Genomic DNA, 247,572 nt, shown 5'->3' with positions numbered 1-247,572 from the left:
GACTGGGATGCAGAGAACCCAGGTTTGAAACCCCGAGGTCACCAGCTTGAGTGTGGGCTCATCTGGCTTGAATGCGGGCTTACAAGCTTGAGTGTGAAATCATAGACATGACCCCATGGTCATTGGCTTGAGCCCAAGGTCACTGGTTTGAGCAAGGGGTCACTTGCTTTGCTGGAGCTGCCTGCCCTCCCACCCCCCATCAAGGCACATAGGAGAAAGCAATCAATGAACAACTAAGGAGACTAAGGAGCCTCAACAAAGAATTGATGCTTCTCATTTCTCTCCCTTCCTGCCTGTCTGTCCCTATCTGTCCCTCTTTCTCTGTCTCTCTCACTGTCTCTCACACTAAAAAAAAATTAAAAAGAGCATTAGATTTTGGAAAACCCCACACCTTTCATTCTATGCCCTTCCTGTCTGTGACCTTCAACTCCCTTTACCTCTCTGAGCCTCAGTTTCCCCATCTGTTAAATGGAACCCTAACACACCACTCAAAATTTGGGAGCCTTAAAGCCACGGAACTTGCAGATGTGATTAACAGCTGCCCCCACCTCTATCTATGCCTGTCCTCTCTGCTTGTCTTAGCCACAATTATTCCTCCCCAAGCCTTTTCCTCTCCTGCCTCCACCTTCCCCCTCTGCCTGAATCCCCATTTTTTCTGACAGGGCCCTGACACTTTGCGCTTGAACGTGTGTTACAAAAGGAAAGAAAGAGAAAAAAAAAAAAACATAAGCAAATCTTGCCAGCCGGGCAGGCCAGAGGGGTTGTGGGGACCAGGAAGTGAAACTGCCCCAGCTGGTTTCCTGCCTGAGTCAACAGGGGCATGGGGGTGCTACAGGGAACTGGTAGAGAGAGGGATCCTCAGAAAATTAGGGTGGGGGTGGCCACAGCTGGGGAGCTGTGTTCCCCCACCTCATCTGAGCCTCCAGGGTTGCTCTGTTTCCCATGGATCTCCAGGACACGTGGGTTTGGGGTCAGGAGCTGTGGATGCCTAGACAGTGAGCTCACAGCAGGCTGGCGGGATAAAAGTGGCTTCTATTTTACTGAAGCCCCAGCTTGCTGGCTGCGCTGGAAAAGGGGGCCAGAAGGGTATCAGGAACCCCCCTCCTAACTTCTCCTTTCCTAAAAGTGTTTCTAGGAAGGGGGCAGACTTGAAATAGGCCTAGTGACTTTCTCCTGGGGGGCACCCTTATCTTCCTAGGGCTTTCCTGACCTCACACATTCTCTGGGGATCACTGTGTGGCCTGGAGCAACTGACTTTCTCCAGCCTCATTCCCCTTATCTGTAAAATCAGAGGAACAGAATACAGTTTTGGTGTATGGCAAACTCTGTGCATTTGATCCCCAGCAAATGTGACAAGACTGATCCACCCACCCAGGCTTAAATTCTGGCCCTACCCTTTCCTGCTTTGCACCTTGGGCAAATCACCTGACCTTTCCATGCCTCAGTTTCCCCATGCAGGAGATGGGGATGATGATAATATTAGTATCTATTCACTGGGAAAAAAATTTTGTTGCATCCACAAAAACACTTGTTCTTACCTAATTCGAGTGTGCTGATCTCAAATCTGACATTAGTTTTTCTCTGTAAGCTACAGTTCTTTTTGCAATTCAAGATTTTAGGTTTTCATCTTATTGTAAATTTTTCAACATTTAGTTTAACATAATAAAGTAGAATATCTTCTTGGGCATCATCTTTGTGAAAATATAATTATATAATGCAGTAAATACACTAATACACTAAAAGATATGGTTGCATCAGAATTTGTCTACAATTTCGAAATAGAACATATTAAAACACTTATTTTAATGATAAAATTTGTGCAAAATTTATTTAAATTCTATTCAGGCAAAAATTTGCGTTTGTAGCTCTTGTGTTTGTGTACTTGTTGAGGACAATCTCGTTTGATGCTCCAGCAGTAGTCTGCTCATCACTAACAGCTCCAAGATTTTCAGGAAACTTATCAAGGTGACTGTTCAGGAAGTGAATCTTAATGCTCATGTTACATCCAATGTCTCAGAAAGCCAACAGCATCCTTTGAACCAGAAGTTCATAGTTGTCTGTTTTTTTGTTGCCAAGGAAGTTCTTTGTAACTGCCACAAAAGACTGCCATGCTGCTTTCTCCTCCTTATTTATCTTCCTGGCAAATTCTTCGTCACGTATGAGGGTTTGAATTTGAGGTCTTCTCGAAGGACAAGGCAGGAAAAGCAGAAATAATATGTTGAAAGCATTCACTTTCTCTATTCAAAGCCTGAACAAACTGTTTCATTAAGCTAAATTTGATGTGAAGCGGGGGCGGAAATGATCCTGTCTCGATTAACTACAGGTTCATTCACAATATTTTGCATCCCTACTTCCAGAGCTTCACGTTTCAGCCACTCCTTCTGTGTCCAGTGTTTCTCCCGAGCTCGGCTGTCCCACAAACACAGAAAGCAAGGATACTTCATGAAACCTCTCTGTTGTCTTACAGGAAATTTACCATTTTAAGATCCACACAAATGATCCAGTTATGTTCCTCATACTTCAGAAAGTCAAGGACAATTTTTATGTCATCCTTACTAAGTCATTCAATTTGGGTTGGCTAAACTGCTGAGGGGTTAAATGACTGCTTGGCATCAGAAGAAGACCCTTCAGATTCTACAACCATTTCCTCATGCATCTTATCAAAATACACTTGATCACCATGTTTACTTTCTTCATCCTTAGAAGAAATAAAACCATTGAAAACTGGAACTGGGAGTGTCTCAGAGTGTGGGATAGGTCGTATTGCTGAAGGAATATTAGGATATGCGATCATATGCCGTTTTTTCTTGCCGATGCCCTTTGTATGGATCAGACAGAAATAACAGTCACTGCTGTGGTCCTTAGGTTCACGCCAAACCATTGGAATACCAAAAGGCATTCCTTTGCATTTTCCTTTTGTCCAGTCACAAAGCATTTCCTCACAATTATGACACACACAATATGAGGAGCCCAATTCTTGTCTTGATCACCAACGGGAACTTGAAAATAGGCAATATATGCACGTGTCACAAATGATGAAATATTGCACCTTTGACGTTGAAGTGTGTAACAGCCACATATATAACAGAAGGTGTCAGGACTATTCTTACATTTACGCCTACTCGAAGAAGCCATGATTCAATCTTAAAACAAAATAACAGGGTGTTTTTATCAGATAATAATTTTTTACATTTAAAAACAACTACAATTATGTAAAAGTGATGTTTGTAAAACATTAATTGCCTTGTGGTTATGTTCAATCCAAGAGTCGTTGCCCTTTAACTCTAATTTAAAAACCAATGCATGCCATTAAGTGTAACAAAAAGAAATTAAAATTGCATAAAAACTAGAGCATGCACCAAAAAACCAGATTTCAGATTTGGAATCAGTGATGCAGAAATATATAGAAACAGTTCTAAAACCTCATGCAACAGAAAATGAAGAAAAAAAAATTGTTCCCCAGTGAAATAAAACATCCTTACCCTGTCATAACAGATTCTCAGTTCCTCCTAAACATCCTCTACCCATTGACAGGGAGTGACTTCTTTGATTCAGCATCTTGGGATGCCCACTGAAGTATCCTCAGAGACAGGGTCCTGGGCTTAGCTGACACAGTCACATACCAGATGCTGAAGGGGATGGTCAGGAAAAGCTGGACCCTGGGTCTTGTTTGTGAAGGGAACACCTGAAACATGATTCGTGGAACTCCTCCCTTCTTCTCCCTCACCTGTTACTCCTTCCCCATGGGCTGCTCTCACAAATCCTTTACAAGGAAGGGACACTACAGCCTGTCCAGGCGGTGGCGCAGTGTATAGAGCAGGCATGGCCCACATACAGCCTACATAAAGAGTTTATGCAGCCCGCGATTAAAATTTTAATATTCTCCACTACTTTAAAATCACAGCTACTCAGAAGTGGAAGCGTCTTTGATTATTGGAAATCGAGATATTTAAGAAGATAGTGAGCCTGACCAGGCGATGGCACAGTGAATACAGCGTTGGACTGGGATGTGGAGGACCCAGGTTTGAGACCCCAAGGTTGCCAGCTTGAGTGCAGGCTCATCTGGTTTGAGCAAAAGCTCACCAGCTTGGACCCAGGGTCGCTGGCTCAAGCAAGGGGTTACTCGGTCTGCTGAAGGCCCACAGTCAAGGCACATATGAGAAAGCAATCAATGAACAACTAAGGTGACTCAACGAAAAACTAATGATTAATGCTTCTCATCTCTCTCCGTTCCTGTCTGTCTGTCCCTATCTATCCCTCTCTCTGACTCTCTCTGTCTCTGTAAAAAAAAAATAAAAAAAAAATAGTGAAATGCAGAAAAGAATTCCACATGTGATTAATCTAGAGTTAACTTCCAATAATTGGTCAAATGGATTCACGATACTTCTTTATTTAAAAAAAAAAAATCCATTATAAAGATTTACAACTTTTGTACTCGTCTGCACTCGATTTAAGCTGTTTGACATTTAGGAGCAATGTGAAACCCACATTCTTTTAGGCTGAGTTTACCAGTGTGCACCCAAGGTCAAACAATTCATTATTTTTGTGGTCAAGTGTGCTGAATCAAGTGGCATTGTAGCATAGACAATAGCTACAGTTGATAACTGAAAACATGTCCAGGCTGTTTGTAAAACAAAATAATTGTTTTATTTGAGATATAACCCCTTCAAGCTCATTCTATTAATTAAATATTATTTTGATTGATTGCAATACAGTTTGGATATTTATATGGTATGTAATTATATTTTTATTAAAATAATATTGTATATTAAAATTTTTCACTCACATTTATTCATAAACACATTACATAATAAAATTTTGTTTACTTAAACGAATCATTTTGTATTTAACATTTTTTGTGTGTGTATTTTTCTGAAGTTGGAAACGGGGAGGCAGTCAGACTCCTGCGTGTGCCCAACTGGGATCCACCCGGCATGCCCACCAGGGGGCGTTGCTTGTTGCAACCAGAGCCATTCTAGCACCTGAGGCAGAGGCCATAGAGCCATCCTCAGCGTCCGGGCCAACTTTGCTCCAATGGAGCCTTGACTGTGGGAGGGGAAGAGAGACAGAGAGGAAGGAGAGGGGGAGGGGTGGAGAAGCAGATGGGCGCCTCTCCTGTGTGCCCTGGCTGAGAATCGAACCTGGGACTCCTGCACTCCAGGCCGACGCTCTACCACTGAGCCAACAGGCCAGGGCCTGTATTTAACATTTTTACATTTTAATATTTCATCCGGCCTGTGAAAAAGTTTTCTTTCTAATCTGGCCCGGGGGCAAAAACTGTTGGCCATGCCTGGGATAGAGCTTCGGACTGGGACTGGCATACAGAGGACTCAGGTTTGAAACCCCTAGGTCACCAGCTTGAGTGTGGGCTCATCCACCTTGAGTGCAGGGTTGCTGGCTTGAGCATGGGATCATAGATATGACCCCATGGTCACTGGCTTGAGCCCAAGGTTGCTGGCTTGAAGCCCAAGGTTGATGGCTTGAGGAAGGGGTCACTTGCTCTGCTGTAGACCCCACAGTCAAGGCACATATGAGAAAGCAATCAGTGAACAACTAAGGAGACTAAGGAACCACAATGAAGAATTGATGCTTCTCATCTCTCTCCCTTCCTGCCTGTCTGTCCCTATCTGTCCCCCTCTCTGTCTCTCTCTCTATGTCACAAACAAAAGCGGGGGAGGACAGTACAGCCATGGCCGGGTAGCTTGGTTGATTAGAGCATTGTCCTGAAGCACAGAGCTTGCCAGTTCCATCCCCAGCCAGAGCACATACAGGAACAGATTGATGTTGTTGTCTCTATCTCTCCCTCTCTCTCTTCCTCTCTCACTAAAATCAATAAATAAAACTTTAAAAAAGAAAGAAAGGAAGGGACACGCCAAAAAGTCTAGGGCTTCCCAGTCTGGGTGAGCGTAAACAAGACCTGCACCTCTCCAACCCTCAGGGGTTTTTTCAAATTAATTTTTTGGTTTTATTTATTTATTTACTTATTTTTAAAGAGGGAAAGGGAAAGAGACAGTCAGAGATAGAGAACATCAATTTGTTTTTCCACTTATTCATGCCGTCATTGGTTGATCCTTGTGTGTTCCCTGACTGGAGATGGAACCCACAACCTCCACATATGGGGATAACACTCCAACCAACTGAGCCACCTGGCCTGGGCCCAATTTTTATATATTGATATTTAGAGAGACAGAAACATCAACGTCTTCCTGTATGTGTCCTGACCAGGAATTGAATCCACAACTTTTGTGTATACAAATGATGCTCTAACCAACCAAGCTATCTGGCCAGGGTGCCTCAGTTTCTTCATCTGAGAAATGGAGAAACAATCATACCCACTTTGCAGCTGTGTTGGAAGGCTTAAACGTAGTAATATATCTGAACAGCTAGAGCAGTAAGTCAAACCGCTATTATTAACGTTTCTGTTGTTGTCATTGTGTCAGATTGTGGTTTCTCAAGACCACAGCTATCTAATGGAAATTACAATGCAAGTTGCATGTGTAACTTTAAATGTCCTGATACCACATAGAATGGAATAGTATAGCATAGCATAGCACAGAATAATAAAATGAAACAGGTGGAATTAATTTTAATATTTTATTTAAGCCAAATTCATCTAAAATACTATCATTTCAATATCTAATCAACATAAAAATTATTAATAAGAAACTTTACCTTTTTTCCTACTAAGTCTTCAAAACACACTCTATATTTTACAACACTGCACAATTCAGGCCAGCTCCATTTTAAGAACTCAAAGGTTACTTGTGGCCAGTGGTGACCATATGGGACAGTGCAGGTTAGAGAAGTTTACTGAATTGTGGGCTGGGGGCTGGCCAGAAATTGCTGCTGTGAAACTGGAAATTTCTGGAAGGTAAAAGCCAGCTTTTCCATATGGTGAGGGGCAACAATGAGGCCATTTAGGGACGAGCTTCGGTTTTTCCTGTTCTGTAGATTATTTCAACAGAATGGGAACAAAGCATAAAGTGGTTCGTGCACGGAATTACAGACAGAGCGACTGCTGTATGCCCTGTGATGTAGGTGCTGGTGATACAGCAGTGCACTAATTAGCCTTGGGGCTCACAGTAGAGAAGGAGAGAAAGAAATTAACTGCTGAAATAAAGAAATGTAATGATAATGGAGAGAGGTGTGGCTAAGGGAAAATGCAGGATTCTCTAAAGACAAGGTATCAGGGGTGGATATAGACCATGGCCCACTTCCAGGCCAAATACTGTATGTGGCCTGGAAGAGCTGGGTCAAAAAAAATAACCAGAGCCTGACCAGGCAGTAACACAGTAGTTAGAGCGTCGGACTGGGATGCAGAGGACTGTAGGTTGCCACCTTGAGCACAGGCTCTTCCGGCTTGAGCGTGGGCTCACCAGCTTGAGCACTGGATCACTGGCTTGAGCATGGGATCATAGACATGACCCCATGGTCGCTGACTTCAGCCCAAAGGTCACTGGCTTGAGCAAGTGGTCATTCACTCTGCTGTAGCTCCCGGGGTCAAGACATATGAGAAAGCAATCAACAAACAACTAAGGTGCTGCAACGTCAATGAAAAACTAAGGAGCCGCAAGGAAGAATTGATGCTTCTCACCTCTCTCCCTTTCTGCCGGCTGGCCCTATCTGTCCCTCTCTCTGTCTCTCTGTCTAAATAAATAAATAACCAGAGGTGGTCGTATTTAACATACATTTCGTCAAACCTTATGAAAATTCCATTTTAATAGGTCATAAATGCTTGAAAATCAGCAATTTTCTATTGCTCAATGACATATTTAGGATGTAGAATGGATTGGGGCTTCCTACCTTAGGACTCAAGGATGGGTTTCAATTGAGCTCTACTTCTAGAGAGGAGGTCAGCAGCCCCCAAGAGCACTACCAAGAGAAGGGGCCAGTGAATGCACAACACACACACACACACACACACACACACACACACACACACGGCCCCCAAGAGCACTACCAAAGGGCCAGTGAACGCACCCCACACACATACACACCACCACCACCACCACCAACCCGCCCCCATCAAAACGACTCGGTGCCCAGTGAGGCTGAGTTTCTCGCGTCACAGCCGAGAGGAAAGAAAGGCTGAGCTACTGTCAGGAGATCCCTCCCTTCTGTCTCACTCCCTGGCGGAGCGGTGTTGATTGTCGCCTCGCGGCTCCCGGAAGCGACCCTCAGTAAACAAAGCCGTGTGTGGGCGCAGCTCCAGCTGCCCCGGCGCGCTGTCCAGCCCAAGGGGGAGGGGGAGGAATGTTGTGAATGAACCCAAGGCCCGCCCCGAAACTCCGCATAAGGCCGGCCCGCGGGGTGTCCTCCCACTCTGATTGGTCACCGGCCCCTCCTGATTGACAGCGCTGCTCGCTGAGCGTTCTTATTGGGCCTCTCTGCAAGGACAGGCAGCAAATATTACGAATGAGCAGCAAAACTTTCAGACAGGTCTAGCGGCATAGCCAATGGCAAAGGAGGGCCTCGAAGTCCGATGGGGGGCCAATTGGGACGGGCAGCGGGGGCGGGAAGAGGCGGAGGATAAAGCGGCAGCCGAAGCAGCTTCATTGTTGTGAAGAGTCTTAAAGGGGCCGCATCACCTGGCCTGCCCGGCTCGGGGCAGGGGTGGGAGCGGCGCGAGTCCCGGGAGGCCCAGCTTGGAGGAAGAACGGGAAGGTGGGTCGGGGTCACGGGAGCCGACGAAGCGGAGCGGGCATTGGACCGACCCCCCACACACAGGCCTCGCCCCGGCCCCGGCCGGATGGACGCCCCCGCGGCCAAGAGGAGCCGGAGCAGCCCCGCGGGACCGGAGGAGCGCGATTCCGGGGCCGGGGCTGTGCGCGGCCGAGGCCGGCCCGAGGCGCTGCTGGACCTCAGCGCCAAGCGAGTAGCCGAGAGCTGGGCCTTCGAGCAGGTGACCGGAGGGGGAGGGACGCACCCCAACCCCTTTGCCGATAGGCCTTCTCCTTCCTCCTGCCCAGCCCCCAGTCTCCAGACCCGCCCTCATCGGAGAGAGATCTTTTTCAAGATCCTTAACATTGTCCCGAGGCACCCCCTTACTCTCCCATTTCACTCCTTCAGACCTCATGACCTACCCTCATCCCTTCCCCGCTAGCCCTGCCCTCCAGCGCACAAGACCCAGGGTTACCCCTAGCGCCCTAAATCCCAACTCTTGATATTTCCTTCTCCCCCTGGTCTTCTCACAACCCTGGGTACTCCTCTCTTCTCATCTCATCCCCCATTATGGTACCCCATTCAATCCTTACTCTAACTCCTACAAGCTGCCTCCATTCAAGCACAGCTCCTAGAGACCCCAGATACCCTATTACAGCTCTCTGCCCTACTACACCCCCAGTAGAGCACTCTCCCATTTCTACAGATTTAAGCTTAAGACATCCATTTATGCTCCCCTAGCCGCCAGAACCACCTGCCCCATGGGTAGCCCCCCTCTCCTCCAGATCTTCCCTCAGGTCCTGTCCCTCATCCCCCCGCCCCTAGTACTTGTGGGACTACCTCCCACCTGGAGCTGCCCAGCCTGTTCTAGTGGGCTGCAGGGATTTCTCCAGTTTCAGGGTACCCCTCCACCAAGTCCTGCACTACTCACCCTTCTCTCTGCCACCCCCTCATCCATCCCAGTCCTTGTGGAGGTGTGTAGCAGGGTCAGGGTCTGTGTTGTGATGGTACCTGAACAAACAGGTGCACCTGGAGCCCCGCCTCTAGTGGTTGTGACAGGATGCCCCAAGGCTGGGACCCCAGACGTCCCCTTTCCCAGCTTCTGTGTGGGTGCCTGAGGAGCTGGAGATGTGGCCCGAACCTAACCAAACCTTATGAGCTCCCACAAGCTCCTGGCTTTAGGGGAGCATTCTTTGCCCCTGGCCTCTCCAGAGTTAGGAACCCTGCTGGGACTGATGGATTTGGGCCAAGTGTGGATGGAGCAGGCTCTGATTCATGGCCTGGAAAACCCCTCCTTAGTCATCTGCCGACTGTCTCCAATACCTGGGCCAGTCACTGGCTCTCCCATTTCCCCTAAACCCAAATTTGGGGGCTCTGGAGGGTTCTTGCCCCTTCATTGTGTGTGAAATGCCCAGATTAATCCTAAAACCATCTCTGGGACTCCCATGGACCTGCCCTGGTCAGGCTGGGTACTAGGAAAGCTCTTGCCCCATAGAAGCTCATAGAATCTTCTGCAACCCTTTGGGAGTTGTGGTTTTCCTTCCCACTCTGAAGAAACTGGGGCACAGAGAGGTTGAGAAACTTGCCCATGATCACCCAGCCAGTGAGTAGCAAGCCCAGATTGGAACACAGGCTCAACCAGCTCAGTTCATTGCTCAGAGCCCATGGGGGTGACTAGGACACCCCTCCCTTCCTGGGAGCCCTTGGAAACTGGGAGTAGAGTTTGTGTTGGGAGTTGGAGCTCACTAGCTCTGGGACCCTGAACAAGTGCATTCATACCACATCAGAGCCTCAGATTCCCCAGGCTGGAAAATGTGATTAGTATCATTGCAATTTTGCTGTGAAAATTAAGGGAAATTGCATACATGAAGTATTTAGCATAGCATAGGCTAAGAAAGTGTAGGCCTCTTTACTATCCTTATCATTTTTATCTTCCTTTGTCCTGCCCCCTCATAGCCTGGGAAGCAGGACTATCTTACGTAGAATCCTGGAACTTGACAACCAGGAAGAAAACAGCAGAAAGTTCTAGAATAGTAACTATGGGCCAGGTGTTATTATAAGCAATTTATGTAAATTAATGCATATTTAATCCTCATGATACCTAAGAGGCCCGTGCTGTTAACATCCCTATTATACTTGAGAAACTGAAGCTCAGAGAGCCAAAGTGACTTGCCCAAGATCATACAGCTTGTAAGTGGCAAAACCAGGACTCAAAGTAGGGTTTCTAACCCACTGGCCCTTCCTGCAGGTCGAGGAGCGGTTCTCCAGGGTGCCAGAGCCAGTCCAAAAGCGCATTGTATTCTGGTCATTTCCACGCAGCGAACGGGAGATATGTATGTACTCATCGCTGGGCTACCAGCCTCCAGAAGGCGAGCACGATGCCCGGGTGCCCTTTACCCGAGGGCTGCACCTGCTGCAGAGCGGGGCTGTAGACCATGTGCTCCAAGTAGGTAAGTATCTGCACCAGGGAGAGCAGGAGGCTCAGAAAAGGCCTGGGGGAGTGAGAGTTAGAGGGAGGCCTGGACCAGGGAGCAGTTCCAGGCCCCTGGGGAATGTTGGACAAGATATTGTGAACTAAAAAGCAGGTCTCTGCCTAGATCTTGGGCAGCAGACTTAGATGAGGGTTCAGGATGGGGGGCAGGATATTGCGTCAGCTCAGACAGCTTAGTTGGATGGTGGGGAAGAAGTGGTGAGATTCGGAGAACAGGACCAAGGCAGCATCGAGGAGAATTTGTAAACTAGAAATGAGAGGAGGTTCCATATTTCAGGCAAAGAGACCCAGTGATGCGTTGGGACTGAGGTTTAGAGCCATAGGCAAGAATGGTACTAGACCTCAGTCAGAGAAACTCAAGTGGACGTTGGGATCAGACCTAAGGCAACGAGGCTTAGGTGGGAGTGTAGGATAGAAGTTTAGGATCAGCTCTGATTGGTGGTCTTACACGCTAGGTAGCAGGGTCCAGAGGAGAAATGGGGAGTGGCAGAGTTTTAAAGGTAGAGATGAAAGATGATTCTAGACCTCAGGCAGCGGGGCTCAGAAAGGAACCAGTAGAGCAGCGGTTCTCAACTTGTGGGTCGCGACCCCAGCAGGGGTCGAATGACCAAAACACAGGGGTCGCCTAAAGCCATCGTTAGTACATATTTTATTTAACCGCTGCAGTAGAGGTTGAGCCAGAAAACAGGTGAGCCCTAGAACACCATACCTCTACGGGTGCAAGTCATGTCTCCCAGCTGGAGGCAGGGGCTTGGCCAAGATGACCCTCCCTGAATCCTATCAGCCTGGGGGGCCCCCTTGCCTGGACATGGCCTAGCTGGCCACAGGCTTGGCCGCCTCCAGCCGGTATGAGGAAGCTGCTGTCTCCCTGCGTGACGCAGCCAGGACCAGCTGGGGCCTGAGCTGCCCAACCAGTCTGATGAGCCTGGCATCTGGGCTCCCCAGGGGCCAGGGAGCGGCAGAGGGTGATAGAGTGACCTGGCCTGCTACAATAGCCCCTTGCCCCCAAGTGTCATAGGCCTTTGGCATCTTCCCAGGAAATTATAGGGCATCTGGACCCAGGCTGTATCCATGGTAACCCAAGGACTGAGAAAACCATCATTAACATCACTGCTATAGTAATATTTATGCTTGTATTTATTTAGAACTTACTGTGTGCCATCAATGTTCTACACCATTGCCAAGTATTACTAACTCATTTAATCTTCATTACAAATATATGAAAGAGGATGTTACTGTTTATTCTCATTCGACAGATGAGGAAAATGAGGCACAGACAGGTTAGGTTACTTGCTGTAAGTTCAGCTGGCATTGCACCCAGCTCTTGCTGTGCACCAGGGATGAGCACCCCCATCCCTGGGGTGACACAGCAGTGGTGGTTTGGTTTTTGTCTTAGGATTCCACCTGAGCGGTAACATCCGAGAGCCTGGGGGCCCCGGAGAGCCCGAGCACCTTTACCACGTCTCCATCAGCTTTGACCGCTGCAAGATCACATCTGTGAGCTGTGGCTGTGACAATCGTGATCTCTTCTACTGTGCCCACGTGGTAGCCCTGTCACTGTACCGAATTCGGCATGCCCGTCAGGTGGAGCTGCGGCTGCCCATCTCCGAGACGCTCTCCCAAATGAACCGGGACCAGCTGCAGAAATTCGTGCAGTATCTTATCAGTGCCCACCACACTGAGGTGCTGCCTACCGCCCAGCGCTTGGCCGACGAGATCCTCCTCCTGGGCTCTGAGATCAACCTGGTCCATGGTAATGGCACCTTGGAGTCTGATGGGGGCTGTAAGGCCTCGGCTCATAGCCACCTCGCTTGCCATGTGACAGGCATTTGTCACAGGATTCTCAGGTCCCTTTGATTTATGAGCAGGGATAAAGGGAGTATCATTGCCTGAGGTCAAGCTCACACACCTACTAGGTGGAAGATTCTGAATTTGATGTGGCCCTGGTCAGATGAGTGGTGGAAATCAGCCAGTGGGGAGAATGAGAGTTGAGGGAACAAATAGGAGGTTGGCCCCAAGAGTGGGCATGTCCCAAGATTACATGAGCAGACCTGAGTGTGTATGGGTAAAGGACATGAAGGGTATGTGGGTGTCAGGTGTGGGGTGCTGGTAGGAGATAGACTTGGAGGTATTAAGAGCTCTGGGAGGGTTTGGGGCTACAAGGGTCTGTGTTGTCTAACTATAATGGTGGGGAGAACAGAACAGGATGATAAGTAGGTGGTTAATTAAGGGTGGGGGTAGGTGGATACAGAAGGTGTTGATGATGAGTTGGGGTGAACAGATGGGTAGATGAGTGGATGTGTGATTTACTAGGATGGTAGGTGAATTGGTGATAATTGGAGGTGGGGTTGGGTCTGATGGGCTTTGATTGAGGGGGCTGAGGTACACTGATGGTGTGATGGATGGATGAGGTTGGTAGAAAATTGGAAGGACTAATGAGTGCATGGATTGTAGGTGAGTTGATGGATGCATGGAATGTTTATATATGTGGACTGACATGGTGGATGGATCAAGTGTGTGTAAGACAGATGGATGGACTAATGGGGTGGTGGATATTTTGGGAGATATATATGAATGGATAGGTTGATGGGAGAAGAATAGAAAGTTGGGGTTTGTTGGATGGATGAGTGATATGGTTGTGTGGGTCAATGAATGAATAAGTCAGTGGATATTTTGAGGGGTTGGTACAGATGAGTTGAAAAAACAAATAGGGGTAAGTAGTTGGATGGATGGACCAATGGGATAAGTAAAGATAAGTGAGTGTGTGGAAATTGTGGGTAGGGTGGATGCTGTACTAATGGAGTAGGTAGGTATGCTAAGGGTTATGAACGTGTGGAAGGATAAACATATGGCGTGAGATGGGGAGGTGGTTAGACAGGTGAATGGTTTGGATGGATGGATGATGTTTTGGGTGGCATGGATGGGTGAGTAGAAGGGCAAGTGATGTTTCAGGTAGGATGGACCATCATCCCACATGAATGGATGAATGGATAAGGGGAGTGGGTGGGTAGTGTTTTGGATAAGATGGATAGATCAGTAAATGGATGGATGAGCTAGTGATGTTTTAAGCAAGGTGGATGAATGAATGAATGAATGAATGAATGAATAGGTAGTATTTTAGGAGGGATGGATGGATGGGCAGATTGGTGGGTGGACGAATAAGTGAATGAATAAGGTAATGATGTTCTGGGTGGGATAGATGGGTGGATGGCAACTTAGATGGGATGATGGGCAGACAAATGGATGATGAGTGGAACTTTGGGATAGGTTGGGTGGTGTAGAGGACTGAATGATAGCAGGGGCAGAGACCCTTCTCCCCAACCCCAGCCTTAGCTTTCCTTCCCACCCCACAGGTGCCCCAGACCCCACAGCAGGTGCAGGCATTGAGGATGCCAACTGCTGGCACCTGGACGAGGAGCAGATCCAGGAACAGGTGAAGCAGCTTCTGTCCAACGGTGGCTACTATGGCGCCAGCCAACAGCTGCGCTCCATGTTCTGCAAGGTGCTGTGAGGGCATGGCATGCACAGAAGGGATGCAGTGGGGCTAGAAGATCCTGGTGCTGATGCCTCGTCCCTTCCTCACCAGCCTGTCCCCGTGCAGGTGCGGGAGATGCTGCGAATGCGAGACTCCAACGGGGCACGCATGCTGATCCTCATGACCGAGCAGTTTCTGCAGGACCCACGCCTAGCCCTATGGCGGCAGCAGGGTGCCGGCATGACAGACAAGTGTCGGCAGCTGTGGGACGAGCTAGGTAAGTCCCAGACCTGGAGCAGAGCAGGCACTAGGGCCGTGGTCGGCAAACTGCGGCTCATGAACCACATGCGGCTCTTTGGCCCCTTGAGTGTGGCTCTTCCACAAAATACCACGTGTGGGTGCTACCTCGATAAGGAATGTACCTACCTATATAGTTTAAGAAATTTGGCTCTCAAAAGGAATTTCAATCGTACTGTTGATATTTGGCTCTGTTGACTAATGAGTTTGCCGACCACTGCTAGGGTTTTGTCACTAGGTCTTGCCCCTCCTGAGATTGGGGTCTGGCCCCTGAGTCCTTCCTGTGTTCATTAGCACCTCCAGTGTATACTGATTGCTGGAACTACAATCAGTATAGAAACAGATTAACTACCTGCCCTCACAAAGCTGACATCTGGTAGGGAAGACAGATGAGAAAATACTACAAATTGACCCTGCGTAAGACCAGGGTCAACACAGTTCTTCCATAAGGACTGGATAGTCAGTGGTTTCAGCTTTAGAGGCCATTTGGTCTGTCATGACTCCTCGATTTTGCCCATTTTAGTGGAAAAGCAGCCACAAACATATATAACTGAATGGGTATGGCAGAATTCTCATAAATCTATATTTATGGTTACTATTTATTTATTTGAATTTTATGTAATTTTCACAGTCAACAAAATATTCTATTGATTTCCCTCCCCACCATTAAACAATGTTAATGTAAGAATATTTTTTAGGCTGTTGAAAATCAGGTGGCAGGTTGGATTTTCTCCAGAGGCAGCAGTGATAGACTATGATAAGCAACATGTGTGTGTAGGGGGGAGTGAATAACAGTGAGAAGGGTCTGGAAGCCTGGGTCTTATGTGACCTTGAGCCAGTGACTACCCCTGTGTGCCTTAGTTTTCTTACCTGTAAAGTGAAGAGGCAGTTAGTTGCAACCTTAGAGGCCCAAGGTGAGGATGAAGCAGAGCGTAGCGCATAGCACAGGATAGGCTCTCTATAAATGTATGCTGCTACTGTTGACATGTATGTTGAACCTCCCCAATGCCCATGTTCACTGCCCTTCCTCTCCAGGGGCCCTGTGGGTATGTGTAGTCCTGAGCCCCCACTGTAAACCAGAGGAGCGGATGGGCTGGCTCCAGCTGCTTGGCAAGTGGGACAAGCTGGATGTGTGCCCGCTGGAAGAGGGCAACTACTCTTTCAACGGGCCAAGTCTGCAGCCCACTACGACCCTCAGCCCAGGTAGGAGAGGGCTTCCTGCCATTATCCCAAAACTATTACCCCTGCCAGCAGCCCAACCTCTCCATCGTGGTGTTCTGGGGGAAAGGAAAGGAAAGGGGGTCAGGAGGGAGTGGCCGTCTAAAGGACAGTAAAGCGAAATGCTTAAGACACCTGTAGTTCTGGGCTGGTCTTCTAAGTTAGCCTTCTGGCAGTGAAAGTGGGGGGACAAAGGGAAAAGGAAAGGAAGATACTGAGAAGAGAGAGGCAGGGATGGAGGGAAAGAGGCAGGAGGAGGATGGGGAGAGAGGGAAAGAAAAAAAAAAAGAGGACTGGAATGGGGGGAAAGATGCGCAGAGACAGTTATTCAGCCTCAGTGTCCAATACACATGTTCACATGTGCACCTCTGAAAGGCTGCTAGAAGGATTTGAGAAGATGTGTGTTCATCAGTGCACCTGGAGTCTAGCCCTAAGTTGGCACACATGGCCCAGCTGCTAGGCCATATTGGACACCTCTCCCGCAGGCCCGGAGGAGGAGGTGGCAGCTGCAGGTTCCCGTCACACCGTTTTTGGCCGCGCCCTGCAGGCTGGGTCACTGCGTTGGAGTGACACCCACCTACAGAGGATCCTGGCCAGCGACTGCTATGGTCCCAGTCTCACAGGCCATGTGGGCAGCGACAGGCCAACCTTTGACCCCCAGGGACGCCCCCTCTGGCTGGGGGAGCCATTCCCCACTGCTTGTGCCCGTGTGGACACTCTACGTGCCCATGGATACCCCCGTCAGGCCCTGCGACTGGCAGGAGCCATAGTCAACACACTCCGGCTACAGCGGCGGCATCAGCTTGAGAGCTACAAGCAGCAGAAGAAAGGTGGGTACCAATATTATCAGGTGCTGGAGCTACAAGCACAGATACCAACTACAGGGGTTTTGGCAACCCAAGGGGGTCTGTGGGTACCACTGAAGGTCCCACCAGGGGAACCAAACCACTCTAAGTGTCTTGAGCATAAAGGAATGTAATACAGGGGATGGAGTGCCCACGGAACCACGAGAAGGGCTGCAGGATTTAAAGGGAAGTCACTGCTTGAGTTTAAGAACTTGAATTTCAGAAACACAGTAAACCCAGCAGCCTGCAGCCTCCATGGGAGGCAGTTCCCAAGAGGACACCCTGAAGCTGCTGTTGTTTGGGTTTGAGAGAAGTGGGTGAGATTATGGGTTATGAGGAGGGGCTGACACTGGTTGGAGGTTTTAGAAAGTGCCAGTTCCCTCCAGGTGTCCTGCCAGGCCTGAGAGTGGCTGTGGGATAGGAAGCCAGAGGGCTATAGAGGTGAGAGTAGCTGCAGAGCTCCATGAGCAAAGATGGCCGGTGGGTGGGCACTGGCTGGAAGGCTGGACTGAGGGTTCAGGAAGAGGAAGCCCACCCCAAGGACTTAGGAGGATGGGCAGGCGCTGAGCTCCACTTCTGGCCTGCAGAGCTGCTACAGAAAGGCTCCACCTGCATCACCAATACAGAAGGATGGGTGGGCCACCCCCTGGACCCCATTGGCTGCCTCTGCAGGGCCCTCTTGGAAGCCTGTCGTGTGGAGGAAGAGGCTCTCTCCCTTTACCCAGGTACCCACACTGGAGGGGGTGGGGGTATTGGCTAAATCCCCTCACACGTTACCTCTAGAAAGTGAGACTACACCCTTGCCCTGGCCCCTTCCCCACCCCACCCCCTCTCCCCAGTGCTGGAAGCCAACAGGCTTAGCTTCTGAAAGTGAGGTCACCAATTGGCCTGTCTGCTGATTGAAAATCACCCCCACCCCCTGGTCATTCCTGGGAGCAGCTGGAATTTACCTATACACTCATCCGGGCCTCCATGCCTGAGATCAAGGGCCATTGGGGTCCCAGAAAAGGGGATCCCCTCCAGCATCTTTGGTGCGGGTCTCCCACAGAGTCAGGCCCCGAGAAGCGGAAGGTGGCCTACCAGCACGTGCAGGTGCCAGGAAACTCTGTGGAATCCTACCTGGCGCTGGCGCTGGAGGTGGCACTGCTGGGCCTGGGACAGCAGCGGGCCCTGCCCGAAGGGTTGTACGCCCAGGACAAGGTGGTGCGCAATGAGGAGCAACTGTTGGCTCTGCTGGAGGAGGTGGAGATGGATGAGCGGCTGGTTCAAGTGCTGCGCAAGCAGGCTGGGCTGCTCCTGGACGGTGAGGCCCCGCCCCCAGGCCTGGCTGTTCTGAAAGTTAGGGTCCTACACCTGGCCTGACCTGTTTGGGTTTCTGCTGGATCGAGAGGCTTCACCCCTAGCCTGGGCTTTTGGTCCTTTCCTTACTTAGCATTTCCTAAAAAGTGAGATCCAGCTCTTAGTCACCCTCTAGCACGTTCTGGAATCCGGTAACTGCTGCGAGTGGTGAGGCCCCGACCCCTTTCCACCTTGGAGCCAATGAGTCAAACCGCTGATGTCCAGCCGGATTTTACTGGCTCTGCCCTTGGTCTTGCCTTATAAGACCCCACCCCACTTCCGTGAGGAGCTAGCTTGGGCCCACCCCTTGTCAGGGGCAGCTCCACCTCCACCTCCACTCTTTGTATTCACCCTGCATCTGAGTCCTGTTCCCCAACCCAGGGATACCTAGGGTTTCCTCATTTTGGATTTTCCAAGGCTTTTCTGTGCCAACCCTGTGCCCCCATGCCCGGGACCTCTCCAGCCCCTAGTCCCAGCCATTCTATCCTGGGATCTGCCCTTCCCATACTTAGCCTGGGGTCTGGGGAGATCTGGAGACTGGCAGAAATGCAAAAATGAGCCCACTCCTGGGGGCTGAGTTCAGGCTGCCCCTGCAGGGGGGCCCTTCAGTGGCTTCGGAGAGGTGCTGTTCCGGGAGAGTGTGCCAATGCACACCTGTGCTCGCTACCTGTTCACCGCACTGCTACCCCATGACCCCGACCTGGCCTACCGCCTCGCTCTGCGAGCCATGAGGTAAGGACAGGCAGATAGGTAGGGACTCTGCCCAGGGGCCAGGCAGGATTGGGGAGTGGGACACATGCTCACAGCCCCATCTTCCTGGCTGAACTCCCAACCTCATTATTTCAATCCCCTTCATGCTGGCATTCAGGCTGCCCTATGCTCTTGACTGTTAAATATAAACGTATAATATTATTTTGAATTTGAGAGACATTCACATGGCAGAGAAGTCAGAGTACTCTTCTAGGCTGTTTTGTCCCAACATACCTAAGTCTCTGGAGGCAAGGAGTGTTCCCACTTTCTTATCAAGAATCAGGATTTCTGCAAATCTTTAATCTGGAGATTGAAAGTTGGCCCTCCTGCCCTGACGGGATATTTCAGTTGATTAGAGCGTCATCCCAAAGCGCAGAGGTTGCTGGTTTGATCCCGGTCAGGGCACTTACAGGAGCAGATCAGTGTTCCTATGTTCCTATCTCCCTCTCTCCCTTCCTCTTTCTCAAATCAATACAATAAACATTTAAAAAAAAAAAAAAAAAAGGAAAGAAAGTCTTGGTCCTCCTTTTACACTGATGATATGTAACTTTTTTTTTTTAAGAGGGAGAGAGAGGGACAAACAAGGACAGACAGGAAGGGAGAGAGACGAGAAGCATCAACTCATAGTTGTGGCACCTTAGTTATTCATTGATGGCCTTCTCATATATGCCTAGACCTGGGGCTCCATCTGAGCCAGTGACCCCTTACTCAAGCCACAACCTTTGGGCTCAAGATAGCAGCCAGGGAGCATGTCTAGGATCCCACTTTCAACCTGGCAACCCCACGCTCAAGCTGGTGAGCCCATGCTCAAGCCAGCAACCTCGGGGTTTTGATCCTGGGTCCTCAGCATCCCAGGCCGATGCTCTATCCACTTTGCCACCGCCTGATCAGGCACATTCTGTAACTATTCTTTGCCCCTTGTTTTCACTGAGTATTGTATCACAGCACACATACCACTGTAAGGATGCATCATAAAACAGTGGTACCCAGCCCCCGGGCCGCGGACCGGTACTGGTCCATGGGCCATTTGGTACTGGTCCACAGAGAAAGAATAAGTAACTTACATTATTTCTGTTTTATTTATATTTAAGTCTGAACGATGTTTTATTTTTTTTAAATGACCAGATTCCCTCTGTTACATCCATCTAAGACTCACTCTTGACGCTTGTCTCGGTCACGTGATACATTTATCCATCCCACACTAAAGGCCGGTCCGTGAAAATATTTTTTGACATTAAATCGGTCCATGGCCCAAAAAAGGTTGGGGACCACTGTCATAAAAGAACCAACCTAGAGCTGATAAGACATTCATGCTGTTGGAAAAAAAAAAAAAAAGAAGATTACAGTGATTTTCCTTGTCATTTCACACATACACTAGCAGACCACAGAAGCAGAATTTTTTAAGGCCCTCTCAGGACATAATCCCATCACTTCTTTATCAGCCACATGATCCTTTGATACATAAAAAGAACATTATTTACTATGCTCCCAAGTGATGGATATAAACAATACTGCAATGAACATCTTCCTGGATGTTCAGGGCTTTGCTGCCCGAGAGGGGAGGTTCCAGCTGAGGCAAGCAGCCTCTCCTGAGAAGGATGGAAACTCAAGCCTTGCTTCACTGAGGGCTTGCTTCTTGTTTCACCCCAGACTGCCTGTATTGGAAACAGCACTTCCAGCTGGGGATCCTCACCCCAACCCACTGGACTCTGTTATGAGTAACCGCTTCCCCCGCTGGTTCATCCTGGGTCACCTGGAAACTCGCCAGTGCGAGCTGGCCTCCACCATGCTGACTGCGGCCAAGGGTGAGGACAATGCTGCCATCATCGCCCCGTCTTCCTCTGCCTCTTTCCTCCTTACCCCTCTTTTTTATACTTTTATCAAATTCCACCAGTTTTCCTGAAGCATTTTCTAGATGGACCAGGCACTGTGGCATCTAGGATGCTAAGGATGCTGTAGTAAACAAAACTATCCCAAATCCCATCCCTGTGGTGTTGCATTCTGTTGGTGGCAGACAGATGATAAACAAGGTAAAGAGGATAGTTATGCAGTAAGTGAGAAGGTAACAAGTGCAACAGAGGGGGATAAAGCAGCTGACATTAAGCCACATGAATGTGCAGAGCCATACCAAAATCTGATGTCTTAGCTCAGGCTGCCAATCACTAAATACCACAGACTGGGTGGTCTAAGCAACAGAAATTTATTTTCTCACAGTTCTGGAGGCTAGAAGTACAAAGGTTTTGGCAGGGTCAGTTCTTGGTAAGGACTCTGGCATGCAGACAACTACCTTCTTATTGTTTCTTTACATGGCAGAGAAAGAGCTCTGGCCTTTATTAGTGCCTTATTATAAGGGCACTAATTCCATCATGGAGGTCCTACCCTCATGATCTCTAAACCTAATTGTCTCTCAAAGCCCCCTTCCCCCAAATACCATCATGCTAGAAGTTAGGGCTTCAACATATGAATTTGGGGGACACAGTTCAGTCCATAACTTCTGAGAAGAGCATTCCAGGCAGAATGAAGAGCCAGTACAAAGGCCCTAAAACTGTACTGTGCATAGTATGTTTGAAGAACAGGGGAGGTTGGTGTGGCTGGAGTAGACTGATGGAGAGTTGTAGGATCTAGGTCAATGATGATAATAGTGATAAAAACTAATACTTGTGTAGCTTTGCCATGGTAAATCCTTTACTAGTATGGGCTCTCAATAGCCCAGTGAGGCAGGTACCATTACACTAATATTACCCATTGCACAAATGGGGCAGCCAAGGCACAAAGAGTTGAAGTGACTTGCACAGGGTCACACAGCAAGGCAGGTATTTGAACCCTGGCATTCTAATTCCAGAATCCATGCACTTGATCATTAAGCATCTAACAAGTTACAAAGTGGCTTCCTCCCACTGGAAGTGGAGAAGGGCAGAGGAAGGAAGTGGGGTGGGAGTACAGAGAGTGGTCTGGATCTTCACAGAATCATTGCCAGGTGTGTGGTCCTCCATGCTCACACCTGTGCCCCTGTGTGGAGGGAATCTGCATGAACTGCCTGGTATACCAATGGTGCCTCTGTCCCTCCCCCCACCCCAGGAGACCCCAAATGGCTGCACACAGTATTGGGCTCCATCCAGCAAAATATCCACTCTCCAGCCCTGCTCTTCAAACTGGCACAGGATGCCTGCAAGACAGCCACCCCAGCCAGCGCACCACCAGACACCACTCTGCTGGGCATTGCTCTGGAGCTGGGCCTGCAGGTGCGAGCCCCAGGAGGTTGGGGAAGGGAGTGCTGCCTGTGAGTAGGGCCACCTCTGGGGCCAGGCCACAGAAAGGCAGAGTCTGTGAGTCCTGGGAGGAGGAGAATGAGGTTACCAGTGGGGGTGAACCTATGAAGGAGGGGTTTGGTAGCAGAGTCTAAAGGTGGGAATCCACCTCTGAGAGTGTGGCTGAGGATGATGAGGAGGATTTTGGAGCCTACTGGTGAGAGGATGAGCCACAGAAGGAGCAGAGCCTAGGGGTTCTGGCCTAGAGGATGGGGCCTAGGGCTGGTGTGCTTGTGGTTAAGGGTCATGGGTGGGTGGGGGCTGAAGCTGGGTGGAAGGGGGCAAAGCCTGTCAAAAGGAGCTTTCTTGGATGTCAGGCCTTTAGGGGAATCCAGCCTAGAGGGAGGGGTCACTGTTGAGGGGCTAGCTTTGGAGGAGAGTCATGAAGGTGAGGAGCTGCCTCTGGGGGTGAGGTCTGGTTGAAAGTCACAGTGAAGCCATTTGTCCAAATTGTACAGCTCACTAACTCAGCCCCTAACTTCTAAGTCTCCCTGGGCTCCAAGGATCCCAACCTCCCTCCCTCAATCAGCCCAAGGTTCTGGGTGACCTTTTTCTGTCCCCCCTTCTACCCTGCAGGTGATGCGGATGACCCTGAGCACCATGACCTGGCGGCGAAGGGAGATGGTGCGCTGGCTGGTCAGCTGTGCCACAGAAATTGGTGAGAGTCCCCAAGGAGACCCGCCACCCGTCTTTCTATGGAACCAGTTGGGCACAAGAGAGAAGTAGACTTTCCTCTGGATGTAGCCTGTGCTCAGCGCTAAGCCAGGAGGGAATGTAAGGTGGAGGGACTTTGCTGGACAAAAGCCAGGAGGCTGGCCAGGCTAAAATGGTTTGGAGAGGGCCAATGGCACGGAGCTTAGCCTCCCCACATATATAGTTCCCACCAGTCCTGCTGCTCCCTGCTCCTTTGGAAGGATATTGCAGGTGATGAAGACAGAGGATGTCACCTGCCCTGGCTTCTGGGGATGAGGTATTAGGGCAAACCCATTGACACACGTCCACATTCCTACCCCTCTTCCTGACCAGTTACACCCACTTATCTTCCCCAGGTCCACAAGCCCTGATGAACATCATGCAAAACTGGTACTCCTTATTCACGCCCGTGGAGGCGGCCACCATTGTGGCAGTGACGGGCACCACGCATGCCACTCTGTTGCGGCTGCAGCTGGATGCATCGCAGCGAGAAGAGCTCTGGGCCTGTGCCCGCACCCTGGCTTTGCAGTGCGCCATGAAAGACCCGCAAAACTGCGCTTTGCCCGCTCTCACCCTTTGTGAGAAGAACCACGTGGCCTTCGAAGCAGCCTATCAGATTGTGCTGGATGCAGCAGCTGGTGGGTTGGGCCACGCCCACCTCTTCACTGTGGCCCGCTACATGGAGCACCGTGGCCTGCCGCTGCGGGCTTACAAACTAGCCACACTGGCTCTGGCACAGCTTAGCATCGCTTTTAATCAGGACAGCCACCCTGCTGTCAATGATGTCCTTTGGGCATGCTCCCTCAGCCACTCTCTGGGCCGGCATGAACTTTCAGCCATTGTCCCACTCATCATCCAGAGTATCCACTGTGCCCCCATGCTTTCTGACATCCTGCGCCGCTGGACCCTTTCAGCACCTGGTCTGGGTCCCCTGGGCGCCCGCCGGGCGGCCAAGCCACTGGGAACCGACCGGGCACCGCTCTGCCAGCTCCTGGACGCCGCAGTGGCAGCCTACATCAACACTAGCCACTCTCGCCTCACACACATCAGCCCACGGCACTACGGCGACTTCATTGAGTTCCTGGGCAAGGCACGAGAAACATTCCTGCTGGCACCTGACGGGCACCTTCAGTTTGCCCAGTTCTTGGAGAACCTGAAACAGACTTACAAGGGCAAGAAGAAGCTCATGTTGTTGGTGCGGGAACGTTTTGGCTGAGAGGCGTCTGGCAGGTGGTGGGCAGGGTCCCCTTTGCTCCTGCCTCTGTGGCAAACCCACTCTCTCTCAGGGGGCCTGACTGAAGGTCCTGTGGCATCTCAGTATTAAGTCAGGGAAGGAGCCTGGCTGGAGTTGGGTGGCTTTGCTTGCATCCCCCAAGCCTGGCTAGATATGGGGATGGGGGGATGGCATACTACCACAAGCGTGTCTAGGAGTGTGAGAGTGAGTGTGCTAGATGAAAGGATCAGAAGCCATACCACCACCCAGAGGCCTAGAAGGGGGTGTGTGCTTGCATAGCTGGTATGACCCCACCTTGGGCACTCCAAAAGCAATAGGCAAACTCCCCCATCCCCAAACTCACACACCTGGCTTGGGCTCCCAAGGTGCTGGGAGGCAGGACTTCCCAGAAACCGGCTTTCAAAGTCAATGTAGCAGACCCTCCCCACACACCACTCTGGGTGGCCAGGGGACTTGTGTTAGGGCATCTCAATCTCCTTTTGTACCCTCCCCTCACTGGGGCCATTTACAGGCTATCCAGCCAGGACCAATGTCTCACCCCCACTGAAGGATTTAAAGAGGCCTCAGGCCTCAACCACATACCTCAACCCCCATCTATGAGCCTGGACTCATTCCTGTGGGTCCCAGGATCCCAGGGTATCCTGGGGGGGCTATTGCTGTCCCTCTCCCTATCCGCTAGTCACTGGACATACAACTCAGGAACCGGGCCATGCTCACACTGTCCTCCAAACCTGGTGTCATCCAAACCTGGAGACAAGCACAGATGAGCCAGGGACCCCCATCCCCACCCCAGTCCTAAATTTGGAAAGAAAGGCCGGCATTTGGGCATTTTCTGGCTCTCTGTCTCTCCCTTTCTCCTCTCTCCCTGCTCTGCCCCTTCACCCTCCTTTCCCTTTCCATATTTCTTTCCATTTAACCTATCTTTCTATTTGTGTCTCTTAAGTCCCAGCTGCTATCTTTTTGGCCTCCCCATCCTCCCCTCATTTTTTTCCCTCTTGTAATTAAGGACAAAAGATCATATTGTTTTATAACTTTTTTTTCTATTTATTGAACCATATACTGTATTAACTTTTTGTTTTTTAAAGATTGAACACAGCTTTTTCTTCTTTATTTTGAGACTCAGATGTGTGTCCCCCTCCGCCACCCCAAACAGAGACCCTCTATTTTTCCTCCACAGAAAATCTCCAGCCTCGTTTGTGGGCAGAGCTTCAAGTGAGGGGCAGACTGAGAGTGACTACTGGTTTCATCCAATGGTAATAAGGTGAATAATTGCAGGCAGGGTAGAGGTCACCATAGGCAAGCCCTGTGATGTTCCTTTGCACCTGTTACAGCAGCCCTATGGAATCGGTAGGAACATCCCCATTTTACAGATGAGAAGATGGGGGCTCCAAAGTTGAAGAAAAAGGCACCCATTTTAGGAAGATAAAAGTGATTTAGTACCTTGTTGGAGCCGCTTGCCCTTGCGCCTCTGGGACTAGCCACTAGGGGATGCCCTGGCTCCAGACACCACTCCTAGGGGTACTCCTCCAAAGTTGCTGAGCTGGACGCGGGGGTGGGGTGCTGGTGGGGAAGACACTCCTGGCCAAAGTTGGGAACCCTGAGCTTAGACTAGGCCTTGATGGGTGGAGCTCTGGCCGAAACTAAAGCAGCGGGTGGGCGTGGCCAACCGGGGCACCGTCAGGCGCGTCCGAGTTCCAACGTCACGGATGAGGTTTCCAGTCCCCAAATAGACTGGGGTCTAGGGAAAAGGCTCTCAATTACCTGTTAACTGGCTCCCCGAGAAGCAGGAACTCTCAGTATCTCCTGACTTTAAAGACTGACAGACGGACCTCCTGGGTTACTATCAGAGCCGGGGCAGGCGAGGACAGTTTTCCGGGAGAGGCTGGGCGGGGTCGGCCGCTTGAAAGGCACTGTGATTGGTTCGTGGCACCGCCTGTGTTCTAGGGCCTAGAGTCTAGGCCACCAACTGGGAACGGCCCCACCTCCTGCTCGGCCTCCGTCTTCCCGCAGTTATGTGAGGGCAGACTCGGGGGTCGGTGCGCCCCTTAGCGCCGCCTGGAGGCCTGGGAGGGTAGAGGTGGCTCTTGTGGTCCCAGCCGCTTCCAAATGTCCTCATACCTAGAGAGCCCCTTAACAGTACCCCTGTAGTTCTCAAAGTGATCCACAAATATCCCCCTTAAGTCACACACACAACTCGAGCCCAAATTTCCTTCTAGCATCTCGGATACCAGACACCCTGAATTTTACCCGTCTAAGTTATCCCTTTTGTGTCAGTCACCCCCAAATGTCACTACCTCAAGCCCCTGAGATCCCAGTTATCCCAGCGTTTCCCTCAGGGTCAGCACCCCGCCCCCCCCCCACTACCTGTGATTGGGTTCCATCCTCTCTTGGCCCTAGGCGTGAGGCATTGCTCATCATGACCCCATCTGTGTAGGGGTGTTTTGGCAGGTTTTTAAAAAGATTTTATTTATTTAGAGAGAGGAAAGAGAGAGAAACAAAAGGGGGAAGCAGTGGGAAGCATCAACTTGTAGCAGTCGCTTCTCATATGTAACTTGACCAGGCAAGCCCAGGGGTTTGAGCCAGCGCCATCAATCAGCATTTCAAGTCAATGCCACCACAGGTCAGGTATTATGACCATCTGGGTCCCTCCCAGAACAGCTTTCCCTGTCACCACTTCAGCCCCAAAAGTCAGTCCCTCCAGTCCAAAGTATCCCTCAGAGTCATTCCCCTCAACCCCAGGACACCCCTCAAAGTCATCTTTCCATGCCCCAGGTACCCTTTTCATTAACTAACTTGCCACCTTCCTTACAACAGGTGCGGAGGGGATAGGGATTCTGTGAGACCAGGAGCTTAGGGGACCAAGGCACTAAATTTGGGCTGATTCAAATTTCTCACCATAAAAGCCAGAACTCCAGGGATGAAAGGCAAGAATGAATCACAAACCACCAGACCTTCAGGGATAAGGTGGGGCAGCTTTTATTTAATTGGACACTATATACCACACACAGCACAGACTGCCCCAACTCTCTATCTGCCCCGGCCAAGGTGGGGAGGGGGTGCAGTGCACCAGCCACAACAGCCAGGAGGGCTTCACTCTGCTCTTCCATGTTCTGGGACCACCCCAGAACTGATCAGGCCTACTGTGTGCTTTCAGGGCCCACAGAGGCTTTGTTCCCCACCCTGTGTGTGCCAGGAGATGTCACGGCTCTTCCCCCCAAGTTAGGAAGCTGTAGAACCCAGGCTGAAGAGGCCAAATATGTTCAGGTTAGGCCAGCCTGATTCCGGAAGCCTAGAGTTGGCATTTAACGGTCTGAGAGCCCAAGGCCATTTCCTCTTGGGTAACTGGCTGCAGGGAAGGTGTGGCGCAGCCCCATGTCCCCACCAGGCTTGGGAGAGAAGGGACCAAGACTCCAGGCCCAGAGGGTCAGCCAGGCAGGGAAACAGCTGGCTTTTTTCGTGGAAGGGCAACTCACTGTCCTCCTTGGGAACACAGCCCAGCTGGAGGTAGGACAGTAGGGTTCTCCAAGTGCAGAGTTGGGGGAAGAGGCCTGCAGCAGACAGCTAGGTCCACCCACCCCATCCCCCTTTCCATCCAACCCCACAAGTCCCTCCTCTAGGCACAGCTGTAAGTCTGAGTCCTCCTCTCTTCCCCCAGGCATCAGCCCATCCAGGGAAGGTAGGGGCCACGGGCTCCTAGGGGGCTTGACTCCTGTTCCTGCTGAACTGAGCCAGTCTGTACAAATCAACTGTGTTTCAGCTCAGTAGGCACGGGAGGCAGAGCCCAGGGAGACCAGGTGGCAGGACAGGCAAGGAGAGCAGCAGAGCTTGGAGGAGGTGAGGGCCCGGGGGGCGGAACTTAGCCACTGTGAACACCTTGGTGCAGACCCTGCTCACAAGCAGCTAAGCCCTGCTCCCCAGGCCAGACCCACGCAGCAGGGGACCTCTCTGCCTTCCCATTCCCAGCAACATCCTCGGAGGTAATGGTAGTGGTGGCGGTGACAGTGGTAGCCCCAGAGGCAGGGCTCAGGGTCGGTTGGAAATCCCTGGCAATGTGATTTGTGACAGGCAGCAAATCCCATCCCCAGGAACCCCAGCCGGCCATGGCACAGGGCTGGGGGGGCACTTGGGCGGAGCCATCAGCTGGCACCTGGGGGAGAGAGAGAGCAAAGGAGATAATGAGATTTGAGAACATCTGCCCCCCAGGTCCTGACTGCTGCTATCCTCCTCTAGGGCCTTGCAGGGACACCCTCTCCTCATATAGACCAGCAGCTGAATGGAGAGCTGCACCACCGAGCTGGACTTCCCTGCCCAGCCATGCCCTCTATTCCAGGCCCAGAGAGGAAGAGATGCCAGGAGGGTCGCTTTGGGCCAGAGGCTGCAGGGATTTCCAGAGCCACGTCTCCAGCCCTCCAATGGCCCATTCCTGTATCCCGCCCCCGCCCCCATCACCACTACTGAGCCCTAGGCAGGCTAAATGGGGCCATGGGGAGAGGAAGCCAAGCGGGTGGCGGGCAGGCAGTTGAGGAAGTGATCTCACCCCAGCTGGCGCCACTTCCTAGAAGCATGAAGGGCAGGAGGAAACCACCAGGGCCTCCCCCTGTGGTCCCGTCTCCTCAGCAGCCAGGCCTCAGCCTGCACCCCACCAGAGCAGATACTGGCAGTGGGCATCCAGTAATCCATGCTAAGTGAACCCACACACACACACACACACACACACACACACACACACACAGCAACAGACCCAGGCTCAGCTGTTTCCCAAATATCCACCAAACCTCAGTTTCCCCATCTGTACAGTAGAGCCAAGGGCTTCTATCTACCTTATAGCATGATGAGATCTCAACAAACAAATGTGTATGTCCTTCAGCAAGTGCTTGGCACCAGAACTACCTACAGAAATTGTGGGGCTCAGTGCAACCATGAAAATTCAGGACCCCTCATTCAGAAATTAAGAATTTCAAGACATCAACAGCAGAGCATTTACACCAAGTTCCAGGTTCTTTGTGGTGGGGGGGTTGGAACTAAAACCATCCCTATGTTCTGTAAATGGGGCTCTGTGTCTAGGAGACTCCAATTCCAGAACCAGGCTGGCCAGTTGATCCCCAGCTCTGCAGCTTTCTAGCTGGGTGACTCTCATAAAGTCACTCAACCTCTCTGGGCCTTTGTTTCTCCATCTGCAAAGCAGGGATACTGTGGTGGTAGGGATCCCATGAATGCTATTTGTAATTAGGACAGGGCTACACTGTCATCACAAACCAGACAGAAATAGGAAGGTAGAAATGCAGACACTGCACACGGGTAGGACCCTAGCACCTAGTTCTGGTGATGTGGCCACCCCCTGGGAGACAGGTGTAGAAAGATGTCCTGCCCTGTCCCCTCAGGGTCTGGGGGCACCAACCAGGAGCAGATGAAACCCTGAAGGGCAGCCGGCCTCCCTGAGCCTCCTCCGGAAGTGAGACAGCACAATCGTGTCCCAGGGACGAGAATGGGAAGGGCGGCCATTTGGCCAGGCCTGTTTCCTGTGGGGTTTCCCCTGTACAGAGCCCCGGGACCGGGCCAAGGCCACTCCTCATCCTCGCAGGCACAAAAGACCTGGGTCTCCAGTAAAGAGAGCATTACCAGACAGGTGCCAGGGCCCCTGTTCCCAATGGTTCATAGGATATGGTGTCCATGGAGGGCCAAGCTCCTGGCAGCTGAAGGCGTGAAGGGAGGGTACACCCTGGGCCAGGAAAGCAAAGCAGGCCCCAGGCCTTGCTGAGGGATGCACGTGTGCCTAAGAATGCGCTGCAGTCAGGGCGTGGAGGCATGAGACACACAAGCAAGCATCTTGTCACTCCCCACCACCACCACCCCATGTTCCAAGAATGAATATGGGCCACTTCCGCCGGGGACGCCACCACCGCCCCCAAGCCTGGTCCCCAAATACTTTCCACCCTCTCTCTCAGAGCAGCTGGGATCGGAAAATACCAAGGGCCTCAGGCTCCGCCCTGTCCGCCGCGACCGCCCGCCCTCCCAGCCTGTCACTAACGCTTTGCCTAATGGGCCCAGACTCTCCGCAGAGGCTCTCTGGCTAGGGCCCCAGAGCCAGCCGCCAACCTGGGCCACCTGACCACTAGCCTGCCTCTTACCCCCATCCCAACACCAAGACTATAACAACCCTCTCAATGGCCAGCCCTCAGAGGCTGGCACCAGGGTGGAGAAGGCAGGGCACTGTGAAATGGGTGGGCCATGCTGCCCACCCCAGAGCTGGGGGGGGGAGGGGGGAGGCTCAGGAAGGGGTGAGTAAGTAAGGACTGAATCACTTGTTATAAATAGGGGAACCATGCAAGTCACATCCCAGCCCCCATTTCATCCAGCCACACCATACCACATTGCAATCAATCCCTGCCTTAAACTTTAATCTCCCTCAGACCAGTCATGGAATTCCCAGGGGCACCCTAACATCCATGCTGTGAGCCCTTAACTGAGGGGTATATATACCCCACCGCTGTGTCCACCTCTGCCTTAACCTCAGATAGATCCATATCCCAACCCTGGTCTGCCTTTTTGGGTTGCTGGCCTCAAGGGCAGTCATTGGCTTCCAAGCCCTATCTTTCTCCTTTGGCACCCTGATAATTTCCAGGCCCAAGACTTGGGGTCCCCGGGCTCCCCAAGGTATTCACAGGGTGGCAATGACCACAGTCTTGGATTGTGACACCAGACCCAGGCCAAAGGAAAGCCAAGGGGTTTCACATCTCAGAATTCAATTTCCTGGCCCCTCACCACCCAGACTCCCCATCCCAGACCACCCAGGCCTGCTATGCCCAGGCCACAGCTCAGTGACCACACCCAGGGTGGCGCCAGCTCCAGCACCCTGGGGCAAGGCGCCGCTGGAGCATGACTCAGCCATGCCCAGCATGGCGTCGTCCTTGCCTGCCCAAGGATTCTCACACACCCACGCCTACTGCCCTCTGCATATGTCTTTCCCGGGTGACCAGCCTTCTTCAGACACACCTCCATGCCCAGCCAGGACACCCAATGACAGGACAGAAGGAGGCCAGAGTGCCCCCAAAGGGATTGTGGGCACCAGTGACGGGCACACACTTCTCCCGCTTGCTTTACCAATGCTCCTCATTTACAGATAAACTGAGCCCCAGAGAGATTCACAGGCAAGCCCAAGGTCACACAAAAGCTAGGCCTGATCCTAGCAAAGAGTGCATACAAAGTGGGAAAGGGCCAGAAACAGAGACAGAAAGGAGTTTCCTTAAGAAGGCCCAGCATTCCTGGCAGCATATGGACTCCCTCACCCAGCCTCCAAGGTGAAGAGCAAACTCTGAAAATGTATTAGGATATATCAAAGTGCCACCTGGGTTCATGGTGACCTGGTCACCCACTGCACCCATGAGACCAGTTACCCTAGGACCTAGGACGGGATGGGGGTCTGCTCCACAGCTGTGGTCTGCACACATCTGGCCTCCACTTGCAGCAGGCAGAGGTTGGTAAGGGTTCCCTGGGAAGACATGTGAAGCATTGCCTCTGCTGGTTCTTTTCAGTGAGCAAGGGTCTGCAGGTATGTGGAGGCTGGGCCAGCACTGACAGGCCTGTCCGCCCTGGACACACCCTATCACGCATGTGCTTTGCGTGCCAGCCTCAGGCTAGGCCAGCAGCTATGTTAGGCCCCCATGAGGCCCATAGACAAGGCCTACCAGTTGGGGTCTTGAGGGAGCTCTCATCTTGCAAGGGCGGAGGGCAGTGGGTGCCCCTTTGGGCACTCAGACGAAGCTGGCACCAGGCCCCAGGACAGCAACGTGTGAACACATGCACATGGGCTGGCCCAAGTATGGTGCGTGGGCGAGTGGACTGGGTGTGTCCCACATCACCTCCCCTCTAAGCCTGGGCACCTGTCAGGTACTGCCTTCCAGCCCAGGCTGGCATGGGCATGGCTGCAGGAGGACACCCTTTATGCCAGGCAGGAGTCCCACACCCCCCAGCCTCACCCTCATATACCACCCATCATGGGTGAGCAGCTGATTGGGGCTGGAGCAGAGAGGGGACAGGTGACAGGGAGTCAACTGCCCTATTGACTGGGTTTCAGGCATTCAGGAGGCCACTGGATCTGGACCTGTCTGAGCCGCACAGGAAAGTCAGTGTAGGCTTTGTTGGCAGTCAAGTCCAGTGCTGAGGTCAGAGGTCAGTCTAGGGCTAGGGCAGAAGGGTTGGGTTCTGTCTGGGCCTTCTGCTCTCCTCCCGCAGCTCAAGGACATAGAGACCCCACAATACACAAGGCTGGGGAGTCAGCCCTCCAGACATCTCTCAAACTTGCCCCCCTTCCTATGCAACCTGAATGAGCCCTTCTATCCTAGGCCAGGAGAAGCCAGGAGAGAGGAGAGGGGTCACCCAAGCCCTCCCAAACCCAGGCTATACTGCTGGGCCCCTATCTAGCCTCGTCAATGAAAGGCCTTCTCCCCATTCACTGACTGACATGTCAAGAACTTGAACCACTGTCCCGCGCCCGCACCCACATAACTCTAGGATACTTCCACCCACTCTTCCAGTCCCATTCCCACAAAGCCCAGGAACACCCCTAGGAGCCCAGGCACCGACAGATCCATCCTCTCCAAACCCAAGCCAGGCACATGCCCTCCCACCCTGCTGCCAACCCCCTGCCCACCTCGACCTCCCCCAGTCGCCTTGGGACCCGCCCTTCCCACCAGCTCTCATGGGTCTCCTGGGGCGAGGGGATCGGTGGAGGGGCCCACAACGGGCCCCTGGCAAGATGGTTAAGGCTGGGCCGCCCTTCTCCCGCTCCGTAGGGGGCGCCCCGGGACTCCGCGGCGGCAGCCAGATGCACGGTCTTCGCTGTCCCTACAACCTCCGGCGGCGGGGCGTCCTCCCGCTCTCAAAGGGCTGAGGGACCTGCCGGACGTACCCCCATTTCGCCCACGAGTCCAGGAACAGAAAAGTTGCAGCCGCCGCCGCGGCGCCACCACCTCCCTCCAGGGTCCCTCCCGACTCACCGCGGGGGAGGGGAGCGGCGTTCAGGGTTCGGCCGCTACCTGGGCCAGGCAGGCGGGCGAAGGGGACCCAGGCTGACGGGCGACGGCTCCGGGCTGGGGCGGGGTCGGCCGCTAACCGTGCTCCTTTTCACTCACTGGCCGACCAGCCGCGGGGTCGAATCGCTTTTAAAACCTCCCCGTCTCCTCCCCCGGGCCGGGCAGGGGGCGGGCGCGGGGCGGGGCGGGCGCGCCATCATGTGCCCCCGGAGCCGGTCCGCCCCCACTTTCTTTCTCTGGTTCCCCAACTTGATCCCGTCCCCAACTCAGCCCCAACTTTTTCCCTCCTTGTCCCGACTCAGCGTGTACCCCTAACCCAGCCCAACGTCCCCGTCTGGGTCCTGGACGCCGGGTAAACCTCATTTTTCAGCGAAGGCTCTCTCTAGGCGAGTGAGTGGACAGCAGGCATTCTAGTTCCCATCACATTCCCAAACCCCTCTTGGCCTAAGTTCTGCCCCTGCGCGGGAGACAGGAGGAACGGAGATGGGGAGTGTTAGGGTGCCAGAACCAGAACACACTCCTCCTAGGTATTCTGGGATCCTACCAAACACTAACCTTCATTTCCTTCAGTCCCACAGTGCTTTCTTCAGCCTCAGGAAGTCCCACCTTTTATCCCACTCAACCCTCTCCTGCTACCATTGAAGACTCTGATCCATTTAGGTGGTCCCTGAGTCTAGGTGCCTTCCCCTCTGGGCTTCCAGACATCCCCGCCTCCCACCCACCCAGGGCCTCTGGGAAACTCCCGGTTCCAAGGTATCTCTGGGAGAGAGGATCTCTCTCTCCTGCCCGACTTGCATGTCTGTCCCACCTCATCCTCCCGCCGACCTCCCCTCCACCAGGAAGAACACGGGGGGCATTGTTTCCCAGGATGAGGCCCTGCCTTGGGGCCTGGCTCTGGGCCCAGGTGGGGGGCCGGGAACAAAACATAATAAAGGAGGGGCGGGGTGCCCTCTGCTGCCAAGCCAACCTCTTTGGGCATGCCCAGCCGCCCCTTTGCCCTCTCCAAGATGGAACAGGGGCAGGTAGGCTCCAGATCATGGCCATAGCAGAGGTCTGGAGCTAGAGGACCCTTCCCAGACCTGTGTGGGCATTGCTTTTGGGGACATTCCTGAAGTCATATAATTGGGGCTGGGGTCAGAGTTTTCACCATCCACCTCCTGAGCAGTAAGAGTTATTCTGAGCAGGGGGAGACCCAGCAGCAGGCTCGAGGAGGGAGAGGACTGAAGGGGCTGGTTGGATGCCTCTAGGTCACCTTGCATTCCAGAATTCCTCCAGCACCCCCCATTTCCTCTGTGTAGCTCAGCCAGCTTGGCCTGGATCTTGGAGGGATTAGGGAGAGGGGGTGGAAGCCACACCTAGCTACCATCCCATGGGGCCCAGCCCTTGGGGGCTACTGGGTCTTTCTTTCTATGGGGCCCAAGGGGAAGGCTGGCCCTGGCTGCAGGATCTGGCAAGTTGGGACAGGAGGGGGCAGAGCCTCCTGCCCTGGAGCCCTGCGGGAAGATTTGGGGTGGCATAGAATTCCCCAACTCAGGGTGGGGTCCAGAGGGGGTGGGGCACTCGCCACATGGACTCCGGAGCAGCTACAAACAGGGGAATAAAGTGCCCAGGGTCTTGTGTCTCCCTGTGGACACACACACTTATCATTCCAGAAGTAGAAAGTGACCAAATTATAAGGGGTCACCCCCTCCACGCTGCCAGAACTCTCCCTTCACACCCCAAACAAAGTTTTTAATCTAGAATACCCCTGCTGTCATTAGCCTAAGTATGCTTACATTTGGGGGAAAGCCTCCATGCTGGCCTCCCGGATACCTGTGCCAAGACCCCTGACCCTGTCTAAGCTGTGCTCCTACATGCGGCTCATTTAGCAACCTTCTGTCCAAGCTTGGAGGGTCCTTTTGGTGGCCCCAGCCCTTCCTTTTGGTCCCTGACATCACCCACACCCTAGCCCTGAGCTGGCCAATTTACCCAGGACAGCAGTCACCAGGTATGGGAGCTCTCCAAACTGCCAACTGACCCTTTGTCATGACAGAGAGGGGTAGTGGGAAGGGACCAGGGTAAGGCCAGGTCAAGTGGCACAGGGCACACACACGCAGACACACACACCTATTTGTTCATTCTGCAAACAGTCATTGAGTGCCTGCTTTATCAGGTGTTGTTCTGGGCACTGGAGACACAGCAGAGAACAAGCCAGAAAAAAGTCCCTTCCCTTGTGGGGCTGTGTGAGTGGGGAAACACACATAATAAACAGATGAATAGGTGTGAAGATATATATGCAGTTGACTCTTGAACACACAGGTTTGAACTGCGTGGTCCACTTATACATTGACTTTTTCAACAAATACTGTAAATGTATTTTCTTTTCCTTATAATTTTCTTAAGATTTTTTTCTCTAGCTCACTTTATTATAACAATACAGTATATAATACATATACAAAATATGTTTTCACCGACTGTTTATGTTATAGGTAAGGCTTCTGGTTAACAGTAGGCTATTAGTAGTTGTTTTGTGGGAGTCAAAAGTTATACGTGGATTTTCAACTGTACAGAGTTAGAGCCCCAACCTCCACATTGTTCAAGGGTCAACTGTAGTGTGTTGGATGGTACATGCTAGAGGGAGAAGAGAAGAGGGCAAAGGAGATGAGGTGTGAGGGGTAGAGGTTAGGAGGTCAGGAAAGGCCACCCGAGGAGGAGGTGATGTTTGGTTAAAGACTTGTAGGAGGTGAGAGAGGAGTCATGCAGACATCTGGAGGAAAAGTTCCAGATAATGGGAACAGCTAGTGTAAAGGCCCTGAGGCAGGAACTCACCTAGAGTAGTTGAGTAACATCAAGCACCATGAGACCAGTGTGGAGGAAGGAGGAGGGAAGTAGAGTGAAAGTTGTTCCTCAACTTTCTAGCTGAATGTCTTTGGTAAGCGATCACACCTCTTTGAGCCTCAGTTTCTTTATTTGTAAAATGGGCCTGAAAATAAGTAGTTTGCCAATTGTTTCTAGGCTCTGAGACTACATATGCCGTGTCCTGGCTCAGGGCCTGGGTTGGGATATAGACAGAGCTACACCAAGTACTTGCAGCCCAGCAGGCCTGGGAGAGGGGGAGGGGGGCTGGTCAAGGGACCCTGAGAGACCCAGCTGCCTGGTAGGTCACCCTGGCTCACACACACAGGGCTGCATGCCGGGCCCCATGGCAACAATGCACACAGAGACATCAAACAGGCCCGGCGGAGGAAGTCCTACGTCACTGTGGTTAGGGTGGCTCCTCCCAGCCCATCCTGGCTGGCGGGTGTGCTCTTTCTTGCCAGTCAAGGCCCTTACCTCCTGTCGTCCTGGTAACAGGCTGTGTTATGGACTGAGCAGGGACCCCACCACCTGCCCCCTCACTGGGGCAACAGCCACTCTCCACATCCGGAGAAGGACCTGACGTGGTAGACTTAGTTCACTGCCACTAACCCTTCCATTCAACACCCCAGACTGGTGCAGAGCATCAGGACAGCCCTTCTTTATCCATCTACAGAAGGACAGAGGAGCCCCTGGTATCTGGGGGGGATCCCATCCAGGTGCCTGAAATCCTCAGGGCAGAGTCAGGGTGTTGCTCAAGGGCACAGAAGGGTGAGTCAGACAGGAATAGCCCCCAGGCCTGGCCCAGCGACCACGGGGGGACTGACTCACCACCTACCTAACACCAATGACATCAAGGCTTGGCCTGCCACCCCGACTTGGCATCAGGCCAGAATGGGGGCACCCAAGATATGTCACATCTAATGGCCCTTGCACCTATGACTGGGGCTTGGCAGGAGCAGGGTTAAGGAGAATCCCTCTTAGGGGGTCTCTTTCCTAATCCCATCCCCCTTTCCCGGGGATTTCGGGCCTCAGCCCCTCTGACGTCACTGGGGTTACTATGGCAACTGGCCGAATTTCCCAAATAAAATTACCGCGGGCGGGTTAAGTTTCCTAGGAGGCAGCCGACGGGTAAACAATGGCAGGGGCAGGCGGGGCAGCGAGGGGCCATGTCACTCCCCTGGAACCCTGGGGTCCCCAGGCGAGAGGAGCAGGGTCCTGCTCCCCGAGAGCCCGTGAGCACCAAAGGGACTGGCGCACAGCTGGGAGACAGCGAGGCCACCAACAAGATGAGGGGTGGGGGGAGAGCGTCTTGGGAAGGGAGGCTGGGGCGGCAAGGAACAAAGCGGGGACCCGAGGCCTGGGATCCGCCCTCTGCACACCCCGCCTCCCCAAGCTCATGGGCAGCCTCCAGTCCAGCTGTGGCTGCTCCCAGCTGCCTGGCTCCCCACATCTGGCATGCCGCGCGCTCACTTCCTGTCGCCCGGGCCGCCTGGAGGGAGGTAAAAATAACCCTTCCCCTCCCCCTGCCGGCGGGCGCCTTCGGCCGAGACTCCCGGCCTGAAGGAGGGCGAGGCCGCGCCGCCTCCGGGGACAGGAGCCCCCCTGAGGCCGCCTCCCGTCCCTCCCACTGCTTCTGGTGTCCTGGGAGGAGGGGCATAGGGGGTGGCAAAGATCCCAGGCTGCGCGGGGCGGGGGGGTGGGGGGGTGGGGGGGGGGACGACGACGACGACGACGACGACGACGACGACGACGACGACGACGACGACTGGGGAGTCTACTGCATTAGGAAGCAAGGCTCTTACGTGGGGAATCACAGTGGCCAAGCTCCATCCCTACACCGTAGAGGAGGATGGGTGTCTGCTCTAACCCACTGGTGGACTGCAGTCAACATGCCTGGGGTCAGGTCAGAGGTCGTTTTCTAACTTTACAGACAAAAACTTCTCTGGGCCTCAGTTCACCCATCTGTAAAATGGGGATGCTAGTATACACTTCCAAGTGTATTTGCTCAGTCCTCGTGAGCTATTATTTTTCCCCCATCCCGGGAGGCTCCTGAGACCATCGAGTATTTTTGCCAGGTAAAATAACAGGACACCCACTTAAATTTGATTATCAGATAAAACAATGAATCATTTTTAGTATAAGTATCTATGCGGTATTTAGGACACACTTATTCTAAATTTTTTTTTTACATGTTCTCTATCTGATAATCAAAAATTTTTTTAAATTTATTTTATTTTATTTTATTTTACAGAGACAGAGAGAAAGTCAGAGAGAGGGATAGACAGGGACAGACAGACCGGAATGCAGAGAGATGAGAGGCATCAATCATTAATTTTTCATTGCGTGTTGTGACACCTTTAGTTGTTCATTGACTGCCTTCTCATACATGCCTTGACCATGGGCCTTCAGTAGACCGAGTAACCCCTTGCTCAAGCTGGTGACCTCGGGGTCTCGAACCTGGGTCTTCTGCATCCCAGTCCGACGCTCTATCCACTGCGCCACTGCCCGGTCAGGCTGAAAATCAAATTTAAAAAAAAATTTTTTTTTATTATTTATGTTTTACATTTTATTTATTCATTTTTTTAGAAAGAGGAGACACAGAGAGAGAAAGAGACAGAGAGAGGAAAGAGATAGAAAGAACAGAGGGAGGAGCAGGAAGCATCAACTCCCATATGTGCCTTGACCAGGCAAGCCTGGGGTTTCAAACCAGCGACCTCAGCGTTCCAGGTCCACGCTTTTACCCACTGCGCCACCACAGGTCAGGCCTGAAAATCAAATTTAATTTGCTAAATCTGGCAACCATATTTCCAAGCCACTATCATCTCTAGCCTGGAAATGCTCCAACATACAGCTCTTTGGTCCCCAAACGTCAGGCCTTACCCCTTCCATCCATTCTCCAGAAAGTCATTTATTAAATACATTCATATCCCCTTCCATCATGCACTGTGGAAAGCCATCTCATTGGCCACAGGCCCTTCTTGTTAGGTCTCCACTTTCTCTCCAACCTGTCTTTCAGATTCACCTGAGCATCGTTCAGATCATAGGTCACCACCTCATTCTGGAAACCTTGCTGACCCGACACCATGACCCTCAGACATTAGACTCTCCAGGAACTCTGTCCTCTTCTGTTTCCCTGTTCAACCATTTGAATGATTTACTCAATCATTTGAGTAAAATAAACAATTTCTTAAATGACACAAAGCTGGTGGTCACTTCCCTGATGGGGAGGCCAGGTGAAGGGGGCACATCATCTGACCTACCACCCTCTGGTTATGGTCCCTACTCTCTTCCCCACCCCACAGGGTTTGGGGCTCTGGGCTGCCCTTCCTCTGGTTCCCTTAGGGGTCCTGTGGGCAGTTCAGTGGTGACTATTATTGAGTCCTGAGAAGCCCAAAGCGAAGGGATGCCTTACAGTCTGATAGGAAGTCTGTCATAGCCTCTGGAAGGCACAGGCTTCAGCTCCTTGTGTCAATAGCCAAAGGAGCTCACCAGGTCCCTACCCTTACATGTCCCCTCTACGCTCCCATGTGGACTTGTCTTTTAGAACCACACAGGGCTCTCCCACAGGTATGACCATCACAAAGAAGGGGCATGCAGATGGCAGAGAGGGATATCGCTGTCCAAGTCACCCTGCCTAGGTTTGGCACTCTGTCTCCTTTGTAAAGGAGTTTGCTTCTGTTACTCAGTTTCTCCACCTGTGAACTGGGAATAATAGTGAAAGGTCAGATGGTTATTGCAAAAATTAATATACATAGGTAGGCACATATGTAGTACAGGTTGGAACAGAATGCACTCATTATTAGCTCCTTTGAGGGTGAAAAGCTAAAGTACAGTACTCATCACTGCAAACTGATCCCCCACCCCAGCAGGTCCTTCCCCCAGTCCCTCTAGGAAAGTGGCTTCCATCACTCAATCACTTGGCTGTAGCTCGGGCCCAGCTTCTCAGGGTTCCTCTCACCCCAAAGCGAGGACCCTGTGCTAGCCCCTTACCCTGCACTGGCCTCCTGAGAACCAGGGGTGGATCAGGCTTGGGGAAAGACACCTCTGTTTTCCCCATTGACCCACAGCTGTCTCCTTCACCCTCATCTCTGTGCCCACCAGAACGGTAAGCCTGATCTGAGTGCCTACTCTGAGTAAGGCCACGGGGCCCGGGAGACCCTCGCCGCTGCCGCACTGCTGGAGGTTCGAACCTGCGTCCTCTTGAGCTGCCGGGACAGCCCCTCCCGGTGGCGGTTGCCGGGCAACGTGCTGTTTGTTGGCGTGGGAGCGGGGCCGGCGCGCGGTGACTCACAGCGGCGTGATGAGACCGGGCGCCGCGCCCGGCCGCCTGGCGGGCGGCCCGAGTCCAGCCGCCCCAGCGGCTGAAGGGGCCCGGCAGCGGGGGCGCCCCAGCCCCCAAGTGGGCGCCCGAGCCCCATGGGGAAGCGGCAGAGCAAAGTTCAGGCTCCCGGGCTCCGTTCAAATCCCGGACCATCCTCTCCCTCTCGGTCTGTGACTTACGAACCTCAGTAAGCTGCTCATCAGTAAAATGGGCGTACATTGCAGGCTGCAGTAATTCTCCCTTGGTGCACCAGGCAGTGGGCATTGTTATCCAGTTACACTCTGGGCAGCAGCTGCTGCATGTATTGACTCTTAAGTTTGATTTTCAGTGTCTTTGAGCAAATTCCATACTTCACCAAACCTCAGTTTCCTTACCTGCTAAAAGGAGGTAGCAACACCATCCTGACTCAAGTGCTTTGAGGATTCTATGAATCAATAGTGAGACAAGAACTGTCACAGCTTAGTACCAGGGCTCTGCCCCCCACCAAGGAGTGAAGGGAGTGTGGGAACTTTTCTCCTATAGGGCAAGGAGGTCAGGTCAGTGCCATCTCCCTTGGAAATGGGTGCAGGTCACAGAACCCGGGAAGAGTGGCATGAACGTGGCTTCGGAGGCCCCCATCCCAAAGCTAGGGCTGGCAGCACCTGCTGCGAGCCAGCGGCGGGAGGGGGCCTGGGCATGAGTCACCACCCAGCAATGAGGCCTGAGTCACGCAGGGCGGGGTCCCCCAGTAGCCCCCACCCCAGCCGTTCCCACAAAGGTCCTTTGAGAAGAGTTCCCCACCGCCTGCCCAAGGCCCTAGGCCCTCTGTGGGGTGGGCTGTAGGGCCAAGGCCCTGCTGGACTGCCCCCCAGAACCCAGCTTGGGTCTGGAGGCGCCGGCCTGCTTCTGCCCTGTCTGTATGGGCAGCCGGGCATCCCCTGAGAGGGGGCTTCTAGCCAGCCTGAGTCACTCGGGGAATAATAGAGGGTCACACGCACACAGTGGACAAATTGAGTCAGGCTGTCTGGGAAGGCAGGCAGGCTGGGGCCCTTGGAATTAGGCTCCAGAGACACCCCAGAAAGCCATCATTATGCCCATCAGGGGAGCTTGCCACTCCTGCAGTGACTGCTGGGAAGGAAAAAGGTGTGGGATGTGGGGCAAAACTGGTCACCTCTCCCTGGCTTTACCATCCCTCTTTGCCTCCCCTGGGGACTTCAGCCCACTTTAGCTGTCCCTCTTAAACTTGGTGTGGAAGGTACAGAAAAGTAGAATGAGGACAAGGATAAGGAGGATAGACTGGGCTGCGAAATTTAAATGGGCACAAAAACATTCAGTAATCAAGATTAAGTATTTTTAAATTGATTATTTTTTTTTTATTTTTATTTATTTATTTATTTTACAGAGACAGAGAGAGAGTCAGAGTGAGGGATAGACAGGGACAGACAGACAGAGATGAGAAGCATCAATCATTAATTTTTTGTTGCGCATTGCGACACCTTAGTTGTTCATTGATGGCTTTCTCATATGTGCCTTGACCATGGGCCTTAAGCAGACCGAGCAACCCCTTGCTTGAGCCAGCGACCTTGGGTCCAAGCTGGTGAATTTTTGCTCAAACCAGATGAGCCCACACTCAAGCTGGAGACCTCGGGGTCTCGAACCTGGGTCTTCTGCATCCCAGTCCGACGCTCTATCCACTGTGCCACCACTTGGTCAGGCAAAATTGATTTTTTTTTTTTTTTTTTTTTTGGTATTTTTCTGAAGCTGGAAATGGGGAGAGACAGTCAGACAGACTCCCACATGCGCCCGACCGGGATCCACCTGGCACACCCACCAGGGGGCGACGCTCTGCCCACCAGGGGGCGATGCTCTGCCCCTCTGGGGCATCACTCTGTTGCGACCAGAGCCACTCTAGCGCCTGGAGCAGTGGCCAAGGAGCCATCCCCAGCGCCCAGGCCATCATTTGCTCCAATGGAGCCTTGGCTGCGGGAGGGGAAGAGAGAAACAGAGAGGAAGGAGAGGAGGAGGGGTGGAGAAGCAGATGGGCGCTTCTCCTGTGTGCCCTGGCTGGGAATCGAACCCGGGACCTCCGCACGCCAGGCCGACGCTCTACCACTGAGCCAACCGGCCAGGGCTGATTATTTTTTTGAGGGGAGAAAGAGACAGAGAAACATGGATTTGTTGCTCCACTCATTTATGCATTCACTGGTTGACTCCACGTCTGTGTCCTGGCCTGAGATCAAACTTGCAACCCTGGTGTATTAGGAGAACGCTCTAACCCACTGAGCTACCTGGCCGGGGCTAAATATTTTTTATAACAGCTTTTTTTTTTTTTTTTTTTTTTTTTTTTTTTACAGAGACCGAGAGAAAGTCAGAGAGAGGGATAGATAGGGACAGACAGACAGGAACGGAGAGAGATGAGAAGCATCAATCATTAGTTTTTTCATTGCAACACCTTAGTTGTTCATTGATTGCTTTCTCATATGTGCCTTGACCGCGGGCCTTCAGCAGACTGAGTAACCCCTTGCTTGAGCCAGCGACCTTGGGTCCAAGCTGGTGAGCTTTTGCTCAAACCAGATGAGCCCGCACTCAAGCTGGCGACCTCAGAGTCTCGAACGTGGATCCTCGGCATTCCAGTCCAATGCTCTATCCACTGCGCCACTGCCTGGTCAGGCTATAACAGCTTTATTGAGATAAAATTTATATACCATACAATTGACCTCTTTAAAGTATAAAATCCAATGTTTTTAGTATATTCAGAGTTGTGCAACCATCATCACAATCAATTTTGTAAAAATTTTTATTTATTTTATTTTATTTTTATTATTATTTTTTGTATTTTTTCGAAGCTGGAAACAGGGAGGCAGTCAGACAGACTCCCACATGCGCCCAACCAGGATCCACTCGGCATGCCCACCAGGGGGCGATGCTCTGCCTATCTTGGGGTGTTGCTCTGCCGCAATCAGAGCCATTCTAGTGACTGAGGCAGAGGCCACAGAGCCATCCTCAGCGCCGGGGCCAACTTTGTTCCAGTGGAGCCTTGGCTGCAGGAGGGGAAGAGAGAGACAGAGAGGAAGGAGAGGGGAAGGGGTGGAGAAGCAGATGGGCGCTTCTCCTGTGTGCCCTGGCCAGGAATCAAACCTGGGACTCCTGCACACCAGGCCGATGCTCTACCACTGAGCCAACCAGCCAGGGCCTTTATTGATTTTAGAGAGGAAAGGGGAGAGAGAAACATTGATTTGTTGTTTCACTTATGCATTCATTGGTTGATTTTCAAAAAAGATTGATTTGAGAGAAAGAGAGAGTGAGTGAGTCCTGGTGATAGCTTGGTTGGTTAGAGCATCATCCAAAGCGCAGAGGTTGCAGCTTCGATCCCTGGTCAGGGTACATACAGGAGTGCATCAATGTCCTTCTCTCTCTCTTTCTCCCTTCCTCTCTCACTAAAATCAATAAATAAAAAGAGAGAGAGAAGCATTCATTTGATGTTACACTTAGTTATGCATTCATTGGTCACTTCTCGTATGTACTCTTTTTTTTTTAAATTTATTCTTTTTTTTTTTTTTTCCTTAGAGAGGAGAGAGAGACAGAGAGAGGGAGAGAGAGGAGAGAGAGACAGAGAGAGAGAAGGGGGGAGGAGCTGGAAGCATCAACTCCCATATGTGCCTTGACCAGGCAAGCCCAGGGTTTCGAACCGGCGACCTCAGCATTTCCAGGTCGACGCTTTATCCACTGCGCCACCACAGGTCAGGCTCATATGTACTCTTTTTTGACGCTCTAACTAACTGAGCTACCCAGCCAGGGCCATCACCACAGTCAATTTTGTTTTTTTTAATATTTTATTGATTGATTTTTAGAGAGAGAGAAGGGGGAGGAGCAGGAAGCATCAACTCCCATATGTGCCTTGACCAGGCAAGTGCAGGTTTCGAACCGGCAACCTCAGTGTTCCAGGTCAATGCTTTATCCCACTGCACCACCACAGGTCAGGCCACCACAGTCAATTTTTTTTTTTTTCTGAGGTTGGAAACGGGGAGGCAGTCAGACAGACTCCCGCATGCGCCCGACCGGGATCCACCTGGCATGCCCACCAGGGGGCGATGCTCTGCCCATCTGGGGCATCGCTCCCCCGCAATCAGAGCCATTCTAGCGCCTGAGGCAGAGGCCACAGAGCCATCCTCAGTGCCCGGGCAAACTCTGCTCCAATGGAGCCTCGGCTGCGGGAGGGGAAGAGAGAGATAGAGAGGAAGGAGAGGGGGAGGGGTGGAGAAGCAGATGGGCACCTCTCCTGTGTGCCCTGGCTAGGAATCGAACCCGGGACTCCTGCACGCCAGGCTGACGCTCCACCACTGAGCCAACCGGCCAGGGCCACCACAGTCAATTTTAAAACATTTCTATCACCCCAAAAAGAAACTCAGCATCACACCCTGTATTGCCAGTCAGTCCCCAGACCCTGGCACTCCTAATCTACTTTGCCTCAATAGACTCATACAATATGCCTTATGACTAGTTTCATTCACTTTTCTTTTTTTAATTTTAGTGTGTGTGTGTGTGTGTGTGTGTGTGTGTGTGTGTGTGTGTGTGTATTTTTCCGAAGTTAGAAGCAGGAGGCAAACAGACTCCTGCATGCACCTGACCGGGATCCACCCAGCATGCCCACCAGGGAGCGATGCTCTGCCTGCTGGGGCGTTGCTCTAGCACCTGAGGTGAAGGCCATGGAGCCATCCTCAGCGCCCGGGCCAACTTTGCTCCAATGGAGCCTTGGCTGTGGAAGGGGAAGAGAGAGATAGAAAGGAAGGAAAAGGGGAAGGGTGGAGAAGCAGATGGGTGCTTCTCCTGTGTACTCTGATCTGGAGTCGACCCCGGGACTTCCACACGCAGTGCCAAGGCTCTACTGCTGAGCCAACCGGCCAGGGCTCATTCACTTTTTTAAAAAATTATTTTTATTTATTTATTCATTTTAGAGGGGGAGAGAGAGAGAAGGGGGGAGGAGTAGGAAGCTTCAACTCCCATATGTGCCTTGACCGGGCAAGCCCAGGGTTGGTTTTTTTTTTTTTTTTTTTTTTTTTTTTTTGTATTTTTCTGAATCTAGAAACGAGGAGAGACAGTCAGACAGACTCCCGCATGCGCCCAACCGGGATCCACCCGGCATGCCCACCAGGGGCGACGCTCTGCCCACCAGGGGGCGATGCTCTGCCCCTCCGGGGCGTCGCTCCGCCGCGACCAGAGCCACTCCAGCGCCTGGGGCAGAGGCCAAGGAGCCATCCCCAGCGCCCGGGCCATCTTTGCTCCAATGGAGCCTTGGCTGCGGGAGGGGAAGAGAGAGACAGAGAGGAAGGAGGGGGTGTGGGGGGTGGAGAAGCAAATGGGCGCTTCTCCCATGTGCCCTGGCCGGGAATCGAACCCGGGTTCCCCGCACGCCAGGCCGACGCTCTACCGCTGAGCCAACCGGCCAGGGCCAAGCCCAGGGTTTTGAACAACCTCAGCATTCCAGGTTAACGCTTTATCCACTGCGCCACCACAGGTCAGGCAGGGCTCATTCACTTTTTAATGTTCGTTCATATTGTAGCATGTCTCACTATTTCATTCCTTTTTATTGCCAAATAATATGTGGCATACATACACTACATGAAAAAAAAATTTTTTAATTGATTGATTTTAGCCAGAGAGGAGAGGTGGGGTGGGGTGGGGAGGGAGAGAGAGAGAGATAGAGGCAGGAACATCAATCTGTTCCTATATGTGCCCTAACCAGGGATTGAACTGGCAACCAGAGCTATCCGGCCAGGGCTAATACATCAGATTTTTAAAAATCCATTCAGCAGTTGATAAACATTTGGGTTGTTTCCACTTTTTAGCTAATATGATAATCCTATGAACATTCATATACAAGTTTTTGTAGGGGAGATTAGATAATATTTGAATGCAACATATTTGAAAATCAAAATTAATGTGAAAAATCCAAATTGAACAAAACATTCAATTTTAAAATAAAGACAGGATCCAATAGTGCTGGAATTAGGGAGAGGTGAGTGAGTTAGTCATACAAAAGCAAAATCAGCTTCCGTCTAGACCTGCACATTCCAGTCAGTTTGCCACTTGTCACATGGCTACTGAGTGCCCAAAATGTGGCTAGTCCAACTGAGCTACGTTAAGAAATGTTGTCAAGGCCCTGGCCGGTTGGCTCAGCGGTAGAGCATCGGTCTGGCGTGCGGGGGACCCGGGTTCAATTCCCGCCAGGGCACATAGGAGAAGCGCCCATTTGCTTCTCCATGCCCCCCTCCTTCCTCTCTGTCTCTCTCTTCCCCTCCCGCAGCCAAGGCTCCATTGGAGCAAAGATGACCCAGGCGCTGGGGATGGCTCCTTGGCCTCTGCCCCAGGCGCTAGAGTGGCTCTGGTCGCAACAGAGCGTCGCCCCTGGTGGGCGTGCCGGGTGGATCCTGGTCGGGCGCATGCGGGAGTCTGTCTGACTGTCTCTCCCTGTTTCCAGCTTCAGAAAAATACAAAAAAAAAAAAAAAAAGAAATGTTGTCAAGTATAAATTTTTGAATAAGAATGTGAACTATCTCATTGATACTTTTTATCTTGATTACATGTTGGAAAGAAACTATTTTAGATAAAGCGGGAGTAAAGCAAATATTAACATTTATTTCACCTGTTACTTTTTTTTTTAAGTATTTATTTGAACAACAAGAAGCTGCAGCTCTAGAGGCAGATTCAGGTAGCACCCTAAATTGTGTTCCCTACTTTTTACTTTTTAAACTATGGCTACTAAAAAAAATTTTTTTTAAGATTTTGATTCATTGATTTTAGAAGGTGGAGAGAGAGAATGGGGGGGGGGGAGGAGTGGGAAGCATCAACTCATAGTACAGTAGTTGTTTCTTGTGTGTGCCTGGACCCAGCAAGCCCTGGGTTTCAAACTGGTGACCTTACTGTTCCAGGTGGATGCTTTATCCACTGCACCACCACAGGTCAGGCCTTAAAATTTTTTTAAATGACACACATGGCAGCAGGCATTTCTGGTTCATTCTAAACTCCTCTTGGAGTTCATTATAAACTCAGTTGGACTAGTGACATTTTAGGTGCTCAGTAGCCACGTGACAAGTGGCAAACTCACTGGAACGTGCAGGTCTAGACAGAACCTGATTTTGTTTTTGGAGAGTGCTGTACTGGGCTCACGGCCTCTATTTCCTTCCCTCCCATGTACTGCTCAAGTGGCTGTGTGATCTCACCACTGACACCAAGATTTCAAAGCAGATCATCTTTCTCAATCATTACTGCCCTCAACCTCTATGTAATATCTATCGCCTTCGCCAACATCCTCATTGGCCTCCAGACACTATGTTCTCCTGACGTCCCTCCACCTCCTCCTCAGTCTTTTTTTTTAATCAAATACCTCTCAAATGCTATCCTCCCAGGGCCTAGCTTTGGCCATTATATATGATGACCCCCTCTCCAGACATCTACTCCCAGGTGACCCACAGGTGCCTCCAACCCAGCCTGCCCCAGGAGACTCCCACCCTCCACCCTCAGTTCCTCACCACCCCCCCATGTAGTCCTACATCCTGCAGCTGTTCTTTCCCACCTGCCTCCCAGGTCCCTGTCCTCCTCATCTAGACAGTCACACTGGTCTTCCCCCTTGCCCTCTGCTTCCAACCTTGCCCTCTTTGCTGTGTGCATAGTACAGTGCATGTGACTTCATACTCTTGCTTAAAACCTTCCAAGGACCCTGCTATATGGTGATTCAGGCAGTGGTTACACAACTGTATGCATTTGTCAAAACTCATAGGACTGTATAAAGGCTGAGTTTTAATCTATATAAATTATATTTTAATAAACCTGACTAAAAGAAAATACCTGCCCAGCCCTGGTTGCTTAGCTCAGTCAGTTAGAGCAGTGGTCCCCATCCCCCAGGCCACAGACTGGTACTGGTCCATGGGCCATTTGGTACCGGTCCACAGAGAAAGAATAAATAACTTACATTATTTTCGTTTTATTTATATTTAAGTCTGAACAATGTTTTATTTTTTTAAAATGACCAGATTCCCTCTGTTACATCCATCTAAGACTCACTCCTGACACTTGTCTCGGTCACGAGATACATTTATCCGTCCCACCCTAAAGGCTGGTCCGTGAAAATATTTTCTGACATTAAACCAGTCCGTGGCCCAAAAAAGATTGGGGACCACTGAGTTAGAGCATCACCCCAAAACACCAAGGTGGTAGGTTTGATTCCCAGTCAGAGCACATATGGGAAGCAACAAATGAACATACAACTAAGTGGAACAACAAATAAACACTTCCCCCTCAAAGACAATAGGGCAATGGGGAAAAAATAGAGCAGGATAAAAAGCAAGGGGGTACAACTTTAAATGGGGAGGTCTCACTGAGGAGGTGATATCTGAGCAGAGACCTGAAGGAAGTGAGGGAGGTAGCCATGTGGATATCTGGAGGAAGAGAGGCCCTGGTAGACAGCCAGTGCAAAGGCTCTGAGACTAGACTGTGAGTGCCTGGTGTGTTTGAGGAACAGTGAAGAGGTCCATGTGGCCGGAACAGAGTGAGTGAGGAGAGAGTAGAGGAGATGAGGGCAGGGAGCAAATGGGGTAAAGTGTGCAGGGCTTGGGTGTGAGTGAAATTGGAGCCATGCAGGGTTCCTAGTAAAGGAGGGACGTATTTTGACTCGAGTTGTTCACGGGGGGGGGGGGGGGGGGGGGGGGGGGGGGGGGGGGGGGGGGGGGGCCTCCGCAGACTGTGTGAGGTTGAGGCCTGGAGAATATACAGGCGACCACTGCCCTGGTCCAAGAGAGAGATGAAGGGGTCTGGACCAACGTGGGGGCCCCAGAGAGGGTAAGATTAAAATTTTTTTTAATTTATTGATCCAAGAGAGAGAGAAAAGAAGAGAGAGAGAGACAGAAACATGTTTGTTGTTCCACTTATTTATGCATTTACTGGTTGACTCCTATACGTGCCTTGACTGAGGATCAAGCCCACAACCTCAGAGCATGGAGACAACACTCTAACCAACTGAGCAACCAGGCTGAGGCAAGGGTAAGATTTTAGATTCGTTAAGTGAGACAGTAACTGAATTTGTTAATGGATTGCATTTGTTAAGGAAGGTTTTGGCCCCAGCAGCTGGAAGTCTGGAGCTGCCATTTCCGGAGACGGGAAGATGGCTAGAGAAGCTGATTTGTGGTTGATGGAATGTGCTTTCAGCCCAGGGCTTCCTATGGCCCTCAAGTGTCCCTGCCCAGACTGTAGTAGGTGCAGACTCCAGGAAGGTGCCTTCACAGTCTGGGCCTTGCTTTCTTGAGGTTTCTCTGGGTGTGCCAACTATAAACACATCTTGATACACATGGGCCCCATAACCCAGCACACCCACCCGTGGGTACAGCCTTGCAGGATTCTGGGGACTGAAGCTCTGGGTTGACAAAGCTGAGAAGGGCTTTTAGGTTCACACACCCACCCAACCACCATCTGGGTCCCTGAGGAGACCTCTGGGGATACTGGAGGTGACATGGGGCTGGAACTCTCTAGGGCAGAGAGGTTCAGGAAGAGGCGCTGCTGAGTCACAGCCCTGGGTCCCCTATGAGTCAGCACTGGCAGGGGCCCCAGGAACTGGGGGCTGGGGTGAGCAGTTCCCACACCCAAAGGAACCAGGCTGCTGAGGCACTGGGGCTTCCCCCACTGCCCCTCCCATCCTGTGCTGGGCTCAGAAAGGATATTCAGAGGACTCTGGGGTTGGGAAAACTGACCACTGGGATGGGCTCCAGAAATTGTCTCTACTGGACTGACTCAGTTAAGGAATGCAGTACCTGCCCACCCAGCCAATGTGTTGCAGCAAGAAGGAGAAGAGGTAGACATTAAGAGGGACCACGTGCAAGTGAGGCATTTGTGGAAATATCAGTTCTATGTGGTTATGTTTAAGAAGACCTTCTGTGGTCTCTGCACTTGGGCAGTAAAGGTTCCAGCCTGGGGGGGTGGGGGGTGTCCGCGCAGCGCCCTCACCTTCTGCGTTGGGGCGGGATGTGGGAAGGAAGAGGGAGCCGAGAGCCAATCCGCCTCCACAGGGGAGAGGGCTCTGGAGTCTGCTGCTCCCTGCTGGTGGTCGTGGGAAGTTCAGCGGGTTGGAGAGTCGGTCAGATTGCTTTTTCAGGCCCATTCTAGAGCGAAGGAAATGGGGAATGGCCTCGCACAGAATCCAGCTCTGCCACTTTTAGATTGTGCCACCTTGGGCAAGGGCAGCCCCTCTGGTCCTCACTTGTCCATCTGTAAAAAGGACAACATTCACTTCGTTGGCCTGCTGGGAAGAGTCTGAGATGATTGGGAATGAATGAATGAAATGAATGAAGCCATTTCCAGAGCAAATCCCTCCCTTTTCAGTTTGAAAGGGGAGGATGTAAGAGAAACAAAAATAAACCCGATCCTATCCAGGGAGACTTAATTACTATTTGCTCCCATCATCTTCCTTGCACTGCCTCCCCCCCCCCCCCCACCACACACACACACCAGAATTATACTCTATTTGGGGGAGGAGATGTTAGGTACAGGGTAAGGCTGGACCCCAATCTGGGGTTCTGGGGACATCCTCCTCCTGGGCCAGCTGGTTTTCTGGACTGAGACCTGAAGGAAGTATGCAGCATAGGAAAAGGAGAATTGTCAAGGAGAAACTGAGACAGGACTGTGGTGAGGGGGCAGAAGGGGAGAGGCATGGCCAGTTGGAATATGACCGTGCCCCCACAAAGGTTAAGGCCTGGCCTTGGGGAGTGGTGCTCAAAAGCCTTTTTGACCCCCTCTTAGATGGGGGGTGGGATGGGTGAACAGAATGAAAACCCTAGCCAATGGGAGACCCTGCCTGTCACCATGGTCTGCCCCGAGGTGACCTCCCTCACTAGCACATGGCTCAGGCTGGGTGTGTGTGTGTGTGTGTGTGTGTGTGTGTGTGTGTGTGTTGGGGATTATATGTGAGAATCTCTATATGGATCCCTGAAGGGAGCAAGCATCTGCCGGTGTAGGATCCCTGCTGTGTGCTTCTGTGTACCCTGTGTGTGTGTGTAAATATGGGAGCTTCGTGCAAGCATCTCTGATTGATAAGTAGAGTACAACTTCCTAGTGCACCTCCTGTGTGTGGCCTGTGCACCTAGCTAGTGTGTGCTTACACCAGATGGTCCCAGGTATACATGTCCCCAAGTGTCCTTGTATTTGTGTGTGTCAGACCCTTGTGAACCTGGGGTTTTGCAGATGTAGGTATTCTTTGAATTCCAGGTGCCTCTGCCCTTTGTACATGAGTGATTGTGGATTGTGTGTCTGTGAACTTTGTGTGCCTGTGGGTGCCCCTGAGACTACCTGGCATGTCTCTATGGGTGTATTCCTGTTCTGTGTATATATATCCATATGTTGTATCTATGTATATTTATCTATGTATGTTAGGGTATTGTGTGTCCAGGTGTTCACACAACTTTGCATCTTGTGGGTGGGTAGAAATATGGATTCTATGTGTACCCCTGTGTGTCTGTGTAATTTGTGTGTGCTGTTATCTATGTGCCCCTAAGTGTCTGTGTTTGTGTGTGTCAGTATTTTCTGCATGTGCCCCTGGGTTCCTCTCTGAATATTTCATTTCTGAGGCCCTTCCTCCTGTCCCTTGGATGTAGTGCATCTTGCATATATACATTTTCCGTTTTATGGACATTCCATGTAATCAGAGCCTCAATGCCCCTGCATGTCCCGTCACGCCCTCTCGTGAGTGTGCGTCTCACAGCTCCTTGCACGCCCTTCCCTGTGTTTGTGGTCCGCGTGTCTTTGTGCTCGTGTGCTCCCCATTTGCTTTAGAGGCCTAGGTGCGTCCCGGTCCCTGCCTGTGCCCGTTTGCGCCCCCGAGTCTCCCGCGCGGGCCCCGGGAGCTGCGTCCTGGCGTCCTGTGGGCATTCCCGCGTGAATACCGGAGCGCCTTGAGGGAGGACTCCAGGCGCACACCGCCACGGCTGGTGGACCCACAGCCCCGCGCAGCGCGGGGAGAAGGGCGGGGGCGGCGGCGGCAGGGAGCGCGGACACGTCACTGAGACAGACTGGCGGGCGAGTTGGCTGGCGCGAGGCGGTGGCCGCGGGTTCGAGCCGGCGCCGAAGCACCGCGACGCCCCCCCTCCCCTGTCCGTGGCCTGGGTAGCCCCCGCACAGCCCCGGAGCCGCCAAAATGCAATTTCCCGTGCCGGAGCCTTGGCTCGAGGGGCTTTTCCGGGCGGATTTTGGAAACAAGAGGGGACACGCGGTGGCGGCCCAAAACGAGGTGAGCGCGGGCGCCGGACGGGCCGGGGCCACCCGCGGGTTGGGGGCGCGGCGGGGCGGCGGCGGGACTCGGCAGCAGCCCCCTCACGCACCTGCTGCAGGCCCGGGGGCGGGGGCCCCAGCCTCTGCGGCCCGGCCCTCCATTGTTGCTGAGGCTGGAGAAGGGGGGCGGGGAGGCCCGGGCGGCATCTCCGCGTCTCGCCTACTCCGACTACGGGCTCGGAGAGGACCAGACCCCCGCAAGGGGAGAGGCCCTCAAGTCCGGAACTGGTCGCCTGCACCGGGGAGGGCGGGCGGAGGTGCCCCCGAGGGGCGGGGACGCATGATGGGGCGGTAGGGACCCCGGGCCTCCAGACACCTGACCCCTGGAGGCCTTAGGACAGGGCGGCGGCGAGCTTTGTTCTTGAGGGAGCAGAGCGGGTGGGGATCTCGGAAATGCGGCGTTGGTAGAAGCACCCGCCCGGTGCACGCGTTCGGGAGGGTGCTCCCAGCCAAATTCACCGACGCGCGGGCCTGCACGGGCCCCCGCAAAGACCGATCTCTGCGGGGGCCCTGCTCGGGCCTGGCTGCGGCCGCGGGTCCGGAGCTGCCGCGGCGCCGCCGGCAGAAGCCCCAGTCCCTCTTCGTGTTTCCCACCAGACTGTCATTACTGAAGGCTGCTGCAGGGTATTTACTGGGGCTAAGGTTTGCTAACAGGGACACGCCCTCCAAAACTGGCCATAAAAAGGAAAAATGGCCTCGAATCCCACTGCTGGGAGTCCTTTTAAAGCGACAGGGAGCCTTTCACAGGAACTGCCCTAGAAGGCACGCTGAGAGTGGAAGGAACGGAGAAGACCTCTCATTGATTGATGGGAGCTGTGAAGTACCCCATACACCCCACTACACTTCAGCCCCCCATTTCCTTTCCCACTGATTCCCCACTTCCCTAGACTGCTCACAGATGCACTTACAGAGCCACAGTTAGATGATATTCATAAGTAGCTGATGAATAACCCCCTAACCACACACTATATACCCAGACATATAGCAGCATCCCCACTTCTCAAGTCACCTGCAAGAACATTGATACGCACATGCACATACACACATCACCCACAATAACACTGCCTCATGGGCAAACACATCACCCACAGAGAGAGGGGCATCCTGTGAAAACAGTCACACAGAAAAATGCAGCCACCAGTGATGGTGGCCATGGCATAGACATAGCCTTGCACTAACACACACATAGTTATCACCCACACACACAGACACTCAGAGTACATTGTTGAATGGGCACCCACAGGCTGTCACCCTGGGTAACTGACAGCCACAGATATGTTAAACACCCTGACACAAGTATGGCTAGACATATACACAGACATGCATATACCTGCCCAAGCAAGGACACACCCACAGTCACCTACAGTCATCCAGGCAACCTGACACACACACACACAGGTGGTACAAGGCCTGTACAGATGCTGACATCAGGTGATAGTAATCTTGATAGACACACATATAACAGAGCCACGCATGCTGACACATGATAGCCTATGGTAAATCTGATCCTCCTAGATACCCATTATGACACTGTCACTCACAAAACAGGTATGAACCTAATAATACCTACACCCATAGTCACTAGTCACCTATAGTAACACTTGACTTTATACCTGCACACCTACAATAATACTGTCACACAGACAGGTAAAATAACATGCACAACAACTCACACAGATCTGCGGGAAAAATAACAGGGACACTCAAAAATCCAGTCACCTGAGCCTGACCTGTGGTGGCGCAGTGGATAAAGCGTCGACATGGAACTCTGAGGTCACCAGTTCAAAACCCTGGGCTTGCCTGGTCAAGGCATATATAGGAGTTGAAGCTTCCTGCTCCTCCCCCTTCTCTCTCTCTCTCTCTCTCTCTCTCTCTCTCTCTCTCCTCTAAAATGAATAAATAAATAAAAATTTTAAAAAAATCCAGTCACCTGGATGACCATAAGTCGGTGCTTGTTTATTGAGCATCTGCTATATACCAGGCACCATTCTAGTGCTAGGGATACAAGAGATCAAAATCCCTGCCCTTTTGGAGCTAACATTTTAGTAAGGGTGAAGGGGAGGCAACACAATTAGATAACACACAGACTACAGTCACCCTGTGACACTGACATACGCCAGACATCCACATACTGTGGTTCACACATCGACCTGCAATTACCCCCAATTAGCCTGACACACACCCACAGTTACACTGACATCCACACACAAACAGAAGCCCACGGGAATAACAACACACTTGCCAATACACACACAACTGACATAGAGACAGCTGCCCACTATCATACACCCACAGACCTCCAAAATAGCCCAGTCATTTGCTTGGACTCCAAGCCCACTGTAGCTCCCCAGTAACAGGCCTATAGGCAGCTGCTGCCTGTGTTTTCAGACAGAGCCCACCCTGACCTACATGCAGGGTCACCCTGCACCTTGAGCCACAGAAGTGTCTTAAGTTTCACATCAACTAGCCCCAGGCCTCTTCACAGCCCCCAACCCTAACTCAAGTGAAGCCAGAACCTTCTCACCAGCTCTGGTGGGCTTGGGAAGGAAGTTGGGCTTCTAACCCTCTGGCCACTCCCAGGTCCGCATGGGACTGAGGAGCCCCTTGTCTGAGGACCCCACATTAAAGGCCGGAACAGCCAGAGGAAGCCAGGAACTGGCATGGGGAGGGCAGAGTGGGAACCTGAGAGGCCACACAGGTAAGAGGGAAATGAGAAATCTCCTACCTGCCAGTCTAGACAGTCTGGACCATCAACTGGACTCCACCCCCACTTAGGGACCCCATATGTGCTGTCACCATACCGCCATAATGGGCTCTTTGTCTGCCAGGCCTTGACCACCTCCTCCCCCATGTTCCCCACAAGTCCATGCACACACACAAGGACACACATGAAGGAACACATGCATGGACATACATACAGACACACATAGGCTGCCAAACACCCCGTGGAAGCCCAGTATCTCTGACCTCGTGCCCTCCCCCTACACTCCCTTTTCTTCAATTTGATGGCAGAGCTGCCTCCATCCATCACCCTCTCACCTCTGACCCTGACCCTCAGACCTGCACTAGCTGCCCTGCCTTCCTGGAGCTCAGGGTTGGGATAGGGGGTGGGGGCGGGCCCTAGGCCAGAGTAGCTTCTGGAAGTCTTCCCTCACCCCACTTATTCCCAGTCTTCTGTCCAGACAAACCCTCTCAGCCCCGGTGTGGCAGGGGTGGGGTCCCAGGTAGAAAAGGAATTGGCTCTGTAGGGCACCCCTGCCTTGCATCAGGGCCTAAGGTTGGGAGTGCGAGGAGACAGCTCCCTCACCCTGCTGGGCTTCAAAGTCATATGGAAGTCCAATGGGCCTCTCAGAAGGTCTGAGGATACTTGGCAGGAGAGACGGTCAGATCTCCACCCCACAAGATCCATGTCCAGACAGAGAAATGCAGATGTTGAGGGGGTAGACCAACAGAGATCAGGTATAAAGGGACAGACAGCCAGGAACAGGAGCAGTTGCAGGGTGGGAGACCCAGACAAATACAGGCCACCGAGGGGCACAGTCAGACGCGGACAAGCAGACCCAGACACGGAGGGCAAAGGCTGGAACCACCGCAGACAAAGGGAGACAGACCCCAGATAGGCCCCAGATAACCTCTCCCCACAGGACCCGGTGGGCTGTGCTCCTCCCTCCCCGCCCCTCAGTTGGAAGCCCCGCCCACGTACCTAGCTCCGCGGTGTTGATTGCTCCCACCAGCCCCTCCTTTCCAATTTTGGGGAGACCTCTTGCAGGGACCTCCCTCCTTGGTAGGTCAAGATCTGTGCCCTCGGGAAGCTAGCTGAGAGAAGGTACATGAGAAAGGGTGTCTTGGGGGGGGGTTCTCAATATGACAGAGTGCCTCGGATCTGATGATCACGCATTATAGCTTCACAGTCACTAAGAACAGAGCTTTTGAGGAACCTCCTAGAGTTGTATACCAAACTCTCAGAGCATCACCTTCCTCACAGACAAAAATGGGTATCCTAATAATAGGGTAATGTGTGTAAAGAATTATTATTATTACTGTCTTGACCCTCCCAAACTATGCTCCTCCCCCCAGGGTTCTAGGCATTGTCTTTGTTAGGACCACTATCCCCAAGGCAGGAGAACCCATATTATTTAATTAATTAATTAAATTTTAGAAAGAGAAAGTGAGAGAGAGAAACATTGATTTGTTGTTCCACTTATTTGTGCATTCATCAGTTGCTTCTTGAATGTACCCTGACCTAGGATTCAACCTGCAAACTTGGCGTGGGGGTGACGCTCTAACCAACTAAGCAGCCCAGCCAGGCCAAGAGAACCCACATTCTCTCTCGGAAGGATCCGGATACCTGTAGGGCAGGGGTTAGGAAACTTTTTTTTTTTTTTTTTTTTTTTTTTTTTTTTTTTTTTAGAGAGGAGTGAGAGAGACAGAGAGAGAGAAGGGGGGAGGAGCTGGAAGCATCAACTCCCATATGTGCCTTGACCAGGCAAGCCCAGGGTTTCGAATCTGCGACCTCAGCATTTCCAGGTCGACGCTTTATAGGGGTTAGGAAACTTTTTGGCTGAGAGAGCCATGAATGCCACATATTTTAAAATGTAATTCTGTGAGAGCCACACAACGACCGTGTACGTTATGCATTTTCCAATAAAAATTTGGTGTCGTCCCAGAGAACAGCTGTGATTGGCTCCAGCCACCAGCAACCATGAACATGAGCGATAGGAAATGAATGGATTGTAATACATGAGAATGTTTTATATTTTTAATATTTTTTTATTAAAGATTTGTCTGTAAGTCAGATGCAGCCATCAAAAGAGCCACATCTGGCTCGCGAGCCATAGGTTCCCGACCCCTACTGTAGGGGGTAAAGGGGAGAAGCCCGGGTAGGGTGCCACCCACCCCTGAGCCTGAATGGGGACCTGCTGGCTGGGCTGATGGTCCATGGGGAGGAGGGCGCCCTACCTGGAACTCCTGACGAGGGTGGACCCCGGCCCTGGGAGGAGAGGACAGGCTTTGGGGAAGGGGATTCAGGAAGTGGGAAAATTTCGTGGGGCGAGTCTTGGCGGGGGTCGAGCTCCTGAGGGGCTCCGGTTTGAGGGCAGGTTCTGTCAAGGCGGACCTTAAGGGGGTTGGGTTCCAAGGGGACGGCTTTGAGGATTCCATAGGGACGCGCCCCGTGGGGGGTCTAGGCTGGAGGTTTCTAGAAGAGGGTCCTTAGGGACGGGACTCTGTGACTTCGGTCGCTCCTGGGGCCGGCAGAATGTGGGGTGCTACGGGAGTTAGGCTTAGAGGGCGGGACCTGGGACGAGGACTTTTGGGGTGGTGAGCTATTTGAAGAGTGACTTAAGGGGCGGGGTTTAAGGGTGCTAAATTTGGGGCCGGTCTCCATGGGAATGTCTATGGGCGGGTTTTAGAGAGAGGATACCAGAGACAGGCAATATGTGGGAGGGCTTTAAAAGGGCGGGTCTTGAGGAGGAGCCAGGGTTAGTGGCTTTAGCGAGGCGGGTCTCCTGGAGCAGGACCTCTAAGTGGAGCCTCGGGAGCGGGGATTGGGGAGTTGTGCTGGCTTAGGCCAACAACGCCAGGGAGCCAGGGACGTTCTAGAGGGTTTGTTCAAGCTTAGTATACTTGGGGTGACTGATCTGCCTTAGAGTTATGCGAGGGGGTTTCTTTGGGATTCCATATTCCCCTGAATGAAATGGGAGGGAAATGGAAATTTGTAGGACACTTGAGGTCATCCTCTAGGTCCTTAGACCTATGTTAGGGGCAGCCTCCCATGAGACTGCCAGTAGGGGCATCCGTGGGAGCGGGCACCCAACTCTGCATGGCCCTGGAGGGCCCATTTTACCGGGAGGAAATGGGTAGGGGGCAGCATCTTGCCGCAGACGGAGACTGAGCAGCTATGTTTGTGGTCTGAGGGTGAAAGACCTTTCACACTTAGATTACCTAGAACCTGAGTTCAGATTCCCTGAGAGATTCTGCAGGAGGGTAGCGGGTGTTCCGGTTGGTCCTCTCACTTCTCCTCTGTCCAGTGGGCAAATGGACCTGTGGGTGGGCCTGACCGTGGCCCCACTATGCGCCCTGCATGCATTTGCAAAGTGGAGAGTCTGATGACCCCCAGGGGTGGTTGCGATTTATAAACAATCCTGTCCAGGAACATGGTGAGGCTCACAGAAGGTATACATTGTATTAAAATGATTTGTTTATCTCTCTGTTGCGTGATGGTGCCCTCTGGCCTCAGAATCCCAAACTGACAAATGGACTACATTTGCACATGCCAGGGCCCTTTTGAGGGTAATTTTGAGTAAATACATGAAGCAGGGAGCCCAGCACTAATATTGTAACATCTGTGTAGCAAAGGCTACGAAAATATATACTGTCACCACTATTTATATTAATCTTGTGCTTTTCCAGGTCCTGGAGCACACAGTTGGCACCTACTGTTTGCTGACTTAATCAGTTAATAGGTCCCTCCCTCCCTCATCTCTCCGGTTCCCTGCCTCCCATCCTCTACTCTGGGACCCACCCCCACCCATCCCCAAGAAGTTGCCAAGGGCTTGGGGGAACATTCAACCTGTCGGTGAGTTTGGGCAGCTCAGGCAAACCATCGACCGTTGAGTGGACCCCGAGGCCTGGAACTGCCATCCATCCATCGCGACCCCCACCTTCCAAACCTGGGGGGCCGGTCCCACCTGAGCACATCCCCTCCTTTAAGGCCACAGCTAAGGTCACAATCAACATTCATTGTTGTCGGTGGGTTGTGAGGACAGAGGACAGACCCGCCGAGGGATGAATGTCACTGTGGCCGGGCCACACACAGCCTCACGGGAGTGGGCTGGAGGACAACACCCACCATGGGTTACCCCCAAATTTCTCAGCCTGTACCTTGCCCTGACCCCAGCCTCTCACCGCTTGGGGAGGGCTGGTGACTGGGATCCTGGAGGACACAAGCTGGATTTGAGGAAGAAATCCTGGAGGCTTAGGGGGGAACTGGGCAGCTGAAAACCCTTTAGAAATGGGGTGGTGAGATTTGCTCCCTGAAGGCTCCATAAGCATGTCTTAAGTGAGTGTATGGGGCTTAAGCCCCATAAGTATATGGGGCTTCTGCTCTGTGTCCACGTCCTGGATTTCTCACCCTCCTTGCCTGGATCCTCCATTGCCCCCTCGCACCTTGGTGCTGGCTGGTCCTTCCACCTGCATGTCTGTGCCCCACCTGGATGACTTCTGGGCACACCACTCCACTGTCCTGATATTGAGCTAAGGGCTCATTTGAGGGTGGGAGGATCAAGGATCTAGTGAGTGCTGGGGGACTTCCCTTTAGCCCAGCCAGTGCCCTTGCTCTCCCCAACCTCCCCATTTCTTCCTTTACCACCCCAGGGACTGAAGGAACATCTACACCTAGCCCTGGGGCTCCTGTAACTGGATGGGGGAAGCAGACTTTTGAGCTCTTTTTTTTTTTTTAAGATTTTATTTATTGATTTTTAGAGAGAGGAGAGAGAGAACGTGAAATGGGGTGGGGGGAGGAGAAGGAAGCATCAACTCGAAGTAGTTGCTTCTCATGTATGTGCTTTGACTGGGCAAGCCTGGGCCTTTGAACCAGCGACCCCAGATTTCCAGGTTGAGGCTTCAGGTCAGGCTTATGTTAGTCTTTGTGAATAATCTGATAGGCAGGTGGAATCATACCTCAGTTTGTTCATCCATTAAATGGAGGTTCTACTTAGACAATGGGTATGCAAGTGCCCTGAGGGAGACCAGAGCTGGGAGCCTTGGTCCTATGAGCCAGGTACCATCCCCCCTTCCAGGGACATCTGGAGGAGAATCAACAGCTCCCTGCCTCCCCAAAAGGCCCAGGGGCACCTGGCCCTTCCCCCAGCCTAAAGGAAGGAAGAAAGCAGTTACTAAGTTACATCAATACCTCTCCTGAGGGTGGGGCTTCCAAACCCCCCACCCAAAACCCTGTGGGGCAGGGTGGCAGGCCTCCTCCAAGGATGGGTGGGAGGTAGTTCTTCCAATGCCCTCTGGTGGGGTGTGTGGCTCCAAATTCTGGGTGCCCCCTGCAGACTGTATCCTGTTACACCCCCCCTTGCCCCACTCAGAGACAATACATCTCCTTGGCAGGTGTGGCAGCAAGCCCCCTGTGACAATAAGGAATCTCCCACAGCTTGTTCCTCCCCCTTCAACTCCTTGGAGGTATAAGGAGAGAACTGACAGCCCAGACTCCAAGGCTCCAGAGAGGGGAGGGGAGGGGCAGGGAAGAAGGGCATAAGGACAAGCTTGGGGCAGGAAGGGTTTCTTCTCTCTGCCCCTCCACCTGGCACACACTGCCCAGTCATGGGGACATTCAACCTGTGGACAGATTACCTGGGTTTGGCAAGTCTGGTGGGGGCTCTGCGTGGGGAAGAGGAGCCTCAGACCAGGCTGGACCCCCAGCCAGAACCAGCGCCAGGATCAGGGGATCAGAGGTCCAGTCCAGAATCCTCACCAGCTCCAGAACGCCTGTGCTCTTTCTGCAAACACAACGGGGAGTCCCGGGCCATCTACCAGTCCCACGTGCTTAAGGATGAGGCAGGCCGGGTGCTGTGCCCCATCCTTCGAGACTACGTGTGCCCCCAGTGTGGTGCCACTCGAGATCGTGCCCACACCCGTCGCTTCTGCCCACTCACAGGCCAAGGCTACACCTCTGTCTACAGCTACACCACCCGAAACTCCGCAGGCAAGAAGTTGTCCCGGCCTGACAAAGGGAGAACACAGGACTCAGGTCACCGCCGAAGAGGAGGAGGAGGAGGAGGAGCAGCAGCAGCAGCAGCAGCAGCAGGAGCCAGTGCAGGTGGCTGGGGAAACCCACTGTGGAGGGGGGGCCTGTCTCTGTTAAGTGGGATTTTAACCCCAGTACCCACTTCAGGGGGTTCAGGGCAGAAAAATCAGTGTAGAAACCTTAGAAAAGTATTCCAGAAATGTTGCCCAGTGTGGGAAAACTGGGCCTTGACTTTGCTGTGTGGTCTTGGGTAAGGGACTCTCCCTCTCTGGGCCCTTGAGGGAAATGCTGTTCTTTTCCAGGCACAAGTGACCTGGCAGGGAAGCCATGGGAACTAGCAAGTGATGGGGTCTGGGGATAAGTACAGGAGGGGCTTGACAATGCTTGGAACTGAGGAGTTGTGTGGCCTGAGAGAAGTTTCTCAGACTCTGAACCTCAGCTTCCTTATTACTTATTCACTTTCCAATAGTTTGTGTGCTTCTTCTGTGCCAAGTGCTGGGCTGGGCCAGTGGTGGACAGGGTAGATGGGAGAGCGGCAGTTAAAACATGGCGCAATGGGTGCTGAATGGGGGAGTCTAGAAAACACACCTGATCCAGATGAGGGGATTCAAGAGGCTTCCTGGATGAAGTGACTTCAGAAGTCTAATTCAGTTTGGTGGAGTGTTGGAAATGTGGCCCAGGCATTGGGGTTTGCTCGGGAATTTAAGGATGGAGTGTGTGTGCTTGTATGATAGAGGGGGAGGTGTCAGAGATTTGGGGACAAAGGGCCTATAGGGACTTGTGAGTCATATTAAAGAGTGGATTTGGGCACTAGGGAGCAACAGAAGTGGCAAGACCAGGTCTGTGTGTTAAGAATGAGCTAGACAGTGGCTAAGCAAATGGATCATGGGGATGGATTTGAGAGTGTTTAAAGAGACTAGTCCTCCAGGCAGAGGGAACCAAGGCAGGCAGAAGGGAATGGCCCAGCACCCAGGGAAACATTAGGTTGGAGGGGGGCCACATGAGTTTGCTGTCTGGGGAGTGGTCCAGGAGAGCATCTGGGGTTGTAGATTAGGGGAGAGCTGCAGCTGGAGCCTCCCTGAGTTCTAAACCTGCTCTCCTCATCTGCACGGCCTGCCACATGGGGTCACTCAGATCTTATTCGAGTGTAGGTTTCAATTCTGCAGATTTGTTTTGAGTGAGGCCTGAATACCTGCATTTTTAACCAGCTCCCTATAAGGCTGCCATGCTGCCAGACCACAGACCATGCAGGCTTTGAGTAGCTTGGGCTTAAATGGCAGCAGTTACCATTATAGTAGATGCAAAAGACCTGAGGTCCTTTGGGGGTTTAAAGGACAAATTCGTTTTAGTGACTTTATGGGGTAGTCAGCCAACAGAGGAGGGGATGTGATGGGGTGGTGTTGTTGTCTATTTGGGTACTGTGGGTGGGTACCGCCTCTCCATCAAACTGTGAGCTCCTCAAGGGTAGTGAACTGGCAAGAGGACCGCCGCCCTGCCCCCACAGCTGTGAAATGAACTTTTGTTAAAGGCGAGACTGACTCCAGGAGAAGATAATATCCTTTTGACATTCCGTGATGCAGGAAGCTGAGGAGACATATAGAAATGATGGTCTCAGAATCTTCCTTTTTCCCTTTAATTTTGAGGGAGCAGGAAAACTCACCTCCCAGGGTATGTAGTGAAGTGTGAGGGAGCCATCCCTTGGCACATAGGGGCTGCCCGAGGCCTGCCTCCCTCGTAACACTCTAGGCATCACAAATCCTGTGTGGGCGGTTCCCGGAGCCCTATGGCCACCAGGGAGTAGCACCACAGGGCGGAGTTGGAGTTTTTGCGCTTCGTGTTGGGGTCTTGGTCTCATCTGGGGCTTGCCACGGTCCAGGAATGTGACTTGGGTGCTATTCCATAAGCAGCCTCCGGGTGGCGCCAAAGCCCCGGGAGCCCTGCAGATTGAACTGATAAGTAGGCAATGATTCACCTATTGTTTTTCTCCTATCCCCTCCACTTTGAAAACCCAGGTTCCAGAGGTGCCGGGAAGTCTTCTGGACGTCCACCTTCTTCTTGCTGCCCTTCCAATTCTGCGTAGAAGGCCGGTGCGGGGAAGACGTCCGGGATGCTGCCGCCTTCTCCTAGTACCCTGACTCCGTGAAGGCTGGATTTCCCGGAAGATGCATCTGGCAAGGACCCTCCCCTGAACCCTCCCCCAGCCTGGGAATTTAAGTGAGGAGCAGGGCCTGGGAACACTGCCAAAAGAGCCCTGTGAGGAAGGAGGTGGTACGGGGATGCCCTTCCCTCCCTCCTCAACACGGGGTACTCAGCGCTCAATAAATGCTATGAATGGATTAGTGGTCAGATTAGGCTGGTACTGAGACACGGTAGGGGGAACTGCTTCCGAGGGGCTCAGGCGACTCTTTTCTCTCCTGGCTGTGTTAGCCTGCATGTTACTTTGACTTCCACTTTCCCATGGAGACTTGGACACTGGGATGAGCTGCAAAATGGGAGTGGGCACTATGGGCCGGCAGTGGGATTTTGAGGGGTCACCCCTTTCCTGGCACTTCTGGGCAAGACCTCTGCTGCCAAGTTAGCACATTAGGTATTTTCTTGACATTTGTTGTTCAGACTCTGAACCTCAGCTTCCTTATTACTTATTCACTTTCCAATAGTTTGTGTGCCTCTTCTGTGCCAAGTGCTGGGTTTTCTTTCTCTCTCTCTCTCTCTTTTTTTTTTTTTAAAGTGAGAGGAGGGGAGATAGTGAGACAGTCTCCCGCCTGTGCCCTATCAGGGATCCACCCAGAAAACCTGTCTGGGGCCAATGCTCAAATCAACCAAGCTATCCTCAGCGCCCCAGGCCATGCTCAAACCAATCTGTGGGAGGAGAAGAGGGAGAGAAAGGGGAGAGGGAGTGGGTGAAAAGCAAATGGTCACTTCTGGGCCCTGGCCGGTTGGCTCAGCAGTAGAGCATCGGCCTGGCGTGCGGGGGACCCGGGTTCGATTCCCGGCCAGGGCACATAGGAGAGGTGCCCATTTGCTTCTCCAATCCCCCTCTCCTCCCTCCCCTCCCTCCCCTCCTTCCTCTCTGTCTCTCTCTTCCCCTCCCGCAGCCAAGGCTCTATTGGAGCAAAGATGGCCCGGGCGCTGGGGATGGCTCCTTGGCCTCTGCCCCAGGCGCTAGAGTGGCTCTGGTCCCGGCAGAGCGACGCCCCGGAGGGGCAGAGCATCGCCCCCTGGTGGGCAGAGCGTCGCCCCTGGTGGGCAGAGCATCGCCCTTGGTGGGCGTGCCGGGTGGATCCCGCTGGGGCGCATGCAGGAGTCTGTCTGACTGTCTCTCCCCGTTTCCAGCTTCAGAAAAATACAAAAAAAAAAGGTCACTTCTGTGTGCCCTGACCCGGAATCAAACCTGGGGTGTTCATACCTGGGGCTGATGCTTTATCCACTGAGCCACTAGCCAGGGTCCATTGGTGTTTTCAAACTCCCTTTCAGCCCCCCCTCTCATGCTGACATGCCAAAGAGGTGGAATCCCCCACAATGGGGGTGGGGAGGCATAATTTGAGGGAGAAATGGAGAGACAGTTAGACAAAGTCTCCCTCCTCACATTGTCCTCATCAAAGAGGCCCTCTGAATGTTTACATCACATGACAATGTCCCAATGACTTGGGGCCGTGGAGTCACATGCCATGTCCTTCTGTGGGGGAGGGCAGGAAATAGGACTCTGTCCTGGGGCCCTGCCCAGGGCACTGTGGAGGCAATTTTGGGTCTACTGTAGCAAGACTGGGAGAGAGATACAGAGCCCTCCTGACCTAGGGGTTGTGATCCGATTTTCCTGAGGGGCTGCCCTTAGGAACCACCACCCATGTCTGTCTTCTCCATCACCAGAGCTTGTTTTCCTGGCCTCCAGGGGGCAGCAGGTGGCAAGTATCCAATCCACATTCCTTTCCTAAACTAAGAGCTGGCCTTCATCTCCAACCCACTTGGTCTCTCTATCCCAGGGTTGGGTGGAGGCAGGATTTGGACTTTGCAGATCCTCTCTGCCCTTGAACTGGGGACCTGAGGCCACCCAGGAGGAAAGCTAGTGATAGGAACCTACCCTTGAAGACTGCCTGCTGCCTAGGCTTGGAGGGAGAGGGGAAGACAAAAACAAGGAGGGGTGGCCCTAAGTGTCTTCATATTGAATTGAGGACACAACCTCCCAGCCACTGCCAGCTGCTACGGCTTGGACCCAGGACACTGGATGAACCAGCCTGTCCTGGCAGGGTCAAGGGAAGAGAGGTGGCAGGGGACCCTGATCCAACTTGCTGCCCACCCAAATGGGGTCTCCCAGGATGTAAGAAGGCAGCAGTGGAAGGGCTGCTCTGCCATGGCCCTAGGAGTTTGAATGTGGGAGCCACAGGCAGAGCCACTAATAAAGGGGTGGGTCTGGTCCACCTGATGGTGACCATTTTAACAGAAGTATCTTTTTCTGTGAAATGGGTTTAATGATAGCGATTGGGGCTCCTTCCAATGCCACTACGGGGCTGTGGTCAGGCTTGTATGGGATGAGGTGTGCAGTGACTGCCCTCAGCATCATGTCTGAGTTAATAATAACCCCCCACACTACCTCCTAGGCTGGGCTTCAAAGCAGCTTGTCCCATGCAGAAGAGAAAGAACCAATGGGCACTGAAAACACTCTCCAGGTGAGTCCTATGGGCTCACTACCTCATAGATGCTGGTGTTTGTGCCTGAATGGGTACACACAGCTGTCTGCTCCTGGGGAACTCTATATACTTGGGAACCCATGGGGACCCCCTGACCTGCGTACCAGCAGTAGCCCTACTTGCCTTCCTAGGGAGTTCATTAAGTGAAAAGAGAAAGAGGTGGTTAGGGAGGTTTGTGGGCAAAACATCAAGGAACCCAACAGCTTCAACCCCCAAACAACAGGTCTTGGGTCCTTGCTAGAGAATCATTTATTAATAGTCTTCGTGAAATAAAATGGAAATCTGGAGAAAGACAAACAAAGAGAGCCCTTTTCTTAGGAAAGAAACAAATTCTGAACCTGAGTAACCTCAGCTAAGAGTCAAACTTTGCAAACCCAGATAAACCTCCGGGTGGCTTTGGGCCCTGCTCCTGGGGCCCCAGCCTGCCACCTCTAACTCACTGCAGCTCAGTGCAGCAGGCTCCCTCTGCATACAGATTACAGAGGGAGGCTGTTGACTCCAGAGGGGCCCTTAGGGTTTCCCAGGGGAAGCTGACTTTGAGGTCTGCTGAAGAGGTTTCTGGGACCCCCTAGGACCGGCTAGAGCATCCTGGGGGTAACCAAAACCAGGAGCAACATCAGAGACTGTAGACTTTCCACGGTCTGCTGAGGGACTGCCGCCGACTTTGGCAGGAACATCAGGCACTTCTGGGGGTTAGGGTTTGAACAAAACATGCACATCCATGGGAGCTGTAGGCACCGCACACACAATCCCCCAGCTTCCCCATTTGGAAACATCTACAAGTCTCTCCAGGCCTGCTCCACTTGCAGGAGAGTCCCAGCTCCCTTTGATGTGTAGGGCAAGGGGGCTTTCCCTGCAGGCTTTGCCTTCCTGTAGTAGAGTCTCTTGACTGCTTCCAGGTCCCGGTGGGCATTCATGATCAGCCGGCTATATGAAAATACTGGCATTGACTATGAGCCAGAGCAAGACACACCTCACACTCCTGCTCACATGTTCTCACACAGGCTCACACACTCATGCATACTCACAGTTCACACATAAACAAGCTCAAACACAGGCACATTCACAAATGCAGTCAGAATCAATCTGTTACAGAGTAGACTACTGACTGTCCCAGTACCTCTCCAGAACCCAATAATTCTATAAACTTTAAAGGATGGGTTTATGACATAATAGGTGAGGGCCCAGGAGGAGTGATACTTTCTGGAGGCCCCTTGCTAGGTGGCCACTGTAGGGGGCCTTCTAGCTGCCCCACTGGTCCCTCCAACCCCAGCCAGCTGCCTGTCCTGTCCATCTGTGGATCCAAGCCCAGTTCTTACTTCAGATTGGAGAGTTCAACAATGAGGCCGTGCACTGTATCTGTGGCATCCTCCATCCTGCAGGCTTCACAGGGCTTGATCCTGTTGTGGGTACTAGAGGGAAAGGAAGAAGACAAGAGGCTTGATCTCAGCATTCAGCTCCTCCAAACACCATCTGGGGGGCTTTCGCTGGGCCTTCAGCTGTCTGCTTTTCCTTTGATGGCCACCTGATCAACCACTAAAAGCATACCTAGAATCTAGCCGCTTCCCACCACAGGAAGCGGACCCAGCTACTGGACCTCCCTGGACCTCCAGCTACTGCCCCTACAGTTTGTCTTCCATGCAGCACGTGGTGGAGGGCTATGAAAATGGAAACCTGGCTCACTACACCATCCAATCGCTGGCACCTCCAGACACATTCTTCCCTTTTGTCCCCCTCCCCCCTTCTCCAGCCACACTGAATTCCTAGCCTTTCCCTGAGCACTTCTTAGGACTCTGGAATGTTCTTTCCCAATGTCTCCTCCTTGAGGGGGGAGCTGGGCTTCACTAATCACAGAATTAAAATTTTAACTTTCCCCACTGTCTTCCTCCTCAACCCTCTGCTATCTATCAAATTTGCTTGTCTCTCTCACCCCACCTGCCCTGCCCAACACACACTAGATCGTAGTAGCTCCATGTTTTGTCCCGTCCTACAATACATTGCCTGCCCAGTGCCCAGAGCAGTTCCTGGAAGAGCCAGCACTGGATGGCATTGACATCAATGGAAAGGGTGCATATGCCAAAGCAACCACTGTATATAACGTGTGGCCTGCAGGTGCTGGCAGAGGGTCATCCTCCTGGCCTCTGGTCAACAGTCCTTGTTAAAGCCTACCACACCCTTGGCCTGGCAGCACCTCCTGGGCTGTCAAAACGGAATCTCTGGTTCTGTTCCACCTGCCTGTCATCCAAGATGGCTAGCTGACCAGGCCTAAGCTTCCTTGTGTCTTACCATGGGCCATGGATCCCAGGACTTGCCCTGGGGGTCTTCCAGAATTCTGTGTGGGGTTCCATTGGCCCATTGAGGCCATCTGTGATTCAGACACAATTCTCCCTCCCCTTTGCTCAAACAATGGTGGAGTCAGTTTAACTAACTTGCCTCTGGTCTTTGTACAGGGGTGTGTGTGTGTCTGTGTGTGTGTGTGTGTGTGTGTGTGTGTGTGTGTGTACACAAGTGGCACAACAGGTACCAGTGACAGAGCTTGTGCAAGGGAAGAAGGCAAAAACATGCCACCTTATACCTCAAGGAGGAGGAGGAGGAGGAAGAGGAGAAACAGAAATTCACCAAGGGCTGAACCCCTGGCCCTTCCTCCACACTTGCTAGATAGAAACAGAAACTTGGCCACAAATAATTGATAAGACACTACCTCTGCAGAGGCCTGTTCAAGTACAAGGTAACGGAAAAGGACTGTCACCCAGAACTTACCCCTGGTAGGGCCAGGAGAAAGGATAGGTGAGAAGAGATGGACACCCCCATCGCCCCCCTACACTCCTCAGGTAGAGGGGCAGTACACCTGGTGGCTGGCAGGAGGGAGAGAAAGTGGCCTGCCCTGGGGCACAGAGCCAAGTAGGAAGTGAGAAGACAGAACAGGTCAGAGACACTAGAAGGCCCACACTGTGTCAGAACTGAGACCACCCAAGATCGGCTTGGCCAATGGTGCTTAGCCACCTCACTCCAAGGAGATTCAGAGAGTTCTGGATCCTCTCTGCAGAGAAATGCACATACTGAATTCAAACCACCCCAGGGCTCCTGGAGAGACACACTTGTTTGGGAGCAGATGGCTGGTCACCAGTTCTCCATTTGCAAGGGATACACACGCAGTTTGAAAGACATGACTCAGCTCCCTTACTAGATTGAGGAAAGCAAGGCCCAGTGGGGGAGAGCCAAGGCCCCCTTGTCCCTCTCATCAGCAAAATGGAGCTCACAGGGTTGGCAGTAGAGAAAGCACGGGAGCTCCAGTGCCAGAAAAGCAGTGACACTCCCTCTCCGAAGAGAGGACTCACACCAAGGCAAGGATCCTGGGGCAGCCTCCCACCTGGCCTACCTTGACTGGACTTTGGTGAGGGGTCCTCCATCAGTACCTAGGCTGGTGCCAGGCCAACAAGGGTCCACCCCGCTCCCTGCAGGAAACAACTGGAAAGAGAGAACACATATGTGAACCTCTGGCTGGGTGAGCCCTGCACAGGGCAGGAAAGAAAAGTCATGCAGAACCTGACCAGGCAGTGGTACAGTGGGTAGAATGTTGGCCTGGGATGCTGAGGATCCAGGTTCAAAACCCTAAGGTCACAGGCTTGAGCGCAGGATCACCACCTTGAGCGCAGGGTCGCTGACTTGAGCATGGGATCATAGACTTGACTCCATGGTTGCTGGCTTGAGCAAGGGATCACTGGCTCAGCTGGAGACCCTCTGGTCAGGGCACATATGAGAAAGTAATCAATGAACAACTAAGGTGCCATAAATGAGTTAATGCTTCCATTTTCCCTTCCTATCTGTCCCTCCCTCTCACTCTCTCACTTAAAAAAGTCATGCAGAAAACTTCACTTCCCCTTGGCCACACTGGGAACACTGAGGCTGGAACTCCTGCTGAGGAAATATAATGGCTTGACCTAGAGGCTACAAGCCTGGGCTGCTCTTGCCCTTCTCACTCAGAAAGAGAGCAGATAGGGTAACTGGGCTTGACTCTGCTGTTCTCTTCTGGGCCTGCACCTTCCAATAGGCTGATCTATGCCCAGGGGTGTCTCCATCCATACATTCTCTATTCCTGACAACTGAGGTATAGTGCTGTCTCCTGTGCATCCTGCAGTACCTAGAAGGGTACAGAGACAACCCTTAGGGGTGGTGACTGTAGCAAGGTGGGCATCAGAGTCAAGGGGAAGAGGTCAGCCAGATAAGCCACACATTTTATATCAGGATAAAATTTTGTAAATATATTGCAAAGGAAAAATTCATAATTAATAGGGGAGAGAGCCAAATAGCCCTGAGAAGCTTAAATCTCTAAATGTCAACAGTGGTTTAATTTTTGTAGAAAATATCAGGCTCACTCACAGAGGTGACATGCATCCTTCTGAAAGAGGAAAAAGGCTAAGGTGAGGTGACCTGCTCAGTCCTGGGTTGGAAGGGAACTCGTCCTTTCCCCTCATGGAGGTGGGGTAAAGGGTTGAGCTACACTAGCAAAGAGGTGCCTGAACCACATGAAAAACTGCCAGTAGCCCAGTAATTCTCACCTGGGATCATGCCATCCACAGGAGACACTTCACAATGTCTGGGGACATTTTTGGTTGTCACAACTGGGGGAGAAGGTGATCCTGGCACTTGGTGGGTGGAGGCCAGAAATGCTGCTCAATACTCTACAGTGCACAGGACAGTCCACACCACAGAGAGCAATCTGGCTCAGATGCCAGCAGTGCCAGCTGGGATCTCTGCTATAGACAATATAGTGTCTCCCAGCAGCTGGTTATTTCACGCAGACAACTCTGACATAAAATGCGATTAAATGTCACATATTCACCAATCTCACTACACTGTTCTTGGCCATGAGGACTATTTTCTCTCCTAACAGGATTGTGTAAATGTCATGACAGAGTGGTCCTGAATGTGCCAGGGTCACACAGGTTTCAGCCTGAAAGGGCCCTGGGAATCATCTTTTGAAATGATGCTTCTAAAGCAGTGTATGAATGCTCCACTGGCTCTGGGTGAGTATAACATCTCAAGGGAGCTGTCCGGAGAAGAAAAACACTGAACTTTCCTGTGAAGGGACCTGAATTTGAGACCAGTCTGTCACTGCTATGTAACCTCTGTGAGTCTCCAAGTGGCTTCCTCTGAAGTGGTGCTCATGGTTGTGTCTGGTGAGGTTGAGGGCCAGTTGGTGGGAGGCAGTGCTGCTTCTCTCCAGCCATCTGTGATCCATTCCTAAGTGTCCCTCCCCACTTGGTCTTCCTGCCAACGGCCATCCACAATCTTCCCAAGGTAATCTGCTTTGCCTGAATCACTCCAACTTGCTCAGAAATAACCAATATCAAAACAAAACTCGTCTGGGCACTGGCAGCCTTGTTAAGGCAGTGCCTAGTCCCCTGGGGGACCTGTCAGGTCTGACCACCCAACTGCATGCCCAGGCCCCCACACGCTGAGTCCCTGATGTTATCCAAGTGTACTGTCACTTGCATCCTGCCTGGAAAAGCTCACTCTTTTGCCTGCTGGATGCCACCAGATGTTCCAGCTGTTTCCCCAGCCTTCTCCCTTAGCCACTGCCCAAGAGACTAGAGACTGGAAGTAGCTTAGACAACCTTTCTTTCTGAGTGAGGAGTTTGCATTTTTCAAGAAACGAGGCCCCAATTCTAAAATTTCAGCTGTTCCCAGCACCTGAATGTCTACCTATCCAGGCGATTGTATTTTAACTCTGCACTGTGACCTACTTTCCATGATCTCTCTTGCTCATCTAGTGATTATGAAATGGGTGGCACAAGGAACTAGGTCTGAAATCACCTCATAGGTAAACTTTGTGGAGGGCCAAATACGAGCCCTGGCCATCCTCTGGGAAGGCAGTTCAGTAAAGAGCCATACTCACTCAACCCAGCCATGTTCCCCCTTCACAGTCAGAACATCTGGCTTTCTTCAGCGGGACACACCAGAGGAAATCCTGTGCTTGTGTTCTGGAGCTGTGTCATATGAAGACTCTTTAAGTTCCAAAATGATAGGGTCCAAAAATGCTCACTCTGGGAGAGGCAGGCAGGAACAGTGCTACTGAGCACCTCCAGGGGCAGGGACCTCACCTGGTGCTTTCACACCTGGCATACACAGGCTCCTAACAAGCATGTATTGAATACATTTTTAAAAAAACATCTCAACAGGAACAGCTGGAAAAACAGGACAACACTTATCAAGGGAATTGGGCTCCACACTCTGAGATGGGGTGGCTGAGGCACAGCTGTTGAATCAGGCCGACACTGGCCGAGTCACCTCTGGCAGCTGCCCAACCTCCTTCAGTCTCTCTTCCTCAGCCAGTGTGTGGAAAGAGAATGGAGAACCATCTGCCTCCTAGGGCACCACTGCAAAGCATGCAGCCCAGGCTCAGGTGTGCCACTAGCCAGGAATATGGAACTCCCCTTGGGAGCAGGGCCAAAGCAAGGCTGCCACCTGTCCTGACAGGTGAGCAACATGGCTGGCAGAAGCTCACTGGGCAGCTTCCCCACTGCCTGTCAGGCAGGCAGATCCCTGAAGGAAGCATAGTCTCTACAAATTCTAGCAGAAAAAATCTCATGCATACACTTGGAACAGGCCCCTTATGGAAAGGTAGGTCTTTCCCTTCTGGAAAATCACAGACTCCACATTCATTGAAGCTGTAACTCAGACCCCTAGACTCGTTTGCCATATAAACAGACCATCACATGCCCAATCCTTCCCCTACCACTGGGCGTTTTGGGTGAGGGTCTGTGGACAATGGCACACATGGTCTGGCTGTAACTTTAGAAAGCTCTTACCTGCTCACATGGGGCTTCAAAGTTGGGGGCTTCCAAGGCTTCCTGTATTTGGCTGTCTGGCAAGAAGTCAAGTTCCACATCTGTGGACCCCCTCAACATGTCCTGGTCTGAAGAGTCAGGAGGGTGCTGGGGCTGGCCTGCTGGGCCTACAGGGGCATCTAGGCTGCCCTGGTGGGCTATGCCATCCCAGGGAGGACCATCCACTGCTTCTCTGTGCAACAGTGGGACAGAGGCTCCAAGGGAAAGACTGAAACTCCCCAGGGGTTCATGGCTCTGGCTAACTAACTCAGTTGCCTTTTCACCCAAGGGCTGTGACAGCAAAGGCAGCACACACACACCTCTCAGCCCTTCTTGATCCAAGCCTGGCATCTGTGTCTGATCAACAACTGGGCCCATTTCTGAGGCTATAGGACTGGAATCTCCAGCACCTAATATGGGTTCTTGGATCTCTTGAACCAGAGCCAGGGAGCCTGCAGGGCCCCCGAGGACATCACAACAGGGCTCAGCTTCTTGCTCTGCCTCTCCTCGGCCTCCTGTGGTCTCCCTAGTGAGAGGCATGCCTCTGAGAGGAGCCCCTCTACAGTCTACATCAGGAGCCTTCGTGCTGGGAGTGGCTGGCACCCCATTGTTAGCCTCCCCACCTGGCCCAGCCTCTTCCACAACCCTCTGGTCTGTGATTGCATCTGTGATGACAATGATCCTAAGGGAGGAGCATCTTGGGTCGCTACAGCTCCCTTCTGCTTCCTGGCCAGCCCTGCTGAGTGTCTGTATGGGGTCAGGGAGAGCCTGGGCTGCAGATCCAGGCTCTGAACCCTGAATGGCCTGGCCGAGGACACTGTCTTCTTTCTCCTGGTTAGTCCGTGCTCCCCCTCGGGCATCCTTCTTCTGTGGGGCTCCTTGATCTGGCTCCTTCTCTTCAGCACCACTGCTTAGCAGACGCCCTTTCGGGTCATGATCAGCTGGAATCCCACCCCGCTCTAAGCTTCCACTGTCTGGTAAGTTGGTTCCTTGCTCCAACAGGTAGCTCTGGCTGGCCCTTTCTGAGGCCAGGGATGCCATCCCCCATTCTGGAGAAACATCACTGGAGACCTCAGGCTGAGAATCCCTCCTGCTGGACACAGGTGTTTCAGGGTTTTGGATGCTGTGTTCAGAGCAGGTGCCATCTGCCTGGGTCTGGTCTCCTGGCTCACTGGCCTTCCAGACGGTGAGCTCTGGGGACTCCTCCCTCAATTGGCTTCCTGCCTGCTGGGCACTGGACTCTGGTGGTGTTTCCTGTATAGAGAGAAAGACTTAGCCTCAGGCCTTCAATAATCAGTCACCCTGGAGATTTCTAGTTGTTACTTCCCCTGTAGTTTCAGATGCTGTGAGGACAACCAAAGGGATCAGTACAGTAGTCCCCCTTACCTGTGGAGGGTACATTCCAAGACCCACAGTGGACACCTGAAACTGCAGATAGTATTGAACCCTATATATACTATGTTTTTTCTTACACATACATACCTACAATCAAGTTTAATTTTTAAATTAGGCACAGTAAGATATTAACAATAATTAATAATAAAATAGGCCTGACCTGTGGTGGTGCAGTGGATAAAGCGTCAACCTGGAAATGCTGAGGTCGCCGGTTCGAAACCCTGGGCTTGCCTGGTCAAGGCACATATGGGAGTTGATGCTTCCAACTCCTCCCCCCGTCTCTCTCTCCTCTCTCTCTGTCTCTTTCTCTCTCTCTTCCCCCCCTCTCTCCTCTCTAAAATGAATAAATAAAATAAAAATTAAAAAAAATTATTAAAAAATAAAAATTAAAAATAAAATAGGACAATTATAACAGTATACTGCAATAAAACTTATGTGAATGGCTTTGGAGCCTTTACTGAATAAAATAAAGGTTACAGGAACACAAGCACTGTGATACCACAACAGTTGACCTGAAAACCAGACAGCCACTAAGTGACTAATGAAAGGGGAGCATATGCAGGGTGGAGCCACTGGACAAAGTGACGATTCATATCCCAGGCAGGACGACATGAGATTTCATCACACTACTCAGAATAGCACATAATAAAACTTACGAATTGTTTATTTTTCAAATTTTCCATTTAAAATGCCTTCCCATGGGATGGCCAGGGGTCATTTTTGGACTATGGTTGACCACAGGTAACTAAAAACATGGAAAGTAAAACTTTCATTAGGGGGGGACTACTGTACCAGTACAGGACAGTTTTGTGCCAGGGACTGAAGGGGCAACCGGAAGCACAGAAATCCTTCCTTCCAACAGCTTCTCTCCCCACCAGCACCAGGCACATGGAGATCAAAAATATAAAAGTGAAGGGGGTCTGTGAATCATACCAATGTCAATCACCTAGACTGGCGATAAACTATGCTTATGTAAGATGTTACCACTGGGGGAGGTGAGGGGAGGAAACACAAGGACTTCTCTGTGCTGTTTTCTTTTTAAATCATGGTATTATACACACAATATAAGATTCACTATCTTAACCATTTTTGTGTGTGTGACAGAGACAGAGAGACTGACAGAGGGACAGATAGGGACAGACAGACAGGAGAGATGAGAAGCATCAATTCTTTGTTGTGGCTCCTTAGCTGTTCATTGATGGCTTTCTCATATGTGCCTTGACCAGGGGGCTACAGCAGAGTGAGTGACCCCCTGCTCAATCAAGCAGCGATCTTGGGCTTCAAGCCAGCGACCTTTGGGCTCAAGCCAGTGACCATGAGGTCATGTCTATAGTCCCATGTTCAAGCCAGCAATCCTGCACTCAAGCTGGATGAGCCTGTGCTCAAGCTGGCAACTTTGGGGTTTCAAACCTGGGTCCTCTGCATCCCAGTCTGATGTTCTATCCACTGAACCACTGCGCCATTGCCTGGTCAAGCGCTATCTTAATTTTTTGTTTGTTTGTTTGTTTGTTTCTGAAGTGAGAAGTGGAAAGGCAGAGAAACAGACTCCTGCATGTGCCCGACCAGGATCCACCCAGCATGCCCACTGGGGGGTGATGCTTTGCCCATCTGGGGCGTTGCTCCATTGCAACTGAAGCCATTCTAGCGCCTCAGGCGAAGGTCATGGAGCCATCCTCAGCACCTGGGCCAACTTTGCTCCACTGGAGCCTTGGCTGCAGGAGGGGAAGAGAGAGCTAGAGAGAAGGGAAAGGGGGAAGGGTGGAGAAGCAGATGGGCACTTCTGTGTGCCCTGGCCGGAAATCAATCCCAGGACATCCACATGCTGGGCTGACGCTCTACCACTGAGAAAACCAGCCAGGATTTAACCATTTTTGAGTGTACAGTTCAGTGGCATTAAGTACACTCACACTCTTACACCACTATCACAATCACCCATCCCCAGAACCCTCCCATCTTATACAACTGAAGCTTTATCCCCATTAAACACTAATGAGGATCCCTTAGTAAGGGTCCTCCATTCCCTCTCTCTCCTGCCCCTCAATATCCCCATACTATTGTCTTTATGGGTTTGTCTAATCTAGGGACCTGATGTAAGTGTACAGCATTTGTTGCTTTGTGACTGGCTTATTTCATTAGCATAATGTTTTCTAGATTCACCTACGTGTAGCTCGTGGTAGTATATCCTTTCTTTGTAAGGCTGATTAATATCATTGTGTGGATATGCTACATTTTGTTTATCCATTCCTCCATCAGTGGAGACATGGGTCTATACTTCTTTTTTTTTTATAGGGACAGAGAGAGAGTCAGAGAGAGGGATAGACAGGACAGACAGACAGGAATGGAGAGAGATGAGAAGCATCAATCATAAGTTTTTTGTTGTGAGACCTCAGTTGTTCATTGATTGCTTTCTCATATGTGCCTTGACCACGGCGGGCCTTCAGCAGTCCGAGTAACCCCTTGCTCGAGCCAGCGACCTTGGGTCCAAGCTGGTGAGCTTTTGCTCAAACCAGATGAGCCCATGCTCAAGCTGGCGACCTCGTGGTCTCGAACCTGGGTCCTCCTCATCCCAGTCTGATACTCTATCCACTGCGCCACCGCCTGGTCAGGCAGGTCCATACTATTTTTGCAACTTCCTATAAATCTCTAAATTATTTCAAGATAAAATGTTTAAAAAGAGTGAGAGAAATGACAAGTCCCTAAAGGAGGTAAGAGATAGATGACATGAGTGGCTCAGGGTGAGGAGAATTCCAGCTGGGACATAGAGATGGAGTATCATCCTTAGGTAGGCAGCAGCTTGATCCTTCCAGGCGCTCCAATTTCAACTTGTGAAGTCACTGCGGCCCAGATCTCCCCTGACTCTAGATGCACAAATGTGACATTTCCACCTGGCATCTCCCAGTCCCCTTCAATGTGACACAACCAGCCCCAGCTCCCGAGCATCCCCTCAGAGTCTCCCTGTCTCAACTAGCAGCAACTCCATCCTTCAATGGAGTCAACCTGCTATCTCCCTTCCTTTTGCACCTGTACCATCAGCTCTCCCTCCAAATTGGAATGCAAATAAATTCAATACCTAGGGACTGAGGTTTGAACCTATGTGTACCTATAAACAGCAGCTACTCCCTCACTTCTTTTGTAGAGTTATCAGCACTGGGGGGAGACACCTCCTTCACAATTGCATCCCTATATCTTAGGGCTAACCTTTCTAGGAGAGGGTCTGTACTTCAGACCACCGAAGGTCATGGCATGTCAATACGGCTTCAGTTAAGCCACCAGCAACCAACCTGGCCAGGCTCAACCTTCTTTTTTTTAAAGTAAACTTTTTGCAAAATCATTGTAAATTATTGTGTAGTTGTAAGAAATAATGTGAAAATATCCCTCGTGTGCCTTACCCAGTTTGTCCCAATGGTAGCACCTTACATAAAGTACAATATCACAACCAGGATGCTGAAATTGATATAGTCATTGACTTTATTCAGCTCTCCATTTGCATATGTGTATTAAATTCTATATGGGTCTCTCACTGGTGGAGGTTGTGTATCCACCACAACAGTTTAGATACCCAAAAGCTGCAACAAAAAGCTTCCAGACTGCCATTTGTAGCTATATTCACCTCTCTACCCTGCTGCCCACCCTGTCTCCAACCCCTGGCAACCACTAGTCCACCCAATATGTCTATGATTTTGTCATTTCAATAACGTTCTGTAAATGAAATCCTATAGCAAATAACCTTTTGGGTTTGGGTTTTCCTACTCCACCTAAGCTCTGGAGATCCATCCAAGTGGTTAGGGCCTTACCAAGCTAAAGGCCCCAGTCCTGAGGTCCTCTTCACTTGTAGCTGCCAGTCTTGTCAATGCCTTCCTGGGTTTTGCAAACTGGGGGACAAATCTCCCAAATGAATTCTGTGAATCAGATACAATAAGACAAAGCAGTAATAAATAGAAAGGAGGAACGAGGTCTCAGAAAGAAACCAAACAAACACTAAAACTAGTTTCTTTCTTGTAGTCTCAAACATGGCCTTTGTCCTCTAACCCTAGGGCAAACCAGTCCGTTGGCCTGAGGATGAATAGAGGCAGGACCTCTATTCTAAAGGAAGCAACTCCTTTTTGTTGTTTTTAATGTTTATTTTGCCCTGTCAGTTGGCTCAGTGGTAGAGCCCTGACACAGCAGGTGGAAGTCTTGGGTTTCATTCCTGGTCAGGTTACACAGGAGAAGCGACCATCTGCTTCTTCACCCTGTCTCCTTCTTTCTCTCTCTCTCTTCCCCTCCCACAGCCTGGCTCGACTGATTTGAGCACGTTGGTCCCAGGTACTAAGGATGACTCCATGGGGCCTCAGCTCAGGTGCTAAAAATAGCTTGGTTGCGAGCAGTCCCAGATGGCACAGCATATGCCTCAGACAGGGGTTTCCAGCTGGATTGTGGTCAGGGTGCATGCAGGAGTCTGTCTCTGTATCTCCCCTCCTCTCATTTAAACAAACAAACAAAAATGTTTATTTTATTAATTTTAGAGAGAGAGGAAGGAGAGAGAGACAGGAATATCAGTCAGTTCCTATATGTGCCCTGATCAGGGATCAGCCAGCAACCTCTGAGCTTCAAGATGATGCTTTAACCAACCAAGTTATCCAGCCAGTGCAGGAAGCAGCTTCTTTTTGTACATACAGAAAGCTACAAAACAGGCTCACCTGGGAAGAAGAAAGAGGAATTGATTCCTTTGTCAGATGCATGAGGAGCCTAGAGGGAGCTCCTGCTTCCTTATCCAGGGAGCTGGGTGGAGAAAGACAAAATAGAGGAGGTTCTGAAGTCACCAGAGGTGACCAGCAGGGGCCTAGCAGGACAGAGAATGAAGTCCAAAGGCAAAGTAGTGCAGAGTCTCTTAGGAGCCATGGAGCACCTGCTGAGATGGTGGGATGGAGTGGGGGAGCAGTTCCCTGGGGAATATCTGACTCCAGGAAGGGTGCAGAGTCCCACCTTTAGAATACAAGCTGTCTGCTGTCAGCACTTTACCCTTAAAACCCACAAAAACTGGCTCCTGAAGTAAGACCAAAAATCCTCATTTGTACTGACGTTCCAGCCCCCAACACTGCAAATTCTAAGGAAGGAATTTGTTGATATGAGAAAGTGTCACAGTGGTAGAGCGTCAGCCTGGTGTGCGGGGGACCTGGGTTCAATTCCCGGCCAGGGCACATAGGAGAAGCGCCCATTTGCTTCTCCACACCCCCCCTCCTTCCTCTCTGTCTCTCTCTTCCCCTCCTGCAGCCAAGGCTCCATTGGAGCAAAGATGGCCCGGGCGCTGGGGATGGCTCCTTGGCCTCTGCCCCAGGCGCTAGAGTGGCTCTGGTTGTGGCAGAGCGACGCCCCGGAGGGGCAAGCATCGCCCCCTGGTGGGCAGAGCGTCGCCCCTGGTGGGTGTGCCGGGTGGATCCCGGTCGGGCGCATGCGGGAGTCTGTCTGACTGTCTCCCCGTTTCCAGCTTCAGAAAAAATACAAAAAAAAAAAAAGAAAGTGTCAAAAAAAAGTAAGTGCCTGACCAGGTGGTGGCTCAATGGATAGAGCGTCGGACTGGGATGCGGAGGACCCAGGTTCGAGACCCCGAGGTCACCAGCTTGAGCGCGGGCTCATTGGGTTTGAGCATAGCTCACTAGCTTGGACCCAAGGTCACTGGCTTGAGCAAGAAGTCACTCACTCTGCTGTAGCCCATCAGTCAAGGCACATATGAGAAATCAATCAATGAACAACTAAGGTGCCACAACAAAGAAATGATGCTTCTCATCTCTCTCCCTTCCTGTCTGTCCCTATCTGTCACTCTCTCTGTCTGTCACCAAAAAAAAAAAAAAGAAAAGAAAAAAAGGCGTATTTGTAATTGCCAAAATGTGGAAGCAACTGAGATCCTTTAGTGGGTAAATGAATAAACTGTGGTACATTCAGACAATGGAATATTATTCAGCACTAATAAGAAATAAGCTATCAACCCATGAAAACAAATAGAGAAAACCGAAATGCATATTACCAAGTGAAAGAAGCCCAATGTGAAAGGCCATATACTAGATGATTCCAACTATACGACATTCTGGAAAAAGCAAACTATGGAAACAGAAAAAAGATCAGTCATTGCTTGGGTCAGGGGGCAAAATGAACAGGCAGGGCACAGGGGATTTTTAGGGCAGTAAAAGTACTCTGTATGATATTGTAGTGGTAGAAACATGTCATTATATATTTGTCCAAAACCACTAGATGTACAACCCCAAGAGTGAACTCTAAGGTAAATTATGGACTCTGGGTGATGATGTGTCAATGCAGGCTCATCTTTGGTTGAAAAAATAAATAAAAAGTATCATTATGGTGAGTAATGGAGACAATGGGGAGGCTGTACATGTGTGAGGACAAGGAGTAAGTGGGGAATTTCTGTATCTTCCTCTCAATTTTATTGTAACCTAAAACTGCTCTAAAAAGATCTTTTAAAAACATTGGTGAGACTATTCTTAAATTTAAATAAATGTGCATATGTATATTGTTAAAAAAAAAAAAAAGGACCAAAACCTGGAATCAAAATTTCATATGATTTTAACTTTGGAAGTGGAACAGGAAAAAGCATAAAGATATACTAATGAGCTTAAATTGTGCCAGGGGAGATTCCAGAGACAGAATAAATCTAGATACAGATAGCAAGAGCCTGTTAGAAAATTTTAATTGGAATGGGTTCTTTGGGCAGCTTCCTGGGTGCTGGCAAGATTTCATTTCTCAATATAAATGTGTTAAGCTTGTTCGCTTTATGATTTTTTCTGTTATATTTCTGTGCACGTGGCATTTCTCTTTTTTTAATTTTATTTATTCATTTTAGAGAGGAGATAGAAAGAGAAAGGGAAGAGTAGCAGGTAACATCAACTCACATATGTGCCCAGACTAAGCAAGGCCAGGGTTTCAAACCAGTGACCTCAGCATTCCAGGTCTACGCTTTATCCACCAAGCCACCACAGGTCAGGCCATGGCATTTCTTCTTCTTTTTTTTGTGTGTGTGTATTTTTCTGGAGTGAGAAGCTGGGAGGCAGAAAGACAGACTCCTGCATGTGCCCGACCAGGATCCACCCAGCATGCCCACTAGGGGGCGATGCTCAGCCCATCTGGGGAGTTGCTCCGTTGCAACTGGAGCCATTCTAGTGCCTGTGGCAGAGGCCATGGAGCCATCCTCAGCAACTGGGCCAACTTTGCTCCAATGGAGCCTTGGCTGTGGGAGGGGAAGAGAGAGATAGAAAGGAGAAGGGGAGGGGTGGAGAAGCAGATGGGCGCTTCTCTTATATACCCTGGCCAGGAATTGAACCCAGGACTTCCACACACTGGGCGGATGCTCTACCGCTGAGCCAACTGGCCAGAGGCCATGGCATTTTTTTATTTTTTATTTTTTATTTATTCATTTTAGAGAGGAGAGAGAGAGAGAGAGATAGAGAGAGAAGAGAGAGACAGGGGGGAGGAGCTGGAAGCATCAACTCCCATATGTGCCTTGACCAGGCAAGCCCAGGGTTTCAAACCGGCGACCTCAGCATTTCCAGGTCGACGCTTTATCCACTGCGCCACCACAGGTCAGGCACCATGGCATTTCTTAATAAAATATTTAAAAAATAAAACAAGATGGCCCTGGCCAGTGGCTCAGTGGATAGAACGTCGGCCTGGCATATGTATGTCCCCGGTTCCCAGTCAGGGCACACAGGAGAAGTAACCAGCTGCTTCTCCCCAATCCCTCTTCCCCTTCTCTCTCTTCCCCTCCTGCAGCCAGTGGCTTAACTGGGCGCTGAGGGTAGCTCTGTCAGCTTCAGATAGGGTTGCTGAGTAGATAGATCCCAGTCAGGGTACATGCAGGAGTCTACCTCACTATCTTCCCCCCCCAAAACAAACAAACAAAAACAAAAAAAAAACCCCAAAATGGTGAAAACATGTTTTGGGGCTTCTGACTACTCTTATGAACACAGACAGCAGAGCAGGTAGTGGCTGCAACCCCATCAGCCCTGTTGGCCTCTGCAGGAGTAAAGAGCACAGTAACATTGTAGTGCCTGGGAAAATGGCTTAGGTATGACTTGTGACCCCTCTCTTCATACTGCACACACAGCAGGGCTGCCTTTAATCTTAAAACTGCAATGACCTAAGATCAGACACACATATACACATATCCCAGAAAAGAATTGTCAGATCACATGCCTTAATGTTTTACTCAGAAAATTTGGTAGTCCAATCCATGACTCTTTTTTCTGAAGACTTCAGGTGGCAGAAACCTTCCTAATCCTAATTCATGAGAACCTGTCCTACTTTGCTATAGTTAGTTATGTAAGCAGTTTTTTGTTTTGTTGTGACAGAGAGAGACAAATAGGGACAGACAGACAGGAAGGGAGAGAGATGAGAGGCATCAATTCTTCATTGCGGCACCTTAGCTGTTCATTGATTGCTTTCTCTTATGTGCCTTGACTGGGGGGCTACAGCAGAGTGAGTGACCTTTTGCTCAAGCCAGCGACCTTGGGATTCAAGCCAGTGACCATGGGGTCATGTCTATGATCCCACATTCAAGCAAGCAACCTCACACTCAAGCTGGTGAGCCCACACTCAAGCCAGCGACCTTGGGGCTTTGAACCTGGGTCCTCTGCATTCCAGTCTGACACTATCCATTGCGTCACCACCTGGTCAGGCTATGTGTGGTTTTTAAACTGAACTCTTCTCCAGATCTTTCTTTTTCCCCACCATACTTAACTACATATTTCCTGAAAAAAAGAAGAAAAAAAAGGGAATTGGGAAACAAACCAAAGTAGTTAGGAGCACAGGAGCAAAACACAGCCAGAACCCCAGCCTGCTGGTCTCTCGAAGCCTTACCTGTTAAACGGGGACAAAAACCTATTTCACAGTGCCACGAGGATTAAATGAGCTGATGTATGTAAATTGTTTATTAGCACAGTGCCTACCACATAATGCTTGTTATTCTCTTTTATGGGTTACTATTTTACAAATCTCCTCCTTCGATATGTTTTTTATCAAGAAGGAATGAGGGATAAATATGGATTTAACCAGCAGAAAGGAAGAGCCACATTCTATAAGTGACCTTGAAAAATTCAAGGTTTTTCTTGCCCTTGGTTATAATATCGACCTTTCTGGATAGAAGAATCCTGGGAGGAAAGCATCGAGAAGCACAATCCAAGGCCCCTGCCCAGGCATAGGCCCTACACTGGATGGGTCATGTTGCTCCTCTCCCCTTTGCATCCTGTTCACTGGGTTGCTGTGCTGTGCCTAGTGACAATGGGGAGGTGCTGGAATGCTCTGAGCCACCTACCTGGAGGCCACCTGTCCTGTTTTCTTCCCACTCTGCTCTGCACAGGGACCCAGTCCTGACCTGGCTTCTGACTCTTCAGTGTGACATGAGGGGTTCAGCTTGAAACTCTGGCAGGTTCCATCACAGTCCCCGAGCCTTGGGTTCTTTGGGGGTTTCTGTGGATGGATTCCTTCTCCTGGTTTAGAGACAAAGGAAGACAAAGGGGTGGAGGGATGCTAAGAGCATATACTGTCATGACCGACAACCAAACCTGGCAGGGCTACTGCCGCAATGTGGGCAGGTTAGTTCCAAGAGCAGGAAGTATCTGATAGCTCAGATAATTGCCTGAAGAGTGAGAGGTAGGGTGGTAGAACCTCATCCCCATGGGACCTAGAAGCTTATGTGGCTACAGGATCCAAAGGCTTTTTTTTTTTTTTTTTTTTTTTGTATTTTTCTGAAGCTGGAAATGGGGAGAGACAGTCAGACAGACTCCCGCATACGCCCGACCGGGATCCACCCGCCATGCCCACCAGGGGGCGATGCTCTGCCCATCCGGGGCGTCGCTCTGTCAAGACCAGAGCCAGTCTAGCGCCTGGGGCAGAGGCCAACGAGCCATCCTCAGCGCCCGGGCCATCTTTTTTTTTTTTAAAAGATTTTATTTATTTTAAAGAAGGGGGGAGAGAGGGAGGGGAGGAGCAGGAAGCTTCAACTCCCATATGTGCCTTGACTGGGCAAGCCCAGGGTTTCGAACCGGCGACCTCAGCGTTCCAGGTCGATGCTTTATCCACTGCGCCACCACAGGTCAGGCCCCATCTTTTGCTCCAATGGAGCCTCAGCTGCGGGAGGGGAAGAGAGAGACAGAGAGGAAGGAGAGGGGGAGGGGTGGAGAAGCAGATGGGCGCTTCTCCTGTGTGCCCTGGCCGGGAATCGAACCCGGGACTTCCGCACACCAGGCTGATGCTCTACCACTGAGCCAACTGGCCAGGGCCCCAAAGGCTTTTGACCTAGGGACAGGTCATGACTGAAGCTGAAGCCTGAGGTGGGCTGGCTTGCCTCTAAACCACAGACGGCAATCTGACCTAGCTGACTGTTTCTCTGGGGAAGTGGTGAGAGGTGTATACCAGCTCTTTCACGTTTCAGCTAAAACATCCCTGCAGAAGGGCCATTGCTTGACTTTTTTAAAGAGCGACACCTTTCAGGCCTATGTTGTTTTGCTCACTTCAAAGCTTTTAAGCAAGTATTGATGTACTGGGTAATTTCTGTCTTGCTCCGTGCATGGAAGGACCTCATCTATCTCACTTTCTGTTGTGTCTTAAGTGCCTAGAAGAGCACCTAGTACACTGTCAGTGATCAATAAATACTTGGGCCTGACCAGGCGGTGGTGCAGTGGATAGAGCGTCAGACTGGGATGTGGAAGACCCAGGTTCGAGACCCCAAGGTTGCCAGCTTGAGCGCGGGCTCATCTGGCTTGAGCAAAAAGCTCACCAGCTTGACCCACGGTCACTGGCTGGAGCAAGGGGTTATTCGGTCTGCTGAAGGCCCGCAGTCAAGGCACATATAAGAAAGCAATCAATGAACAACTAAGGTGTTCTAACGGAAAACTGATGATTGATGCTTCTCATCTCTCTCCATTCCTGTCTGTCTGTCCTACCTATCACTCTCTCTGTCTCTGTAAAAAAAATAAGTAAATAAATAAATAAATACTTGGTAGATGACTGAATAAACATGTAGAAAATACAGAACACTTCCCTAGAAACTGAGATACAACTAAATTATGTACCACTCTAGTTTTCCATGATGCCTGAAGAATATCCACCCCGGGAAAACTTGTACCCAGTGTCATTAAGTGCTAGGGAAGTGATGTCTCAGCTGCCTCTTAGTCCCCTGTATCTCTATAATACCTCCCCAATCACTGAGAGCAACTTAGAGCCTAAAGATGCTTATTAATATCTACTGCCCTGGCAAGATGGCTCAGGTGGTTGCAGCATCGTCTCTATGTGCCAAGTCTGCAGGTTTGATCCCTGGCTAAGGCACAAACAAGAATCAATAATCAATAAATGTGGCCCTGGCCGGTTGGCTCAGCGGTAGAGCGTCGGCCTAGCGTGCGGAGGACCCGGGTTCGATTCCCGGCCAGGGCACACAGGAGAAGCGCCCATTTGCTTCTCCAACCCTCCGCCGTGCTTTCCTCTCTGTCTCTCTCTTCCCCTCCTGCAGCCAAGGCTCCATTGGAGCAAAGATGGCCCGGGCGCTGGGGATGGCTCTGTGGCCTCTGCCCCAGGCGCTAGAGTGGCTCTGGTTGCAACATGGCGACGCCCAGGATGGGCAGAGCATCGCCCCCTGGTGGGCAGAGCGTCGCCCCTGGTGGGCGTGCCGGGTGGATCCCGGTCGGGCGCATGCGGGAGTCTGTCTGACTGTCTCTCCCTGTTTCCAGCTTCAGAAAAAAAAAAAATCAATAAATGCATAAATAACAAATCGGTGGAACAACAAATCGATGTTTCTCTCTCTCTCTCTCTCTCTCTCCCCACCCCTCCCTTCCTTTCTCTCTGTTAAAATAAAAACATCAATCAATAAAAATATTTTAAAAATCTGCTTGTTGGGTGAAGGAACCTCCCTTACACAGAAATTGCTAATAGTGGCTGGCTTGTGAAACCTCCTCAAATCTGGCCCCAAATGAATCATTTATTCAATGGACAAATAGTAAGAGTTGACTTTAGTGAGCTCCAGGCCAGACACTGTCCTAAGAACTTGGGTGTGTTATGATAAAACTTCAAGGTGGTTGTTATATCCCTTTTACAGATGAGAAAGCTGAGGAACAAGGAAGCCAAGGAACCCAAATTGGGTTCCAGGCACCCAACTCCAAAGTCTGCATATTTAAGTGTATTTCAGCATTTACTGAGTGCATACTATGTACTATGCTTCTGACCAGGCAGTGATTACAAAAGGACAAACCAAACCCAAGCCCGATCTTCCTGAAGTTCAGTCACACAGACCCTTTCCAACCTCAGCTCCTCATATACCTTGAAATAAACCCATTGAATAAGCATCCGCTCATCCTAATGCCAATTGTTATGGTCCTCCTCAGCATTCACTCAGCTGTTTGCACTCCACTAGACCATAGCAACTTTTCTGTAATATTTTCTAATTCTATGAGTTATGGTCATGTATACCCATTCATAACTATAACCACTGCTGTATATTTGATTAGCTCTCTCCCTGAGAAGCATTTTTCTTTTCTTTCTTTTTTTAAAATTTAGTGAAAGGAGGGGAGGCAGAGACAGACTCCCTCATGTGTCCCAACCGGGATCCACCCGGCAAGCTCACTAGAGGGGGATGCTATGCCCATCTGGAGCCCTTGCCCCATTTGCAACCAGAGCCATTTTTTTTAGTGCCTGAGGCAGAGGCCATAGAGCCATCCTCAGCACCTGGGGCCAACTTGCTCTAACAGAGACATGGCTGCAGAAGGGAAGTAGGAGAGAGAGAGAAGCGAGAGGGGGAGGGGTGGAGAAGCAGATGGGTGCTTCTCCTGTGTGCTCTAACCAGGAATCGAACCTGGGACTTCCACATGCTGGGCTGACGCTCTACCACTGAGCCAACCGGTCAGGGCCATATTTTTCTTTTTTTATTGACTTGACCTTGAAGGAGAAAGTCTGCTGCACCCTTTGATCTCACCCCTGCCGTCTCCCACCCCTTTCTCAGGTGCCCACCCCAACGCTGCACCCAGAGTTAGACTCTAATAAGTTTCTTACACAAACATTATTCTTACTTTGTGGTCTATCAAAAAACCCACAAAATACAGCAGTGTTGTTTATTTGGTTTTATGATGCCCCCAAATTAGCTTGCTTTGCTAATCCAATAAGCATTTATATCAAATAAAAAGCAAAAATATCAACAGGAGTGAAGAGCCTCCCATTTCCTTCCTGTAATCTGTCCCCATAGGACTAATTTAAGAAAAACTAAGACAGAACCTTGTTTTCAACACCAAAGGCCAGACAGACATTGGGAGGGAAAGGGCTTCTTTCACCACCTGCCAGAATTGTTTTCTTCTCTCCCCACCCCATCCAGGACAAACAGAAACAGCTGTCCTGGGCTAGCCTAGGGGTTCAATAAGCAGGGGAGTCCATGGCCAAGAGGCCCCAAATGACTTGCTGTGGGTGGGCCTGGCTGTCTCCAGCTTCCCCCTCCAAGATCAGATAAATTCTTGTGTCCCCAAGCAGCCTGTTGCTAATCTTTACACAAAATATTTTTAATTTGTTGATAATTTCTTTTCAGTTCCATAGTTTTGAGGGATAATGAGTACTACTCCTTAAATAATAAAAAGTAAATTCTAAACTTAAGTAGTCTGAGTTACCTTAGACAGACAATAGACAGGAAAATGGAGGTACACTATGGGATACTGAATGCTTTTATTTAATGAATAAATTCTATATGTATATGGACAAGTAAGGATAGTCTCAATATACCACAAAGTAAAAAAGAAAGACTGCATATAAATGTGTGATGATTCTATTTTCCAATTCTATGTATACACTGTTTTTGTGTACATAGAAACGTTTAGAAGAAGTAGTATACTCAGGTTCATTTCCTGTTTTTTTTTAATGCTGTACTACATGATTGATCTTCGTCCCGTGATTTTGCTGGATGTTAACATTAGTAGAATCCTGGGGAAGGTACACAGGACTCTGAACTACTTTTGCAACTTTTCTGTAAGCCCAAAATTATTTTAAAAAGAAAGGTGTTTTTTTTATTTGTTTTTACAGAGACAGAGAGTGAGTCAGAGAGAGGGACAGACAGACAGGAACGGAGAGATGAGATGCATCAATCATTAGTTTTTCATTGCGCGTTGCAACACCTTAGTTGTTCATTGATTGCTTTCTCATATGTGCCTTGACCAGGGGCCTTCAGCAGACCAAGTAACCCCTTACTGGAGCCAGCAACCTTGGGCTCAAGCTGGCGACCTCGGGGGTCTCGAACTTGGGTCCTCTGCATCCCAGTCCGACACTCTATCTACTGCGCCACTGCCTGGTCAGGCTAAAAAGAAAAGTTTTTAGAAATCTGGAAGGACAATCATAACAGCAGCATACATTTGTGTTCTACCTAGAGTCTCCTTTTCGGGCCTTACAAACACTTAACATCTTAACTCTAGGGCGTGGTTATTTATTTATTTATTTATTTATTTTATTAAGTGTGAGGCATGGAGGCAGAGACAAACTCCTGCAGGCACCCCTGACCAGGATCCACCGGGTGCTCTGCCTGTCTGGGCCGTTGCTCCATTGCTCAGCAACCGAGCTGTTTTAGTGTGTGAGTCGAGGCCATGGAGCCATCCTCAGCACTGGGGCCAACTTTGCTCCATTTGAGCCATAGGAAAGAAAGAGAGAGAGCGAGAGGGAGAGATGGAGGGACAGGTGGAGAAGCAGATGGTCGCTTCTCCTGTGTGCCTTGACTGGGAATCGAACCCAGGACTTCCACACACTGGGCCAATGCTCTAACGCTGGGCCAACCGGCCAGGGCCTAGGGCATGTTTCTCAACTTTGGCACTACTAACATTTGAGGCATTATTGACATTTGGGGTCGACTCAATGTTGTGGGGGCTATCCTGCACATTCTATGATTTTGAGCAGCATCCTGGCCTAGATCCACTAAATGCCAGTACCACGCCCCCATCCCCACACACCAATTGTTAAAACTCAAAATGTTTCTAGATATTGTCAAATATCCTCTGGAGGGCAAATTCCTCCCCCTACCAGGTTGAGAATGACTATTGTAAAAAACAGGGGGAGGTGCTCTTATTATCCCCTATTTGCAGTAGGGGGAAAGTGAGGCAGAGACTAAGTCATCTGCCATCACACAGTAGGCAGCAGAGTCGGGAGGAACCAAAGTTTTTGGTTTGAGAGTGAAGCACTTAGCCACACACCAGATGGCCTTGAAACACATCAAGCTCTACTCAGGAGTGGTCTCTGAGAGTGAGCCTGCCCGAAGCCTGGGGCCCTCCCCTCAGCTGTGGACCCCACTAAAAGATGGAGGAAGCTCCACAAAGCTTTCACTTTCTGCTGTATGCACTCCTCCATGTTTATACTCTTCTTACTAGCAGGTAGTAAATCACATTTCAAAGGAGTTTGGTGTGGTCATGTTAGCATCGCTGTAATAAATAAGCCCAGATTTCCTTCTAAGAGTAGAAACAGCAATAGAAATCAACTTGAACCTGACAGGTGGTGGTGCAGTGGATAGCCGGCCAACCTGGGACTCTAAGAATTAACCAGGTTTGAAACCCTGAGGTCACTGGCTTGAACGTGGGATCATTGATATGATCCCATGGTCTCTGGCTTGAAGCCCAAGGTCGCTGGCTTGAATAAGGGGTCACTGGCTCGGCTGAAGCTCCCTGGTTAAGCCACACATGAGAAGCAATCAATGAACAACTCAACTGCCACAACTACGAGTTAATGCTTCTCATCTTTCTCCCTTCCTGTCTGTCTCTGTCTCTAGAGAGAGAGAGAGAGAGAGAGAGAGAGAGAGAGAGAGAGGGAGAGAGAGATCGATCACTTTAAATGTCCAAATACCTGAGGTCCGACGCTTCTTCCTCTTACTCATTTTATCCCTTCCCTGAGAAATCTGAAAATGAGCAAAATCCTATCATTACAAGCAGTCACTGTCCCTGGATACAGACCCAGTGGCATTGGCTGAGGGTAGAAGCTATCCTGTCCCCTACCTCAGCCCATGTGGCTATCTAGAGGGGTCACTGAAGCCGCAAGAGGGCGCAGGGTGGGAGTCACCGCAACTCTGGGCCGCGGTTGGGTAAGAACTCAAACCTCCTCCATGCTGCCGAGGGCAGAGAGGAAACTGCCTATCTCCTGCCCAGGATCTGAGAGTGCCAGGGTGAGGAAGGGGGTGTCCTCAGTAGGAAGTCTCAGGGACTCTGGCTCTGGTCTCTAAGTTGGGGCAGTCTGTGAGAAGACCCTCCCTCCAGGTTGGGGTTTCTGAGACCCTTCTAGAGACATCTGAGGCTTTCGAGGGGGACACGGGAGACCCTTCAGAGTCAAAGTGACTTTAAGGAGGCCACCTGGGGCACTTCAAGGGGTGGGAGGCCTTTCAGGAGGCACCTGGAGACTTGATGGGACAGGAGTTGCAACAGGGCAATTCCTTCCAGCGTTGGCGGCTGGACAAGCCCAAACTGACCTGAGCCAGTGAAGTTCAAGTCCCTTTGTCCTCACCAGGCACTGGGTAGGTCTGCCTGGAGCTGTTAGGGGGACAACTAGGCTCAATTAATTATGTGAAATATTTTGGAGAAAAGGCATGTTGGCCCCTCTTGGAGGCCAGGCTGCCCCAAGGTCTGGTGCTGAAGAGCCAGGAGGCCTGAGGCCCGAAGACTGTTGACTGGCCTCTACTAAGTAGGTCCACACTAACCCTAACACACGCTCCGAAGCGGGAGGACTGCCCAGACCCGGACTGCCACGCCGGACGCAGCGAGCCAAACCGCCACTGCCGTCTCTCACACCTGCACGCGCTCAGCTCGTCTCCCCTGCTCTGCGTCTTTCCCTCTCACGTTAAAGCCCAGTCACGCGCAAGCGCGACGCCAGCTTCGCCGCTTATTCCTACGCAGGCTCCACCTCTTGCCGGTACCACCTGCGGCACCACCCACCGCCCCGCGACGCGCATGCGTACTCGTGCAGTGCCAGCTGGGAATTGTAGTTTCAGTGCGGCAGGCCCGGCAAGTCCAGTGGCTGCTGCGCTCCGGTGGTTCGGCGCAGGTACGAGGCGGAAGTGGGGCAGCCCCGCGGACCGAGGACGCTTGCTTGGCGGTCACGGGGCGCCTACGCGGAGCTCGGGAACGGTGCGTGCGCGGCGACAGGCCCCGGGGGAGGAGGCAGGGCAAGGCCAGGCGAGGGGCCGTGGTCCGGGCATCTTGACTGGAAGATGCACAAGAGGAAGGGACCCCCGGGACCCCCGGGACCCCCGGGCCGAGGCGCTGCCGCCGCCCGCCAGGTGAGTCTGTACCCCGCGACCCCTCCGAGGGAGCCCTCCCCACCCCTCAAGGGAACCCAATCACCACCCCCAGGTGAGCCCCGCTCCCCGCCCCCCAAGTGAGGTTTGATCCCCAAAGTGAGGCCTCCTGGACCTGGTTTTCCAGGTTCTGGCGCCCCGCCCTAGGCTCAGGGCCACCTGTTGCCGCAGCAGCTCCAGTAGGGGAAGGGAAGGCCTCAACCTGCGAATAGGACGGTTTTTGCTCCTCTGGCCTGAACATGCTTTGAACCCTCGCATCAGCCAGGCCACGTCAGACTGTTTTTGCCCCCATTGTAAAGATGAGGATACTGAGACCCAGAAAGGTGAAGACACCTACCTGCCTAAGGTCATGGGAATTAACATCTTGGTCAGAGTTAAGCACAAATCCAGAGCTGCTGTCACGAGCCCACAGAACTGTGGTTGGGTCCCTTAGTCTCTCATCTCCGTCTCTCATCTCTTCCATCCCAGTTTGATTTTTCTCAGCTTTGATGGAAAGAGCCAGGCCATCACGTAGTGCCCATGTGTTAGAGTCTGGCCAACCTGAAGTCCCCTCCTGGCCTCTGCAGATTGGATACTTGCCTCACAGCTCTTATTCCTCATCCGTAAAATGGAGTTCCTAAGAGTCCCTATATCATAGCACAGTTGTGAAAATTCACTGAGATAGTTTATGAAAGTGCTAGAATAGAGCAAACAATAACTATTACTATCATTATTAAGAAACCATACACAATTGCCAATATTTGGGCCATTTTTGATCCACAAAAAGGACAATTTTGTGTAGTTTAACCTAATATTATCATGTCATGATGGGTCATTAACCAGGATAGGATAGGATAGGATAGGATAGGATAGGATAGGATAGGAAAGGAAGCTGGGTTTGTTAAACAGCAAAGACCCCACTTTCAACATCATGTTACTGACAGGGCGTTTATTTTTTATGCCTCCAGCCTTCCTGCGTGACCCCCTCTGCTGAGGATGCTGGAAGGAAAAGCCCGGGTGTGCAGAGTGACCTTGCTTGTGCTTTGGGCAGAGTGTGGGGCTGCTTTCCCCACTGCTCTCTGCTAGCAGCAGCACATTATGGGTGTGAACTCAGAGCAGGGAGTTCTCTATCTGCCCTTTGCCCCATGCTGATCTATAGCAGAGGTCCTGGCCCATCTTAGGACACCTGTTGCATTCTAGGCCTGTTCCAGACTTCTGGCACTCCCTAGGGAAATGGCTTTTGCCAGGAGGCCTGGGTTCTCTTTCAACAATCCATCATGGCACTCTTTGTCTAGATGGGGTGCATCCCAAGGTCTGACTGGACTCTTGCTGTTCCCACAGCTGGGTCTGCTGGTTGATCTCTCCCCGGATGGCCTGATGATCCCTGAGGATGGAGTTAATAATGAGGAACTGGAGGCCGAGTTCTTGGCTTTGGTTGGGGGCCAGCCCCAAGCCCTGGAGAAATTCATAGGCAAAGGTGAGATTCCCAACCCATTCCTGAACATTTCCTGAGCTCCCACTGTTGGCCAAGCTCAGAGCTGGGTGTTAGAAAGATGGGGGGAAGGAAACAGGGAAGGTCTCTGCCCTCCTGGAACCCACAGTTTGGGTTAAAGGTTAAGCAATCAACTCTACGTCCAGACTGAGGGTTTGAATTCCAGCTGTGCCACTTACTGTTTGTGATTTGATGAGTCTTAGCACCTCTGTGGGCCTTAGTTTCCCCATCTATAAAATGGGAATAAACCACACACACTTAATGTCATAGGAGTTTATCTTCTAGTGTTCTTAAAGTACTTCATACAGGATCTGATGAATCATTCAACCCACTGTCCTGTGATCAGGGAAGCACAGAGCAATGGGAGAAACCTCTGAGCTGGGAGGAGACTCATGGAGGAGGCATGTGTGATGGGGAGGGCCACATGAAAAGTTGGGGAGTACTTCTGGGAGGGGTCATGGCACATGCAAAGGCTCTGGGGAAGATGGCAGTGGGCAGAGGATTCTAAAGTGGTCAAGTGGGGCTGGAGCCCAGAAGGCAAATGTTGTCTTTACACTTTTTAGCTAATATAGTTGATCCTCATTATCACAAATTCTATATTCATGAATTCACCTACTGGCTAAAATTTATTTGTAACCCCAAATCAATACATGCAGCTCTTGGACATGCACAGAGCCACAAAAAGTTTGAGTCACCCAACTGGCCTAACATTCCAAATGAGAAAGTCCCAGAGCCAGAGTTTGAACTCAGGCTTTATAAGGAAGGGGTAAGGCCAGTGAGGTCATCCAGGGAGCAGGATCACGTCTACCAGCCCTACGGCAGTGAGTGCTATGGGAGTGCCAGGAGAAGGACATACTGCTCAATTGCCTCCTACCCTATTCTTCGGAGCCAGGGGTGACCGGGATGGGAGGTTGGGGACTCCTGAAGGATCCCAGTCCAGCTGGCGCCTCTCCCTGCTGCCAGGTCCACTGCCCATGGAGGCCATTGAGAAGATGGCCAGCTTGTGCATGAGGGACCCAGATGAGAACGAGGAAGAGGGGACAGATGAGGAGGATGTAGAGGCTGATGATGACCTGCTGGTGAGTGTCCAGAGTGGGGCAGAGGGCCTCCCCTCCCACTGTTGCCCCATCCGTTGAGCCCTCACACAGGCCTTTGACCTCGTGTCCCTGCAGGCAGAACTAAATGAGGTCCTTGGGGAGGAGCAGAAGACTTTGGAGTCCCACCCTCCTGTGACCCAGGTATACCTCTAACAACCTTGTTCCCTGTAGCCCGGGGTTCAAGGCCTTCCCTTTACCCTCTTAGCCATGTGACCTCAGGCAGGTGATGGGATACCTCTGAGCACTAGTTCTCTATACCAGGAAATGGGATGATAATTTCTACTTCTCCAAGGTGGGAGCAACTGGCATGGTAACATGCCTGGTGTGCAGTAGGCCCTCAACCAAGGACACCTTCAGGGTGGGCCAAGTTGGGTCACCACCCACCCATACCATGCCCCTGGCCCCTTCCACAGTCGAAAGCCCCAGCCCCCAGCCCAGGGGTGGAGGCCACTTTGCAGGAAAGGCTGGCCATCTACCAGAAAGCGATTGAAAGTGCTAGACAAGCTGGAGACAGCGCCAAGATGCGGCGCTACGACCGGGGGCTTAAGGTGAGTGGGCAGACGGGAGGGTGCTAGAACCCCACCACTGCCCCTGCATTCAGCTCTGGGCTCTTCTAGAACCCAATTTATACCTTCTTTCAGACACTGGAAAGCCTTCTGGCCTCCATTCAGAAGGGCAATGCCATCGATGAAGAGGATATCCCACCACCCATTGCCGTAGGGAAGGGCCCCACTGCCGCATCCAGCCATACTCCTGCACCCACCCTGACAGCCTCTATGAACCCACCAGGCCAAGATCCCAGGGTCACAGTGGAGGGTCCCCCTCCCACTGCCCCAGCCTCGTCACTGAGTCTGGCTAAGCCCCAGCTGCCCCCAGGTAGGCCAAGAATAAGCATGTTGACATGAGATGTTTGCTATATTCAGTGGTTGGCCTCTCTGTGAGGGTGTGGGTCCTGTACTGATTCTTAGAATTTTAAACACTCCTTTCTTTCCCAGGTCTGCATGCCCCTAGAGTGCATTAATACCTTTTCTTTGTTTTGGGTGATAAAATACATTGCTCACAAAAATTAGGAAATATTTTATCGCTTCATATTCATTTTGAAATATCCCCTAATTTTTGTGAGCAGTATATATATAACATAACGTACCATTTTAACCATTTTTCAGTGTGCAATTGAGTAGCATTTAGTACACTTACGATGTTGTGCAACCATCACCTCTATTTCCCAGACTTCACTCCAAACAGAAACTCTGTCCCCATTAAACACTAATTCCCCATCTCCCTCCCACAACTCCAAGTAATCTCTATTCAACCTTCTGTCTCTAAGAATTTGCTTCTTCTAGGTATTTCATATAAGTAGAACCATACACTATTTGTCTTTTTCTGTCTGGCTTCCTTCAGTTAGGATAACATGGCAGCCTGTGTCTGAACTTGATTCCTTTTTAGGGCTGAGTAACATTTCCACATATAGACTTTTAAGTGAATAATTCTCAAGTGCTCAGCATTTCTGTCTTCTAAAACTCACCTGGCTGGGAGATGCACGTACCTAGAGGTTTTTCTTCCCAACCTCCCTGGAAGGGTCGCCCTCCTTCCACTCTAGGAAAGGAGACCCACCCCTCCTCTCTTCTACAATCTGAACTCTGGGCTCTTCTCCAGGGGCAAATGCTCCCAGATGGGAACCAATAAGATGACATAAAAGGCTGGCCTTGGCTTGAGAATGTGTACACCGGGTCTCTAAATCCTTCTGTGGCCAGGCTAGTCTCTAAGCCATTGTTTTTGGCAAAGTTCAAGGAAGACTGTTGAAAATCGTCACCTGAAATTCTTGGCTGAACCCACTCCAAATTATTCATGATGGGTTTTTGACATATAGGTTGGCGGGGGTTTGGAGAATCGTGTGATGTTACAATAAGACTCCATCTCTTCCCATCCATTTGTTGGTGTAAAGCAGGTTTCTCTATAATTTAAAAAGGGAAAGTAGGAAAGGAATGAATGGGAAGCAGGAGTTAAATGTCAGGCCCTGGCCGGTTGGCTCAGCGGTAGAGCGTCGGCCTGGCGTGCAGGAGTCCCGGGTTTGATTCCCGGCCAGGGCACACAGGAGAAGCGCCTCTATCTGTTTCTCTACCCCTCCCCCTCTCCTTCCTCTCTGTTTCTCACTTCCCCTCCCGCAGCCAAGGCTCCATTGGAGCAAAGATGGCCCGGTCACTGAGGATGGCTCTGTGGTCTCTGCCTCAGGTGCTAGAATGGCTCTGGATGCAACAGAGCGATGCCCCAGAGGGGCAGAGCATCACCCCCTGGTGGGCACGCCGGGTGGATCCCAGTGGGGCGCATGCGGGTGTCTGTCTGACTGCTTCCCCATTTCCAGCTTCGGAAAAATGAAAAAAAAAAAAAAAAAGGGAGTTAAATGTCAGTAGGTGGATTGAGCCTTTACGATGTCAGTAAGAGGTACCTTGCCAATAAAATTGTACTCTTGGCTCTGGCCTGTTGGCTCAGTGGATAGAGCATCAGCCCAGCACTTGGATGTCCTGGGCTCAATTTCCTATCATGGGCACACAAGAGAAGTGACCATCTTCTCTCTCCCCCTTCTCTCCCTCTTCCCCTCCCATAGCCAGTGGCTCAATTGGTTTGAGCATTGGCCCCAGGCACTGAGGATAGCTTGGTCTGAGTGCATCAGCCTCAGGTGCTAAAAATAGCTTGGTTGTTTTGAGCATCGGCCCCAGACGGGTTGCTGGATGTATCCTGGTCAGAGGGCATGTCGGAATCTGTCTTACCTCCTTAAAAAAAAAGAAAAAAACCTTTACTCTTGGTTTATAAAAGATAATTATCAGAAAGCTTGAGGTAGTTACACTATGCTTGGTTATGTGCTAAATATAATTATAACAGTAATTTAACCCAAGAAGAAAAGATTTTTTTTTGACAGAGTCAGAGAGAGGGACAGATAGGGACAGACAGGAAGGGAGAGAGATGAGAAGCATCAATTCCTTGTTGCAGCTCCTTAGTTGTTCAATGATTGCTTTCTCATATGTACCTTTACTGGGGGCTACAGCAGTGCGCGTGACCCCTTGCTCAAGCCAGCGACCTTTGGGCTCAAGCCAGTGACCATGGGGTCATGTCTGTGATCCTACACTCAAGCCAGCGACCCCATGCTCAAGCTGGTGAGCCTGCGCTTAAGCCAGCGACCTCGGGGTTTCAAACCTGAGTTCTCCGCATCCCAGTCCAACACTCTATCCACTGTGCCACCACCTGGTCAGGCAAGAAAAGATTTTTTATCATTGGAAGAGACCTGTGATAATAAGTCAATCAAATATCAAAGTGTTTAGTTTCAAACTGGAGATACCTTCTCAGGCAAGTGCCCCTAAAAAAGTAGTTAGTCTAAGTTGGCAGTCTGAAAGTACAACAGGCTGTTTCCCAGGTATTTCTAGGATTTGTGGTCACTGGGTGGTGTATCTATTGTGATTTGTTTTTTATACCAACAATTGTACCTATTGTTTTCAATTTAGAGATACTTCCTCTGAAAACATTTGAGCATATTACAGGTGTTTGAAACTGACTAAATTACTATTTAAAAAGCAGTTTAGCCTGACCTGTGGTGGTGCAGTGGATAAAGCTTCGACCTGGAATGCTGAGGTCTCTGGTTCAAAACCTTGGGCTTGCCTGGTCAAGGCACATATGGGAGTTGATGCTTCCTGCTCCTGCCCCCTCCACTCACTTTCTTTCTCTCTCTCCTCTCTCTATAAAAATCTAAATCTTTTTTTTAAATTTTTTAATTTATTTTAGAGAGGAGAGGGAGAGAGAGAGAGAGAGAGAGAGAGAGAGAGAGAGGAGAGACATAGAAAGAGAAGGGGGGGAGGAGCTGGAAGCATCAACTCCCATATGTGCCTTGACCAGGCAAGCCCAGGGTTTCAAACTGGCAACCTCAGTGTTTCCAGGTCGACGCTTTATCAACTGCGCCACCACAGGTCAGGCCTCTCTAATAAAAATAGATAATTTTTTTTAAAAAAGGCAGTTTAATTCTGTTTCCCAACTTTACCAATACACCACATAAATATATTTTCGTTACAAAGATATGGCAGCGTGGTCAAAGAAAGGCTTTCAAGTGCCTGCGTAGATCACATTAGGTTAGAATTCTTTGGGGAACATGGATAGAAAGAAGATGTGAAATTTCCAACTGCTAAAAGTGAACCCTGGGAAATATTTTATAAGTATGTTGACGTGTACCCAAAAGAATTGAAAGCAGAGACATAAAGAGATATTTGAATACCTGTGTTCATAGGAGCTTGACCAAAAAGTAGAAGCAACCCAAGTGTCTATTGATGGATCAATGGATAAATAAAATAATATATCTGTACGATGAAATATTATACAACCTTAAAAAGGAAGGACATTCTGACACATGCTACAATGTGGGCAAACCTTTTGGATGTTATGCTAGATAAAATAAGCCAGTCACAAAAGAACAAATACTGTCTGATTCTACTTACTGGAGGTTCCTAGAGGAGCCACATTCCTAGAGACAGGAAGTAGAATTGTGAGCGTAAGGAACTGAGGGAGGAGGAAGGGGAGTTAGTGTTTAACGGGGACAGAGTTTCAGGGTTTATAAAGACAAAAGTGTTCTGTGGATGGGTGGTGGTGATGGTTGCACAGCAAATGGATATACTTAATGCCACTGAACTGTATACTTGAAAATGGTTAAGATGGTGAATTATGCCTTATGCATTTTGTAATCTTTAAAAATAATAAAAAGTGAATATTGTCACCATGGTAGTTAAATATATTAGATTTAAAAGTGCTGTGATGGTTTTCTTTTTCAAATGTCAATATTTGCAAGATGGCCACTTTTAAAACTTAAGGTGAAAAATTTTAGATGTCAACTTAAAAATGCATAAGGTGGCCCTGGTCAGGTTAGTTCATTTGGTTAGAGCATCATCCCGAAATATCAAGGCTGCAGGTTCAGTGCCTGGTCAGGGCACATATAGGAAACGGCCAGTGAGTGCACAACTAAGTAGAACAACAAATGAATAATTCTCTCTCTCTCTCTCTCTCTCTCTCTTTCTCTCAAAATAAAAGCAATTAATTAAAAAACATGCAAAGGGTGCATAAAATTTTCTGGGGACCAAAACAGCAATGTCTCTGAAGCCTGACAGGCCTAAGTTTTGAGTCCTCACCATGCATTCTTCAGGCTGTGTGACCTTGCGGAGACAGCATCCGCTCTCTGAGCTGTAGTTTTCACATCTATAACATGGGCCTAAGAACAGTCCTTGTTGTGAGAGTAGAAATGGTTTGTATGCTGTTCTCCCTTCCAGGCCCCTGCAGCGCTGGCCCCCTGACTCAGTTGCAGAGCCGGCAACGTGAGTACAAGCTGGCTGCCCTCCATGCCAAGCAGCAGGGAGATACCTCTGCCGCCGCCAGATACTTCCGTGTGGCCAAGGTGTGTCCAGACTGACAGGGTCAGACGGAAAGGACAGTATGCTTCCAACATTACATAGTGGCAAAAAAAATGGGCTCTGGAGTCAGACATACCTAAATTTAAATCCTGGCCTGATCACTCCCTATGTGTCGTTTGCTGCACCTCTTGAAGCTTTAGTTTACCCTTTCTGTGAAATGGGCCTAAGAATGAAAAGTGGCTTGAGCAAGATGGGGCAAAGGAAGGGGCATAGCTGGGAATCCTCTTGTCACATGGCATGGCATGGGGGCTCCCCACAGGGTCCTGGCTCTAGCTGCAATCTCTCCTGATCCTCTTCTTTCTCACAGAGCTTTGATGCTGTCTTGGAGGCTCTGAGTCGGGGGGAGCCTGTGGACCTGTCCCACTTGCCCCCTCCACCTGGTGAGGACTCCGCTTGCCCACCCTCCAGGACTATTGGAGGCCTCCACTGACTTCTTCCTCATATTGCTGCCCCCTTTGGCCAGGCCCAGAGATCAGCTCAGGGCATACTAGCCTGGGGTGGGGGTGGTCACAAGCAAGCCCCTTATTGCACTGGACTTATCTGCCCCCAGATCAGTTGCCCCCAGACCCACCATCACCGCCACTGCAGCCTCTGAATCCTACCACGGTGCTGTCCACACCAGGTAGGCTCCTGGGACTTTGGGCAGGCAGGCTGGGAGAAGACATTCTCTCCTTCCGAGACTCTTAATCCTGTCCCCCACCCATGTTGTGCGCAGAGGTTCCCCCGCCCCCAAGGACTCTCCTGGAGGCACTGGAACAGCGGATGGAGCGATACCACATGGCTGCAGCCCAGGCTAAGACCAAAGGGGACCAGCGGAAGGCTCGCATGCACGAGCGCATTGTCAAGGTGCATGGAGACAGAGTGGGTGGGTGGGCAGCCCCTGGAGACTGTGCTCAGGGAGCCCTAACATCTGTGTTCCCCAAAGCAATACCAAGATGCCATTCGAGCCCACAAAGCTGGCCGAGCTGTGGATGTGGCTGAGCTGCCTGTGCCCCCAGGTAGGCCCTTCTCCCACCCCACCCCTTCAGCCTCTGAGCCTTTGCAAATGCTATACATTCAGGAATTCTGCAAGCTTGTTAGACAATTGGTAGCTTAAAATCAGTTCAGTGGGAGTGTGTACACCATGGAAATTGGCAAACCCTAAAAATCAGGGGGTTTTATTTGAAGAGTCTGTTGGCCAGCCACAACTGTCTGGTCTTTCCTTTTCTCTTTTGTTTGACTCACTCCCTCCTGCTCATCAGCTCTTCATCTTTACAAATACTTATTCAGCCTCCAATTAGGCCCGCCCCCAGGGAGTTGGAGACCTCTTCTGGGTTCTCAGAGCTGCCTGTGCATCCATGCTGAGAGCAATGATCTCCATGCGCTTCAGTCCCCCAGAAGTCTCCCCAGACCCAGGACCACCCCTTGCGCCCAGCACAGCACCTCACAGTGCTTGCTTGTTATAGTCTAGTCAAGGCCCAGGGTCAGGCAAGAGAACCCAAGAGATAAGAGAGAGATTGACATGCTCTAGTGTCAAACCACCAGCAGCTCCTACTTGTATTTAAAGTGGATTCAAAGGCCCAAGACTCCACCTGACCTGTTGTGGCGCAATGGGTTAAAGCATTGACTAGAAATGCTGAGGTCACTGGTTCAAAACCCCGGGCTTGCCTAGTCAAGGCACATATGGGAGTTGATGCTTTCTGCTCCTCCCCCTTTCTCTCTCTCTCTCTCTCTCTCTCTCTCTCCTCTCTAAAATGAATAAATAAAATCTAAAAAAAAAAAAAATTAAAAAAAATAAAAGGCCCAAGACTCCTTTGGAGAAGGAGGATCCCACTTCTCCACCATCATGGCATGGGTCTCTCCCTCCTGACTTGGCCCTGACTGGCCGCCCAGGCTTTCCCCCTATCCAGGGCCTAGAGGCCTCTGAGTCCACCCAGCTGAACCTGGTGGGGGTCCTGGAGACTGCTATGAAGCTGGCCAACCAGGATGAAGGCCCAGAGGATGAAGAGGATGAGGAGCCTAAGAAGGTATGAGGGGCCAGGGCCTTGGGGTGAGGCAGTGAGTGGCAGCAAAGTAAATCCTAACCATCCAGACCTTGAGCCGGAGAGAACCATTTTTATGCCCCAGCCTTTCCACTTTCTGACCTAGTGGCCATGGGCAAGTCATTTTGTTCTCTGAGCTTTGGTCTCCTCATCTATAAAGTGGGCATGGTCCCTACCTCTCAGTCATTGCAAAGATTCAACAAGAATAGGACTGTATGTTGTATTTAGTGTGGAGAAAATGGAAACTGAGGTGGTCACTATTGTCAGTGTCAGGCCCTGACCATTATGGGGAGTGGCTTCATCATAAGTGCTGGGAAAGCTCTGACTTACTCTTTGTCCCTCAGCAGCCCAACAGCCCTGCAGTCCCCGCAGCCCAGCCCAAGGCCCCACCCTCAAGGGCACCACAGCCAGGATCCACCTCAGCAACCAAAGCAGCCCCCAAAAGCACATCCACCAGAGGTAGGTGCCCCCTCTGACCCTAGCTGCCCATCACCTTGTCATGGGCTGGGCAGTACCCACAGATGCCCCTGTGCCCACAGCCCAGCAGCAGCTGGTCTTCTTGGAGGGCCGAAAGAAGCAGCTCTTGCAGGCTGCATTGCGAGCCAAGCAGAAGAACGACGTAGAGGGCGCCAAGATGCATTTGCGCCAGGCCAAGGGGCTGGAGCCCATGCTGGAGGCCTCACGCAATGGGCTACCTGTGGATATCACCAAGGTGAAACCTCTAGGTCTGCTAGACCTTCCCAGGTGCTTGCCTGTCAGGCTCTGGCCTCTTCATAGCTATATGACTTGGAATATATTAGTCAGGGTGCAGGTTAAGCTGTTGTAACAAATAGGCTCCTCCCAAGAGAGTGGTTAAATAAGGCAAATGTTTATGCTTCTTGCGTGTAACACTCCAGGTGCTCTGGGCTCTGAAAGATGAAGTTCTATGGAACCTGGGTTCATTCCATTTTGTTTTTCGGCCATACCTGAGGAGGTTGTCCTTGTCCACATGGTCCAAGTAGACCACTAACCTGTCTGCATCCAGCCTGTGGGAAGCCGTGAGGGAGAAAAATTGCAGGCCAAGAAGTTTCCTCTAAGAAAAGTGACATGGAGTTGTCATCACTTCTACTCATCTCCCATTGTCTAGAACTGAGTCTCAGGCTGCACCTAGCTGCAAGAGAGGCTGGAACATGTCTTTTGCCGGGCTGCCATGTGCCCAGCCAGAACTCCATTAGTAGGAAAGATAGTGTGGATCAGATTTTGGGGAAACACTTAACAGATTCTGCCACTTTGGTCAGGACCACTCCTCTCTAATCATCACTTTTCTCTTTGGGAAAGAAGAAGGAGGGGACAGAGCAGTGGTCTAGGAAGGCCTCTTCAAGGAGGGGTTAGGATGGGTCTGCTCATTGCTCACCAGCAGGCCCCTCCCTATGAGCCTTGTCCTTCCCAGGTGCCGCCTGCTCCTGTCAACAAGGATGACTTTGCCCTGGTCCAGCGTCCTGGCCCTGGTCTGTCTCAGGAGTCTGCCCGGCGCTACAGTGAACTCACCAAGCTCATAAGGCAGCAGCACGAGGTGAGGGGGCTCCTGGCCTGGGTCAGCAGGCCTTCCCCAGGATCAGGGCACTTCAACCCTCCCTTCCTTGTCTTCTGCCTCACCAGATGTGTCTGAATCACTCTAACCAGTTCACACAGCTGGGTAACATTGCTGAAACCAGCAAGTAAGTACCTCCACACCCAGCTCTACCTGATGTGTGCACTCCCAGCCTGCCTCTGGGACCAGGGACCTGAGCTGGGCCCTCTTGTGGCAGATTTGAGAAACTGGCGGAGGACTGTAAGCGGAGCATGGAGACTTTGAAGCAGGCCTTCGCCCGAGGTCTCCCCACGCCCACTGCGCGCTTTGAGCAGAGAACCTTCAGCATCATCAAGTAAGGCCCCAATGGCACCTGGCCCGGGTGCCCCTTTGAGGAGGGGTTTGCCCTCTCTGGAAGCTGGCAGAGGACTTGCCTTTAGAGGAGAGTTTGGGTAGGTGGTGGTAGTATAGTGCACATAGGGTCCTGAAGCAGGCATGAGGTGCGAATGAAGAATGAAGGCGAGGGAGTGTGAGTATTGACAGCGACACATTTGCAAACGGGAAGATGTAGTAAGTGCAGAGGCGTGCCCTGTTCCGGAGGCTTGTGTGAGTCAATGGGATGGTGGTGGTTGGTTCTGTCCCGGTTGACTGTTCCTATACCCTGGATAGTTGGGATCATTTTCCCACTTCTAGATGAGGTTAGGTGCAGATAACCACCTGAGAAAACCCACACCGTTTACCCTGCATGCTCCTCTGCACCTATTGTCCCTGGTTTGCTTATATTCTGCCACACAGACCTCTTTTTAGTCCCTCAAACTCACCAAGCATGTTCCCATTCAGGACCCTGGTGATTTACCCTCTTCCCCATGTGTCCATGTAGTAACCCCTGTATGGCATCCAGCACCACCTATGATGTCACCTGAAGGGCCCTCCCTGACCACCCTGTCTAAAGCAACCCCCCCGAGCATAATTCAGTCATTTTCCTATTTTAATTCTTTGCAGAGTTGCTTTATTTATTTATATATTAATTGGTCATCTTTCCATTTAGTCAGCCCAGGCTCCATGAGCACAGAGATGGGTTGCTCTCATTTACTTCTGTATCCTCAGCAGTGAGGACACAGGCGGGCACATAGTAGGGGTTCCAGAGATCTTGTTAATTAATGAGAAGGTCCCGCAGCCATGAGACCACTGGTTGGCATATAGTAGGTATTCAAGTAATATCAAATGAAGAAAGGGCTGCATAGCAGCTAGAGCATTGGCTGGCACATAGTAGGAGGCACCAAAAATACTGTTAAATGAAGGGAAGGTCTCACAGCAGCAAGGCCACTGGCTGGTAAAAAGTAGGTACTAAATAAATATGTGCAAACTACAGAAAGGAAACAAAAGTTAGTCATTGGCAGTACTGGACAGAGCACTCTAGTTTGTCTAATTCTAAAACTCGAGCTCGGCCCTGGCCAGTTGGCTCAGTGGTAGAGCGTTGGCCTGGTGTGCAGGAGTCCTGGGTTCGATTCCTGGCCAGGGCACACAGGAGGAGCACCCATCTGCTTCTCCACCCCTCCCCCTCTCCTTCCTCTCTGTCTCTCTCTTCCCCTCTGGCAGCCAAGGCTCCATTGGAGCAAAGTTGGCCCAGGCGCTGAGGATGGCTCCATGGCCTCTGCCTCAGGCGCTAGAATGGCTCTGGTTGCAACAGAGCAACGCCCCAGATGGGCAGAGCATTACCCCCTGGTGGGCATGCCAGGTGGATCCCGGTCAGGCGCATGCAGGAGTTTGTCTGACTGCCTCCCCGTTACCAGCTTCAGAAAAATACAAATAAATAAATAAATAAATAAAATAAAGTAGGCAGGCCCTGACCGGTTGGCTCAGTGGTAGAGCATCGGCCTGGTGTGCAGAAGTCCTGGGTTTGATTCCCGGCCAGGGCACACAGGAGAAGCGCCCATCTGCTTCTCCACCCCTCCCCCTCTCCTTCCTCTCTGTCTCTCTCTTCCCCTCCCGCAGCAAGGCTCCATTGGAGCAAAGATGGCCTGGGCGCTGGGGATGGCTCCTTGGCCTCTGCCCCAGGCGCTAGAGTGGCTCTGGTCGCAACAGAGCGACGCCCCGGAGGGGCAGAGCATCGCCCCCTGGTGGGCGTGCCAGGTGGATCCCGGTCGGGCTCATGCGGGAGTCTGACTGTCTCCCCGTTTCCAGCTTCAGAAAATACAAAAAAAAAAAAAAATTGATATAAAAAATAAAGTAGGCAAAGAACATGCTCCCATTTATGCCTGATGAGATATTGTCTAGGAAAGGCTGAGATTGAAAGAGGGGGGGTTCTTTCCAGCACGGCTTGGCCCAGTCACCTAAATAAATAAAAATAAATAAATAAATAAAACTCGAGCTCAGGAGCTAAGACACCCCCAAAGGCCAGTGTGGGGTTTGTTCTCTACCCCTGCCAAAGGAGTAGGCAGGCAGGCAGTGGGGCTGAGGTGACTGTGTCTCCCCACCTGCCCTCCTGGAAGGATCTTCCCAGACCTCAGCAGCAATGACATGCTCCTGTTCATCGTGAAGGGCGTCAACTTGCCCACGCCTCCAGGTGAGGGGATGGCGTGCAGGGGTCAGGGTTGTGGGGACCACCTCTCTGCCCAGCTGTGACCCTTGTTGTCCCACAGGGCTGTCCCCCAGTGATCTGGATGTCTTCGTTCGGTTCGATTTCCCCTATCCCAACGTGGTATGTGGAGAGCCAGAGGGTCTGCTCAAGCCCCGTCAGGATGAGAAGTGGGTCGGGCAAGGGTCCCCCTCTAGGCCCTAGTCCCTGAGCTTTCTGACTCCTGTCCGGTTCCAGGAAGAAGCCCAGAAAGACAAGACTAGTGTGATCAAGAGCACAGACTCCCCTGGTGAGACATGGGCAACAGGTACCTCCCCTCCCCTGCAGAAAGAACATGAGACCATAGCCTGCCCCCTCCCTCCTTCCCTGGGCAGAGTTCAAGGAGCAGTTTAAACTGTGCATCAACCGCAGCCACCGAGGCTTCCGAAGGGCAATCCAGACCAAAGGCATCAAGTTCGAAGTGGTCCATAAGGGGTAAGCTAGGTGGCCAGGCCTTGCAGGGGCTGTGGGGGAGGGGAAACTGCCCTAGGCCAACCATCCTGTGCCCCCTCACATACACAGGAGGCTGTTCAAGACTGACCGGGTCCTGGGCACAGCCCAGCTGAAGCTGGATGTCCTGGAGATGGCATGTGAGGTCCGGGAGATCCTTGAGGTAAGACATGGACATTAATTTGAATGTTCAGTATGGCCGTGTTACTCACTAACATTACTCAAAAGATCCCTGTCCTGAGCCTCCCAAGGGTCTTCTCTGCCAACCCAACTCCTCCCCTGGAAGTCCAAGACCTCCTGACTCTCAGCCTTAAATACTCCCAGAACCCTATTCCATTATGACCAGTTCGGACCCATAAGCCCATATTTTGGAAATATCTCATTCTTCCTGACCCAGCCCTGGGACTCCAGCCACTGCCTGCTTCTCAACAGCCTCCTCTTATTCCTGCTCAGGTCCTAGATGGTCGCCGGCCCACGGGGGGACGGCTGGAAGTGATGGTCCGGATTCGAGAGCCACTGACGGCCCAGCAATTGGAGACAGTAACTGAGAGGTGGCTAGTTATCGACCCTGTGCCAGCAGCTATGCCCACAGTGAGCCCCCCACCCAGCAACAACCCCAGGGAGGGAGGCTTGGTTCAAGGGGGTGGGAACAAGGCTCACAAGACTGGTTTTGTCTTTGAAGCAGGTTGCTGGGCCCAAAGGGAAGGCCCCTCCCATGCCTGCCCCTACGAGGGAGCCAGGAAACAGGTAGGTGACTGGGCCAAGCCGTGCTGGAAAGAACCCCCCCTCTTCCAATCTCAGCCTTTCCTGGACAGTATCTCATCAGGCATAAATTGGAGCATGTTCTTTGCCTACTTTATTTTTTTTATTTATTTTTTTGTATTTTCCTGAAGCTGGTAACGGGGAGGCAGTCAGACAGACTCCCTCATGCGCCCGACCAGGATCCACCCGGCACGCCCACCAGGGGGCGATGCTCTGCCCATCTAGGGCGTTGCTCTGTTGCAACCAGAGCCATTCTAGCGCCTGAGGCAGAGGCCATGGAGCCATCCTCAGCGCCTGGGCCAACTTTGCTCCAATGGAGCCTTGGCTGTGGGAGGGGAAGAGAGAGACAGAAAGGAAGGAGAGGGGGAGGGGTGGAGAAGCAGATGGGCGCTTCTCCTGTGTGCCCTGGCCAGGAATCGAACCCGGGACTCCTGCACGCCAGGCCGACACTCTACCACTGAGCCAACCGGCCAGGGTCCTTTTCCTACTTTAAAACATTTCCTGGCTTGCCTGACTGGTGGTGGCACAGTGGATAGAGCATTGCCCTGGTCCCAGATTTGAAACCCTGAGGTCACCAGCTTGAACACAGGCTCATCCAGCTTGAGTGCAGGCTCACCAGCTTGAGCGCAGGGTTGCCGACTTGAGCATGGGATCATTGACATAATCCCATGATCACTGGCTTGAAGCCCAAGTTTGCTGGCTTGAGCCCAAAAGTCACTGGTTTGAGAAGCAATGAACAACCTGAAGTACCACAACTATGAGTTGATGCTTCTCATCTCTCTCCCTTCCTGTCTCTCTCTCTTCTCACTTAAAAAAACAAACAAAATAAAATCTTTCCTGGCTCCTTTTCTTCTGGAGGATCCAGTTTAAAATCCTCACTTTGGTTTTTAATACCTTTTTATTTTTTTTGAGGGACAGAGAAAGAGAAAGGGACAGATAGAGACAGACAGACAGGAAGGGAGAGAGAGATAAGAAGCATCAGTTCTTCATTGCGGCCCCTTAGTTGTTCATTGATTGCTTTCTCATATGTTCCTTGACCAGGGGCTACATCAGAGCAAGTGACCCCTTGCTCAAGCCAGTGACCTTGGGCTTCAAGCCAGCGACCTCTGGGCTCAAGCCAGCGACCCACGCGCAAGCTAATGAGCCTGTGCTCAAGCCAGCAACCTAGGGATTTTGAACCTGGGTCCTCCGCGTCCCATCCAATGCTCTATCCACTGCGCCACCACCTGGTCAGGCTTAATACCTTTTTTGATCTGACCACTGTTGATATATCCAGGCTTTTCTCTCCGTACTTCTTCCCGTTGGTTCATGGTTACACCTAGTTTTCACTGTCCTCTTGGCTTCTATGTTACAATGCCCTAAGTCAGGCGTCCCCAAACTACTGCCCGGCCCGCGGGCCGCATGCGGCCCCCTGAGGCCATTTATCCAGCCCCCTGCTGTACTTCTGGAAGGGGCACCTCTTTCATTGGTGGTCAGTGAGAGGAGCACTGTATGTGGTGGCCCTCCAACGGTCTGTGGGACAGTGAACTGGCCCCCTGTGTAAAAAGTTTGGGGACCCCTGCAGGGCCTAAGTACCTCTACTCCCACACTTGTTCCTGGTTCCTCTGCCTAACTCTGACTCCTGCAGATCACAAATTGGCTGTCATTTCCTCCAGGAAGCCCTTCCCGACTTCCTGGCATCGCAGTTGCTTAGGTATACAGCGTAGTTGCCTGGGTGTACATCATCATCACTGGGTTATGGGCTTAGCAACATTGTGGTGGGCCTGGCTTGTCTCTAGCTATTCTTTACGGTCCAGCATGTCAAATTAATGGGGTCAGGTATGGTGTATCATTACAGACCCTCCTCCCTATCCCTACCCTGTAGATCCACCCGGCCCCTGCATAGCCTCAGTGTGCTGGCCTTTGACCAAGAGCGCCTGGAGCGGAAGGTGGGTATCCAACCACTGGGGATGGTGGGGCAGGACTGGGTCATCTGTAGGTTCAGGCAAGGCCTTCACAGCCCCCTCTGTACACTCCCAGATCCTGGCCCTGAGGCAGGCACGGCGGCCAGTGCCCCCAGAGGTGGCCCAGCAGTACCAGGACATCATGCATCGCAGCCAGTGGCAGAGGGCTCAGCTGGAGCAGGGGGGCCCAGGCATCCGTCGGGGTAAGGGCTCAGGGACAGGCACATGAAGGAGGGGCAGTGGTGTGGCCCCATTCTGACCCCCTCCCGCCCTCAGAATATATCGCCCAGCTGGAGCGTCAGCTGCAATTCTACACAGAGGCTGCCCGGCGCCTGGGCAACGATGGCAGCAGGGTGAGCTGGGTAGGGTTCAGGTGGGGACAGGGGGACTAAGGCTGCCTGGGGCTTCCCACTGACCACCCTTTGGACCCCCAGGAAGCCGCAAAGGAGGCACTCTACAGGCGGAACCTGGTCGAGAATGAGGTGAGTGGCTCAAGTGTTGGGGTGGAGTGGACAGCTGTGCTGTGGTCCCACTGACCCCAATGGCCTCTCCTGCAGCTACAGCGGCTGCGTAGGTGAGGGGCTGATTGAGCTGGCAGTCCCTGGAAATCGGGGAGCAGGCTCAAGGCCCTGGTGCTGGGAGGAGCTGACATGGCCACAACCTCAGACCAGAGAAGCAGACAATCAATGGACCGTTGGCTCTGGATGGACTCATCCCCTGCTAGGCCCACCCAGCCCAGCAGGAACCTCCATGGCAGGGGGTATCGGGGACGATGCCAACCAGCTAGCCTGTGCCCCTGGCCTGTTCTGGGAGAGCAGCTAGGACCAAGCCCTGAGAGTCCCTGCAAGCACTTTACTTCCTGTCCCTCCCCAGCCTTAACCCTTAAGCCTACCCAAACCCCAAAGAAGCCTCTGAGACCAGTCAGAACCTGGCTGGTTCCCCAGGGGTGTGCCCTGGCGCAGCTAGGCTCTAGGGCTGACACATGGAATAAACAGCCAAGGGCACACTCACCTCTCCATCTCGCCTTTGTTTCTTACCCTCAGTGGTTGGGCTGGGTCTCCCCCACACACACCCTCCCCAGAGGTAGTAGAGGAGGAGGTACCTGTAAGAATAGCAGTGTAATGCTGGTGGCTGAGGCCAGGCAGGTTCACATTGGATTTGGGCTGACGGTAGAAAAATTGCAGAGCCAGAAAGGGTTGGGCCATTCTGTTTAATAAAGTCTCTACAGCGGACAAGCACAAAGGCAGGGGAAACTGCCTGTCAGGGAAAACAAACAGCAAAATACCTCTCACATTGGTGGGCAGACAATCCACACATCCACAATCCCCGAGTGCGAGCACCCATAGCCTTACATGGGCCATACACACGGGGCACTGCCAGGTGTTCACACACCAGTCAAGCAGAGTGCCTGCAGCTGGTACACCAGTGAGCAAGCCTAACACAGCTGCCCCACAGGCAGGCTGGGTGGGGGGGATGTCTGTGCAGGATATATTCTTGCATGTGAAGGCCAGGACCTCTGTCAAAAGATCTGTGACCTGCCTGAGGGTGCTTGCCCCACCATACACTTAATCTTCACATGTAAACCCAGATAGGCCCAGTGACCTTAGGCCTATCTGGGTTTATATGTGTGGTTGGATCATATGTGATGGTGCTTGGACCCACGTATGTTTTGGAGCCTTGAAATCCAGTCCTGCCACTCAGTGGCCACGGGACACGGACCAAATTGCCTGATCCACTTAGCACCTATAATGCCAGTGGCCGAGGCCAGGCATGTCCACATTGGATTCAGGCATATGGTAGAAAAACTGCAGAGCTGGAAATGGTTGGGCCATTCTGTTTAATAAAGTCTCACAATGGCAGACAAGCACACAGGCAGGGGAAACCACCTCTCAGGCAAAAAAACAACAGCAAAATGGCCTCTCACAGTGGCTGTCGGGCAGCCCGTCATCTACAATCCCCACCTCTCAAGCACAAGCACCCATAGCCTTATATAGGCCATATACACCTGGCGCAGCCACACACTCATATACCAATCAGGCAAAATGCTTGCAGCTGGTACCCGGCAAGCAAGCCTAACAACTGCCCCACAGCATCCTACAGCTTCAATTTACCCCACTGGATGTAGGGATGGCAAGAACCACTCCCATACCACAAAGTGAAGGACACCTGATTGGTCATGAGTGCTCAAAAGAATTAGGCTTTATTGCCTGACTAGGCGGTGGCGCAATGGATAGAGCGTTGGACTGGGATGCGGAAGACCCAGGTTCAAGAACCCCGAGGTCGCCAGCTAGAGTGTGGGCTCATCTGGTTTGAGCAAAAATTCACCAGCTTGGACCCAAGGTCGCTGGCTCAAGCAAGGGGTTGTTCAGTCTGCTGAAGGCCTGTGGTCAAGGCACATATGAGAAAGCAATCAATGAACAACTAAGGTGTCACAATGCGCAACGAAAAACTAATGATTGATGCTTCTCATCTCCGTTCCTGTCTGTCTGTCCCTGTCTATCCCTCACTCTTGACTCTCTGTCTGTCTCTGTAAAAAAAAGAAGTAGGCTTTATTGTCGCCATTTGGGAGTGTGGACATGGCCAACAGGGCTGCTGGTCTGGCAACTGATGTGTGAGCTGCATCCCTCAGTCCCTCCCTATGTGTGAGGACCCCAGCCTCTTAGCCAGCATAGGTCAGGCAGGCTTAGTCCTCAAGACCTGGGAGAAACGGGTTGAGGCCCCAAGTGGGCACTATCTCCTTAGTCCATGGCCCAGCAGAACCCCAGGGAGAACCCCAGGGATCTGGACTGTTCTGACAGGCCCCTTAGGTCAGAGGCCCACTGCACGTGACTGATGTGGTGCTGTGGGCGGCAGCTGGATCAAGACCTGCTCAGGGTTACTCGTGTCCACTATGCACAGGTGTGGGAGGCCCAGGAAGGCCTCGGGTGCAATGCTGGTCATGTGAAGCCTATTTCCCCTGGACCAACAGGCAGGCATGAGGGCAGGTGCAAGGCAGGGGCCATAACCATCCTGATCCCTACTGGGGTCCCCCACAACCTATCATGGCCCTCCCCTGCCACCTGGGTCCACCAGCCACCCTGAGGGCACCTGAGAAAGAGGGCACGCAGGCTAGGCGTGCTGAAGAAGGCTTTGGGGCCCACATGGCTGATGTGGTTGCCCTGCAGGTGCAGCTCCTCAAGGGCCTCAGGTAGGTCGGGAGGCACAAAAGACAGTTCGTTGTGGCCAAGGTCCAACACCTGGGCAGCCAGGCAGAGACAGCCCTGTGATGGCTCCAGGCCCTGGGCCAACTGCTCAGCTAAACCCCAAACCACTCTCCTCCCAAGCCCTCCTCCTATCCATGCGTAACCCAGTTCTACCCCTTCCCCGAGCCCCTTCCTTGCTGCTGAATTCCTCCCCTCAACAGAGGTAAACAGTGCAGTGCTTTCCGGGGCAAGCCCCAGTACAGGTGCTAGGGTACAGACAGGTTCCTACCTGCTGTGGGAGACATTGATCCAATTAGTCATTAATGAAGATGGCACTTCTTAACCCATGTCCTCCTCTCCTAACACTAGCATTTACCTATGTTATTGATTGCTTTCTCCCTAACCAGGGTTATTTATGCCTGGGCCGGGAGCCGTGTTCCTGTTCTCAGCGGCATATCCAATGCCTAGAACAGTGCCTGACCTGCTTTAAACTCTGGAATCAATGGTGGTCAGGAGCTAGAGGCCACAGTGTTTACAAGGGAGGTGGAGGGAATGTCTCAGAGGACCAGGCGGCAGGGACAGCACTGCCAAAGGCCTGGAGGCTAGATCTGTCTTACCCACCCCAGGCCTGGCCCCCAGTGGGGAGCTCTTCTGGTGGTATCATCCAGCCTGTGGAGGAGGACCTGGGCAGGCAGAGGCTGGAGGGATCATAGGGACAGCCTAGAGACAGTGTGGCTAACCAGTCCATCCTGACCTGGAGAGCCTGTAGCTCGTGCCAGGTGCCGGGTTCGATGTCACCCACTCAGAGTCGGTTGTGTGCCAGACTGAGCTCCCGCAATTGGTCCAGGCCAGCCAGCTGCTCAGGTTCTAAGGCCTGCAGCTGGTTGCACTGTAGCCGCAGGGTGTGCAGGCCAACAGGCAGACCAGTGGGTACCCGAGTCAGCTGGTTGCCAGCCAGGTCGAGGCTGCGTAGGGCACACATGGGCCGAAGGCCTGGTGATGTACACAGGCACTGGCCAGGTGGTTGTAGGCCAGGTTGAGCTCAGCTAGCCCTGGTGTGGCAGGCAGGTCACGGGCGCCCAGTGCAGCCACATGGTTATGAGGCAGCACCAGGGACCTCAGGCGGCGAGGCAGAGCCAGGGGCACGCGCTCCAATCCATTACCATAGACATGCAGTGTGTGCAGGCCCCACAGAGGCCGCAATGCCCCTGCGGGCAGCCCCGCTGCTCCCAGCTGGTTGTGCTGAGGCAGCGGGTAGCGCAGTCCCCGTGCCCCACACGGCCGGGCTGCCTCCACCTGCTGGATACAGTTTCAGCCCAGGTGCAGCACAGTGAGGGAGCAAGGCAGGCTGGCAGGCACTGCAGCCAGGTGATTGTGGGATAGATCCAGGTACTCGAGGCGGTGCAGTTTGCTGGTGGGAGAGAGGGCCTGTGTTGGTCTGAGCACCCAGTGTCAGGGAACAGGTGGATCTTGGGTTGGGGGCAGGAGGGCTGACGAGTGGTGCTGCGAGATGGCAGCTGGAAATTCCAACTTTGGGGTGCTGAGTTGAGAGATCTGTATGGGAGGTAAGCTAGGGATGATCAAAGCAGGTTCTGGCCTGAAAATTAGATGTGGGGGTGACCAGGACAGAGTTCTGGGTCCAGATCTGCATGTGGCAGCTGTGATGTTAGATAACAAGATGGTAACACAAGGTAGTTGAGGAGCAAGGATAGCTGCCAGGTGCTGGGCCAAGCACACAGTAGGTGCTCGCCAAATGAGACCACGGGTTAGGAGTGATACAGAGGAGGGCAACAAAGGGTGTGGTTCCCAGATTCTGAATCCTCAGCTCCTCTGCCAGCATGAGGCTTTACCCAACCCCCCTGTCCCAGGCCGCACCTGAAGGTGGCGGCATCCAGGCCACTGTCCGTTAGCTGGTTGTGGTGGAGGTAGAGCTCACGGAGGTGGGATGTCGGCTCAGGGCTCATCGGGGTACCTTGGAGATGAGGTTGTTCTGGGAAGGGAGGAGACAATGAAACCCAGGGTCTGAAATAGAGGGCAGTGGAGAGCCACAGAAGGCTCTTGAGTAAGAGAGTGATAGACAGGAGCTGGCTTTATCAAGGCTGCAGGAGCACTTGTGACTGACTGACTTGTGCGGTGGTATACAACTCAGAGAAAGATATTTCTACATTTCTGACTTCTGGAATTCTGAGGAGGCAGAGGGGTCTCCCAGGAGAGAAGTGGAGAGGCCAGGGGGTGGTGAATAAAGGAAGGGCACCTGCAGGTAGAGCCGTTCCAGAGAGGGGGGCAGGCTGGGCGGCAGGTAGCTGAGCAGGTTGTTGGAGAAGCTGAGGGTGGTGATGGTTTCAGAGCCGTGGAAGGCATCGGGAGGCAGGCCAGCGTTGCTCAGCTGGTTGCTGTGGAGGTACACGGACCTGAGGGGAGCCAGGCACCGGCCACCAGCCTGCCCCCAGGCTCCCACCACTCCCACTCTGCACCCCAGCTCGGGGCTGCCTTCGGTATGTGTGTGCATGTGTGTGTGTGGAGTTCTCCACAGAACGTCCAGGGTCCTGTCTCCCCCAGGGCAGGCTTATTACCTCCCTCAGACCCCCATGGTGGGAAGTGACCTAGGCACACCTCAGGCCTGCGGGGCCTGGGCTGGGTCAGGGGCTACCTGAGAGCTGGCTTCTCCCCAAAGGTGAGTGAGAAGATCTGTGTCACTTGGTTGGCAGCCAGATCAGCGACTTGGAAGGAACGAGGCAGAAACTGGGGAGCCACTGAGAGCTGTGGGAGCACAATGTGCTGGTCCTGGTGGCACCTTCCAGCCCTCTGTCCCCTCTATGCTGTGTGACCTGGCTGGAGTGGGTTAGCGGGTTGGGTGAGGGGCTCACCTTGTTGTTAGCCACATAGATGTACTGTAGCTGGGTGAGAGACTCAAAGGCCTCATCGGGCAGGCCTAGGAGCGGGGCAGCGATTAAGGGGACCCCAGGCCTGGGAGGGGGCAGGGGGAGTCTGTGTCCTAGCTGCCCTGAGCTCCTGGCCTCCTGGCCGGAGACTGAAGAGGCTCTTCCAGGCACCCCCTCCCAGTCTGCAAAAGCCACAGCCCCTCCCCCCATCCCCTGAGTTTCCATCCTGCTCAGCAAAGGGCAGTTCTGGGAACTGCCACAGAGCTGCCCACAGACCCAGCAGTGGGGACGGAGAGGGCTTCTGGGACCAAACCAGGGAGGGGCAGCCTCCTGTTGTCCCCCCGCACCCTCAGAGGAGATGAGGTTGTTGTGTAGATTGAGGGTCCTTAGACGGGTGAGGCGTGACAGCTCATTGTAGGGGAGCTCCTGGAGCTAGTTGTTCTGGGAGGGGGGCATTCACACCCTTGACCCCAATGACCCTGAACCCTCAACAAGAGCCACCCAGCCCTGATTCTCAGCTCCCCATCAGTCTAAGCAAGAAAGTCCTAACACCCCATTACCCCCATAGTTGATCCTAAATGCCTCATCACCCCTTAAAGAAAAAGGAATTGATCCCCAACACCCCATTTACCCCTCCAGTTGACTCTTGACACTTATCGCCTTCACCCCAGACAAACCCATAATTGCCAAGATATTCATCCCCTGACACCCAAATTCTCAGCCCCTCCCACATCCAATATCTATACCCCACCTCCAATACTCATCAAGGCCAACTTCCATTATTGCCAAGACCTGCATGCCCAACACTTCACCCCTACATGCGGACCCCACACCCATTACTCTCAATTCCAGCAGTTCCCATGCTCATCCCACCTCACCCCACCCCTGCACACACCCTGTGACGTCCCCTCCTCCTCACCTGCAGGGGGAGGTGCTGAGCGGCCCTGGTGATGTTGTAGGGCAGCGGTTCTCAACCTGTGGGTTGCGACCCCGGCGGGAGTCGAACGACCAAAACACAGGGGTCACCGAAAGCAATGAGAATACATAATGCATATCAGGTATTTACATTCTGAATCATAGAAGTAGCCACCAAAATTATTTTTTGGTTTGGAGTCACCACAACATGAGGAACTGTATTGCGTGGTCACGGCATTAGAAAGGCTGAGAACCACTGTTGTGGGGGAACACTCGCAGGTCCAGGCCATCACAGTCCACTGTGTCAGCCCCGGGGGCAGGAGCAGCGTAGGGGGCAGGCCCCAGGTGGAGGCTGCAAGCTCTCCCCCAGGTAGGGGAAAGCTGCATCGTCCTCCATGCCGGGGATAGTAGGGGGGCCCAGCAGCAGCAGCAGCAGCAGGCTCAGCCACTGGGAGTGGAGGGGGTCAGGGTATCGCCAGGTTGTGCACGGGGTCACCATGGTGACAGGAGCATCACACAGGGAGTGTGGGGGCAGGCAGGCCTCTCCCTTAGACCTTCCCCCACCTCGCCTCACCATAGCCAGCCCCAGTTCAGCTATCTTGCCTGAACTGCGGACCAAGGCTTTCTAATGGAAACCAGGCGGTCACCTCCTGGAGCCTCTGCTGTGGCCGCCACCCCCCCCCCATCTCTCTGCACTAGCCACCTTCCCTGCAGCCTGTTCCCCCAGGGGCTCGAGAGAGCTGCCCACCCCCTTGCCTGCCTTGGGGAGGGTGAATGGACGGCTGAATGGGGTGGTGAGGAGTGGCCAGCCTGTCCCTTTGGTCTCTCCCACCAACCCCCTTCCAGATTGCATAACCTCAGCCAGCCTGGGCCGGCCACGCCACGGGAGCAAGGAATGTTTGGGGGAAAGCTGAGATTCACCCTGTCTGGTATTTAGGCTGACCACAGGAGTAGGGTGGAGGCAGAGGAGTGGGGGATGCTTCAGTCTGCAGGAGGGTCCCCAAGGAATTGAGGCTGGCTGGTAGGGGTCAGGGCACGCCTGGGCTCAGCCTGCCAGCCCAGACACCAACCTGGAGACACTCAGCCAGGTCTGTTATCTGGACCCCCACCACCACAAGCTGGCCTCACTGGCAGCCACACTCCCCCCACCTCAAATGGCCACAGCTGCTGCCTGAAAGGAAATTACATGTATGGAGGCACCAGCCTGGTGGTTAAGGATCAGCACTCAGTGCCAGCCTGCCTGGGCATGAATCTGGGCTCAACATCTCTCTGAGCCTCGGCTTCTCACTCTGCAAAGTGGAGGAAAGGTTGTCTCACCTTCAGGACGGGTGTGGGGATTAAATGAGGTGGTGGGAACGCTCATGGCATGGGAAGACAGTGCCCGGCACATCCCAGGCCCTCGATGCCAGGGCAGCAGTATGTGCCGCCAGGTAAGAAAACCAGCCTCTGCCGCCAGTCTTGTGGTAGGCAGTTAGAAGTGAGCAGAGAAAGGACAATGGGCCAGGTACAGAAGGTCACCAGGGCAGAAAGCCCCAGGTGCCTGGCAACAGGCAGTACTGGGAAAACAAGGACTTCTCCCCCAGAATAATCTTTCTTCTCCTAGCATATCCCTGGTCACATGGTTTACACCCCCTGACCTTTCATATTGCTGGTCATGCGGCTTGGACTCTCCCTGACCCTCCCTCCCCTGGCATGTTATTAGTTATGTGATAGACCCCCTTGGAGGAAGAACAAGGGGCTGAAGGGTGGCCCCAGGCCCAGTAAAGCAGCAAGGTCCAGCTGGGAGATATCACAGTTGACATCAGGACCAGCTGTGATGACTAATGGCTCCCATCCCTAGTGCTGCCTAAGTAGAGACCAGGACCCTGAAAAGACACACTTATAAAAGCTGATGAATATTCTACTGAGAGCCTCCCCTGCACCCCTGGGACTTCCCCTATGCTCCCCACCTTTAGAGAGGGGATAATGTATCTAAGGACAGAGACCCAGGGTAGCTCTCTTTCCAGCATTCCTTTCCCCACCCTCTGCTTTCCCCAGAGCTGCTCCCTTTCTCTGAAGTACACCTCAGCTTTCCTCCTCCTACTTCTCTCAAGCACATTTTCCTTGGCTTGCTTTCTTCTAAGTTCCAAGAACCCCTCTTTTGCCTCTGTAACTTGTTTCTTGAGCCCACAAAGCCCAGCTGGCTCACTTCTTGTACTTCTGTGACTTTCTATATAAACTATTGCTTGTATTTGAGCCTTGGCTCTGAATGCTTTTGTAGCCAGAATTCAAGTACTGAGGTTGCTGAACTGAGGTCTCTAATGCTGGTGGCTGAGGCCAGGCAGGTCCACATTGGATTCAGGCAGATAGTAGAAAAAGTGTGGAGCTGGAAAGTGTTGGACCATTACTGGTTTTTTTTTTTTTGGTTTTTGTTTGTTTGTTTGTTTTGAAGCTGGAAACGGGGAGAGACAGTCAGACAGACTCCCGCATGCGCCCGACCGGGATCCACCCGGCACACCCACCAGGGGCGATGCTCTGCCCACCAGGGTGCGATGCTCTGCCCCTCCGGGGCGTCGCTCTGCCGTAACCAGAGCCACTCTAGCGCCTGGGGCAGAGGCCAAGGAGCCATCCCCAGCGCCCGGGCCATCTTTGCTCCAATGGAGCCTTGGCTGCGGGAGGGGAAGAGAGAGATAGAGCGGAGGGAGGGGGCGGGGGGGGGGTGGAGAAGCAAATGGGCGCTTCTCCTATGTGCCCTGGCCGGGAATCGAACCCAGGTCCCCTGCACGCCAGGCCGACGCTCTACCGCTGAGCCAGCCGGCCAGGGTGGACCATTACTGTTTAATGAAATCTCTCAACAGTGGATGAGCAAACAGGCAACAAAATGGTCCTTCACAGTGGTGGGCAGGCAATCCGCAATCCGCCTTAAGCACAAGCACCCATAGCCTTACACAAACTATCCACAAAGGCACTAATCAAGCAAAGTGCTTGCAGCTGGTAAACAAGCGAGCAAGCCTAACAAGGTCTAATTTCCAATTGCTGGTAAATAACATCCTGATGCTGTTTTGCTGCAAAAAGTCTGATCCCTGAGACATGCCACTTACTGGTGAAGTGATTTCATACAAGTCGTCTTCCTATCCCAACCTCAGCTTTCCCACACATAAAAAGGGTATGACAGAAGATCCTTCCTCAAAGGGTTGTCACATAGCAAAACCAATAGCAGACAGAACGTTCTAAGACCATATCTGACCTTCAGAAGCACTCAGTGGCTGAGGCAATGGGTTGCAGAAAGGCCATGAAGGAGGTTGGGATCCCCCAGAAGCAGAAATTGAGACAAGGATTAAGTATGTTTATCTCAGAGAAAGAAGCTATAGGGAAGTGGGGAGGTGACAGAAGAAAGGAAAAGAGCAATCAATAAGGAGTTATCACTGGGGTTATCAACTTGCCTGGAACTGGTCAGTATTAGCACTCAAAATCCTATTTCTCAGAAAACCCTTAGTCTTGGGCAAATTGAGGTGGTTGGTTGTTCTGGTTATCAAGCAAGTTCCTGCCATAGCAGTTGGGGCTCAGTCCCACTGGGGAACACTAGGAGACTTGACCTCAGAGTCATCCATCTGAGAGTCAAGGGAGCTGGAATATTGATCCTGTACCTCCCTCTATCAGTCACTTATTGAGGGCTGCCCCTAAGAGACCTGAATTTTGCTGCACGTTGAGTGGAGCAGGCTCCAGTCCTAAAGATACAGGTGCCTGTTGCTGAGGCCTGAGGGGACATGGAAGATCCCAGGTAGCACCTGCTATTGGAGGCTATGGGGTCCAGCCATGGGGAGATGGCAGTGAGATCCATAAGGTAAGTAGTAAGAAGGGAACAAGATACAGGAGAATGGTGGAGAGAGAGGGTATCTATCTGTATTATTAATCTCCCTTCACAGAGGAAGAAACTTGGCCCTAAAGGGGTAGTCATTAGCTCACATTTCCCAGGATTGTGTGGCCTTGTGTGTATGGTGGGGGGGCAGGAGACAGGTCTTAGCCTTCTCCAAACAAGAACAACAAGCCCCCACACCAATTTCTCCATGTGGAACTGGTGGTCATTATTTGGACATTGTAGTAGAGTACAGTAATGGGGCCAGTCTCAGTGAGCTACTGAACTACTGCACAGATCCTAGCCCTAGGGGAAGCAGCAATGAGAACCAAGCTGTTTGAGTTTCTGGCAGCCCTCCTTCAGTTGCAAATTATGGAGAACCCAAACCAAACTAATGCAAACAATAGCGTTTATTTACTCATGAACAAAATATTGGGGAGGGGTTCTTTAGGCATAGCTGAATCCAGAAGCTCAAATAACATCCTATGATGGATTCTCTCTCTACCTCTCTGCTCTACCAGCAGGCATCTCTCTCTGTGTGGTGCCAAAATATCCCCAGCTCTAGTCCAACTGAAAGCCCCAAGCTTGAATCTCATTGGCTTGGCTTTGGTCACATGTTCATCTGGAACCAGTCCCGGTGGTCAGAAGAAAGAATGTGCTGATTGGCTAGGAACTTAACCATTAATCTTATAAAGGATCCACTGGCCTTATCTCAATTGCAACAAAGTCCCAACCCAGCCCAGCTCTTCCCAATCCAGCCCAATAGTGCCCTGCCTAGTCCTGCCTTGCCCAGCCAAGCAGGGAGTTCTTTAGGGATAGAGGTGGAATGTGGTTGATCAATGTCGATCCTGGCACAACCAGCATTTAATGCATGCAGAATTGTCTGTATGTGTGGGAAGGTTTGCAGGGGAAGGGCGTATTGGTATCTCTCACTTCTCCTGAGGCTCTGATATCAGAGTAGGAAGGACTGTAGAGTCAGAATGACAAGGAACAGTTGCAATGACCGTGGGCAGCTATTGCAACATTCTGGTCTAATTTTGGTTTTGGGGTGGTGTGGGGGTTGTGGTTGATATAGGAGGGAGCAAGAGGCTGATGGGAAGTGTAGTTTTTCCAATTAGAAGAGAAAAGGAGGAGGCTTAATTCAGAACCAGTTAATGATATTAAGGCTGACTTTGGGCCCACCTCTCCTCATCCTCTGATGGTATCCCTACTTCAGTAAGACCCAAGCTCTTATTTGTTTTAAGATATTTTTAAAATCTATCGATTTTAGAGAGAGGAGAGAGAGAAAAAGTGGGGAAGGGAGGGGAAGTATCAACTCATAGTATATGGTTGCATCTCGTATGTGCCTTGACCAAGCAAGCCCAGGGTTTGGAACTGGAGACCTCAGCATTCCAGGTCAACGCTTTTATCCACTGCGCCACCACAGGTCAGGCTAGACCCAAACTCTTAATCAAATTCATCCAGCTGATAGCCTTTCAGGATCCGGACCCAATCCATAAATTACTGATATTTAGCTGGGCATAGGCTGCCTGGAATAAAAAAACAAAACAAAACAAAAAACTACATTTCTCAGCCTCCCTTGCAGCAAGGTATGGGCCGTAAGCAGAAATCATATGTACTGGCCCTAGCCAGGTAACTCAGCTGGTTAGAGGATGGTCCTGCTATGCCAAGGTTGCAGGTCTGATCCCTGGTCAGGGAACATACAGGAAGCAACCGATGAATCCACAAATAGGTGGAACAACAAGTCGGTGTTTCTCTCTCTTTTTCCCTTCCTCTCTCTTTCTGTCTAAGATCAATTAATTCATTTAATTAAAAAAGAAGTGGTATGTACAACTTTGAGGAAAAAGGGGTACCTTTATCTTTCCTAATGTTGAAATATAGATGTGATGGCTGGAACTCCATCAGCCATTCTGGGCCATGATATCAACTTGGAAATAAAGGCCTTAAATGGTGGAGCAACAAGATAGAAGCAACCTGAGTCTCACATACCATGGAAGGTTGTGCCATCCTTGAACTAACTAGTGTTTTTTTGGTTTTGTTTTTCTCTTTTTTTTTTTTCTGAAGTGAGAAACAGGGAGGCAGAAAGACAGACTCCCGCATGCACCCGACTGGGATCCACCCAGCATGCCCACTGGGGGGCGATGCCCATCTGGGGCGTTGCTCCGTTGCAGCCGGAGCCATTCTAGTGCCTGAGGTGGAGGCCAAGAAGCCATCCTCAGCTCCTGGGCCAACTTTGCTCCAATGGAGCCTTGGCTGTGGGAGGGGCAGAGATAGAGAGGAAGGAGGGGGGGAAGGGTAGAGAAGCAGATGGGTGCTTCTCCTATGTGCCCTGACTGGAAATCGAACCAAGGACCTCCACACGCTGGGCCAATGCTCTACCGCTAAGCCAACCGGCCAGGACCTAATTAGTGTTTTGATCACCTCCTACTTACCTCATTGGTGAAGGAGGGATCACATGCCCTAAATAGTACAAGATGGTCAAACACATGATACCTAACACTGGGTAGATGAGACAGGTATTAGTTTATTAGTCACACATACTCACAGTGCAGAGAAGGACACTGCACATTATGCAAAGCCACATGGGGGCAGTGCACTCAGGACCATAGTTAAGAAGCAGGGACTATGCACCCTGGCAGGATAGTTTGGTTGGTTGGAGCATCACTTCAAAGAGCAGAGATTGCTGGTTTGATTTCCAGTCGGGGCACACACAGGAATGAACCAATATTTGTCTCTCTCTCTCTCCTTTCTCTCTCTCTAAAATCAATTTTTTAAAAAAGCAGAAACTGTGGGAGGCAAGACAAAAGGGTGAGGTAATGTGGGGCAGCTGTGTTAGGCTTGCTCGTGGGATTACTGCTGCATGCATTTTGCCTGATTGGTGCATGGGTACATAGCAGCGTCACGTGTGTATGGCCTATATAAGGCTTGCGCTGGAGAGAGATTGGGGATTGCGGATATGAGGATTGTGTGCTCACCACTGAGAGGGGCCATTTTGCTGTTTGTTTGCCTGAGAGGCGGTTTCCCCTGCCTGTGTGCTTGTCCGCTGTTGTGTGACTCTATTAAATGAAATGGCCCAACCTTCTCTGGCTCCACACTTTTTCTACCTTCTGCCCAAATACAATGTGAACCTACCTGGCCTTGGCCACTGGCATTACAGGTGACCTCTGGTTCCCATGGCAGAATGTGACTGGATAGGATAGTTTCTTAGGCTGGCAGACAGGTGAAAAGCATTAGGTTGAGGACCAGATGGAGTGCAGGTGGTCTAGCTGAGAGGGGAACTAGCCAAGTGGGCAGATTAACCCACTGGAGTAGAGGAGGGGAATATCTGACAAAAGTCGGGAAACTCATTGTTAGGGGCTTTGGGCCCTGTGAGACTCAAAGCACATGGAATTTTAGGCCTTTCAACACAATGCCTTTCAGTCATCTTGAACATGAGAGAAATATGATCTGACATCTCTCTCATTTAAGCCGCTGTTTCTTTGTTTCTTGTTGTTTTTTTTTGTATTTTTCTGAAGTGAGAAGCTGGGAGGCAGAGACAGACTCCGCATGCACTGGACAGGGATCCACCCAGCATGCCCACCAGGGGGCGATGCTCTGCCCATCTGGGGCACCACTCCATTGCAACTGGAGCCATTCTAGCGCCTGAGGTGGAGGCCATAGAACCATTTTCAGCGCCCCAGTCAACTTTGCTCCAATGGAGCCTTGGCTGACAAAGGGGAAGAGAGAGAGGAAGGAGAGGGGGAAGGGTGGAGAAGTAGATGGGCGCTTCTCCTGTGTCCTGAGCGGGAATCGAACCTGGGACTTTCACACACTGGAAGTCCTGAACCACTCTACCCGAGTCAACCAGCCAGGCCTCTGGGTTTTTTTTTTCTGTTTGTTTTTTAACTGAATCTAATCCTAATACAGGGGTAGCCAGAGAAGTGAGTTGAAGCCACAGCATGGATGACATTAGTCAAGGAGAAAGGATAGAATGAAAAGAGAAAGGAAACAAAGAGAAAACCTTGAGGAATGCTGATGCTCAGGGGTGGGTGGAAAAGAACAGGCGAGGGCCTTGGAGATGGGGGGTCAGAAAGAGAGGAAGAAACTGAAGAGCATCTGGTAAAACTGATAATGTGCCTGCCATGTACTTGGGATGGTTAATTGTATATGTCAAATATAAAATTATATTTTAAAATTATATTGGGTCACAGGGTGCTGGGTTTATTTTATTTTTTTGTGAGAGAGACAGACAGGAATGGAGAGAGATGAGAAGTATCAACTTATAGTTGTGGCACGTTAGCTGTTCATTAATTGCTTTCTCATATGTGCCTTGACTGGGGAGGTCCAGCTGAGCCAGAGACGCCCTGCTCGAGCTGCAACCTTTGGGCTCAAACCACTGATCATGGGATCATGTCGATGATTCCTCTCTCAAGCCAGTGACCCCGCACTCAAGCTGGTGAGCCTGTGCTCAAGCCAGATGAGCCCATGCTCAGCTGGTGACCTCGGTGTCCCAGGTTGATGCTCTATCCACTGCACCACCATCGATCAGGCACAGGGTGCCCAGATTAAACATTATTTTTAGGTGAATCAGTGAGTGTGTTTCTGGATGAAATTAGTAGACTCAGTAGACTGCCCTCCTGTGTGGTTGGGCATCATCCAACACATTGAGGGCCTGAATGAAATAAAAGGTGGAGAAAGGAGAAATTCACTCCTTTGTTCTTTCTGCCTTCCTGCTGAGCTGGGACACTGGTCTCCTACAATCAGACTGGGATTTACGCCATTGGCTCCCCTGGTTCTCAGAACATCAGGCTCAAACTGAAATTACACCATCAGCTTTCCTGGATCTCCAGCTTGAAGACAGCAGATTGTAGGAATAGTGTGTTGCAATTAACTCATCATAAGTTGAAAATATTATTTTTAACTTAATTTTTATTTTTAGAGAGAGAGAGAGAGACAGACAGGAAGGGAGATGAGAAGCATCAACCCATAGTTGTGACACCTTAGTTGTTCATTGATTGCTTTCTCATATGTGCCTTGACAGGGGTGGGGGGAATCCAGCTGAGCCAGTGACCCCTTGCTTAAGCCAGTGACCTTGGGCTTCAAGCCAGCAACCATAGGGTCATGTCTGTAATCCCACAATTCAAGCCTACAACCCCAAACTCAAACTGGTGAGCCCACATGCAAACCAGTGACCTCGGGGTTTTGAACCTCGGTCCTCAGCGTCCCAGGCTTACACTCTATGCACTGCACCATCACCTGGTCAGGTAGGAATAGATTTTTTTCAAAATGTGTTCTAGGCCTTGGCTGGTTGGCTTAGCGGTAGAGCGTCAGCCGGTGTGTGGAAGTCCTAAGTTCGATTCCTGGGCAGGGCACACAGGAGAAGCGCCCATCTGCTTCTCCACCCTTCACCCTCTCTTTCCTCTCTGTCTCTCTCTTCCCCTCCTGCAGCCAAGGCTCCACTGGAGCAAAGTTGGCTCAGGCACTGAGGATGGCTCCACGGCCTCCACCTCAGGCACTAGGATGGCTCCAATTGCAGTGGAGCAACGCTCTAGAGGGGCATCGCCCCCCAGTGGGCATGCTGGTGGATCCTGGTTGGTCACATGTGGAGTCTGTCTGTCTGCCCCCCCCCTGCCCACCGCTTCTCACTTCAGAAAAAAAAAAAATGTGTTCTAGGCCCTGGCTGGTTGGCTCAGTGGTAGAGTGTTGGCCTGGTGTGTGGATGTTCCAGGTTTGATTCCCAATCAGGGCACACAGGAGAAGCACCCATCTGTTTTTCCACCCCTTCCCTCTCTCGCTTCTCTCTCTCTCTCTCTCCTTCCCTCCTGCAGCCATGGCTAGATTGGAGCATGTTGGCCCCAGGCGCTGAGGTTGGCTCCATGGCCTCCTCCTGGGGTACTAGGAAGAGCTCAGTTGCTGAGCAACAGAGCAATGCCCAGATGGGTGGAGCATCACCCCCTTAGTGGGCTTTCCAGGTGGATTCCCATCAGGGTGCATGCCGGAGTCTGTCTCTCTGGCTCCCCTCCTCTCAATGAATTAAAAAAAAAAAAGTATTCTATTAAAATAATCAAGAACCAGATCTAGGATGCCCAAGGGTCTTGACTTACACACACTGTATTCATTTCCTGGGGCTGTTGTAATAAATGACCACAAACTAGGTGGCTTAAAACAGCAGAAATGTATTCATTTCAGGAGTTTATTTTTTTTGGATTTGTGAAGTCCAAAGTCAAGATGTGGACAAAGTTGGTTCTTTCTGGAGGCACCTTCCTGGTCTCTCTTCCAGTTTCTGGTGGCAGCTGGCAATTAGTGATGTTCCTGGGCTTGTGACTGTGTTACTCCAAACTCTGCCTCAGTTTTCACGTGGTCATGTGTGTTTCTCCTGTCTCTTATGAGGACACTGGGGATTTAGAGCCCAAGTGTTTAATCGAGGATAATCTCATCTCAAGATCTTTAACTCAATTACATCTGTTTTTCCCAAATAAGGTCATATTTACATGTTCTGGGGGTTAGGACATCAGCATCTCTTTTTGTGGGTCACCATTTAAACCATAACATGGGTTGATGGGAGTAGAGCTAATCTTGTGAGAGAAAAAAGTTACAGAGTGAGGCTAACAATTTTGATGATTTTCACATATTAAAAAAGATATCGGGCAGCGGCAAAAAAAAAAAAAAAAAAAAGAAAAAGAAAAAGAAAAAGATATTGGTGGCCCTGGTTGGTTAGCTCAGTTGGTTAGAGCGTCATCCTGAAACGCCAAGGTTGTGGGTTTGATTTCTGGTCAGGGCACATATGGGAAGTGATCAATGAATGCACAGCTAAGTGGAACAACAAATGAATGCTTCTCTCTCTCCCTTCTCTCTGTCTCTCTAAAAATCAATCAATCAATTAAAAAAAAGATATTGGCTGTCTCTGGGGGAAGAACTGGGTTGCTGGGGCTGAGTGCATAGTGGAAATATCACCATTTCCTTGTATATCTGTTGAATAAAAACCTTGATTGAGGTATACATGACATACAATAAAATGAAAATATTTAACATTTATTAAATAGTAAAATATTTAATATTTAAATGAGTCTACTCATCATTCCAAAATGCTACATGTATGTACCTGCAAAACCACCACCACAGTTACAATAGCGAACATTTCTATCACCCCCAAAGTGTCTTCACGCCTCTTTGTCAGCCCTTCCTCCCTCTACTTCAACCCCAACCCCAGGCAAGTGTCCTTATTAATTGGACACCTATAAGAAAGAGTGGTCCATTTCCTCCTATTTATTAATTCAATCATTTATATCATATGGACTCATGGGTGTTTATTCTTTGGATCACAGCGATTATTTATTTTATTTTTTTCTTCTTTTTCCAAGTGAGAGGAGGGGAGATAGAGAGACAGACTCCCGCATACGTCCCCTCCTGGATACGTCCGGATACGTCTACCTGGCAACCCCGTTCTGGGGCCGATGCTCTGCCTATCTGGGGCCATGCTCCCAACCAAGCTATTTTTAGCGCCTGAGGTGGAGGCTCCAGGAAGGCATCCTCAGTGCCTGAAGCCGATGTGCTGGAAGTCATGGCTGCAGGGGGCAGAGAGAGAGAGAGAAAGAGAGAGAGAGAGAGAGAGAGAGAGAGAAGGAGTGGAGGGGCCTGACCTGTGATGGCGCAGTGGGATAAAGCCTCGATCTGGAACACTGAGGTCGCCGGTTCGAAACCCTGGGCTTGCCTGGTCAAGGCATATATGGGAAGTTGATGCTTCCTGTTCCTCCTCCCTCTCTCTCTCCTCTCTGAAAATTGAATAAATAAAGTCTTTAAAAAAAAAATCTTAAAAATTTTTTTTTTTTTTTTAAAAAGGAGTGGAGGGGTGGAGACACAGATGGTCGCTTCCTCTGTGTGCCCTGACCGGGAATCAAACCCAGGACATCCACACTGGGCTGATGCTCTATCACTGAGCCAACCGGCCAGAGCACAATGATCTTTTAAATATCATATCAGATTCTACTAAATACAGTAGTAGAAAGTTCTACTAAAAACCTTCCAGAGGTTTCCCTTTATATTTAACAGTAAAATCTAAGTGCTTGGCCTACCTATTGGCACCATACACTTTTTATTTTGAGAGAGAGAGGCATCACTTTAGTTGTGCATTGATTGCTTCTTGTACCTGTCTTGACTGGGGATTGGACCTAGGTCTCAAGCTTAGCCATCAACCCTTTGCTCAAGCTGGAGACTTTTGGGTTCAAGCCAGCAACCTTGGGCTTCAAGCCGACACTCAAGCCGACAAGAATGGCCAGCACTCAAACCCGCAACCTTGAAAAAAAAAGTGTACCACGACCTCAGTGTTCCTGGTCAACGGCCACCACTGGTCAGGTACCCTATACACTTTACCTGCTTCCTGGCCCTTGTCTGTTTTCCTTCCTGCTTTGGCCCAAAAGGCCTTGTTTTGGTCACTTAATTACACCAACCTCACTCCCCTGAAACCACTGTCTTTGTTGGAATAGTCCTCCTCACCTTCACAGGGCCCCTCTCTGACTGCTGCTGTAAGTAGCCTTCCTTTTTTCCCTTGGTTGCTAATCCTACCTGGAATGAGACATAAACTTATTTCCTTATTTATCATCTGTCTTGTTCACTGCTCTATCTGCTACACTTAGAACATAGTAGGTGCTTAATAAATATTGGTTAAAAAAATGAAAGCAAGTCTGAAGAACAAAGAGAGCGAGATCCATTCACTTCCTCTCTGATTATATATATATATAGCTGGCATCTCAGTATATATGTACCAGGTAGTCAGGAGTGCTCTACTGTAAGCTTTGGTTTCACTGTGTGTAAAATGAAGATATAAAATGCAGATGAGCCTGACCAGGTGGTGGCGCAGTGGATAGAGCGTCGAACTGGGGTGTCGAAGGACCCAGGTTCAAGACCCTGAGGTCACCAGCTTGAGCGCGGACTCATCTGGTTTGAGCAAAAGCTCACCAGCTTGGACCTAAGGTCGCTGGCTCAAGCAAGGGGTTACTCGGTCTGCTGAAGGCCTGCAGTCAAGGCACATATGAGAAAGCAATCAATGAACAACTAAGGTGTTGCAACACGCAATGAAAAACTAATGATTGATGCTTCTCATCTCTCTCCGTTCCCGTCTGTCTGTCCCTGTCTATCCTTCTCTCTGACTCACTCTCTGTCTCTGTAATAAATAAATAAATAAAATGCAGATGATACTCAAAGCAGACATGCAACATTATTATGATTACTATCACGTGTAAAATGGACACAACAGCGACCTACCACACAAGGTTCTGAGTTGTAGTAAGCTCAGAACCGCGTGTGGCACGTATAAAGCGCTATCACCGCTATCATCATCATTATCCTACCGTGCCTGCACCCATCTGAAAAACGTTTTAATCGCATCTCATTCTTTGGTTGTTTTGTTTTGTTTTTTTCATATCCCTTTTCTCGGCCCGGCCTGGCAGCCCCTGGGCGCTCACCAGAGGTTCTCACTGACATTTCTGGGCGGGGGATTCAGGCCCTTCTGGACCACAAGCTCTCATCGCCCCACCCACGGGCCTAAACCTACCGCAATCTCCATAGAAACCCACCAGCCACGTGGGGGCGTGACGCAGTCGAGACTAACAGAGGCTTCCGCCTATCGGGTCAAAATCGTCTCGGCGTGAGACGCAAGTGGGGCTTCTGACTGGTGTGTCCTTGCGGGAAGGCGGGAACACATCGACAACCGCGGAGGCTGTACCGTATCTACCAATCAAGGGCCGAGGTGGCTGTGATGGACGGGCATAGCGGGAAGAGGTCTTGAGTTCGGGCTTTCACCCAACCGACGGGCCGCAATTCCGTAAAAGGGCCAATGAGAAGGAGGCGGAGGTGGGGCGAAGAGGCCGGTTGCTCCGGAAGTGGAGGGAGGGGATGAAAATGGCGCCCAGCTCGAAATCGGAGCGGAACAGTGGGGCCGGGAGCGGCGGTGGCGGCCCCGGAGGCGCTGCGGGAAAGCGGACAGCGGGGCGGCGGCGGGAGCACGTCCTCAAGCAGCTAGAGCGGGTCAAGGTGAGGTCCAGAGCCCGAGAGGAGCGCGCCGGAGGGTGCGGAAGAGGGACGAGGGAGGCGAAGGGAGGGAGGGTGATCGCTGGGTGAGGGGTTGTGGGCGGATCTCGGGGGGGGGGGGGGTTCGGAGGAAGTTGGGCGGTGCCCTGGGGAGAGGTCTTGGATGCGGGGGACTGTGGCGGGTACTTGGTTGGTGAGGTTGGAGGCGGAGCACCGGCGACCGGGCTGGGATGGAGGGGGCCTTACAGGCCGCTGGTGGAATAAGGGGGAAGGGGGTGATCCAGAGTCAGACTCATTTTTCAAAACCCAGCTCCCGTGGCCCCTCTGTTATGGAGCCTTCCCGCCCCTTTGGCAGAGCACGCCCCTGCTACCGGCTTTGCGCTTTCTGCTTGGTGTTCCTCTGTCCGGGGCTTTAACCACACGGGAGCTGGGAGTTGCTGTACCTGCCGCTGCCGCCACTACTGAATGGGAGGTAGCTCCCTGGAGAGGGCTGGTCTTTCCTCTCAGACTGGAAGCCACCTGAGCTGCCCCCCCCCCCCCCATCAGACTGTAAATTTTCAGTGTGCCCGGATCTCTCCCCCGTTAGTTTGGGAGCTCTGCGAGGGCAGAGAGTTGTGAATCTGAGGTTAGATTAGCACTAGTTGGGTCAATACTGTGTCACTGGATAGGGAGCGCGTCTTCTCTGTTAGACTGACCGTGTCTCCTACTTTTGACGGGAGCTCCCTGGGGCAGGGACAGTCTCCACCCTCAGCCTGGCAGCTCCCTGGGCTGGGCTGTGGCTCCACCCTTAGCTTGGAAGCTCCCTGGATGGGTATCGAGTCTTCCTTGTCAGCCTGGCCCTACTGACAGGGCTGTTCCATTGGACTAGGATCCCGCTGGGCTGTCTCCCCCATTGGCCAGGGAGCTCCCCAGACAAGGTTCTCTTTCACATTAGACTGGACTTTCTTGGGGGCAGGACTGTGTATCTTCCGTCATATTGGGTAGCAGGACCCAGGGTGCCTTGATTACCAAGCACAAGCTTGTGCTTTTCTGTTGTCCCCACCCCCCATCCTTTCTTGGTGAAGTTTTGGAAATGAAAAAATTGATTGGAAGAAGGCTAAGTTAATTGAGATGGGGGGATTTGAAGGAATTGGAGGGTCACTGGTCATCTCCACCTTCTGTCTGCCTTGATTGGTCCCCAGGTGAGGCCAGGGCTGCCCCAAGGGGCTCAGGCAACCCATGCATAGGCTAGTGGGTCAAAGACAGGTGAGTGCGGTTGATCAAGCCCCCATCCCAGCCTCCTTAGCAGTCAAGAACATCCATAGCTCAGTGTGCCTTCAGGAAGGCAGCCAGGTATCTGGCCCAGTGTGACCAGAGGTGTCTGAGGAACCTTCCTACAAGGGGAGGGGGTGATGCCAGTGCTGATTCTCAGAGTTTGGGGCCTTGGGCAAGAGGCACCCCGAAGCTGATGAAGTACAGGAGTGGGAGGATGACCTGGGTCCCTGGTGGAGGGAGACTCGAGAAGTCCAACTCATCCATCTCTCCCAGCTGATCCTGCCTTCCAGAGCTTGGACCACCCTTGATTGTTATGATTGGCATGGAGTGGGCCTGTGTGCGGTGCTGTTCTACCTTGGGGGAGGGGACTGGGGGGCTGCAGATGGCCTCTGCCTGATGGCATCTCATGAGCCCTGGCCACCCCCCTTCCTCAGATCAGTGGGCAGCTCTCCCCTCGCCTATTCCGGAAGCTGCCACCCAGGGTCTGTGTCTCCCTTAAGAACATCGTGGATGAGGACTTCCTCTATGCAGGGTGAGGCTAAGGCCGGGCAGTGGGGTGGCTGGGTGGGGTGGCAGGCTGGCCCTGACCTGGCCCATCTGCCCTCTGTCCCACCAGACATATCTTCCTGGGCTTTTCCAAGTGTGGCCGGTACGTTCTCTCTTACACCAGCAGCAGTGGGGATGACGACTTTTCCTTCTACATCTACCATCTGTACTGGTGGGAGTTCAACGTCCACAGCAAGCTGAAGCTGGTAGGGCCAGGCCTGGTGCCCAATAGCATGACCCCACCAAATCACGCCACCTCTCTGACCTTCAGATTCCTTTTTTGTAAAATGGAGATAGTGTGCTCATTGGGTCATGGTCAAGGCTTCATGTTAGGTCAAACTACATGAAATTGCCATTTTTAGAGTTGAAAATGGGTAAATAGTGGTAATTGTATGTTGTTCAACTCAGCATATATACCCGATAGAACTCGCTATGTATATAACTCACAACCTCACAGGCTTAGGTGGGGCCTGTTAGCTTTGTTATGACCAAGTGGGTTGCCACACTGGCTTTAGTCCTGACCCTGACTCCTTGAACCCTCACCCCCACTCTAGGAGGTCGGTGCTGTTACCCCAGTTTACACATGAGCTCAGTGAAGTGAATGGGTTTTCGGGTGGATGGGGCTTGGAACCAATTGGTCTGTCCGAGTCTCCTCTTCTGGAGCAGGGCTTCCGTGGGTTACTTCCAGTCTTCCTGTTTCTTTTCCCATTTGGGAAGGCTATCTTCCCAGCCTATCCTCAGGAAGGCAGAGAAGTGTGGGCTGGGGGCTTCTTGTTGCTCCTTGGCCTGAAATACCACCCGAGGGGTGCTTCCGCCGGCTCAGCACTGGCCTCAATTCCAGCCCAGCATTGTGCAGCCTCTGGCGGGATCCTGTGGGCCTTTACCTTTTACCCCTCACTAACACAAAAGTACTGCTCAGGTCCGGCAGGTGCGCCTCTTCCAGGATGAGGAGATCTATAGTGACCTGTACCTGACTGTGTGTGAGTGGCCCAGCGATGCCTCCAAGGTCATCGTCTTTGGCTTCAAGTGAGGCTCGGGGATTGGTAGGGTGGGGGTGGGTAGGGGAGGGTATATGGGCCAGCAAGCTGAGGCTGTGCTGATCCCTAGCACCCGCTCTGCCAATGGAATGCTTATGAACATGATGATGATGAGTGACGAGAACCACCGTGACATCTATATCAGCACAGTGGCTGTGCCACCACCAGGCCACTGTGCTGCTTGCCGAGAAGCCAGCCGGGCCCATCCAGGTGAGGGGTTGGGGCTTTGGAGCTTGGGCTGCCAGCCTATTCCCAGGTGGCGGTTGAGTCCATGGGCATATGTTGCTGCAGGTGACCCAAGTGTGCAGTGCCTGCGACATGGCTTCATGCTGCATACAAAGTACCAGGTGGTGTACCCCTTCCCCACCTTCCAGCCCGCCTTCCAGCTCAAGAAGGACCAGGTGGTACTGCTCAACACCAGCTACTCCCTGGTGGCTTGCGCTGTCTCAGTCCACTCGGCAGGTAGGCCCCCAGGTCCGATGATAGTCTCAGCATTCACTGTAAGCCCTGCAGGGTTGTCCTGTGACTACCCCCATGTGACAAGAATAGACTGAGGCTTGGAGAGGTGCCTCATCCAAGATCACATAGCCACGAAATGGGGATGCTGGGATCCAAACCCAGTATGTCTCACCTCAGCAGTGTCCACTAGAACTTTCCATGGGGCTGGGATGTTCCATATCTGTGTCCACTATAGCTGCCACCAGTAGGAACATGAAAGTGGCTCATGTGACCAAGGAACTGAGTGTCTGACCATTTAATTTAGTTATATTTAAAGTCATATGTGGCCAGCAATTATCATGCTAGACTATACAGTACTGCTTTCAGAGGTTTAGGGAGTGGTTAGTGGACAGATGGCCATATTACATCTTTGGTAATCAGAAAAATGCCACCAGTGAAGATCAGAAGTTGATGACCCTTGCCTGACCAGGCTGTGGCACAGTAGATAAGAGCGTCGGACCGGGATGTGGAGGACCCAGATTTGAAACTCCGAGGTCACCAGCTTGAGCCCAAGGTCGCTGGCTTGAGCAAAGGGTCACTCGGTCTGCTGTAGCCCCCCCTTCAAGGCACATATGAGAAAGCAATCAATGAACAACTAAGGTGCCACAACGAAGAATTGATGCTTCTCATCTCTCTTCCTTCCTGTCTGTTCCTATCTGTCCTTCTCTCTGTCTCTATCACACACACACAAAAAGAAGTTGATGGCCCTGGCCGGTTGGATCAGTGGTAGAGCGTCAGCCTGGCGTGCAGGAGTCCCGGGTTCGATTCCTGGCCAGGGCACACAGGAGAAGCGCCCATCTGCTTCTCCACCCCTCCCCTTCTCTTTCCTCTCTGTCTTTCTCTTCCTCTCCCGCAGTCAAGGCTCCATTGGAGCAAAGTGCCCGGGCGCTGAGGATGGCTCTGTGGCCTCTGCCTCAGGCACTAGACTGGCTCTGTTTGCAGCAGAGTGACGCCCCAAAGGGGCAGAGCATCGCCCCTTGGTGGGCATGCCGGAGTCGGGCGCATGTGGGGGTCTGTCTGACTGCCTCCCCGTTTCCAACTTCAGAAAAATACAAAAAAAAAAAAAAGGTGATGACCCTTGACAGAGTGGCAAGTGTTAGAAAGCTGGATAATGCCACTGACTGGCCTCACCCTTCCAGGGCCACATGTCAACAGAGTGTGACTTAGGCCCAGCAGCCTGCTCCTGTGCATTTCCAAGTCTGTGGTGGTGGGAGCTAGGGGCCACCTGGTCTGCTTTCTTGAGGATGCAGGAGGCAGAGGAAGGAAGGTTTGTTTCTCAGATCAGCAGACCCAGTGAGAGATCCAGCCAGCATCATGTCCAGGGAGCATGTCTCAAAGTTGTTCACAAATGCAAAAGAAACACAAGATCTTTTTAATTTTTAAATATTTTTTAAAGACTTTATTCATTTAAAATTTTTCTTTTATTAATTTTTAGAGAGGAGATAGGATATGAGAGAGAGAGAGAGAGAGAAGGGGGAGGGAGGAGCAGGAAGCATCAACTCCCATATGTGCCTTGACCAGGCAAGCCCAGGGTTTTGAACCAGCGACCTCAGCGTTCCAGGTCGACGCTCCATCCATTGCGCCACCACAAGTCAGGCAAGAATTTATTCATTTTAGAGAGGAGAGAGAGAAGGAGGGAGGAGCAGGAAGCATCAACTCCCATATGTGCCCTGACCAAGAAAGCCCAGGGGTTCGAACCTGCAACCTCAGCATTCCAGGTCAATACTTTATCCACTGCGCCACCACAGGTCAGGCGAAACACAAGATCTATAACCAAATAACCTGCATAAATTAAGAATTTATGCAAAATTTGCAAGAACTCAGTCAAATAAGAAGGTGCCCACTATGTTAAAAGGGTGCCCCTGGGGCAGGAGGACTGTGCATCAAGAGAGGACTAAACATCTAAAACAGAGCCCACAGGCAAACTCCCTCTCCCTCAGCATTTCCCTGACTCTTCTTCCTCCAGGCATGTTAACCTTTGCTTTTCTCCTAAACTCCAAGGGCCCTTCTTTTGCTTCTGTAACTTGTTTCCTGAGCCTACAGAGCCAGCCCAGCTGGCTCACTTCTGTAACTTTCTAAATAAATTTTCTCTTAGAATTTGAAAAAATAAAACAGAACCCACAGAACAGCCAGGACCAGGGCACCTTGTGTCTGGGCCCATCAGAGACATCCACCCCTGCCCTGGCAGCCTGTGCCCGTGTTGGTGAGGCTTGCCCCTTACTAAGCTACGATCCCTACCCTGGATGGGGCCGATGCTCCTATCCCTCACAGTCGTCGGTCCTGTTATGAGGACCACATAAGGCAGGAATTAGCCATGTGCACCCAGCCCAGGGGAGGGCACTGTCCCTAATGTCTAATACTCATCTCACTGGAGGAGGGTATTGACAGAAGGAGAGTTTTGACTTGGCCATTTTCCATTCTCATCCCCCTCACCCTCAAATGCCACCACTCTGGTGGATAGGAGGAGTGCTTTGGTGGGCTCAAATTATCTCATGGTGCAGCCTTGGATGAGTTTCTCTGAACCGAAAGGAACACCACTCTCCAACCCCCATTGCTTGTGGGGACCCAAAGGAGGCAGTGGATGCAGTTTGGGCACAGGCCCAGCTCTGGTGCTGCTTAGTTCAGTGAGCATGGTGGGGTTCTCCATGCTGAGCCCACATTCCCCAGAGGGGTGTGTAGCCCTAGTCATGCAGAGACAGGCTGGGTTCAGCCAGGCTGTCTCTATACCTGTCTGGTTCCCATTGGGGAGGATGGAGAGTAGTAAACTTTCAAACTTATGTGGCTTTGTTTGTTTTGCTTGTTTTTTATTTTTTATGTGGCTTTTTATCTGCTGTCACCATAGACTGTCAGCTCCCCAAAGGCAGGGTTTTTTTTTGTCTGACTTGTTTATTCCTGTGTCCTCAGTATGTGGCATATAGGTGTTCAAGAATAAGGTTAGAATGAATGTGTTCATGTGTGCATGCATATTAAAGGCCTTTTCCTCTTCTGGGTGTTTTATATTAATTATTTAGTACAGGATTTATTAGAATCCCTCAGGGTGGGAGAGAGCCCTGGACTTGAGCTCTTACTGATACCCCCCATCCTCACATCTTTTTCATCTTTTTTTATGTTCCAGGTGATAGCAGCTTCTGCCAAATCCTGTATGACCACACCACCTACCCCCTGGCCCCTCCCAGCCCCTCTGAGCCCCAGAGTCCAGAGGTGCCCCCAGCCCTCCCCACCCTCAGCCCCGAGGCAGCCCCAACCTGGCCCTCTGGGGTCGCTGAGCCCTCACCCGCCATCGCCAAAGCCAAGGAGTTTGTGGCCGACATCTTCCGCAGGGCCAAAGAGGCCAAGGGTGGTACCTCAGAAGAAGCCCGGTCACCTTCCTGCCAAGAGACTTCAGGCAGCTGCTGCCGCCTATCCTCTGAGCCTCTAGCCCCAGGTGGGGAGGTGGCGCCACGGGACAGCCCCCCCGCTGCAGAGGAGCCAGCCCCTGAGCCTGGCTATGTCAACTACACCAAGCTGTATTATGTGCTGGGGTCTGGCGAAGGGACAGAGCCAGAGGATGGTAAGCAGGGAGTCCCAGCAGGCAGGGCCCCGGGCATGGTAGGTTGGCCCGGAGTGGGCCTTAGGCCTTCTGCTACCCCTACTCCTACTTCCTGCCCCCTCAGAGTTCGAGGATGACAAGATCTCCTTGCCCTTTGTGGTGACTGATCTCCGTGGTCGCAGTCTGAGGCCCATGCGGGAGCGGGCTGCTGTTCAGGTAGGTGCTGGGCAGACAGGACAGGGGGTAGCCCCAGCGAGCCTGCTGGGGTGGCACAGTCTTCCCCCGCCCCTTTGCCTGCTGCCCACAGGGTCAGTATCTGACAGTGGAGCAGCTCACGCTGGACTTTGAGTATGTCATCAATGAAGTCATCCGCCATGATGCCACATGGGGCCACCAGTTCTGTTCCTTCAGCGACTATGACATCGTCATTCTGGAGGTGGGCCCAGGACAGGGAAAAAGTGGGTCCAGGGCCTGTTTGCTCTGGAGCTCACTCTCAGTAGCTGTCACCATTTACCCTTCATTCCCCAGGTCTGCCCGGAAACCAACCAGGTCCTAATTAACATTGGCCTGCTGCTCCTGGCATTCCCATCCCCAACTGAGGAAGGCCAGCTCCGGTGAGTGGGCAGGGATCTTGCCCTTGTCCAGCAGAGGGCCACACTCAGACCCTTCAGTGTGGGAGAGGGGGGATGTGAGAAGACTCCCTGCCCCCCAAACCTGGATCAGGTACTGTGTTACTGCTCCACAGACAAAAGCCGTGAGGGCAGCCTGGGTCCCAGTTTAGGGGAGCTGTGGTCCCACCCTTTTCTCCTCTATTCCACATCTCCCTCCAGACCAAAGACCTATCATACCAGCCTCAAGGTAGCATGGGACCTCAACACAGGCATCTTCATGACAGTCAGTGTGGGCGACCTCACTGAAGTCAAAGGGCAGACCAGGTAAGGCCAAACTAGGGCCAGGGCACGGGGTTGGTGGCAGAGTGATGCGAGTCCTCATCCTCTTGCCTTCAGCGGCAGTGTCTGGAGCTCGTATCGCAAGAGCTGTGTGGACATGGTCATGAAGTGGCTGGTGCCAGAGAACAGCGGCCGCTACGTCAACAGGATGACTAACGAGGCACTGCACAAAGGTGGGTCCTGTGACCCAGTGACAGTAGGACAGAAGTGGTTATCCCACTGGCAGTCTGGGCCTAGAGTAGACACTGACTCCTGTACTGTTCAGTGGACAAGCACGCTGGCTATGCTAGTGGATGCCTTGAAATTGGGGTGTAGGGAGGGCGGCAGCCTAGCCAGGCCATGCCTGGGGTCCAGCTTGGAGAGGGCCTGGCGGTCTTGGCACCTGGGGACTCCCAGCCAGTTGCTCATTCATTCAGCAGACGTTAATTGGGTGGCAGGAGGCTGAGATAGCACAGCAGGGAACCTGGCTTCCAGAAACTTCTGGGCCCAAATTAGGTTTAGGAAAAAAGCAGGCCCCTACCATCATCCTGCAAACTCCATAGTCTCTCCCAACCCTTCCCCCCAGGGTGCTCATTGAAGGTTCTGGCAGACAGTGAGCGATACACGTGGATTGTGCTGTGAGGGTCTGGCCCGCCTGGACACTGACTCCAACTACCTCTGCAGCCTGGGAGCTGGCCGCCTTCCTGGCAGCCTCTTCTTGGCTGGCCAGCTGCCCAACGACTGCCACTAGTGTTAGGCTGTGGGAAGGGGGCTGGGCGGGGGCAGCCCTTGGTGGCCTGAGAGTCTGGATGCTTCTTATTTATGCCTATTTAAGTTGGGAAGGGACAGAGGGAGGAGTCCCCTGTCCCACCAGCCAGGAGTGCCCACCTTCATCTTGCACTGGGCATGGGCCTTGGCTCCTTGTGTATTTGCCCCCTTCCCAGGCCACAGGTGTGGATATTGCCCCTGGGAGGCTGAATAGACCCTGATTCTTGCCCCTCTACCCCCCAGCCTTCCCAACCTGAGGTGGCAAACATCGTGGTCAACCCCCCCTTCCGCCCCCAATTATTCCTCTTCATGTAATAAATGTTTTATTTCTGAACCTCACTGTGTTCTTTACTGTGATTGGGGCAACTGGAGCCCTAGCCCCAAGGTGCCCCTAAGGTCCTCAAGTCAGCAGTCACCAAATATCACAGCAGAGTTTATTGTTTTAAGAAAGACTACAAAAAGGTAGAAAACGGCTTGGTGCACTAGACTACCACACTTTCACTGCTGGGAGGAAGGCCCAAGGGCATGGAGGGGAGTGGGCAGCCACCCCAAAAGCTTGCAGCACTGTGGAGCACACAAAATAGTGATTTTTATACAATAGGTCATTTTTTTTCTTTTTTTTGATTTTGCCATAAACATCTATCTTACAGGTTGAAAACACTGAGAAAACCAGAACAGATAAGGCCATGATGGTTGGAAAAAAACCCAAGTTAACTGACTCCACTTGGGCGGCACTCACAAATCACACAATAGTTATGTGGGGGCGGGTGCACAGCATGGAGAAGCAGGGAGGTTCCATACAAACCAGCTGCGGATGCGGGGGTCTTGGATCTGAGCGAGTGGAGCCCACGCATGATGGGCAGGCCACTCCAGGCCCTGCTGCCTGCAGCAGGCTCCTCCAGGCTAGAGCACCAGGCCCAGCCCGCTGCTCTTTGGAAGCTGGAGGCAGTGTCCTGTGCCACCCTCCCCAGAGCCGGGCAGGGCAGTGCCCCCCTTTAGGGCTGTGGGGCAAGGGAGGACCCAGCTCTGAAGAAGTTGTGACACCTACGGCTTTAATTGCACTTATACTAAGGAGGAGGGAGCGGTGGGATTGTTGGGGGGAGGGGTCCCAGGATTGCTGCTGACTGTGGTGGGGAAGGTCCCTAGGTGATGCCCACCTGTGCCCACCCAGGACCCAAGGCTGGCTGGGCCCAGGGTTGGCTGGGCCCAGGACAGGCTGTGCAAAGCCAGCGAGCTGAATAAGTTAACAGGGGAGGGGGGCCTGCCTGCCTGCCCCCTAAGGGTGGGGCGGGGGAAGGGAGAGGCTGTTGCCTTGGGGTCAAGGGGCCGGGCTAGCTGCCCCAAAGGGCACATGGGCACAGCGGCGGGTTCCTTTAAGGCACATCTTTTGTGTCAGAGTTTGCAGCTGTGGCTTTCCCCGGCCCTGTGATTGTGCCGGCCCCATTGGGGGCGGGGACCACCTTGCCTTCCCTGTCTCGGAGGCCCCCTCCCCACCCTGGCTGAGGCTGGAATGGGGACAGCAAAGCCACAGAAGCTGTGCGGGGGACCCTAGCGTGGAGGAGTGGCGGGGGGCGGGCGGGGCTGGGGAGGCCGTGGAGGCCGCGGGCTTAGCTGGTGGGCAGCGCCTGCACGAAGAGGCCACGCGTGTCTGTCCGCGCAAGCTTGGCTGGTGGCTCCAGGGCCTCGGGGCCTAGCGCAGGAGACTCGCCGTCGGCTGCCAGCGAGATGTCTTGTGGCAGCTCGTCCTCACTCTCCTCCTCCTCCTCTTCCTCCTCATCTGAGATACAGGGACCAGAACCTCTCAGCGCAGGGCATGGAATCCTCAGCCTTCAGCCCTCAGCCCTCAGCCCTGCCACCTCCTTCGCTCCAGCCCGTGCCCTGCCCTGTCCCGCACGAGCCTGACCTTTGTCTGGGTCTAGGGGGTTCAGCGAGGTGGCCAGGTTGGCGAACTGTTAGGAGGAGAGAGGAGAAAGGGTGAGGGTCCCGCCAAGGGGTGTCCCGCCCGCACCCCCAGCGCTCAGCTGCACACCTCGCCCATGACTGCGATGGGGGTTTCGCCCTTGGCCTGGGCCACACGGTGTTCGATCAGGTAGTACATGTATTCATCATAGAGCAGCCGGATGAGGTGGAAGGAACCGAAGCTGGCTGCGCTGCGCAGGGTCAGGTCCCTAATGACCATAGAGCTGAGGATAGCAACGGAGATGAGGCATGAGGCCAGGTTCCGCCCCTCCTCCGCCCATGCCTGCCTCAGGCTGGAGCAAGGCTTCTGTGGGGCGTGTAGCAGTGAGAACGGAGGGCTCTCGTGTCACCCTCCCACCACCACCACCACAACGGCTTTCATAAAAGGCCACCTCAGGAAGGTGGGGCCTTCTCTGGTCCCACCCTCTCCAGGGAGGTATGGCCTCCTCCGCCCCCCCCCCCCCCCCCCCCCCCCGTCCCGCCTAGCTAGCACGCACCTGTAGAAGGACCACTTGAGCAGGAAAAGCTTGGCGGCTTTGGGGAAGCCGGCGCTGCCCTGATAGGGCTTGAGCACCTGACTCACGACGCCGTCCAGCCAGGCTGCCCACTGCTCCAGTGAGTTCTGCTGCTGCAACGTCACTTTAAAGTCCTGCTCCAACCGCTGTACCACGCGGTCCTCACAGCGGCATACCCACGAGGCCTGCTCCTGGGGCACAGTGGGAGGATGCCCCAACTCAGCCGTTGTGCTGTCTGGGCCTGCCGTCCGCCTCCTCTCGCTCTACACTCACCTACCCCACTCACCTGCCCCGCACTGTGCTCACCTGCACGTTGGCGAAGTCCACCCGGTTGAGGTCGCTCAGCATCTGATTGATCTGGGCGGTGTTCTGCAGCACAGCGCGTGCTGCCTGCGCCAAGTGGTTAAGGGAAGTGTAGCGCCTCAGTGTCTGCGCAAAGGCGCCAGCAGCTGCCACCTGGGGGCAGGGGGGGGGGGGGGCTTGTGGCTTCTGTGGAACCAACACTCACTGCAACCTCTCAGTTCTTTTCCTTCTTCTAAGAAGGGAGGGGGTGTACCTCCTTGCTTTTGTTGGGAGCAAGGGAATTGCAGACTTTTGGTGTCCACCTACTCAATGGTTTGTGTCTAACTACCATTACTATTATGAAAGGAGGCAACTGAAAATCTCAGAGGGCATTGCTTAAATACATTTTTGTTCCATTTTGTTTCCATTATTCCAATGAATGTCAGCTCTACGAAAGGTAGGAGTTCTGTCCATCTTGATCACGACTGTGTTGCCAGCACTAAGAACCATGCTGGGCATACAGTAGGCGCTCAATAAATGCATTTTTTTTTTTTTTTTTGTATTTTTCTGAAGCTGGAAACGGGGAGAGACAGTCAGACAGACTTCCGCATGTGCCCGATGGGGATCCACCCGGCACGCCCACCAGGGGCGATGCTCTGCCCACCAGGGGGCGATGCTCTGCCCCTCCGGGGCGTCACTCTGCCGCAACCAGAGCCACTCTAGCGCCTGGGGCAGAGGCCAAGGAGCCATCCCCAGCGCCCGGGCCATCTTTGCTCCAATGGAGCCTTAGCTGCGGGAGGGGAAGAGAGAGACAGAGAGGAAGGGGGGGGGGATGGAGAAGCAAATGGGTGCTTCTCCTATGTGCCCTGGCCGGGAATCGAACCCGGGTCCCCCGCACGCCAGGCCGACGCTCTACCGCTGAGCCAACCGGCCAGGGCAATAAATGCATGTTTAATAAATGGTTGAACACATGAGTCTTTGAAAGGCTCCTTTCAGATCCAGCTTCTACTCTCCTGCAAGACCCCTGCCCTGCCCTGTGTCCAGCATATTGAGTGATTCTTCACACATCAGTTCTGTTTAGCTGTCTTGTTAGCATTTTTCAGACTAAATAAAACCCTCTTTTGTTCTTCTCCTTTTCTGCCCAAGAGCAAGCATATACCATCTAATTCCTCACATCTAAGTAGTTAGTGAATGTGCACTAATGAACAGGGTTAGTGTTCTGTTCTCTTAACAGTGTTGCTCACCCTCCCCCCTTTTTTTGGATTTTATCTATTTCTGAACTCTTAAAGCACTTTTTCTCAAGGTTGTCTGAAGAAAATAATCTTGTTTGCAGCTGGTCTTTAAGATGCTGTGTTGTGTACAAAAAAACTACAAAGGGACTGTGTTTCAGAAATGGGTAACTGAGGAAGCTGCTTTGTAAAGACAATGCCTAAAGCTCACTCCCAGGGGACAGGCACGGGACAAATCTCATTGCCCCTACTGGGAAGAGGTACTAAGGTACCTGGCCAGTAGCCCTCAGATCTTGGCTTTGCAGCTGGGAGGGAAGAGCCGAGAGGAGCCAGGCAGAGCCCTGGCTGGCCCCTCACACTCTTACCTTTACCCGCAGCATCTCCTCAGGGATGTTGACCATAGCGTGGGTGAGCCAGCTTTCCAGGCTCTTGGCAAAATTCCGGATTGCTTGGGTCAAGGCACCTGTGGGTTAACAATGGGAGATGGTCAGGACTGAGGCTGAAGGGGAGGGTGTGAGGCTGAGGGGGCAGCAGTGCACTCACTGGGGATGGGCCGCAGCACATCAGGGATAAGAATCTCCACCAGGCCCTGGTATAGCACGTTGTCACAGTGCTTGGTCCACTGCAGCACAGGCTCAAACTTGGACAGCAGCACCAGACTGGCCTTGGGTAGCCGCTTCTCAGACTCGTCGTGCCTGTGGGTACACCCCCCCCACACACCCCTGGTGTCAGGCAGGTGCTCCCTGCCTCTGGTTGACACTTAAGGTCAGGCTGACAATGGCGCCAGTGCCCTCAGTATTAAAGGAGTATTATATTCTGTATACTGGGACCCACCCAGGGACCCACCCACCCATCATGGGAGGAAATGAGTCAGTGGAGCACACCATCCCATGCACTGAGTGTCAGACCTATACACATCCACACTCTGGAGTGGGGATTGTACCCCATCAACTGCAGGAGCCAGGCAGGCACTCCCACTCCTCCATGATGTTGGAGGTCCAGCCATCCCAGCCCTGGTACTGACTCACGCACTCCCTTCCCCCTTTCTCCATTCTTCACTGCTCTTCCCCAGGGACTCACACGGCCAGCGGTGGTGCCTCACTGGGCTGACTGAGGTTGTACCTCCAGAAGGTTTTCCACAGTGTCTCCACCAGAGTGAACTGTAGGTTCACCATGACATCAACGATGGCCTATTGGGGAAGCCAGATGTTCAGGGGTATTGGGGGTCAGCATGGCCCTCCCTCATCCCTGCCCGCCCCTGGGCTGCCCTACCTCACAGTGTTCCCGGTACAGGACCTGGAAGGCCTTAATGTCCCCGGGCCCAACGCCCTCGGGCAGCACTTTGCCCTGGACATCGAGCTCTGAGAAGTCAGGGAGGCTCCTCGAGGCATCTGGGGGCAGGAAGGGATACAATGACACCCTTTGTCCCCTACCTACCTGTCCCCTTGGAGCCTCATCCTGGGATCTGATTAAGTTGTCACCACTTTCCTACCAAGCAGGCGTCCCCCAGTACAGTGGGAGATGATAAGGCTCAGGGAAGGCAAGTGAATCATCTGGGGACCACAGACCCTGCCCCAGGCCCTAGATCATAGGCCAGGAGGCTCTCACCCAGGAACTGCTGGTACTGCTGGACCTGGGCGCTGATGTCTGACAGTCCGGTGGCCTGCTGTGGCCCCACGGCCACACCGTTGGTCATGCCCTCCATCTTCTGGATGGGCTTGAGCCTGGGGGAAAAGGGGTAGGTGGAGCAATTGGGTGGGGGGTCAGCCAGCATGCCCTTCCCCACCCATCAGTACAGGGTCTAGCCTACCCTCCTACCTTTGCTTCTGTGAGAAGGGCTGGCCTCGCATGGCCATGTGCTGTTGGTCCTCCATCAGCCGCAGCAGAGGTGAGCTGGCCTTGATGCGCAGGCCATAGTAGTGGTACTTGGAGTTGCCCCTGGGAGTGAGGTGGAGGGTGAGGGCTGGGCTGGGAGGTCACTAGTCATCCACTGGGAGCTTCATATCACCTGCCTCCTTGCTGCTTGGGGGCCGAACAGAGCCCACAGTGGGGAGACACACATTCCACAGAGCTGGGGTGCTGTGCTCAGAAAGCATAGAGGCTGTGGGTGTCAGGAGAGGCCCCCACATGCCGACTAAGCTCTGTGAAGACGGGGCCAGTGTCTGGGGCATCCTCAAATCCTGATCCTGGCACAGGGCAGCACAGCCATAAGAACATGCTGGATGCTGTTCTGAGCTCTAAGCACATACAAATCCATGCTCCTCATCCCTACCCTATGAAGGTTGCTCAATGAACAGGTGAGGAAATAGAGGCACAAAGAGATACAGGAGGTGGGGAAAGACTAGTTTTAGTTAAGGGAGCCAAGGGATGTCTGAGTAAAGAGGTGGAAAAAAGCACACAGGCAGAATACACAGCTGGTGCAAAGGTCCTGGGGTGGGAAGCTGTACAGAGGCCAGTGGGGCTGGAAGGGAGTGAGTGAGCGCATGAGAAGTGGAGCTGAGACCCTTGATAACTTGGGGTGGGGTGGTCCTTGTGGTTGTCAGGGGCAGGTGGCCCCACCTGGTGCCCAGACGGCGGGTACGCAAGCCCATGAAGACGGAGCGGATGAGCTTGCCAAAGGAGGCAGCGTTGACGGGTTCCAGCTTCTGCTCCTGGCAGTGCAGCAGGTAGTGGCAGTAGAGGGTGCTCCGCGGCAGGCTCACGCCCTCGGCTGTCTCATAGTTGTCCAGGAGCCACTGGACCTGGGGCCGGAATGGAGATGGAAGAATCACTTCAGTTTCTCAAATACAGTAGTCCTCCCTTATTCATGCTTTCATTTCCTGCGGCTTCAGCTACCTGAGGTCAAGCATGGTTCAAAAATTACTCAATTTCCCGAGCTATCAACAATGTCTGCTCCTGACATCCAACCTTTGACACTGTCATGGCTTGATGACCCAGGATCACTGAAGCAGAGAAGTCTCCTGCCATCTGACATATCGTCAGGTCAGTAGTAGCCTGACACTATGTCACAATTCCTGTCATTCACTTCACTTCATCTCATCATGTAGGTATTGTATCATCATCTCTCATCACCACAAGAAGGGTAAATACAGTATAAGATATTTTGAGAGACCACATTTACATAACTTTTATTGCTATAATTTTCTGATTTTATTATATATTGTTGTCAATCTCTGACTGTACCTAATTTATAAATAAAACTGTATCATAAATATGTATATAAATGAAAAAACATTACAGGGTTCAGTATAATCTGTGGTTTCAGGAATCCACTGAAAGACTTGGAATGTATCCCCTGAGGATAAGGAGGGAATGCAGTTCTCATTGCTAAGTGCTCTCTGTACCTATTTCCAATTGTGATCCTGACAACATATCACAATGACCCATGGGAATTAAATTCCATGGAACTTTCTAGAATTGTACTGTACAATATTGTCACTATCAGCCACATACAGCTATTTAAATGTAAACTTATTTATGTTGAGTGGAAAAAGCCAATGTCAAAGGTCACAGGGAGTATGATTCCATTCATAGAACATTGTCAAAATAACATTACAGAAATGGGGAACAGATTCATGGTTGTGGGGGATTAGGAACGTTGGGAGGGAGGAGGGCAGGGTGATGAAGAAGGGTTAGGAGGAGGGAGACCTTTGTGGCGCTGGAACAGTTCTGCATCTTGACTGTGGTGGTGGTTTCCCAAATCTACACACAGAAGCAGACATCCGCACTATACCAATGTTAGCTGCCTACTACAGTTATGTCAAATGTAGCAGGGTAATCAGGGGAAAGTGCCCATGGGGATTTCTAAATTATACCAAAATAGTTTTTAAAAAAATTAACACAACTCAGTTCCTTGGTGATCCCCATTAAATTTCAACCACTTGATAGCCATATGTGCCAGAGGCCTCCCATATGGAGCATCACAGAGAACATTTATTTATATCACCAGAGAACGTTCCATTGAACTGCACTGTTCTAGCACAGCATGGTTGCAAACTGCGGGTGAGGACCCACTAGGGGATCATGAAATCAGTGGGTCACACCAGCATTAAGAAAAACTGGACTAGGGCCCTGGCCAGTGTCTCAGTGGATAGAGCATCAGCCTGGCATATGGATGTTCTGGGTTTGATTACTGGTCAAGGCACACGGGAGAAGCAACCATCTGCTCCCCATCCTCTCCCTTCTCCTGCTATAGCCCGTGGCTCCATTGGTTCAAGTGTGGCCTCAAGAACTGAAGATAGCTCTGTTGGAGCACACTGCCACTAAAAATAGCTTGGTATATAAGCATCGGCCCTTGATGAGATTGCCAGGTGGATCTCAGTTGGGGTGCATGTGGGAGAGTCTGCCTCATTATCTCCCCTCCTCTCACCTAAAAAAACTAGACTAGAAGCCAGGCTGCATGGGAAAGTGTCCATCTCAGTTATGTGGTCCGCAATGGGTCACCATGTCAGAGGACAGAAGTTAAAAATGTATGGAAGCCATTGCTCCAGACCCCACTCTATGAGAGGATAGGAACCACACCATGACTACTAGGCCCTGACACAGCCATAGTCACAGAGCTGATGGGGAACCCATTTGGGGTTGGAATCCAGGCTGCCCGAGTGACTGCATGCAGCCTCCTCTGGGTAGAGGGAGGTTATCTCAATGCCTTCCAGATGAACAAAGAACCTTGCTGAGGGCAGCTCCTCTCATGTTGGTGCCTACCTCCCCTTTCCTCACTGATTATCTTCTATTATTAATTATAATCAGAGTAGATGACCCTTCCTGGGGTACTACTCCAAGAACTTCATACGTATTACCTGAGGCCCAGAGAGACTGAGTAACTTGTCTGAGGCCACAGAGTGAGGATTCACTCTCAGGCCATCTTCATCTGAGCACTCGCGACAGCCTACCTAAGCTCCTAAAGAGGGTGTACCGCTACCACCCACCACCTCTGTCCAGGGGTCTCCACCACCTGCCTCCTTGGGGTCCAGGGTTGGTACTTACAGTGGCTGGTGAGGCACGGGTGGTGTGGGAGTAGGACTGACTGGCACTGCCCAGCATGTAGCCGCCTTGGATCACGTAGGTGCCTGCTCCGCTGCTACCGCCACTGCTGCCGCCACCACTGCCCCCACCACCGCTTCCACTGCCACCACTGCCGCCATTGCTGCCATTGCTGGCCCCGCCCCCGCTGCTGGTGGGGCTGGCGACCACCTGACTGCCAGACACATACATGGGCACCGAGCCACTGCTGGCCACTGCCTGGGAGGTGGCAGGTGAGCTGACCTGGGCGGTTGTGCCCGCAGCCTCGTAGTAGCTGGTGCCTGCTGTCTGCGTGTACAGTGGTGTCTCAGTGTAGGGGTAGGTGCTGGAACGGCTGAGAAAGAAGCAAAAGGAAGGGAATCAGGGGCAAGAGCTGAGCAATGAGAGCATGAAGGAAGGGGTTTCTATAGGGATAGGCTCCCAGGATGGAAGCCACAGCCTGAGTGTCTGACTAGGCACCACCCCAAGTGTTTGATGGGCAATCTTTCATTGAATCCTCAAAGCAGCCCCCTGACACGAGAGTCCCCAGCTCACATGAGTAAGCTGAGACAGAAGAGCTAGGTAACTTGTAACAGGCCAAACACTTCACTCAACCAGAAAAACAACAACAACTGACCTGTGGTGGCGCAGTGGGTAAAGCGACCTTTGAACTGGCTGAGGTCACCAGTTAAAAACCCCACGCTTGCGTGGTCAAGGCACACATGAGAAGCTCCGACTCTTCCACCCCCCAACCTCCCACCACCTTCACTCTCTCTTTATTTTTTTATTTTTTTATTTTTTGTATTTTTCTGAAGGTGGAAATGGGGAGAGACAGTCAGACAGACTCCCGCATGCGCCCGACCTGGATCCACCCGGCACTCCCACCAGGGGGCGACGCTCTGCCCACCAGGGGGTGATGCTCTGCCCCTCCGGGGCGTCGCTCTGTCGCGACCAGAGCCACTCTAGTGCCTGGGGCAGAGGCTGAGGAGCCATCCCCAGCGCCCCGGGCCATCTTTGCTCCAATAGAGCCTCAGCTGCGGGAGGGGAAGAGAGAGACAGAGAGGAAGGAGAGGGGGAGGGGTGGAGAAGCAGATGGGCACTTCTCCTGTGTGCCCTGGCCGGGAATCGAACCCGGGACTTCTGCACGCCAGGCCGACGCTCTACCACTGAGCCAACCGGCCAGGGCCTCTCTTTTTCTCTCTCTAAAATCAATAAATAAAGCTCTGCTGTAGCCTCCTGCTCAAGGCACATATGAGAAAGCAAACACTGAACAACTAAAGGAGCTGCAGCAGCCCTGGCTGGTTGGCTCAGAGGTAGAGCGTCGGCCTGGCGTACGGGGGACCCGGGTTCGATTCCTGGCCAGGGCACATAGGAGAAGCGCCCATTTGCTTCTCCACCCCCCCTCCTTCCTCTCTGTCTCTCTCTTCCCCTCCCGCAGCCAAGGCTCCATTGGAGCAAAGATGGCCCGGGCACTGGGGATGGCTCCTCGGCCTCTGCCCCAAGTGCTAGAGTGGCTCTGGTTGCGGCAGAGTGACGCCCCGGAGGGGCAGAGCATCGCCCCCTGGTGGGCAGAGTGTCGCCCCTGGTGGGCGTGCCGGGTGGATCCCGGTGGGGCACATGCGGGAGTCTGTCTGACTGTCTCTCCCCATTTCCAGCTTCAGAAAACAAACAAACAAACAAACAAAAATAATAAAATAAAAAAAAATAAAGGAGCTGCAGCAAAGAATTGATGCTTCTCATCTCTCTCATTCCTGCCTGTCTGTCCCTGTCCCTCTCTCTGTCTCTGTCACAAATAAATAAATAAATAACAAAAGCACAAAAATAATCAACTAATGAATACATAAATAAGCGGAACAAGTTGATGTTTCTTTCTCCCTTCCTCTCTCTCTCTCTCTAAAATCAATAAAAGAAAAAAAGAAAAAATAACTCACCACCTACCAACATGGAAGTGGCCGCCCTCCTTAAAAAAAAAAATTATTGAATGCTTACTGTATGCTGGGCACTATTCCCGGCACTGCGGACCCATACTGGGCATGATGAGAAAAGAAAGGCCCTACCTGGGGGAGGTAATGTCCTCGCTGGGGAGCCGGAAGAGAAGCTGAGAGTAAAGGTAAATTGAGGGCACTGCAGAAGGTGGTACCTGGCCCAGAGGGGAATAAGGTGGGAAGGGGGCACTAAACAAATGGAGGCTCTACTAGATACAGTGGCTACCCTCAGTGCACATGTGTTTCCTTTGGCTCTAGCACCTATCTGTCCTGGAGAGTTCTCCTCCAGCTATTCCAGGACCTCCTTCAGATGATGCCGGCTCAAGGCTACAAATTGTAGCGGAATAAAAATGACGACAGGTTCCTCTTTAGTAAAGCAAAGGTGACAGAATCCTACACAGGGATGAGATGAGGAAGGAGGAAGAAGATGGTCTTGTGATCCTGCCAAAAAACAAGTTCCAGAACATTCCATTGGGTGAACAAAAGAGGAGGAAAGGGTACAGATGGTGCATTGGTAAGAGGGGAGACCAAGCTGAATTTTGTATCTACGACTGTCATCTGTCTGCTAACCATAGCGGCAAAGAAGGGATGGGCGGGGGCACCTCTTGCTGCCTCACCAGACATCATTGAACATAGTTTCGATTTTTGAGTCCTCTCAATGTATTAGTGATTAAAAATAACATTTAAAAAATAACATTAAATTGCCTGACCAGGCGGTGGCACAATGGATAGAGCGTTGGACTGGGATGCCGAGGACCCAGGTTCGATAACCCGAGGTTGCCAGTTTGAGCGCGGGCTCATCTGGCTTGAGCAAAAAAAAAAAAAAGAAAAAATGCTCACCAGCTTGTACCCAAGGTCGCTGGCTCGAGCAAGGGGTTACTCGGTCTGCTGAAGGCCCACAGTCAAGGCACATATGAGAAAGCAATCAATGAACAACTAAGGTGTCGCAACGAAAAACTGATGATTAATGCTTCTCATCTCTCTCTCTTCCTGTCTGTCTGTCCCTATCTATCCCTCTCTCTGACTCTCTCTCTCTCTGTCCCTGTAAAGAAAAAAAAATAGACAAAGTAAAAAAATAATAATAATAACATTAAATTTTACAAATCCAGAAAACTAGCAAGGCCAGGATGCGATGGCCTGGCTCAGAAAGTGCCTTAGGGGCAGCCAGGAAAGGGAGTTGGTGGGTGGAGAGTGGTGAGAGGTGTGACTACTGGAGGTGAGGGGCCCTGCCATCAGACACCTGGATGCACATCTTGATTATTATGCCCAGGTCCACATCTACCACATGAATGACACCAAGAGTGCATGACCTGAGCCAGCACCAAAAAGTGCCCACCCCTTCCAGTGGCAGGGACCATAACTAGGACCAGCCCAGTGTCCCACATGTAACACTTGCTCCAAAAAATTGTCACTCTGGTAGCTATTTGCTGAATGAATGACTGATTGAATGAATGTGTAATCAGCCTGAACAGGGCCACGGATGAAGGCACAGGGGCTATGGTGTTCTCCATGGCAGGGATCCAGGCTGGCCAAGGGCTGGAAACCCAGTAATGATCCACTGTGAAGAAGAGAGAGAAGATACAGTGCCCTAAGAACTTCACATGGTAGAAAAAACCTGATGGTAACAATGGATCACGAGGTATCACACATAATATAAGCACAGTGGGGAGAATTCAAATAGAAGAAAGGGACAGATGCTATCAAGGGAAGCAGAAGGATCCACCCTGGGACTCTCAGCCTGAGCTCATGGCTCAGCTCTGATTCTAACATCCTAGTGGCGCTTAGCGCCCCTCTCCTCTCTGCAGTGCCCCTCTGATGTCTCTGCCAGCACTGGTTAAATGCATAGCTAGGGGACTGGCAGCACGAGAAATAAATCAATAGAACTGTAAGATAGCTGGATGCCATGGACCATGACTCAAGTGCTGGTGCTATACCTGGGGTAGCCAGAGAATCATGTCCCAGGGACCAAATTGAGCATGGTCTATGAACTAATCCATTACCAGCATCACGCCCACAGGGAAATGTGGCAGAGATACAAGGATAAAATCAGACAATGCAAGCCCTGGCCGGTTGGCTCAGTGGTAGAGCGTTGGCCTGGCATGCAGAGGTCCTGAGTTCGATTCCCGGCCAGGGCACACAAGAGAAGCACCCATCTGCTTCTTTACCCCTCCCCCTCTCCTTCCTCTCTGTCTCTCCCTTCCCCTCCCTCAGCCGAGGCTCCATTGGAGCAAAGATGGCCCCGGGCGCTGGGGATGGCTCCTTGGCCTCTGCCCCAGGCGCTAGAGTGGCTCTGGTCGCGACAGAGCGACACCCCGGAGGGGCAGAGTGTCGCCCCCTGGTGGACGTGCCGGGTGGATCCCGGTCCGGCGCATGCGGGAGTCTGTCTGACTGTCTCTCCCTGTTTCCAGCTTCAGAAAAAAAAAAAAATCAGACAATGCAAATAAAATAAAATAAAGCTTCTAAACACTGAAACAACAATAATAACTATAGTCCTGGAATTAATTATTACTATGGGATGGAAGAGGGAAGGTGGCATGTGGAGGATCCCAGCAAGGAGCTGGAGCTGGGGCTAGAGCAGGCTGGGGCATGGGACCTGCCTAATGTGGCATATGTTAATGCTGTGCTATGCACACTACCAGGGAGCGAAGTCTCCTATGTGTTAGCTGGGTCATTCATGCTACATGTTCCATCTGTACATGTGGAATATTATATAGTGTTGAAAGAAGGTAACCAGGATCCACATGAGCAAACAGGGGATGAGATTTGAGATCCACAATTAGGGGAAGAAACAAGGGACAGAACATACTGCCACTGTTTCTGAACAAAGAAACAGCATAGTTTCTATTCTCAGAGAATCGCTGGGAGGAAACATCCTGCTTTGGGCAGGATGGGGGGTAAGGAGTAAAGGTAATTCTTTTTCACTGTTTAACATTCCTTGTTACTTAGAAATATTTATCTTGTAAATTATTTTTTGTGTGTGTGACAGAGACAAAGACAGAGAGAGGGACAGACAGACAAGAAGGGAGAGAGATGAAAAGCATCACTTCTTCATTGCAGCTCCTTAGTTATTCATTGATTGCTTTCTCCTATGTGCCTTCACCAGGGGACTACCGCAGAACAAGTGACCCCTTGCTCAAGCCAGCAACCTTGGGCTTTAAGCTAGCGACCTTTGGGCTCAAGCCAGCAACCATGGAGCCATGTCTATGGTCCCATGCTCAAGCCAGCAACCCCATGCTCAAGCTGGTGAGCCCGCGCTCAAGCCGGATGAGCCCACGCTTGAGACAGCAACTTCAGGGGTTTCGAACCTGGGTCCTCTGTGTCCCAGTCTGATGCTCTATCCACTGTGCCACCACCTAGTCAGGCAGTAAAATTTTTTTTTTTTTTTTTTTTTTGTATTTTTCTGAAGCTAGAAACCGGGAGAGACAGTCAGACAGACTCCCGCATGCGCCCCACCGGGATCCACCCGGCACGCCCACCAGGGGTGATGCTCTGTCCACCAGGGGGCGATGCTCTGCCCCTCCGGGGCGTCGCTCTGCCGAGACCAGAGCCACTCTAGCGCCTGGGGCAGAGGCCAAGGAGCCATCCCCAGCGCCCGGGCCATCTTTGCTCCAATGGAGCCTTGGCTGCGGGAGGGGAAGAGAGAGACAGAGAGGAAGGAGGGGGGGTGGAGAAGCAAATGGGCGCTTCTCCTATGTGCCCTGGCCGGGAATCGAACCCGGGTCCCCCACATACCAGGCCGACGCTCTACCGCTGAGCCAACCGGCCAGGGCCGTAAAATTTTTAATTAAACATTTTTTTGTTGGGGGGCTAAAAACCAGGTCCATCTGACTTTAAAGACCTAGGCTATACTGCCTGACTGGTGGTGGCACAGTGGATAGAGCGTCAACCTGGGATGCTTAGGTCTCCAGTTTGAAGCCCCAAGGTCACCAGACTGCTAGGTTGAGTGTGGGACTGCCAGCTTGAGTGCAGTGTCATCAACATGATCCCAAGGTCGCTGGTTTGAGCCCAAGGTCGCTGGCTGGAGCAAGAGGTCACTGGCTTGGCTAGAGCCCCCAGTCAAGGCACATATGAGAAGCAGTCAAAGAACAATTAAAGTGACACAACTACAAGTTGATGCTTCTCATCTCTCTCTCCCCTTACTCTCTCCTTTCCTGTCTCTCTCAAAATAAAAAAATTTAAAAATAAATAAATAAATAAAAAGAAGACCTAGGCTATGCTGGATCGCTTTCCCAACCTATAAGGGTGCTTTCTGCTTCACCTTTGCCTGGTGGCTGCTGGCTGCCCTTGAAAAGCACTCACCACCTGAGGCCTTGAAGTTTGCCTGGTTTCCTGGGGGCTGGGACTGGGCCCTCCAGTCCTAGGGGGATCCTGAGCAGACCTGTGACACTACTGCTATCTCCTCTCCAAGCCCCCCCCCCCACTCACATGGCACTGGCCGTGTAGCTGGCATCGCCGCCCTCCACATACTGCACTTGGCTGGAGTACACATGTGAGACAGGCACCTGCTGGAGTTGCTGCACCTGTCACAGGACGAAGGGCATGCAGAGGGTCAGAGGTGAGCCAACTCCTCCACCTCTGCCTGTAAAGGGCTCACAGCAGTCTGGCCTCTTCCCGCCATCTGGCTCCCAGCCCAGAAGGCAGTACTTCTGGTGTCTCTGAATACACAATAAACTGGAGTGGGAGGCCCAGGGCCTGCAGCCTCTACCACCGCCAGGAATCAGGCAGAGCTATGTCAGAAGCCAGGACTCTCTGCTTGGGCTGGGGACAGCAAGAGTGGGGCCTGAGGTGGGGTAAAGGGGAGCCCAGATGCGATTCTACTGTGGGTATGAAAGGTGGATCCCAGGGGCAGAGGAAAGCACTGGGACAAGGCTGTCACAAGTGACTCCTAGCCAGAGCCTAGAACTACAAACAAGCTTAAGGGGTGGAGTCTGCTTTAGGGTGGAACCTGAAAATCAGGCACAGGGCTTAGGGGCGGAGCCATGCCCTGAGGGGGTGGGCCCAGCTTGTGGGACAGAACCTGAGACTACCCACAGGGCTTTAAAGGGTTGGGACTTGCATTCCCCATCTCTTCCCTCCAAACTCGTTTGTAGGGGCGGAGCCTAGGGCCTGGAACTCCCTTTCGGGCGGGGGTGGGGTGGGGGGGGTCAAAAGTGAGTACCGCGACTGTATGGGCGGAGGTAGGGAGGGCCAGGGACTATGGGGCCGGGCGCGGGCCGGGGCCAGGGCCGGCAGATCCCGCCCCCGCCCGCCCCTTGTTCCCAGCCAGTGTGTCGGCCACCTACTTTGAGGGCCGTGGCAGCCGTGCCGAACACTAGCACCTGGGGGATTCTCTGGATCCTGACCCTCTGGTCGGGGCTGGCTCGGGCCGGGAGCCCGGGCAGTGGCTCGAGGACCACTTTCTGCTGCGGCAGAAGCAGGTGTGGGGGCAGCACGCCCACAAGCTCCACCCACTGCTCGTAATGGGGCTGCGGCAGCTCGGGGCTGCCTAGCTGCTGGGCCTCGCCGCAGCATGCGGGCTGGAGCGACGGTGGCTCCAGGGCCAGCGTGCCCAGCCCAGGCCCGAGCGTGGGTGGCCGGGGTGGCGGCTCCGGCGGCGGCGGCGTGGGCCAGGGCTCTTGCTGCTCTGCCTTCCTAGCGGGAAACTGACTGCCTGAGCTCTGGAGGACAAACAGAGACACTGCAGAATAAGGGGTTGCCGTGAGCAGGGCTCCAGGCCTCCACTGCCCACCGGGCTGCTAAGCTCATGCAGCTACCCGATCAGAAGTTTCTTGCTTCGTGTCTCAAGGAGATGAGACTCCAGATCTCTCTCAGCAAAACCCAGGCCCTGAAATGCCAGGTGCCAGGGAAGAAGAGGTTCCAGGGCGAGTTGGTAGCCCACAGCCAGAGGTACAGCCCAGTGTGGGGCTGAGCCCTTGAAGATCCAGGGGTGGCTCCATTCCCTCCCTGCGGCCTAAGGGGCCTGCACCCCTCCCCAGTCGGGCTGAGCCTAGTCCCAGTTTGCCTAGAGGTAGGTGGGGGAGATACATACCTCTTGAGCCACATGGACTGGCTGGAGCCCCTGCACCGTTAGTGGCTGCACCGGGCTAGCTTTGGGTGCCTGTGGAGTGGCCTGGACTACGGACCTCTAGGGAGGAAAAAGGGAGTCAGATCATGGGACTCATGGCAATGATGGCGGCAGATCCATCCGTAAGCACCCAACCCCTTCCTTCATGCACTCATGTAAGCCTAGGAGCAGCCTGGTAAGGAAAAGGCCACCTTCTCCAGCTTTTCGCAGTTGGCCCTGCACCAGTGCCTCCTAGGTTCATTACCACATTAACTGTGGGTGCTCAGTTACAGGTGTGGAACCCAGACTCAGCAAGACAAGGCTGACGGGAAGTGACAGGGCTGAGTTCAACTGGGCACTGACTGAGGGAGTCCCTGCTCTCCACCTCCACTCCCTGCAGGTTTATCCCACACTCCCTTGTCCAAGATTCCCAGTCCTCACTTTCATGCTATGGCAGGGATTCAGATATCACCTTTAGGGCACAGTGAGGGACAGAGACTGGGGGGGAGGGGATTATTGGGTGGGGAGCACAGACTCAAACCCAGGTCTTGAGGTTCAGAGGGGCTGTGATTCCAGGCAGAATATTTGTGAATCCTTTGGGGTATGGTTCTTCTCCCCTCTGGGGAGAGGACCTACGGCTTTGATCTGGTTTTCTAAGGGGATGGGAATGCATCAGTTTCAGTGGTAACAACAACCAGATGGCAGACAAGCCTTGCACCTCACCTAACCTGCTCTGGCTGCCATGGCTGGTGGCTCAGAGCACCATTTCCTCCAGAATGCTGGGAATCGGTTTGGAGGCCAGGGCCTTTCCCTGAATCCCTTGGGGTTGAGCCAGGACTTGGCCCTGGGGCTCCTCCAGGAAAATGAGTCTAAAGAAGCCAAAGTTGTTTCTCAAAGCTGTTTCCAGCACCTGCTTAGTGTTAGGTGCCTCCACAAGACCACATTTCATTCTCACAGCAGCTCCAACCACACTGACCCCAGGCCCCAGGACAGAAGCCATTATTTAGATGAGGATGCTGGGACTGGAGAGAGGCAGAAGCACTTGCCAAAGGTCCAGGTGGTAGGACCTCCCATCTGCCCAGCTCTCACAGCCCTAGGAGGCTGTAAAGGCCACCCAGGCAGGACCCCTTGCCCCAGCTGCCGCCCGCCTTGGCCTGGCACCTCTTGGGTGACAGGGACACTCTGCTGGACGCTGTGGACCTGTAGCTGCTGTGGCACCGTGCCCGTGGGGGCCCCAGCCGTCTTGCTGGAGGAGCTGTTGGCCTGCACTGCTGATGGCTACAAGGAAAGAAGACACGGAGTGTTGCCTGGGGCACCTGGGCCCTAACAAAACCCTTCTTAGGAGTGCTGTCCCCAAGAGCTGTTGGGGAAGGCAGCAGCCAATGGGGGCTGGTAATCACAGCATTATGTGCATCTAAATGCCTAGTCCCAGCTGCAAGGCCCAGTCACCACTGGTCAAGACTGGAGGTTCAGCTCAGAGGTATTGATAAGCAGACCCATCTTCCCCAGTGAGGAGAGCTGGATTCCAGCCTCAGCTCAGGGGCCATCTGCTGCCTCCGTAACTAGAGGGTCTATAGGCCTGAGATGAGGAAAGATAGGTGAGGGAATACCTAATTTCCAGATGTGCTGAGGCACAGATGAAATGGACCTGCCCTAGAACCACACAGCTATGAGTGATAGCACCAGGCACTGTGCTCAGGCAAGCTGGCTACAGAGCCCCTGTGAGCTCTGGGCCACCCTAGTATCACTGGCTATTTAATATGTAGGAAACTCAGCACAGAAGGCTCGAGGGCCAGTCCAGAATCACCCCCCCCTCCCCAAGTAAATAGCTGAGCTGGAGGGTCTGACTCTGAGCTCCTAATGCAGACACCCATGCTCCCACAACCCATGGCCTGCCTGCCTCCAGCACTCTTAAAGGTATTTGAGGGTCCCCAGATTCCACCCTGTGGTCTGAGGAAGAGCCTCTACCCACCCTGCAGAGGGAAGAAGGGCCCACTTTGCCTCCTGGTACTGGGCTGGCTCTGAGAGGCCATTTCAACCTGGGGTGGGGGGAAGCCACCTCCTTCTCCTGAAGGTGGCAAGACCAGTAATTGGGCAGCCAAGTCACTCTGCCTGGGGTCAAAGAGGATATCAGGGCTGGGAGTGGGGAGGGCTAAAATATTCCAGAGGAGCAAGTGGTCTGGGGGCGGGGCCCAGAGCTCCAAGTATACTATGGGGGTATAACCTGGGGAGAGTGGAACAAGGAGGGTCGCTGAAAAAGTCACCACCTACCTCAGGGGGCGAGTGCACCTGCTGGGTGCTGTGCACCGTCAGGGAGACCTGGCCTGTCTTAACACCCTGGGCTGTGCTCTGCACTACTAGCCGCTGCGTGGGAAGAGCCTGGAGCAGGGAGGAAAAAGGACCACACTTCACTGATGACAGGCTGTATAGTTTTAACAAACATTAACAAGCATCTATGCTGAGCCAAGCAACATCCTAGTCCTGCACACTTAGCTCATGGAATGACCTAGACAGCCTTGATGGAGCACAGTCCTCCCCACTTCACAGAGGTTGACAGTGAGGCTCAGTAAAGCAAATGTGCTTGCCTGAGGTCCTGGAGCCTGTAAGCAGCAGAGCCAGGGTTTGTGTCCAAGGAGCCTCACTCTTGAACCTGACAGGACTGTCCTGGTCTGTGCTGAGGCCGGCACGCCACCTGTAGCCTTTCAGGGAACAGAGCACTGAGCACTTGCAGTCCCTTTGTTGGCAACAAACTGTTGGTACCGAATAGGCCTTGGTTTCTCTGCTTGGGGAAATCAGGCTGGACCTGCAAGTCACCTTCCTTACTGTCAACCCTTAGTTCTTTCTGTTAGGGTGATGCATGCCGCCTCCTTCCCTGATGAGCCCTGACTGACAGTCTCACCCACTGGAGACAGTGGGTGCGATGGCTCCTGGATGGGTTCAAGTCTTGGATGCTGGTGGGAAGATCCCTGAAGGCTATCAGGGAAGGGTTCTACACTCTGGAGAGGCTGTGTGGGCCAGGGCCAGGTGTGACAGACTTACCTGCTGGGGCACAGAAATGTTAGTGAGCTGGAGAGGTGACATGTGGCCTGGCTTGGCCTGCACACTTGTCTGGACCAGCAGCCGCTATGGGGGCAAGAAAGAAGACCCTCAGCCATGCTGACTTCCCCAGGAGACCCAGCCCAGGTGGGTGGAGAAGGTGTTGAAGTGAAACATCTTGATAAGGACAGGTAAGCAGATGGCTCTGGCAGTGGGTCAGGGATGGAAAGCCAGGTATTCTCGGCCACAGCCCCTGCCCCCCTCACATGCCCTCCCCATGCATCCTAGGGGAGGGGTATATCCTACCTGCTGTGTGCCTTGCACCTGCTGAACCACCTGAGTAGGGACTCCAGTCTGGCTGGCAGTGGAGCCCGGGCTGGCCTCCGACACAGTCTCACTGGCCCGCATGGCACCTTCTGGGAGGAGTCAAGAGGGTCAGTTCTGCCTCTGCCCCCAACCCTGAGCTCGTCTAGATGGGATGATGGAGTCTGAAGCAGACCCCTCACGGGGCCAGGCCTCTGCAAGAGTCCTGCATGCTGCTTGGCCAGGCTTGCCCATTGGGGTGGAAGCCAGGAGCACCCTTAGTATCTAGAAGCAGCCTCACCACCACCCACCCGCCTCATCCCAAAACCAGACTGGAAGGGGTGACTAGAAAGCCATGATGCAACAGAGGCCCAGATGTCTGAACACCCCTTTCCCAACAGACAGCACTTGTAGACAGGCAGTGACTGGCCTCCCACGTTGATAGCCTTGGAGCTACTTTTCCTGAGATGACCCCTGGCTTCCCAGGAATTGCAGCTGGTTAGAGGAGTGGCCACAGAAGGCCTTGATGGCCAGTGGCCGAGTGCCCCCTCCCTCTCTACTGTCCCAGTCTTTCTGTACTCAGTGGGGTTGGGGCAGGCTGGTACTCACGCCGAAGCGCAGCCGAGAAGAGGCAATCACGGAACATGGTGCCCACCTTGCCGTCTGTCCCCCCACTTTCTGTGTTCAAGAGAGCCTGCCCTGTGTTCCTCGCTTCTGGCCCACCTCTTCGGGAACAGCAGGGCACAGGGGCAGGCGGGTTTATACCTGCAACCTTGGAGAGCTAATCCCCCCAGTGGATGTAGAGCTCCCAGCTGCCCTCTTGGAATAAACACTCCCCTCCCAGTAGGCGTGGCCAAACAGGGCCTTGACTGCACTTTGGGATCAGAAGGGAGACTGGTAACCCAGAGATGCTATCAGGCAGGCACTGGTAGTTTCATGCACATCTCACTGAGTGGTTAACAAGAGCTGGGGGGCAATGGGTATGTTGCGGGGGGTGAGTTTCCCTGAGAGATGCTGGCTGGGAGACCCTTACGCCAGCCAGGAAGCCATTCATCTTGCCCTCTATGTGGTCTGATTTGCTCCTAAGAGTCTCAGAGGCTGGGGTGGGGCTGCGGTACATATGTGCCTGCCCTTCCTCTAATGTGCTGCCACAAGGAGCCAGCATCCCAGCCCTACTTCCTGGGTCGCCTGGCAAAATTGGACAGCGGTAGGCAAGGAGGACTAGGATTAACTATAGAGCTTCTGGTGCCCCAGGAGCTATACTAGAGTCTTCCTGGGCAGTTGGAGATGGAAAGAACTTTTATTACCCTGGGTTTCAGATTAGGCTACAGAGATGAAAAGAAAGGAAATGACTTGCCCAAAGTCACCTAGCTGGGACCAGGGAGGCCAGGATACATGCCCATGTCTAGGCCCACATGAACTTCACACTGCATGGAACCCAGGCCCACAGGTCACACATGAGCTGAGGCCTCAAGGGCAGTCGTGTGCAGACTGGGCATATGGGTATAGGGACCTATGAGGATAATACAAGGTCCAGCGCATCACAGGGTTGGGTACGGCCTCCAAAGCAAGGATCTGGGGCTCAGCTATGTGGGAATACCAAGAGAAAGGCCTAGCTAGAGCAAGGGCTGTCCCAGGTAGATACAAGGCCCTCAGGGGCCAAGTCTGGACAGAGCATATGAATGTGTGTTAGGTCATGGGGAATAGTGGCCAGATGTGGGAGGAGGTATTGGGAGAAGCCACCTATTGGCCACATGTGGGACAGGCATTAGGACAGCCCCAGGCCTACTCAGCCAGCTGTCTCTGCAGCCAGTTCCAGAAGGCACTGAGTCCTATTTTGCCAGAATCTTCCTTTGCATTCACTTAGGCTTCCCTGAGCTGTGAGGGAGGAGGCTCTCACTGAGACAGCCTTTTGGAAGAAAACTGAGTCATGTGAGGAGCCTGGAACACCTGGTATCTGTGGTATCTGTGAGGCATAGGGACCAGACCCAGCCCAAGGGATGGTGCCCAACCAAGGAGGTCTGTGGCAGGTTTGGCCTGGTGTAGGGTAGGCAAAGAGTAGAGGGCTGGCTCCAGACACTCCTAGGCCCAGCAGCTCTGATGAAAATGCCAAGGCTGATCCCAGAGCAGGACCCTCAGAAGATCAGACATCTGCCTGGATTGGGGAAGCCTGGGAAGCAGTCTTGCCTATCTCCTGCCTCTGGGGCAGCCCCCAAGGCTGAGACCCCCATGTCTGCCAGGCCAGTAAGGCAGGCTGGGCTGCAGGAAGATGAGAAGGTAAGGTTCTGGATTATTTCTTGGATGAGGGACTTCCTGTGTGCCCTGTCTACCTGTGTTTTGCACAAGATGTGTGTGTGGGTGGGGAATGTGGAGTCTGAGAGCATCTGCATCTGTCTGCCTCCCATCTCCATTCTATGCATGTGCATGAGATCAGGGAGGGCCCCATAGTCTCAAGTCTCTAGTCAGGAAGTGACAGTTGATTTCCTTTCCCTCAATCTGATGAGTGTCTTGTCCTCTCTGGGCTCTGAACTTCCCCTTCAAGACCTACTCACACCTCAAGTGCCACGAGCTACTTGGGGGAGGCTGAGGGAGGCCCATTCCCCATGGACAATAGATGGAACAGTCTGGCCCTCTATCCACTAGTCCTTTGCTCCCAGGGATGATTTCAGTCAGGGGCACTTGAGGAGTGGGTGGGTCTGGGCCTCTGCCGCCTCCAGGGTCCTATATCCCTTATCTGCCCTGAGCTCAGTTTCCCCATCTGTGGGGAAACCATACACACCCCCACCCTCCATGTCCCTCTCCCATGCACACGTCTTTGGGATTCCCAAGGACTCCAAGTGAGAGAGAAGTAGGGAAGAGAGGCTGGACACAGTCCCTCCTTCGGCTTAGCTCCATTCCTGACAGGCAGGCTTGGTTTCACTGTCCTGGGGTCACTGCCAGGAAGCACAGAGCCTTCCTTTTGCCTCGAATTTCTGGCAAAGAGTCTGGTGGCTTCTGAAGATGGGATTCATGGATCTAGAGGATTGTTTCTGAGCAGGGAAATTTGAGCTGCCTTCCCATCACCTCTAAGTCACTTTAGGACAGAGTCCCCGAGGACAGAGCTGGATGGCCTGCCTTCTGGTGCTGCCTTAGCTAGCTGCCAGCCTGGCTCTCAGTCTAGGTCCAGGCCTCTTCTTGCCCCCTCCCTGAGATTCCCTGGGTCCCTGATCAGCTCAGATTGCTTCTGGCCCTGGAGGAGCCCCAGGCACCTTGCTGCATTTGCTGGTATCATTTATACTCCCTAACCCCCACCTTGGGACTGGTTCATGTGGCCCAAAGGCACTCTTAGGTTCGAAAGGGTCATGGTGGAAACCTAGGAAATCACTGCAAGGGGATGGGGAAGGGTCAACAGAGAAGCTAGTACAGTTGCAGGCTGCCAGCTAATTTCCCCTTCCTCAAAACAGATCTAGGAAGCATTGCTCAGTCACCCTTCTAGAGATAGGCTCACTCCTGCCAGAGCCAGGAGCAGGAAAAAGAAATCTCCCAGGACCACTGTAATAGACAATTAAGCTACCACCAAAGAAGGGATCCCAAGAGTCATGCCAATAACCCAGAATGCCCTACAGCATGGTGGGAAGACTGTAGGTGGAGGGAGAAGGCCACCTCCCCAGGCCCTACAGCTAGTAAGAATCCTGCTAAGACCCAAAAGACCACACATAATCTTGACCTCTAAGCACAGATCCTCCCTGGGGCATGGGGGAGTTTCAGAAGGAGCTGGAGGAGAGGAGGGGATAAGACTAGGTGGGCTGGCATTTGGGGAGGTCTGGGGCTTGGAGCTGTGCATTCTAGACCCTTGCTCTAGAGACCCTGGACCAGAAGGCAGCTAAAGCCAATAATATCTAGGAGGTCCAGGGCCAATCAATGCCCTGGAGCTGAGCAAAGCCCTCCATTTGTGCTAGGCAAGGCCTCCTGCCAGCTCTGAGTGGCCCAGGGGCTGACTGGTTGTGAAGGCTATATTGGGGGTCAGGCCAGCGTTCATCAGTCATTCCACAAAGACTCAGCAGATAGAGACCTGGTCTCACAGGTAATGGAGATAGACATCATCATCATCATCATTTCAGGTGGTGATGATTGTTAAGAAGAAAAATAAAGCCTGACCAGGCGGTGGCGCAGTGGATAGAGTATCGGACTGGGATGCGGAGGACTCACGTTTGAGACCCCGAGGTCGCCAGCTTGAGCGCGGGCTTATCTGGTTTGAGCAAAGCTCACCAGCTTGGACCCAAGGTCACTGGCTCGAGCAAGGGGTTACTTGGTCTGCTGAAGGCCCCCAGTCAAGGCACATATGAGAAAGCAATCAATGAACAACTAAGGAGCCGCAATGAAGAATTGATGTCTCTCATCTCTCTCCCTTCCTGTCTGTCCCTATCTGTCCCTCTCTCTAACTCTGTCTCTGACACACACACACACACACACACACACACACACACACACACACACCCCAAAATAAAATAAAATAAAAAATAAAGCAAAATAAGGTGACAAGGAGTAGGAGTGGAGGTGAGATGGAGTGGGCATCAGGGAGGTGGCATCTGAGCAGAGACTGGAAAAACACGAGGGATGAAAGTCCAAGTCTAGGATGGGAGTGCTCCAACCGAGGACACTGAGAGCACAAAGGCCTGAAGGCTGGACTAGGCCTAGGGGCTTGTAGAGTTGCAGGAAGGTCAGTGAGGCTGGGGCAGGAGTTTGAGGACTGCAGTGGGGCCAGGAGGGGCTGGGCAAGTATGGAGCTTTTAAACCCTTTCATATGGGAAGGGCTATAAAGGAGCAGACGTCCTAAGACCCAGAAAGCCTGAGCCAGGGTTTCTCAGAGAGTGCCCCAGGGCCACCTGCCTTGGCTTGAGCTGGGCTGAGATGGGATGTGAAGGGATCTATGATAGTTGTCAAAAGGCTCCCTCTAGCTGTTGCAGGGGAAAGACTGAAGGATGAGAATGGAGGTTGGACCAGGGCAGTGGCCATGGAGGTGGGGCAGTGGCTGGATTTAGGAGGTGGAGCCAAGAACCATTCTTGCTCAAGGATAGGTAAAACAGGAATCAAGGCTGACCCAGGTCTGGGGGTGGTATTTATGAGGATGAGGAAGCATCAAAGGAGGGAGGATTTGAATTGAGAAAAATCCAAAGTTCCATTTGGCCATGGTGGCTTGAGAGGCCTGTTCTATCAAGTGAATGGCCACAGGAGGCTAAACCAGGATCCTGGGGTTCAAGGCTGTGGCCTACGCACAGACCTCAATGTGGGTATTGTCGCATAGAGGTGGCATTGAAAGCAGACATTGGACAAGGCCACCATGAAGGATGAACCACTGGAGTGAAGTGAGGTCACAGGCCTGATGAAGTCATTGCTGATGAGGCCAGGGAGGTGAGGAGGAAGCAGCAAAGGAGATGGAAAAGGGGTGGCAGGGAGGTGGGTAGAGACCAGGGCGGGAGGGCATCTCTGGGAGGATGGTGACCCCAACTAGGACTCTAGGGAGGAAAAGTGTGGATGGCTAAGGAGAGAGCTTGGGTGAAGAGGGAGGACAAATCCTGTGAGGAATTTTGACTAAAAGGGAAGAGGAGACTGGCAGCAGCTGGAGGTGGTGCCGGCCCTGGGGTGGGGTCGGTCCTAGTTAAAACGGGAGCTGTTTCATTTTTGTGGGTAGGTGGGAAAGAATGCAAGATAGGGATCGAATGATGAGGCTGGGGTGGCAGGAGCAAGTCCTGGAGGAGGTGGCCTGGGACAGGCAGAGCTGGTAGGTGCCGATGGACCCTGGGAGCTGGGAGGCTGGCTGGCAGGGGGTGGGGTGGGGGGAATGGAATCCTCATCACATGACATGACACCTTGTCCCCAGTGAGGTCAGCAGCAGGGTCAGGGGTTGAGAACACAGAGTGAGAGGAAGGTGATGGGGGGGGGGGGGTAGAGGGAAAGTGGGTTTCTACAACAGTGGGGGTACATTAGCAAGATGTAGCAGGATCACTGGACAGTGCTGAGAACCCCCGGAGATCTGTGGCCTAAGAACCCTGGCCATGCCCATGGCCTGGCTTCAACCCAGTGTTCTCAGCATGGCTCTCATGAACATCCCTCCACACCATCTGTGTGGTAAAGTGTCAGTGCTCTGAACTCCTGCCTGCTCCCACCCCCTGGCCCTATCTTGGGACCCCAAAACTGCCAGGAATCTCCAGATGTAGCCCCAGCTACATCTGACCTAGTCCCATGGGGCCATGTCAATTGCCACATATTTGACTATCATTGATGGTCCTAAGCTCAGCCTTAGCCTGCCCCTTCCACAGCCCCCAGGAAGCACTGTGACACTGCCACTTCCTTTTTCACTCCAAAAGGATTGGGTCAGTCACAACTAGTTGTTTTTTTGTCTACCTCCCCCCTCCTCAGTGCACAGTAGAAACCATTAACAGCGCCCAGTCCTAGTCTGAGCTGTATACTCTCCCTCTGCCCAGCCTGTCCTGGTCCTGGCAGGAACCAAGGCATGGGTTAGATGCTCTAGGTAGGAACCATGGGTGTCATGGCCCAAGTTTCCTGGTCATTTGCAACACAAATGTGTGGCCACAGTGAGAAACAGGAACTGTTGGCCACATACTCAAACTTGTCCAGCTAAGATCCCTGCTTGGCCCATGTTCTGCCAAAAATGAAACAGGAAAGGAAGGAAGGTGATGCCTTCAGGCCCTCCTGCCATTCTCCCTAAAGTGCCTCCATAAGCACCTCACACACATCCCCGGGGCATGTGAAACCATCAGGATCCTGTTCGGGATAAGGAAATTGAGGCAGGGTGGCCCAGGGGCTGAGAGCAGTGAGGCCAGACCTGCAGTGCCGCCCTCGCCTCTGCCAGATTTATGAGCTTTAACTCCACTGTCTAGTCCTTTCTTCAAGTAGCATCTTAGCTGGGGATGGACAGCAACAGCTCTAAGAGTGGCCCTGGTGGAGAGGAATTGGGGGCACAGAGGCCTCCCTGCTGGCTTGAAAACTCCTTCCCAGAGATGCCCAACAAGTCCTGCCCAAGAATCCTGGAGAGTTTGAAAGCTGCCATCTTGGTAACAGGCACAGTGACAACCCTCACTGTCAGGATGCCCCTAAAAGCTCCTCTTGGAGTTGTTCAAAGAGTACCCGGACCCTGTACACATGTCCACTTACCAGAGACGGTGACCACGATGTACTGCTGGGACACCGAGGACGGGGCAGGTGTGCTGGCTGGCTGTGAGGGCGTGGGGGCAGCCGGGAGCTCCGTCACAAACTGCTTCTGGCTGCCTGGTGGCTGCACCTGGGGCTGGGGGCTCTGCAGCTCGGTGACATACTGGGGCTGCGGGGGAGTGGCGGTAGCAGGTGGCTGGGGGGCCTGGGGTGCTGCTGATGGCGGTGGCTGTGGCTGTGGCTGGGCCTGAGGCGGGGCCTGTGGTGGCTGGGAGGGTTGTGGAGCTGCCTGTAGCTCAGTAACATAAGCCTGTGTTGCCATGCCAACAGTGGGGAAAATGATAATAAATAAGGCTTTTTTTTTTTTCTTCCTTGGGAAGAAGGGGCGGGGGGAGAAACAACAAAAGAAGGAAAAACAAAAATTAATCTACAGGCTGAGGAAACCAGGGACAGCTCCTGGCTCCCTGGAGACACATTTGGGTTCATCACTAACTTAATTAGATCCGGAGGCTGGTGGCCAGATATAACCAACCCATCACTACAGGGGCACTGAGTATGGACCAAGCTGCTGTGCAACTCTTCCACTTACCCTTGCCCAGGACTCCTTACTCCTTCTGTCTCACCTCCTGGTGCCTGGGGGACCCCTGTGCCAGGGGAAACTCATCCGGCCTTCCCCCAGGACAAATGACACAATTCCCTTGAGGGTTCCTAGAGGCTGGGCACTGTGCTTTACATTATTTCATTTAAATTCTGCAACAAACACATCTGGGTTTGGGTTCACTTTGCCAGATGAGAAGCCGAGACTCAGAGAGGTCAAGGAGCTTGCCCCAGGCCACAGAGCAGGGAGGCAGCAAGGCTGAGCTGGAACCCTGGGTGCTCTGAGCACTTGACTAACTAGCTAACCGCTGGGAAGGAAAGTCTTGGGTACAGCTGTCTGCCAGTCAGCCCATGCTACCTCCATATGTGCCCACCATCTGGGCTTGGATTCTTGGCTGACTATCACTCCCAGTGGACTGCCCGACACCAGGCAAAATGTTTGAGTCCAAAAACCCTCCCTGAACTTCTTATGGCCACAGCGGCTTTCAGTCCAGGGGCCGTTAGAGGTGAACGTGCCATAGGTGAGCTCATCATGTGGAGAGTGCACTTCTGGGGCCACAGGGCAGGTCTAGCAGGTGCCTAAGGCCCATCTGACCAGAAGAGGCAGCCCTTCTGGCTGCTGAATAATCATGGTCCCTCTCCCAGGTCCTAGGTCCAGCCTCAGCAGGGGATAGGCAGACAGTTTCTGTCCCCCCACCCCAAATAATGCAGCCCATCCCCAGCTCCTGAGCACCTAAGGGCAGTGGGAAAATGCTGGATTGGTTCAGAGGTAAAGTTCCAGCTCTACACCTTCATGGCCCTACCTTGCCCCTGGAGTTATTTTAGTTTGAGAACTCTGCTTGAGATCCAATTTAAGAGTGGGGCTTTCAAGGGGAAGGAAGAGGAGAAAAACAATGCTGCTCCTTGAGGAGAAGCCCCAAGCGCTCTTTGCTGTGACTCCTTCCTTTGAACCAGCCTGGTGAGAGAGAAGCCAGCATGACCATTTTTAGGATGATCAATGTTAGGCTTCCAGGGTGAGTTGCTAAGGGGTATGCACAAGGGAGGGAAGGATTTGAACCCAGGTTTCTCTGACCCCCAGATGTGCTCTTAGCCCCCAGCCCTATTGAGGGAACCAGGATCATTTATTTCTCACAATCAGGAAATTTTCAGATGAGGCAACCTGAGGGCCCCTCTTTCCCCTGACCCCTACCTTCCACTCCTTGCCCCCAGAGGTAAGCCACCCACCACTGGCCCCTGTTAAAGAGCAGCAGAAATGGTGAGCAGGGAGCCCAGCTGAGCAGCCTGAAGGATGCTGGGTAGTAAGTGTTTCCCCTGTATCTCCCTTCCTGGGATCCAAGAGCTGTCTGAATCAGCAGGGGGCAAGATGAATGTTACAGTAATATAATGTTATAGTAATTAAATATATAGAAATATAGAAAATATATAGAAATAAATTAGGATATAATACTATTAAAAGACATTAAGGCAAGTGAATAAGGCTACACCCTCTGGATGGGAACTAATCTAGTGTGTACAGATATGACTAGGCCTTTTGCCTAGTCCAGTTAGTGTGTGTGTGAAGTAATATATAGATAAAAAATGGCTTGATGTGACAACTCTGTAGATTAACATAAAAAAGGGCTCTCTGCTAGAAACTCCCAAAAAAGTGGTTTGATGTGATAATCCCATAGATTAACACCTGTTAGAAGGTGTATGCCAGAAAAAGGTACTAAAGCCAAGAGGTCCCCCCTGCTGTGGTAGTCACCTAGACTCTAACGTTGACGTGGACTGTCTCCTCCACTCTGACCAAGCACAGCCGAGAGGAGCACGCTGACAGGGCCCCATTAAGCTGTACCCAGGCACATCATAAGGATTTGTGAGTAATAAATTGCCTGTATGATTCTTGCAACTAACTTTTGTGTTGGTCGTGTCTTTTCTCAGGTGGCAATTGGTCTCAGTACCAATAAGTAGAATCCTCATAGCCACCTCAAGAGTAGTCTCAAAGAGGCTGACAGCCCTGCCATTAAGCAGGAGTGTCCCACTGCACGGGGAAGTCGAATCAGGGATGCCTAAGCGACATAGAGCTCGGGCTCTACTGGGACAATGGATGAGAAACAAATCCTGGATGGGGCTAATAAAGGACTTGAACTTGGCTATCTCCTAGCAGTATGAGGTGGAAAAGAGCCTCCTCACTCTGGGCCTCCACTGTCCCATCTGTGAAATGGGAGGACTGAAGTCCTACAACACAGGGTTGCTGAGGAGTTCAGTCTGGTCATGTGGACAAGCCTAGCCAAACACTCAGTACAAGATAAGCACTCAGGAAAGGGCTCTGGTTCACATCATCACCCAGGGCCCTTTAACAAAGCTCCAAGGAGACTGATCTGTGGTGGAGGAGTGGATAAAGTGCCAACCTGGAATACTGAGGTCCTTGGTTCAAGGCCCCAGGCTTGCCCCATCAGGGCACATGCTAGAAGTAACTATCTACATGCAAGAAGCAACCTCAAATTGATGCTTCCCACTGCCCCTTCACTGCCTCTCTTTCTTCCCCTCTCTCTAAAATCAATCAATAATTTTTTTTAAAAAAAAGCTCTAAGGAGGAGGACAGAGCTGCTAGGTTCTGCCTCTGGGCTGTAGAGTACAAAAGAAAAGAGGCTTCTGTCTGGACTTGGTTGTGCCCACTCTTTGGGCTTGGGGAAGGCCAGGGAGGTGCTGCACAACTCTGCTGGCTGGCACAGAAGCCGGCAGAACCCTGCAGCTACCTTACCTAGCAAGCCAGGTCACTAAGGACAGAAGGGCAGAGGCAGATGGGGAGCTATCCACCGGCCCTGTGAATCGGTGGCTGGTCTCAGTGCTTCCCTGCTGGTAATTCAGGCAGCTGGGGGAGTTTGCCCACCTGGAAAGTTAAGAGGCTGCTGTCTGCCATGCACAGGGAAAAGACATTGTCCTCTAGCCTCTGCCTTCCCCAAACTCCTTCCTGCCAGCATTAGAGAGGCTGCATCCCAGATCCAAACTCTGACCCAGCTGGAGTCCTCAAGTCAGTAGAGCCAACCATCACACATCCAGCTGGTATCAGACACACCTCAAAATTAACCCTGGCCTGTCTCTTAATTCATGAACATGGCCCTGGCTGGTTGGCTCAGTGGTAGAATGTTCGCCCAGCATGTAGATGTCCAGGGTTCGATTCCTGGTCAGGGCACACAGGAGAAGCGCCCATCTGCTTCTCCAACCCTCCCCGCCTCGTGTCTCTCTCTCTTTTCCACTCTTGCAGCCACAGCTCGACTGGAGAGAGTTGGCCCTGGGCGCTGAGGATAGCTCCATGGCCTCGCCTCAGGTGATAAAAAGAGTTCGGTTGCAGAGCAGCAGAACAAAGCCCCAGATGGGCAGAGCATCGCCCCCTAGTGGGCTTGCCAGGTGGATCCTGGTCCGGGCACATGCGGGAGTCTATCTCTCTGCCTCCCCTCCTCTTATTGAATTAGAAAAAAAAAAAAAATCATGAACATATTACTGGCCTCAGTTTCTCCATCTGTCACCTAGGTGTGATGAGAACAGTTAATTCATAGGGTCATTGTAAAAATCCCATTAGATCATCTCAGCACTCAAGGAGCACTGAGAAATAGAAGCTATTATTATTATTCATTCAACAAATACCTGTGCTGGGTGGGGATGAAGAGGTAAGGAGATAGGCACAACCCTTCAGCACTTGGAAGGAAGCACTGAGGGGAATCCGATTCTGCATTAGCACCATTTGGAGCTGGTTAAATTCAGGTCCTAGGTCCTACTCCAGTCTGGGATGGCCCTGGAGTCTGCTGTCTGAGCTACTCCCACCCCTGGATGATTCTGAGTCAGGTGGTCCTGGGGTACTTTCTGAGAGACCCTTGCCTGGGTTTTCTCAGCCCTGGGAGAGCTGGCCCTTTTTGGCCCCTTCCACCAAAAAAGGGTTTTAAAAGTTCCATACTCTCTAGTGCTTTCTCCTCCTTAAGATACAAGGCCTGCGGGTCTCACTCCTTCCATTCAAGGTCAGGAGAAGGAAGCAACATGAGGGCTGAAAGGCTGAGCTCAAAGGTGGAGGGAATATACAAACCAGTTAAACCAACTTCTCTGTTGGAGATCTCCTTAGCACTGTCCTTGTCAATCTCCCGAAGGGGCAATACAAAATGCTAAGTTTCTCATAATTATTTGACCAGGGAACCCTTTTTTCTTTTTTCCACCTGTAGATGACCAGATTAAGCAGAGTTCTTTAGGGTATTCCCTAGAGAGAAATAAATAAAAAATCTCTAGATAGCACGAGGCATTCCCCATTCCTTTGAACATGAGAACCATTTCTTTTTCTTTTTTTCTGAAGTGAGAAACGGGTAGGCAGAGAGACAGACTCCCTCTTGCGGCTGACCGGGATCCACCCAGCAAGCCCACTAGGGGGTGATGCCCTGCCCATCAGGGGCGTTGCTCAATTGCAACTGGAGCCATTCTAGCGCCTGATGCAGAGGCCATGGAGCCATCCTCAGCGCCCAGGCCAACTTTGCTCCAATGGAGCCTTGGCTGTGGGAGGGGAAGAGAGAGAGAGAGAGAGAGAGAGAGAAAGGAGAGGGAAGGGTGGAGAAGCAGATGGGCGCTTCTCCTGTGTGCCCTGGCCGGGAATTGAACCTGGGACCTCCACATGCCAGGCCGACGCTCTACCACTGAGCCAACCGGCCAGGGCCTATCTTTTCTATTAAGTGAGAGGAGGGGAGATAGGCAGACTCCCTCATGCACCCCAACCGGGATCCACCGAACAACCCCCATCTGGGGCTGATGCTCAAATCAACTGAGCTATCCTCAGCGCCTGAGGCGGATGCTCAGACCAACCAAGCTATCCTCAGCGCCTAGGGCCAACTCTTGAACCAATTGAGCCACTAGCTACAAGGGGATGAGAGAGAGAAGCGGGAGAAGGAGGGGTAGAGAAGCAGATGGTCACTTCTCATGTGTGCCCAGACCAAGGATTGTACCCGGGACACCTGCATAGAGGGCTGACACTCCATCCACTGAACCAACCAGCCAGGGCGCATGAGAACCCTTTCTTGATGGAACAGAGTACATGAAACAAGAAATCACTAAGCAAATCTGTTCCTTGGCAATGAAACTGCCAAGAAAAGCACCAATGGCTGCACCTATCTTCAAAGCCAACAGCTATATTTTTGGAGAATGAATTAATTACTCTAAATCAGGAGCAAACTTCTGCAAAGGGTCAGACAGTCACCGTTTTTGTCTTTGTGGGAAGACAGTCTCTGTTGTAATAACTCAGCTCTGTTATTGCAGTGTGAAAGTAACCACAGATGATATGTAAACAAGTGTGGCTCTGTGCCAATAAAACTTTATTTCTAGACACTGAGACTGAATTTCATATAATCTTCACATGTCATGACATATTATCTGTTGTCACAAAATATCCCTCTTTTGATTCCTGCCCCTCACCAATCATTTAAGAATATAAAAATCTTTCTTAGCTCTCAGGCCACATAAAAACAGGTGGTAGCCATAGTTGGTGCCCCATTTTGGACACCAGATCCTATAACCAAATAGTTTAGACCTTCAATGAGGCCCTTCCAAGGAAAGAGAAAGAAAACTCACCCTCCTCATCTGTAGAATGGCTTCAGTAATTAACTTACAGAGGAATGGGGAAATTAACTATAACGATATAGGTTTCCCTTATCCTCTATACCCCGTTAGTTTCTAAGACTTGTCAATAATTCCTTCAAAATAGGCCCTAAAGCTGGGCATTCCTCTCCATCTTCATCAACCATGCAAGTCTGAGCTGCCATTATCTCATCACTTGCCTGGACCCCTGCCACAGCCTTGTCACTGGCTCCAGGCTTCAATCTTACCTCCATAGTGAAGATCCTTTCAAAACACAAACATTATTCAAAAGGCTCCAAGGCTCTCCATCACAGAGAATAAATAAAATCTACAGCCCTTCCCATGACCCCAAGGGCCTCATGGGATCTGGCCCCTCCAACCCCTGCATTTCCACTCTGGGTGTCCTAGCCACAATGGCTCTCATTCCTCAAATTCCCTGGGCCACCTCCAGCCTCAAGACTTGCACCAGCTCTTCTCTCTATAGGCATGCTCTCCTCACCTCCACCTCCACTCTCCACCACTGGCTCCTTCTTATCATTCAGGTCTCAGCTCATTTGTCCCCTTCTTAGATTCCAAGTGTCCCACTCCCAGCACTCTGGAGCACATACTACTATTTTACTTTCTTCCTGGCCTTGGATTTCCTTGTTTATTTTCTTACTCATAGGTCCTCTTCCCTCCACAACCAGATAGGAAGCTCCCCAAAAGCAGAGGCCTACCCAGCATGTGTACCACTCCAACCCCAGCTCCTAGAACACACATGGGTGCTCAATTTTTACTGTCAAATGAGTGTCCAAAGGCTGGGAACACACTGCTAGTAGTGTCCAAATTGGTTAGAATATACTGATTGGTGAGACCTTGTGAAAAAGTTACTGCCTCCTGCCAGCAGCAGGCTTGTGCTGGGGGGGGGGGGGGGGGGGGGGGTCATGCCTCCTTGTCAATATCCCAAGGGAGATTGTAAGTCTTTAGGCAGGAAGGATTATGCACATTGCCCTGCGGTTGGTATCTGCAGGCCATGTCCTGGGGTGTCTGCCGGACCCATCCCCTGTCCTCAGCCCCATACTAGGGGATATATGAAGAGGAGAGGGCAAGGACCTCAGCTCCAGAGATATCTTTCCCATGATACCCATACCCTCAGCTCACAAAGCTGTCTCCTGGAAGGCTTGGGGTTGAGTGGAGGCCCAGGGCCCAGGGACAATTTTTCTTTCTGGCTATACTCTTAAAACCAGAGAAGGGCCTTAGGAGAGTGACACCTTCCCACTGGCATCCTGGGATTCCTGTCACCAGCCACACAGCCTAGCAAGAGAGTCAACCTTTCAAGCTACTAGGTTCTCATCACATTTAAAATGGTAAAAATAAATGCAAATGGTATAATTCTGAGGGCTGAGCAGGAAGTAGCAATCATTATAATGGCAGCAGCAGCTAACACAATTTGAGTAATTACTATGTATTTAATGCTTAACTTGTATTCTTTTATGGAATCCATAACACAGTAACATGAGATTAAAATCATTACCAATGATCACTGCCCCAGATTGGATTGAAGGAAACTGAAGCTCAGAGAAGTTAAATAACTTGCTTAAGAGCACAAAGCTAGAAAGCAGTTGACTGTTTCAAGGGCAAGCAAACCAAGCCAGTGTTCCTACCCTAGTCAAATGACCTTCTGGACTAGAGCCCTTTAAGTATAAAAGTTATGGGAAGTGGGGGGCAGTCAACAAGACTAGATAATTGTGATCATCTCTTTCTGTTCAAAATTCTCTTTTCCAACAGGTGGTGATCTTTCTGGCAATTCAATTATTTCTAGATCTTTACTAAAAATTAATCTCCATCTTTCCTGACTTTCAAAGGGTACTGCACCATCTCTCAAAGAGGGCATGTGCTAGGAAAATTCCCTGCAGAAATGAGACCCACCTCCCTAGCCTGATTTTAAATTCTTGGGGAAAGCTTTGGGAGAGCCTGAAACATGACCTTTCACCTTGAATGAAGCTTGACTGATTTTCAAAGTGGCATTTTGCACACTGCCACTCAGCTCTGCTGATGCCAAGCTCCAAAGCAAGATGGAGATTAGAAAAAGTGGATTTGACCTGGCTGGCTATTTAAAAAAAAAAAAAAATTCTTCCCCAGGCTGGCAGACCTTGTCATCTGCCAAAGCAGTGGCTCAGATTCTCCTCTAACACGTGTGCGACACTTACTTCCCCTTCCTACTGACCAACATGACCTCCCCCCTCCTTCTGCCCATGTGGCTCTGGAGGCTGGTACCTCCTCAGTAACATGTGACCCAGTTGACACCAACGTGACTGACACAAAAGTATGTGTCTGGCCAAGAAAAGCAGCTTAATAAATCTAAGAAACTTCCTCAGGCACCATTTGCCAGGAAGACCCCAGTGGGCAGAATAGCTAGGAATGGTCCCACCTCCAATGACAAGCCCCCTGCCCAGGGACTACACCAGGTCTAAGACAGTGGCCACCAGAGAAGCAATCAAGTTTCTGTTCTTCCAATTCAGTCATTCAAGATCACTCCTCCCTGCCACCAGCTTTGATTTCTGCAAATCAAAATCTTCCAGGCTAAAGTCATAAGCCCACAGCTTCTCCATTAAACTTTGTCTTTCTTTTCCTCCTCTCAGGGAGAAGAAGCATATAATTAGGAGAGTCCTGCAGGATTGAAATAAAAACTAGCTTACAGTAAATCTATCAAACACATTCAGAAACAGTAGATGGGGTAAAAGTTCAAAGATGAACCATAAAGTCTTGAAAGGAATTAGGAATCTCTGAAATGTAGAAAAGGGGGGACGACAATTGTTATCCCCATTTTACAGGATTAAAAACTGAGGACTCAGCTGCGGCAGGCACTGAGTCCTCGGGACTGGGAAGATTTTAAAGGGGCAAGGCACAGGTGGCCTCCCCACACTTGGGAGAACCGTAAGGCCCGCGACAGCTGCCCCACCCTGTTGCAGGGTGCACAGGACGGCCCCGCCCACATATTGAGGCCTGGCTCCGCCCACCAACCTCGGCCCCGCCTCGCCCCTCCCTAGCTCCTATTGGCCAAACCTCCCCAGACCCGCCCCTCCACAACTCCCGATATATAAAAGCCCCCCGCCCGGGCCTGCCGACCTCCACTCGCCACAGGCCTGCGAGCACCCGCCCATTGCGGGGGCCGGGCAGCGGGGCCTAGGGCGGGTGGTATCGCCCCAGCCAGGTCCCGGCCCCCTCCCCCACGGTCCCGACAGTCGCCGCCATTTTGACCGTCCGCCCCTTACCCGGGACTATGATTACAGCAACACCTGCCACCCGGGCCTCCTTATCCTCCCCGGCCCAGACCGCCAACCCGGGCTGCCCCGGTTACCTCGGCTTCTCTCCACTTCTGTCTGCAGAAGGGCTTTCCAGAGGTCTCGGAGGCGTTGTTGGGAGGGGGACAGAACGTGCTGGGGTCCCCAGGCCGGGCCAGGGGTGAGGGTGGGGGTCGGCCGGGCGGTTGTTGTTGTTGACTCGCGTTGCCGGGTTGCTTGGTCGCCACGACTACCGTGGCTATGGCGCCTCCGTTTCCCTCACCGGGGCAACTGTTGCTACCCACCCTACTTACGTCACGAGCCGAGGCGGGGGTCCTGGATGATTGGCGACGCTGCGGGAAGTGATTGGACAGCGCTGGGCCCTGCCGCTAAATTATTGGTCTCAAGGCACGCTTTTCAACACCCTCTCGACTTCCTGGTGCTCTGATTTATCGGTAGGAATGTCCATCAAAGGAAACTGAACCCTCAAAGGCAGCGAAGCCGGTCACTCCCGCAAGGAAGCAGCGGGCTAAGAATAAAGGGGTGGGGTCTGTGAGGTTGGTATTGATTTGCGCTCTGGTTCGACTAAAGGGACGTCAATTTACCCAAAAGGTTTGCCGCGCTTGCTAACTGGAGGCCGCGCCCATGCGCAGCACGCAAGGCTAGCTGGGAGTGGTAGTCCGCGCTTATGTGCTATAAACTCCTTACCAAGTACAAGGGGGAGAAAGAAAAGATCTCCTTCTTCAGATTTCTCGCTTTCCCGGTGAGCCAGTTCTTGGCCTCCCGCGCTAATATCACGGGAGGAATGCGGTGACACAGTGCTGCTCGTCTGTGACGCCAGCGGCGGAGGCTCGGCTCGGGGTTCGATGACATCACGGGGCACTCTTGCCCTTCCCCTCATTTCCCTATGATAATGAGATAGTTGTGGGAAGCCAAAGCGGAGTTTGATACCAGTTCTCAGGCCTGGACCGACCCCACCCTGGGCATCTCGGCCCAGACCGGGCCTGTGCGTGGCCGCCGCGCGCCCTCACCTGCCTCCCAGTCCCATCAGGCCCAGAAAGGTCACCGCGGACTGACCACAGCTACCTCGGCCCCGCAGGCAACGCGAGCGCCCTGGGAAGGTCTTTCGCGGGTGGAGGACTTAATTAGCTGCTTCTAGGGGACGGAGAAAAAAAAGATCAGTCTTGACAGCCCCCCCCCCCGCACCTTGTGGGGTGCTCCAGCCACTTATCAGGGCTCTGCACCTTACCCCTGCCCTCTCTTCCGGTCTTCCGTGCCTCAGTTTCCCCTGGGAAAGAGGTACAGACAGAAGAGTGAGCCCTTTGGGCGCAACAACTAAACCCTCAGGATAAATAATAGCCTAATAAAATGGTGGGGGTTCTTTTTTACAATTTTTTATTTTATTTTATTTTTTTTATTTTTTAAGAGGAGGAGAAACCTCCTCTGAAGTGGCAACCTCCATCTGAAGCTGATGCCTTAATCAGCCAAGGTATTTTTAGCACTTGAGGAGCTATCCTCAGCGCGGTGGAACCACTCCAGCTACTGGCTGGGGAGGGGAAGAGGGAGAGAAGCAAATGGTCATTTGCCTGTGTACCCTGACCTGAATCGAATGGGGAAGTCCATACTCCAGCCAACGCTCTATCCACTGAACCAACTGGCCAAGGTTTATTTTATTTTTTTATTTATTGATTTTAGTGAAAGAGAGAAACAAGAACATCAGTCCATTCCTGTATGTTCCCTGACCAGGGATAAAACTGGCAACCTTGTGTTTCAGGAGGATGCTCTAAACAACTAAGGTACCTGACCAGGGCTTTTTTTTTATTTTTATTTTAGAGATAGGAAAGAAAAGAGAGAGAGAAGCACCAGCTTCGTTTTTTTTAATTAATTAATTTATTTTATTGATTTTAGAGGCAGAGGAAGGGAGAGAGAGACAGGAACATCGATCTATTCCTACATGTGCCCTGACAAGGGATTGAACTGGCAACCTCTGAGCTTCTGGACAATACTCTACCCAGCTATCCAGCCAGGGTGAAACATTAACTTCTTTTTTTTTTTTTTCTTTTCTTTTGTATTTTTCTGAAGTTGGAAACAGGGAGGCAGTCAGACAGACTCCCGCCCCACCGGGACCCACCTGGCATGCCCACCAGGGAGCGATGCTCTGCCCATCTGGGGCATCGCTCCATTGCCACCAGAGCCATTCTAGTGCCTGAGGCAGAGGCCATGGAGCCATCCTCAGCGTCCAGGCCAACTTTGCTCCAATGGAGCCTCGGCTGCGGGAGGGGAAGAGAGAGACAGAGAGGAAGGAGAGGGGGAAGGGTAGAGAAGCAGATGGGCGCTTCTCCTGTGTGCCCTGGCCAGGAATCGAACCCGGGACTCCTGCACGCCAGGCTGATGCTCTACCACTGAGCCAACTGGCCAGGGCAAACATTGACTTCTTATTCCACTTATTTATGCATTCATTGATTGATTTTTAAAGAAGATTTTAGTTATTGATTTCAGAGGGGAGAAAGAGAGAGAGAGAGAAAGGGGAGGAGCAGGAAACATCAGCTGTAGTAGTTGCTTCTCATAATGCCTTGACTGGACAAGTCCAGGGTTTCGAAACCAGCAACCTCAGCATTTCAAATCAATGCCCTATTCACTGCACCACTACAGGTGAGGCCATTGGTTGGTTCTTAGATGTACCCTGGGATCAAACCCACAACCTTGCTCTGTCAGAAGGATGCTCTACCAACTGAACTACCCAGCCAGGGCTAATGAAAATATTTTTTCAATGAGAAAATAAATCCATGGTGAACAAAATAGCAAAATTTTAAATAAAAACCATACTGATTTTTAGGGTGAGGTAAGTCATGCAAGTCCAGGGTCAGTTCTTTTACTTTAAAAAAAAAAAAAACTATATATAATTTTATTTATTTATTTTTTGCCTGACCGGTGGTGGCACAGTGTATAGCATGGACCCAGGACACTGAAATCCCAGGTTTGAAGCCCTGAGATCTCCAGCTTGAGTGCTGGCTCATCTGTCTTGAGCACAGGTTCACCAGCTTGAGTGCAGGGTCTCCGGCTTGAGGATCATCAATGTGGTTTCAAGGTCGCTGGCTTAAGCAAGGGGTCACTGGCTCAGCTTAAGACCTCTGGTCAAAGCACATATGAGAAGCAGTCAATTAGCAACTAAAGTGATGCAACTACAAGTTGATGCTTCTCATCTCTCCTATCCTATTCTCTCCTTCCTTGTCTCTCTCTCTCTTAATAAATAAATTCATAAATAAATAAAAAAATATTTTTGATCATTGTTTGCATTAATTTTGATTTTATTTTTTTTTTGTATTTTTCTGAAGCTGGAAACCGGGATAGACAGTCAGACAGACTCCCGCATGCGCCCGACCGGGATCCACCCGGCACGCCCACCAGGGGCGACACTCTGCCCACCAGGGGGCGATGCTCTGCCCCTCCGGGGTGTCGCTCTGCCGCGACCAGAGCCACTCTAGCACCTAGGGCAGAGGCCAAGGAGCCATCCCCAGTGCCCGGGCCATCTTTGCTCCAATGGAGCCTTGGTGCGGGAGGGGAAGAGAGAGACAGAGAGGAAGGAGGGGGGGTGGAGAAGCAAATGGGTGCTTCTCCTATGTGCCCTGGCCGGGAATCGAACCCGGGTCCCCCGCACGCCAGGCCAACGCTCTACCGCTGAGCCAACCGGCCAGGGCCTAATTTTGATTTTTGAAAAAAATTATCTTGATGATTTTTTTGACAGCCGAGTAAATTTTGTGCCCTAGTGTTCCCATTGAAGACAGGAAGGAGGAAAAAGAAAGCAAGGACTTAAAGCCCAAGGTTCCAATTCCACTTCTGTGTGAGAAAATGTAGCTTCTGCTTCCTAGTTCAACCAACATCACACTTCCTCCTTGCAAGGCACAGGCTATAAGAGTGAAGAAAGCAGATGAGTCCTTACAGTTTTCACTCTACTATGGGAGACACAATTGTTAGTGAAATTAATACATAAAGTTATAAGGTAGGAACAACATTAGAGGGTGTGCAAGAAGAGTGAGACAATGCTGGAGCCTGTGTTACCTGAGGAGGGGTTGTGGTAGGCAGTTGGGCATAAGCAAAGCAAGGGAGATGGACCACGTACAGGTCACCAGGGCAGAAAGCCCTTGAGTGACTAGCAATGGGCAAAACAGGAAAAACAAGGATCTCTCCCCAGGTAACCTTTCCTTCCCTAGCTTATAGCTTGTCATGTGGTTTAGACCCCCTCACCTTTCATATTGCTGGTCATGTGGTTCAGACTCTACCCTGACCTCCCCTCCCCTGGCATGTTGCTAATTATGTGGGTTAGACACTCCCCTCCCCTTAGAGGGGAAATGAACAGGGGGTCTGGAGAATAGTCCTTAAGCACCAAGCTCCAAGGACAATGAGGTTCTGGCCCTCATAAAATACATCTAGGCCTCAGTTGTATTTTAGCACCAGGCCCAGAAAATCAGCAAAACCAGATAAGCAATACCCTGGCTGATACCAAGATTATTGGCATTGACTAATGACCCCCTGCCTTGGTACCAGGCAATCAGTAGAGACTACGACCCTAAAAGAACTCACTTGGAAAGCTGATAAAGTCTATTGTGATCCTCCTCTGAAACCTCCAGATAAAAATCATCAAGACGAGGACCCAGTGCAGCTCTCTCTGTGGAGCGTACCCTCACCTTTCCCCACTCCCTTCCCCCAGATACATTTTCCTTGCCTCTTTCTCCTAAACAACAATGATTGTTTGGGGGTTTTTTTGCTTCTATACCTTGTTTCCTAAGCCCACGCAGCCTAGCTGGCTCACTTCTTCTACCTCTATGACTTTCTAAATAACCTTTTCCTTGTATTTGAGTCTGGCTCTGAATTCTTTCTTAGAATAAACATCTGGCTGGGGCAGAATGAGCAAAGAGGAAAGCACCGGAAGGCGAGGTCAGAGAAGTAAAGTAGCTAGATGAAATCCTCCCAATAAGCCTGAAAAGTTGAATATTCCCCCCCCCCCCATTTGACAGGTGAGAAGAGACTCAGAAGAAGTAGCTCCCCTCCAGTCACACAGCTGTGGACATCAGCGCCCAGACAATCTGTCTTCTTTTCTGGGGCTTTCCAATGTGCTTTGCCGCCCCTGGATGTGCCCCTCGATGGGAGAGGAGGAGCAGCAGCACACTCAGTCTGACTGGAAATGCCAGCTGAGCCTTAGACCTGACAAGTCCCCCCAATAATTAATGAGTCTTCCAGGAGGGAGATGCCCGGGATCCATCCTGGTTGGCAACACAGCTGCTCAGCCCCTGCAGCTGCTTCTGGGAGAGGAGTCTGCTGAGGCCAGCTGGGAGGGGGAACCGAGAAGCCCTGTTTTCACCTCTCACCAATTTCCCCATCTTTCTGAAGTCTGTGAACCCCAAGATCAGTACCACCATGCCTGGAAATAATTCCTACAGTCACAAATATTATAAGTCTTCATGGCAGAAAAGGCAATGTTGGGCTAGAAATGTTTTATATTTTTATCTGACAATAGTTGCACAGGTATATAAATCTAAAGCTTTTGTGAGCTTTCCATTCAAGATCTGTGTACTTATGTTAAACCTCAATTTGAAAATTAAAAACATACATTTTACCATTGGGAGCAGCTTTTCACCAACTACTTCCTGGAAACGATGGTAATTAAAAGCAAGGAATTAAGTATGGTTTTACCTTCCCAGTAGTAGTTGAGTTTCATAGTTGGAAAAAAATAAAAGGCCAAGAAGAATGCTAGCAAAAGAAAATGTAGAAGAAATGAGAGAATTCAAAAATTATCATTTTGCAAAAGTCCATGAATCACTGATTGAGGCAGTGACCATCATGGGCATTTTAAATATTGGGTGAGCCCTGGCTAGGTAGCTCAGTTGGTTAAATTTATTTTATTTTATTTATTTTGTATTTTTCTGAAGTTGGAAACAGGGAGGCAGTCAGTCTCCCGCATGTGCCCGACTGGGATCCACCCGGCATGCCCACTAGGGGGCGATGCTCTCTGCCCATCTGGAGCGTTACTCTGTTGCAACCAGAGCCATTCTAGCGCCTGAGGCAGAGGCCATAGAGCCATCCTCAGCGCCCGGGCAAACTTTGCTCCAATGGAGCCTTTGCCGCAGGAGGGGAAGAGAGAGACAGAGAGGAAGGAGAGGGGGAGGGGTGGAGAAGCAGATGGGTGCCTCTCCTGTGTGCCCTGGCCGGGAATCAAACCCAGGACTCCTGCACGCCAGGCCGACGCTCTACCACTGAGCCAACCAGCCAGGGCTGTAGCTCAGTTGGTTAGAGTGTCGTCCTGACACGCCATGGTTGCAGATTCAATCCCTGGTCAGGGCGCATAGAAGAATCAGCCAACGAATGCATAAATAAGTGGAACAACAAATCGATGTTTTTCTCTTTCTCCTTCTCTCTCTCTAAAACTCAATCAATCAAAAAAAATCATTGGGTGAGACAATGATGGGAAACAAGATATGCACAGAATGACAGAAGTCTCTGTGGGCATAGGGGATGGGCTCTGCCCCTGAAGCCAGAATGTCACCAGCTCTAGCTTGTTGAAGTGCAGTATCACAGTAGAGGGATACAGGACCTTGTAGAACTCTTAATGTGATGCATAAGGAAGTTCTCAGCTTTCCCTGGGACATATCTTTGCGAAAATGTTAAACCTGGCTCTGATCACGTCTATCAACCTAATATCCAGTTAGCAGGAAGTGGAAGGGGTCAAAAAACAAGTTAAATGGCAATTTCAGGAAGCAATAGACAAATACAGAGGGTGGGCTGCACTAGGAGACAACTGTCCCAGTCTCTTCAAGTCAGTCAAGAAAAAAATGGAGTGCGGACTATTCTAGGGCAGGTGGCTCCATTGACATTTGGAACCAAGTTCTTTGTTCTGGAGGAAAGCTGTCCTATGCATTGCAAGATACTGAGTAGCATCCCTCACCAATATCCTCTAGCTGCCAGTGCCACACCCCCTTGACAGGTGTGACAGTCAGAGTTGTCTCCAGACACAGCCAAATGTCCCTGGAGATACTTCCCTAGGAGAAGGTGGAGCAACCAACAGAAGGACCTGGGGTCCCCAGCCTGTCCAGCAGCAGAGACAGACATTCTCTCTTGTTTAAGTCAGTTATTGGCTCCCTGTTAAACTGGGAGAACTGTGACTTGGAAGTTCTGTGCTAAGTTTTTATATTTATTTAAATTTTTGCATCAGATAAAAATGTTTATTGAGGAAGTTGGAAGAAATATGTGTCCATCCTTTAGAGGACTAGAAACATGAAATAAGAAGGTGACACAATAGAGAAAACTATGCCAACCAACAAGGAAAACAACAAAGTAGATTTTTATAAGGTACTGCTGATGGGGTGAAATCCAGACACTATAGCACTTCATTTTATTTTTATTTATTGATTTTTAGACAGAGAGGAAGAGGTGAGGAGAGAGAGAAATGCCAAAACACTATTTTTTTGTTCCACATATTCATGCTGTTATTGGTTGATTCTTGTATTTGTCCTGACCAGGGATTGACCCTGGGAGAAAAAAAAGAAGAAAATTAAAACTATCCCTTAACATACTAGTGAGTAAGGAAATAAGAAAGTGACACTTGCCTGACCTGTGGTGGCACAGTGGATAAAGCGTCGACCTGGAAATGCTGAAGTCGCCAATTCGAAACCCTGGGCTTGCCTGGTCAAGGCACATATGGGAGTTGATGCTTCCAGCTCCTCCCCCCCTTCTCTCTCTCTGTCTCTCCTCTCTCTCTCTCTCTCTCTCTCTCTCTCTCTCTGACTCTCCCTCTCCTTTCTAAAATGAATAAATAAATAAAAAATTTTAAAAGAAAAGAAAGTGACACTTGGTACACTGAAATATAAACAAGATATCCCTCTATTAGGATGGCAATTTGTCATAAAGCTGAACCATTTCTGCTTGTTATACATGAAGTATAGTGAGTTATTAGCAGGCTTGTTCTTTGAACAAACTTTTCAAACTATATATACAATAGGGTAAAAGAAAAGAATATATATATCTTATATAGAAACACTATCCATGGGTAAAATGGTATGCAATGCCAGGGACAGCCATTTCAAACAGGTTTTGGGAAATATGTTACAAACGGGTTTGACAAGTTAAAACAATCTTGGAAACCTATTCCTAAAAGTACTACATTATCACAATGCAAGGAAAGTTGGGGAAGAAAGGAATGAACTGAGATTTGCAAATAAAAACAACAAAAAGAGATGGTCCCCTAAATACTTAGGCCTTTTTTTGCCTGACCAGGCGGTGGTGCCATGGAAAGAGCATTGGCCTGGGACACTGAGGACCCAGGTTTGAAACCCCGAGGTCACCAGCTTGAGCATGGGCTCACCAGCTTCAGTGCCAGGTTGTTGGCTTGAGTGTGGGATCATAAATATGACCCCATGGTTGCTAGATGAGCCAAACAGTCATTGGCTTGAGCCCAAAGTCACTGGCTTGAGCAATGGGTCACTGACTCGGCTGGAGCCCCCAGGTCAAGGCACATATGAGAAAGCAATCAATGAACAACTAAGGTGCTGCAACTATGAGTTGATGCTTCTCATCTAAAATACTTGGGCTTTTAGAGAAAATGCATGGAGCTCATGAAAATGTATCAGCCTATCCTCCCTCACTTCCACCCTTGAAATAAGCTGAAGGAAATAAGTTAACAAATGCTTTGACTCTTAAAAACACAGTGTATCACTGAGCTAAAAGGATACAGATGTCAGAGATCTAGTACACAATGACATTATGCAAATTGCAACATACTCATGCAAGCATACAAAGTAAACATATAAGTGTACAAAATTATACATTCTATTCTTCAAGAATATCTACCTATGCAGGACCACACAACAAATGCCATGGAGATGCTGGTAATGATGACTTGGGAAGGGCAAGTAATTGCAGATCTGGTATGGAGGGGTGGGAATGAAACCAGTGAAGCTGTGCATGAATTGATGAAGGTGTGATAGAGTTTGGGGAGAGGTGGGGCTGAGTGAGACTTGAGTTCGCTGCCATTTGGGGGCAGATATCATAGTGCAAAAGGCTTAGGGTCAAGTAGGAGGTGAGGAATGGAGACAGTGGGTATAGGTAAGATGTATTTGAGTCAGGAAGCCAGATTCTAAGTGTGCACTATCTCATGGCTATTTGGGGGTGGGGAGAAAGGGATACCTTTATTTCTTTTCCCCACTCCCCTTTTTTTTCCTAATCATTCTGGCTAGAACTTCCAATACTATGTTGAATAAAAGTGGTTAAAGTGGGCATCCTTGGCTTGTTTCTGATCTTAGATGAAAAGATTTTAGTGTTTCACTGTTGAGTATGATGTTAGCTGTGGGTTTATCACATATGACCTTTATTATGTTGAGGTATGTTCCATCTATACCCAGTTTGTGGAGAGTTTTCACCATGAAAGAATTTTGAACTATGTGATTTTTTTTGCATCTATTGAGATGACTGTAGTATTTTATTCTTCACTTTTGTTAATGTGATATATCACATTGATTTGTGGATGTCAAACCATCCTTGTATCCTGGAATAAATTCCACTTGACTATGGAGAATGGTATTTTTTGTTTTGTGTGTGTGACAGAGACAGAGAGAGACAGAGAGAGGGACAGATAAGGACAGACAGACAAGAAGAGAGAAAGATGAGAAGCACCAATTCTTCATTGCAGCACCTTAGTTGTTCATTGATTGCTTTCTCATATGTGCCTTGACCAGGGGCTACAGCAGACTGAGTGACCCCTTGCTCAAGCCAGCGACCTTGGGCTCAAGCCAATGACTGTTTTGCTCAAACCAGATGAACCCACTCTCAAGCTGCTGACCTCAGGGATTCAATCCTGGATCTTTTGCATCCCAAACCAACGTTCTATCCACTGCGCCACTGCCTGGTCAGGCTGGAGTATGGTCTTTTTTTTTAAGGGAGGTGAAGGTGGTTTCAGGCATGTAAGACAGTGAAGGAGAGGGAATAGGGATTGGAGACGGAGCGAGGGTTTCTTTTTTTTTTTTACAGAGACAGTCAGAGAGAGGGACAGACAGGGACAGACAGACAGGAGCGGAGAGAGATGAGAAGCATCAATCATCAGTTTTTCATTGTGACACCTTAGTTGTTCATTGATTGCTTTCTCATATGTGCCTTGACCGTGGGCCTTCAGCAGACTGAGTAACCCCTTGCTCGAGCCAGTGACCTTGGGTCCAAGCTGGTGAGCTTTGCTCAAACCACATGAGCCCGTGCTCAAGCTGGCGACCTCAGGGTCTCGAACCTGGATCCTCCGCATCCCAGTCTGACACTCTATCCATTGCGCCACCACCTGGTCTTTTTAATGTGCTGTTAAATTCGGTTTGCTAATATTTTTTTGTGGATTTTTGCATCCATGTTCATTGGGGAAATTGACTTGTAATTTTCCATGGGGCTATTAAAACTAAAAGTAACTAAAATAAAATGTAATGAACAATTCAGTTCCTCATTTGCACTGGATTTCAAAGAGTCATAGCTCCATGGAGACAGTGGCTACCATATCAGAAAGCACAGATACAGCCTGACCAGGTGATAGCTCAGTGGATAGAGCATCGGACTGGGACTCAGAGGACCCAGGTTCGAAACCCCAAGGTTGCTGGCTTGAGCGTGGTCTCATCCGTCTTGAGTGCAGGCTCACTGGCTTGTGCGTGGGATAAAAGACATGACCTTCTGGCAGCTGGCTTGAGCCCAAAGGTCACTGGCTTGAAATCCAAAGTTGTTGGCTTGAGCCCAAGGTCGCTGGTTTGAGCAAGGGGTCAGTAACTCTGCTGTAGCCCCCCAGTCAAGACACAAATGAGAAAGCAATCAATGAACAACTAAGATGCCACAATGAAGGGTTTTTTTGTTTTTTGTTTATTTTTTTTACAGAGACAGAGAGAGAGTCAGAGAGAGGGATAGATAGGGACAGACAGACAGGAATGGCGAGAGATGAGAAACATCAATCATCAGTTTTTTGTTGCGACACCTTAGTTGTTCATTGATTGCTTTCTCATATGTGCCTTGACCGTGGGCCTTCAGCAGACCAATTAACCCCTTGCTCAAGCCAACAACCTTGGGTCTAAGCTGGTGAGCTTTGCTCAAAGCAGATGTGCCCATGCTCTAGCTGGCAACCTCGGGGTCTCGAACCTGGGTCCTCTGCATCCCAGTCCGACGCTCTATCCACTGCACTATGGCCTGGTCAGGCCACAATGAAGAATTGATGCTTTTCATCTCTCTCCCTTCCTGTCTGTCACTATTTGTTCCTCTCTCTGTCCCTCTCTTTCTGTGTCACAAAAAAAAAAAAAAAAAAAAAAAAAAAAAAAAGGAAAGTATAGATACAGAGAGGTCCCACCATTTTTGAAAATCAGAAAGGTCCAGTGCTAAGTATTGCCCCCACCATGGTAACCTTTCCCATGGAACCCCAAGCTCCTACATTCGGATCTGAACTAATGATGTTGGGTTCACCCATGTCTCCAAAACCAGGGTTATGCCCAGCTCTTACCTGGATTTTTATTTTATTTTATTTTATTATTTTTTTTACAGAGACTGAGAGAGTCAGAGAGAGGGATAGACAGGGACAGACAGACAGGAATGGAGGGAGATGAGAAACATCAATCATCAGTTTTTTGTTGCGACACCTTAGTTGTTCATTGATTGCTTTCTCATATGTGCCTTGACCCCAGGCCTTCAGCAGACCGAGTAACCCCTTGCTGAAGCCAGCGACCTTGGGTTCAAGCTGGTGGGCTTTTCTCAAACCAGATGAGCCTGCACTCAAACTGGTGACCTCGGGGTCTCGAACCTGGGTCTTTCCACATCCCAGTCTGACATTCTATCCACTGCGCCACTGCCTGGTCAGGCTACATGGATTTTTAATGGGAGATCTGCCAGTTCTGATGACTCCACATCTCGATCAATCAGTGGCCCTTCAAGAGGAGTAATAGAAGTGAGATCACCTTTACTCGCTGGTGGGTCACCACCTCAACCAGCTCAAGAAGATCAAAGTGGAGTTCTACCAGTTAGAACAGCGGTTCTCAACCTATGGGTCGCGACCCCAGCGGGGGTCAAACGACCAAAACACAGGGGTCTCCTAAAGCCATCGGGAAATACATATATTTTTTTTTTTTTTCATTTTTCTGAAGCTGGAAACAGGGAGAGACAGTCAGACAGACTCCCGCATGCGCCCGACCGGGATCCACCCGGCACGCCCACCATGGGCGACGCTCTGCCCACCAGGGGGCGATGCTATGCCCATCCTGGGCGTCGCCATGTTGCGACCAGAGCCACTCTAGCGCCTGAGGCAGAGGCCACAGAGCCATCCCCAGCGCCCGGGCCATCTTTGCTCCAATGGAGCCTTGGCTGCGAGAGGGGACGAGAGAGACAGAGAGGAAAGCGCGGCGGAGGGGTGGAGAAGCAAATGGGCGCTTCTCCTGTGTGCCCTGGCCGGGAATCGAACCCGGGTCCTCTGCACGCTAGGCCGACGCTCTACCGCTGAGCCAACCGGCCAGGGCGGGAAATACATATTTTTTAATAAATGCGGGAGTCTGTCTGACTGCCTCCCTGTTTCCAGCTTCAGAAGAAAGAAGAAGAAGAAGAAGGAGAAGGAGAAGGAGAAGGAGAAGGAGAAGGAGAAGAGGAAGAGGAAGAGGAAGAGGAAGAGGAAGAGGAAGAGGAAGAGGAAGAAGAAGAAGAAGAAGAAGAAGAAGAAGAAGAAGAAGAAGAAGAAGAAGAAGAAGAAGAAGAAGAAGAAGAAGAAGAAGAAGAAGAAGAAGAAGAAGAAGAAGAAGAAGAAGAAGAAGAAGAAGAAGAAGAAGAAGAAGAAGAAGAAGAAGAAGAAGAAGAAGAAGAAGAAGAAGAAGAAGAAGAAGAAGAAGAAGAAGAAGAAGAAAGCCAAACATGTCAGTAATGCGGAGTCCTCGTGTTGGAGTTATGACAACTACTCCTGGGAACAGATCAAAGTAAGCGTTGTCCAGGAAACATTGGTCAACCACGAAAGACAACATTATCTCCTGTGATGTCTAACACAGGAAATTGGATGCATATTTGTTATCAATATTTTTTTTTTTTGTATTTTTCCGAAGCTGGAAACGGGGAGAGACAGTCAGACAGACTCCCGCATGCGCCCGACCGGGATCCACCCAGCACGCCCACCAGGGGCAACGCTCTGCCCACCAGGGGGCGATGCTCTGCCCCTCCAGGGTGTCGCTCTGTTGCGACCAGAGCCACTCTAGCGCCTGGGGCAGAGGCCAAGGAGCCATCCCCAGCGCCCGGGCCATCTTTGCTCCAATGGAGCCTCGGCTGTGGGAGGGGAAGAGAGAGACAGAGAGGAAGGAGAGGGGGAGGGGTGGAGAAGCAGATGGGCGCTTCTCCTGTGTGCCCTGGCCAGGAATCGTACCCGGGACCTCTACACGCCAGGCCGACGCTCTACCACTGAGCCAACCGGCCAGGGCCTTTGTTATCAATATTTTAATAAAATATGTATTTTCCGATGGCTTTAGGCGACCCCTGTGTTTTGGTCATTCAACCCCCGCTGGGGTCGCGACCCACAGGTTGAGAACCGCTGAGTTAGAAGTATATATGATGACATTTCTGGCCCAGGACTTGGATCAATACCTGTAATTTTAAGAAGACAGCCAGCCTAGGCCCTGGCTGGTTGGCTCAGTGTGTGGAAGTCCCAGGTTCAATTCCTGGTCAGGGCACACAGGAGAAGCACCCATCTGCTTCTCCACCCCTCCCCCTCTCCTTCCTCTCTGTCTTTCTCTTCCCCTCCCACAGCCAAGGCTCCATTGGAGCAAAGATGGCCCGGGCACTAAGGGCGGCTCCATGGTCTCCGCCTCAGGCACTAGAATGACTCCGGCCACAATGGAGCAGCCCCCCAGATGGGCAGAACATAGCCCCCTGATGGACATGCCGGGTGAATCCCTGTTGGGCACATGTGAGAGTCTGTCTGACTACCTACCCACTTCTAACTTCAGAAAAATACAACCCCCCCAAAAAAAACCAAAAAAACAAAACAAAGAAGACAGCCAGCTTGACCAGGCAGGGCACCCAGGCTCGAAATCCCAAGGTCGCTGGCTTGAGTGTGGGATCATAGACATAACCCCATGGTCTATCTCTCTCACTTAAAAAAGAAGAAGACGGGCCCTGGCCAGTTGGCTCAGTAGTAGAGCGTCGGCCTGGCGTGCAGAAGTCCCGGGTTCGATTCCTGGCCAGGGCACACAAGAGAGGCACCCATCTGCTTCTCCACCCCTCCCCCTCTCCTTCCTCTCTGTCTCTCTCTTCCCCTCCCGCAGCTGAGGCTCCATTGTAGCAAAGATGGCCCGGGCGCTGGGGATGGCTTCTTGGCCTCTGCCCCAGGTGCTAGAGTGGCTCTGGTCACAACAGAGCGACCCCCGGAGGGACAGAACATCGCCCCCTGGTGGGAAGAGTGTTGCCCCCTGGTGGGCGTGCCGGGTGGATCCTGGTCGGGCGCATGCGGGAGTCTGTCTGACTGCCTCCCCGTTTCCAGCTTCAGAAAAAATACAAAAAAAAAAAGGAGAAGAAGACGCCCTGGCTGGTTGGCTCAGTGGTAGAGCGTCAGCCTGGAGTGCGGGGGTCCCGGGTTCAATTCCCGGCCAGGGCACACAGGAGAAGCGCCCATCTGCTTCTCCACCCCTCCCCCTCTCCTTCCTCTCTGTCTCTCTCTTCCCCTCCCGCAGCCGAGGCTCCATTGGAGCAGAGATGGCCCTGGCGCTGGGGATGGCTCCATGGCCTCTGCCTCAGGCGCTAGAGTGGCTCTGGTCGCAACAGAGCGACGCCCGGGATGGGCAGAGCATCGCCCCCTGGTGGGCGTGCCGGGTGGATCCCAGTTGGGCGCATGCGGGAGTCTGTCTGACTGCCTCCGTTTCCAGCTTCAGAAAAAAAAAAAAAGAAGAAGAAGAACATGCATATTTGTTATCAATAGAAACTTCTGGCCCGGAAAGCCTTATGCGAAGATGGGAAGATTTTTGGAGAGTCCATCATGATTGGTGTAGATCCAGGTAGAGGTGAAAAGTGTATGGAAAACAATGGTAGGTGTGTGCTTTATGGTCTTCATCTCTAGCCAACAGCACCAATCCAGCCTGGGAGTATTCCTGGGATTTCTACCATGAGACCTCTTGCTACAGCATACAAAGCTTCTGCTAGTGACTATCAGGTCATTTCAGACAGACAGATGCCAAAAAAAGATGAAAGTCTTGTATCCAAAGCAGTGGAGTACATATTTGGCTGGTGGTATAATAAGAACTAAGAACTCAATCAACTATAAAGGAGGCTGGTACACTAAAACAGCAGAGCACTGCTGGGTTTCCTTCTGTTAATTATATAACCACTCTTGGCAATGCTGGATAGCTATATCATATTTTTTTTAATGTTTATATTATTGATTTTATAGAGAGGAAGGAAGAGAGCAGGAGAGAGATAGAAACATCTGTTTCTATATGTGCCCTGACTGGAGAGGAAACCGGCAACCTCTGTGCTTCAGGACAACATTCTAACCAATGGAGATACTGGCTGAGGCTGTCATACAGTTTTAATAGAATTTTTATGAGCCTGACCTTTGGTGGCACAGTGGATAGAGCTTCAATCTGGGACGCTGAGGACTCAGGTTTGAAACCCCGAGGTTGCCGGCTTGATTGTGGGTTCACCAGCTTGAGGGTGGGGTCGCTGGCTTGAGAGTGGGATTATAGACATGACCCCACGGTCACTGGCTTGAGCCCAAAGGTCACCACTTAAAGCCCAAGGTCGCTGGCTTGAGCAAAGGGTCACTGGCTCAGCTGGAGCCCCCACCCCCAGTCAAGACACATATGAGAAGCAATCAATGAACAACTAAAGTGACACAACTATGAGTTGATTCTTCTCATCTCTCTTGCTTCCTGTCTGTCTTTCTCTTTCTGTGTCTCTATTTTTCTCCCTATCTCTTACTAAAAAAATAAAAAAATAAAATGTGCTCTTTAAACAATTTTTAATTGATTGATTTGAGAAAGAGAAACATTGATTTTATTGTTCCACTTAGTAGTTATGCTTTCATTAGTTGATTCTTTCTTTTTTTTTTTTTCATTAGTTGGTTCTTGTATGTGCGCTCACTAGGAATAAAACTCACAACCTTAGCATATTGGGAGGACGCTCTGACCAACTGAATTACCTGGCCAGGGCATCTTGAGATATGTTTTAAAGAAGCAAAAAAATTCCTATCAATAGGATTTTGTGCTTTCTGTGGTAATACATGGTCAAGCATCAAAAACTCAACATTGATAACTATAAATTATATAATTGAGTTTGCAGTGTAGTTTCGTAGTCTTCATGAGTTGGTGGGTGAATTTCATGAAAGGTACTGTATAGCTGCTTCTGTACACCAAGATTATAGTTAACAATTTGACTTATAGCCTTTTAATTTAGATAGCATTTAATATTTTAATTATTCTTGTTTGTATACATCTTATCATAGATTGTCATCTTTTAGTATTCTTAAAACAAAACAGTCTTTTAAAAACCTACTAAAATTCTTGAAAATAAACTGTCAATTAAATGTGTCAGAAAAAAAGAAGAAAGCACAGATATAGAACATTCTTGTCATCAGAGAAAGTTTTTGGCCAGTGGTGCTCTATACCAACACTAAAAAGACATTTTGGAGACTCAGGGAAATTTGAATATGTGCTTGGTGTAAGATGAGTCTAAAAATAATTACATATTTCTTTTGATGTGAAAATTGTTGTATAATTATGTAGAAAAATGTCCTTATTTTTTCAGAGACACATGCTATAGCCATTAGAGATGAAAAACTATGTCAGTAAGATTGAAATGTGTGATTAAAACACTTAGCACAAAGGTAGGCATGTATCAAATCCTCAATAAATGCTCATGGTTATTAATTCAAAAGTTTGGAGAAATGACAAACTGGTAAAAATATTTACAACTCATATCATATTCAGATAGTAAATCTCCTTAATTATATAAAGAACTCCTACAAATCAAGAAGAAAAAGACCAACAACCTGAAAAAATAAAGGGCAAAAAAAAAGGCAAAAACCTATAAATAGCTCTTAAACACGTGAAAATTACTCCTCCCAGCTGTGGTGAGAGAAATGCAAATTTTCTCTACTCTAAAATGTCATTTTTCACCTTCATGTTGGCTAAAGTCCAGAGGTTGACACACACTCTGTTGGTGAGCCTGTAGGACAGGATCCTTTTCCACTGCTGGAGGGAGTCTGAATTAATCTAACCCCTAAGGGGAGAAATTTGGCAATATTTGTAAAGATTACAACTGCACATAGTCTTTGAACCAGAAATCTCATTTTGTGGGGTGGGGGTATCTGCAGACATACTTGCATATGTGTGAAATGACAGTTGTACAAGGTTCTTCACTGCCATGTTAGCCTAAGGACAGATGAAAGTTAATGGTCTCTGGGAGTGAAATGAACTATGGAGCACTCACACAGCAGAACATTATGCAGTTGCATACAAATAACAGAGGTGGGTAAAGGGTGTTTGTTAAGGGGAGATCTCTAACATTGTTAGTTTCCCTTCCCCTCTCTCTCTTTCTTTCTCTCTCTCTCTCTCAAAAGAAGGGGCGAGGAAGAGGAGAAGAAGGAGAAGGAGAAGAAGAAAGAGGCTAGACACACAAGGGCAAATACTGTATGATTCTACATACAATACAGAGTACCTAGGATAGGCAAATCCATAGAGACAGAAAGGAGATTGGTGGTTTCCAGAAGCTGGAAGGAGGGAGGAATGGGAGTTAGTGTTTAATGCATACACAGTTTCAGTTTGGGAAGACGACAAGGTTCTAGAAATGAATAGTGGAATGGCTGCACAACATGTGAATATGCTAATGCCACTGAAATGAGCACAAATGGCTAAAATGGTATATTTTATGTTATGTCTATTTCACCACCACAACAAAAAAAATTGAATGCTTTTAATGTAAAAGTAGGTGTATGGGGTGGGGGATGAGGACCTGTATTCATATTTGTTTGTAAACATGTGCATATATTCTGGAAAGATAATCAGGAAATCAAAAGCACTGGGTTACCCATGGGGGAGAGGGGGGAATGGAGACTGGAGAGGGAGATGCCACCACAGACTTTCTGACTCCTTATGTTTCTTGACACATCTGAATGTATTTACTATTCTTTTTTCTGTCTTAGTTTTTTTTAGATTTTATTTATTAATTTTAGAGAGAGGAGAGAGAGAGAGAGAGAAGGGAGGGAGGAGCAGGAAGCATCAACTCCCATATGTGCCTTACCAGGGTTTCGAACTCACATCCTCAGCATTCCAGATTGACGCTTTATCCATTGCACCACCACAGGAACAGGCTATTAACTATTCAAAAGTAAAATTAGTTAAGAAATTTGGAGAGAGGGGCTTTATTTAGTATTGGTAAGATTTGGGTGTATTCTTATACTGACCAAAATAACAATGATAATGAAATAATAGTGATATAGGTAGTACATAACATTTCCTAATTCTTTCTTTCTTTCTTTCTTCCTTTCTTCCTTCCTTCCTTCCTTCCTTCCTTCCTTCCTTCCTTCCTTCCTTCCTTCCTTCCTTCCTTCCTCTCTCTCTCTCTCTCTCTCTCTCTCTCTCTCTCTCTCTTTCTTTCTTTCTTTACTGTATTTTTCTGAAGTTGGAAATAGGGAGGCAATCAGACAGACTCCCACATACGCCCGACCAGGATCTGCCCTGCAAGCCCACCGGGGGCAATGCTCTGCCCATCTGAAGCATTGCTCTGCTGCAACCGGAGCCATTCTAGCACCTGAGGCAGAGGCTATGGAGCCATCCTCAGCGCCCAGGCTAACCCTGCTCCAAGGAAGCCTTAGCTGTGGGAGGGGAAGAGAGTGATAGAGAGGAAGGAGAGGGGGAAGGGTGGAGAAGCAGATAGGCACTTCTGTGTGCCCTGGCCGGGAATCAAACCTGGGACTTCCACATGCCAGGCCGACACTCTACCACTGAGCCAGCTGGCAGGGCATCTATACTTTAAAATTGTTTTTATTAAGTGAGAGGAGGGTTGGCAGAGACAGATTCCCACATGTGCCCCACTGGGATCCACCCGGCAAACCCACTATGGGGCAAAGCTCTGCCCATCTGGGGCCCTTGCTCCATTGCAATCAGAGCCATTTTTTAGTGCCTGAGGTGGAGGCAGTGGAGCCATCCTCATTGCCTGGGGCCAACTTGGTCCAGTTGAGCCATGACTGCAGGAGGGGAAGGGGCTGCGTTTGGCCCACCATGAAAGCTGGAAGCCCACTAGTGGGCGGGAGGGACCAGGTTGACCAGCACTGCAAAAGTGGGTGGTTTTTATAAAAAAGGTTTGCCATCATGGATATAACCTGTTCTTCTACAGGTCACCATTCAATCAACTGCATTTTCTGTGTTCCAGGCAGGGTGCTAAAAGCACTTTACATATTCTTACCAAAGAACCCAACACAGCCCCATGAAGTAGATATGCTTATTATCTCCAGTCACCCAATGAACTCAGAGAGGTGCAGCATCCTGCTGAATGTCACACAGGAATCAGGAGTCAAACCCAACTGTATTGGGCTCAAACCTCTGATTCTGTATGAGGCATGAAAGAGGTTCTGAGCCAAGTTGGACAGTCAGGTAGCAAAAATTTCCTGGCATGCTTGTTCTTCGCCAGCCCCTGGGATAGGCATTGGGGATACGGAGGAAAGGGAAGAAGGGTACAACCCTGGAGAGTCACTGGAAGAAGAGGCAGAGGGGGAGAGTGTATTATTCATCAGCCCTCTTGAAGTAGTATTATCAGATATGACTCCTGCCTTCTGGAGCGCTGTCCTTGGCCTGGGACATCCACAGGGGGCAACCGAGGCCAGGAGTTTGTCATGAAGAAATGGACAAAGTTCAAATCCAGAAGGAATGCAGCAAGTAAGTACAAACAACATTTAAGCAGCACTAACTGCATGCCACAGACTGTTTTATGAATTTGACATACTCATTGAATCTTCCCTGCTTTACACGTGAGGAAACAAAGTCACAAAGAAGTCAAGTGAGCCTGACCTGTGTGGTGCAGTGGATAAAGAGTCAACTTGGAATGCCGAGGTCCCGGGTTTGAAACCCTGGGCTTGCCTGGTCAAGGCACATATGGGAGTTGATGCTTCCAGCTCCTCCCCCCTTCTCTCTCTCTCTCTGTCTCTTTTTCTGTCTCCCCTCTCTAAATAAATGAATATATTAAAAAAAAAAAAAAAGAAGTCAAGTGAGTTGTGTAAGGTTACACAGCAGGAAGGAGAGATGGGTTTCAAACCCAACTTTATTGCACTTCACAGTGTGGCTTGACCTGTGGTGGCGCAGTGGATAAAGCATTGACCTGGAGCGCTAAGGTCACTGGTTTGAAACCCTGGTCTTGCCCAGTCAAGGCACATATGAGAAGCAAGTATGAATTGATGCTTTCTGCTCCTCCTGCTGCCTTTCTCTCTCTTCTCTAAAATTAATAAATAAAATCTTTAAAAAAAAAAAGTACTTCACAATGCTATGCAAGCATCACTTCTGTCTAGTTCCAAAACATTTTTATGATTTGAATACCTGGTAGCAATTACTCTTCATTCCTCCCTCCTCTCAACCCTTGGCAGTAACTGGCCTTTCGGTCTCTATAGATTTGCCTATTTTGGACATTTTGTATCAATAGAATCCTACAATGTGCAACCTCGTATATGGCTTCTCTCAGTATCATGTTTTTTCATTTTTGTTTTTGTTTTTGTGAGAGAGAGACAGACAGGAAGGGAGAGAGATAAGAAGCATCAATTTTTCACTGCGGCACCTTAGTTGTTCATTGATTGCTTTCTCATATGTGCCTTGACCAGGGGCTCCAGTAGAGCAAGTGACCCCTTGCTCAAGCCAGCGACCTTGGAGTCATGTCGATGATCTCAAGTTTAAGCGAGTGACCTCACACTCAAGTTGGATGAGCCACGTTCAAGCCAGCCACCTCAGGGCTTCAAGCCTGGGACCTTGGTGTCCCAGGTGGAGGCTCTATCCACTGCGCCAACACCAGTTAGACTCAGTATGTTTCTGAGGTTCATCCATATTGTAACATGTATCAGAACCTCATTCCTTTTTATAGCTGAGCAACATTCCATTATATAAATGGACCACGTTTTGTTTATCCATGTATCTGGTGATGGACATTTGGGTTGTTTCTGCTTTTGTACTGTTTTGAATACTGCTCGTACAAATGTGTGTGTGCAGTGATGTACATGTAATGTTTAAAAAGGTTAATTTTATTTTATATGAAAATTAACTCATTTATGTTTTAAAAAGGTAATGCTATCAGCTGAGAGGGTCCAGAAGCAATGACAAACCACTCCCATCCCCAGTAGCAATGAGCACACCGAGCACCCAGACTTTGGTTTCCCAATGCCCTTCTCCAATAAAGGGAACCTTGGCTCCTTGGGAAAACAGCTGATTCTAGGACTGGGGTGGGAAAACACAAGATGAGCCTGGGATATCTGTGGTGCCAGAAAGTAAAAAAAGTGCTAAAAGCAAACAAAAAAGTTAAGTCATATCAAAAGAATAGTGCCTGGCTTGACCAGGTGGTGGTGCAGTGGATAGAGCATCATACTGGGACGCGGAGGATCCAGGTTTGAAACCCTGAGATTGCAGGTTTGAGTACGGGCTCATCCTGCTTGAGTGGCTCACAAGCTTGAGCAGGGGTCACGGGTTTGAGTGTGGGATTATAGACATGACCCCATGGTCGCTGGCTTGAGCCCAAAGGTTGCTGGCTTGAAGCCCAAGGTTGTTGGCTTGAGCCTAAGGTCTCTGGCTTGAGCAAGGGATCACTCACTCTGCCATAGGCTCCCCCTCCATCAAGGCACATATGAGAAAGCAGTCACTGAATAACTAAGGAGCTGCAATGAAGAATTGATTCTCTAGCCTGACCAGGCAGTGGCGCAGTGGATAGAGCGTCGGACTGGGATGAGGAGGACCCAGGTTCAATACCCTGAGGTCACCAGCTTGAGTGCGGGCTCATCTGGTTTCAGGAAAAGCTCGCCAGCTTGGATCCAGGCTTGCTGGCTCGAGCAAGGGGTTACTTGGTCTACTGAAGGCCCGCGGTCAAGGCACATATGAGAAAGCAATCAATGAACAACTAAGGTGTCGAAACAAAAAACTAATGATTGATGCTTCTCATCTCTCTCTGTTCCTGTCAGTCTGCCCCTATCTATCCCTCTCTCTGACTCTCTCTGTCTCTGTAAAAAAAAAAAAAAAAAAAAAAAAGGAATTGATTCTCATCTCTCTCCCTTCCTGTCTGTCTCTATCTGTCCCTCTCTCTGACTCTCACTCTCTGTCAAAAAAGAAAAAAGAATAGCACCTGAAGTAAAATGCTTTCAGCAAGGACCAACTGAAAGGGTTCCCAGTGGCCAAAGCTGGAACAATTTGGGCAACAAAATCAATAACAATAGTACTGGATTATAACCCAAACACTAAAATAAGCTGTTCACGAATTCATATGGTTATAAAGAAGCAATTGAATAAACAAATTAATGAAGACAGAACAAACTCTTCTTTACAGAAGAATTCCAAGTAATAGTAAATGTAGAAAGAATGAGATAGATGGAAAATTCCTAATAAACAAACGTCACAGTGATCATTTCCACACACACAATCCACCAATGCATGTAGAAGCAGTGGGTAGACTTTAATGGGAAATAGGACCTTTGCAGAGCCTCAAAATACCTCAGCCACAGTAGTTACCAATTTTTTTGTATTTGTATCTTAGTTTTAACACAGGTCCCTCAATTCTTTCATACTCCTCCTCTCAGATGTTGGAGCTTCATTGCCCTGAACAGGCTGAGTGCATTCTGTTTCTGGACTTGAGTGGTGGTTACAGAAATGTGTTCTGTTTGTGAAAATTCATCCAGGTGTCTACTTACGATCTGGGCACTTTTCTGTGTGTGCCATAAAAAGTGCAATTTGTTAAAAAAAAAAAAAAGTTCAATTTGTTCAAGTGCAGCAAGGTAGAAAAGGAAAGGAATTTTGGAGAGGCATATTGTTGGTGTTAAAACTGTAATGAAAAACAAAGAAATGATGATAGTTAAAGTCAGGATGGTGGTTACCTCTGGGGAAGCCCAAGATTGTTGTCAGGAAAGATGTGGGATGAGGGGATGGACATCTGTGGTGCTGGTACCATCCTATCTCCAGACCTGAGTGGTGATGGTATAGGCGTCCAGTTTAAAGTGATTATTTAAATTGTAACTGTGGCCCTGGCCAGTTGGTTTAGTGGTAGAGTGTTGGTCTGGCATGTGGAAGTCCTGGGTTTGATTCTGGTCAGGGCATACAGGAGAAGCAACCATCTACTTCTCCACCCCTCCCCCTCTTGCTTCTCTCTCTCTCTCTCTCCATCAATCTCTCTCTACCCCTCTTCCTCAGTCATGGCTCATTTGAGTAAGTTGGCCCCAGGTGCTGATGATAGCACCATGGCCTCCCCTCAAGTGCTAAAAATAGGTCGGTTGCCAAGCAACAGAGCAATGGCCTTAGATGGGCAGAACATCACCCTGTAGGGGGCTTGCTGGGTGGATCCCAGGAGTTGTCTGCCTGCCTCCTGGTCTATTAATTAATTAATTAAATTGTACATGTATGGTTTTTGCCTTTTGGTGGTATCCTAGAGCCAGCTATACTGACTTGTGAGGATGGATTTAACTTTTTAGGAATTTGGGGTCATCACAGTGACATTGCTACTGGAAAGGAGACCTGGCCCTTTGTGTCTGTGTACACCCAGCTGGTAGTGTGTGGTGTGGGTTCTTGACTTTGTGCAGGAAAAATTTCACAATACGAGCTCAGGTAGTTTTGAGAGCAAATTTATTAAAGCTGGGGACAGTAAAATGAGGGTGGGTTTAGGATAGAAGCAGCAACAGGACAGCCTAGGGAGGCTGCTTTGGCTCAGTGGGAAGTCAGAGAAAAGGGGACCTTGGAGACAGGTTCAAGGGGTTAGCCCAGGACAGCTGCTGCTGCTCATTGCTCCCTGGTTGCAAGTCTCATGGGGTCCCTTAGACTTTAGGAGATACAGGCCCTGGCTGGGTAGCTCAGTTAGTTAGAGTGTCATCCTGACATGCCAAGGTTGAGGGTTCAATCCCTTGGTCACGGCACATACTAGAATCAACCGATGACGTCATGAATAGTATTCCCCAGGTGGGCCTGGTGACTTGGGTTTTAACAAGCCCTCCAGGCGATTTTGAGGCTTCCTCATATTTGAGAACCACTATCCTAGGTCATCAGGAGAATTCAAGTGGAACAACAAGTAGATGTTTTTTCTCTGTCTCTCTCCCTCCCTCTCTCTCTCTTTTTTTCTCTCTCTAAAAATCAAATTTAAAATAAGTTTAGGAGATACATGCCTGTGGGGGAAGAAAAGGAAGAGAGGAAAGAGAAAGGTGTGAGCATGCTCCTGGGAGGGAGAGCGCACTGGGTCCTTTGTTTTGAGGTTTTTTTAAAGACTGGGAGTTGGGAGAATCTCAATAGAATATCCAACAGCTTTTCCAGGTGTGCTCTTTCAGAGTCTTGGTCTCTATTGATGGGTCAGCCCCATGGCAGGGAGTCCTTAGTCATTGTAGCTGGTCCTGGGTCACCCACCTGGTTTTGCTGCTTTTCTGGGCCTAGAGCTAAAATACAACTGAGGCCTAGATGTTATCTCTAAGAAAGTGACCTTCTGTATCTAGATGTAAATTGCTTGGCCAGTTTGTTCAGCTCTCTGTCTCAGTGTCCCCATTCTACTTGCCAAGGAATTTTCCTAGCTTCTCACTATCCTGCCTCACATCACATCTGTAGCTTGAAATTGGCCAGAAACTGATAACCACTACAGGTCAGTTATTTTCTGGACAGCCCATTGTTAAACATTTCCCAACACATCACATAGCTCCTCTATGTATATGGTATTACTTAAACCTTTTTTTAAAAAAAATTAAAGTTTTTTAATTACTATTTCTAATTGTGAAAAATTACATATAACATAAATTTTTACCATATTAACCATTTTCATGTGAGTTCAGTGTCATGATGTACATTCACATTATTGTGCAGCCATCATCATCATCCAGCTCCAGAACTATTAATCTCACAAACCTGAAACTTAGTCCCTGTGTGTGTGTATGTGTGTGTGTGTGTGTGTGTGTGTGTGTGTGTATATATATATATATTTATTATTATTATTATTTTTTTTTTTTATTCAGTGAGTGGAGGGGAGGCAAAGAGACAGACTTCCGCATGTACCCCCCCACCCCTGGGGATCCACCCAGCAAGCCCACTAGGGGGTGAGGCTCTGCTCATCTGGGGCATTGCTCCATTGCTTAGCAAACAAGCTCTTCTTAGCACCTGAGGCTGAGGGCATGGAGCCAGCCTCAATGCCTGGGGTCAACTCACTCCAACTGAGCCATGGCTTCAGGAGAGAGAGTGGGGGGAGAGAGAGAAGTGAAAGGGGGAGGGGAAAGGGTGGAGAAGCAGATGGTCGCTTCTCCTTGCCTTTACCAGAAATCGAACCTGGGATATCCACATGCTGGGCCAACATTTCTACCAGTGAGCCAACTGGCCAGGGCCCATGTGTATATATATATATATATATATATTTTTTTTTTTTTTTTTTTTTTTTTTTTTCTTTCTGAAGCTGGAAACGGGGAGAGACAGTCAGACAGACTCCCGCATACGCCCGACCGGGATCCACCCGGCACGCCCACCAGGGGGGCGATGCTCTGCCCCTCCGGGGCGTCGCTCTGCCGTGACCAGAGCCACTCTAGCGCCTGGGGCAGAGGCCAAGGAGCCATCCCCAGCGCCCGGGCCATCTTTGCTCCAATGGAGCCTCGCTGCGGGAGGGGAAGAGAGAGACAGAGAGGAAGGAGGGGGGGCGGGGGTGGAGAAGCAAATGGGCGCTTCTCCTATGTGCCCTGGCCGGGAATCGAACCCGGGTCCCCCGCACGCCAGGCCGACACTCTACCGCTGAGCCAACCGGCCAGGGCCGTATATATTTTTAATCCTTAGAAATGTTCCCTGAAGAGCATGGGTTCTAGAATCAGATGGCTCTATTCTACCCCACCCCCACTTACTAGCTGACCTTGAGCACCTTATGTCACCACTCTGTGCCTCAATTTCCTCATCTGTACTGCAGGGAAAATCTTTTTTTTTTTTAAACAAATTGTTTTATTATTTTTATTTATTTATTTTTTTACAGAGACAGAGAGAGAGAGTCAGAGAGAGAGGGATAGATAGGGACAGACAGACAGGAACGGAGAGAGAGATGAGAAGCATCAATCATCAGTTTTTTGTTGCGACGCCTTAGTTGCTCATTGATTGCTTTCTCATATGTGCTTTGACCACGGGCCTTCAGCAGACTGAGTAGCCCATTGCTCAAGCCAGCGACCTTGGGTCCAAGCTTTGCTCAAACCAGATGAGCCTGTGCTCAAGCTGGCAACCTTGGGGTCTTGAACCTGGGTCCTCCGCATCCCAGTGCGACGTTCTAGCCACTGCGCCACCACCTGGTCAGGCGCGGGGAAAACCTTAGTGCTAATCTCATAATCCAGTAGCTCTCAAAAGTGGTTTCTGGACCAGCAGTGCTAGCATGGCCCGGAAATATGTTGCATGTGCAGATTCTCAGAGGTTCTGCAGGTGGGCCTGGTGACTCGGGTTTTAACTAGCCTCCAAGAGATTTTGAGGCTTCCTCATATTTGAGAACCACTATCCTAGGTCATCAGGAGAATTAAATAGATTACACAAAGAGAAAGTGTTTAGAGTAGTGCTTAGTCCCAAGCCCATACAGTGTAAGAGCTCACTATCATTGTTGTTACTATAGAGGTCCAGAACCCCAGACCTATGTAGGGTGGGGGTCTGGCTGCACCCTCTCTCCTTGTCTGGTGGGGGTCTAGGTTCCCGGTCTCTGCTGAACTGAGGCCTTCTCGCCTCTCTCTGTTGAAGATGACAGTGAGTTGAGCCACGTCACTCAACCCCTTGTGAAAGATTATCACTTAGACTAGGAAATAGGAAAGATCGGGGTGGAGGGAGCCATGCCCACCTTTCCTCTGCTGGAAGAGATAAAGGAGGTCACTTGGTTTCTCTACAACAGGGGGGAAGCCTGGATGTATAAATGGGGTGCAAGGAGGCAGCAGAGACCCTGAAAGCTGGGAAACTGCTGTGCTATGCTCACTCTTATGTCCCAGGCATCCCTGTCCAGCATGTACAAGCACCCACTTCTGCTGCTGCTGTGGGTGTGGGTACTGCCCAGGGTGTTGTGACTGGAAGCTGAGGCCCTGGGAGTACCCGGCGCAGTGTATGTTTGTGGCCATGAATTAGTACACACAACCCTCAATATCAGCGGAATCCAGGCATGGAGTAAGCAGGACATCCAGCCCTGTGAAGCAATAGGTGAGGCAGGGAAGGTAGTGGGGGTGGGGGTGAGGGGATGTAGGACATGGGATGGGCCCAAGGAGGGAGGGACAAAGATGAGACCAGGTGAGTCCCTGCCCAGGACCTGGAGCTGAGGAGACTGGCCCATCCTTGAAGCTGAGCCAGTTGGCAGAGCTGCAAAGCCAGGATGGGGGTTTGCAAGCCATTTCCACTGGCTAAAAGTCAGAGGACAGAGTCCTATTTCTGGGGCACCTGCTATGTGTCCAGCCCTGCACTGAGCAAGGCTGCTACGTACAGGATTCCAGGGGGACACCATTCAGAAGCTGACACTGAAGTGCTTTCCAACCCCTTGGTGAAGGCAGTGTGACGGGTGTGGTGTGTCCGAGGCCAGATTTTGCCACCTATTGGGTGACTCTCCCAGCAAGTTGCTTTCTCTCTCTGATCCTCTTTATCTACAAATGGGAGGCAGAGTCTGTGCATCTCACAAGTTTGTTCAGTGACAAAATTGAGTAAAAAAGGTAAGGACACAGCCCAAGGAGGGCAGGAGGCTCAATCTGGGCTTAAGCAGAGGGCAGGGGATCTAGTTTCCCAAAGGACAGGGGTTTGGCAGAAAAATAGATGTTGGTGATGATGAAATGAATGTGGACTTAGACATGCCACCGGGGTTCAAATAACAGCTCTACAATTCAATAACTGTGTTCTTGTGCAGTTACTTTACCAAATCGGGCCTTGGCATTCTCTGGAAAATGAGATTATAATAACAGCACCCACTTCATGGGTTATCATTGAGAGGAATATAGGAGTTTATCCATGAAAATCCTTAAAACAATTTCTAGCATGCAGATAGTTCTCAATAAATGCTCAATGCTATTTTAAATGCTTATAATGTGCCAGACACAGTTCTAATTTTTTATTTTTTTAATTAATTAATTTATTTATTTATTAAGTGAGAGGAGAGAAGACAGTGAGACAGACTTCTGCATGTGCCCCAACCAGGATCCACTTGGCAACCCCATCTGGGAGTTGATGCTTGAACCAATTAGCCACTAGTTGCAGGAAGGGAAGAGGGAGAAAAGGGGGAAAGGGAGGGGGAGAGAAGCAGATGGTCGCTTCTCCTGTGTGCCCTGACCGGAATTTAACTCGGGACTTCCACATGCTGAGGCCCATGTTCTATCCACTGAGCAAACCAGCCAAGGAGTTCTAAGTCTTTAAAATGTATATTAATTAACTGATCTACTCTGTATGAAATTCTAGAAGATAGGAGTTATTACTTTCTTCACTTTGCAGACAAGGAGACCAAGACTCAGAGAAGTAATTTCACTTGCTCAGGATTATAAGTAGGAGAAGCTGGGTTGGTGCGTAATCAGTCTGGCTCCCAACTCCCAAACACATGTTCTTTTTTTCTTCTTTTTTTTTTTTTTGACAGACAGAGAGTCAGAAAGAGGGACAGATAGGGACAGACAGACAGGAAGAGAGAGAGATGAGAAGCATCAATTCTTTGTTGTGGCACCTTAGTTATTCATTGATTGCTTTCTCATATGTGCCTTGACTGGGAGGCTTCAGCAGACCGAGTGACCCCTTGCTCAAGCCAGAGACTTTGGGCTCAAGCCAGCAACCTTGGGCTTTAAGCCAGCTACCTTTGGGCTCAAGCCAGCGACCATGGGGTCATGTCTATGATGCCATGCTCAAGCCAGCAACCCCACGCTCAAGTCAGCGACCCCACACTCATGTTGGTGAGCCCACGCTCAAGCCAGTGACCTTGGAGTTTCGAACCTGGGTCCTCTGCGTCCCAGTCCGACGCAGTGCCACTGCCTGGTCAGGCCCAAACACATGTTCTTAACTATAAGGTCCTCCATAAATAAAAGAAATGACAGGAAAAGAAAGTCAAGCTCAGTGTGGTTGAATATTATGCCCATCAAAGCTGTAACCTAGGCCAGAGTAGAACCAAAACCTTTAACCATAAGAACATGTCACAAGACCAGAAAAGTAGCTGGACCAACCAGAAGCCAAGAGTCTGGGTGTGATAGAAACTGAGCCCCAAGCGTTAACTCTTTTCATCTTATGCAGGGGAGGCCATCCCAGATGCAGAACCCAAAGCAGTCAGCTGACAGGATGAGGCAGTGGCCTTCAGTGAATGGCTGGCTTTCACCAAGTCCCTCCAGGTTTTCTACAGGGACTCACCCAGCTGGCAGGGAACCATAGGGGCTCTGTGAAGCAGATGAGATGTCTCAGGTAGCCTCACCACCAAATGTTGCAAGAAGGGTTGTAGTAAGCGTGAACTCAGAAGGTTCTGCTAGACCGGGGGACTGGACAGCTGGGCATACCAGGGAGAATGCTGAGTACCTATCTCTGGCCCCTCATACATTCATCCATCAGCAAGTCATCGAAGTCAAGCACTACGGACTCCAACACAGTCCACCCAAATAACCCTGACCTTTGACCTGCCTACCCTGGCCCTGAGCATGCTGTATCTCAACTTAGCTAAATGGCTGCTCCTGATCCTGACCTCTTCCAAGCCCCATATCATGCCTTTGTCTGTACTATACTGTTCCTTATGCAACGGTGCTCCAAAATGGCCATACTGAAGATGAAGAAACCCTTGCCAAAACTGTGACTCTCTCCTGCCCCAACTATAGCCACTGTCCTGGTCAGCCCAAATGATGCCCTTGCTCCAGCTCGGCCTTAGCCCACTCTCTTCCCCCTGCTTTCCAGCCCCTCTCCCTCCAACCCCACCTGCTGGGATTCTAAGACTGTGGACCCCAGGGCTGGTGTTGAGAACACTAGGTTCCCTTCATATCCTGGAGTGAGAGGCTAGGTAGAGGTACATATCAGAGCCAGCTCCAACCCCACCCAATAAGTTTCAGAGGACTCCGAAGCTTGTGTGTGTTGTTGGTAGAGCTCAGTTTCGGGGGAGCTAAGCCGAGCCCTCAACTCCCTCCCCCAGACGCTTCATTACGCACTCCCTCCCCTGGGGACTTTCCGTCGCGGGGAAGGGGTGGGGACCCAATGCAAGGTGCGGAGGCAGCTGGGAGGGGTGGCCTGGCTTCCCGTCACCTCTCCAGCGCTGGGTCGGGAGAGTAACGCGCGCTGTGCGTCCGCCGGGACCCAGCAGGGCCCAGGGGGACTGGGGCGCGCGGGGGGCGCCATGACGGGAGCCGAGGCTGCCTCCTGCCGGCTGCTGCCAAAGCCAAAGCTCGCGCTGCTGCCTCTGCTGTTGCTGCTGTTCCACCCGACAAGTCCCCAGGGTGAGTTCTGGAGCGAGCTTGTGTCCGGCGCTCTGCCGCGCGCTCACGCTTAAAGCGCAAGTCCTCCAGGGCGAACCTCAAGTTCGCAGAACGAGTGACAGAGGTCCGGACGCCCCCCTGCTCCTCCCTAGCCAGGGACAGGGCAAAGAAAAGAGTGGGGAATGGGAGGTAGGGGGTGGAAGTCACAGCCTAGCGGAGGGTGTGGGGCTCTTGGGGAGGTAACAGGATGTGGCTAACAGAGGGAGGGGAGGAGTTATGCCCGAAGCCTGGGTAGAGGTGCCCAGCGCCCCCTTCCTGCTCCTTACTTCCGTTAGGGACCCCACCACCCTCCACGATTTTCAGAAGTTAGGGAAAGTTCAGGTTCTGGGCTGTGCAGGCAGCTGGGAGAATTGAGCCCCTTCCCTCCTACCCTCCCACCTCCTTTCCAGACAAACCCGGGCCCCTGCAGTGCTATGCTGTTGGACCATTAGGCGACTTGAACTGTTCGTGGGAGCCTGTTGGGGACCTAGGAGCCCCCTCCACGCTGCACCTCCAGAGTCAGAAGTAGTGAGTACAGTGGGGTGGCTTGGGGAAACAAGCTACACTCCAAAGGTCCCCATCTTTTCTGGTTGAGAGGAGTCAGGAGTTCCCCCACACACACACACACACTCTCAAGCCCTCTAATAATTCCAAATTGCCTTCTCATTTCCTTGCTTCTTCACGACCCTGGACCAGTCAGTTCCCCTCTCTGAGACGCCTTTGCTCCTCTGTCAAATGATGATAATAAATGAAACCTGCTTAATAGGGATGGTTCTGAGGATCCAATGAGTGAGGCATCTGGCAAAGAGCAAATGCTTAATAATTATAAGCTGTTTTTATTCCTGTGTGGTCCTAGGCAAGTAGCTTAACCACTCTGAGCATATGAAAAGATCATTTCATCTGGTATTGGAGATGCGGTAATGGGAAGGATAAACAGAAAGCCTAGTCCTTCCTGGGGTCCACAGTTGGAGGGGCAACTGCCATTCCTTCCTGATGAATCACACCTGGAAACTCAAAGTCATTTCAAATTTGGCTAAGGGAAGAGTAAAAGGGGCATTGAAAAGTGGAAGCAGGGGTTGGAGGCTGGCTTTTGAAAAAACAAATTTATTGATTTTAGAGAGAGAGAGAAGAAGGGATAATGAGAGAAACATTGATTTGTTATTCCACTTATTTCTGCATTCATTCGTTGATCCTTGTATGTGCCCTGACCAAGATTGAAACTGCAACCTTGGCATATCAGGATGATGCTTTAACCAACTGAACTACCCCTCCAGGGCTAAAGCATTTTTTTTTTTTTTTTTTTTTTTTTTTTTTTTTTTAGTGGTGGCAAAATACACATAAAATTTATCATTTTTTTTTCCTCAACCATTTTAAAGTGTACAGGTCGGTGTCATTAGGTACATTCACACTACTGTGCCACCAACACCAGCATTTATCTCCAGAAAGGAGGCCTAGTTTTAATTGGTAGAGGCTGGGGGGAGTCAGAGAGGTTCTCCCCCCTTTCCTTTCCTTTTCTTTTCTTTTCTTTTTTCTTACAGAGACAGAGAATCAGAGAGAGGGATAGATAGGGACAGACAGGAACGGAGAGAGATGAGAAGCATCAATCATTAGTTTTTTGTTGTGACACCTTAGTTGTTCATTGATTGCTTTCTCATATGTGCCTTGACTGTGGGCCTTCAGCAGACCGAGTAACCCCTTGCTCAAGCCAGCGCCTTGGGTCCAAACTGGTGAGCCTTGCTCAACCCAGATGAGCCCGCGCTCAAGCTGGCAACCTCGGGGTCTTGAACCTGCGTCTTCCACATCCCAGTCCGACGCTCTATCCACTGAGCAACCGCCTGGTCAGGCCCCCCTTTTCTTAGTGAAGTGAAATTCACATAACAAAATTCACCATTTTAATGTGAACAATTCAATGGCTTTAGTATGTTCACAATACTGTGCAACCACCATCTCTCTAGTTCCAAAATTTTTCCATCACCCCAGAAGGAAGTCCCACCCTCATTAGCAGTCACTCCCCATTCTCCCTCCTTCAGCCCCTGGCAACCAGTCTGCTTTTTGTCTCTGTGGATTTGCCTGTTCTGGACATTTCTTATCAATGGAATCATATACAATGTGTCTTTTGTGTCTGCTTTCTCTGAGGATAATGTTTACAAAGGTCATCAACATTTAGCACATATCAGAACTTCATTCCTCTTTCTTTTTTTTTTTTCATTCCTCTTTCTTAATAGCCGAGTAATATTCCATTGTATGGATGGACCACATTTTGTTCATCCATCCCTCTTTTGATGGACATTTGCATTGTTTCCACCCTTTGGTGATTGTGACTAGTGCTAGTATGAATATGTGTGTACAAGTTATTGAGCCCCTGGGTTTAATTTTCTTGGTATGTGCCTAGGAGTGGAATTGCTGGGTCATATGGCAATTCTGTATTTAACTTTTCAAGGAACCACCAAATTTTTCAACAGCAGTTGCAACCTTTTACGTTCCCACCAGCAATGTATGAGGGCTCAATTTCTCCACATCTTCACCAACACTTGTGTTTTTATTGTTTTTATGAAGGCCTTGTTTTGAGCCTTTGAAATCCAATCCTTGGGAACTCCCTCAGCTCCTCTCTCTTTCACCCGCATCTGATCCATCAGTAAACCTTTTTGGCCCCACCTTCAATGTTATCCAGAATCCGGCATTCCCCACTTCCTCAGCACCCACGCTGACTCAGCTCCCATCATTGCTGGCCTACTTGGTGCACTCACTTCCTCCCTGGGCTCAGATTTCCACACTCAACTCCACAGTCTCTTCTCTGCCATGACATCCAGAGGGCACCTGTGAACATCTGAGTCAGGGTATGTTCCTCCTCTGCTCATAGCCTTTCAGGGCTCCTACCTCACTCAGGGTAGAAGCCAGTTCTCCCTGTGGCCCACCAGGACCTGTACAATCTGCTTGTCACCTCCCTGCTCTCACCTCCTTCCACTCTCCTACTCTCAACTCCTCTGCAGCCACACAGGCCTCCTCCTTGCTCTTCCTCAAGTACACCAGGCAGTTGACCCCAGGGTCTTTGCACTGGCTGTTCTCTTTTCTTAAAATGCTCTTCCCCAGGTACTTCATGGCTCTACCCTCATGTCCTTCAGGCCTTTATTCAAATGTCTCCTCATCTCAGAGATCTTTCCTGACTACCCTCCCTAAATTAGCACTGTTGCTCCTCACCACATCATTATACTGTATCCTCTTCATCCTGCTTGATTGTTCTTTATATTGCTTATACCACCATCAATTATATATTTATGTTTCTCATCTGCCTCCTTCACTGGAACACCAGCTCCAGAGAGCGGGTCCTTTCCTGCTTTAGTCATAGTGCTATCTTCAGCTTCTGCCACAGGACCTGGCACAACATATATTTGCTGAATGAATAGTTGCATAGACATAAATGTGCACATACATAGTAGGTGCTCAATAAATAAAATGACCAATGTTCATATAACATGTGTTGTGCACCCAATGGTGTTATAAACACATTCCATTTCTTATCACACTGGTTCACTCCTCTATTCAGCCCTTTCAGTGGGTACTTTTATTGTCCTCATTTTGTAGATAAGGAAACTGAGGAACAGAGACATTAAGTTGCTTGCTCAAGGTCACACGGCTCTAAAACAGCGGAGCTGGGGTTTAAAACCAGGCAGAGCAGTTATTATTATGGCTTGGGTCCAGCCCTATGTACACCTCCCCCCCAATTCCTGCATCTCTCCTCACAGTCATTCCAACAGAACCTGGACTGTGGCAGTCCCCACCGGGCAGAGCTGGGTGACCATCTCACGGGAACAGTTCACCACATCTGATGAACTACTTGTCTGGGGGACCAAGGAAGGCCAGCCTCTCTGGCCCCCAGTCTTCGTGAACCTGGAGACACGAAGTAACAGGCAGGAGGGAGGTGCTATTTGGGGGGGGGGGCGTCCTTGAGGCCCCAGCTCAATGCATCCTGGCCTCTTCTCCTCAGTGAAGCCACAAGCCCCTCAACTGGACCCTGATGTGGACTTTTCAGAGGATGACCCTCAGGAGGCCATTGTCCAGTGGTCCCCACCTACATGGCCACCCCATAAGGTCCTGGTCTGCCAGTTCTACTACCGAAGATGCCAGCAGATGGCCTGGACCCTGGTGAGTGTCAAAGGTGCTTTCACTCCACCCTATTCAGGGCATCATCCCCAAATCAGAGATCAAGTCCAGAGCACATATCTCACCTGCCCCTGGAGTCTGTCTGCATCCCACACAAAAGACCTGTACATGCCTGACCAGGCGGTGGTGAGGTGATAGAGAGCATTGGACTGGGACATAGAGGACCCAGGTTCAAAACCCTGAGGTTGCCAGATTGAGCGTGGGCTCACCAGCTTGAGCATGGGGTCGCTGGCTTGAGCGTGGGATCTTAGACACGACCACCTGGTTGTTGGCTTGAGCCCAAAGATCGTTGGCTTGAAGCCCAAGGTTGCTGGCTTGAACAAGGGGTCAATCGCTCTGCTATAGCCCCCCGGTCAAGGCACATATGAGAAAGCAATCAATGAACAACTAAGGTGCTGCAATGAAGAATTGATGCTTCTCATCTCTCTCCCTTCCTGTCTGTCTGTCCCTGTCTGTCCCTTTCTCTGTCTCTCTATCTCACACACAAAAAAAGACCTGTATATGTATAGTCTTCAACTAAAAAATCACTCCCCCCCCAAAATCTCTATATTCCATGCAGTCCCAATCTAAATTCCACTTGGAATTTTTAAGAAACAATAAATTTGTTGTAATATTTTTATAAATAAAAAAAGCACTCCAATAGCTTATGTTCCTAAAATAAGAATAACAGCACTTAGCATCATTTTACAAATGAGGGGCAGGGCCTGGTTCTCAGCAAACACTCAAAAAGAAGTAATAAAAGCAGCCTGACCTGTGGTGGTGCAGTGGATAAACCGTTGACCTGGAACACTGAAGCTGTTGGTTCAAAACCCTGGGCTTGCCTGGTCAAGGCACATACGAGAAGCAACTACTACAAGTTGATGCTTCCCGTGCCTCCCCCTGCCTTTCTCTCTCTCTGTCTATTTGCTCTCTCTAAAATCAATAAATAAAACTTAAAAAAAAAAAGCAGCTGACATTTCTGACACCTGCCCATCAGGTTCTAGGCTAAGCAATCAGCATGGATTATCTTGATAAGTCCCCCTAGCCTCCCTACATAACAGATGTTTTTTTTTCCCCTTCAGTGAGAAGTGGGGAGGCAGATTAACAGACTCCTGCATGCACCCTGATTGGATGCATCTTGCAGCCCCTATCTGGGACTGATGCTCTGCCCATCTGGGGCCATGCTAGCAACTCAGCTATTTTTAGCGCCTGAGGCAGAGGCTCCATGGAACCATCCTTAGCGCCCAGGGCCAATGTGTTCAAACTAATTGAGCCATGGCTATGGGAGAGGAAGAAAGAGAGAGAGAAGGGGGACAGAGAGGGATGGAGATGCAGATGATCACCTCTCCTGTGTGCCTTGACCAGGAATCGAACCCGGGACATCCACATGCCAGGCTGACACCCTACCACTGAGCCAGCCAGCCAGAGCCATAACAGATTATTTTAAGATGAACCTTAGAGAGATTAAGCAACTTTCCCAAGCTCACACAGCAAGAAAGTGGAAGACAACCCCAGGGCAGCAGGTACCCCAGAAGGAATTGGAGGACCTGCCCATTCATTATTGGAGCACACCCCAGAAGCTCTATTTACTATTTCCATTCATATCTCATTGGCCAGAACATAGTCACATGGTCTTAGCTCACTGCAAAGGAGGCTGGGAAATGTAGTCTATTGTTCATAGCCATGCCCCCAACTGATACTCAGAGGTTATATTTCCAAAGGAAGAAGGGGAGAATGGATATTGGGAGTAACCAACTGTATCAACCACAGCTTTTGATACAAAACACCATAATGCTGAACAGAGTTGTAATTGTGGTTATTCGTGCAAATTCAGAGCAATGCTGAGATGCAGACTTTGGAATCTGACTGCCTGGGTATGAATCCTAGCTCCAGTACTCACCTTGTCACCTTCAGCAAGTCATTTCCTCTTTCTGGACCTCAGTTTTCCCTACCTGTAAAATAAGAATAATAATAGAACTTACCACCTACTGCCATATCTGGCATATAGGGCCCAATTATAAAACTAAAAATCCAATGTCTTGGGAATCAGAGGTGGATTAAGGTCGGTTGAGGCCCTGGGAGCAGAAGAAAATATTAGGCCCCTTAAAAAAGAGAGACAGGGAAAATAAAAATACATGTTAACCATATTTTTAAATAAATAAAAAATATTGTGTACTATTAATGTTAAAATTGCACATATGAAACCAAACTTGGTGTCATTAGAAAAAAAGTGTCAAGTTGGGGTTTTGCGGGGCCTTTCAGAAGTCGGGGCCCAGGGCGTGCACCCAGTGCGCCCGCCGTTAAATCCACCTCTGTTGGGAACCCTCTTTCCCAGGCAAAGCAGGATAGTTGGCCACCCTGATGACATAAGATCCAAGTACTGTCAACTCAGCTCTCAGCCTCATTGCTCTCTACTGTCTCTCCCCAGCTGGAACCAGAACTGAACTCTATACCCCTGACCCCTGTTGAGATCCAGGACCTAGAGCTAGCCACTGGCTATGAGGTGTCTGGCCGCTGCCGAATGGAGCAAGAAGAGCATCTATGGGGCGAGTGGAGCCCCATTCTGTCCTTCCAGACACTGCCCTCTGGTAAGGATCTTCTGGCTTATCCCTGTGCCTCTGTCCCCCTTCCTGGAAGTCTGTCCAGTCATGCTCCTTTCATTTGTGCTCTTTCCTCATCCTTGTCAGCTCCAAAAGATGTATGGATATCAGGGGACGTCTGTGGGACACGAGATGGACAAAAATCCCTGCTTCTGTGGAAAGTGAGTTGTGGGGACCAGTTATATTTCTCTGCACATATCAGGAAACCACCAAATAACAATGATATAAACAAGACAGAGGTTACTGCACTGTCCTCTTGAGATTGCTTCAAGACTTAAAGGGAGGGAATGCTCAGAAAGGTCCTGGCACAGGGCTGGGCCCAGAGCACGCCTCTACCATCTGAGAGCATGGAGCTGAGATATAAACATAGATGCATGTGTTCTAGACAGGGGAGTCAGCAGGTACAAAGTTTTTGAAGCAAGACTAGGCCTAGCTCCACAAAAGTGTGCTAAGGGCTTGGACACTAAAATCAAAAGGGCATCATGAGATGACAGACAAAGGTACAACAATCCTCATTGATCTAAATTTGTTGAGTACCTACCATGTTCTAGGCATTATTAGGCCCTGGCTCACAGTAAATATGGCAAGGAACAAAATAACAGGGCCCATATCTTCTTAAGCTACATGATCTGATACCATTAATTTTAACCATTAAATAACACTTACAGAGCTTTTAATATCTACCAGGCCCTAGTCTACACTCTTATTTATATTAACTAACTTAAAGATGAGAAAAATGAGAGACAGGAACATTGCCCTAAACCACACAACTAGTAAGTGGCAGAGCTGAGATCACTGTCTTTCAAACAGAAATTCACAGCCTCAGTGGCTTGTATAACACTACTTTGTAATGCCCCTTTACTATGCTGAAATAATATCTAGATATAATCATGTATACACATGTTAAAAAAAAAAAAAATATATATATATATATATAATACAGTGTTCTACTTGTAACATTCAGTAGAAAATAAAGGGGAAATAAAGTTCTATGTAATGGCAAAAAATTTAGTTCACCAGGATAACATAAGAATACTAAATCCGCCTGACCAGGCGGTGGCGCAGTGGATAGAGTGTTGGACTGGGATGAGGAGGACCCAGGTTCGAGACCCCGAGGTTGCCAGTTTGAGCACAGGCTCATCTGCCTTGAGCAAAAAGCTCGTCAGCTTGGACCCAAGGTCACTGGCTCAAGCAAGGGGTTACTCGGTCTGCTGAAGGCCCGCGGACAAGGCACATATGAGAAAGCAATCAATGAACAACTAAGGTTGTCACAACGAAAAACTGATGATTGATGCTTCTCATCTCTCTCCATTCCTGTCTGTCTGTCCCTCTCTCTAAAAAAAAAAAAAAAAAAAAAGAACAAAAAAACCCCCCCAAAAAACAAAACAAAAAAAAGAATACTAAATCCATATATACTTAATAACTTGACTTTAAAGTACATAAACTAAAAGTTAACAGAACTATTGGAGAAATGTATGAATTCACAACCTTTGTGGAAGATTTTAACACACCACTCCTAGTAATTTTATAACAAACAGATGGAAAATAAGTCAATATATAGAATATTTGAACATGTGATTAACAAACAATCTAATGAACTCACATAAAAACCTCAGAACAGTGGCCATGGCCGGTTGGCTCAGTGGATACAGCATCAGCCTGGCATGTAGATGTCCTTATCAGGCACACATGAGAAGCAACCATCTGTTTCTCTTCCCCTCCTTCTCCCCTGTCTTTCTCTCTTCCTTTCTTGCAGCCAGTGGTTCAGTTGGTTCATGCATTGGCCCCTGGTGCTGAGGATAGCTAGGTTGATTTGAGCATCGGCCTCAGGCTAGGGTTGCTGGGTGGATCCCGGTTGGGGCACATGTGGGAGTCTATCTCCCTCTCTCACTTTAAAACAACAACAGCCCTGGCCGGTTGGCTTAGCCATAGAGTGTCAGTATGGTGTGTGGAAGTCCTGGATTTGATTCCTGGTCAGGGCACACAGGAGAAGTGACCATCTGCTTTCTCTCTCTCTCTCTCTCTCTTCTCCTGCAGTCATGGTTCAAATGGCTCAAGCAAAGTTGGCTCCAGGTGCTGAGGATGGGCTCCATGATCTCACCTCAGACGCTAAAATAGCTTGGTTGCTGAGCAATGTAGCAAGTCCCAGATGGGCAGAGCATCGCCCGATAGAAGGCTTGCCAGGTGGATTCCCATTGGGGCACTAGAGGCAGTCTGTCTTTCTGCCTCCTTGTCTCCCACATAATAAAATCAACAACAACCAAAGCTCAGAACTTGCATTCTTTCTAATATATAAACAGGACATTTACCAAAATCAACCACATGTCATGCTATAGAGACAATTTCCAGGGACTAAAAAGGAGTGAGGTGATGCAAGGCACGCTAAACAATTCTCTGATCAACTTCCATCCTAACCCATGGCCCAATTTGTCCATAATCTCGTGTAGAAGGCCCCTGCACTGGTAAACACTGCTGTGACTTACTTAAAGCCTGATTGGCCATATTTGAGCGCTATTCCAAGGTTGAGCTGATTCTTCCAGCCCCTGCTGAGATCCTTATTATTATTCAGAGCTTGAAAAAAAATAGTCAGTAGTGCTTAAACTGGTAGCTTCAAACAGCTCAAAGTAAAGGAAGCTCTACTGAATGGTTTGGTCTCATTGAGGTGTGGATGTGGTTTCACACTGGTGAGATCATAGGCAAGCCTGGTGTCACTAACTACAATGTTTGAAGACCAGTCTTTCACATCTGTTTCTTTTTGGTTTATTATTTGAATGTTCTTGGACCATAAATTTACAGAATGATATTTGAATTTAAAAAAAAGAAAAAATATGTCAAAAAGAAATTCTCTGATCAAAACATAGATCATGCTGGGAATTGATAATAAAAACTGCAAGGAAGTCCCCATATGTTCTGAATATTTAAAATTTCAGTAAATATTAAAACCAGACCCCTGAATGTTTGGTTCTAGGAACAATTAAAATGATTAGACAGGTTTTTCATCTACAAAAGTTTCCAGTGGGGATGACATTTAAAAGTCATAAGGGACATGGGCAGTTTTTTTGTTTCTAGGACAGTGTGGCATCTCTGACTCTTGCCCATCAAATATCAATCATTGATCATTGAGGCAACCAAAAATTCCCACAGATTTCCCCAAATTCCCCTGGAGGGCATCATCCTCTTTACTATATATAACCACTCCTCTCTACAAGAACGGGGATTCTGAAATCCTTACAAGCTTCACAGGACACAGAGTAGGATGAGACGAGTGAAGCAGAGTTTTACTTATGCAGGGTCAGATCCTGTTTTTACTTAAAATCTTGTTATTTTGTTCGTTATGAGTGTGGGGTTTTTTTTGCATTAATTTTTTTTTTTCTGAAGTTGGAAACGGGAGGCAGTCAGACAGACTCCCGCATGCACCCGACCGGGATCCACCTGGCACGCCCACCAGGGGGCGATGCTCAGCCCATCTGGGGCATTGCTCTGTTGCGACCAGAGCCATTCTAGCGCCTGAGGCAGAGGCCATGGAGCCATCCTCAACGCCTGGGCCAACTTTGCTCCAATGGAGCCTCGGCTGTGGGAGGGGAAGAGAGAGACAGAGAAGAAGGAAAGGAGGAGGGGTGGAGAAGCAGATGGGCGCTTCTCCTGTGTGCCCTGGCCGGGAATCGAACCCGGGACTCCTGCATGCCAGGCTGACGCTTTACCACTGAGCCAACCGGCCAGGGCTGCATTAATTTTGATTGATTAAAATATAACTCATCTTGATTACTGGATTTTTTATATCCTCCTCCTTAAATTTTGCACGCAAGGTAGGTGCCTCACTCACCTCACCCTAGCCCTGACTGTGGCACTGTATTCTAACCCCACCTCTGCCATTAAGCCCCTCTGAGACTTAGTTTCCTCATCTGTAAAGTGGAACCAACAAAAATATTTCACTGACTGGTTTGTCAGGTGACCTCACTGAGACACATAGTAGGTATCTGTTAAATGGGAGATATTAACCCCTTTTTTCCCTTATCCCTCAGGCTCCGGGGCACTGTGTGCAGGTGAGCTATAGAGTCTGGTTCCAGGTTAAAGGTCAGGAGCTGATCCCCCGGGAGACTCCCTGCTGCAGCTCCTCCCTCCCAACTCAGACGGAGTGGGTTGCAGTGTCTGCTGTCAACGCCACAAGCTGGGAGCCTCTCACCAACCTTTCTTTAGTCTGCTTGGGTAAGAGGCTGTGAACTTCCTCCACTCAGTGCCCTGGAAGTGCTCAAGAGAGGGCCTTCTGAGTGGGCAGCTGAGATTTCTCTTCCCCCACCCTCTAGGTTCAGGCTCTGCCCCTCATAGTGTGGTGATCAGCAGCATTGCTGGGAGCACAGAGCTACAGGTCACCTGGCAACAGGGGTCCAGGGAGCTGCAGGAGCATGTCGTGGATTGGGCTCAAGATGGGGAGCCCCTGGAGAACCTCAACTGGGTCCGGCTTCCCCCTGGGAACCTCAGTGCTCTGTTGCCAGGTAAGCCCCCCCCCCCAATATACCTGGACTCCTATTCCAGCTGTTGGAGAACAGGCTGATGCGTGGGTATGCAGAAAAGTGTTTTTTGTGTGTATGTTTGGGTTTTTTTTTGTGTTTTTTTTTACAGAGACAGAGAGTCAGAGAGAGGGACAGATAGGGAAAGACAGACAGGAATGGAGAGAGATGAGAAGAATCAATCATCAGTTTTTCATTGCGACACCTTAGTTGTTCATTGATTGCTTTCTCATATGTGCCTTGACTGCGGGCCTTCAGCAGACCGAGTAACCCCTTGCTTGAGCCAGCGACCTTGGGTCCAAGCTGGTGAGCTTTGCTCAAATCAGATGAGCCGGCGTTCAAGCTGGTGACCTCGGGGTCTCAAACCTGGGTCCTCCGCATCCCAGTCTGACGCTCTATCCACTGCGCCACTGCCTGGTCAGGCCAGAAAAATGTTATGATGAAAATATTATTAATTCATTGACCATACACTGTGCCAGGCTCTGTTCTAGACACTGGTACACAGTAATGGCAGCTGATGTCTATTGGCATTTACCAAAGCATTAAATCATTCAAACTTCCTTATAAAATAGGTTTCTGTTGCTGCTATGCTCAATTTACATATGTCAAGAAAGGCCCAGGGTAGTTAAACAACTTGCCGGAGGCCTCACAGCAAATAGGTGTTAGAACCAGAGTTTAAGTGACAGAGTCAGGCTCCTGAAGCCAAACCTTCAGTTGTCACTCCACTCTTCCTCTCAGCAGCATCCCCAGCCTCATGGAGCCAACATCCTTGTGGAGACAGCAGCCAGTGAAACAAAAATAAATATCTATAATGTAATTAGGGCAAATAAATCCTTGTAAGGGGAAGGAGGAAAAGTTGCTATTTTAGAAAGAAAGGATAGGAAAGGCCTCGCTGGGAAAGTGGCATTTGAGTAAAGGCCTAAAGGAGGTGATAAAGGGAGCTATGAGGATGTCTGAGGGGAAAGCGAGAGAGAACGGACAGTTCAAAGGCCCAAGGCAGGAATGTATTTGACGTGTTAAGAGTGAGTAAGGCCTGACCTGTGGTGGCGCAGTGGCTAAAGCATCGACCAGGAACGCTAAGGTCGCTGGTTCAAAACCCTGGGCTTGCCTGGTCAAGGCACATATGGGAGTTGATGCTTCTTGCTCCCCCCCTCCCATCTCTTTCTCCTCTCTAAAATGAATAAATAAAATCTTTAAAAAAAAAAAAAAGAGTGAGTAAGGGGCCCTGGCCGGTTGGCTCAGTGGTAGAGCGTCGGCCTGGCGTTCAGAAGTCCCGGGTTCGATTCCCGGCCAGGGCACACAGGAGAAGCGCCCATCTGCTTCTCCACCCCTCCCCCTCTCCTTCCTCTCTGTCTCTCTCTTCCTCTCCCGCAGCCGAGGCTCCATTGGAGCAAAGATGGCACGGGCGCTGGGGATGGCTCCTTGGCCTCTGCCCCAGGCGCTAGAGTGGCTCTGGTCGCAACACAGCGACGCCCCGGATGGGCAGAGCATCGCCCCCTGGTGGGCAGAGCGTCGCCCCCTGGTGGGCGTGCCAGGTGGATCCCGGTCGGGCGCATGCGGGAATCTGTCTGACTGTCTCTCCCCGTTTCCAGCTTCAGAAAAATACAAAAAAAAAAAAAAAAGAGTGAGTAAGGAAGCCAGTATTTCAGGAGTGGAATGAGTGAGGAGGAGAATGGGAGGATGTGAGGCCAGGGAGATAATGGGGCAGAGTGTGCAGGGCCTTATTGGCACAGGGAGGACTTGCCTTTTTTTCTGAGTGAGGTGGGAGCCACAGAGGATTTTGAACAGAGCAGGGAGGTGCCCTGAGTCAGGTGCACACAGGTACCTTCTGGCTGCTGGGGGCAAGGGGAGGAACAGACTGGGTTGTGAAGGTGGCAGGGTGGTGTGGTTTGGAAGCTGAGAGAAGGAACTGTACTGGTCCAGGCCGGAGAAGATGAGGGGCTGGAACAGGTGGCGACTGAGGAAATGAGAGAAGCAGACTGGTTCTGATTGGGGGGTCATGGAGCAGAATTTTGGGGACCCATTTGATATGTTTGCATCTGAGAGGCTTATCCAAGTGGAATTGTCCAGGCCACTGTCAATGCTCAGGTCTTGGGCTCAGCTATTAATTCTGGGCTAGGGCTTGACCCTGGAGAGTTCTTCTTTGAGGTTAAGAACTTGGGAGCCTGACCAGGCGGTGGCGCAGTGGATAGAGCATCAGACTGGGATACAGAGGACCCAGGTTCGAGACCCCGGGGTCGCCGGCTTGAGCGTGGGCTCATCTGGTTTGAGCAAAAATTCCACCAGCTTGAGCCCAAGGTCGCTGACTCCAGCAAGGGGTTACTCGGTCTGCTGAAGGCCCGCGGTCAAGGCACATATGAGAAAGCAATCAATGAACAACTAAGGTGTTGCAACGCGCAATGAAAAACTAATGATTGATACTTCTCATCTCTCCGTTCCTGTCTGTCTGTCCCTGTCTATCCCTCTCTCTTAAAAAAAAAAAAAAAAAAAAAAAAAAAAAAAAAAAAAAGAACTTGGGAAAGCATGAGATGGTGTTTGGTGAAAAAAGTAGGACAGAGTCCTGAGGGCCATAAGTATACATGGACAAAAGAAGAAGAGCCGCAATTCTGGAAAATTCCCAGTTGGGGAGAGCCATGCGGCAGCAGTTTTGAGGAGACACATCAGGAACCTACCCGTTATAGATGTCATGATCCCCATAGTAGCCCGGTGTTTGACCATCTCCCATGCGTATATCCTGGCCTGAAGCATGTTTCTGGTTCCTGAAGCATTTTGCCTACCTGGGTAGAAGGCTGGTAGTGCGGGGAGTTAAGCAGCTTCAGGTGCAGCCCTGACCCATGGCAAATAAGGGCTAGTGGATAAATACCCCAGCACCCTCTCCGAACGGGAAGGGTCCCAGGCGCGTGCTCTCTGCTGCCTCCCAGAGGTCACCAATAAACTTCCGATGCCCATGTTGGGCTGCTTTTCCGTCGCTGTTTCACTTACCCACTGGCCTTCTGGGGTTACTTCACAGAAAGTGACTTATACTCATATCTGGATCTCAGCAAGTCCTTCTGGAGACCCAAATGAAGGCTTCCATTACGTAGGAAATGAGTATGGGAGGAGCCAACTCAAACTGGTCTTTGTTTCTCCCCGCCCCACCCAGGGAATTTCCAACGAGGGGTCCCTTACCGAATCACAGTGACAGCAGTCTCTCCTGGAGGTTTGAGCCCTGCCCCTTCAGTCTGGAAGTTCAGAGAGGAACTAGGTAAGTGATGGGGCTGGAAGATGGAGGGTCCTGGAACCTGGGCAGACCTTGACCCACTGGCTTTCTCCCCAGCACCTTCAGCGGGGCCGGTGCTTTGGCGACTTCAGGATGCCTCCCCAGGGACCCCCACCATAGTGTGGGGAGAGGTCCCAAGGCGCCAACTTCGGGGCTATCTCACCCACTATACGTTGTGTGCACAGAGTGGAACCAAGCCTCCTGTCTGCATGAATGGTGAGCTTTTCTGCCTCCTGCTCCCAGCCCCACAAGACCTGCCCATCAGTCTTCCTCACCCCTTGTCCTCACTCAGATGGGCCTGTTTGGTCCCCCCTCAGCCCCTGGGAGAACACATGCTGTCATCAGTTCCCTAGTGGACAATAATACTGGTGGCTCTCAATGTAATGGACTGTCATTTGCCTATCAAGAATGAAGACTCAGGCAGTGGCGCAGTGGATAGAGCGTCGGACTGGGATGCGAAGGATCCAGGTTTGAGACTCCGAGGTCGCCAGCTTGAGCATGGGCTCATCTGGTTTGAGCAAAGCTCACCAGCTTGGACTCAATATCGCTGGCTTGAGCAAGGGGTTACTCGGTCTGCTGAAGGCCCACAGTCAAGGCACATATGAGAAAGCAATCAATGAACAACTAAGGTGTCGCAATGAAAAACTGATGATTGATGCATCTCATCTCTCTCCGTTCCTGTCTGTCCCTATCTATCCCTCTCTCTGACTCTCTCTGTTTCTGTAATAATAAAAAAAGATTCCTATCTATTGACATTGAAAGATGCCTGTCATATTTTATTAAGTGAAAAAGATAAAAGGATTCGAAACTCTGTAGGATAGTTCCATTTTTGTAAAATAAAACCAGCACTGAGCAAAGCAGAGGTATAAATATGAAAATAAATTTCCCTCAATGTCTACAGGATTGTAGGATAAATTATGATTTTTATTTCTTTTTCATATCTTTGGGTATTGGCTAAAGTTTTACTCTGGGCACAAATTCCTTTTTCTATTTATTTATTTAAAATTATTTATTTATTTATTTTTTACAGAGACAGAGAGTGAGTCAGAGAGAGGGATAGACAGGGACAGACAGACAGGTACGGAGAGAGACGAGAAGCATCAATCATTAGTTTTTCATTGTGTGTTGCAACACTTTAGTTGTTCATTGATGGTTTTCTCATATGTGCCTTGACTGCGGACCTTCAGCAGACCTTGTAACCCCTTGCTGGAACCAGTGACCTTGGGTTCAAGCTGATGAGCTCTTGCTCAAACCAGATGAGCCCGCGCTCAAGCTGGCGACCTCGGGGTCTCGAACCTGGGCCCTCTGCATCCCAGTCCGATGCTCTATCCACTGCGCCACTGCCTGGTCAGGCTACAAATTCCTTTTTCAAAATATCTTTATTACCCCTTTTATTTTTTTTTTATTATTCATTTTTTTTTAGAGAGGAGAGGAAGAGAGAGACAGGAGAGACAGGGGGAGGAGCTGGAAGCATCAACTCCCATATGTGCCTTGACCAGGCAAGCCCAGGGTTTCGAACTGGCGACCTCAGCATTTCCAGGTTGACGCTTTATCCACTGTGCCACCACAGGTCAGGCACCCCTTTTATTTCTAATTACAAAAATTATCTGTGCTAACAAGATTTTGTAACAATAAAAGCTGACACATATCATCAAGAATATCAGGCCCTGGCCGGTTTGATCAGTGGTAGAGCATCGGCCTGGCATGCAGGAGTCCCGGGTTCAATTCCTGACCAGGGCACACAGGATAAGCGCCCATCTACTTCTCCACCCCTCCCCCTCTCCCTCTCTGTCTCTCTCTTCCCCTCCTGCAGTCAAGGCTCCATTGGAGCAAAGTTGGCCCAGGTGCTGAGGATGGCTCTGTGGCCTCTGCCTCAGGCACTAGAATGGCTCTGGTTGCAACAGAACGACGCCCCAGATGGGCAGAGCGTCACCCCCTGGTGGGCGTGCCGGGTGGATCCCGGTCAGGCGCATGCGGGAGTCTGTCTGACTGCCTCCCCATTTCCAACTTCAGAAAAAAAAAAAAAGAATATCAGTATTTGCCTTGACTGGGTTGCTCAGTGGAAAAGCGTTGACTTGGTGTGCCAGAGGTCATGGATTTGACCCCCACTCCCAGTCAGGGCACGTTGAGAAACACTCAGTGAATACACAACTAAGTGAAACAATGAATTGATGCTTCTCTCTCTGTTTCCCCCTTCCTCTCTCTCTCCCTCTCAAATAAATGAAAAAATTAAATATATAAATAGGGGATATTTAAATATCCCCTAATTCTTGTGAGCAGTATATATATATATTCATTATTTCACTGATACTGATAACACAGTTTCTTTTTTTTTTTTTTAATTTTTTTTTTATTCATTATAGAGAGGAGAGAGAAGGGGGAGAGAGAGAGACAGAGAGGGAGAGAGAGAGGAGAGAGAGAAGGGGGGAGGAGCTGGAAGCATCAACTCCCATATGTGCCTTGCCCAGGCAAGCCCAGGGTTTCGAACCGGCGACCTCAGCATTTCCAGGTCGATGCTTTATGCACTGCGCCACCACAGGTCAGGCTGATAACACAGTTTCCATATTTTTCCATGTGTATGTTAATATAGGTAGCTGGATTTTTGAAGATTTTAAACTTTTTTTTTTTTTTTGTATTTTCCCGAAGTTAGAAGTGGGGAGGCAGTCAGACAGACTCCCACATGCGCCTGACCGGGATCCACCCAGCATGCCCACCAGGGGGTGATGCTCTGCCCATCTGGGGCATTGCTCTGTTGCAACCAGAGCCATTCTAGCGCCTGCAGCAGAGCCCATGGAGCCATGCTCAGCACCCAGTCCAACTTTGCTCCAATGGAGCCTTGACTGCGGGAGGGGTAGAGAGAGACAGAGAGGAAGGGGAGGGGGAAGGGTGGAGAAGCAGATGGGCACTACTCCTGTGTGCCCTGGCCAGGAGTCGAACCCGGGACTTCCACACGCCAGGCTGACACTGTACCACTGAGCCAACCTGCCAGGGCCGTAAGCTTTTTTTAAATTTTTTTTATTTCTCTCTGCTGACCTCAGGCTTCTAGAGGTGAGCACCAGCTGGTGGTTAGAAGCAGGGTGAAACTCCCACAGATGCCTCCCTAGCCCCAACCTGGCATTCTGGACAATGGCACGTAAGCTTTTTATTATAGAAAATTTCAGGCACATACAAGAGTAGGGAGAATATAGCCTGACCAGTGGTGGTACAGTGGATAGAGTGTCAACCTGGGACTCTGAGGTCCCAGGTTTGAAACCCTGAAATCAGTTTAAGTGCAGGCTCACCTTTCTTGAGCACAGGTTCACCAGCTTGAGTGCAGGGTCACCAGCTTGAGTGTGGGATCATAGACATGATCACATGGTCACTGGCTTGAGCAAGGGGTCACTGGCTCAGCTGGAGCCCCCAGGTCAAGGCACATATGAGAAACAATCAATGAACAACTAAGGTGCCACACTATGAGTTGATGCTTCTCATCTTTCTCCCTACCTATCTCTTTGTCTCTGTCTCTCTCAAAAAAAAATAAAGAAAAAGAAAAAAGAAAAGAATAGGGAGAATATAACAAACCCTCTTGTGCCCACCACCCAGCTTCAGCAGTTACCTATATTTTGCCAATCTTGTTTCAGTTTTACTCCCTGCCACTTTTTTTCCTGATCTTTGGTGTCAGTACTTCACATTTGTCCCTAATTGATAAAGTCTACTTTTTTTTTTTTGTATTTTTCCGAAGCTGGAAACGGGGAGAGACAGTCAGACAGACTCCCGCATGCGCCCGACCGGGATCCACCCGGCACGCCCACCAGGGGCGATGCTCTGCCCACCAGGGGGCGATGCTCTGCCCCTCCGGGGCGTCGCTCCGCCGCGACCAGAGCCACTCTAGCACCTGGGGCAGAGGCCATGGAGCCATCCCCAGCGCCCGGGCTATCTTTGCTCCAATGGAGCCTTGGCTGCGGGAGGGGAAGAGAGAGACAGAGAGGAAGGAGAGGGGGAGGGGTGGAGAAGCAGATGGGTGCTTCTCCTGTGTGCCCTGGCCGGGAATCGAACCCGGGACTTCTGCACGCCAGGCCGACGCTCTACCACTGAGCCAACCGGCCAGGGCGATAAAGTCTACTTTTTAACATACTTGCTTTGCCATGATTCTATCTTGCAAACATATATATATATATATATATATATAATGATATATCATTAGGTTAAAAATGGCATTTATTATTATTTTTTATTAAAAATAAAAAAATAATAATATATAATATATTTTATTTTTTTTTATTAAAAAAATTTTTTTTGTATTTTTCTGAAGTTGGAAACGGGGAGACAGTCAGACAGACTCCCACATGCGCCCGACTGGGATCCACCCAGCATGCCCACCAGGGGGCGATGCTCTGCCCATCTGGGGCATCGCTCTGTTGCAACCAGAGCCATTCTAGTGCCTAAGGCAGAGGCTATGGAGCCATGCTCAGCGCCCAGGCCAACTTTGCTCCAATGGAGCTTTGGCTGCGTGAGGGGAAGAGAGAGACAGGGAGGAAGGAGAGGGGGAGGGGCAGAGAAGCAGATGGGCACTTCTCCTGTGTGCCCTGGCCAGGAATTGAACCCGGGACTCCTGCACGCCAGGCTGATGCTCTACCACTGAGCCAACTGGCCAGGGCTATTATTAGATATAGATAGAAAAATATATATATATATAGATAGATACATATTGTTAAATATAGATGTATATTGTTATTATTAAAAGAGGACCATGTTATAGGTTATAGTTTGGCCCCTGAACCTTATGACTGTGATATTTTGCAACTTTCTTTTTTTCACCTGATGAGTTAGCTTGGACATCTTTCTTTGGCAATAGATCTTGATTCCTGTTCATGTCTCCTATAATCCTATAATAAACCAAAAAGCTACTTCCTTTTTTTTGGCTTAAAAACAAAAAAGATCGGCCCTGGCCGGTTGGTTCAGTGGTAGAGCATCAGCCTGGTGTGCAGGAGTCCCGGGTTCAATTCCTGGCCAGGGCACACAGGAGAAGCTTCCATCTGCTTCTCCACCCCTCCCCCTCTCTTTCCTCTCTGTCTCTCTCTTCCCCTCCCGCAGCCAAGACTTCATTGGAGCAAAGTTGGCCCGGACGCTGAGGATGGCTCCATGGCCTCTGCCTCAGGCGCTAGAATGGCTCTGGGTGCAACAGAGCAACGCCTCAGATGGGCAGAGCATTGCCCCGTGGTGGGCGTGTAGGGTGGATCCCGGTTGGGCGCATGCAGGAGTCTGTCTGACTGCCTCCCCGTTTCCAATTTAAGAAAAATACAAAAAGAAAAAAAAAGTAGACAAAAATAACTCTGGAAGGTCCAAATGTCTACCCTGGGTCTAAGGAGTCTCCCTCCACTGGGTTCTGTGCAGATAAGGGATATGATACTCATTTATTCTTTTGTTTATTTAAATCTATATCTTTTTTTTTTTTTTTTTTGACAGAGACAGAGAGAGTCAGAGAGAGGGACAGATAGGGACAGGCAGGAAGGGAGAGAGATGAGAAGCATCAATTCTTCATAGTGGCACCTTAGTTGTTCATTGATTGCATTCTCATATGTACCTTGACCAGGGGGCTACAGCAGAGCGAATGACCCCTTGGGCTTCAAGCCAGTGACCTTTGGGCTTAAGTGACCATATGGTGTCATGTCTGATCCCACACTCAAGCCAGCGACCCCATGCTCAAGCTGGCGAGCCCACGCTCAAGCTGGCGACCTCGGGGTTTCGAACCTGGGTCCTCCACGTCCCAGTCCCATGCTCTATCCACTGCGCCACTGCCTGGTCAGGCTATATCTTTTTTTTTTTTTTTAACAGAGATAGAGAGGGATAGATAGGGACAGACAGATAGGAACGGAGAGAGATGAGAAGCATCAATCATTAGTTTTTCGTTGCGACACCTTAGTTGTTCATTGATTGCTCTCTCATATGTGCCTTGACCGTGGGGCTACAGCAGACTGAGTAACCCCTTGCTTGAGCCAGCGACCTTGGGTCCAAGCTGGTGAGCTTTCCTCAAACCAGATGAGCCTTCGCTGAAGCTGGCGACCACGGGGTCTTGAACCTGGGTCTTCCACATCCCAGTCCGATGCTCTATCCACTGCGCCACCGCCTGGTCAGGCTATATCATTTTTTAATGCTGAGAATACGGCTTTCTAATGGAGGACACACAGGCATAGACAAAGTAAATAATATCGAAGTAGTGTGCCAGATGGTGATAAATGCTTTATAGAGAATGAAGCAGGGAAGACGGGCTGTGAAGGAGGTGTAGTTTTATATGTCATGGGGTGAGAGAAGACCTTTTGTGCATAGACCCGAAGGAGGGAGCCATGTGGATACTGGGGGAGAGTGCCTCAGACAGAAAGGTCCTGAAATAGGACTTGACTGCCTCCCCAAGCTTTCTGTATTTGTCCTTCAGTGAGTGGCAGCACCCAGAACATCACTCTGCCCAACCTTCCCTGGGGTCCCTGTGAGCTGTGGATGATGGCGTCTACCATTGCAGGACAGGGCCCACCGGGCCCCAGCCTTCGGCTTCATCTACCAGGTGGGGGCTGGGGTGGCACTGCCTTAGTAGGGGGTCTGCCTCATTTGAAGGAGATATGCAATGATTCTCTGGGTTCCAGTGACTGGGCAACCTTTTGATTTAGGAGGGTGGTTATTGATGATGCATTTTGATTCTGCTAAATACTACTATGGTTTATCAGGCAATGTGTGTCTCTGACCATTTCACCCACCCCTGACCTTGACCTTTCATCAATTACTGCTCTGTTCACAAGCCCCACTCCCATTCCAAGATTTTCCCCACCCATGACCCCTATTTTCATAAGCCCTACCCATTTACTTGCTTCCCTCACCCAAGCCTGGCACATCAATGAGCCTTACCTGACCCTTCCCTCTCCTGGTGTCTAACTGTTCTTCTGCCTCTTTCCCCTAGATAACACCCTGAAGTTGAAAATTCTGCCAGGTGTCCTTCTCCTGTGGGGCTTGCTCTTGACGGGCTGTGGTGTAAGCCTAGCCACCTTTGGAAGGTGAGGCAGTCAGACATGTGGGTCTCTGTCCAATGGGAAGGGCAGCTGGGCAATAGCTGAGTTTCCATTGTGAGGGGACATCCCAGAGGTCCGTGACATTCCTGGACCCTGCAACCTGGGTATGGGTATCTGGCCACTTAGATTCCCTTCCCTGATTCTTACCCGCTTGCCAGGTGCCTTCACCTGCGACACAAGGTACTGCCCCGTTGGGTCTGGGAGAAGGTCCCTGATCCTGCCAACAGCAGTTCCAGCCAGCGTCACATTGAGGTGAGTGAAAAGACTGGCTTGTTGGAAACCTCGAGGGGGTTGGGACAGTGGGGAGTGGATAGGAATGTTGAGGGAGAATGGGGCCATCATCTCAGCCTCCTTTCTTCCCAGGAGGTGCCCCAGGCCCCACCCCCTGGGGACTTGCCCACCCTGGAAGTGGAAGAAATGGAGCCACTACCAGTTATAGAGCCCCCCCAGGCCTCTTCCCGGCTTGATTCTGGGTATGAGAAACACTTCTTGCCCACACCTGAGGAGCTGGGCTTTCTGGGTCCCCAGACCCCAGGTATTGGCCTGAACCGACCCCAAGCCAGGAGAGGGGTGCTGATTTGACAGCTGAAGACACTGTGAGGCTCAGAGAGGCTGAGCCACTTGCCTGAGGAACCCAGCCAGGAAGAGCTGAGGTTGAAGGACCCCTACAGAGAAGGGCCTGGCCCTATAAGGAATGTATGGATGGATGAGGGAACAAGGGAAATCATAAAATCCAGAGTGGCAGCCACCTCCCCAAATCTGTCCTGCTGCTATAACAGAACTGTAGCTGGGTACACTCCTAGCCTCCCTTGCAGTTAGGTGTGGCCATGCATGGAGTTCTCACCAATGGACTGTGAACAGAAGTGACTTGTGCCAAAGTTGGTACTGGGTGGGGTTCCTTCATATTGTCTTCCCTTTCCTATGAGCTGGAAGATCATTGATGTGCCCATAATTTAGCTTCAGCCAGATCCAAGGGGAGGGGAGGGGCAAGAAATTGAAAGGAACCTGAGTCCCCGAGTGACTGCATAGATCAGAGGCACCCAAAGAAATAAATTTGTTTTTATAGTTACTATAGCTTGAGATCTTTTGTTACAGCAGTTACACCAATACATTCAGTTACTCATAATTTCATGATTCTAGCCAAGTGAAGCCCTTAGTTTCCCACCAGGAGATGGTAAGGTAGTTCTGTGCCAAAAACATACACATTCAAGCTGTCCCAATTCTTTAATGTTTTATTTTCAAGTATAAAGGCTTTGTCAGAGAAGCGGGCCAGGATCACAGGCAGTGGGCACAGGTTCCAGAAGCCCAGGTGGAGGTGTACATGTGGGCCAGCAGGCTCCCAGATGCCACGGCCAGTCCGATATGCCCTGACTGTTCCTGGGACCCTCTGCTGGATGCCAAGAGGCCGAGGTAGCTGTGAGAGGAGCGAGGTGTGGGGTGCAGGGCACGAGCTCACATCACCACACAACACTGGCACGTCTTTTGCTTAGGGCCACTTGCCTCTTCACCCTCAGGAGGAGCAGATGGCTCAGGTTGCTGGGCAGGTGCATAGGTGGGCACAGGGTGGGTACTAGGGTTGGCCCTCGGCCCCTCCACTAGAAGCAGTGGCTGGCACTCAGTGGGCTGCTCAGGAGCTGGGGTCTCTGCCAGGAGAGGGGTGGCATCCCCTGAGGGGTCCTGGCCCTCAGCAGGAGTTGGGAGCTTTACTGCTTCCTCCTCCAGGGAGCCCTCCTGCTTCTGGGGCTGCTGTGGTCCTCCTTCCTCAGGCCTTAGCCCTTCCTTGGCCTCCACAGGAGTCCATGCCTCACTCACCTCCTCTGCCTGACATTCATTTCCTCTTCCTGACTTTCTCTGCTCTTCTGGACTCACAGCTTTCTTGATCTCTTGGGTCTTCTTTACCTCTAATGGCTCCTCACCTCCCGTTGCCTCTTTCTTCAGTGAGTCCTCATCTTTTTTCTCTGCATCCAGTGGCTTCTTGTCCCCCGTTCTCTCTATTGTTAATGATCCCTCCCCCTCCTTTCTCTCTGTCATCAGTGGTTCTTCAGTCGCCTCTAGCTTTTCTTCATCTCCTTTCTTCTCTACAACCAGGGGTTCCTCAGTTTCCTTCTCCACCCCGAGTTTTTCCTCACCTCTTTCCTTCTCTACCCTCAATGATCCCTCAACTGTCTTGCTTTCTACTCCCAATGGTTCCTCAACTTCCTTCCCTGCCTCCAGCTTTTCCTCACCTCCACTCTGCTCTACTCCCAATGGCTCCTCACCTGTTTCCCTCTCTGCTCTCAAAGGTCCTTCCGTTTCCTGGCTTTCTGCTGACGGCGGTTCCTCTGTGGCCCTCAGCCCCTCAAAGCCTTCCCTCTCTGTCTCCATCTTTCCTTCACCTCCTCTCCTCTCTGGCTTCATGGCTTCCTCCCTTCCTTTCCTCTCCGCAACCAGCGCTATCTCCACTCCTTCCCATTCGGTCCCTGCCTTTTCCGCACTCCCCTTCTTCCCTGTGCCCAGCAGTTCCTCTGCCCGTCTCCTCTCCATTGCCCAGGTTTCCTCCCCTCCCCCCCTCTCCAACCCCAGAGGACTCTCATCTCCTCCCTCCATTATTCCAGGTACCCTTGGCCCTTCCAGCCCCTCCACCAGAAGTTCCTCCCATTCCTCACTGAGGGTCACACGCTCCACCCAAATGAAGGATCCCTCCTCTCCCCCAGAGCCCCCCTGCCTGAAGCCATCAGGGCTGCTCCTGGGAGCCCCTTCCCCAGAAGCTTCTCCCTCTAGTCCTTGCTGGAGCCTGGGTGAGCTGGTCTGCGCAGTCTGTGGGCTCCTGCCCACCTCCCTAGCAGCCTCTGAATCACTGCCCTCTGTGCCTCCCACCCCTTCCCAGACCACCTCCACGACACCCCTGTCCTCCTTCACCCAGGATGGGAGCTCTGGACGGTTGGCTTCCAGCCTGTCCCCAATGGCCTCCAGCACCATCTCCTCCACCTTAGCCTCCAGCTCTGGGCCCGTGACCCCGCTGGCACAGTCCTCTGTAGCCCTCAGCCCCTCCCACACCACCTTCACCACACCCCCTCCTTTGGCCTCACCCACACCCCCCTCAGATGCTGTCACTCCCTGATTCTGCTCCTGCTCTAGAGGGGGGCTGGGTCTTGCGCAAGGGCCATTGGCTTCTGAGGAGGCCCCTGCTGCTTCAGGAACCTGCCTTGGGACTAGCAGAACCCCGACAGCCTCATCTCTGAGCTCAGACAGGGACTCCAGGAATGTGTCCACTGGTTCAGCTGGTAAGGAGGCTCTCTTGTTCAGGTCAGTCTGGCCTGGGGGAATCAGGAAGATGATGGGAGTGACAGAGTGAGACTCAGTCCACCCAGATTCAGGCCCCTCTTCTTGAAACCCCCAGACCTAGGGTTACTAACACCCACCTGCAGTATCTACTTCCACGGTGGGCTGGGAGGATGGACGGTGACCCTGCAGAAATGGGAGAGACACAGTCATGCCAGCCCATGTCTCCACGTCCAGCCTCCTGCATGCCAGTATCCCTCCCCTGCTTAAACACCCTTAATGGTTCCCCATTACCTTCAGGAGCAAACCCTGTACTGCACCTCACTCAGCCTTTCTCACCCATCGTACTACCTTCTGCCCCAGTGCCTCACACAGAGTAGGTGCTTTATACTGTGTCATGCAGCTAATATTCTGTATTGGGGACCAACAGTATTGTCAGCTACTGAGGTTACCATAAGGAACACTTAAGCCTTTTGTTATTAGAACATATATTCCAGCCTGACCTGTGGTGGCGCAGTGGATAAAGTGTCAACTTGGAAACACTGAGGTTGCCGGTTCAAAACCCTGGCTTGCCTGGTCAAGGCACATATGGGAGTAGATGCTTCCCGCTCCTCCCCCTTCTCTCTCTCTCTCTCTCTCTCTTAAAAAAAAAAAAAAAAAAAAAAAAAAAGAACATATATTCCAAACACTCTTGAAGGGCAAAGCACTATGCTGGGAGACAGGAGGGCGGGGCTCTCCCTGAACTGCTGCTCACTTGCTCTGTAACCTGGGGAGAGGCACTGTCCTTTCTGGGCCTGTTTTCCTATAGGGAAAATGAGCACTTGAACCCGAGGTGATGGGCACTTTGATGGTTTCTCCTTTGGTTTCCAAGGCATCTGGGGGACCAGTCATCTTCCAGGGTCTTTGGTTGCTGCTGGGGGTTGGCCCCAGGGCTGGTGACGTAGGTATTTCCAGCCACCCACATTGCCCCACCCCGGCATGCCTGATCCTTCAACTGTGTGGCCCAGAGCCATCTGGCTTGCCAGTGATGTCACTGTTGGGGAGAAGGTAACTTCAGATGTGTGGAGGGGGAACCACATACATCCCAATGGGAATAGGCCCAACCATAAATACAAATAAATATATAACATCAGGGAGTGAGAAGGACTGTGGTAGGAAAAAGAAAAAGAAAAAAGCAGGATGAGGGCTCAAGGAGTGCCTGGGCCCTGGCTGGACAGCTCAGGTAGGGTGTCATCTCCATAAGCAAAGGCTGTGGGATTTGATCCCTGGTCAGGACACAAACAGAAACAGGGCCATGTTTCTCTCTCTCCCTTCCTCTCTCTCTCTCAAAAAAAAAAAAAAAGAGTGCCTGGGAGGTGAGGGGGTATAAGATTCAGGAGGGCCTTGGTAGGAAGTGCCATTGAACCTGAAGGATAAGAAGAGCCATTCTTGAGTCAAGAGGTGAGAAAGGGTATTCCAGGCAGAAGGGACAGGAAATACAATAAGCTAGGCAAGCTGAAGGAACAGAAAAGAGGGTCAGTATGGCTGGAGTGCAGTGAAGAAGGAAGCAAGAGGAAGATGGGCTTAGGGAGGACAGCTGGGGACAGCCATGCAGGCCGCCCAGGCCAACCTCCGCGGGTCTCCTCACAGTTCTCTGACCCTAATCTCTACTTTCTAGCCTCCATGCCTTTATAGAGGCTGTCTTCTGCCTGGAATTCCCTTTCCCCTCCTGCCTGGTTCCCACTCAGGTTCAGTATAGATGTCATTGTCTCCAAGAAGTCTTCCCTGAATCCTCAGCCTCACTAAGTGCTTCCTCTGAGCTCCTCCATGCCCAGGGTTCACCCCTCACAGACTCTCTGCACCCCATCTCCTCATCTGGACTGTGAGCTCCCTTGGGCCAAGAAGCATGCCTTGTGAATCTCTGGCAAGGAATTTTTGGCTTATACCAAAAACCCAACTAGTGCTTCCCATGCTGAGTAACAGATCTCCTCTCCCTCTCTGTTCGGTGACAGGCACCTGGGAGCTAGGGAAAGACAGGGAAAAGTGGGGACTGTGGAAAACCCATACCTTACTATGGACAGGCACAAATGTGGCCAGATCTTTGGAGTTCAGAAACAATCCAGACAGCCAAATTTTACTGTAAAGTATGCTAGTTTTCAAAATCCTGTGTGCGGCATGTGGATTCTATCTTAATAAAGGCATTACCAAAACAAACAAAAACCCCAAACCTGTTTACCTGCCTCAAATCCCAAGAGCAGCTCATGGTGTCCTGTTCCCACCTTTGAGGACAAATTCCATAAGCACTCCCCCACATTTTCTGTCCTCCTTCATCAATTGGACCATACTAGCAACTACATATCAAAACATTCTGCTGTGCCGGTGCGTGGTGTTAGCTGTGATCTTGTGGACCCTCTCTCACACCTCTTCCAGGTGTGTGCTGACATTCTCTTTTCAGAGCCAGGGAAACTGAGGCTTGGGTAAGGAAAGTGACTTGCCCAAGACCACAGAGCAAAGAGGACCAAGCATCTAAACTGTACTTGCAGAGGTCCTGCTTGGGGCCCTGGGGCAGTACCTCCCCAACTATGTGTTCCTCCTCACCTGCCTGCGCCAGGTGAACCTGCCAGAAGGCTTGTGCTGGGCACCTGTAGATGCACTTTGCAACAGCTGCAGCTGAGACTGGAGTCTGAAAGAAAGGGGGCTGCTGGGAGAGGAGCTCCCAGGCTCAGTGGACACCCCCTCCCCCAGTCTCGATTTGCCATCTTCTAGGAGTGGGCCCAGGGTCCTGGCCTAGCCAGGCTGGCGCCAAGGTGGCAGGCAGGGACCCTGCTCACGTGAACAAGCTGTCTTCCAGGTTCCGGATGCGGGCCTGCGCTTGGCCCTCAGGGGACTGGGAGTCCTGCAAGGTGGTGTCCTCCAGTCCCTCAGGTACCTCAGCCCCATCCATTAGCCACCGCTCCCGAAGAGACTTTCTCTGGGCACAGAAAGGGGCTCCAGCTGAGCATATGGACTTCCCTGCCCTATGCAGCATCCCCTCCCACCCCAAAGGCCGGGCAGATTTCTTATAGCCCCACAATCACCCAGAAGGGACAGACATTTCTCCCTCAGGCTGGAATACATGCCCTCATTGCCCCCTCAACACTGCTAGGTGGAACTGACATCCCATTATCAGCTTCCCCAGGCTGGCAAAAAACCCCATCAGCCTCCCCAACCCTTCCAGAATGGGACATATATCCCCAAAGGTGAAATCAATGTCTCCATTTCTCTCTTGGCCCCTCCTTACCCCAAAGTTGGGCAAACACCCTCTCTGTCTCCATAATCTTCCCAAGGGTGGAATGAATGTTCCCATCACCACCATCACCCACTCTCAAAAACAGGAAAAGACAGACGCCCCCAAAGCTAGAACCAGTGCTCCCCCCAAATTAGAGGCAAGCCAACTATAGTCCCGCAAGCCAACTCTCACAAGCACCCCACACGCACTTCCCGGCCCAGGCTGAGCAGGCGCCTCCACTCGCCACCAACCTTGAGCCTCTCCACGCGGAGCTTCTCCTCCTCCAGCTCCCCGAGCGCCGCACGGATCTCTTCCTGCAGCCGCCGCTTCTCCTGAGCACAGAGAACGGAGCTGCCCGCGGGCCGGGCGGGGCCCCCTCTTTCCCTTCCGCCCTCCCTCCTCGGCGGGACGCGCGGGGGTTCCCGGGGCTGCAGAGCGGCAGAGCGCACATCGCAGCCGAGCGAGGAGGGGGCTGCGGAGGCGCTGACTCAGCAGCGGTGGGGGCGGGGCGGGGCCTGCCGCGCCCGGGATTCTGCGGAGGCCTGGCCCTCCGGGAATGGGGGGTGTGTGTGTGTCTGTGAATGGGAGGCGGGGCGAAACTTGAAATAGGGATCTAGAAGGGAGACAGAGCTGTGGGGGTCCGAGACTTGGGGTTAAGAGAGATGGGGTTCAGAGATGGGGCTCTAAAGAAGGGGATCAAAGGGAGGGGACTAATGAAATAGGGGTCCAGAATGGAAGTGCAGTCATGGGGATTCGGAGAAATTGCGCTGTGGAGATGGTGTCCAGAGAAATGAAAGTGCAGAAATTGGGGACAGATGGGGTCCAAGGTGGAGGACAGGGTTAGTAAGCTGGGACTCAGAAACATGGGGTACTAATGTGGAGGTTAGAAGGTTGAGATTAAAGAGATGAAGATTTAGATATGAAGGTTCAGAAAGATGAGGATCCAGAGATGAGGGAGCAGGAAGATGGAGGTTAGTGAGATGGGAATCTGAGAGATGAGGTACGGACATGGGGTCAGAATGATGGGGGCTCAGAGAGATGGGATCCAGACAGATAATTTAAATATGGGGGTCAGGTGAGAACCCAGAGACGAGGGATCAGAAAGATGGGGGTTTGAGAAGTGGGGTTCAGACATGGGACGTTTGGGAGATCTGGGTTCAAGAATGGAGCAACGGAGGGTGCGAAAGTGGGAGGCCGTAGCCTCACCAATTTGGGGATGGCAGTGACTAGATAGAGGAACTATGGAGCGGAGGGGCCTAAGGATTTAGTTGGGGCACCCCAGGCAGGGCTGAAGCTGAGGGTGCTGCTCCCCCTCTTCACAGTACTAAGCCCCCTTGATGGGAGGGAGACGAGGAAGAGGCTTGGGGCAGAGTAGGGGTTGCCCAGGGCGCTGGGCGGGGCGCACCGAGAAGGCATCACTTACCGCGATGACCTCTAATCGCTGACGGTAGAGGGAGCTCTCTGCCATTGGTCTGTAGGAAGAGGGAAGGGGCTTCGGAGGGCGTCTCCCAGGGCCTCAACTTAAACAGGCTGACCTTTTGAATGCCCCTCTCTGAGCCAAGATTCCTGAGCTGGAAAGCAACTAGAGCCTAGCATTTCCTTTATTTCCCCTTTGCGCCTGGGAGGAGTTGTGGCAAAGGGTAGGAGTCCTATGAGAAGGCAGGAGCTGAGAGCAACAGGTTGAGCTAAAGCCCTTCCTAGGTCTAACATCACCTCTCTGAGCTTGTTTCCTCACCTGTATAATAGGCCTAGATAGCTTGACCCTGACCTTGCAGAGAGATGCCCTATCAAGGAAGTATCCATGCAGTAGAAAACTTAGGACATAGTACTCCAAAAACAGTAGCATAGTTTATTATTCATAATACATTTAATAATTCCCATGATTAATAATGCTTATGATTAGTTATAATAACCATTATTAATTTGTCCTACAGAAACTCAAATCCCGCCAGACCTCCAACATGCTGTGTCTCTTTCCCAATTCCACACCTTCTCTGGACTTTGGCTTTTACCCATAATTCCTTAAGCTCAGGGGTTCAGAAAGTCTGGAAAGAGAAGTGTCCATCCTACCACTGTGGACACTCACCATTGCCGTGGTAACTCCATAGCTGCCTTCTCCACCTGCCAACCGCCCACCCCTGCCAGGGTGTAAGGGTCACCAAGTCATGTGCCTAGCCCTGGACTCTGAGCTGAAAGGAGGGGAGGAGGATTGTTTAAGGTTTAACTTAAGATACTCCCATCATTGTCCTCCTTGCCACATCCCAGGATCCTGCTTTATAGCCTCCAGGGCTGCCTCAACCCCATCTGGGCTCCCTCTGCAAAGTGGAAGCTGGCTGTGGTACTGCAGGGTGCTTAGAAGATGGTCATCACTGTATCAACCTATCATGGACCATGCATTGAATGCTAACTATGTGTAAGTGCTTTAGAGGCCAGTCTCTAAAAGGATATATCTATCTGCCTGCTGTTCTGGACACTTAGCCCAGGCTGTGCACAGGGCAAGCCCTCTAACATGTATTAATTTAAGCACTAACACTATTGGGTGAGTATAAGCCTTATTGCCCAAATTCACCCAGGGCCTCCCAGATATTTTCTGGCCACACCATGCAGCTATAGTATCAACACATATTTAGCACTTACTATGTATAGCACTCTAAGTGCTCTGTAGGGCTTCCAATAGGCTACCATAACCACCTCCCTTTCCCTCTCTCTTCCCCGATCTTGAGACACTATAGTTGACTCATTGCTGAGTTCACATTCCAACTGAGAATAAAATCATCCAACCATTAGCCAGTGCATACCATTTGCCAGGTGCTGTGAAATGCTTTACCTATATAACTCACTGAATCCTCCCAAAGATCCTAGGACAGGGGTCGGGAACCAGATGCGGCTCTTTTGATGGCTGCATCTGGCTCGCAGACAAATCTTTAGTAAAAAAAACCAAAAACGTTAAAAATATAAAACATTCTCATGTATTACAATCCATTCATTTCCTACCGCTCATGTTCATGGCTGCGGGTAGCTGGAGCCAATCACAGCTGTCCTCTGGGACAACACCAAATTTTTATTGGATAATGCATAACATACACGGTCGTTGTATGGCTCTCACAGAATTACATTTTAAAATATGTGGCGTTCATGGCTCTCTCAGCCAAAAAAGTTCCCGACCCCTGTCTAGGAGGTAAGTAGTATTCTTGTCCCCATTTTATGGATGGGGAAACTGAGGGTCTAAGAAGTGGCATTTTTGCCTGTGGTGGTGAAGTGGATAAAGTGTTGACCTGAAACGCTGAGGTCGCTGGTTTGAAACCCTAGGCTTGCCTGGTCAAGGCATGTATGGGAGTTGATGATTCCTGCTCCTCCCCCCTTTCTCTCTCTTAAATAAAATCTTAAAAAAAAAAAGTAGAAACCCTGAGCTTGCCAGGTCAAGGCACATAAAGGAAGCAACTATTGTGAGTTGATGCTTCCTGCTCTACCCCCCTTCTCTCTCACTTCTCTCTCTAAAACCAATAAATAAAATCTTAAAAAAAAAAAAAAAAAAAAAAAGACTTGTCCAAGGTCACTGAGTTAGGATTGGATTGGAACTGGAAGCTCTCAGGCCCCAAACACTGGAAACTCTGGGGGAGATAAGAGGTTCCAGGTATCCTGCCTTGGCAGGCAGGAGGCCAGAAATCAGCCTGGGGGTCTGTGATTTCAGTTGGGGCAGGGGCTCAAGCCATGCTTTGCAGGAAGGCCAGACCCTGTGCTGAATATTTATAGTTTTGCCCCTGGAGGAGGGCTGAAGTCCCCCCTCTGCTGTCCAACCCCCTAGATGTAATCTCCTAGCCTCTTCCTTGCTGGGGTGGGGGGGGGATATCAGGTTCCCATTGCTAGGCAACTAGGTTTGTAGTTGGTGAATAATGCAATGGGAGACCCAAAAGAGTGAGGAAACCAAATTGGGGTCCCTGAGAGGAGCCCATTTTCCAGAATTTTTTACAAACCTCTGGAGGCCCTCTACCCTCCTTCTTGAACAGGCCCTCAGGCTTCAAATATTTAAATAAAATGCTCTATACACACATTTGATATTGTTTATCTCTTACTCTACAAGAACAGTGTTCATAGCTGTGGCCTGTTGTCACAAGGAACAGTTGGTGGCCATTTCATTAAGCAGGTGATCATTTCAATTTTGCTATCATCTTTCCCAGTTTAGGAGCCATTAGCTTTTTCTGTTCCATTACAAGCATTTCCTCCCACCCTAGATGCTGAGGAGTGTTCCTACAGGCAAAACGCCCCGGAGTAAGAGGCCCTGTCATTCCCTGCCCTCCCCCCTCCCCAGTCATAGCCCCACCTCCAGGCTGGACTTTGGGCTGAATGCCAATCGGTGGAAATTCCAAAAAAAAAGACAGGGGTGAGGGTTCACTTCTCCCACCGGACTCTCTGGGGGAGGCATCAAGAGCCTTTGAGGTTGGTTGCTGGTGTCCCTCCACTCCCCCTGGTCCCCTTAGGAGAGGCCATCTGGGGCTCTCATCAGGGTGGAAAAGCCAGTGTCCCCTATGAACCCCTCCCAGGCCCTGCCCACCTGCCCCCCTGACCCTGTACACTTACATGGGTGGGGCTGGAGACCACACCTGGCTCTGCAGGGCCATCTCTGCCCAGAAGCCCACGTCTGGTCTTTGGTTTCCGAGATCAGGACCCACCACCACCCGCTTGCCCGCCCGAAGGTGCCCTGGAGGCTGTGACTTGGCTGGCAGGGGGGGGGGGGCTGCGGTCAGGCACCAGGAGAGCTGGTCCAGCTGGTTTGGGCTGGGAGGCAGGAGGTGCATGGGGCGAGGGGGGCTGGTGGCTGGCCGTGCAGTTCTGAGGAGGTACTATCAGCTGTCCTGATAAATTATTTACCACCTACTGGCCTCCTTGCTGCACTCAGCTGCCTCCCGGCAAATACACTCTTACATGCAAGGTGGGGCATGTGGACCAGGGTGGGGAGTTGTGGACCCCCTCAGAGAATGGTGCCTTCACGTGACATGCCAGACACCTTAAGTGCAGCCTCCCCACCAAGGGTCCCCCACATGAGAGCATCATTGCACATCAAACATACTGGCTACTCTTACACTCTCCCTTTATTTACTGCCCTCACTTCTCGGACCCTGGCTCTGGGCTGGGAAGTTGAAGGACTGATCCAGATAGAGAATTCTGACCACTGTGGGAACCAGGAGGCTTGGGTTCTTGGCAACTCTAGGCAGCTTGCCCCAGTTTCTTGGCCTCAGTTTCCCCTTTTGTGAAGTAAGAGAATTAGATTAAGTGGCCTCCAGGACCCTGGACCCTTAGATGCTATAACAGTTAAGGGTGGAGTCACGATGAAGAAGGTTTAGAGAACTCCTCACCAAAATCTTGAAGGGCTCTGTTTTGTGCCCCCATGCTATTCTTAAAGTTCCAGCAGCCCCTTTCTCAGCTGACTTTATGTTTCATTTAATCACCCCTTGGGGAAATCACCTACTCTCCAGGCTGGTCTTCCATAATCTCCAGTGCCTCCCCCATCACAGGTCACACTGCAATTCCAAGACATAAACCTCAAGGAGAAAGGTCCTGCCCTGTGCTCTCCGCTTTAGGCAGCACACTCCAGCTGAGATCCTCCCATGGGGCAAAGGGAAGGTGCTCACCTACATCCTGCACCTCCCTCTTCTAGCCTATTCAGGGTATTTGGGACCCCAGAATTCCCTGCCCCAGTGGTCTCACTGAGAAGGCCTTCAGTTTCCCAAGGGCAGACCATGGAGCCAGAGTGTGTCTCACCCTGCCATTTCACCCTATCCCGACACCAGAAGTGGCCAAGGACAGCTGTGGGAAGAAGGGTGAGGAGGGAGCTTGGATATGTAGGACAGGGTTTCCAGGTGCACGCACAAGGCTCCTTTGCTATGCAGGACAGAGTTGAAGGTAGGAAGCAAAGGGGTCCAGACTGAGGACTGATGTTTCCCTGTATCTCACATTCTACAACAAAACTCCTAGGGATTCAAAATGTCAATTAAACCTGGCCTTCTAGGTCATTCCGAAAGTATGAAAGTATATTTGCCATGATAGGAAGAGAGAATATATATATTATATATATATATATATATAATATATATATATATATAATATATTTTTTTATTTTTTTATTTTTTTACAGAGACAGACAGAGAGAAGGATAGACAGGGACAGACAGACAGGAATAGAGAGATGAGAAGCATCAATCATTAGTTTTTCGTTGCGCATTGCCACACCTTAGTTGTTCATTGATTGCTTTCTCATATGTGCCTTGACCGCGGGCCTTCAGCAGACCGAATAACCCCTTGCTCGAGCCAGCGACCTTGGGTCTAAGCGGGTGAGCTTCTTGCTCAAACCAGATGAGCCTGCACTCAAGCTGGCAACTTCGGGGTCTCGAACCTGGGTCCTCTGCTTCCCAGTCCGATGCTCTATCCACTGCGCCACTGCCTGGTCAGGCAGAACATATTTTTTAAGTTGGTTTTTATTTATTTTTTTTCCTTTTTTTTTTTTTTTTTTTGTATTTTTCTGAAGCTGGAAACGGGAAGAGACAGACAGACTCCCGCATGCGCCGGACCGGGATCCACCCGGCACGCCCACCAGGGGCGACGCTCTGCCCACCAGGGGGCGATGCTCTGCCCCTCCGGGGCGTTGCTCTGCCGCGACCCGAGCCACTCTAGAGCCTGGGGCAGAGGCCAAGGAGCCATCCCCAGCGCCCGGGCATCTTTGCTCCAATGGAGCCTTGGCTGCGGGAGGGGAAGAGAGAGACAGAGAGGAAGGGGGGGGGGTGGAGAAGCAAATGGGCGCTTCTCCTATGTGCCCTGGCCGGGAATCGAACCCGGGTCCCCCGCATGCCAGGCCGACGCTCTACTGCTGAGCCAACCGGCCAGGGCTATTTATTTTTTATTTTTTTATTTTTATTTTTGTTTTTTTTTTTAAAGATTTTATTTATTTATTTTAGAGAAGGGGGGAGAAAGAGAGAGAGAGAGAGAGAGAGAGAGAGAGAAGGGGGAGAGAAGGGGGAGGAGCAGGAAGCATCAACTCCCAATGTGCCTTGACCAGGCAAGCCCAGGGTTTCGAACCGGTGACCTCAGCATTCCAGGTCGACGCTTTATCCACTGCGCCACCACAGGTCAGGCTAAGTTAGTTTTAAATTGTGGTAAAATACACATAAAATTTATTCCTTTTTTTAGATTTTTAAAATTCAATTTTAGAGAGAAAGGAGAGAGAAGAGGGGAGGAGAGGAAACAAAAATTTATCATTAGAGGCATTTAGTACATTCACAATGTCGTCCAACTTTTTTTTTTTTTTTTTACAGAGACAGAGTCAGAGAGAGGGATAGACAGACGGGAACGGGGAGAGATGAGAAGCATCAATCATCAGTTTTTCTTTGCAATGCCTTAGTTCATTGATCGCTTTCTCATATGTGCCTTGACCTCAGGCCTTCAGCAGACCGAGGAACTCCTTGCTCGAACCAGCAACCTTGGGTCCAAGCTGGTGAGCTTTTTGCTCAAGCCAGATGAGCCCCCGCTCAAGCTGGCGAGCTCGGGTCTTGAACTTGGGTCCTCGGCATCGCAGTCCGATGCTCTATCCACTGCGCCACCGCCTAGTCAGGCTGTTATCCAACTTTTGCCACTATCTAGTTCAGAACTTACTTATTCATCACCCTGAAGGAAACCCTGTCTCCATGAGCAGTCTCTCCCCTTCCCCTTACCCCCAGCCCCTGGCAACTACCAATCTGCTTTCTGTTTCTATAAATTTGCCTGTTCTGGAAATTTAATATCACACATGTGAAATTATACAACACATGGCTTTTTATGTCAGCTCCTTTCACTCAACACAATGTTGTAGCATGAATATGTGTTTTATTCTTTTTTATGGATGAATAATATTCCACTAGTGAATGGACCACATTTTGTTTATCCATTTATCTGTTAATGGACATATGGGTTGTTCCTACCTTTTGAAGGCAATTATATACTTTATTTAATTGATTTAATTACAGTTTGATTTTGTAAGTATAATAACAATAACAACCATAATAATATAAACAAAGACACTTTAAAATGGAGCCAGAGTTGCCACCCTAGAGGAACTAACTGCCTTGCTTGTGATTTTCCCTCAAACCTTTGAAATATTAAAACAGCAAAATAATCTTTGGACTTGGCTTAAAGCAACATTGTGCTCCAAAGAATTGTTTGCAAAGATAACAAGAAAGGAAATATATGACTACTTGACTAATAACTACTGGACTGAAATTTAAAACATTGTTTAGAATTAGCATCACTATGTTAGCTCATCTGCACCAATAGAAATGCCTTCCTGGTTCTGACCTGTGGTGGCACAGAGGATAAAGTGTCAATCTGGAATGCTGAGGTCACTGGTTAGAAACCCTGGGCTTGCCTGGTCAAGGCACATATGGGAGTTAGTTCTTCCTGCTCCTCCCCCCTTTCTCTTTCTTTCTCCTTCTCTCTCCTCACTAAAATGAAAAAAAAAAAAAAAAAGAAAAAGAAATGGCTTTCTTCTATTGCTATAATTGTTCCCCTTCCCTTTCTCATAAATATCCCTTCCCTTTGTCTCCAAATTGGAACACTGGTTGAGTTTCTGTCTGAATTAAGTGCTTCCCAAATAGCTATTCTTTTAGATCTCAAATAAATGATTGCTGCCTCTCATTTGGTCTTTATTTTTAGGTTAACAATTTTTATAACTGTTAACAATTTAGATGTATAGTATATATATATATATATAGGCTTCCCTTTGTACACTTGTCCTGGATTCTATATTGAGGCAAGACTGCTCTGTTTATAATTGTGTCTGTCTCTCAAACTCAACTGTGACCTCCAAGTCTGATTTATTTTATTTTATTTTTGTTCCTAAAATATCTTTGTAGGAAGAGATGTTGAAAGTCATTACATATTTTTGTCCTGTTAATTTTAATTGAATTTATTGGGGTGATATTGGTTCAAAATATTATACAGGTTTCAGGTGTACAGTTCTATAGTACAGCATCTGTATACTGCATTGTGTGTTCAGCATGCCAAGCCACGTCTCCCTTCATCATCGTCATCTATCCCCCTCTACTCTCCTTCATCTACCCCAACCCCCTTCCCTCCTGCAATCCCCACACTGTTGTCTGTGTCTGTAAGTGTTTTTTGGTGTTTGGTTGTTTTTTTTTTTCTAGAGAGAGAGCAGAGAGTCAGAGAGAGGGACAGGTAGAGACAGACAGACAGGAAGGGAGAAAGATGAGAAGCATCAATTCTTTGTTGCAGCTCCTTAGTTGTTCATTGATTGCTTTCTCATATGTGCCTTGACCAGAGGCTACAGCAGACCGAGTGACCCTTTCCTTAAGCCAGCAACCTTGGGCTCAAGCCAGTGACCTTTGGGCTCAAGCCAGCAACTATGGGGTCATGTCTATGATCACACACTCAAGCCAGCGGCCCCACACTCAAGTCGGATGAGCCTGCACTCAAGCCAGTGACATTGGGGTTTCGAGCCTGGGTCCTCCACATCCCAGTCCAACATTCTATCCACTGTGCCACCGCCTGGTCAGGCTGTATCAATAAGTTTTTTTTCTTTTCTTATCCCTTCACCTTTTTCATACAGCTCCCCCAACCTCTACCCCCTCTGACAGCTGTCAGTCTGTTTTGTTTGTTAGTTAATTTTGTTCATTAGATTCCACATATAAGTGAAATCATATGTTATTTATCTTTTTATGACTGGCTTACTTCAATTAGCATAATAATCTGCAGGTCTATCCATGCTGTTACAAAGGTAAGATTTCATTCTTTTTTACAGCCGAGTGGTATTCCATCATGTAATGACTTTTTTTTTTTTTTTTCTGAAGCTAGAAACGGGGAGAGACAGTCAGACAGACTCCCGCATGCGCCCGACCGGGATCCACCCGGCACGCCCACCAGGGGGCGACGCTCTGCCCACCAGGGGGCGATGCTCTGCCCCTCCGGGGCGTCGCTCTGTCGCGACCAGAGCCACTCTAGCGCCTGGGGCAGAGGCCAAGGAGCCATCCCCAGCGCCCGGGCCACCTTTGCTCCAATGGAGCCTTGGCTGCGGGAGGGGAAGAGAGAGGAGAAGGGGAGGGGTGGAGAAGCAGATGGGCACTTCTCCTATGTGCCCTGGCCGGGAATCGAACCCGGGACTTCTGCACGCCAGGCCGAGGCTCTACCACTGAGCCAACCGGCCAGGGCCTGACTTATTTCTTTATTCCCAACATTGATATAGGCCTAGTATCATACAATAATAATTCTTTTTTTTAAATTTTTTTACAGGGACAGAGAGAGAGTCAGATAGAGGGATAGATAGGGACAGACAGACAGGAACAGAGAGACATGAGAAGCATCAATCATCAGTTTTTCATTGTGACACCGTAGTTGTTCATTGATTGCTTTCTCATATGTGCCATGACTGCAGGCCTTCAGCAGACTGAGTAACCCCCCGCTTGAGCCAGTGACCTTGGGTCCATGCTAGTGAGCTTTTTGCTCAAGCCAGATGAGCCCGCGCTCAAGCTGGCAACCCTGGGGTCTCGAACCTGAGTCCTTCCTCATCCCAGTCTGACGCTCTATCCACTGCGCCACCGCCTGGTCAGGCTCATACAATAATAATTCTTAAGCAATTGCTGTGTGTCAGGCACCGTTCTAGGCATGGGGGAATTTGGTATAGAGGTGAGCAAGACAAACGAAAATGCTGTAATGCAACTTACTTTTTGTGGGTGGAGATAGATACTATATAAATAAACAAGTAAATAAGGGTGATTGGTGATAACTGCAGTATAGTGTGAGTTACAGAAAAAAAACAGGGGTAGAGTTATGGAGAAGGGCTGTGTGTGACATAGGCTAGATGATCAGGGACCACTTGTCTGAAGAAGTGACATTTGAGCCCAGACCTGAATAGTAGAAGCCAACCATGTAATGAGTCATTCAAGGAAGAAGGAAGACAAATGCAAAGGCCCTGAAATGGAAATACAGTGGGGGTTTGAGGGAGCATGAAGACTGGAATGGAGTGATCGAGGGAGAGAGTATTATAAAGTGAGATCTGAGAAGTGGGAGGATCCTTTGGGCTGGGGGAGTTTGGATTTTTCTTCTAAGTTTGGTGGGGAGCCACTGGAGGAAGGTGAAGTGGCTGAGATGAGGGTGGAGGGAAGTGGACAAATTCAGAATTTTTTGGAGGCAGAGCCAACAGATCCAGCAACAATCCAATCCAGATGGGTTGGGAGGGGGTGATGAGGAAAAGAGAAAAACTGAGGCTGACACCTAGATTTTGGGCATGAAAACTAGAATGGGTAAGTTGTGATACATAGTAAAGAGAAGCTGAGTTGGAGGAAACCAAAGGTGCAGTTTTTTTTTGTTTTTTTCTTTGTTTATTAGAGAGAGAGTCAGAGAGAGGGATAGACAGGGACAGACAGACAGGAGTCGAGAGATGAGAAGCATCAATCATTAGTTTTTCGTTGTGCTTTGCAGCACCTTAGTTGTTCATTGATTGCTTTCTAATATGGGCCTTGACCGCCGGCCTTCAGCAGACCAAGTAACTCCTTGCTCGAGCCAGTGACCTTGGGTCCAATCCGGTGAGCTTTTGCTCAAACCAGATGAGCCCGTGCTCAAGCTGGCAACCTCGGGGTCTTGAACCTGGGTCCTTCTGCATCCCAGTCCAAGGCTCTATCCACTGTGCCACCACCTGGTCAGGCCAAAGGTGCAGTTTTGAAAGTGCTCAGTTTGAGCCTTACTTGTGGTGGCTCAGTGGACAGAGTATCCACCTGTAAAGCTGAGATCACTGGTTCAAAACCCTGGGCTTGCCCAGTCAAGGCATATAGAAAAGCAATCAATGGACAACTAAAATGAAACAACAAGTTGATACTTCTCATTGTATCTCCCTCTCTCTTTCAAATCAATAAATAAAATCTTTAAAAAAAATAGAAAGAAAGTGGGCCTGACCTGTTGTGGCACAGTGGATAAAGTGTCAACCTGGAATGCTGAAGTTGCTGGTTCCAAACCTCAGGCTTGCCCGGTCAAGGCACATAAGGGAAACAACTACTATGAGTTGATGCTTCCTGTTCCTCCCTCCCTCCTTCAGTAATCTCCCTCCCCTCTCTAAAAACAAAACAAAACAAAACAAAACAAATCTCCTCACCAGGCTGTGATGCAGTGGATAGAACGTCAGCCTGGGACCCTGAGGACCCAGGTTTGAAACTCCGAGGTCGCCGGCTTGAGCACCAGCTCCCCAGCTTAAGTGAGGGGTTGCTGGCTTAAGTGTGGAATCATAGAAATGACCCCATGGCCACTGGCTCGAGCCCAAGGTTGCTGGATTGAACAAGGGGTCACATGCCTTGGAGCCCCTGGGTCAAGGCATGTATGAGAAAGCAATCAATGAACAACTAAGGTGCCACAAAGAATTGATGCCTCTCATCTCTCTCCCTTCCTGTCTGTCTGTCCATGTCTGTCCCTCTCACTCTCTCTATTGCAAAATAAATAAATAGATTTTTTTAAAAAGAAAGTGTTCAGATTGACATATCTATTAGGCTGAAGACTGTTGACTGAGTCCAAAACCCCTGGAGAAGCCAGAGCTAGAGAAGTACCGTATTTCCCCATGTATAAGACACACCGTTTTTCAAAGTTTGGGGTCTAAAAACTGGGTGTGTCTCATACAGTGGTTGTAAATATTTTTACTTGCATTTCCCCCTTTTTTGCACTTGCTTTTGCGCTCATTGTTGAAGACAGTGATTCATCATCAGACAGAGATGAGGACAAGCTAATGAATGGGCATTTTGACAGTGATGAGTTGTATGAATTTTATGATGATTGAAACTTGAGTTCAATAACTTTATGTAATACATTTTCTTTTTCAAATTTTGGGCCTCAAAATTAAGGTGTGTCTTATACATGGGAGCGTCTTATACATGGGGAAATATGGTAAATTTAAGAGACATCGGCATAGAGAGGGTATTTAAAGTATGAGACTGGGATTTGTCAGGGTCCCAGTGCTAGCAGGAAAGAGATTTGTGTGCTCAAACTGAGTAATGGATGAGAACTTAATAGAGTCAGTTTACAAAGGTGTAGGGAAACAATCAAAGCATTGTGCACACCCCGGGTTAGTGACAGCCAGGAGCTGTTACCACCCCTTGGCCTGAGAGAGAGAGGGAGAACTGTGTGGAGCTGCTACCTACAGTGGAGGTACACAGCCAACTAAGGGCACATGGGATAAACATGCTGACCTCACTCTCCTCTGCCCCATCAGCCAGCTCCAGTAGAAGCCAGAGGGGAAGGAAACCTGTAGACACAGGTGAACAGAAGTCTGAAAAGGGGTGCTCTGGAAGTAGGAGGAAAACCAGCAGAGGGTGATATTTCTGGAGACCAAATTGCTAATGGAGAGGAAGTCAGAGGGGAGGCAGTGGCTGGGTCTGACAAACAGAGGTCATCAGTGTCCTTGGATGGAGAAGGCTCAGAGTGATGGCGGGATCAAGAGCTGGGTTAGCATGGCTGGAGGAGGGCCAGAGGTGATAAAATGGAGAGGCCA

The 247,572-nt window shown here is 50.8% G+C and overlaps 10 protein-coding genes and 2 pseudogenes across 28 annotated transcripts; 8 read left to right on the top strand and 4 right to left on the bottom strand.

Annotated features, from left to right (window-relative positions):
• Positions 1-8,528: 8,528 nt before the first annotated feature.
• Positions 8,529-26,804, top strand: ZSWIM4 (zinc finger SWIM-type containing 4). 3 transcript variants are annotated; one of them, XM_066347586.1, is made up of 14 exons: positions 8,529-8,902; positions 10,910-11,111; positions 12,549-12,905; positions 14,506-14,654; positions 14,754-14,904; positions 15,960-16,127; positions 16,628-16,972; positions 17,575-17,712; positions 18,036-18,290; positions 18,922-19,057; positions 20,726-20,880; positions 22,154-22,317; positions 22,960-23,041; positions 23,433-26,803. In XM_066347586.1, exons 1-14 carry the CDS (start codon positions 8,750-8,752, stop codon positions 24,290-24,292), a joined length of 3,315 nt encoding a protein of 1,104 aa, XP_066203683.1. In that variant the 5' UTR covers positions 8,529-8,749; the 3' UTR covers positions 24,293-26,803. The 3 variants fall into 3 exon arrangements, with proteins under 3 accessions (XP_066203683.1, XP_066203676.1, XP_066203692.1); XM_066347579.1 differs by having other exon boundaries at positions 14,739-14,904; XM_066347595.1 differs by having other exon boundaries at positions 8,536-8,664; positions 14,739-14,904; positions 23,433-26,804.
• Positions 26,805-52,300: 25,496 nt separating this feature from the next.
• NANOS3 (nanos C2HC-type zinc finger 3) lies at positions 52,301-64,194 on the top strand. Of its 4 annotated transcripts, none has more exons than XR_010748289.1 (2): positions 52,301-52,747; positions 63,553-64,194. XR_010748289.1 is itself a non-coding variant. In XM_066361044.1 (2 exons), exons 1-2 carry the CDS (start codon positions 61,117-61,119, stop codon positions 63,618-63,620), a joined length of 525 nt encoding a protein of 174 aa, XP_066217141.1. In that variant the 3' UTR covers positions 63,621-64,194. The 4 variants fall into 4 exon arrangements, 2 of the variants coding, with proteins under 2 accessions (XP_066217141.1, XP_066217140.1); XR_010748288.1 differs by lacking the exon at positions 63,553-64,194 and adding an exon at positions 61,451-61,572; XM_066361044.1 differs by lacking the exon at positions 52,301-52,747 and adding an exon at positions 61,117-61,570 and having other exon boundaries at positions 63,550-64,194.
• Positions 64,195-66,456: 2,262 nt separating this feature from the next.
• Positions 66,457-91,310, bottom strand: BRME1 (break repair meiotic recombinase recruitment factor 1). 2 transcript variants are annotated; one of them, XM_066347560.1, is made up of 9 exons: positions 91,129-91,310; positions 90,285-90,336; positions 83,752-83,926; positions 79,130-79,211; positions 78,245-78,349; positions 73,038-74,309; positions 69,605-69,693; positions 67,545-67,637; positions 66,457-67,152 (listed from the first exon to the last, which is right to left on the bottom strand). In XM_066347560.1, the coding sequence occupies exons 2-9, from the start codon at positions 90,313-90,315 to the stop codon at positions 67,002-67,004; spliced, it is 1,998 nt and encodes a 665-aa protein (XP_066203657.1). In that variant the 5' UTR covers positions 90,316-90,336; positions 91,129-91,310; the 3' UTR covers positions 66,457-67,001. The 2 variants fall into 2 exon arrangements, with proteins under 2 accessions (XP_066203657.1, XP_066203664.1); XM_066347567.1 differs by lacking the exon at positions 91,129-91,310 and adding an exon at positions 90,901-91,060.
• A 116-nt stretch (positions 91,311-91,426) lies between these two features.
• CC2D1A (coiled-coil and C2 domain containing 1A) lies at positions 91,427-110,092 on the top strand. 4 transcript variants are annotated; one of them, XM_066347550.1, is made up of 29 exons: positions 91,427-91,707; positions 93,046-93,181; positions 94,160-94,275; positions 94,369-94,434; positions 94,707-94,841; positions 94,935-95,169; positions 99,594-99,718; positions 100,042-100,114; positions 100,285-100,356; positions 100,450-100,580; positions 100,660-100,732; positions 101,607-101,740; positions 102,103-102,214; positions 102,295-102,467; positions 103,185-103,307; positions 103,394-103,452; positions 103,543-103,659; positions 105,797-105,870; positions 105,947-106,005; positions 106,120-106,171; positions 106,257-106,356; positions 106,444-106,534; positions 106,825-106,962; positions 107,057-107,118; positions 108,998-109,061; positions 109,153-109,279; positions 109,353-109,429; positions 109,511-109,558; positions 109,634-110,092. In XM_066347550.1, the coding sequence occupies exons 1-29, from the start codon at positions 91,639-91,641 to the stop codon at positions 109,652-109,654; spliced, it is 2,862 nt and encodes a 953-aa protein (XP_066203647.1). In that variant the 5' UTR covers positions 91,427-91,638; the 3' UTR covers positions 109,655-110,092. The 4 variants fall into 4 exon arrangements, with proteins under 4 accessions (XP_066203647.1, XP_066203634.1, XP_066203638.1 ...); XM_066347537.1 differs by having other exon boundaries at positions 107,054-107,118; XM_066347541.1 differs by having other exon boundaries at positions 102,100-102,214.
• Positions 110,093-111,884: 1,792 nt separating this feature from the next.
• Positions 111,885-116,554, bottom strand: PODNL1 (podocan like 1). Its single transcript, XM_066360221.1, is given in 13 exon segments — positions 111,885-112,032; positions 112,164-112,312; positions 113,013-113,245; positions 113,248-113,669; positions 114,134-114,206; positions 114,209-114,248; positions 114,513-114,669; positions 114,909-115,018; positions 115,126-115,190; positions 115,488-115,581; positions 116,060-116,109; positions 116,313-116,364; positions 116,366-116,554. Coding segments are annotated over 13 exon segments (1,782 nt in total).
• A 13,193-nt stretch (positions 116,555-129,747) lies between these two features.
• DCAF15 (DDB1 and CUL4 associated factor 15) lies at positions 129,748-138,782 on the top strand. The gene is made up of 13 exons (XM_066347519.1): positions 129,748-129,898; positions 131,584-131,681; positions 131,766-131,901; positions 132,615-132,721; positions 132,803-132,942; positions 133,024-133,194; positions 136,346-136,780; positions 136,884-136,975; positions 137,067-137,195; positions 137,288-137,373; positions 137,590-137,694; positions 137,767-137,882; positions 138,275-138,782. Exons 1-13 carry the CDS (start codon positions 129,761-129,763, stop codon positions 138,328-138,330), a joined length of 1,809 nt encoding a protein of 602 aa, XP_066203616.1. The 5' UTR covers positions 129,748-129,760; the 3' UTR covers positions 138,331-138,782.
• A 94-nt stretch (positions 138,783-138,876) lies between these two features.
• Positions 138,877-175,831, bottom strand: RFX1 (regulatory factor X1). 7 transcript variants are annotated; one of them, XM_066347465.1, is made up of 22 exons: positions 175,488-175,830; positions 165,965-166,332; positions 158,813-158,922; positions 158,510-158,593; positions 157,742-157,849; positions 156,632-156,748; positions 155,456-155,551; positions 154,710-155,084; positions 153,853-153,947; positions 147,428-147,797; positions 145,001-145,182; positions 144,260-144,379; positions 144,050-144,165; positions 143,714-143,832; positions 143,522-143,631; positions 142,985-143,136; positions 142,807-142,904; positions 141,237-141,386; positions 140,913-141,121; positions 140,486-140,639; positions 140,360-140,405; positions 138,877-140,233 (listed from the first exon to the last, which is right to left on the bottom strand). In XM_066347465.1, the coding sequence occupies exons 2-22, from the start codon at positions 166,281-166,283 to the stop codon at positions 140,064-140,066; spliced, it is 3,300 nt and encodes a 1,099-aa protein (XP_066203562.1). In that variant the 5' UTR covers positions 166,284-166,332; positions 175,488-175,830; the 3' UTR covers positions 138,877-140,063. The 7 variants fall into 7 exon arrangements, with proteins under 7 accessions (XP_066203562.1, XP_066203579.1, XP_066203572.1 ...); XM_066347482.1 differs by having other exon boundaries at positions 165,965-166,130; positions 175,488-175,829; XM_066347475.1 differs by lacking the exon at positions 156,632-156,748 and having other exon boundaries at positions 175,488-175,831.
• Positions 175,832-186,809: 10,978 nt separating this feature from the next.
• On the top strand, positions 186,810-190,675 carry LOC136388300 (nucleoporin NUP35-like; annotated as a pseudogene).
• An 11,733-nt stretch (positions 190,676-202,408) lies between these two features.
• On the top strand, positions 202,409-204,961 carry RLN3 (relaxin 3). The gene is given in 3 exon segments (XM_066360220.1): positions 202,409-202,615; positions 202,727-202,766; positions 204,816-204,961. Coding segments are annotated over 3 exon segments (393 nt in total).
• Positions 204,962-205,756: 795 nt separating this feature from the next.
• IL27RA (interleukin 27 receptor subunit alpha) lies at positions 205,757-228,600 on the top strand. Of its 3 annotated transcripts, none has more exons than XM_066347433.1 (14): positions 205,757-205,993; positions 206,422-206,539; positions 209,755-209,912; positions 210,042-210,154; positions 212,580-212,739; positions 212,839-212,912; positions 216,774-216,957; positions 217,056-217,244; positions 220,402-220,503; positions 220,576-220,734; positions 226,931-227,056; positions 227,447-227,540; positions 227,714-227,807; positions 227,919-228,600. In XM_066347433.1, exons 1-14 carry the CDS (start codon positions 205,894-205,896, stop codon positions 228,135-228,137), a joined length of 1,890 nt encoding a protein of 629 aa, XP_066203530.1. In that variant the 5' UTR covers positions 205,757-205,893; the 3' UTR covers positions 228,138-228,600. The 3 variants fall into 3 exon arrangements, with proteins under 3 accessions (XP_066203530.1, XP_066203523.1, XP_066203539.1); XM_066347426.1 differs by having other exon boundaries at positions 209,997-210,154; XM_066347442.1 differs by lacking the exons at positions 205,757-205,993; positions 209,755-209,912 and having other exon boundaries at positions 206,450-206,539; positions 209,997-210,154.
• Positions 215,169-215,479, top strand: LOC136389240 (ATP synthase subunit g, mitochondrial pseudogene; annotated as a pseudogene).
• A 174-nt stretch (positions 228,601-228,774) lies between the features above and the next one.
• Positions 228,775-238,851, bottom strand: PALM3 (paralemmin 3). 2 transcript variants are annotated; one of them, XM_066347407.1, is made up of 7 exons: positions 238,642-238,851; positions 235,487-235,535; positions 234,315-234,395; positions 233,627-233,766; positions 233,394-233,478; positions 230,957-231,002; positions 228,775-230,851 (listed from the first exon to the last, which is right to left on the bottom strand). In XM_066347407.1, exons 1-7 carry the CDS (start codon positions 238,680-238,682, stop codon positions 229,008-229,010), a joined length of 2,286 nt encoding a protein of 761 aa, XP_066203504.1. In that variant the 5' UTR covers positions 238,683-238,851; the 3' UTR covers positions 228,775-229,007. The 2 variants fall into 2 exon arrangements, with proteins under 2 accessions (XP_066203504.1, XP_066203511.1); XM_066347414.1 differs by lacking the exon at positions 238,642-238,851 and adding an exon at positions 236,150-236,269.
• Positions 238,852-247,572: the final 8,721 nt, after the last annotated feature.

This window comes from Saccopteryx leptura, chromosome 1 (genome assembly GCF_036850995.1).
Source record: "Saccopteryx leptura isolate mSacLep1 chromosome 1, mSacLep1_pri_phased_curated, whole genome shotgun sequence".
In the NCBI taxonomy this organism is placed as follows: Eukaryota; Metazoa; Chordata; class Mammalia; order Chiroptera; family Emballonuridae; genus Saccopteryx; species Saccopteryx leptura.
This window is presented reverse-complemented; position numbering and strand designations above follow the sequence as displayed.

Excerpts from the sequence above, each read along its gene's own strand:
- PALM3 (XM_066347407.1), bottom strand. The coding sequence starts at position 238,682 with ATGGCCCTGCAGAGCCAGGTGTGGTCTCCAGCCCCACCCAT. Across the intron at positions 233,479-233,626 it reads CTGGAAGACAGCTTGTTCAC|ACTCCAGTCTCAGCTGCAGC; the intron begins GTGAGCAGGGTC and ends CCTTTCTTTCAG. Across the intron at positions 230,852-230,956 it reads CGTGGAAGTAGATACTGCAG|GCCAGACTGACCTGAACAAG; the intron begins GTGGGTGTTAGT and ends TGATTCCCCCAG.
- ZSWIM4 (XM_066347579.1), top strand. The coding sequence starts at position 8,750 with ATGGACGCCCCCGCGGCCAAGAGGAGCCGGAGCAGCCCCGCGGGACCG. Across the intron at positions 19,058-20,725 it reads CTCGCTCTGCGAGCCATGAG|ACTGCCTGTATTGGAAACAG; the intron begins GTAAGGACAGGC and ends GTTTCACCCCAG. Across the intron at positions 20,881-22,153 it reads CATGCTGACTGCGGCCAAGG|GAGACCCCAAATGGCTGCAC; the intron begins GTGAGGACAATG and ends CCCCCACCCCAG.
- CC2D1A (XM_066347533.1), top strand. The coding sequence starts at position 91,639 with ATGCACAAGAGGAAGGGACCCCCGGGACCCCCGGGACCCCCGGGCCGA. Across the intron at positions 94,435-94,706 it reads CCCACCCTCCTGTGACCCAG|TCGAAAGCCCCAGCCCCCAG; the intron begins GTATACCTCTAA and ends CCCCTTCCACAG. Across the intron at positions 100,733-101,606 it reads TGAGCTGCCTGTGCCCCCAG|GCTTTCCCCCTATCCAGGGC; the intron begins GTAGGCCCTTCT and ends CTGGCCGCCCAG.
- DCAF15 (XM_066347519.1), top strand. The coding sequence starts at position 129,761 with ATGAAAATGGCGCCCAGCTCGAAATCGGAGCGGAACAGTGGGGCCGGG. Across the intron at positions 131,902-132,614 it reads TCCACAGCAAGCTGAAGCTG|GTCCGGCAGGTGCGCCTCTT; the intron begins GTAGGGCCAGGC and ends AGTACTGCTCAG. Across the intron at positions 137,374-137,589 it reads ACTGAGGAAGGCCAGCTCCG|ACCAAAGACCTATCATACCA; the intron begins GTGAGTGGGCAG and ends ATCTCCCTCCAG.
- IL27RA (XM_066347426.1), top strand. The coding sequence starts at position 205,894 with ATGACGGGAGCCGAGGCTGCCTCCTGCCGGCTGCTGCCAAAGCCAAAG. Across the intron at positions 205,994-206,421 it reads CCACCCGACAAGTCCCCAGG|ACAAACCCGGGCCCCTGCAG; the intron begins GTGAGTTCTGGA and ends CCTCCTTTCCAG. Across the intron at positions 220,504-220,575 it reads GAAGTTCAGAGAGGAACTAG|CACCTTCAGCGGGGCCGGTG; the intron begins GTAAGTGATGGG and ends CTTTCTCCCCAG.
- RFX1 (XM_066347465.1), bottom strand. The coding sequence starts at position 166,283 with ATGGCAACACAGGCTTATGTTACTGAGCTACAGGCAGCTCCACAACCC. Across the intron at positions 144,166-144,259 it reads CCCTTCTCACAGAAGCAAAG|GCTCAAGCCCATCCAGAAGA; the intron begins GTAGGAGGGTAG and ends CTTTTCCCCCAG. Across the intron at positions 143,137-143,521 it reads GAGGCACCACCGCTGGCCGT|GCACGACGAGTCTGAGAAGC; the intron begins GTGAGTCCCTGG and ends GTGTACCCACAG.
- NANOS3 (XM_066361043.1), top strand. The coding sequence starts at position 61,117 with ATGGGGACATTCAACCTGTGGACAGATTACCTGGGTTTGGCAAGTCTG. Across the intron at positions 61,613-63,552 it reads AGCAGCAGGAGCCAGTGCAG|GTTCCAGAGGTGCCGGGAAG; the intron begins GTGGCTGGGGAA and ends TTGAAAACCCAG.
- BRME1 (XM_066347560.1), bottom strand. The coding sequence starts at position 90,315 with ATGAGTAAGAGGAAGAAGCGTCGGACCTCAG. Across the intron at positions 83,927-90,284 it reads GAAGAAGCGTCGGACCTCAG|GAGAAGGAATCCATCCACAG; the intron begins GTATTTGGACAT and ends TCTCTAAACCAG. Across the intron at positions 67,638-69,604 it reads CTCACCAAAGTCCAGTCAAG|TACCCACAACAGGATCAAGC; the intron begins GTAGGCCAGGTG and ends CTTTCCCTCTAG.